The 283,441-nt window shown below is 47.9% G+C and overlaps 3 protein-coding genes and 1 non-coding gene across 10 annotated transcripts; all 4 read left to right on the forward strand.

Annotated features, from left to right (window-relative positions):
• The first annotated feature begins 71,087 nt into the window (after positions 1-71,087).
• Positions 71,088-92,292, forward strand: HSPA9 (heat shock protein family A (Hsp70) member 9). The gene is made up of 17 exons (XM_035562866.1): positions 71,088-71,554; positions 72,920-72,978; positions 74,314-74,401; positions 74,493-74,674; positions 75,173-75,297; positions 76,506-76,579; positions 76,668-76,774; positions 77,523-77,685; positions 78,342-78,434; positions 80,199-80,408; positions 82,838-83,065; positions 83,804-83,908; positions 84,756-84,873; positions 86,498-86,592; positions 88,773-88,865; positions 90,534-90,674; positions 91,520-92,292. Exons 1-17 carry the CDS (start codon positions 71,468-71,470, stop codon positions 91,577-91,579), a joined length of 2,028 nt encoding a protein of 675 aa, XP_035418759.1. The 5' UTR covers positions 71,088-71,467; the 3' UTR covers positions 91,580-92,292.
• Positions 83,294-83,361, forward strand: LOC118256225 (small nucleolar RNA SNORD63). The gene has a single exon (XR_004781164.1). It is a non-coding gene; the product is annotated as a small nucleolar RNA SNORD63 (small nucleolar RNA).
• A 2,014-nt stretch (positions 92,293-94,306) lies between the features above and the next one.
• Positions 94,307-121,378, forward strand: ETF1 (eukaryotic translation termination factor 1). Of its 3 annotated transcripts, XM_035562863.2 has the most exons (11): positions 94,307-94,382; positions 94,471-94,612; positions 108,143-108,318; positions 109,126-109,265; positions 113,220-113,358; positions 114,246-114,436; positions 114,972-115,101; positions 115,859-116,014; positions 116,620-116,684; positions 117,675-117,822; positions 119,265-121,378. In XM_035562863.2, exons 2-11 carry the CDS (start codon positions 94,527-94,529, stop codon positions 119,345-119,347), a joined length of 1,314 nt encoding a protein of 437 aa, XP_035418756.1. In that variant the 5' UTR covers positions 94,307-94,382; positions 94,471-94,526; the 3' UTR covers positions 119,348-121,378. The 3 variants fall into 3 exon arrangements, with proteins under 3 accessions (XP_035418756.1, XP_035418757.1, XP_035418758.1); XM_035562864.2 differs by lacking the exons at positions 94,307-94,382; positions 94,471-94,612 and adding an exon at positions 95,053-95,275; XM_035562865.2 differs by lacking the exons at positions 94,307-94,382; positions 94,471-94,612 and adding an exon at positions 101,312-101,942.
• Positions 121,379-132,892: 11,514 nt separating this feature from the next.
• Positions 132,893-208,726, forward strand: FBXW11 (F-box and WD repeat domain containing 11). 5 transcript variants are annotated; one of them, XM_035562862.2, is made up of 14 exons: positions 133,059-133,151; positions 141,119-141,198; positions 169,773-169,835; positions 170,939-171,164; positions 182,434-182,620; positions 183,109-183,199; positions 195,459-195,596; positions 196,245-196,363; positions 197,383-197,632; positions 198,804-198,922; positions 199,776-199,886; positions 200,884-200,962; positions 202,506-202,694; positions 206,246-208,726. In XM_035562862.2, the coding sequence occupies exons 3-13, from the start codon at positions 169,785-169,787 to the stop codon at positions 202,665-202,667; spliced, it is 1,533 nt and encodes a 510-aa protein (XP_035418755.1). In that variant the 5' UTR covers positions 133,059-133,151; positions 141,119-141,198; positions 169,773-169,784; the 3' UTR covers positions 202,668-202,694; positions 206,246-208,726. The 5 variants fall into 5 exon arrangements, with proteins under 5 accessions (XP_050569520.1, XP_035418754.1, XP_035418755.1 ...); XM_050713563.1 differs by lacking the exons at positions 133,059-133,151; positions 141,119-141,198 and adding an exon at positions 132,893-132,917; XM_035562861.2 differs by lacking the exon at positions 141,119-141,198 and having other exon boundaries at positions 133,055-133,151.
• The last annotated feature ends 74,715 nt before the right edge of the window (positions 208,727-283,441 follow it).

Here is a 283,441-nt window from a genome sequence, read left to right on the forward strand (position 1 = left end):
CTACCCATCCAGGCTGGTCCTTGGCCCCCGAGAAACGTTGGGGGGCTGCCCGAACGGGGGCTGGGGAGCAGCCCCTCGCTTTAACCCCTCATGTCTGGAGCTGCAGCTCTGGCAGGCACAGCAATACAACCTCTGGGAAGGGCTGACCTGAAATAAAGCACTCCTTGTGCTCACTTGTGCTCTGTCTCCTATTAATTTTCAGCGGAAATCTGCCCCGAGCCCTCCTTTATTTAATCCAGAGGAGAGGGGCGTTTAATCACGTTTCCTCTGCTCTAATTGCCTGCCCTCGCAGCGTCTCTGCTGGAGACAAGGCGATGCTCTGGGCAGGCACCTGCCGTTCGCATGCCTTGCTGGCCTGCTCAGCCCTATTTCCTTTTAAAAGTCCTTTTCCACATCTGAGAGCCATCCCATAACTGCGGGAAAAAAAAGGCGAAAACCAAGTTTTTGGCATCCCTGCTGGAAGAGAGGGCCGAATCCGTGCCCAAAGCGGGAAACACTGAGAGTAGCGATGTATCCACGGGGTCCCAGGGCCTTTGGCTGTGCCCCAAACCCTCAAAATTCAGCATCTTTGCATAGTGCCATGGCTGATCCCCAGTGCACGATCCCCTGCTGCTCCCCACTGCAGCTTTGCTGCGTGCAGGCTCCACAAAATGCCGCTTTTCCCTGCCACCTCCTGAAGCCCAAACAAGCCCTGCTGTGGAGTCACGCTCTGAGTCTCGCCCTGCTTCCACACCACCCGCGATGGTGACTGGACTCACATCGTAAAAAGATCCTCTCTTTTCCACACCGTGCTGTTAGCCCGGGGAGCAGCAGGACCCCTTGCAAAACCAGCCCTTGCAAAGCTTCAGCAAGCATGAAGGCAATCGCAGGGGGCAGCAGGAGAGGAGAAAGCTGCTGCTGCAGTCTGTGCTGGTACCGGCGGCTCTGTGCGAGGCCCCGTGTGTGCACACACAACGTGCACACACACACAAAGGCTGGCCTCTCTGCGTCTGCAAAACCCATGGCATGGGGCGAAGAAGAGGCTGCAGAGAGCCCCGAGAGGTGCATGCAGGGATGCTTGCAGGGATGCTGGCCCCAGTGCCTCATCCTCGCACAAAGGTGGTGCAAGAGCAGAGGATGTTTTCTCCCTTTGCTGCCCTGCCTCAATTCCCCACTTGCTGAACAGAGACAGAAATACCTTGGTGCCTCACCAGGGAGCCAGGAAAATAAACACGATCTTTGAGAAGCACTCAAATTTTGGCATTTCTCCATTGTGCTGCATTTCTTTGCAACTGGAGTTTGTTACAAAGAAACCCTTTGAGGTCGGACAGCACACAGCCCTTGGAGACCTCTTTGGGGGCACCTCCTGCACCAAGCCCCACATCGAACACCCATGAGGACGGAGAGGTGGTGGGAGATCTGTGGTGCACGAGGGTTAATGGAACAAGTTTGAATCCCTTAATTTAAAATAAGCTTTTTCCACTGGAAGCTGCCGGGTGCGCGGGGCAGCACTCATCGCTCCGGGGATGCTCAGCGCCACTGAGACAATTTCAGGAGTAAACATGGATTTTTAATGTGCTTATTATGTCCAAACAGCTTCAGTAACCTTTCCCAGAGCAGTGATCAGCTTTAAAATGAAATTCAAAAAATGGATTTAAGGAGAGCATCTTTGTCAGGCAGGCTGGTTAAACAGCGGTGTGCTGCTTTCAGCCTCCTGCCCCTGCTTCTGACGGTTCTGTCCATCAGCTCCCATGCAGCTTGGGCTGCTCCTGCAGCTCCAGGAGGAAGGAGCCATCCCCACGGAGGGCCACTGTCCCTCCAGAACAGCCCCTGGCCAGCTCCAGCCCCTTCTCTGCTTGCAGACGTGCCCAAATTTGCTGCTCTCCAAAAGCAAGAGCTGGGCGGAGATGTGCACCCAGTCTGTGCTTGGAGCTGAGTGAGCAGTGAAAACAGCTTATGTTCCTCTTAAAATCTGCTCTCCCAAATGACACACTCAGTTCCTCATCTAAGATTGCTCCTGAAAGGCTCAGCCTGGAGTCCCAGACACACTCAAAGACACGGGCATTGCCCGGAGCTGCAGGCAGCCAGCAGGAGCTCGCCTCCCGAAACCGCGGCATCGCGACACCCCCTGCTTCCCACAGCAACGAGGGAGCAGCTGGGTAACAGTCCCCATCCATCCACCTGCATATAGATAAATATCACTTTTTTATGTTTTAGAAGAGCCCTCTACCATCTCACCTGTACCACAGGGTACATTTCCACACCATGCTTTTGGTGGCACAGGGAGCAGAGCGGTGCCACCGCTCTCACAAGGCTGCACCAAGCATTTTGGGACAGGCTGCGCCTTCCTGCTGGCTGCAGGGCCAGGATGTTGCTTTGCAGCCTGTTGAGCTGTGCAAACATCTGCAGAGCTCGGAGAAGCCCCTGAGCACTGGTCTGTGCTGAGTTAAGCAGCACCAAGCCCAGAGCCACGGGAGGCGAAGGGGCTGGGGATGCTCTCGTGCTCCCACCCGTGGTGGTTTCAATGAGAAATTGCTCGTTCATGCAGGCGGTGCTTTGTGACCGCCGACCTGCAGCACAACACATCCCACTGGCAGGTTGCAGAGCTCAGGAACGAAAACAAGAGGCAGGCTTTGTGACTTTGAGGTGTATGTTCAATATTGGCTGAAATGCGATTCTTCCTGCCTGCATGTTTGGGATCACGGGGTGCCGCGTTACCGATGGGCTGGGGGCGCACGATGTGAGCCCACTCGAGGGGCTTTGCAGGCAGAGCCCGGATGTTTTGCCCCAAGCTGAGGCCAGCCGCTGGTGTTATGCGTGGCCCCGAGCCACCCGGGGGCTGGTGGCACCTCCTGAGGCTCGGCTCAGCTCGGAGCAGCCACTGCCACAACCTGGTCAGGGCACAGTGCTCACAAATTGTTACAGCCATCTCCAAACCCATCGCAGGGGTTACCCTAATAAACTCCAGGTTAACTTCTCGGTAGCATCTTGAAGGCAGCTGTGGTGTTTTTGCTGTGGCTTTACGCAGCATGCCAGCTGGGAAGCCCCTTGGTGGGCACCAAGGAAGCCAGGCAAAGCCTGCTGTTGGCTCCAGCAGTGGTGCATCAAAGCCAGAGGCCCCATCGAGCAGAAATTCATCCAGCCCAAACGCCCAAGCAATGCTGCTCAAATGCACCTGGGACACTGCTACAAGCTGTGTTCAAGTGTGTTTTAAGAGAAAAAGCAGCATTTCACCATGAAGGCAGCAAGACCAATTTTTCTCCCCTCTCAATAACTGTAAGTTCCACTTGCTCCCCAGTTGACCTAATAATTGTAATTCTAAATTAAATGTAAATGTATTGGCTGCTGGTAAAGGTCACTCCACAGAAAATGGCTGTGTTTGCCTCTTCTTCAGATGCATGAATACTAAGCATGTATAATTCACAGGATCATTAGCAGATAAAGATGTTCCCCACCTTTGCTCCCTCACCCTTATGCAAATGGGTTTTATAAGTCAGCGGGCAAAAGGAAAACTGTTCAGCCTTAATTTCTATAGCTGGGTCCATCTGCTAGGGAAAACACAAGTGCTCAGCACTGCTCAGGATCCAGCAGAAGGCTGGCCGAGCTCAGTCACACCGTGATGTTCAGAGAACAGCCCCACACCATTAGCTCAGAGCTCCAGCACTAATGGGAGCCTTTCCACTAGAGCCAAGGGATGAGGAAATAAGCTCTGGAGAAGGAAAAGTCACAGTGCAGGACACAACGTGCAGCAGAATTGTGGCTCGGCCATAGCAGGAGGCACCCAGGTACCTTGCATCAAGCTATGGCAGCAATCCTCTGTGCACTCAAAGAATTCCTCCTCTTGTTTGTGAGCAGAGCTGGCTGTGCTCCCAACCTCCTGCCCACCCTGGGGTGCTCCCTGCTTCTGCCCCTGGTCACTGCGCTCTGCAGGCCCCCGAGGAAGGCTGCTCTGGTGGTGCTGGGCACAGCTACACCCTGCCCTGGCTGAGACACAACCCTTCCAGCTATTCCAGGCACCTCAAGCACACCAGAAGGTGCTGGTACAATAACAGCAGGACCCATAACTCCTGCCAAATCTCCTCCATCTCCTAAGTAGAAGAGCCACCAGCCCCTCTCCCACACACAGCACCTACAGATGTACAACCACCCTACCCCCAGCATGGAGTCTAAGCAGAAAGCACGTGCCTTACTGGTTTTAATTGTCCTGGCCTGCCTCAGCTGGGGCCCCCAGCTCCATAAGAGCTCCAGCTCTTCCCTCCTTACTTTTCTCAGCCTCAGCTGGCTGCTGGGGGCAGCAGGAACTGGGCTGCCCTGCAGGGGTGGCAGTGCCCCATGTACTGAGTGCCATGGTGGCAGCACCCAGGAGAGCAGCCAGCAAGCTGGAGCAGCAGAAAGCAGCCCTGGATGCAGGTAGGACCCCAGCGTGGCCTTGGCTGGGGTGGGTGCTTGGATGTCAGTGGACTTCCAGTTTTGTTAGCCTCTGTGTTGAGGAGAAGCCAAGCCTCAGTGGGGACTTGGGGTGTCCGGGTTCTCCTGGGTGCTGTCAGAGGTGTTGAGAGGTGCTGTGGCTTTGTGGTGTGCTGAGCCCACACGAGGACTCATTTAGGAGGTGCTGCTCTCCCTGCCTCAGCAGCATCTCCCCAAACCCTAACAGAGCCCAGCAGCTGGGTACAGCTCCTGCAGACTGAGCCTCTCCACCCTTGGAGCCTCTCGGCTGGCTGGGGAGGCGCGGGGCCAGGCAGGAGGCTGGCAGCCCCTCGCGGGAAGGTGCTCGCTCATCCTGACGTGTTTATTTGCATAGAGGCATTTTAGGCTTTTTTGTTGTTGGCTGACTTATTGTGCAAGTTCTCAAAGCTGTGATACTGAATTATAAATTGAGACGCTGTATCCATGAAAGACTGCTCTTTGACTATAGGCAGCGTTATTGAATATGACAGTCACAATAAATGCGTGCTATAAAGCCAAACTAAATATGCTCTGCAATCCAAGATGTGCAAATCAAGCAAGTAGAAAAATAACTGTAATATTTTCTTCCAAACGAATCCAGAACCTTGGGTGATGATTTTGTTTAGCTTTGTGTTGGCTCCTTGGCAAAACGCTCCGGCAGCAGATAATGGAGTGACCTACTTCTGCTGCCTTTGTTCATGACAACACATAAATTAAGAATTATGCCCTTTCAAATTAAACTTATCGTTTTTGTGGAAATTAGAGTGCGAAGCGGAGCTGGAGGGCAGGAGGAGGAGCTGGTGCTGCTCCAGCTCTGTCCCCTCGTGCCGTGCCCTGGTCTGGGATGCAGGAGGCTGAGCACCAGCCACCAGCTGGGTACCCTCTGCCCGCCGGGAGCCTCTACCTTCTGCTGAACTTTTGGAGGCCTCGGAGGCTAAGCAGTGCCATTTAGCCCATTATTTAAATAATCTGCTGGGTTTAAGCTAAACACCGACGTGAAAGCTCCCATAAACTGGTGTCACGTGGAGCGAGTGCCCGGGGAGACCTCCTTGACGGGAATTGTTTTGCCTCCAACTGCATCCAGCGTGCAATGTGTTGTAATCCTTTCTGACTGGGTGACAGCAAAATAATGTTTGCTTTAATTGAATTTCAGATGGGGCGAGCAGGCTGCAGCATGTGGTGTTGGGGGCTGTGGCTCCTGCTTGGAGGTGGGGGGCGCTGGGCTGGGGGTCTCCGAGCAGTGATGGAGGCAGTATTGAGGGGAAGCACAACTATTTGTTAAAATGCCTGCTGTGTGTGGCCACTGTTGCCTGGGAATCGAGTGGCTGGGTCAGGACAAGGTTGTTTAATTATGCTGGGTAATTTCCTGAGGATGCCGAAGGTGCGGAGGAAGGAGAAGAGCAGTCTGGGAGCGCTGTGGTGGGTGCTGCGGAGCCCCGGACAACTTCTGGAAACGCCACACATCGACCAGGCTGCAAAACCCATTATGAAACCAAATGATGTATTTCCATAAGCAGGAGGCTAAATATAGCACTGAGTGCTTTCCATTTCTGGGCCCCGGAGGCACTTTCCGAATGTGCCTGTGTGTGCTGGGGCTGCGAGCTGGCGCAGGGCCCCTGGGGACACGGCGGCCCTGCTGCTGTCCTGGCCCTCGTCCCCTCCTGCTCCTCCGCAGGGCGATGGAGGTGACCATGCTGGCGCTGTCCCGATCCCCGTGGGGACCTGCAGGGCACACGGTGACAGTGCCTGGAGCCCTGTGGCACAGCAAAGGCCTGGAGGTGCCCCAGTGGCCATGCCCTGGTACCTTCCTTGCCTCGTAAAGATGCTGTGGTCCCAGCGAGCTGCATGTGGCCAGGTGAGACCTATGAGACTACAAACAAGAGGGGTGGGGGAGTTATTCCCCCTGGGATGCCCTGCCTGGTGGCCAGGCATCTCCTCCAGCCTGGGCCTCCCGCTGCCAGGACCAGCAGCACCTCACTGGGAGCAGGATGGAGCCCTGTAGACAGGCGCTGTGCTCCCCTCACTGGGGCCGCAGCTGCTCTCCACACTGATGTCATCTTCGAAAATGTCTTAGCTAGGTCAGATTTTATTTTTCCCCAGCAGATCTTCTGCCAGTCTCTGCTTAATCTGAGCTAATTGGGCGCCCCTTGTTCAGCTGGGTGTGCTGTTAGTCTCATTGAAGCAGCTCCAGCCTCGTGCCTTGCTTTTTCTTCTCCCTTTTCATGGCGGATTGATTTTCCTGCCAATGTGCTCTCTCCCCACCGAAGTTCCCATTGCTGCGAAGTTCAGGCTCCTCTTTGTTCTAATTATCGCTGTCTCCACACACAGTGAGCGAGGCGAATTCTCTGGTCTATTTTAAGGTGCAACTGAGATGATAATCCTGCACAGCTGGGGAGGCTGCGGGAAGCATCTGCTCAAAGCGTCATCTTCCCCTGCCCAGGATCGAGGGAGAAGCTGCCCTTTGGGAACTCCCCTGGGCAGGCGGTGCCCACCTGGCCGGGCACGGAGCAGCCTCCTTGTCCCCTGGCTGAGGCAGGAGCTGCTTTGCCTCTGGGGCTGGGGGGAAAAGCCAGGAGCTGCAGGCTGCCCGGGGATGCTGCTTGTCCTGCCGTGCACCTGCAGACCAGGAAAAGCCCTTGCATGGTGGGGAGAGGGGTTGGGCTGCTCCAGCATTGCTCCTCTCCCAGGCTGGATAGTGGAGCCCCAGAATTTTGCTGCCCTGGCTTGGTTATTGTCAGCTTCCCACTACAGTCCTCAGGTTTTTATTTTTTTTTTGCCTTTTCCAGGCTGCCAGCAATCTGTTTCCCATAATAACATCATGTAGCAGAAGCAATGCTAATTCGGCTGCCCAGACTCCAGGTGAGATACTTGTATGCTGTCCTTGGAGCCGTGCCCCAAGTGATAGATGTGTATTTCTCCCTCCATCCACACCAGCTTGTAGCCCTGACCCCACAGACCACACCAGCTCCTCTCCCCATAAGCAAAGCCCCTGTGAGCGGGTCTGGCTGCAGGGCTGGGGCAGCAGGCGGGCGGCAGCACCATCACCGCGGGCATCTCCTTCCCTCCAATGGATGGGTGTTGCTTTGGGGAAGGAAAAAGAAAGGGGCCGTTGACAAAGCAGCTATTGATCCTGTTGTGCATGTGGGGAGCCAGAAATAGAGCCTGGGAGGAGAGCAATGACTCATGCACCTGTGCAGCTGGGAGCTGGGATGCTGCCAGCAGGATGGTGCTGGAGCCTTGTGCTGCTCGGCAGGTGCAGATCCGGGGCTGGGAGGTGGGAACACCGGGTGCTGCCACTGCCCCAAACACCAGAGCAGCCCATATATACCTGGGCAGCGTTTCCAGGGCTTGGCCAGACCCCAGCCCTGCCTAGTGTGATAGCAGGGTTATCAACCCTCCTTGTGTTTAATTTTCTAGCCCAGGCAAGCTTCATGAAAGACAAAGTTCAGCCCTGTCTGGTTTCCCTGCTCAAATCCCTGCTCAGAATTTTCTCTTCCCAAAACACCTGGGGAAGAATTTGGGGGTTGCAGACGCACTTCTGTCTGCTGCAGTGCTGCTGCACGAGGACCCAAGCCAAGGGCCATGCAATTTTGGGGGAAAAGCAGCCAAATGGGGGCAAGCTGCAGCTGAGCTGGGAGTGTGTAAAGTTAGTGCCCACCCTGAGCTGAATGGCATTTTTCAGCTGAAATGCTCTTTTACTGTTTATATTTAACTGCTGACAAACAGGTTACTTTGGAGAAGGCTTCTTTAGAAAATATTTCAAATTGTTTTAAAACAGTCCACTTAAACACGGCAAGGTTCTGGCTGGAAGGAGCACTGGAGATCCTCTCCGTGCTACCGCAAAGCCTGAGGTAGACCCTGTATTTTTACATTTTTTGAGTGCAAATCTGTTTTTTTTCTACTTGACGCAACCTTTAAAACCTGATCAAGCAGTTTAACTGAAACTTCTGCAAGTAGCTGAAAAAGTTGGTGTGAAAATAAGTATTTCAAAGCAGGATGTTGAGTGGCCTGGTCTGGATCCCTTTTCAGGGATTTTTGTCTGACTTGGAGCAGGGAAATGCCCTGTTTTGGGTACTTTTCCCTTGCCCCAGTCCCCTCTGTTCCAGGCTGCTCCCTTGTAAAGCAGTTCCTTGAGCCGTGGCCAATGGGTTTGCATTGGATTAAACACGAAAGGTGGTGTTTAAACCTCTTCTTGGTGCAGTGTGAAAATGGCACCTTTACAGGCAAAAAGACTGGTATGTGCATAAAAGGATCTGTGTTTTATTACTCTCATTTTTTTTTTTTTTTTCTTTTTTTCCTGTTACTAATCTCATTATGCTTAGGAGTATAAATTTAGGTTGGCACAAATCTGTATTGCTAAAATATTTTACCTTAAGTTCTTAGAAGCTCTCTCCATCTGTGAGGATAATACTAAGTATTAATTAACTAGCTAATCCTATGCAGTGCTTGCTAAACATAAAACATGGTGTAGAAGCAGGTCCAAAGTGCAATTCTGGCCTAATAAAAATCAACTTCTCCTTTTTCCCAGAGGAGAATGCTTTGGGATTTATTTTTTTCATTCACAACAGCACTCAGCCTGCTTCAAACACCTGCTTGAAGCTGCAAATCATTCTTTAAACTAGGGTGAGGCAAATCGAGGCTGAATGAGGGTCGGGAAAATATAAGCACCAGGCTGTGGGGTGGTGCTGCCCAAGGCAGCCCAGCAGCTGCTTTTCTGCCCGTCCTGGAGCAGGAGCAGCTCTATTCGAAGGATGCTCCTTGCTCAAGCAGCAATCTGAGGCACAAGCAGGTTTTCAATGCTTTGCATGCCAAGGGTGCTGCTAAGGCACGTGCAGATTGTGGGTTGGAGAGCTTGTGGGTTTAGAGGCAAGGGTATCTTGAAAAATCACCAGGGATTGCCTCTGTGTCCCAGGGGAGTTTTGGAAAGCCGTGCCTCCTGTGCTCCTGTTTGCAGATATTGCAGAAGCCTGGCTCCGCTCTCCTGCACGCCCTGCCAAGCGAAATGATCTGCTATCACCCAGGAGTGCCGAGCTCGACACGAGCAGCTTCATTGCACTTGCACCACGTATCCACAGGCACCGATCTGCTCCATCTCCTTCCCCCGTGCTCACAGCAGCTCGGTCAGGCAGCGTGGGTGTAACAGGTCCACCCCAGTGCCCTGCATCCGCCCAGCCCCATTTGCCTGTGCTGCTAGGGGCATTGGTGCAAAATCCATTAATTAGTGTGGGTAATGGAGCTCCGGGTTGCTGACAAGGCAGTCTGACTGCAGCCCAAGCCCTGAGGATGCCGAGGCAGTGGCTGAAGTGGTGGCAATGGTGAAGCAGGGTGGGATCTGCAGCAGGTGTGGTGGTGACCACGTTGGCATGGGCATGGAATGAGAATTTGCCTCCTGCTCCTACGTCGTGCTGTGACTTCAGAAGCATTTTAGCTCTCCAGCCCTTAGGAGGTTACAGGATGCCCTGTCTGGATGCAGATGAGATGAATTTTAGGTGATGGATTTGGTGTAAGAAGCTGGCCCCCGAAGTGGTGGGGTCTGTGTCCTCCAGAGGGCACGGTGCTGGGATGAGCAAACAGCAGATGAAATTCTTCCTGAGATCATCCAAGTACTCCATCCTGCCCACCCCAGAAGCCGAATTCTTGAACCTTTCTGCTGGCAGCGTTGTGGTTCTCTTGTTCCCTGCATCAGGGCATGTGGAGGAGGGGAGCACTTGGCTGTGCGGGTTGGGGCAGCAGCGCGCCCATGAGAGGGGCTGGATCCATGCCGGGTGCATGTCAGCACCCCCGAGGAGGAGCTGCGGGGTCTGCCTCTGCACACCACCTTAGTACAGAGCAGCAGAAATGCACATCTGTTTTTGTTGTTAAATAGTAAGGATTAAGGAAAATCGATATATTTGTGTAGCATTTTCTCCTGGGGAAACAAATTCCAAAGCCAAGCACTTGGTTAACAAAACCTTGCTGCTCCATGGAGCAAGCACTTGCATGGGTGAGAAGCCATCCATGCCTCCAAAACCAAATCCACAGCCACTGCTGAGCCAGCTCCGGCCCTTGGATAGCACTTGGATGTGGTGAGTAGGGTGCCTGGCTGTCATGGCTGATGCGATGTGCTCCTGTGGCGCTCGGAAGCTCAGAGCTAAGCGTTGTGGGAGGCTTCTAAGGCCATGAAGGCTCCTGAGGACCTGAGCTGTGCTGGTCATCGTGGTGTCACCCTGGGTGGCCACGAGCAGGTCGGGGCCAGGGTGAACTTCACAGCAAGCGAGGGGCTCTCCACGCAGCGTTGCAGAGGTGGCGAGAGGAGGTGACTGCCCAGAAGCTGTAGGATCTGCCAAAACACCAGGCTGGGGCTGGAGTTTGGCTAGTTTGGGAATTGACTTGGCAGCACGTGGCCAAATCGGGGTCTGCTCTTTCCTGGTGTCTGCTCCTCAGAGGCGATGTTGTTCTGCAGTGACAGCGGAGCTGTGCGTGCTGTTCCCGGCTCCACATCAAACTCCCACACTCCCTGCTTTAAATGCTCGCTGTTTTTCTTCACTGCTTTCAACCCTGGAAAACGCTGAGTGCAAGCGGGGACACAGGGCGATGATAAACCCAGCCTGGAGGCGAGAGGCAGAGCAGTGGTCAATGCGTGGTCAGCGCGGCACGGGGCAGTCACGGCACTGACCTGCAAGCCCAGGCAATGCCCCCGTTGCCTGCAGCCTTCAAGTGGCTCCCAATTTCAAAAGGGATCTGAGGCCAAGTGGTGCCTGTGTGCCAGGAGTCGTAAAGCAAGAGACTCTTATGTGGTGCTGCCCCAGCAAAATGCTCAGGACCTTGCTCAGCCCCTTGCCCTGCGTGCCAGTTTGGGGCAGGATCTCTGTGCAGCCACCCCTCTGCTCACTTCCCTCCTGTCCCTGCCCTTTGTGTCCAGGCTTGGCAAGCATCTCCTGCTTGAAATTCCTCAGCATGGCTGCAGAAGCAGCCCAGGATAGCCCTGCACTACCTGTCTGCTCCGTGGCTGCTACCTCCAGTCCTGCCCAGCAGCATCAAAGCAGCTAGAAAAGCTGCTGCTTCTGCCCTCCAAATTGGCTTTAAAATCATAAATTAAGCAAGTAGACCTGGTGGTGCTGGAGAGAACAGTATCCCCCTTTGTAACACCTGCTCAGGGTATGAGATGTGCTGCTCAGGGCTGGACCCGCCGCGCTGCCTGAGCAGTGCACAGGAGGGTCACGGGCAGAGCCAGGTCTGGAGCCCGAGGCTGGCACTGTTGCTCCTGGACCATGCTTTGTAGGGTCTGTGTGGGGTCTCTGCAGGACCTGGAGTGCAGTCTGGTGTTTTGGTGTCAGGAGGTTCTTGTATGTGTCCTGAATTATTGATCCAAGTAGTAAATGTCTGTTCTTCCATCACCCAGAATCACAGAGCCATGGAAAGATTATACCTCATTATCTTAACTCCTGTGGTATTGGCTGTGTTTGGGGGAAGAAATACCGATGTGCCTGGGAGCTGGTGGTGTGTTTTTTTTTTTTTTTTTTTTTTTTCCTTGAGAAATAAGTCTGTATCAACCTCTGCACTTCTGCTGCTGGGAAACAGCTCCAGGAAAGCACCATCTCCTGGAGGTGATGCAGGGCTTGGACCCAGCTGCACCCTGCTGCTGCGCTCACCTCCAAGCAGGCAGCAGCGGGACCATTTCCGTGCTGTTCCCACTGCTGGGAACCCTCTGCGCTGTCTTGTTGCAAGTCACTGCTTGGGCAGGCATGTTAGGTGTGCTTTAGCTTCACGCTAATCTGATGTGACGTGCCACATCTGTCCTGCTCAGAGTGTGAGCATGGCCCCTGCTAGACAAGGGAGTGCTGGACCTGCAAGCCCTCCTGGCACTGATCCACCTTGCACCAGCTGGAGGTGCTCCTGTAGCCTGGCTTCTGCCAGTTCTCTGGGAGACGTAAGCTGGAAGCACTTTCTGCTGGTCTAAATGCATCAGGATTCCTGCCAGCATCGTAATGCCGCACGGAAATCTCCCTCTGCTCCTGCACATGTACCTGCTATTGCTGGACCAATGAAGGATCCTAATGGGGACTTGGCTGAACCTCTCCAGTTTGAAGGAGCAATGTAAATCTGAGTGCCTGCTTCTTGAATAAGCCTCACTTAGAGCAACTTGACTGGCTGCGGTGAGAGAGCATCTCGTCCTGGGCTGGGGGTTACCTGCACAGCCCCCAGGAGGCTCTGCCTCCCCACAGCAATGCACACACCTACCTGAAGGCATCGCGTCCCCCAGCTCTGCTCTGACCTTAATCCATCTTTCTTCTGCTGGCTGAGCAATTCCAGTGCTGAGCACCCCTGGCGGCAGGGCTGGCCCCCCTGGGCTGGTCTCCCCAGCACCAGGGTGCTGCCCTCCACTCGGTTTTTCCTGCAGGGTGTTCCTGGTTGGGGGGCATCAAGCAGCCGTGGGACCCTTGCTGTGAAACGGGGACAGAGCCCATGCCCTGAGCAGGGTCCTTGGTGCTGGCAAAACCCCACAAGGAGCCCTAATTGGGGGTGGTGGTGACTGTGCCTTGTGTTGCATTGGGATGCAGATGTGGGAGCTGCTCCTGGCTGCAGCATCCCTGCGCCCACGAGGACACGTCCCCTGGGGGCTGCCTCGGATCCCTTTGGCACATGGGGAACCCTCCTCTGCAGAAGCACTCATCTCCTGTGGACTGGAAAGCACGGGGGCTTCATGCTGAGCCTGTATCTCCCATCCCCTCTTCAGGTCCCTGAACCCTTAGATATGCGTGTGTTTGCTTTTTTTTTTTTTTTTTTTTTTTTTTTGAGCCCTAGATGCTTCGTGTGGTTTGGGGCTGTATTTGGGATGGGATAGCAATTTGGGGTTTTGCATCACTTTTCCTGCTAGGTGCAATGTAGGACTTGCTCCTATGGGGAGCAGCTCTGAGAGTAGATGTGCCTGAAGGCATCAGTTGTGCCCTCAGAAGGGTTTTTCATTCCAGAATTTAGATTTGAATTTGGAAAAAAATATCTATTTCTCTCCCTGGATGGGAATGAATTCCAGCTCTTGGCCAAGCTGTCTGACTCTGTGGACCATTGAAGCCCAGGAACCTGTTTTGAGGGCAGTCATCCTGCTGCTTTCCAGACCAAACTTCTCAGTTCTGACAGAGTGCAAATGGCTACCTCTGAGGAAATACAGCCTGTTGCACTGGAATTATCCAGAATTTACCTAATGTCACTAAAACCAGAATCTGAAACGTTACCTCTAATTATAATTGTTTCTCTGATACTTCATATTTCCTCTCAGCTTTGTGACGTTCTGGTAATTGCAGCCTTTCTCCCATACCTTTAATTTGCAGCCCATCACAACGTTGGTTAAGAGAATCAATCTTTAAGGTCGTTATCTTGAGCTCTTTCCCAATATGTTCTGCTGTAGTTTGAATAGATTGTAGTGTTCATTCTTCAGATCTTGATTTTTCCTCCTCTGTGGCTGATTGAGACAAATTACCACGGGGTGAGGCACCCGCCTGGTGCTGCGTCCCTGGCGCTGAGCATCCCCAGCGTCAGCTCCGGTGAGCACGGAGCGGCCTTGACAAAATCCTGCCCCCAAAGCATTGCTGGCTGAAGGCTTCTAATTACAGCCAGAGCTTCTCTCTGCAGCTGCGGGAGGGAGTTGGCTGCCCTCGGGTGAGTTTTGGGGAGCACCGTGCAACATGGGGCAACCTCATGTGGGTGCTCAGTGTGCTGGGGTGGCTTACAGAGACCACTGCAGCCCCCCTTTGCCCCTGGCTTTGCACAGGAGCTTGCAGCTGGACCATGGTCCTGCTGTGGGTGCCTGGGGCTGTGCACCTTCCTCCTCCTCACCCTCCCAAAACAGTGAGGGGTGCGATGCTGGTGATGTCTCAGCGTGCAAGAGGCCAGGTGTCTCCATCCCTGTGTGCTTAGTGCCTGCAGGCACCGACACTGCACGAGGCTCTGCTTGTGTTCAGGCAGAGCCTTCGGGGACTCCAGATGCCATCACAGCCCTTTGCTTCATTCCACAGAGCATCCCCTGCCCCACGGGTGAGGGACGGGTCCCTGGCCATGCTAGGCGTTGAGCAAAAAACTTGAGCGATGTGTTGGCCTTTTATTAAAGGGAGAGAAAGGAAAGACAATTTAAAGATGTGAAGCACAAAGTCTGAAGTGAAGTATTATTTCAACACCACTCCTTATCCCTGCTCGTTTTAGGCAATATGAGTTCTTAGCCTTGTTTGGGCACCGTCTGCATGGCGTTAAGGATGGCAATAACTGTCCTTTTGGGGGCAGAAAGGAAAAAAAATAGCCAATATGTGCTGGAGAAATTGCTGCTGTTCTTCTTGGTGCCTGGTGCTGTCTCTGTGAGGCTGGAGACCGGGACGAGCAGAGCAGGGGGCAGCTGCCAGCTCCGCTGGGTCCTTGCTGCCCGCGGGGACCCAGCTCCCAGCCTCCCCTGCCCGTTTCATTGCCACCGCAGGTCGCGTCCCACCAGGTATGCAGGTGGGTGATGTTCCCTGGGGCATGTGCACAAGGTGACCGCCGTCTCCAGAGCATTTGCAGCGTGGGCTGCTCCCAGGACTCGTTTGCTTTGCTCCTGTTGACGTTACAGGAGCAACGTGTGCCCACGGGGACCCGCACACAGATGTCCCCAAGCAGCCAGGAGCCGAACCCCGCGTAGTGCTATTGGCTCCTCCTGCTTCAAACCCAGACCCCGATGACCTTGAATTAAGGGCTTTTATTGTTGCTTGTGCGGAGATTTTCCTGTTCCCAGCATTTTCGCTTGCTCTCCACATCCGAGCACGCTGCTGTCCCGCCCGCCTCGCTATTAATAGCTGCTCCTCTCCACGCGTGCAGCCCCGCGCTTTCATCACAGGCGAGCAGCAGCTCTCCGGGTGTGCTCTAGGTGTCTGTAATTCTCCCAGCAATGTCTTCCACTATTTCAAATTCTTGCTGCCTATTTTTATTTCCTTTTATCTCAAATCCTTTTTTTCCCACCCAGAAATGATCCCGCCAGAGGGCGATTTTGTTGGTAATATTGCTTTTGCATTTTAGACTTTTCAAGGACTAATGAACTTTATTAGATTATAATGAACTTATTACTCAGTGCTGCTGACCTGCTTTCTAAAGAACTTGAATTATTATTTGGAACAGGCCTGTTGAGGGACTTTTTTTTCCCTTTTTTTGCAGAGCAGTAGAGGGTACATTAACTCTTCGGAGTTGGGTTTTTTTGCTCAGCTTTGATCATCTGAAGATCCCTGTGAAATACAGCAGCTCTGCATTTTGGGGAGTGGGGGCAGAAACAGCAGGGACAGGGTGCCCCATCCTCCAGGGCTATACCAAAGCTGCATTGTCTGGTTCCCAACTCTTGCTTCCAGGCCATCTGTCCCATCACCAGGGGAGGCTTTTAGGGCACTGAGAAATTGCCCCAGGACAGGACAAACTCTGAGAGCCCTGGGGCTGGTGCCTGGCCCCTGGAGATGTTGTTGGAGATGCCCTTGCTGCTGGAGATGGTTCTGACCTCTCCTCCTGCTTTGTTCCTCTGGCAGAGCATTGCCTGTGCTGGTGGGACAGGAGGGAGGGGATGCAGGAATGGCCAGGAGTTCTGCTTTTGCACAAACCAGGCTGGTTTGGAGCCCTTTGAGGCCACCTGGGGTGCAGGGTAACAGCTCCAGCCACGGCTGCTGTTTCTGGCCCAGGGTTGCAAACCAGTGGCCCCCTCCCCAGGCTCATGCGAGGTGGATGCAAACACTGCATCCTTTGGCCCTACCAGTGTCACCTGTGCACGTTGCAGGGCCTGATCCTGATGAACAGGGAGAAAAAGCTTGAGCAGCGTGCGAGCCTGTGTGGTTGTAGCTGCTGGGTGTGCATCAGCTGAGCACCTCGCCCTCCCCAGTTCCCAATTTTCACCCTTGCCACCTGCCTTTTTGCTGCATAAATCCCTGATATTGGGTGCTGTGAAACCCCTGATGCTGGGTGCTGTCTTCTGATCCACCCTGTGGCAAGGCTGGGCTCTGTCAGTGTTTTCTCGCAGCCTGCTGGAGCTCCTGTGCTCCTCATCTTGGTGTGAGCAGCAGGGGAGGGACGTGGTGTGAAGGGATGAGTCAGGTGCTGGCAGGGCACCTGCTTGCTGCAAATCAATTTTCACCTGCCTGGGATGTGCTCTGCCAGAGCTGGGGAGGGAAGGGAGCAGGGGCTGGGGGGGGGGGGAGGGAGGGAGGAAGCCTTGCACGTGCTGGATGTCTGTGTGTCCGGCTGCAGCCCTCTACCGAGCAGAGGGACAGAGGGACAGACAGCCGGGGAGGGGAAGAATGGACAGAAAAGGAATTGCCATTTCTTTATTGCTCCTTGCTGCTTCGCTTGCATCAGCTCAATATGCCATAGGAGAGACAGGGAAAGGTGGGATTGTGCCCCAAATGTGCCCTCACCAGAGGGGTTTTGCTGCCGGATGGAGAGGCTCAGGATGCTGGGTGCTCCCCAGGAGCCCCACAATGACCCAGAAATGCCGGAGGGAGCTCTTGGCTTGGCTTCAGGCGAGGCTTGCCCCTGGCTGGCCCTATCCTTCTGTGCTAACCTCCAACCAAAGCCAGTGGGAGTCGGGGGTGGAATATTTGAGGTGTGGGCAGAGTCCCAGGCAGTGCCTGGCCAAGCACAGCCCGAACACTGCTCACATCCGTGGTGTCCCCCAGCTTTGATCGGCCACAGCAAACAGCACGGGCAGCCCCTCGTAACCAAGCAGGGATCAGCAACCTTCCCTTCTGCAATCATCCCTTCTCTTAAAACCACATGTTGAATTTAATTAAAAAAAAAATAGAGAAAGGAAGAAAGGGTTTCCTGCAGGCTGCTGAATTGCACAGAGCTCAGTGCGTCCGTCCAAGGCCAGCAAGGGCTGGGACCCCGTGGGCTCTTGGGCAGAGGTGATGCTGGGTGCCCCTTGCTGGGTGCCGGCAGGATGGTGCCTGTGCATGTGTCGGGGTGAGCACCCCGGGGATGTTGCGGCCACCCATGGCCAGCGGTACCCAAGCATCAGGGCAGGGACGAAGGGCAGGGTGGGCAGAGACTAACACTGCTGGACGTGCACTCACAGATGAATATTGCTGGCAATTATGATAATGGCCGGGAAATCCAAACCTGACATCTTCCTCACGGATGATGAATAAGCTGTCTGACTCCTGTTCATTTTTTATTCAGAACTTCAATGCTGGCTAATCCAGAGCTCCCAGCAATAAATGCTAATGAGGAGCGCGTTGCCTGACTCCCATACTTAACAGCAAAGCAACTCCTGGGATCAAGGGGGTTAAGTATTGAAATTGTCTCGTACATTAAATAATTAGTAGACAAACAGATTGACTTCTCAAGCCATCACCAGCCCCATCTGTTTCCTGTGCCTTTGCTCCCTCTCTCTTTGCTTGATCAGATAATTGGCGAGGGCCACACCGAGTGGCCCTGCTCTGCGTTGGGCAGTTGCTGTGTGTCAGGAGGGGCAGAGCGGGGCTGCAGCTCTCCCTGACGCTGGCTGCAAACTGAGGTGCCTCCAAATGGCAAGTACACGGCAGGGATGGAGCTGGGGGTGCCCACTGTGATCCCCTCTGAGCCGCCAGGCTCCTTCCAGCTGGAAGAGAGGAGCCGAGGGCAGAGACCCCAGAGAAATAATTCTGCCACGCTTCAGTCCGGCTTGCAGCCACGCAGCACGAGATACAAGCTGTGTGTGGGCTGGGGGAGTGCTTTGAGAGGCCATTTGCTGCACAGAGATGCTGCTGTAAATGGTCCAGATGGGGATTTGAAAGCTTTTATTCCCTTATTTCCTTTTCGTTGCTGATGCTTGAAGGTTTCCTATAATTGCTTCCCTGTTTTTACTGCTCTGTGGCTTTCCTGAAATATTTTTGTTTTAATTACAATATTGATTTAGATACAGGACTAAAAAAGACCCCTGAAAATGTTGATGAAAAGCAATTACTAAAGAGCGCTCTAATGGAAAGGAGCCCCACATGGGGAGCCAGCCCAGCCCCAGCAGTTGTTGTTTGTGAGCCCTGGGGGGAGCGCCCAGCCAAAAAACACGAGGGGTTGGGGCTGGGCAGGACGCTGCTCCACGTCCAGTAACAAGGAGTGGAGTTTGTGCCTCAAACCTCTTGGCATACTATGCACAGATGCCCCAAACTTGCTCAACTTGAGACGCAAGGTGCCACGAAGCGCCCCACTGCCCGTCCCTGTCACCGCATCCTTCGGTGGCCCAAGGGCTGGCACCACGGATGGGGCACTGAGGTTCACGGCACCGAAGGAGATGTGAGCACGAAGCCTCCCTGCACGTGGTGCGGGGAAAGCACGGGCGACCTTTTGTGCTGTTTGTTTTTTTCCTCCAACGGCTCTCCCGTCAGGCTGTTACCATGACAGACGAGTATTCAGCCGCGTGCGGGTGACGCGGGCTGCGGGAAGAAAGGCAGGCATTGAGAGAGGCGCTGAATGTTATCTTGTCAAGGTAATGAAAGAGAGGAACCTTAGGCGTGCCATAAAGAGGAAGTTGACTTTTTTTATAAAATATAGAAGACATATTGCTGGGAAAACTCTATTAAGAATTGTAAAAGGTGAAAACCTTTCATCCAGTTGACTCTTGAGGAAGGTTCCTTGGCACAGAATAGATAAATAGAGGCTTTCGCCCTCAGCTATCCTAGCATGAAAGGAAAGCCTTATGAATACTCACCAGATTAATGAGACAGAGGCCTCATAAATATGTCAGAAGATCCACAATAGCTGAAGATTAAATAGATGCCTCGTTGGGGTGCGGATTAATATTTGTGAGGCCAAGCTGTCCCCGTGGGTGGCTGTGCTGGGCAGGGTGCCCCGTGCCAGGGTCTGGCCTGGAGCAAGGAGCTCGGCCTCTGAAGGCCTCACCCTTCCTGGCTGGGTGATGGAGGAGGTGGCCTCTGGTGTCCCTCCATGGTGAGAGGGGCTGCAGAGGAGCCAGACCTCACAGAATCTTCTGCCTTCCTTCTGGACACCCAGAAGTGATTTTCTTGTGCTCCTTCATTCTATGACAGCCCCAGGGAGGCTCTCAACAAGCATCTACAAGGCTACGACGGTGCCCGCAGCACCCACCTTCCTCCTAGATACTGAATTCAGGCCCCAAAGAGGAAAGGGATCCTAAAAGGTGGTGTTGACTGTGGTGAAATCAGCCCAGAAAGTGCCACGCTGGTGTTCACCCAGGCATTCATATGGGTTAATGACAAAGATGAACATCGAGTCAGCTGAAGGTTTCATCCTGCTGTGCTCTCTTCTTGTGGTCGGGAGGCTCTGAAAGATGCTGGGTGAAGGAGTGCATGAGGATAATGGTGCGGTGCTTGCTGGGCAGTGCAGCCTGGCTGTGGTTCCCAGCTCCAAGCAGTGACTAGAAAGGGCCCCCAACACCCCGCCACCTCCCCGTGGGACTGGGTGTTCGGCAGGGACACGGATGCAGCCTCCCCCCGGCATCCCGTCGGTGCGACCACATCCACCCATGGGGATGACTCGGGGCGAGCATCCCGCTGCACGGCCCCCCAGTTCCTGCTTCCTGGAGGACGCCCCCGGTGTGTCCCTGCCGCGGTGATGCTCACCCCCGTGGGGAGGGATGTCCTGGCGCTGCCATCCGCTGCCTCAGTCATTGTCATGGGAACGAGGAGCGGTAAACAACAGGAAGCATCCCCGAAAAGCCGCCTGCCAGGCGGGCTGTGCTGGCAGGAGATGATTCAGGGTAGCGCTGGCACTCGCCAGAAAATGATGCTGCAGCTTCCCTGGCACCGGCACTGCCGGGGAGCAGCAGTAAAGGAGGGGGACCCAAATGTCCCCGTCCCTGGTGACATCTTGTCCTGCAGCAGCTGCCCTGGGCAGGGAGCTGGGGCTGCCTTGTCCCTTACCATCACACCCAGCCTGGCCTTGAACAGAGGAAGGGACCTGGAGCAATTTTGGCCAAGACGTGCACCAGGTGATGCCACCTGCAGCAAGAAAACTGTAGCAATGCCCCCACAGCATCCTTCCCAAATGCAGCCCTGCAGGGTCACCTGCAAACTCAAAATGGGCCAGGGGAAAACATGTGCATCGGTGCTGGTCTTCGGAGAATGTTTGGGGTGGAGAGGCCCCTTTTGTGGGGTTTGGGGTCAAAAGGAAGCATGTCTCCTCTGTTAAGTGCCCAGGCCTGTACTATATGGAAGAGCTTTTAAAATTAAGATTGGATGCTTTGTGATGTGATGTGGTCTTGTTCAGGAAGCATTAATTTGGGGAATGCCTCACAGGAGGTCGGTGGTGATGCTCAGTGCTCTCCTAGTCCCACCTGTGGAGCCTGCAGCCCTCCCAGGCTTCAGATGATGGATGGCACCTCTGCCTCGCTCCCTCTCTTGTTGATCCTGGTGTCTTTTCGTTGGCTACAGCTGTCAGCAGCATATACCAGCTTTTCCCCCGTGAATACCAATGTATGGGAGCCCAGCACAGAACGATTCAGCTCAGAGGCACCGCGCCGAAGGTGGTGTCCCCAGGCTCTGGCAGCAGTGAGCACCGCTTCTCCATGCTCAAACTGCAATCAGCATCTTGCTGCTATTAGCAGCACCGTTATTTATTCATGATGGTGGTTGTGCTCATCACATTTGGGTGCGATGTGGGCATCAGCTGCCAGCCCTGCCCCGAGCCCGCTGGCACAGCTCATCCTCTGCCCTGAGCACCCTGGTCCAGCTGCTGCAGACCACCCCATGGGATCTGCTGCTCATTTAATCTGAAGCAGTATCCTTTGTAACTTTCAAACACCACCACGTAGCCTTCTCGGGCATGCAGATATAAGGGTCCTTGTTTTGCACGGGGTGTGGTGAAAGGAAAGTAATGGATGTCCCCAGCTTAATGGTCTAAAAGTCTTTCTTGCTGTGCAAAAAAAAAAAAAAAAAAAGAAAAAAACAAACAAACACAACCCTAGCGTCCCCAAATCCATTTTCATTTATAACATTATGAGCAATTCTACCGGCAGCAGTTTTTCCTTCACATATATACTTATTAGTGAGAGAATTTCCCCATCCTAGAATAATGTTCTTGCTTGGATTGAGTAGCTGAAATTTGGAGTTTTCAAACTCTGGCTCTGTGTTTAACCATCCCATTGCTTCCTGTGCACTGTATCCTGCAGGACGGAGCGTCCCCCTCCAAACAGGTGACTCCCATGAAGGCAGGAAGCAGGTGACAGGGAAGCAGAAAGAGGCAGAGCTCAGAAAACTCTTTGGTGCAAGCTGAAAAGCCTGGGGGAGCGCTGGAGGTGTGGGTGCTGCCCAGGAGCTGAGGCTGCCACGCTTTGGGCTGGAGACCCCAGAAATCCCTTCTGGCTCCGACCGCCTGCTGGGGGCACTGCCACCTGATGGGCAGGGCATTTTTCATCGAGTCGGTGACAAATGGCTCTCAGCTGAGTATAAAAATGGTTTATTGATTAGATAGTAGAGGTGTGGGCAGGGACTGTGCTGCTAATGAAGGGTTCTGCCAGCTGCTCCCTGCTCTGGCTGCTGGGGACAGGCAGAAGAGGGACTTGGCCAGCCCTGATCTGCTGTTCCTGCAAGGCATGAAACGAAGCCCTGAGGGGCAGAGCTTCGGGGGGCTCATCCCTCTCCCTCCTCTGGCTCCCTGTTGGGGCTCGCTGTCCCTGTCCCCAAAAGCCAGCAGCACCCAGCTTCCAGGGATGGTCGGTGGTAGTCCCCCAACTACAGCAGGTCCACCTTTGCAGGCCACCTCTTCAGTCCTTCCCTCTGCCGCTCCTTTCCATGCCTAATGTGAACCCAGCTCTAGCAAAGCACTTTATTAGTGCTTGATTTGGAGCAGGAGGCTGTCCCACTGAACTGGAGTACTCCTCTCAAACCAAGCACGCTCAAATGCTGCAGGGTGGGAACCCACAGCCATTATCTGGGAAGACTGCATTTTTTTTTGAGGGACTTTGCCCTGAAAACAGCCTGGTTACCTTGTTTTTTTGTTTGTTTGTTTGTTTTTGTTTTTTTTTTTTCATCTTTAGCCATGGTGGTTTTATCCACAGAGCACCTTGAACAACCTGAGCATAATTAATCACAGTTTGCTTCCCTGCGTTCGTATGGGATTCCTAATCCACAGTAAATCCTGGGGGGAACAGACGCAATTATCAAAGAAACGCTTATTAAAAAGAACTATATGTGCCATAAAAAAATGTCAGGACAATTGTCCTTTAGCTGTTTGCAGTGTTGCCAGCTGTAATATACGATCCCAGCTCTCTGCCCCAGCTGTCTGCATCCCCAGCGTGCTTTAGCGGTGGCTTGTGCCGGGTTCCTCGTGCAGCTGCACAGAACTCCCTGAGCTCAGCTGCTCTTCTCCTCCCCATCCTGCCCGCACCTATTTGTAACTCAGTGAGCAACAGCCCATCAGAGCTGTGGACCTTCTGCAGCTGTTATTTTGGGGCTCTGCTGGATGAAGAGCTGCTTGGGGTTAGTACCTTCCCCATGTGTCCATGTGCAGCAGAGACACGAGGAGATGCATCCAACGAGGACATACTGCTTTCTCCAGCTGGGCAAATGAAGCCCAAAGGAGCTTTGGCCAAGCAGATTCTCTCCCCGTGGCTCAGTTTCCACCCGCGAGGCTGGCAGAGTCATGCCAGGCCATCCCACAGGGACTTTTAAGGAGCAGCCCAGCAGCGCTCCAGGAAAGCTGCTTAGCAGCACGGTGGGGTGGCCCACAAATCCTTGTGCACAGGACAGGGGTGACTTGTTCTGGAAGAACCGAGCAAACCAGAGAGGTGCTGCTGCTGCACACATCAGGTATGTGCATGCTTGCTGCAAGAGCTACAGAATAAGGGGGTGCAGGACCTACAAAAACCTGAGAAATTGGTAAAATACGCTCACACCTGTGAGGATGCTGCTGACCTATGAGTCTCAAGGTAGCTTTTTCTGCGGGCAGGCAGCAGAGCCAGGGGGAGGAGGAGGATGGGAGAGGCAGCAGGGGCTGTCTCGGTTCAGCTCTCGCTCGTCACTCAGAGGAGGAAGGGGCAAAACACGGTTGGAAACCAGAGGAGCAATCAATGATTTGCTGTCAAACAAAAGGATGGATCGAGTGACTTCCTGCAGGAATCTGTCCTTGATCTAATAGGAGTCAGTATTTTCCCTAACGATCCAAATGATGGAATATTCACTGCTACACCCGCAGAGGGTCAAGATGGGAATTAGTGCTGCAATTGCAGAGAAGGAGATTTTTAATTGTCTGGCAGTAAGGACAATTACGCGCTGGGACGTTTTGCCTGGGGAGGCTGCGGAGGCTCTGTCGTTAGAGATTTTAAGAAGAGTTTGGAGAAACCTCTCCCCGGAGTGATGGAGCTCACCCCGTAAGGCAGGGCTGACCCCCAAGGTCCTTTCCAGCCCTAATTTCTGTGATTCTGCATCATTCCAAAAGCAGTATCTCATCTACTGCGACTTTTAGGAAGACGTATGAAAAATACCATGAAAGGCTGAAAATGTGATAGCTTTAGAAATAAAGCCTGTTGCTTTTATCTCCGAATATCTCAATGCATATCTCAACCCTATTCTCCAAACCTAGCAGCAGAAACAGAGCAGCCTGGCTTCCCAACCTCCTCCTCTGCAGATCTGCCAGAGATCTCACTGGCTTGAATTTGGACAGCCTGGGCAGTAAGGTTTTACCACCGTGGAAAAGCTTTGGATTGCTAAAAAATATGAAATCTGAGCAATGGTATTTGTATGAAATGGGAATTACAAAAAAAAAAAAAAAAAATCCATCGATTCCTCTGGCAAAGACAGCTGGGCATTTGGAGTGGTGGTGTTTGAAATGCAAAACGCACCTCATTGGAGAGTTGTTTCATGCAATTCATCTTCAGAGCGCGCTCTTACTGCTTGTTTGCAATGTGCAGCTATAAACCACGCTTTGTGAAAGTGCTCCGGCTGGCTCGGAGGTAAGCAAGAGGGAAGGATGCTAATATCAGACATTTCAATCCCCACTGCAGCCTGCATTGCTCAAAGCAAGATGACTTGCGAACATGTAGCCCAAATGAGGAAGATGAATCGTATGCAAGGTCAGGCTCAATGCCAGGAAACTGATAGAGGCAAAAGCAGTTAATTGCTTTAGATTCCAACGGCCCCAAAACGTGCCCTGTGTACAGACATCCCTGCCTCACGCAGCGATGGACCTCACCATCCAAACCAGCAAATAAAATAGGAAATGGAGGTGCTCGTCATGATTTTTAATGTCAGAATTAGATTCACTGTTGCCTTATGGTCTCTGTAATTACTAGACATCACTCATCGTTTTTCTCAGCTCAAGGGATACTCTGTTATTGACCTCACTGGGAAGATATAAATACATTACTGAGTGGAAATATCACCATTTGCCATTGTGGAAAGGTCTACACCACAGCTCAGAGGACCCTGAAATCTTTATCACAGTGCACCTACAGCAGAGGACAATGCCTGATACTGTTGGTGCGATGGCCAAGTGTTTGTGCTGAGGCTTTAGAGGAGAAAAACTTATTACAGGATATTAAAGGAGAGAAACAACAGCAAACCATGAGCCCAAAGGACATTGCTACAACCAAACAGATAAAAAATGCCATGCCTGGGGGCACATTGGCCATGCTGGTCTCAAGCTGGTGGGGCCACAAAGACTTTGGGAAGAATGGTAGAGCATCAGAGAGCAAAGGTGTGTTATTACCATGGGGGTGATCAGTGCTCTAAGCAGGGGAAGGCTGGTGAGGTGCTCTCGTGAAGCCATGCATGGAGCATGGTGGTGGTGGGATGCTCTCATGAAGCCAAGCACTGAGGACACTTAGCTCTGTGGTGCACAGGTGGGTGCACAGCCTGGAGGTCACCTATGCAAGGAGGTAGCTCATCAGTTTGTGCTGGTCACCCCATGCCCACCCCAAGCCCCTGGTGCCCTGGAACATCTCTGAGCCATGAAAAAGAGCTTTGTGAGCAAGGGGTCAACTGTCCTGGTGCACGGCAGTCATGTACCTCCGCTTCCTCAGGCAGCCTCAGAGCAAACACATGCAGGGAGGGTCTGTGCTCAGCAGGTCAAACCTTTTATGGGGCTGGCAGAGCTCTTCCCAGGTTTCCACATGCTTTAAGGTGCCCCATAAAAAAAAAGCCTCACCTGTTTTTAGGGGATGAGGCTGCTCACAGACCAGGCAGGGCAGTGGCACAGCAAGAATTGGATCTGCAGTCCACGTTGGTGTCTCAGTAGCATTTTGGTTGCTGCTGGGTTTTGGGGGATTGATAGATCTCACCCAGCTGTGGCTTCCTCTGAGCATTGCCCTAACCCTGAGCTTGCCTAAAGCAGCTCCCCAGCCAGGACAAGGAGACCCGATGGAAAAAAAAAAAAAAAAAAAAAAAAAAAAAAAAAAAAAAGAGATGGTGGTTCCCACCACCTCCAGGTGACTTCCCACCCCTGCTGTTAAAATGCTGTCTTTATTTTGTGTTGGGGTGTGCCTGGCTCTTAAAACCTCCCCGTGCAGCTGGCTCAGCGTCCTTGCAGCACGAGGGGCAGCTGGGCCCCCAGATTACAGCTTCGCTGCTCACAAGTGCTTGTTATAGATCATGAAGCCAGAGAGGTTTCTCTGCTTTCTATTTTGGGCCGAGCTCCCCTTGTGTTTATTTACAGTCACCCGAGCAGCTTGTAGCTGTTGGAGTTGAAGAAAATTGCTGTGAAAGGGAGGAAATTGGCTTCTCACCTTACAAGAGCCAGAGGAGCTTCTGGGATGTATCTTGGGGGGGTGGGGTGAAGGAGTGGAGAAGCCATCCCCGGGTGGTTCCTGATCCCTCTCGTGCTGCACTCTCCTGGGTCCCACTGGGCTGCAAGCTGGGTGTGCAAAACACCCGGCTTCGTATCCCCCCGGGGCAGTGCTGCTCCCAAAGCCTTAGCAGCACCTGAAGTGAGAAAGCCGCCTTGTTCTGGGCTGCACACCCCCAGAAAACCCCGCAGCCTGTTTAGGAGATGCCGGGCACACAGCCCTTCCCAAGCAGAGGGGCTCGGTGCAGCTCCGGCTGTCCCCAGCCAAGTGCCTCCAAAGAGTACAAATGTGCAAGTGTCTGTGCAGCCTCTCGCTCTGGACCTCCTGTAAATGTCATGCCCGTGTCTGTAAGTGGCCTAACATATTGAAGATCAGGCAGCGAGGGGAGGGAAGATGACCTTTTGCATTTTGCCCGGAGCAGGCGAGGGTAATGGAATTATAATTCCATGTAATTCATCTCCTGACACCGTGCAATCACCGAACTCCACTTGGCTGGGGATGGAGCAAGGCAGGCAGCCTCAAGCACTGCTCCCAGGCACGGTCCCCAGCTGGGACAGCATCCCCGAGCCCTCGCAGGGCTCATCTGTGCCGAAAGCATCCCCGCTGCGCCCCGGGTGCAGATGGAGCCGCTCCTTCTGGCAGGAGGCTCAGAGCTGCTGCGCGTGGAGGACAGCAGCGAAAACACTTCCCAGCCCGGGGGAGCAGCTGGCATGGCCAGGGCGGCTCGCTCCAAAGCCTCAATCTGCTCCCCTTCCTTCCCACTGCCAGGCCGCTTTGTGCTTCTTGGGGTCGCACCCGGCACAAAGCCTCTTTCTGGCAGCACAGGGTCTGCACCCCAAATGCTGGTGCTGGGAACGTAGAGAACCCAACCCCACTCTTTTTGCCCCAAAAGATGCTTTTGCCCTGTCCAACCACACTGTACCCAAAGCCTATGCTTCCAGGCTGCTGTTAATTAGCTCCTCGTTAATTTGCTCCCCTGGATCACCAGCTCCTGTGGGCTGGCTGGGGGACCTGTGTCCACAGGGCATTTGGGCAGCGGAGCGGGTGCTGCTCGCGGAAAGCTACACCTGCTTAAAGGCTGCTGCTGCTGCCGTCTGGCATTTATTTTCTATCACTGGTTACATTCTGCTAGTCAGAGATTTTATCCCAGAGAAATCCTCCAGGAACTCCTAATAGCGGAGTCAATCTTCATAAAATCTGGGGCGATAAGCCAAGAGACCTCACTTTGCTGCAGGTCTGGTCTGCGGGTGCAGGGCTCCCTGTGCCTGCCAGCCCCGGTACCTTGCAGCACCCAGTAGGAGTCATTAAATATTTATTTGAAAGGGTTTTTGCTCCTGAGTGGTGAAATAGAAACTGGCAAAGATTAAATGGCTTGGTTAATACGAGCCGTTTGGAGGAGAGCGAGCTGTGCTGGGCACTGCTGGCATCTAGATGCCGCACGCTCCTGCATCCCTCCGGGGAAAATCCTGAGGCAGATTCAGATAAATTAACCTCGTGTTTCTGTTACTGGGTAAATGTTGGGTGATGCCGTTGGTGTGGCTCTCTTGGAGTTTCTTCCCCTGGCAGACCATTTGTTTGTTGTATTCCCTGTGGGTGGCTGCAGCACCCACAGTACAAAGCACTACTGCCAGTGGGATGGGGTCCTGGGTGGTCTGACCCATGGCAGGAGCTCCTGGCAGGAGCCAGGTGGGCTCATGGCAGTGAACAATTCTCATGGCAGGAGCCAGGTGGGCTCCCCGAATCGCCAGCGAGGGAAGCAGATGGCCATGACTGCTTGTGGCTTGCCAGTAATTAATTTTGGAGCTGAAATCTCATGATGCCAAAAGGGGCAAGGATTTTGCTCAGCCTCCTCTGCTGCGTTGAGTCCGGAGGATGAGGCAGGGGTGCTGCTTACGGGGCTTCATCACCACATCTGCTGCACTCTGGATTTGCAAGGCCCAGAAAAATGACCCAGTGCAGGCAGTGCGAAGGAAACCCCTTCATCAGCGGGGGCTGTGTGGGCAGCGGCGTGCTCGGCAAAGTCTCAGTCAGCAAAAGCGATCTCATAAACACCAGCCTCTAATTCATCTCCCTCGTCCTGCCCTGCGTGCTTCCCTCAGATCCTTCACGGCAGTCATCTCAAAGTCCCCGGTAAATACATCTTATCTTTCTAAAACTCACCCCGACCTTGGGCAGATGAAGCTAACTTTCCCTGCGCTGAGACATCGGTCTCTTTTCTCAGGTGACAAGCAGCAGGACGTGAGGCAATGGCATCAACTTGCACCAGGGGAGGCCCAGAGCGGGCCTCAGGCAGAATTTGGTCCTGCAGAGGGTGGCCGAGCACTGGGACAGGCTGCCCAGGGCAGTGGTGGGGTCCCCACCCCAGAGGTGTGTAAGGGATGTGTGGACGTGGTGCTTGGGGACACGGCTTAGTGGGGGCACGCGGTCGGTCGGGGGTGGCTGGGCCTGGTGAGCCCAAAGATCTCCTCCAGTCTGGGTGAGTGAGTCTGTCAGTCTGTTCTCCGGTTTTGTCTGCTGATGTCAGGGTGGTCCCGCCTCACCAGCCCTCTTCTCCCTGCATTAAAAATCCTTTTGCGATTTCTCCATTTCTTTAAACAAGGCACGCGTGGGCTCTCCCCATCCTCCTCCAGACTCCCATGACCACATCCCTGAAGGGCAGCGAGTCTCTGGGTGAGCCGGGCTGTGTTGGTGAGCTGGTGTGGCTGCCGTGACCCTTCATTTCCCCCAGGAAAACTCCCAAAGGTGCCTTGGTGTTGGGATGGGCCAGGTGGGTGCCTTTGGAGGACTGACTTTGCCACCAGCAGGTTGGAAAGCAGCCACCCCATCCAATGTGCTGGGACCAAGGGCCACTTTGTCCCTCATGGCTGCAACAGCTTTCACAAAGCTTTCTCTTTTCCATCTCACTGCCAACACCTGAACTAGTTTGCAGTTCCAAATCTGTGTCAAATCCTAACATTTTTTCTGGATTTTTTTGATTTTGGAGCAGGCTAAAGGGGAAAGCACAACAGTTAAAACAACACGGCGCCTCCCAAATATGGATTGAATATAATACCTACACTATTATTTTAGAAAAGAAAGTGTCCCACTTGCTTTGGAAGCATAGATTTTTCTGTGATGAATGGGAAGGTGTTTTTCTGGTCGATGCTATTTAATTACGCTACAAAGCATTAAGGAGCTGAGCTGCCATCCCTGCCTCGCACGGCTTGCTGGCGAGGCCTGGGACCCATCTGGGCAGTCCCTGTCCCAAAATCCTGCTGTCCCTCATCCCTGATGAGTGTGTCCTGGTTTGGGCTGGTTTCCTGGGGGCTTGGTGCTGCCCTCCCCCTGCCCACGCACAAGAACACCGCAGTGTGATTTGTCCAATTTTCACAGAATCACAGAGCAGTTTGGGCTGGAAGGGACCCTAAAGCCCACCCAGTGCCCACTCCCAGCACAGTACCTCCCCGCTGCCCCATCCAGCCTGGCCTTGGGCACTGCTGGGGATGGGGCACCCACAGCTCCTGGGGGCAGCCTGCGCCAGGGCCTCACCGCCCACAAATTTCCTTCATTATCAGAAGAAGTCCCCCAAAGCTGCCAGCCTGGAGGACCAGAGGGTGAAGCCCACCTGGCACGTGCTGAAAGCCGAAGGGCGCGTTGGATGCAGCAGAACATTTACATTCAGAAGTCTTCCAGAGGTTGGGGATTTATCTCCATCTTGGGAGGGAGCCTTATTAGTGGCTTTTGGGTACACGGCTCCTGAATAATGAGGACAATCCTGTCTTGGGAAGATAAATCCCAGTATAATGATGCCATTGTCTTTCCTTATTGTAACTCTCTGTCAGCACCTCATTTAACTGCTGTTTTACCCAAAGATTTTGACAGCCTGCTTTAGCACAGGAAGGATAACACAATGCTTCTTAATTGCCACCAAATCTAAAATTAGTCCCTTCTGCGGCTCACGGGGGTGAGCACGCGGCCCTTTGGGGACAAGGGGCTGAGCGTGGAGGGCTGGCTTCCCAGCCTGGCTCCAGATGGGCACAGGACTGCCCATAAATGCAGATTTTGCCCCAAAGTGTACATGTTGAGGAGGAAGAGCAGCGAGGAGAGGGGAGGAAGGTCTGGGGGAGGCAGGGAAATCAGGATGTGTGCAGATGTGCTCCGCTCGATGCCCCATTCCCCTCCTTCCACCCAGGTGCTCAACACTCTGCAACTTCTCCTACAATTATAGCACAAGAGCTCATGGCTGGGAGGAGTGCTGCTTGGAAAGAAATTTGCCACATTTTTGAGCGTGTTTTTCCACCCCGATGTGCCCAGGGACTGGGCTGCGTGAGCAGTTGGTGGGTCACTACCAGCCTGGGTCAGGTACCACCAGGACACAGAGGGAGCCGGAGATGGATGCATCGTGAGAGCATTTTCTGGCGAGGATCTGAGCAATTTAAGCTAGCTGCCATGGCCAGGGTGGGTTGGAAGTTTCCTGATGAGTCTCTTTGTCTGTCGCAAATTGGGCTGGTGAGTGGAGGAAGGCGCAGAATAGCAAAGCAGGCTGTGTCTGTTGGAAATCCACCAGTGCAGAATCAAAACAGAGCCAGAGCTCCGTCACCCCGTGGCATGGGTACCCATGCGCTGCCTCCCCGAGCACAGTTTGTCATCATCGTGTTTGTAACTCTCTTGGCATTCAAGGGGGCTGGAGTGGGACACAGGGAGGGTAGGGATGCAGGGATACCCAGCACCACCCAGCTCTTTTTTGTGCTTACTGCATTCTTCTGTCAGTGCTTCCATTCTCCTTGTTTTTCCCCAGGGATCAGTGTGCCCATGGAGGGAGCTACCTGGCTGCTTGGTGTTAACTGAGGTCAGGATCCAAACCTTGCTGAACCTCCTGGAAGGGTGCTGTGGGAGTTGCGTGCGTTGGACTGAGCCAGGCATCGGATAAAGGGAGGTCCCTTTGGAGTCTGAGCTGCCTTTTGTATTTATTGCAGCTCTGGTGCTTTCAAATCCCTTCCAAGATCTGGTTTTCCTGCTCGTGATCCACGTCTAGCAGGGATGGGGGATCAGCAAACAGCCTCGTGGCCAGGAGCCGGCAGCGTGGAGAAGTTTGTCCTCAGGATGCAGGAGCAGCCAGGAGGTTCGTCATGGCTCTCTCCCCTGTGCTGTGAAGCTCCGTGGATATTGTAAGAACGAACATGGTTATGGCCTGAAATAGAAAGCTCATTTATTTATGAGGCTGTTTGATTTCCTCTGAAATGCCTCATCTAGCAGCCCCTCTCCATTAGAAACCCTCTGAAGCTATGCAAGAGAAAGCCATATCTTATTATTTAAATTAATAAAGCAGCTGCAAATTTTTGCTTCATTTTTAAAATACGGCAATAGAGAATATCCTTCCATGGACCATTTTTCCTCTGGTTTTCTTCCTGAATATTCCTAATTATAGCCATAATTAATTTTAACGAGTCACCCACCATCAATTCCACAGTAATTTGTAAGTGTCCTGCTGCCGGCTTTAAGAAAAAAATGCAAAGCAACTCCCTCCTTCGGCTGCCTCTTTAGTGAAAGCAGGGATCACTTAAGGAATTGGCACTTGGCCCCAGCGATGCAAAATTGCCTGGTCCTCGGTCAGAGCTGGTCCTGTCTGCCCGCTGATGGATGGCATCATTCAGAGCTTTTATAGGCTCCGCGAAAGAGGCCAATCTGTCCGCACTGATAAATCTAAATCTTGTATAATATTTCATAGCCCTACCAGACTTGTGTAGGGAGCCAACGTGATGCTGCAGCGTCCTGGGAAGACAGCTCCTCCGAGGCCAGCGGTCAACAGCAGAGTCCTCAGATGGACTTTGGCCTCTGGGGACGGAGGGTGGGAAGGTCTGGGTGGAGGAGGTGGGTGGAGAAAGGAGGAGCGAGGTGCTGTGGGGTCCTGTCTGCACCTCCTGGACCAGGATAATGTCAGACATCTACACCAGAAGAGCTCCCAGCTGCTCCTGGGCACCCAGAAGTGTGGGAGCCTCCTGCTGGGGATGTCACTTGCGGGGTCCTGGGATCTGCTCCTGGACATACTGATGGCCCCAAGAGGGTCCTGCTCCCCAGGTGGTACCCAGCGTGAGCTGGGCAGCATCAGCTGAGCATCCTTTTGGAGCCCTGCAGCAAAAACTGAGGGTTGGTGGCCAGCAAGCTTATTCCTTGGGAATTTGAGATGTCTGTGTTCACTCTCGTGGCTGGAGAGCCCAGGTTCAGGCTACTGCCAGCCTATGCCAGGGATCCAAGCACCCCTTACAGCAGCCGGGCATCTGTACTCCTTACAAGCCCTGGAAAATCGCCTCTCACTGAGTTTTTGTCTGCATCAGCTGCAGCGAGGATGCTGCTAATGCCTGGGGAGAGCCAGCAGAACTACCCAGGCTGGCAAAGAACAGCACGGAGAGGGCTCAGAAGCTCTGACTGTCCTCAGCATCCAAGGGACTGGCATGAAAATTGTGGCAGTGCTGTAATAGGGTTTATTTTTGAGGTTTTTCTTTCTTTCTAGTCTTAATCTCCATTGTGACTGAGGGGAGGGAAGTGTACTAAGAGCATCCAATCTCCTGAGGTGCCTGTGAGGATACAAAAGGTGTCTGTTCTTTACATATGCAAGGTGCAGCGATGATAGCTTGAAACGTGGAAAAGCCACGTTTCCTCTTTACTGCAACTTTAACTGGAGAAATATGGGCCGGCCAGCAGCTGCAGCAGCCGTTTTATCCTCCAATTTACTGCTTTCACTTCCAGCCTGTCCCTGAGAGCCCAGCTCCCTTTGTACCACTTTTCTATTAGTGCTTTTTATTTGTGGCCAGGAGGCAGGGCCGAGCCGTGTGCCAGCGCTTTGTGTTCACCCAGCAAAGGATCCTCGCTCCTGGAGCCGGGCATCGCTGCCACCCCAGTGCTGTGCCTGCAGCGGATGGGGATGGGAAGGGGAAGGGGAAAGGATGGGAATGGAAAGGGGAAGGGATGGAGAGACTGGGGGCTTGGGATCCTCCTGCTCCACCTCTCCCAACCCCTGCATCACGTCCAAGGGAGCCTGATCCTGCAGCCAGTTCCACCATGGGAAGCCAAGCTGGGTTTTATTTGCCAGGTTATGCTGCCAGTAGCAGGGTTGGTGCCATGAGAATCTTTCTGTTTCAAGAGCAGGTCAAGGAGAGCAAGCGGGTGTCTCAGTTTCCCCCTTGGGAGCCAGCACAGTGACATAGGGGTGCCTCAGGCTGGCAGCCGGTGACACCAATGATGTTTGCCAGCTGCCGTGGGGATTGTGCAGTGTCTGAAGCCCACCTTCCCTGGAGAGCTCATCCATTCCTGCAGCAGATGCTGTGTGCAGGGTGCTTCCGCTGTCCCCAGAGACGCTCGGAGCACCCAGTCTGGGGACCATGGGGATGCCTGGTGCTGCTCAGCCTCCCGGGCAGTGAGCAGCCCCTGCTTTTGGACAAGCTCCACTTGAGGTTGCGGAGGTGCCAAACCCACCTCTGAGCATCGCGTCCCAGCCCTGGCACGGACAGGGTCTTCCAGCTCCTACTGCCGCTTCCTCTGGCCGCATTCCCAGTCCTCCCAGTCCCCAGAGAACAAACCCAGCCGAAGTCGCCTTGTGCTCGGCTGAAGGCACTTAATCACTGTCTCGGTGTGATGGAAATACGAGCTACTCCTGTGCCAGTCAGGACACGCTCTTCTTGCACAGCCGAAGATGAGCAAGGAGCCATCCGAGCATGAAATAGTTGTCAGGCTTCCAGAGGGTCACAAGATATATGGATTATGAAGTGAAGACTCCCACAGATCTCAGATTATCAAATATAAAGACTGCAGGAGAAGATTGCTTCGGCTCGTTGGATGGCAGGAGCGCTGCCCTGCGCTCAGAGCTGGGCTGGAGCACAAGGGCGTGTGGTCCACAGGCTGCCTGGGTCCATGGGACTCTCTCATAAGCTTTGGATTCGCGCCAGGCTCCTCTCTCGAGGAGCTGGAGATCAAGATTAAAGAGGATGCTTAAGGCAGGGTGAAGAGGAACTAATGGGATTAGCCACCCTAGGTCTCGTGTGGTGGATCAAGTGCCTGCAGAAGAGGCAGTGTGACGGCAAACCCCGCTCCATCGGCACTGCACCGTCCCCCTTCCTGTGTTATAGGGCACACAGCTGCTGGTCACCTCCCCTGTCCTCCTCTGCCACCAAGCCCCCGCTTGCAATACCCCTTCCGCAGCTCTGCCTGGGCCTCCTTTTAGTTCTCCATTCCCTTCAATGGACCCTAAAAATGGGGAGTTTTGCCCATGTGGCCTCACACATCCCGAGGGAGCCTGTGCATGAAATCCAGCCCGAACAGGGGCACGGCCCCCCGCCACCCCCAGCTCGGTGTGGGGCTGCTGTTCTGCCTCCCCTGCCGCCCACCAGCCTTTCTTTCCCCCACCCAGGCTCAGCTCCGCTTGAATTAATTGCCGGAGTCAACGTCAGCCGCCTTTATGCAGCGCCGCTGTGTAATTCCATCTCCTCATTTCCGCTCCCCCACTAATTTATTCGCTCCAGGTTTGTTGCAATCAGCCCAGCCTTTTTTCTCTCTCTGTGAGCCCTGTTCCTGAGCTGGGGACGTGGCATTCCCGGGGCGGCTGGGGCGAGCGGGAGCACCCCCCCCAGGGACCCTAATCATGGTGCTGGCGCCTTCGCGTGGGCTTCGCCGTGCTCGTGGCTTGCCCCCTTCCCTAATTGCTTCCACCACACTGCTTTCTTCTCCTGCTTCAGCAAAGGCTTTCAAAATGGACCCGCTTGCAGCATCGATGTCTCTATTTAGGGGATTTCTGGGGAACAAGAAGGGAAGATCAGGGGTGGTCTCGCCTGATCCTTGGTCTGCAGAAGGTCTGACAACCAGCAAACGCCCCAGGGAGGGTGTGTGGATTTCCTGCATTTTCCTTCAAAAACACAATGTCTCTTTGCCTAGCACTTGTGCCAACAGGGCTCGGCTGAAGAGGCAATTTAGGCAGCTCTCGGTGAGACAAGCAAGAATCTCTTCAAGGAGGTGGTGGGGCTGGGAGCTCATAGGGAGACAACGTCCCAAATTCCTGTGGAACTTGGTGGAAAATTACCTCAAAGTTCATCTTCACCGTTAGCCCCATCTCTCGCTCACAGCTTAATCCAACCCTACCCACCAGTAAACAGGCCGAGCAGAGATGAGGCACGGGCCATCCATCAGGATGCTGTAGAAGAGCCTCCAAGGGGGTTTGGAGTACCTTGGCCCTGGGAGAAGAGCTATGGAGGTGTTAGGATCAAAAAAATCATCTTACTTGCTTATTGATCTCTGGTAAAATCTATTAGAAAAATAGTGATTGTATGTGTTGTGCTTATAGAGGAGGGAGGCGAAATCATTCAGAGGGTGACAGTGCTCCAGTACGTGCCAGTGATTTCTCCCGGAGCACAGACAGGTCTCCCTGCAGCATCCATTGCTCCATGTCTCAAGGGAGAGAGCAGAGAGCATCCGTGCCAGGAGCCAGGGCGTCCCTCAGGCACGTGCCAGGGTGGGAAAGGCACTGGTGAGGGTGGGACAGCTCGGGATGGCACCGCAGGGCTCTGTGCCTCGGGCACCGGCTGCTCTTTGCTCCACCCCACGGAGAGAGCATCCTCGCATTGCAACGCATCTTGATGGCAGAGGGATCGGGTGGTTTCAGCAAGTGAGCTTGTATTTGATCTCCGGAAAATCAGGCTTTGAAAAATCCTCCTCCTAAGCAGCTCGCTGCTTTGCTTTCCTTCCTCTTCCCGGTTTGCAGCTTGCTGCTGAATGGTGCTGCCTGCCCGTGCAGCTGCTCTCTTGCGATTTCTCCATCAACCTGTTTGCTCCTCACTGCATCCTCCCATTTCCCAAATTCAGCCCCAGCATGCTGCCTTTTGGCTGACAAAGCCCCGCAGACAGTTTTTAATGCCCACAAGCTCCCAGCATGCAGCACCCCAGCTACGTCTGAGATGAAGGGTGGTTCCCACAGAAGCTCTAACACAGTGTATGTCGCACCTCCTGGGCTGGACCACAGCATGCCAGTTGAAAGCACAGCCTCTTGTATCACCACCAGATGGCTGAGGCTGGCGCCCCTCTGGCCTCACCTGGTCCAAGTCCAGCTCCAGCAGGGCCACCCCAAGCAGGTGCCCAGGACCACGTCCAGCTGGGGTTGGAGCTCTCCAAGGAAGAGACCCCACAACCTCAGGCATCCTGTGCCAGGGCTCCGCCACCTGCACGGATCTTCAAAGGGAGCCTCCTGGCCTCCAGCCTGTGCCCGTTGCCTCCCGTCCTGTTGCTGGGCACCACAGAGCAGAGCCTGGCTCCATCCCCTCTGCAGCCTCCCCTCAGGTTTTGCAGGCCGAGCCCCCCGGAGGCCGAGCAGCCCCAGCCCCAACTCACCTCCAGGCCCTCGGTCACCTTGGTGGCCTCCAGTGTGCCCAGGCCTCCCTTGTACTGGGGGGCCCAGAACTGGACCCAGCACCCCAGGTTCAGCCTCGCCGGCGTTGGGCAGGGGGGAAGGATCCCTGCTCCTGCCCTGCTGGCGAACTTCATCTCGCCAGGCCTCGCCCATTAGCATGCTGCTCCGCTCTCGCTTTCATAAGCTGGTCTGACTTTGTGAGATAAAAAAGTAATAACGCTGCCCTCTATTATTTATTAGCAGCCTTTGTTTCTCCCAGCAAAATAATTCCCTTCCTCCCCTGGTCGGTCGGGAGCGCAGCGCGATGCCATCACCCTGTCCCTCAGGACATGGGCATGGTTTGGAGCAGATGGGGCACTGCGGTGTCCCGGCCGAGTGCCACCAGGGGTGTTCGTGTCGTGTGGGACCTGTGTGGTGTCCGCATCCCCGTGTGCAGCTGTGATCTGCATGGCCCCTGGGACACAGCTCCGGCGGTCCCGCGCTGCCCGGGGTTTGTGTTGGCTGTATTGACTGCATTTGTTACAGCTGGGGCTCAATATTGAAATTACTCAGAACTCCAGATAGCCAAGCTGAGTCAATCAGTTTGTTAGCGGGAGCCAAAGGCAGCGCAACAGCGAAGGGATATTGCATCCTCAGAGGGAGGACGCGGCAGGGAGGGATAGGCCCCATGACTACTTTTACAGAGATCTTTGTGATTTTGCCTGCCACCGTGTCTTTGCTTTAGCCCTAACGTCCCAAACTCAGCAGGTCCATGACCTCCCCTTCTCCTGAGGCCAGCTCCTCAGGCAGCTCTCGGTAGCAGACCTCGTTCCCCAGCCAAGCGGCACAGCTGGGGCTTAGCCCAAGCAGAAGGGAGGCAGCGGTGCTGTCGCTCACATATGTGTTGTTTCCAAGACCCAAATGTGGACGTGAGGATCAGCAATGAAAATCCATCACCAGCTCACGTGCAGGTGTGAGACTCAGGTGTCTGGCACTGCAGGATTCCCAGCTGTGAGAGGCTCTGTCTGACAAGGGAACGCTGTCCTTGTCCCGCTCACTGCTCCCCGCCTGGCCATGCAGCGGGGAATCACCGCCGCTTCCAGCCGCAGGCACCTCTCTGCTGGAAGGCATTGGGCGGACTGGGTGGCATTGCCATGGCAATTGTCACCTGGGAAACTGAGAGGTGTGGAGCTGACAAAACGGAGGTGTTCGCTCGCCTTTCTTCAGGAAGCAGGTTGGCTCAGACTGGCATCCAGCCCCGGTGTACAAACCCATCAGATGGGCTCTGTCCAGGAGGAAGGGACCCAGAAAGGAGAAGGCTGAGGTGCGGTGAGGTCAAGGCTCCAGCCTCTCTCCAGGAGGCTTCGGAGCCTCCTGCTTTGGACCAAAAAGATCCAAAGGTTTCAGGTTCCTCCTCCTGAAATCTCGGGGAGCAGGATTTCCTAATCTGCATGGGATCTGCTCCCAGGCTGTCAGGACTCATCTCTCCTAAATGAGATCTTCACAGGGATGCTTTTTGGATCCTTGCAGCTTTATTTATTTAGTTGGTTTAGCTTAAGATTAATCAGAAATGGGGAAGGAGCCAGAGACGCACAGAAGAGACTCTAAATAATTCTGAGTGATTGAGAGCACTGTGATTAATGGGATCTGCCAATGCCATTCGGGTGGGAGCAGCCTTCCAAAAAATGGATTTATGTTAAATGGAAAAATACAATAATGTCATTCACAACAGGAGAAAACATGCGGTAGGAAAACCTGCCTTGAACAGCAGTCACATATAATTCAGGTTCATGATGAACAAAACTTAACTTCTCAAAGCTCTGTGTGTCCTGACTCTAAATTCATTCATTATTTTTGATTATCTTCAGTCCTCCCCAAGTGTAATATATTATTTCTTACAGAATTCGCCATGCTTCATATCAGGCATAGTTTAATATTTCATACAGTTCATTAAAGAACACATTCAGCTTGGCTCACAATGCCTTATTCATAATCCCATATACATCCCTGCGAAGCCACGGAGAAACAAACAACAAATCGACCTGCGGAGGGAGCGAGGAGGGACCGAGATGTTCCTGCAGCAGGACACCAGACCGCCACAGACTGACGCACAGGCGGCAGCGCGACCTTCGCCTGTGCTGGTGCAAGGTTTCGCCCCGTGCTACTCTTCCTAGAGCTAGCATGTGGACCAGGCTGAAACAGCGATGCAAAATCTGGGAGATTCCTCGCAGGCTTCCAGGCAGCGATGGCGTCCTCTCCTAAGGGCATGCTCCTCGACTCCAGGGCAGGAGGAGACGGAGGGGAAATAATTCACTCTTAAGGAGAGCCCAAGCACAGGAAAAATTTGGGGGCAGAAAGTGAGAAACATCCAACAGCAGGTGGAAACTCCATCCCTGTTCCAGAAGTTGGAAAAATGCTGAAATATCCTGAGGAGGGTGATCCAGCATCGCAAGGACACTGTCTGATGGGCAAGGGCTGCTGCGTGGTGGGGGCTGTTATTTCTTCATGTGATTAAAGTGAATAATTAATACAGAGATGAAGTGATTTCCTCATGGTTTCCTGGGGGCCTTATTCCTCCTCAGCAGCACCAGGGATGGCAGAAGAGGCTGGGGAGGAGGTGCTGGGCAGGGATGAGGCTGCCCTGTGAAGGGCAGAGTGAGCAGCACTTGTTCCGCGGATGTCCAAGCTCCGTGCTGGGATCAGACGGCCACCTGGCAATAAATATCCCTGGCTGAATCATGCATACCAGATTAAGGTACGCGTTATCCCCAGTGCTCAAGAGCTGCAAATCCAAGCTGCTGTTCCCTCGCAGGATCGCTCTGCCCTCGCAAGGAGCCCATGGAGCAGCGTTGGGCTTGGAGGCAAGGACCTCAGGGGACAGCACACCGTGCCCCATGCCACGGGTCGCTGAGCTTGGGCACAGCTCCCCGCTCCTGTGCCTCATTTCCCCCAAAACCTGCCTTTATTTCTGTGCAAGCTGTCACAGAGGTGAGGATGGTCTCATTCACCGCAGCCCCCCAGCTCCTGATGGCTGTAACCCCACCTGCCAGCAGTAGATAAACCGAACACTGAAAAAACACCGTGTAGCTGTGTGCTTATGTACTTGTGCATGGCACATTTTCTGCTTCCTTTTCAAAAAGAAACTGCATTCACTGACCATGCAATAAATATATTGGGAGGGGCTGTATGCAGACATCAGAGCCTGCCTGGAGAAAGCATGCAGGTAAAAAAGAATAGACAACTCCTTGCTGTGGAGCTGGCTGGGCACAGGTAAGCGACGGCAGAAGCACCACCTCTGTCACCATCACCCTGGCTGGGAGCACAGCTTGGACCTGAGCGTTTCCGCTGGTGGCAGACGAGTTTAGCTCCAAAGGCACTCGTTTTTTTCCTTCCAGTGCAATATCCATCAGGGGGCTGGATTTTCTGCCTTTCCTCCTTTTTCTCCTCCCACCCAATTTGCCAGCGCAGAAGAATTACAGGAACAGAAGGTGAAGATAGATCTTCCTCCTTTATTTTTATTTTATTTTTTTGGCACCCACCCCTTGCTCTTTCGCCAAGCCGCTCCGATTCCCCCTCCCAGCACCCACGCTGCCTGCCTGGCGGGGGCCTCGCACCACCCATGGGTGCCACCGGCTCGATCCCAGTGAGAGGAGGGGGCAGCAGAAATCCCAGCCTGGCTCCTGAGCCCAGGGGGAGCGATCCGCCCTCGCCCAAATCCCATTCAGCATTTCGCATCTTCCTTCCCACCTCCCCTGGAAGCATCCATGGCTCCGCTCCATCCCTTTTCACCTGTGCAGTGCTCATCGTGTAGGTGCATGGGGGATTTGTAGAGCAGCATCATGATTTTTTTTTCTGTTTTGCTCTCTGTTCTTCTCTGAGTAATCCTTAACATTCAAGAGGCTTTTATTATTTTTTTTTTATCTCTGCTGAGCAATGAGCCGATGTTTTCAGAGGACTATCTATTATAACCCCAAGATCTTGTTCCTGAGAGTTAATAGTCAGCTCAGAGCCCATCATTTTCTTTCTGAACTTGGGAATGTTTTTTCCCTTGTGCGCCACTATTTATCCACTCTGAATTTCTCCCGTCATTTTCTTGGCCACTCACTCATTGTAAGGTCCTCCTGCAATTCCTCACAGTCAGCCTTTGTCCTTAATATCCTAAATAATTTGGGACCATCAACAAAAGCTGTCATTTCTCTCTTCACTCCCTCTCCTGCTCCAGGGAGACTCCACATAGAGAAATTTTGTGGAAATGGGGCTGGCAGGGAGCCTGTGACCCATCAAAGGGGACAAATGGAGCTGCTGGGGCTGCCGTGGTTCCTGTGGACACGGTGGGGATGGGCTCAGAGCAATCCCAGGGACTTTTAACACAATGCTGGTCCCTGGGAACAGAGGGGACAGCCATGATGGACCAGAGCTGCGAGAGGTGGCAGACGTGGCAGGGTCATGTTTTGATCATGTCCTTGGATGTTGCAGATGGGGCATGGTAAAGGTCCTTGGTGCAAAGCTGGCATGCTCTGCTGAGGATGCCCACAGGTGGCAGGGGCACGGCATCTCCTGCAGGGCTGATGGCTCTCGTCCACCCCTGAGGAGGACAAACCCCACAGGTCACAGCGTGTGCCGAGGTTTTATTGGGATCGAGGGGTCTGTGAGGGTCACCGGGGCTGAACGCTCTCACCAGGGGGGCGGCCGTGGCTGCCCTGCTCCAGCAGCTGCTGCACAAAATCGATGCTCCCCGGGGAATTGTTCCAGAAGGTGGATGGAATGAAGTGATTCACAGTATTGAAAAAAAATAAAATAAAAAGAGAGACATCAGAGCTCCTGGAAGCTGTTCAGTTGGCATCGCGAGGTCTGCGAATAACAGACGCCCAAAGGAACTAATGTTTTAAGCCAAAGCAATTTGGGTAACAGGACAGGCTTGGGGGAAAAAACCCACGGTGCCAGATTTTGGATTATGCTGCACATCAGTGCTAAAAAAGAAGCCACACATGTTGCAAATGTACAGCCCAGGAACGCATTTTATGAGCATATTCCTAATGTGGCATGTGCGCCGCTTGTTCTTATTATTGATAATAACTAACTATAGCTTCTGCTCAAGCTCTCCCTCCTGTTCTTCCCCGTTCGACTGCAGGATTTGACAGGCCAGCAATGACACAAAAATGTGTGATCCAGCCTCTGTTAAATAGCTTTAAATCCTCTCAGCGAGCCCAGCTGCCATTTGGAGGGCCTGTCTCTGCGGTGGCCGGGACCCCCAGGCTCACAGGGCTCGGACCCCACGTTGTGGAGCGGACGAGCCCAGCCGCCTCCTGTATCAGCATCCAGGTGGGAGGGCTGAGGCGTCATCCGCCGAGGTAGCCTAGGCAGCAGATTTAGTTGATCAATAAGGCTCTGTGGCGGGAACGGCAGTGTTCAATCTGTCCAGAAGTGTTCCTCTTAAATGTGTCAGGTGATGCTCTGAGCCCCCAGAGAGCCGAAAGCAGGGATTTTCCTTCTGCAGCCCCGAACCAAACCTCTCTGTACCCCTTTATCCCCACTAGAAACCCAGGGGAATCACTGGGAACCTGATGCTAAATTTGTTTAATTGAAGTTTGGGGGGTGGTCTATGAGGCTGGAGTGTGAACATGGGCTGAGGTACTGCTGCTCAGGGATGACCCCAGGGCTGGTGCCTGTGGGCACTGAATATGTTCATGGGATGCCGGGTGACACCCAGCTGGTCATACGGCTCCATCCACATGTGAAATTCACGCCACAGCCCTCGGGGACCTGGGGGACGCTGCCTGAAGTGCAGGTGCCCCATCACTGCAGGTGGTCCCATTGCCATGGAGGGCTGTGCCTCCCCAGGCCCCGTGCAGCACCAGCCCCCAGGCTGGTTTCTGTGCACACTGGTCCTGGGGGTTTTACCCGTGTTGTCGCTGTTGGTGGTGTGCTCGGGGAACTGGCACGCGCTGTTCCTGTGGCTCCTGTGCAGACATCTCCGTTCCTACCAGCCCTGCATCTGCTGTGGACCTCTACAGCACCGAGTGCTCTGATAAAATCACAAAACCGTGCATCTCTGCTTTTACCCCTGCCTGCTGGGAGCTGGAGATGGGCCGGGTGATTTGCAGATGTTTGGTGGCCCTGGTCCCTAAAAGTTGATGCACAAGCCGTCGGCTGGGGGTGGTGGGACCAGCAGGTGGAGCAGCCCCTTTGCTGGCCACGGGTGAGGTTTTGCAGGCAGAAGGATGAACTTCTGTAGGGGGGATGGCTTGGCCACGGGCTGCAGGGTTCCATGGGGTAGGGAGGACGAGGTGCAGCAGAAGCGGTGGGAACGGAGCCACCCCGAGCTCGGTGTGCCCAGCACCCAAATCAGGTCTCAGATTCCACCCCAGATTTCCACTTCCTTCAGCAGCATCCCACGGAGGAGCCCCAAATGAGAAGGCAGGCTGGTGGGCCGGCCGTGGAGGGGCCAGCTCATCCCTGCGGCGCGGTGCCAGGCGGGGGGACGGAAGCGCGGCTCACCCCCGTGTCACGCCAAGCGCCGATGCACCGGGGCTCAGCGTGACAGCTCGGCTGCCTGCGGTCGTCTATGGCAACTGAGCCACCTTGGAAGGCTGTGCTGCCTGTGTGGGCTTGGAATTATGTGGTTGTTTTTGTTCCCTCGCAGAAAAAAAAAAGAAAAAAAGAAAAAAAAAGACAATCTGATTTGTATGTAACTCTGAATAAATTCCTTGTTAACCTTTACAGCCATCTGGAGGGAGAGTCACTCCTCGCCGCGCAACGCACCATGGTGGAGGAGGGAGCGGGGCTTCTGCCGGTGGGTTTTGGAGGAGCTGGCACGGAGGGGGCTGGAGGCAGAGCGTGGGGATGCTCAGGGGCCAGGATGGGAGCTGAGAGCCCCAGGGCTGCCCGGGAAGAGCCCGGTATGGAGAGGCTGGGGTTCAGAGTGCCCCAATGGAGTCAGGAGACCACAGGATCAGGTTCAAAGGGACTTTAAAGATCACCTGGTGCCAACTCCCTGCCATAGGCAGGGATGCCACCCACCAGATCAGGTTGCCCAGGGCCTCATCTAACCTGGCCTTCAACACCTCCAGTGATGGGGCATCCACAGCCTCCCTGGGCAACCTGTGCCAGTGCCTCACCACCCTCTGAGTGAGGAATTTCCTCCTGACCTCTCATCTAAATCTCCCCCCTTTTAGTTTTAAACCATTCCCCTTTGTCCTGTCATTATCTGACTGAGCAAAAAGTTGCTCTCCATCTTTTTTATAAGCCCCCTTGAAATACTGAAAAGCTGCAATGAGGTCACCCCAGAGCCTTCTCTTCTCCAGGCTGAACAACCCCAGCTCTCTCAGCCTTTCTTCATAGGAGAGCTGCTCCAGTCTCTGATCATCCTCGTGGCCTTCTCTGGACCTCCTCTAACAGCCCCACATCCTTCTTGTGCTGGGGGCCCCAGACATAGATGCAGCACTCCAAGTGGGGCCTCACAAGGGCAGAGCAGCAGGGGACAATCACCTCCCTCCCCTGCTGCCCACTCCTCTGTTGATGTGGCCCAGGTCCCTCTGGATGGCATCCCTTCCTTCTGTCATATCAACTGCATCACCCAGCTTGGTGTCATCTGCAAACCTGCTGAGGGTGCACTCCATCCCACTGTCTATGTTGTTGATAAAGATATTAAACAGCACAGGTCCCAGGACAGAGCCCTGACGGACACCTCTTGTCACCAGCCTCCACATGGAGCCACTGACTACCACTCTCTGGGTATGACCTTCAAGCCAACTCCTTATCCAGTCAATGGCCCACCCATCAAATCCACATCTCTCCAATTAGGAGATCGGGGTGTCATGTGGGACTGTATCAAAGGTCCTGCAGAGGTCCAGGTAGATGACATTGGTTGGTCTTCCCCTGTCAACTGATGCAGTCCCTCCATCACAGAAGGCCACCAGGTTGGTCAGGCAGGATTTGCCCTTCGTGAAACTGTGCTGGCTGTCTCGGATCACCTCCTTGTCCTGCATGTGCCTTGACATTGCCTCCAGGAGGATCTGTTCCATGATCCTCCCAGGCACAGAGGTGAAGCTCACCAGTCTGTAGGTCACCACATCCTCCTTTCTACCCTTTTTAAAAATGTGAATGATATTCCCTTTTTCCAGTCACCAGGGACTTCACCTGGATGCCAGGACTTTTAAAATGAAACGGAGAGAGGCCATCAGCCGGTTCCCTCAGCACCCTGGGCTGCATGGCATCGGGCCCCATGGACTTGTGCCTGTTCGGTTCCATCGGTTGGTCTCCAACCTGCTCCTCGCTTACAGTGACAGGGACTTTGCTCCCCCAGCCCTCACCTGCAGGCTCAGGGGAATGAGAGCCATGGGGAGCCTGACCATCAGCAAAGACTGAGGAAAAGAAGTTGTTGAGTCCCTCATCCACGTCTGTTGTTACCACTTCTCCCTCATCAGATGAGGAACATTCTCCTTGGCCTTTCTTTTCTGGCCAATGTACCTAAGGAATCCCTTCCTCTTATTTTTTGCATCCTTTGCCAAGCTCAGTTCCATCCGTGACTTCGGTTTCCTGATCCCATCCCTGCACATCCAGGCACCATCCCTGTGCTCTTCCCAGGACATGTGTCCCTGCTCCCATTGCCTGTGTGTTCCCTTCTTGCACCCCAGTTTGACCAGTGGGTCCAGAGGTGGTTGGAGTTGGTCTGCCTTATTTGATTACAGCCCTGACCGCAGCCTGGATTGGGAATGGCTTCCATTTGGTTATCACACGTGGAAATAGAGATGGAAAACCCCTTTCTGAGAAATCCCCAGCACCAGAGCACGCTGGAGCTCTCCTTTTGCCATTGGGGTCATGCTGCCCCACACTCTGCATGCCCTCAGCCCTGCTAAGCCTGGGCTTTGGGCTTACCTTTGAAGGGCTGAGAGTTCAGGTCTGCTCCAGATGCCCAGAGAGTCTCTCATGTCAGGTGGGAAGAGCTGGATCAGACCTGAAGTCCATCCGATACATCCACAGTCCCCAGGAACATGCTTCAGCCTGCCAAAGTGAGCCCCCTCCTTGCACCTCCCAGCCTCAGAGCAGTCCCCGTAAGTCTGCTCTGATCCCGCAGGGCTTTCATCCACCTCCAAGTGTTTCCTGCAGAGTCTCATCGCTCATGGCACCGTGTCTGGTGGCCATTATCTGCCGTCTTTGCTATTCCATTGACTTTCTGGACTGCTGAGATTGGAAAGTTCATCCTCTTTTGGCTCCAGGTGCAGCATCCAGCCAGGTGGCGAGCCCAAAGCATCCTTTGCTGAGCGCACACGGTGCTGTGGGGCTGCAGCAGAACCCACCAGGGTCTGGACAGAGATGCTTTCTGGGCACTCCTATAGCTCCTACAGCTTTCTGGGTTATTCCCAGAAAATAAAAATTCCCCTTCCTGTGTCAGGCAGTAGGAAGCGACCACTCCTCCCTGGCGTGTTGGGGTGGTGAGGGCTGGGAGCGGAGGTATTTGGGGGAATATCCCCCTTGTCATGGCTCTGGGGTTCTCTGGTGCGGGGATTTCCAGCAGCCCGGACAATAGGGTGGATTACAGCTCCTGCAGATGAGAAAGAGTAGGGGGAGCAGCAGCCAAATAAACACAATGCAACTTTATTTTCTTTCTTTCTCTGTTCCCTTGAAAATTTATAAATATTTTGAAAACTTTCCAAAGGGAGGGGAAAAAATAAAATATATATCTGGATCAGATATAACAATGGTGGGGCTGCTTTCCAGCCATGCCGAGATCAGTCTGAAGGTCTTAATTATAAGCAGCTCAAAAAAGCCATCGAGAAAAAGGAATTTACAACACAAAAGAAATAAATTAGATCTCAGATGCATCCATACATATTTAATCGTCGGGATGCTGATGAAAAGGAATCTTTCGTTGTGGCTGCCACGACCCAGCTTTGCTCGCAGAGGGCTCTGGGGTGGGCACCGTGCCTGGGCACGGAGAGATTTGGCTGCTGGAGAGGAGATGTCCGCGGTGTGCATGGCTCTTGAGGCATGGGAGAGGAGAAAACCCAACCTTCGGGTCTGGGAACACCGGTGGGGTTGGGCACCTCCCAGCAGCACTCCTCAAGCACCACAGCGTGGCTTCTGGAGGGGCTGGAAGCCAGCGGGATGCTCCAAGCCCAAGAACAGCACACACCACGCGAGCAGAGCACCTGAAAACCTCGGACCCGCTGCCACGAAGAACAGCAAATGGCTGCAGCCCTCCTTGGCTTTTAAGCTGATTTCACAATGCCCTCCCTGAACCCGTTTAATTCATTTTGCCGTCCTAGCTCTGAAAAGTGCAAGGATCATTTGTCTTTGCCCAGCGGCGAATTCTGCCTCTCGTGAACCTTCTTCTCACGTATCGATCCGCCGCAGCCTCCTGGATAACCGCTCTCGCCGTATCTTTTTAGATATTATCTCTCCCCACCTCTGTTTGTGTTTGCGCAGCGCGTCCTCATTAATTAGGATGTCTTGTTGGACAGAGTGTGGTCTTCGGGGAGTTCCTCTAGTGATTTGTTTACTGATGTCAGGTTAGCAATAAATTGGGAGAAATAATTGACCTTTCCTGTAAGACTTTGCTAATCCTGTTTCTTCTTAACTGTTTCCAATGTTTAGTGTACTGCGGTGTTTTTCTTAATCAATTGTTCCGCCTGCGAGAACATTAAGGGAGATGTGATAAGGAACACGTAGCGGTGATGCCATTTTAATGATCCATTCCCTGCTTCTCATTAATTCATTGCATTTCGCATTTCTTCAAATGCTGACTTCAGAAGTTTTCAAGACTTTACATAGCCCTTTAAAACAACTGCGAGAGCCTCCTCGCCAGCAGCTGCATTGCCGTGGAGCCGACGGCCGTGGGCACAGAGCAAGGAGCTCGCCCCAGCCGCCGGGACCGCTCGCCGTACCCAGGCAGGTTCCAACCAACGTGTGAAGCGAGCAGTCAGCAGAACATTTCTATTAAAAACTGTTACTTTTACACAACTTAATTTCCCCAATGAACGGAGCCACTGTAAAGAGAAATCCCACGTGGCAGGCTAAGGATAATTGCGATGCTCTCATTAGAACTGCTCAGACTGCATTTTTTTTTTTTTAACTGAAGGATTCAAACTTTTGGAAGTTGTCTCAGGTGACTTGGAAGAGATCCAGCTTTTGTTTTAAAGGAAATTGTTCCATTTTTCTTATTGAGTTTCTGAAATCATAAGAAGGCTTCAGGCTTGGAAAACAAAAACTGAGGGAATGAAGCATAAAAATGTTGGGGGTTTCCATGTCATTCCTTTTAAGAGCGTGATAACCTCCCTGTTGAGCTCTTGCTCTCAGTCGGGGCATCTCACATTGCTGGCATGCTACTGCAGGTCCTTCCTCCTGGTCCTCGACAATTAGCAAAACAACAATTAAGTGTTCTGCTAGGGGCTCTTCTCTCCAGCTAATCCTGTAATTAGAAGCGCAGAGATTGCCTCGATGTTATCAGCCAATTCCATCCAAAATCATCTCTCCTCCTACCGAGGATGAGCCAGAGCGAGCAGCTCCTGTGGCTCCAGCAGCGGAGGTGAGGTGAGAGCAGCCCAGGCAGCACATCCCTCGACCACGTTAAAACACACACCCGACCCATCGCTCTGTAAATCACACCGTCATTAGCACACGCTTTTATCTTGTTTCACAAGGAGCCATCAATTCAAGGTAAATTCCGCATTATCTCTGTGCTGCGGTGGCCTCAGGGATGCTCTGCGTTATCGTTTCGCGGTGGTGTCCTCTTCCACAAGGGCATGGCTCTCACAGGCAGAGCTCTGGGGATTTCAGGCAGGGCCTGGGAAGACACGTTGGTGGTCACTAGGTAAATCCAGTTTTCTTGCTCTTCCAGCAGTTTGGAGCAATTCTTTGAGCGCTGCTGCCCAGACACAGCAGCATTCCTCCAACTGTGGCTTTAGTCAGGTATTCATGGGGAGATAGATGCTAATTTGCTAGCCTTGATTTGCTGGGCCTTCATTTGATTTCAGCTTATTTTATTTTACTTTATTTTATTTATTTTATTTTATTTTATTTTATTTTATTTTAATTTAATTTTATGATTTATTTTCCCTTCTTCCCTCCTTTTCCTGAGACATACCCCATCCCATGCAGCAGGCACACAAAACTACGGCTCCCACTGCAGCTCCGTGGTGGCAGTCCCTGTCCCCAAGGGCAAGGTGGTCCCCTGGGAGACACAGCTCTTCGAAGGGACTTGTGCACCAGCAGTGTTTATCTTTGTCCTTGGGAAATCTCCTGATCTGGGAATGTTTCTGACCAGTTCAAGTCTGCTGCCACCACGTACACTTGTGATAGTACTCTGCCCCTCCGTCAAAAATTAGCATGGGCAGAGGGACACATCTTTGCATACATCGTCAAACAGACAGATGGCATCATCATCACATAGATTTCTGCTGCTTAGGACAAAAAATAAGCTAAACATTTTTAAAACGAGGCTGTTCCTAGCTGTCAGGATAATGGAGCGTGCTGGGATGTGGATGGTCAGTGTCCCAGCTGGGTGAGTGGGAGTTTGTTAGTTATTTTTTTGTTGTTGTTGGTGGTGTGCTTTTGTTTGTTTGTTTTTCAATCTAATGCTAATTTGTTACTTTTCTCTCACTTTTAGGTTCAAAGAAATAAAAACAAACTCTGGCACCAGTGAAGGCTGCCATGAACTGTCCTGCACCGAGCTTCTTCTCTTCTGCTTTGGAGGTATTGCATAAAAGAAAACGTTGATGAAGCCACAGTCACCCGTACCCATCCCTTTCCCCAGTGTTCATTCTCACCTGCCCACTGGGGAGCGTAGCAAGCTGACAGATCCCCATGGTCTTCACCTGGAGGAGCACAGTGTCGATGGTGGGATTTCCCTCCACCTTCACTTTGGGGCTCATTCAGGCTTATTTTTATAAATTTCTGGTTCATACCTGCGTATGGGTTACACTCTTCCCTCTCCTGTGTGGTTATCTGTGCCAGGATTATTCAGGTTTGTTTGAACTTCTCTCTGTACGATACGATTTCTTTCATGGAAGAGAAAATCATGCAACTGCACAAAGCTAAGCAAAACTGAAGCTAGAAGAAACTGGTAATAATGTAACTAAAATAAACCCAAAGCCACAGGACAGACCGCAGACCTCGGACTGCTGTTACAGCTCGAACAAGCTGTACAAGTCACCTGATCCTAGAGAAAGTGCAATAATTTTTGCAAAAATTATTTAAGCTAAAATATGCTTATTTTAGCTACTTCGCTAAAGTGTGTTTGAAGCCAGGCAAGGCCTGAAGCTGGTATGGCTTATTACTGGTATAATGCCAAAGACACTTGGCCACAGGGAGATATTTGCCGTGGCCATGCAAGAGAGGATAAATAGCAGCATGGTAGAGAAGCAAAGGGGTTCAGACCCAAACGATGCAAAGAGGAAAGCGACCAGCTTGAAATGAGAATATTCAACAGCAAAAGGCCTCATCTGCTCGCATTGCACAGCGCTGCGTGCGTTTCCTCCACATGTACAATCAAAGTTTCCAGAACTCCTGAGGAGGAGGCCTTGGGCTGCAGAAGCCCGTCAGGCAGTGCCTGGGTGTGCAGGGGTCACTGCACCCATCTCCGGCTGACTGCCTCGTTACAGGGCGCAGGACCGCGATCTCTGCATAGATTTAACTGTCCAATAAATGGAGGCTGCTCAAAGCATGTGAGTTCAGAGCTTGTTTTACGAGACTGACCATGCGGTGAACCTGGCGGTGCTGAGCTCAGCAGCCTTCCTCAGGCAACTGCAGCTAACGACCACCTCTGAAATGGGCACGGGCGCCGTCTGCAAGACCTGCGGGCCTGGAAACTGCTTCAAGCTGGGTGGGAGCCAGCTCTTCACCAAAAGCAGATCTGGCAGAAGCACCTGAAAGTCAAACAGGGAGAGAAACCTTAATCCTGTGGCCCTGCGTTGCTCAGGAAGGGATCTGGCTACTGACAAAACCAGAATAAGGAAAAAGCACTGGGAAGGTGCGAAGGAACACCAAAAGGGAGGAAAGCCAAGGCACGGCTCCTCCAGCCCTTTTGCAGCCCTGCTGCATGGCGCAGGCCGTGCCCACCAGTCCCACGGGAATTTTGTCCTGAGAGTGGGCCCGAGGGGACTTCAGCCTCTGTGCTTCCCCAGCACGGCTGAAAGGCAAGGCGAGGCCTGGTTTTTTTGTGCTTCCTTGGGCTGAGCTAGGTCTTGGGTTGGCTCAGTAGCTCTGAGAGACGATATGAGCTTGACCCGGCTGTTGATGTTCTCCTGACTGGAAAGAACTTTGGCTGCTGGTGGTAGGAAACGTGCTGCACCCCAGCACAGGGTGGCCACAGGCCTGCCGTGGGATGTGTGCTGGGGAGCGGTGAGTCCGGCCGGCCCTGCCTCCTATACACACAGTGATGGGCATGGTTTGCACCATCTGATTTACTTCCAGTTATTTTGCACCCTGTGATTTGCTTTCAGTCGTTTTCCTCTTCCCCAATCACTATTAGCAGCTGTGGGATAACAAGAGTGAGAAAAAAAAAATTAGGATTTCTGCCCTGGTCCCGTCTGTGCTGCCAGTGCCATGCGGGGTTGGGCACCTCTCCTTCACCTCTGTCCCTGCAGGCTTCCAGCCCTTGGTCTGCAGATCGATGCCGTTACAGAAGCAGTCACCGTGGCCAGGCCCTGGGGCCCCAGCTCAGCTCATCTCCCCTCCCAGGGAGAGCATTGTGTGGCTGCTGCATGTCCCCAGGGACAGGACGGCCGCTGCCCCGGGGGGACACCCCCTTGGTCAGCCAGTGCTCCCCCCCCGATTCCCCTGAGCTGCAACACGCTGGTGAGAGGTGTTGGGGGGACAAAACCGCAAATCTCTTGGGCAGAATTTAATTCCTGAAGGACACAGCAGGGCTCCTCCCTGGTTTGGCGCAGCTTCTTCGCTGAGGACAAGCACCCAGAAAGGACTTCAGGATCTTCCTTTTCCACCCTGCAGCTGCTCATTCACCCCTGGTGCCAGATGCACACATTGGTGGATCGGGGGAGCAGCAGGAGCCCGGCCAGCACCACCAGTCCCAGGCTGGGAGCCCTGATCCAGCAGCAGTCAGGGTCTGCACGCCTGCAGCTCGTGCATGGCTGGGAGATGCTCTGACTGCTCCTCTGAGCTGCGAGCAGCAGCGGTAATTGGGCGGCTGGCAGGCAATCATTGAGCATTTCACATTTTAATAAGCACTGCAAGAACGATCAGTTCGTCTTCTCACGCTTTCCATGAGGACACGTAAGGCCATGGAAAGCCAGCAGAGCGGGCATCCTTTGCTGCCAGGCCAGAGGAACCGGGCTGAAACGGCACAGGGATGGGCTCAGAGCAGCGTCCAGAGGCAGATTCTGGGGTAGGACCATCAGCCCTTCCCATGTCAAGTGTTAGCAGTGGGATGGTTTGGGCAATTGTGTCTTAAAATGCAAGATAAGGATGTGTCTGTTTTTGCGAACACTCAGCAATAATTGTATTCACAGAATAAGTGCTGATGGCTTCCCAGAAGATGCGACAGTCCCTGCGCTATGTTGTTTTGGTGTTATGGCACTTCAGGTCTCCAGTGTTCAGAGGGTGTTGCTGCAGGACGTGTTCATTTTCTGCGGGCGCGATGGGACTGCTCCAGGGATGCTTTGTGCTAGCTGCTAGAGAAGCACCACGATTTCAGAAGGTCCTTGACTATGCCAAGAACTTCAGCTCCTTGTTCTCGTGGGCTTTGCCACCTCTGCAGGGCAGTCCTGGCTGATGGATGAGAATGATGCCAGCTCCATGCTATAAGCTGAACTCTAAATTACCATCACAATAAGATTTTTTGTTTGTTTGTTTGTTTGTTTGCTAAAAGGGTGGTGCATAACTCCTGGCTTTGGGACTGCATTTGCCCCTCCATTCCCTGGTGTAAAGGTGCACGGAACCAAGAAGCTGAAGCCATACCCTTATGTTTACAGCCAGCGAGGTCTGGCACTATGGACCAGGCTGAGGTGCAGTGGAGAGTGGTGGGGACAGGAGGCTGGGGGGCAGTGGTCTGCATGGAGCAAAGCTGAGCTCTGGAGCATGCTGAGACACTCAGAGACAGCTTTGCTCCATGCCCTCTGCATGATGCTTCCTTCTCCTCCCACTTATCCCAAAAATGAAAACCAGGACACAAGTCCATCTTTATTATCCTAGCTCTTCTGATGCATGGGACAGAGCTTTGGTAAAGTGGCAAATGGGTCCAGTTTTCCTCATGTGAGGCTAGATCTGAGCTTGCTGGGAACATTGCTCAGCATGGCTTGATTTCCTCACCCTCATCCTCATATATAAATGGAGGTGGTCACGGCCACACTGCCTGAGACAGTTTATGGATTTTGTTCAAAAACTTTAAAAAGCACTCAGGAAGGGATGTGACCTGATGGCTGAAACCAGAGCATGTGGTCTGGGAGACCCAAGCCAGTCACCAATAACGTGGGGCTCCCCACTGTTGGGCCACGGCTCCCTGGGGAAGGGGCGGCAGCTTCCTCAAAGAGCAGCACTGCTCCGAGAGCCGAGGGGCCGCACGCTGCCCACGCCGACCAAATGAGCTCGCAGGGAAGCACCTGCAGCAAAGAGGTGGCCACGTGGACTTGGCAGTGCCCTGGCAAGTACGGCGTGTCTCCAGGGCACACAGAAGGGTTTCCATCTGATGTGCTAATGCTCGGCGAAGCCTGGCTTGCCTTGCCACCCTGCCTGTCCTTGCTGCGTGGGCACAGCCACGTCCCCAGCAGCACAATGAAACTGGCACAAAACCTGAGCAGGGAGCGACAGCAACTGGCACCCCAAAGGTTAGGTGGGCATTTTTGTGGGCTCCCAGCATCTGTTCTGCCCCTTTATTTATTTATTTATTTATTTTTGGAATACAAGTCCTACAGCTGCAGGGGGAATGCGTTGGCACAAAGTGACTGGGGAAAAAAAATTCATTGCACAAGTTGAGAGTGACATGCAAAGCACAGAGGGAGACAAAATACTTGGGGATTCCTAGGGCTGGGGGCTGGTATTTTTGAAGGAGCCCCGTGGGGCTGGGTATGGGGCTGCGATGCCATGGGCTACCGGCACGTAGCTCTCCAGGCAAAATTAAATCATAGAAACATCGAATTGGTTAGGTTGGAAAAGACCTCTAATATCATCTGGTCCAACCTGCTCCCAGCCTTAAAACTCAGTTTGAACAAAGTGCTGCTGTTAGTCCTTTTAGTAACAGCAGTAAAGATTTTTTACTGTTGTTCCACACAGAAGTCTCACAGCATGTCCCCATTGTTATTTTGGGGCCGTTCCTCAGACCCAGCTGGAATCGGCGAGGCCGGCGCCGAGCAAGCACCGCGTCGGGTCGGTTTATGGCAAGCGGTGCAGGAACAGGGATGACGCTCACGTGCCCAAAATGGGGGTGCCATGAGGCAGCGTGCCTGCGGGTTGCCCGGTGTTCGGACCAAGGGCAAACACTGACTCGCTGGAGCAGAGCTTCTCAAAGGGGTTTTGCTCCTCAGGTGTTCCTGGTGCTTTTTCTCCCTCATTTCCAGCCGTGCTGTCCATGAAGGCTTTCCGAGGGTTCATTCCCATCAGTTTTTGTGCCTGGGAAGGGGGGAGGCAGGAGGCAGATTCACTGCCTGTGGGACCGGCTTGGCCCCAAGAAGTGGGAATGTTGGGACTGCTCCGCCTGGAGACGGGGAGGCTGGAGGGAAGCTCATGAAGCCCGTAAATACCTGCAGGGGGTGCAGAGAGGACCTGCTCAGGACCAGGCTCTGCTCAGCTGTGCCCAGGGCTGGGACCAGAGGCAGTGGGCACAACCTGGAGCACAGGAGGTCCCCTCTGACCCCCAGGAGCTTCAAACCCGCCTGGATGCGGTGCTGGGCACCCTGCTCGGGGCAGCCCTGCTGGAGCTGGGCTGGTGCTGGATGGAGCCAGAGGCCCCTTCCCACCTCAACCAGACGGCAATTCTGTGACTCCATGAAACCCACGGTGACCAAGAACCACTGCCTTTAAAGTTTCAGCCTTAATGGGAAGGTTGCTCCTGCCGTGGTGCAGCCCACCCATGGCTGGTGCAGTTCCAAGATCAGAAGGGGCGGCAGTGGTGGCTGATGCTATTTTGGGGGTGAGTTGTGCTTCCCAGCGTGTAGGTACCCTCTGTCTGGACTTTCATGTTTCAGGTAATTGGAAAGGTTCATCGAGCTGACAGTGCTCGTTCCTGCCCCGGTACTGGCAACCGGAGACGCTCGGAGTCAGAGCGAGGGCTTGTTTGATATCCGGCGGCGGTCCCAAATCATTATTTTCTGCGTTTGCTCTAATCGAGACTTCTCGGAAAGAGGTGACACTATGCAGGCATTGCGATGTTCAGATCATAGCTGGACTTAGGGAAATACTTGTCATCATGAAATATCATTCACGTTGGTACCAGTTAGCCTGGTCTCATAGCTGAGAGGCGTGAAGGATGAGTAGGAAAGCAACTGTGACTAATGGAAGCTCTTCTCAAATGTATGTAGTCATAGGAGTTAATGAAAAAAGGAAAAAGAGATGGCTCTTGAACTCTCCATCAGGAGAAGTGAAGTGTAACACCAGGCAGAAAAAGGAGCTATCACTTTCAGCTTCCTTTCCAGCAATTATTTTGTGTTTTCAAGTATCTCTGAGCTCCCAGATCAGCTTAGGAAACTATTTGCTGAATATTTCCTGGAAAGACTCAGCATCGGTACAAGAAATCCCGCTCTGGCCTCTTTCTTACCCTTCCTGACAAGGAGCAGCAGGGGCAGGGCAGGGTCAGCCCCCGTCCTGCTGAGTGCTTGCCCCGGATGAAGAGCTCTGTCACCCTGCTCTTGATGCTCACAGGAGCAGGCGAGCATAGGAGCAGCTCAGCCACCACTTCAAGCTCCCCTTTCTTATTGCATTAAGTCCTCGTGGCTTGAATTTACTGCAGCACGAAAGGCTCCTCTGTGAGAGCCAGCAGGGGAAAGCACGCAGCATTAAAGCACTGAAAAAAAACCACCCTGCTTTATGCAAAAAGTTACGGCTGGATTAATTATTTCTGCCTCCTTGTAAGAGATGAATAAATGTCGTACGGAGGATTTTGAGAATGGGAATGATGTCTTGCAAAGAGCTCGCTGCTTGCTCGTCAGCCCGGGCAGGAAGTTTGCAGTGACTTTTTACACCGGTCAGCACTTCCTCGGGGCTCTGTCCTCAGTGGGTTGCTTGACACACGGACCGAGCAGCTTGCAGGAGCGTGGCTCTTTTGTTCCAGCTACACGGAGCTGTCGCCAGCCTGCAGAGCTGGCCCGTTCCCTGCTGGCTCCGGCTCCTTGCTGCCCTGCACAACGCGCCCCGCTGTGCCAGCAAGAAACCCTCCGGCAGGAAAAGTCCATTACAGGCACAGATGGCAGCTGGGAAGGATGGGGATGGAGGGGACAGAGCCGCAAGGCTCTTATTGGGGTGGGTGGGCACGGAAGAGCGGGTGCGAAGTGCTGCTGTGCCCATGGCTCTGCATGGGGGAAGCTGTCTCTGCTCCTGCAAGTAAGCCTGGCCTTTCTCTGCCCATTTTATCTTCCCCTCTTGTGTGCCTGGGTTTGGGGGGCCTCACCATGTCCCATCCACACGTGGTGAGGCTGGAGCTGGGAGCGGGTCATGGCCTCGTAGGCTTCCCTGCCTGCCCGCGGGTGCTTGAACCTCTCCGGCGTTCCTGTCTTCTTTGCTGCCATGGGTTTGGCCTGGCCCCTGCTCTGGGGTTCTGAAAACGCCTGTGTGTGCCCTTGTATTTGCTAATTATTGCTGCTTTGTTAGCATGTGTGGCACCAGGCACGGAGGCAAGGCGCAGTAACCGGGGAGGAAAGGGCTCTAGCAGAGCCCTGGTTTCATTGCACCTTCCTTTTCTTCCCCTTTTTTAGTACTGGTAAAAGAGCCAGGCTGAGCACGATTTTTAGAGCTCCTTTCTTATCTATTTATAAACAGCTTTGAAAAAAAAAAAAAAAAAGGCAGCGAGCTTCCAGCTCACTTCCTAGGGGCTTCCTTGTGGCCAGAAGCTGCCAGACACTTGTAGGGTCCTGCATCTTGTACAGCTGAGTCTACACCCAGGTGTATTCACCAGCAAGCGTGTCCTGTTCTGGCTGCTTCTTGTCCGCTAGCTCCGTGTCTGCAGGGCTCCTTGTGCAAACGGGACAAACCCAGGAGGCTTGGTGCTTCCTCCCCATCTGCATCTGATCCATGTTATGGCCCCAAAAGAAGCCCTGTACCTCTGCGGGTCTCCAAAAGTGAAAATTTCAGCTTGCGCTGGGGGAGAAAACAAAATGTTGCTAGTCCCTGGGAGCCAGTGGTTGTTCGGGGTGATGCCAGTGGTCTGACGGAGATGTGAAACTGACCTCTGCTCGGCTCTGTTGGTGCTGTGGTGGCCCAGATCCCTCCTTCACACCACCAGCCACCTCTTCTTAATTTTAGCACTTTTTCCATGTTCTGCAGCGATGCTCATGCACCTCGGGGCGGGACAGCATGCACGCAGGGTGCAGATGGACCGTCGGGTGGGGGACATCTGAAGCAAGAGCTGACTGCTGGCATCGTGCTGAGCCAGAATTCAGCTAACCAGGCTCCCAGCGGGATTCGTCACCGTCACTTTCCAGCAGCAGGGATCAGTACAAATAGCACGGTGAGTTCTGCTCTGCTGGAGAGAGCAGTGAGGCAGCAGCAGCATCCTCCTGGCCACGGGGTGCACCCAGCATGTCCCCGGCCAGGTGCAATGCCATCCGAATCAGTGCTGTGCCCCTTGCTGAGCATCCTGCCGCAGGTCATAGGCTCTCTCCAGGCCAGAGAGACCCCCGGGTGGGTCTGAGCCTCTGCTGGGGCACAGGGTGCACTGGGGATGTCCCAGAGGGGTCTGAGCCTCTGACCTCTGAGGTCCCCCACGTCTCCTGTGCATCTCCGCTGTCGGAGGTGGGCGCTGGGGTGTCCAGCTCTCAGGCTGCAGGGAGCTGCAGTGTTTGGGGGCTATAGGTGAGGCAGATCGTGGCAATCGTGACAGTCTGGGGTCCGGAGAGTGAAATAGCCCCTGCCCCGCTGGTAGGGCGAGGGACTGGGCTAATAGCTTGGTCACTTTGGGAGAGGCCATAATGAAGGGAGAAAAGTTTCCTTTCCAGTGCCTTTTATTGGATTTTTAGGGGTTAAGGGCTCTCTCTGAAGCAGGCGAGTCATGACATCAGAGGCATCTCTAAAAGGTAAAAACAGATGTCACCTGCTGTTATGCCTAAGAGAAAAAGTGATGGATCCCAAAACCCCCTAATGCTCACTCCGGCCAATTTAAAGCCTCCAAGATGGCAATGCCATTAGCTGCACAGCAGGACGAGCATTATCTCTGCTTTCCAGTTTCCCTAGCAGAGCCATCCCAGACCACAGAAGCACCAGGAGATGTCCCAGGAGGGTGTTCCCATCCCCGATACCCCCAGCAGGAGTTGGTGGGCACAGCTGGCCGACAGGCTGGCTTTCCTGGTCCCGCTCTTATCGGCGTGGAGGACAGGGATGCTCTGCAGTCACAAGAATTATTTCTGTTTTGTTGTTGTTTTTTCCCCAAATTCGAAAGCATTTCATGCTTCTGCAACTGCAGGTCACAACACTAAGGCTGGTGTCTGGCGGTACCTGCACAGACGCCTTCGGTGGCTTCCAGCATCCAAAGCAGCCGCCAGCCTGGGCCAATGTGCCCTGCGGTTCTGTGAGCTGGGCTGCAGGAGGACACTAAGTATGTAAACCCATCAGAGCAAGGTTTCCAAAGGACTCCAAAGAGATTAATTCCCCCAAACCCCTCTGACTGCAAATGGAAGCCTTGTGCCAGCTTCCTTTCAGCTGGCATTTGCTGGGGAGCCTAAATGCAGACCTGGGATGTACCAAAGGAGCTGGTTCCTGCTGGCCATTGCTCTGGAATCCTTCCCTTGGCAGCAGGAGAGCAGCTAGCAGCAGCGTGCTGTTCTGCCCGGGCTCGCCGTGCTGGAGCTTTCTGCAGGTCGGGATGCCTGGTCTCGTTTTTCCTGCTGGCTCCCTCCCCGTGTCCTGTCCTTGGGAGCCTCTGCCTGCAGGCACAGCACTGCGGCTCCCATCTGCTGGGCTCTGACCACGGAGCAAAGCCCAGCACAGGGACACGTGGCCGTGGCCCTTGTGGCCACCCAGCCCTTTGGTCACACCTGTGGGACACCCATCAGGTCATGAATGCAGAGGGGACGCAGTGGTGGGTCCGGGTGGTCCCTACCAGGACGCAGGTGGTGCCGGTCGGTCACAGCACATGAGCTGCTGGTGACACCCGACCATGGAAGGGTCCCGTGGGACAGCAGGGGCACCAGTGACCCGGTGTGGGGCACCCCAAGCAATTTCCACCTAGAAGCAGCTGCTGATGCGAGCTGATGCGAGCGAAATCCCCAAAGAGCAGACGCCAAGGAAAACAAAACCCAACAGAATGTCAGAAATCCGAATTGCAACAACCAGCACAAGGAGGGTGGGGGGAGAGGGAGACGAGGGGCACTGAGGTGGGGCAGGCAGAAGGGAGCGCAGGTGATGGGCAGAGGAGAGAGGTGCAGGGTGGAAGCGGGACAGCAGCACGGCATGGGGCAGAGACAGGCTGGGGGGCTGCAAACCGAGCAGCAATGCAAAGGCTTGAAGGAGCTCGTCTCAAGAGCAGGAGGCGAGCTGCAGCGCAAGCGCAGACACACGGGGTGAGCCAGAGCAAGGCGACACAGCCCCAACAGCACCATGCCTGCCCACCGCCTCCTCCTGACCTACACCTGGCAGAGCAAACCTCCAGCACTACGTTTTCCCCGACAAAAACGGCGGCGACGCCTGGCCCAGGGTGGCGGGGAGCTAAACGCACAGGCTGCTGAACGCACAGGCTGTGCGCCCTGCAATGAACGGTTCTGTGGCGACAGTAGCCGCCCTGGTTCAGGTAGTGCATAAATAACTGGAAAATATCGGTACTGTCAGAGGGAGAGCTCTGCCAGTTCTCCGCGGTGCTTTTCCAGCAGCGTGTTTCACGGCCGGGCAGGGAGAGATGCACAGGGAGGGATGTGTGAGCAGGGATGTGCCACAGGAGCAAAGCACAGCTTGCGTGGGTCTTGGGCTTGTTTGTGCCCCACAAGGGTGGCTGGGGAGGATGTGGCCTCCTCTTCATCTTCATCCAACCTTTTGGATCTGGGTTGAAGCTGACAAAACCCCACGAGCCTCCCTCTGTGTGACAGCAGCTTTGGAAGTCACCCGGATGGGATTTGAACAACTGTTCAAAGCCAAAGGGATGCCTCGCCTCCTGTCTGCTGGCTCGGGGCACCCCAAAACCTTCCTGTCCCCCAGCCAGGGAGGGCCCGGAGGGGCAGCGGGCAACAGCTAGAAACTGCAAGGCTTTTATGCACGGGAACGTCCTGCAGATGAAAAAAGAAAAGAGATGAGAGAGAAGGAATAAATATTTAACCAATGAAAAGGCCATTAAGCTTCTCATAAACATCCATGTCCTGGAGCGGTTCCTCTGCGAGCAATTTGTGTTTCATTGCGGGGAGAGGGGATGTGTGCCTGCAGAACCCGTCCTTTGCTCGCACCTCCGGTGACCGCAGCGCTGAGCGGCGGTCGGAGCCTTTTACAGCTGCCTCCCAGCAACTCAGCCCTCTCCATGGCCCATTAAAGCTTTTAATCAGCCACCTCGGTGGCTCACAGCAGCAGAATGCAAACACCGCCGTGTTAGGAGACCCGGTGCTGGGTTTTGGGGGACGAATCCTGCTTTCAACAAGGGGTTCGACACCTCTGGGAGCTGCCTCGCCTTTGTGCATGGGGGTGAAGGTGCTCCCTGGCCAGGCAGGAGCTGCATCCTCCGCAGGCATGGATGAGGCCATGGACGGGTGCTGTGGGACCGGGGCTCCGGGATGTCCCTCCAGGGGCAGCCGGCGGGGAGGAGCCCGGGGTGCGAGGAGAGGGCTGCAGCCTGCCCCCCGTGCTGAAGGATTAACAGCAGCAATCTTGTTTGCAGCCAGCCTCCAGATGATACAACATAATAAGACATATAACAGCCTCTTGGAAAAAAAGAAAGTTATAGTTCCCACAGCAACCGTAACTCAGCCGCATTACACATATATATATTAAGGCATAAATTTAACAGCATATATTTTAATACAAAATACTGGCGATACACGCGGGGGCAAATAGCAGGGGTTGAGGCATCCATAACGTTCGGCTCGCCCCGCTTTCTCCTGCTCAGATCCCCTCCGGCCACAGCCCCAGTGTGGGACAAGGCGGCCCCGGCACGGGGACAACGTGGGGACACAAAGTGGGGCCCCCAGGCACGGCACAGTGTCTGGAAATGCCAAATGGGGCAACGGGGCATCATCTCACAGGGCACTGACAGATGTGCCTGGATGCGGCGAGGATTTCTCCCGTTACTCATAAGGCTGAATGCAGAGCGAGAGCCTTTCAGCAGATTTCTTTTTTTTTTTTTCTTCTTTTTCTTTCTTCAATTCTGGTGGAATTGTGCAACAGGGATATAATTCTCTATTACTTTTTATGAAATGGCTCAAAACCATGTCGTTTTAGCTCATTTTTCCAGACACCCCCAGGACCCCAGCAGCACAGCACGCGCGGTGCTTTCCCCGCGAACACCACGCGGCTGCTGCCGACGACTGGCAGCGATCGGTGAAGCAGCAGGAAGAGAAATGCTGGCTGTGCCACCACCGATGGCACGTCCCTCCCTGCACCCCAGCGAGCTGCGAGCTCAGCACCCTGCAAGCAGCATGGTGTGGCCAGCGGGACGCATCCTGCCCAGCCATACCACACCCATCCTGGGGTCGGCTGTTTATACCTTGGCTTGTGTTTTGAGTGCATCCCTTCTGCTCTGATAAGCTACAGCAGCGTCACTACAAAGCGCTGGATGCTTCTTTACCATACTTAGGTGTTTTTTCCCACTTTGCTGGGAAGTGGCCGCACCTTAGAGGTGCCCTGTGGCCACCCACGAGCACCCAGCAGGAAGGATGGAGGGGAGCATGCAGCAGAGGTGACCTCCACCAGTGACAAACAGGTTGCCCAGGGCCCAACAGAGGCCACAAGGATGTTCCCCTCTTGTGGACAAGGGCTGAGGCTTTATAGGGCTGAAATGCTCTGGGCATCAGGGCCTGATGTGGCCCAGCTGTGCCCATGGTGGGCGCTGGGTGCTGGGAGCAGCCTCGCTGGGGACCTCCCCCTGGCCTTGGAGATGCATTTAGGCTGAGTGCCTGCTCCCTGCCCAGCCATGGGGTGGCTTTGCTCCATGTCTCGCGGGTATGGTCCCCAGGCTTGTCCTGGGCTTTGCCCTGGAGGGATGCTGGGCTGGCTCTGCTCACCTCACACAGGTACCATGGCTCTGTACCCTGCGGGGGGCTCTGTGAAATGGGACGGGGGCCCTGAAGCAGGGGCTTCATGTGCTGTTATCATCCTGTGAGTGTGTTTTACCTCTGCCTGCCTTTATATCACTTCGGTTGCCGTAACAAGAGCTGAAGCCCTGGCTGCGTTATGGCTCATGTTGCACAAGTGTCCCCAGTATAATCACCTCCCGCTGCTTAATTGCGCCATCCCCACTATGGCTGTGTTAGGGGAGGGCTGCCCCGTGCCAGGATGCTCCCTGCACTGCTCTCCTCCTGTCCTCCCCTCCTGGCACCCTGCAGGGAGGCTGAACTGGCACCTCTGGCAGCCTGACTGCATTGCCTCACGTTAAATATACCCACACACCTGTGTACGGTGTTTATGAAGCAATCCCAGCTAATCTCTCCATCTAGCCCAGGTTTGAGGATGCCCTTTCAGCAGGGATTTGTAGCATTTGCTACAGTTCTTTCCCAAGAATGCATTACCCGGGGTTTCAGATGAATAATGTAGGTCCTTGTTCAGCAAGTTACTTACAAATGTTGAACCTTAAACCACTGAAGTCTATGGATCTACTTGTGTACTTAAAGTTAGGCACAGGCTTAAGTGCTCCCGTAAATCAGGACCTTATAGCCCAATTTGGCACTCCTAATAAGGTCTGCAGATATAAATAGCAGCCTGTATTGACCCAAGGGTGTGTTTGCCTTGGTCACTGCTACATCCTGCAAGACAAATGCTGACAGAAGCCAAAATGTCCTCAGCAGATATGGGGCCCAAGCCCCTGTGAACAAACACGGGGTAAACCCAGAATATTTTGTAAGGGCAGAAGCAACCTTCCTATGGCATGAACGTGCCTGGGTGCTGAATCCACACCACCACGTGGGGGTGGTGTTTCGCCAGTGGTCTAATTAGCGATTCTAATTTGCCCTGACTTCCTTGTTAGGGGCAGGTCTGAGCTCAGGCTGGGGGTGCGGGTGGGGGCAGGCTCAGGCCGTGGCACTCAGGGTCCACAGACAAAAGCTTTCACCCCCCCCATGAGCTCCTTCCCTGCGAGGTTCGCGCTGCCCATGGCTGTTCAGACACATCCTTGAGAGCGAGCCAGCAGCTCTCCTCTTGTCTCTTGTGATTACTGTCCTGCCGTTATCCTTGAGAGACGCCATCTGCTACCGCTCCATCACCCGTCATCTTCCCATCTCCCCAGAGCTCACCACGGCCCTGCTGCCCCTCTCCCGGCACCTCGTTAGGATCAATCAGATCAGCAGTGGCTGACGTGCCGGCCCCGCACCACACCGGGCCCACGGGCACTGGGCCGGGGATTTGGAGGCAAGCCTGCTGCTGGCGGCGATGGGAGCTGGGACCCCTGCACCTCGTCCCCTCCCCTCTGTGCCTCACACAGCTGCTGGGAGCACCAAGGGGTGCTGGGGCTGTGGGGTTTTTGGGTGCTGTCTGAGGCGATGGGGTGCCCCACAGCCACCTGAGAGGAGGTTGCGGCAGGGAGGGGGGGCTGCCTGTTTTCTCAGGTGACAAGCGGCAGGACGTGAGGCAATGGCATCAACTTGCACAAGGGGAGGCCCAGAGCGGGCCTCAGGCAGAATTTGGTCCTGCAGAGGGTGGCCGAGCGCTGGGACAGGCTGCCCAGGGCACTGGTGGGGTCTCCACCCCAGAGGTGTGTAAGGGACGTGTGGACGTGGTGCTTGGGGACACGGCTTAGTGGAGGCACGTGGTCGGTCACGGGTGGCTGGGCCTGGTGGGCCCAAAAGTCTCCTCCAGCCTAGATGATATATGGGGCCATGCAGCCTGCAGCAGGTGTCAAGGCATGAGGACAGGATTGTTTTGGGGACAGAAGAGAGGTGCGTTTATTCCGGAGCCCTTCAGGGTCCCCAGCAGCAGCAAGATGCATTGTCAGTGCAGCGATGCACAATGCCTGGCACTGCTAGCCTCTGGCTTCTGACCAGCAGCAGATGAGCCCCCAGACCCGTTATCCCACTGCAGGACACGAGCAGCTCCCACTGCAGTTGCAGAAGCCCCTCGTGCCCTCAGGCAGGGGGCTGCAGCCCTGGGAAGTTGCCGGAGAGCCAGGATTTACGCTCCATGTCATAGGCCCGACCAAAGCTCACGCCCGCCTTGCGGTGTAATTCATAGCTAAATGTGCATTTAGATAAAAACTCCAGTAAAAACATCACATTTTATTAGGGGAGGGCGTGCGATAAATTTTTACCTCATCGCTTCCAGCAGCCAAAGATGAAACGCGCCTTCAGGAAAATCACTGCCACCGCGATGGGCTTTCATCCCGCTCTATCAGGTGGCTCGTTGGTGTTGTTAAGGCACCTCATTAGAGCATTCAAATGATCTGCAAAGGCTAAAACTCATCGTTCTGCCAGCTCTCCGGAGCTCTGCCCTGCGTCCAGCCATCCTCAGAGCCTGGTGAGAGGCTCATGCAGATGAGCATCCTTCTGAAAGCCCTATAAAAGTGATTTTCTGTCTGTTGATCAAAATTATTGTCTATGGGAAAATACACGGGTGCCTTCTCCACAATTTACCACAGAGCTTCAGATGTGTTTGCACGCAGAGCCCACGAGGCTGTCTGCAGGGCTCTGGTAGAGGCATCGCGGACTCTGAGTGCTCCTTCTGCTCCAGCTCCTGCTCTCCCGGCCCTCTCCCCACCACGATGTTGGAAGAAGATTGCACACCACAAACCAGCAATTTTTAATGACATCCAAGCGTGTAACATCAGAAATCTTTAAACTGTTCCATGGCCAGAAATAAAATCTGCATCTGAAGTCACAGAAGTATTTCAAAGCAGCGCTTTAGGGTTTACAAGTGCATTGGGGAGGACGATTTAAGTGTTTACAAGCTACGAGGCTCGCTGGGACTGAAGAAAGAGAAGCAGTGATGGGGACAGCTGGAGATGGGTTTGTCCCCTTTGTAGAAGTGTTTTGGGGACATTGGGATGAGCTGAGCCACAGGTGCCAGCTGCTGTCCTCCCCGAACCCGCTCCCAGGAAAGCCTCCAATTCACTATTTCATAAGAAGATTGGTTTTTCACAAATGAGCAGCTTTTTAAAATGTCTGAGTGTGTGTATATTTATAATCAGAGGCTTCTGAACTTTGCCAAGGTTGGGCATAAAATAAAGGTGTGCCGTTGCCTTGCTCGCACGCACACTGCATTCTTAAAACGGGTAATTCACAGAAAATTACCCCGCTCCCTGCACAAGGAGGACTTGCAAAATTTGTGAAGTGTTCAATGTTTTTATGAAGTGTTTCTAACCCTCTTCTTTTTGTGCAATAAAACTTGGCAGGGGAGAGGCTCACCTGCTCGTAAATCAGAAGGCAAATTAAAGATGTGCCATCTTCTTTCTACTCTCCCTACTTTTAACTCTTGCTTTTCAGATGCCTGGGGGTGGCGATGCTCCAGGAGGGGGGCAACAGCCCCGGTGTGCCCCATCACCTCCACTGCACCCTGCGACAGAAGATGTCACTGTGCCCAGAGCTGAAGCACTCGCTGCTGGAGCCAGGGAGCACTCAGCAAGGGCAGGATCGTGCCATGCGTGGCCTGCAGCCTCTGTTTTTCCCCTGGTTTTTGCTCCCAGGCTGTGAGCAGCCTGAATCTGGCAGCCTTTGCCCTCCCAATGTGGTCTTGGGTTTTGCTACCCGCCGCAAAGCTCCATTAACCGGTGATTTGATCTCCTGTTAACAAGGGGAAGGAGGCTGGAGAAGGAGCCGCAATTAAGGGAGGTGAAAGTTAAAACATCAAGGGAAGTTTTTAATTGAAGAGCAGCCCTGCAGGGAAACGCAAAGGAGAATTTGGCAGTTTTGCGGATGGTGATAATGTCACACTTCTTGGAGAAAGGCGAGGAAAGAAAGAGAGCTGGGGCGGTCAGGAGCTTTGAAGAAGCAGGACGTGCACAAAAAGGAGAGGGAAGGGAGAAAGCGCCGCTGCGTGCTGCTGCTAGCTCTCCGTCACGCCCGCTCCCATGATGGCCCTGGCCTTGTAGAGGAGCTGCTGTGCCCTGCTGGGTGCATGCAGCTCCCCAGGCTCCAGGAAAGTTCGCAGTATTTCTTTTAACTCAGTCTGTTAAAAACAAAATGCAGTTCTGTATTAACCATTGCACCCTCTGTGTCCTTATGGAAACAGTCCCCAGAGCTCCTTCCTTTGCAAACCAGGCCATTTGGTATTTTGCCATTGATGGATTTTGGTGAGCTCAGATGGTGTTGGCAAGGTTTCACCCTGCACAGCCCCTGGCAGGCTCCTGGTGCCTGCTCTCTGCATCCAGGTTCCCTTTGCAGGAGACGTGCCCTTCGCGGAACGGGCTTTCCCATGAACTCGGACCTGTCCCAGGCTGTTCTCCCACTGAGCTATCAATGCGAAATTTCCTTTTTGAGGATATAGTCACCAGGGCTGAATGTCTGGTCCTGAGCACACTGTCCCCATGCTCACTCGCTCCCATACAGAGCAGGGAGCTGGCACGGGCTCGCCAGCAGCACGAGGAGAAAAGCAGCAGGAGGAGTGCAAGGCTCAATGCCAGCTTACTTGGCCCCAGGAACACAAACCCTTCGGTGCGTGACTTCTGGTGCGCGGGTATCGCCTGTGCTGCCATCGGAGAGCGCTGTGGCTGGGAACGTCCCGGAGGTCCTGGGATTCGCTGAGGTTTCAGCTCAGCCCCAAATTACTGAAGCATCGGCTGCCGTTCTCGTTGGAAAGATGCCTCTCTGGGGGGCACCTCTGAGTTCAGAGGTGGGAATCTTTGTGAGCATTGCTGTGCTCTGACAGCGTAGCGCTCGGAGCTGGGCTCTCGTTGTTATCCCAGGGAATCAGCTTACAGGCAGGATTGTTCATCACAACGAGGCGTTTTCACAAGTCTGACCCCATAACAAGAACCACGAGTGGAGGAACGTGGAGAACACTGGGATGGCAGAAAGCTCTGGGCAGGCTGGGATCTAGACCAGATGCCAGAGGGGCCTTGCAGCAAGTCCCGTGTTTTCCCCTGGAGCCTTTCCTGTGTTCCACGCTCATGGAATTGAGGGAGGAGACCTCCACGTTTGGCCAAGTCCAACCAGCCTGCTCTGTTCTCCAGTTCTGGCCAGCTTACAAGGTGCTTAGGAACAATCTGCAGCTCGGGAGCTATTAGCAGAATTTTTGTCAGTGAATTTGGAACAAGGAATGAATTTGAGAAACTTCAGCACCTCTTGGCTGATCCCAAGGAAGGAAAAACAGAGAGAGAACTCAGTGCCTGAACTGTCTGTGATGGGTTAATTACACCAGTGAAGGCTGATGGAAGACAGGAACAGCAATCAGAATCTCTGCCTTATCCCACCTATGCAGTTTTCTCAGATCCACTCACAATTGATGTGGTTGCCAATATCAGACCCTTTCCAGTGCAGGGCGACTCCGAGCCTAAACATCTTCTAATTTACTGCTCCGTCCAGCAGTACTGTGGATTTTTTCGATCCGTGCAAGATGTAATCAGGTGGGAAGTGAAGGACTTTTCTCATCAAAGGTCCTGTTTCTGCATTTGAGGTGACAGCCCTCTCTTGAGGACCCTAAACACTTCAAGATGGGACAGGGTTTTTGCTGTGTGAAACCAGCCCAGAAATCAAGATGTCATGCAAAAGAAGAAGGCAAAATCTAAACCCCAGGAGCTGGTGGGAGAGAGAGCTGAGGCACAACGACCATGAGCTGAGAGCCTCGGCGATGTTTGGGGCTGGAGGACAGGAGCCCAGGAGGAGCATCTCTTGCCAGGTGTGAGTTTGCTGAACCAAACCTCCCCGCTGTCCCTTCCCCAGCAATCATTTTCCTCCCCGCTCAAAACTGCAGGTCCCAGAGGAAAGCCTCCTCCCCGGGGACTTCCCACCGCATCCTGCACGCCCCAGGGGGCTGCGCAGCACCCACTGCATGCAGCCTAAACCCCATCCAGAAGCTCACAGTGTTACCTGCACAGCAACCACAGTTCAAGCAGAGATGAAAACCCTGCTGGAATCAGCACACCTTTAACTAATGGCAATTCTGCAGAAAATCCTGTCCGTTCAAAACGACCCTGTGAAGAATGGAGGCATGCTCTCTGGCTCTGGTTTATTTTAATCACATGCACCGGGATTTATTGAGACATCCAGGCTGTGTTTTCTGAGCATTAGGAGCTCTTTCCATTACAAATCCATGGATTTTTATGCATTGGGTAATGGATTTTTGATGGAATTTTGAAACTGGAAAGAAGCCAGGGCCGGGGACTCCTCAGAACATCACAGCTGGCACCCAAAGAAGAAGAAGGGAAAAAAAATGGAGAGGGAAAAACTTAATGAAAATATTTATTTGTATAAACAATCAGTGAAGATCGCGTTCGCGTGTTAAACAACCACCTTGAAATTGGTCTGTCTCAAAGGACTGAGCAATTGCAGACTACCTTAGCATGAATGATTTATGACATTCATGAACTTGGCAACTGCATCAGTTTTCCTAAACCTGGCAGCAAACACCACCTGCATATTAAGTGAAGATTTATGATTTATAAAACTCACCTCATTATGCAGAGGAACATGAGTTGTCTTATGTGTGCAGTCCATAACTCCCGGGACAGATGAAAAGGCAGCTATGACACAATTTATGTGCTCTCACTGCTGAAGTTTGTGGGGGAAAAACAGACGGAATAACTAGGTCTTTGAGTTGGGTGTCTTCAAAGCTGCTCAACGGTGCGGTGGCCAAAATCGCCTGCTTGCTTGGAGGAAAAAAAAAGCTTTGCAAAGCTTAATGGTGGAGGTCATGTGAATAATCACTGCACTGAAGGGTGCCCTCCCTCCCAAAAGCACAGGGGTAGGGGGCAGCTGAGGTGCCTCCGTGGAAAGAACAGGCTTGGTGTTGAGCTCAGCACTTGCATTAATCCCCACCCTTCCCGCTGTCCTTTTTTGATCTTCCTCGCTGCGGGATGAGGGTTCCCAGTCACAAGAAGCAGCTCTGCCACGTCTGTTTGTGTGTCTGCTGTTAGGTGTGGGAGCCACGTCCCCGGGAGAGGACTTAAGCAGAAAATACACGAGCCGAGCATACGGCTGGGTTCTCTCATCTGGGGTGGGGAGCGTTGGAAAGACTTGGAAACGAGCAGGGCTGGGAATGAGTGACAGGGTGCGAGGAGCGCACTCCTGATCTACCGCGAGCTTGAGTGAATCGGGGTTTGTGTCCCTGTCACCGCCCCGGCGTGGGGGGACGCCTCCAGCAGGGCTCCTGTGTCCCGGGCAGGGGTGGCAGTGCTGTCCCCAGGCCCCTGGACTCCTGCCCATGGCATGTCCCCCCTGTCCCCCGCAACACAGCGGGGCCGCCTCATGCAGATACATTTAAGCCGGCCCCCGCGTCCTCGCTGGCTCCATCTCCTTTCGAACGAAGGGATGTGACTGAGGAAGGCCGGCCCCGGAGCTGTGCTGAGTGTTGCTAATTACACCCGGGGGCTCTGGCTTCTCTGGGAGGAGAAACACGTGCTTTGGGTTCATAATTGGTGCAAGGCTACTTAAAGCAATTTAAGCTGCCCCTGTGCCCAGCTGGGTTGCTTCTGCCTGCCCTGTGCTGCCACTGTCCGTGCAGGGAACTGGCTGGGGAGCTGAGCTGGACAAGGCAGCCTGGCGAAACGCAAAGGGGCAGGGAGCCCTCCTGCCATGCAGGCCTCCATGTGGCCCCGCAGCCTGCCAGCACTGGCAAGGAGGTGGCTGCGGGGCTGGCACCGAGCCCTAAAGGTTACAAAGCCCGCAGGCAGCACGGCTGTGACGAGGCTGGAGTGGTGGCAAGGTGCTGGGTGCTGCTGCAGCGGGGCCGTGGCACTCTCCCAGCTCGCTGTCCCTCGCCCTCGATATCAGGGTGGGGACTTCTCCCCAGCGGCTCCTCTGTCCTGTGGTCCTTTATAAACTCCTGTTAAGGAAAGCATCTCTACCGTCTGTTCAGAGAGCACCAGCTCTAGGGACAGCCCGGCTGGCAGCGGTGCCTCGGGGCTTCCTGGGATGGAGGCACCTGGGGGTTTGCTGCCAGGAGGGGGCTGCAATGGGGCCGTCCCCATCGGGGTGCCAGGGAAGAGAGCTCCTGCCCCCAGGTGAGCAGGGCTGGGGGAACTCCCTGAGATGGAGGTCTCAGAAATATTCTCCTTGGGAACAAAGGGGTTGGGGGGCAGTGGGGAGGTCGGGCTGGGCGAGGCAGGCGAGGGGATGAGGCTGGAGGCTGCCTGGGTTCGTCCTTGTTCTGCTGCTTGGGTTGGTGGACACAATTCACTGTTTATTTTCTGCAGTAAAAACCTGCACTGAAGCTCCTCGAGATATATGTTGGTGCTACTGGAAAGGAGGGAGCCAGGAACGTGAATGGCTTTTTATTTTTTTCCCCTCACTGTCTTATTGCCAAGGCAGCAGAGAACGAGTGAATTCTGTCTAAGCCCAAATCAGGAATTTTCCTCCTCCGAACGTTACCCGTTTGTTTCACGCCTCTCATGGGTCCGACTTCAAAATGAAATTGCCGTAACGGTGCACGTAAAACAAATTGCAGGCTGCACCCGGCCTGGCTGCTCCAGCCGGAGGGCCCTGGCACGGCCCTGCCAGCCGGGAGGCGTCCCTGGGCCCCCGCCTCGCGCTCGGCCGGCACGAGGCAAGCCGGGACTGCGCAGGGGGCTGCGCCGGGCTCGGAGCGTTGCGGCTTACGAAGGAGAGGACTTCGCAAGTACAAAACACTTAGTATTCGCGAGCTGACAAAGGGAGCAGCGAGCGCGTATCGGTGGAGCGATCTATATCGTTTTCAGAATAAAGAACTGCTTCCTTGAGGCAAGACGCCGCCTCGGGATTGTGCCGGCTGGGAGCTTTGCGTCCTGCAGGTCGCACCAGGAGCGGGAGGCGATGGGCACGAGCAGGTTAAACTAACGCGGGTGAGGGGCAGCGCGAGGAACCTGCGTGCTGCGAGGTGGCGGAAGGGCTGGCGGCGGTGCCTCGTGGGGGCCGGGAGGGGGAGCAGAGAGCACCGCGGCTCTCGGCTCGGTGGCTCGACGAGCAGCAGAGGGCAGGACGGGCAGGAGGCAGCGGTACAGGGCACGGCCCCGGTGCCGCCCCTCAGCCCCGTCCCCTCAGCCCCCGCCCCTCAGCCCCCGCCCCTCAGCCCCGTCCCCTCAGCCCCCGCCCCTCAGCCCCCGCCCCTCAGCCCCGTCCCCTCAGCCCCCGCCCCTCAGCCCCCGCCCCTCAGCCCCGTCCCCTCAGCCCCCGCCCGGCGCACACCGCGCGTGCGCGCCCGCCTCCGGCGCAGCCCCGCCCGCCCCCGCCCCCTCGCGGCGCCTCCCGGCGCCCTGCGCACGCGCCCCCGCCCTGACGCAAGGCGGCTGCAATCGCCCCGCGCTTTCTCCTGCCCGACCTTGAGTGCGCGGCCGCCCGCAGGACCCCGGCTGCCCGCGGCTGTGCCGGCACCGGGAGCGCACCCCGAGGGCCCGCGCCTCGGCTCGGTGCCCGCGGGGCGAGCCGCCGCTTCTGCGCAAGGCCCTCGGTGCCGGCACGCAGCCGCGGGGAGGGCGCGAGAACCGGAGCGCTTTACGAAAAGCTAACGGGAGGAACAGGCGATCGCCGGGACAGCCCGCGGCGGGGGGTCCTTGCGGCGCGAACCCCCTCCCCCCCCCGCGCGGCCCACGTGGGTGGAGGCTTCCAGAAGAGCCCGGCCCGGCCCCGCCGCCCCCCGCCGCCATGCTCAGCGCCCGCCGCGCCGCCGCCCGCCTGCCCCTGCTGCTGCCCCGCGGCGGGCCCGCCACAGCGCCCCCGGGGCTCGCGCAGGTGCGGGGGGGGGCGGGGAGGGGGCCGTGAGGCGGCTGGGGGGAGCTGAAGGGGGGGGGCCTGAGGGAGGTTGGGGGGCTGGGGGGGCACGGGGAGGGGGGCGGGGGGGCCTGAGGGGGCGGGGGGGGGGGCTGGGGGGCGGGAGGGGGGCTTGAGGAGGAGCTCAAATGGGGGTTTAGGGGGCTGGGGGGTGAAGGGGCCTGACGGAGGGTGGGAGGCTCTGGGGGGGGGAGCTGAGAGGAGCTGGGGGGGGTGCAGGGGCACAGGGGGTCCGTGGGGAGGAGCTGGGGGGTCTGAGGGAGGTTGGGGGGCCTGGGCTGGGCTGAGGGGGGCTGGGGGGAGCTGAGAGGAGCGGGGGGGTGGGGGGCTGAGGGGGGGCCCCCGCAGAGGGGCTGGGGCAGGCCGAAGGGGGCTGCGGGGGGGCTGCTGGTGCCGTGCAGGTGCCGGGCCCGATGGAGGCAGGCGCAGGCCGTGTGGGGGCGGCAGGCGGGGGTTGCAGGAGGCGCCCCGTTAGCGTTGGGCGCTCCCCTGGCGCTGGTTCCGGTTGCAGGGAAGCCCGGGGCAGGGTTGCTCAATTCCCCGCTGCCCCGGCACAAAATGGTCGCGGAGGTCGGGCCGGCAACGGCAGGGGACGAAAATGAGTTTAGGGGATGGGGCCTCCCGGTCCAGCAGCTCTCGGTGCTGGGCGTGCTCGGCGCTGGGTCCTGCGCGGAGCCCAGCACGGGGCCGGCCTGCCCGAGCTGTCACACCATTGCCTGCTTCTGGCATGGGGCGAGGCCGCGAGGCCGGAAGGATCCCCGGAACACTCGTGTGTTGGGCTGCTCTTGTTTGTAAGGAGATGCTTTGCTGAAAGCACGAGGAGAGAAAAGCACGACACTGTCAGGGCTCTCTGAGATGCCGACGTGTGCGTGCAGAGGCGCAGCTTGTGCAAAAAAACACGTAAGAGTTGTCACAAAACCTTGAGCGCAGATTCTTCAAGCGGAACATCTGGGGCTGACCGCACGCAAGGCTTCAGGAACTGGGTTAATGTTTGTCTGCTGCTCCTCGTCGTGGGCTGAAGGTTCAGAGTTAAATTAGTGAACTAATTTTTGTCCGCTTAACTGGTAGCGTATGCATAGACTGCTTTGAGTGAAATTGCTCAGTTCCAGTAATAAATATTGGTATTATGAGGATAGTAGTAGTTTTTTTTTGTGGCAAACAGAAGCTTCCTTAAATTCTTGCTTAGTTTGTCCTTAAGATTTTTTTAAAAATACAGTGTTGTTGTAGGGCTGTGTTACTTCAGAAATTGTCTTCCTCTGAAAGTCTTGGGCTGAAGATCGCTTCCTGTTCAAACTAAAGCTTCATGAGAACCTCTTTATTTTATAGACGTTCTGGAATGGCCTCAGTCAGAACGTTCTCAGAGCGGCATCAAGCAGAAAATATGCGTGAGTATTGCCTTGCTTTTTCAGGTCTGGATGTTTGATGTGTATTTCGACCCTTGTGACTCCAGAACTGATTGTGGGAGTGGGAGATGGTGAAAAAGAGCAGAACTAGAACCTATGCCCGTCACTTTCCCAAGGCTGTGCCTTTATTCCTGTAATTTTTTTTTTATTTCGGGGGAACTTTTAGGGTTGTTCTTCTCCCCGCTCTCCACCATCAGCAGCATCCACAAAATTCTTGAGATTTGTTTGATTGGAGGGGGAAAGGATGGAAAACTTGTTTTACACTGGTGTGAAACCAGGGCGACAAGTGGCTCCGTTTCAGCGCAGATAAAGCTTATTTCAAAGAGCTTGTGCGTTTCAGTCACTTGTTTTTCATGTTACAGGATGGTGAGGAAAGGACAGCAGTTGTATAACTTTGTCAGATGTTCTGTGGGCAGCGGTGACTGGGGACACGGGGCAGGAAATCTGCTTGTGTTAGGGAAACGGCCCAGCTCTGGTCAGTGCAAAGACACGGAGCGGTTGCTCATTTTTGAGATCGCTGCCTGAGGCTGTGTGAGCCGGAGTTGGAGCGGCCGAGCACCCTGGGGAGTGGGAGGCGATACCCTGGTCGTAAACAGGGCCCTGCTCTGGCTTCAGGGTGCTGCTCTATTCCAGAACGTGACTTTGTCTAGAAAGCAGAACTACGGCTTGGGAGCTCTCACTAGCCTTGAAAGAGGTAACACAAAGAAGAGGTTTAAGTTTCCTCATGTAAGAACCACTCCCGTTTTTCAGAATTAACTTCCTGCCCTTCAGGAGCAAACCTTCAGGTTCTTTCACTCTGCCTCAGAGGACCCTGCATGGGCTTAGCTAGTTTTGTTGTCTTTGTGCATTGTTCGCTTCCTGCTAAGCAGTGATAAATGAGCTGATCCCATTTATTGCTAGCATCTTGACGCCAGGAGGATGTCATCAGGCAAGTTGGAGTGCAAAAATCAAAAGTAACCCAAAACAAGTCCAGGAAACTACATGTGAGGAGGGCTGGGCTTACTTGCAACTCATTCTGTATCTAAATCTTATCGGATGTTGAGAAGATACAGTTGAGATCTTTTTGGTGAAGAGAGGTGTTAAGAGTTTAAACAAATATGTGGGGATTTAACTGTAGGCGATCTGATTGAGTTGAGAGCCAGGAGATTAAATTCCAGTGCAAGAGTCAGAGAGCACCTTTGGGCCCAGAACAGCATGTGGGTTTGCTTCGATGTCTGGTGAAAAATGACTTTGTCCTGCCTTCAGACCAGAAAAATTGTATCTAGGCAGGATCTGCCTTTAGCAGTAATCTGATTTTTCCTGGAATGCTCCTTACAGCTCAGAAGCAATTAAGGGCGCCGTTATTGGAATTGATCTGGGTACAACAAATTCCTGCGTGGCAGTTATGGAAGGAAAACAAGCCAAAGTAAGTCAAAACTAAACTTCAGCCTGCAGTCCCAGTCGGTGTTCTCACAGGCGGTGAGTTTTGATGGCGTCCTGTTGTGGCTTTCACGTAGGTGCTGGAGAACTCGGAAGGTGCCAGGACGACGCCGTCGGTTGTTGCCTTCACAGCAGATGGTGAGCGCTTGGTGGGAATGCCAGCGAAGCGGCAGGCGGTAACTAATCCGCACAACACCTTCTACGCTACCAAGCGTCTCATCGGGCGGCGCTTCGACGACTCCGAAGTGAAGAAGGACATGTGAGTGGGGGTGGGGAGGGCGATGCCACCTGCGGCAGGAAGAGCCCGAAACCCGGTGCTGCATAACGCGACCGGTTGTGATTTCAAATGCTACCCTTGCTTGGGTAGTGAGGGGTCGAGCAGTTACGCCTCGTGGTTCAAAGTTTTACTGCGTATGCTCTGAGGACCACGCTGTATTTTTATTTTAAGGTTTTCAGAGGAGTCATCAAACAGTACACCAATTAGTATTTCTCCTTGAGAGCCTTTAATACTGTGCAGGACTCTCAATATCTACCAGACAAGTTGGTTCTTATTCTTGAGAGCTGTTGCTGAATAAGAACAGAATATGTTGGCACTTCTGGGACTCCCTGGACCTGAGGCCGTTGGGAATTCCAGTATTCTCTGTCTAAAGCCTGCATGTGATGTTCTGATGATGCTAATTGTAGGGGATCCACGCTGTATATTGATACAGAAATTCCAGATGGAGCTGTTCTAGGGTTTTTTGTCTTTTTCTTCCAGTAAGAATGTCCCATTTAAAATTGTCCGCGCCTCCAATGGTGACGCCTGGGTGGAGGCCCACGGGAAACTGTATTCTCCAAGCCAGATTGGTGCCTTTGTGCTAATGAAGATGAAGGAAACTGCAGGTTGGTAGAGTTTGGTCTTTGCCGTGCGCAAATACGAGCAGGACTGGTACTGGGCAGCAGTAACTGGCTGTGCTGCAGCAACGCAGACTTCTGTGCTGTGGGAATTCGGGCACAGCAGGCCGTGCTGTGGGGCAGGCTGTGGAAGGGAGCGGTGACGGGCTGTTAGGAAACCTCGGGGAGGATCAGTGCCTGTCTTAACATGGGATCTCTGGCAAAATATTAGTGCTTTACGTAAAACACACTCGAATGCCAAGTGAGCTGATTTTCAACTGACTTGAATGCACCCTTATTTCAGAAGGGGGAGCTCCTTTTCCTTGAAAACTGCAGTCCTCGTGCCTCCTAGGCTGCAGCTGAGCACGGGTTTTGGCAGCAGGGTTTTGAGGTGGCTTGGTTCTTACCCAGTGACCAAAGTGTAGTCAGAGAGGGAATTCTCGAGGGACCCGATTTGTCAGCTGCAGGGAAAAGCTGCTTAGCCTGTGGTGACTTGGAATCTTTACTAGGAAGAAATATCCATTGTCCTGGAGTTTTTTTTCCTTTTCAATTCCTAATATATAGTTTCTGGAATAATTTATTATAACAAATCAGTGTAATAGTAAATCAACTAGCTGTCTCTTGCAGCCTGGTTTGGAAAGTATTATGCAATCACTGTGAAGTGTTTGAAGGGCAGGACTGAAGCTTGTGACTGAAGCTTCATGTGAAGATTTTTTTTTCAATGTAAGTTCCTGGACGCTTGCTGAAGTTGCCAAGAGTAAAATAGGAATACTGTTTCAAATGCTTGTAAACATGTAGTGTGTATACGTTGTTATGTTACGTATCTTACCTATAAATGTTACCTACAACAGATTGTATGATAAGGACAAAAATGATTAAGTGATAAGTAGCTTACATGCTGAATGCTCCAAAGAAACAGAAAACAACCTCAGTCTTGCACGCTGAGAAGGCTAGTTAAGCTCAGGAATTCTCCCTCACTAATGGCATCCAGTTACTGATTGAAGTGCAGAGGTGTTCTGCCAGAAATCCACAAACTGTTCCATGGAAGGACTTGGTTTCTGCGCAGTTCCCTCTGCATCTTCCCAGAAAGCAGCAAGTTCTTGAGCAGGAAGCCATTCTCCTGTTAGTTCAGGAAGATTATTTCAAATCAAGTGGTAATGAAGTTTGTGGGATTCTTTTTAATGTAAAAATAACTTTTTGTCTCTTTTTTCCTCCAGAAAATTACCTGGGACATTCAGCAAAGAATGCTGTGATCACAGTTCCTGCTTATTTCAATGATTCTCAGAGACAGGTATTCACCAAGCTCTAAGATTTTCAGGCTTCTAGGCTGCATTTAGTTTCTCTCACTTATCAGCGCTTGTTTTTTTTCCCCCACTTAGGCTACAAAAGATGCTGGGCAGATTTCTGGCTTAAATGTTTTGAGGGTGATTAATGAACCAACAGCAGCTGCACTTGCGTATGGTCTGGACAAGTCTGAAGACAAAATGTAAGCTCGTGTTCATAACATCATCCCCCTTAAATAAGCGTGCTGTAATTTGCTTTGTAAATGCATCTTCTGGGCTGTTTTTTTCCTGAATCACTGGTTGGAATTCTGCCAAAGTAAACTCCCAGAAGTGAATCAATGCTGTGTCATGTCACCTGTACTCCGTGTCAACTATACTTGTTGAAGAAGGTTCATAACTTGCAGCTACAGCTGAAATTGGCGCTGAGCGTTGATAATGGTATTGCCTGCTGGTAGCAGTGGTAGGTGTGGCTCGGGCCAGCTGGGTGAGGTGGTCACCAGTGGTGCTAAAGGCTGTCGTAAGAGGGAGGTTGAGGTTTGGTGCCTGGCAATCCACAGTTTGTATCTTTTTCCTGGCTGCGTTCAACCTTCTGCCGCTGTCAGGGGTGGTCATAAAAATGCAGGGGGGTTGTTACTGACTTTGTATTTGCGATGGGGATTATAGTGCTGTGAAAGGCTTCCATCTTGTAGGACATGTTTCATGATGGTCCTAGTGTCCTTGCCTTTGTCATTAGATGTCTCTCCTCAAAGAAGAGGAAAGAGCTGCACTGAGAAGGCTTCCACCTGGACTCAGTGCACTCAAGGAATGTGCACACTGATCTGTTTATTGTTGTTTTTAAAGAACTTTAGTGGATGGCAGCATGAGTTCTGCACACTTATCTCTTGGGAAGAATGATTTTGAGCCACAGGACTTTGTCTAGAAAGTAATGTTTTTCTGTCTCCGTTCATGTAGCATTGCAGTCTACGACTTGGGTGGAGGCACTTTTGATATCTCCATTTTGGAAATCCAGAAGGGAGTGTTTGAGGTGAAGTCAACCAATGGTGACACTTTCTTAGGTGGAGAAGATTTTGACCAGGCTTTGCTGCAGTATATTGTTAAAGAGTTCAAGAGAGAGGTAAGGTACCTCATCGAAATTCAACCTCGTGTTACGTTGTCTTTTAACCCTGCTTAACTTCTGTGGAAGGATAAGAATTTTCTTAAATTATTAGGACTTCTTTTGGGATCTATGGCACAACTGAGATTTAAAAGTATTGAAGATACCTGTTAGCCTGACTTCCAGGTCTTAGATCTATTTTCTCAAGGCAGAATGTTCCTCTCCTGGAAGACAGAATAAACAGCAGGGCTTCTGCTTTTTTTCTTCCAGCGTAGCAGGACTACCTATATGTAGCCTGCTTACTTTTACTAACAAAAATCTGTGGGCCGACTGAATGTGTCAGCACAGATGTACGTGGTGCAGTGTTGGCTGTGGGAGACTGCGATATAATTCCAACTCTTGTTTCTTGCCTTAATATTCTGTGATGCAGCAGCTTTTCCCAGCTTTTATCAGTAACTTACTGAATAATCACTTCTAGAGCAGAGAGCGCTAATAGGTGGTTTTGAAATGCTAAAGATGTTTGCCAGGAGTTAGAGAGATCGAGTTAGAGAGAAGTTTAACAGGCTCTATTCCAACAAACATCTTTTCAGTCAAGAGTGATTAAAAAGGTGAACTGCAGCGATGAAAAGCTCTCTGTGGCTAGCTAACAGTCTGCTAACATGTTTTTTGTTGCTTAGACGGGTGTTGACCTGACTAAAGACAACATGGCCCTTCAAAGGGTGAGAGAAGCATCAGAGAAAGCCAAGTGTGAGCTTTCTTCATCTGTGCAGGTAGGTGGCTGGGCTCAAAGGGAGAGTATCAAAATGTTTTACTGAACTGTTTTGATTATTTTTGTTTCTAAAACTCTTGAAGTAGCTGTTTTTCTCCTGCGCTGGCAGCTCAAGCTTCTGTTTAATCAAACAACATTGGTTTAACTGCAAGTTCTCTTTCTCAAGACAGTCTCTCAGTGTCTGAGGAGCAAAATCAGTTGTCAGAAGTGAAGAATGATAACGGATGCCGCCTTTTGCTTCTGTTCTGACACCATGTTTGCTCATTGTGCAGAGAATGCGACCTTGTTCCCAACTTACATACTACAGAAGTATGATGGGCAGTAGGGAATTGAGCTGCAGCGAGTGCTTCTGTGTTACGGGAAGTACTTAGGGCTTTGCGCAAGCAGATCCAAAACCTTGTGGTGCTGCTCGCACCACTGAAACAGCTAATTTGTCTAATAGCAAGGCATAATTTCTATAAAGAATCTTACTTTACACCAGAAGGGTTGCTTAAACAATGAGCAGCAGATACACCCTTTCCTTTTCACCCGTTTTGTATCTTAGTGTATTCAAGTTTGTCCTTTATTCGGTACTGAATAAGGAGCTGGAGAAGCAGCAAGCTGGGGGTGTAATAGTCTTGCCGAAGTGAAATTAAGGTCAATTATATAGTAATTGAAATGGGGGCTCTGCCAATTTCTAGGTTCTGAATAAACATTTTTTTTTTGTTGGCCAGTGGGGAGCTCATAGCAAGGAGTTTAGGCCAGTCACAATGGGTGCATAGTTCTGCCAGAGACATAGCAGGCTCTGTTTTAACCGGCTCGAGAGCTGGCAAATGCAGTCTGTTCATACCGGGAAAAACTGAATTCCCCAACTCCTTGGTGGTGAGGGGAAAACAGCTCACTGCTGGCCCTGTCCTCCCTGGTATTTTTGAGCATGCCGTTTACAAAGCGAAGGCGCACCTCTAGCCTGTAACATGGGTGTAGTTCTTGTTCTGTGAAGTTAAATCTCTAGAGCTTAAAGCAGTAATGTTTTTGTAGTCCTGATGATGTCATCATGATTCAGCACTTGAAGGCGATTTCGCTGTAAGACTTGATTTTAAAATCCAGGGTGTGAATTTGTAAGATTGTGCACAAATAACCATGAGAAACGGGGATTGTGGCCCAGGGCACTGGTGAACGTTTGGGTTAAGTAGCAGTGGACTAGTTGTCGGACAAGCTGCTTGCCTTTAGACAAGGGTCATGAGTTAGTTCCTTTGGGTAGCTTACCTTGTATGCAGCGTTAGGTAGTTGTTAGCAAAGTCTGGCTGAAAATGGACTTCTGTGTTCTGCTGGAGGGAGGGAATTACGGTTGTAACTTCACAGGTTTCAGCTCTTACTTCCTACCTATGATACTGCTGCTTACAACCACTAGTGAGAAGATGGTTTTATCAGTGTTACTTCCTTCGTAACACTGACAAACTGTGTGCATAAGCCACGATCACGAGCTGTGAAGAGCAAGAGCACTTTTTTCGGTGACCATGAAAGACTGCTCAGAGTAGCACGGAGTATTAAAATTGTTACTTAACGGTTGTAACCATGAGATGTGTAACAAAATCTTTCTTACCTCTTGTCTGAAATGTAAGATACAAACACACCTGCTGCCAGGTGGGGACTGGGCTTTGAGTGCGCAGGCACGTCGATGTTTTAGAACAGGCAGAACAGAACCTGTAGCTTGGTCTGAAACCTGTGTGGGGCTGCCTTGCTTTCTGTTCGTGTTTTTCACACCGTGTCTGTTTTTGTGCTGCAGACTGATATTAACTTGCCGTACCTTACTATGGATGCCTCTGGACCAAAGCACCTGAACATGAAGCTGAGCCGCTCGCAGTTTGAGGGCATTGTGGCTGATCTGATCAGGAGGACGGTAGCGCCGTGCCAGAAAGCCATGCAGGATGCCGAAGTCAGCAAGAGTGACATTGGTGAAGTCATCCTCGTCGGTGGCATGACCAGAATGCCGAAGGTATGAGATACGTCCCCGTTACGGACCCGGCTGGCACAGCGACCAGTGCTTGCTGCTGAGGGTGATCTATTACGGAAAAGTTCAGGGTCTGGTCGTTTCAAGGCTCCGGCCATTGAAGGCCCCCAGGAGCAGAGCAGCCGTGCTAAGTAGTCCTATGAAAGCAGTGGCAAGGGACTCTGCTCTTCCTGCAGCTCAGCTGGGGGTCATAGCTGAGTCGCAGTTTAAAAAGACAAGAGGGAGGTGTCAGGATTTGAAAACTCAACCTGATTTTCTGATGCGGACCGAACACAAGCAGTATTGTTGAGACGTGCAGTATGTTTTTTGTTGCGGAATTCAGCGTGTGATAAAGGTCCGCTTCAATGACAGTAACTTCTCAGTAATCTCTGGCACCCACAAGCTTTCCTCGCCTGTGCAGGGCACTTGCAGATACCTGTGAAGAAACCTCAGAAGAACAACTATTCAGTTACCTGCTGCTTGTGTGTGTTTGTCTACTTACTCGAGGTGGTGCTGGCTGTTGTCAGGCGTGCTTAATCGGCTCTTCTCAATGCTCATTACCTAATACGTGGTCCTGGCGTTCTGGTGATAAGCACCAAGTAACTTAAAAGCTTGCTCTGCTGACATGTACAGTCTTGCAGATAAGGTGCTCTCTTCTGGTAATTTACCGTTTTTATTCATAGCAATGAGGACTGTTTAGCTCCCCTGAAGTCAGTGCTGAACATGTATGTGTGCTGCCGTCTTCAAGGGTACGGCTTATCCTGTTCTGCAGAGATCAGCAAAATTTCATTCCACAGGATCTGTCAGGCTTGGACAGCTTGTTTTGCTGTGACTGCTTGTGATTGACAGGTCCTTGCTAGGATAATACATTGCGCATGGTCCTGCCTGGGGTTTTTAGTTCCTTTTTTTTCCTCTCTCTCCCCTTTCTGATGTGTTATGTGAGCCCGGGGGCTGCAGGTGATGTTAGTGTGTGCAGAAGGTCACCCAGGCAGCGGAACCAAAGGGACAAGATAAGGAAAAGGTGCTGCTCTGGCCAAAGCTCAAGCGGAATAACTGTGCTAAACCTTCCCAAAGCCCCTACCAGTCCAGTTGGATAGAAGAAAAATGGTGAACTGTCTGTGAAGTGAGGAATAAAGTGAGGAAAATACTTCTGGAAGTGGGGAAGCCCTTCCTGAAACACTAAGTGTCCTTTAAGGGTGGGAGACAGTACATAAATACTCCCCTCACCTTGTTTATGTCCCGTGCTCGTGGCTCTGAGGTTATATAATGCTTTCCTGCGTGCCTGTAGCCAGAGTTAGAGCTCTGGCTCCAAGATCAGTGCCCGTATGTTGTGCATAGCACAGAGTTCTCTCGTGTGTTGTTGTTTGCTTCGCCCCTGCTGGGAGGGAGCTTGCCGTCTTTGGAGTGCTCACGTGGCCAGTGCTCCAGGAAACATAAAGTGGGTGGTTAGAAGTAATGGTTCTTTTGTGCTGTAAAATATGCCTCCGGAGGGAAAGACTTGCACTTAATTATATGTTCGTGCATAAAGTGCCTTCCTCTGTAGGGAACGCTGCCTGCAAATGTCTCTTGGCTTACACGTGGGGTTGGACACTTGCTTACAGCGCAGTTTGCCAGGCACACGATGCTCACCTGTGCAGGTGTTTGCCTGCTGAGTGCGCTCAGAGAGGCAGGATGCTGTGAACAGGAACCAGGCTTCACACCCTTCTCAGCAGGGGAGAGAAACGGGCTACTGAGCTGCGGCTCTCATTGCATTCCCTTCTGGGTACTTCAGCAGTAAATCTGTTGCAATCGTGAGCACATCATTCCAAAGGGGCAGAGCAGTGAAAAGCTAATAACACAGCTCAAACCGTCTGCTGACATAGCAATCTACCTCTCTGGTGAAACAGCCCATTAAATAAAGAGTTTGAAAACGCTGCCCTTCATACACTTCAATTCTTTTCTCTATTACGTGCAAACAAGATGAACTGCCCTTCTGCTCTGGAGACAGAGCACAGGGAAGGTCAGAAATCCAGAGTTGTGCTGTCCTTGGCAGCTGTGTTCTGCCCGGTGCTGACTTGTACAAGTTCCAGGGGAGCAGTCCTCGGCTCCTGCTTGATAAACATGGAGTGATCCCTTCTGAATAAGGTTGGGCTATGTGAAAGGACCAATATAGGTGGGGTGTGCAGGTTGATGGGCAGCTGGAGTGCTTGACTGCAAGAAAATCTCCAGAGAAAAGGTTTTCTGGACCGCAGTAAGTGCGTGTAACAGGGAACATGGAATGGTGGATTAGGGAGCAATCACGAGCCTGAGGTTTAGTATTTCTCTCGTGCCACTAGGTTACGTGGCAGCAGGACGATAAAGACAAAACCTTTAGCCAGGGCTGGAGCGTTCTTGTGGCTGCAGCGCCGTGCAGCGCTGCTCGCTCTCCATCTGAGCTGTGCTTTTTCCCCATTCAGGTGCAGCAGACTGTGCAGGAATTGTTTGGCCGTGCTCCGAGCAAAGCAGTTAATCCCGATGAAGCCGTGGCGATCGGCGCGGCTATTCAGGGTGGCGTGTTAGCTGGTGACGTTACCGACGTGCTGCTGCTGGATGTGACTCCCCTCTCCTTGGGGATCGAGACCCTGGGAGGAGTCTTCACCAAGCTCATCAACAGGAATACCACCATACCAACCAAGAAGAGCCAGGTACGAATGGACTGTGTCCAGGGGAGGTCTGAGCACCCAAAGCATCCCAGTAGATAGTCTTCTCTCCTCAGCTGGCAAAAAGAAGCAGCTTAGGAGTCAAGGTGTAGTGTCCACCAATGAGTCTCTCTGTTAATTGTTAGTGCGCCCAAAGGAGGAGAGTAAAACTGAGTCACTGTGTGCCAAGATATCCCGGGGTGTCTGTGGCCTGCTCAGGATTGCAGCGTGCGTGTGCCATGATGTAACTGTCAACACATCATCCTGAAGGATCGTGTGGAGACCTTCTGTAACTGAGCACCGCGCCCATCTGAGACCTCCTTTCTTCATCTGTGTGCCTTGGAAACTTTTTTTTTCAGATGGTTTTCTTGTACTGTGGGCCACTAGCAGACTTGGGTGTGATCCTTTCTCTCACTTTGCCTTGGCTGGCTCTCCTGGTGTGTGCTCCTACTGATAACGCTTGTTCTCTCTGGTGTGGGGCTGGGACGGGAGTCTTGTCGCTTCACGAGGAAGCGTTCTGGTAATGTGGCTGCCTGCCAGCAACCGGAGCCTGCTGCTGGCATGGCCTTGCCAGCTTTTGTGTGTTCAAATGCATATAAGATGAGATGCCAGTGGACTTGGCTGCGGCTGGTCTTGGTGCTTTGTTTAGTCAGAGCTTTTTAAAGGAGCGGGAACGCGTGAGCAGGAATCAGTTCATGTGGTGCAGTTTGCCAGCCATCCACTAACTGTGTGCGTTTTCCACAGGTGTTTTCTACAGCTGCAGATGGGCAGACTCAAGTGGAGATTAAAGTATGCCAGGGGGAGAGGGAGATGGCGAGTGACAACAAACTTCTTGGCCAGTTCACACTGGTAGGTTGGCTGCTTGGTATTCCTGACCTTAACCTTGACCTTCTTTGAGAAGTTCAAAGCCTTCTCCATGTCAGGTGAACCCTGAAGGCACCGTTAGGGGTGAGTTGTCTTACAGAAGATATTTCACCCTATTTGTAACTTTAAAAAGAAAAGAAAAAAGCAGTCCCTAAAGTTAAAGCCTGATGCTGGGACAGCTTTTCAGTGGCAGGGGACCAGCTAGTGTTTAAATTGAGCTCAGAGTTTCCCAGCAGTGTCAGGTGACCCTAATGATGTAGCTTTAGGGCTGGGCGCAGTCACCTAGCAGAGCCTTCTCCAGTTCTGGGCACAAAGAGCTGAAAGATCTCTGTAGTACCAGATGTGCACAGCAGATAATCTGAACGTTGGCCTTTCCTCCCCTGTTACAAAGACAAGACTTAGAGCAGGCTCCAAGCTCGTTGCAGTCCCTATAGAGCAGTCACTTTCCAGCCTGCTACCGCTTTTCTGCAAGCACGTGTGGATCTGCCCAGCTTATCGGAGGACAGTTCGGCACTTGGTGTGTGCGGCACGTGGCTGGCTGTGGCTCCGTGCACAGCATTGGTTTGTCCAGGGATCAGTCAGTGTCAGCAAAGTTTGGCAGTTAGAGCATTGGATCTTGCTGTTGCTAGGAAGAAGTTCCTAAGGTAGGAATCTGTATGCTGTTAAATCTGTTAAGATACTGTTAATTCTCCACGTGGTGCCAACGGGCGTTTTGAGGGCTCAGCTCTCAGGCTTAGCTACCAGTCGATTTCGCTGGCAGATCACCAAGATGAGGTGCCCAACGTTGGAGCCTTGCACCCTGAGCTAATGGCTGAGCTCTTCTCCTTCTCAGGTTGGGATTCCTCCTGCGCCACGCGGGGTGCCCCAGATCGAGGTCACTTTTGACATTGATGCCAACGGTATCGTTCATGTGTCAGCCAAGGACAAAGGCACCGGGCGTGAACAGCAAAGTAAGTGCTCCAGGGTGCTGCATAGGGATGGGAAAGAAAGGTGTGGAGCAGGGTTCTGTGCCCTGAAGGGACAGAAATCAGAAATCCTGCACTTCGTCCCTGTGCTGTGTTCCTGGGCACGCTGCTCCTCGTGGGGTGCTCTCTGCCACCACACAGAGGTGGCTGAGGCCGCTTGCATGGAGCTGCCAGCTTTTAAGGGAGAAATGAAACCGGGGAGAGCCCTGTAAAATCCGAGGCTGAGTACACCTTGTGCTGCCACCCTGTTTTGGTTCTGATCTTTGGCAAAGATTTTGAAATTCAGGCATATTGAAGCTGCAGGTATTTTGAGAAACCGCTTGATTCGCTTTCCTTCGTTTAGGCCGCAAACATTTCTAAATGGCAGGGGGCTCGGGGACTACAAGCTGCCAGTACGTTGCGCTCTGTGCAATGAAATGTTAGGCCTGGTGTTCTGGGGTAATTAACGGCGTGGTTGACTCTTTCTAAAGCCCTGTTGTGGGCTTAGGAAATTAATTTGAAGCATTTGTAGATTCCCCTGGTACAAATAGATCTCTTTTGTGCCTGTGACTGGGAAGGCTCTATACTGCCCTTCAGTCATTGCTGGGAGGGAATGACGAGGGCAATCGGATGCATGCTCCGGTTAAGAAAAATACTGTTAACTCTACTGGCAACTTGAAGGTACGTGGTGTTCTTAATCATGCTGCCTGGGTTTTGGCATAAACTTGATTCCAAAAGCACACTGCATGTTACTTTGATTTCTTTGTAGATTTTTTTTTTCTGTGGCAGCCTTCTAGCTCGGAATAAATAGGCAACCTGATAATAGGCAACTAGAATTTAAGTTGCCTGTCTGTCTGCAAATATGGTCCTAACTAGAAAGCTGAGCTCCTCATCCCACAGCTGCATCCAAAGGACGTGTGTGTGCCTTTGTTTAGGGTTTTGTACCACTGGCAAATACTGTATAAAACTTTGGGGCCAGTTATACCTGTTTTTTTGACTTTGCAATATCCAGGCTGTTAGTCCACCCAACCAAATTATGCTTTTCTGCAGAACTTGGTTTATGTCTAGACTATGTTTTGGCTTTTTGACACAAATGGAGAAAAATAGGGGACCTTTAGGAGCCCGCCTGCGGAATCATGCTGTGCTTGCTTATCAAGGCAGCATGATAAGCTGGGTAGGGAATACTGTTACTGCGCTACCAGCCTGAACGTCTGTCCAGTAGTGAAAGGAATCTCTGTGTCCTGATAAAAAGGGTTCGGGGGGGGGGGGGTGTTGTATTGTTTTTCTGGGTTTTCATTTTTTAATCTACCCCCTTTTGGTTTGGGGGCTTTTTGTGCATGTTTGCTTTCCAGAAGGAGTAACTGAAGAACAAGGTGATTACAAAGAATTAGGCAGGAAGTGTCTGGGAGAGCTGGGGAGGAGGGAAGGAGGGATCTAAGATGTCAGGCTTTTATCTTGTCGACTGCATCGATGCCCCTTCAAAGGCTGGTTGTCTTTGTACTGCCCACGAGGCCTGCACAGGTGCAGAGTCCCTGAGCAAGGCTGCTGCTGTGGAGAGGGTTTGGGAAATGAGTCTACTTTCCTCAAAAAGGAGGGCACGTTCTTTATTAATGTTAATTCTCTAATGCAGTTGTTATCCAGTCTTCTGGTGGCCTTAGCAAAGACGAAATTGAGAACATGGTGAAGAATGCAGAGAAATATGCGGAGGAAGACAGGCGAAGAAAGGTAACGTGACTGCTGCAGCACCTCACAGCTTGCAGCGTGCCTGCTGGGTGCTGCCGTCGTGTGCCATTAACCGTGCTGACCTTGAAGGAGCTGGAGGTTCTGCTCTGCACGGCCCTGAGCCGTGGGCTCGTGCAGTTCCCTGGATATCTGCTTGCTTCCCCCTATCCAGTTCAGACTCCGCAGTTGCAAGGAAGGTTGGGCCGGGTAACTGGCCCTGTGCGATCAGTAATTTAATTCCTCCCTGAAGAGTTACTGCGGCTTGGAGGCAGCAGTAAGCAAACTCACCTGCCTGCTGCTCATGACTGACAGCTTTGCAACTGTAGCTAGTGCTTTCTGTCACCAGTGCTCTTTGCTGTTGAGCTGCCCCTTATCCTGGCTGTTTATCTGAAGGTAGCCTGCTGCAGCCACGTTCTCACAGTGGTGGCGTTCCATTTAATTGCAGGCAGTACAGGGGATATGCACTCTACTTACGAGTTTCTTTTAAAGCTGAACTTCTAGAGCCTGCTAAGCAAAGCGGCACCACGTCCTCTTCCTTCCTAAGTGGGAAGCTGCTTTCTGTAGTCCTTTACAATCTCACTGTCTAGCACCTTGAATGCGAGGTACTTGCCCTCAGCGCAGGTGAGGCTGTCAGGAGGTGTTTGAAAGCCTCGCTGACTTTGTCAGAAAGGTCTGATGCTGGCCACGGTTGAGCGGCTGAACCTGTGATACTCGCAGGGTTAATGGTTGGAACTAATTGGTTTAATGAGGGTAGAACTAATTAATGACACTACTAAATATGGAGCATTGATTTTTAAAGCAGACACGAGGAAGGCCTGCTCAGGGATATGACGCCAGCATATGTTCAGTGATGGCTGAAGCCACACGCTGCATTTACCTGCTTTGTGTTCCCCTAGTCCGTATAAACCTGCCTCAGCTGTTCGTGCAGCCCCTACTCATGGTAGTGAAGGGATCAGAAGAGGACTAAAGGGGGAAGGGCATGGAATAAATTCACATGAAGCAGCCTCTCTGTGCTGTAAGAGCTCTAGATCCACAAAAGATAGGCTTAACCTGCAGGTTAGGTGTGGAACGCTTCGAGACTTTGGTCTGGAAGCCCCACTGTTTAAATAACTGCATCATTGCCAGGGAGCGTAAGCAGTGGCACAGCACTTGAAGAGACTGTGCTGAAATTTCCTGTTGCTGTGCTTTGACTTTGTAGCTTAAATCATGGAGGGAGTAAGTTCTTCCCCGTTACAGTCAAAGTGGCATTCATCTCTGCCCAGTGAACTACCGCATGGAGGTTGCTTTCTTAACTAGCACTTCTGTCTCTTTGTAAGACTTGCATAATTCGATTGTCAAAGCTCCCCTGTTACACCTTGCTGATTGTGGTTTTACCACCATGGAAGTAATCATAAGTGCATAGACAGCGCTCTGCTGGACTTAACCTCCTACTGTCAACTCTGACATCCCACAAAAAGTACAGACGCAGCATAGAAACTAAATAATTTATCATCTGCTTTCCTCCCTGAGTCTCCTGAGCATATTATCACACCGTTGCTCAGGTAGACTCGTCTTTGAGATGGAGAGGGCTGGGTGTCCCAGATGAAATAGTTTACGCTGACGGTGGGACTGAATTATGTCTGAGAACTACCACGCTTCTGTCCTTGGAGCCTACTCAGTCACCTGCTGGTCGTCCTCGCAGCACTGACATTAGGAATTAATGCTTCTTACCTAGCACAGTGGTTATTTCCATCATTGAGTTGTTACACATACCGCTAATAAGGAAACATCAGTAAAACAACCCAACATTGAGTTGTCTCTAGTGCCCTCGTTGCTGAAGAAGCCTAAGAGTATTCTTGGAAAGCTCTGCGGCTTCCTCAAGGAGCAGAACGTAGAGCTGTGCAGTCTCTGCACTGGCTCGCTTTTTCAGCCTGCCAGTAGTAGTGCTTCGTTGGTTGCTTCTGTTTTGGTGGGTGTCAGGGGAAGGGCTGTCTCGTGTAGACTGCCTGTTTGGGCTTCGGTGCCAGAATACCCCTAGAAAGGGTTGGCTTGCATTTCCTTTTTCCACCTGGCCGTTAAGAAGGATCCTGGCTGGGAGCTGGAATGGAGTTTGGGGAAAGAAACGTTAGCTGCCAGCTCGCATGTAACGCAGCTCGTAGCACCAGCGCTGTGCGCAGTAGGCCCTGATGAGCTCTCTTCCCCAGGAACGCGTGGAAGCTGTCAACATGGCCGAGGGCATCATCCACGACACGGAGTCTAAGATGGAGGAGTTCAAGGATCAGCTGCCGGCAGATGAGGTAGGTGACACCCGGTCCCGTACGGTAAAGGGGTGAGGTTCTTTGCCGTATCTCTGCTCAAACTCCCGCTTACCTCCTAGCTGGCTCTGGGCGGTGGCACCAGCTCGGTGTTGCCGTTCTGTGTAAGGGCGGCGCAGTCATCGGCTCGTCTGGGTTTTGCGCTTGGGTGAGATGAGCATGGGAGGATAGAAGAGCATACTTAGGAGGGCATGGTTTGAGTAAGAGCAAATACCCTATTTCAAAGTGTGAGCTGGGTGTCAGGGAAGATCTAAGAGCCTGGGAAGCTGTTAATGAGAGGTTTCTGTATGAGTCGTGTCCTTGGCCTGGCCTTGCAGCGATTTGATAAGAACTGGACTACGTCCTGCATGAGAGGAGAGTTTCTCTCAGAAGCTCGAGATTACAAGCAGCGCCTGCCCCGCGTTAGCAGAGGGACAAGGGAAAGCTGCTGTGCAGTCCTGGCAGTCTCGGTGGTGTGAACACAGCATCCGAGAACTTGGAGGCAATGGAAATGATGGTATCCACTTAGCTCCAATTTTTCTTCTATCTTTGGAGTGAAGTGGATAGTTAGTGTCAAAGGAGTGCTTTTCATGCCTTCCGAAGTGACGGTTTAATTTCAGCATTATGAATTTCAAAAGCCAAGTTTAAAACAGATTGCACAATCTTCAACTTAACCCTTGGGAATGGGATAAAAGGGGCTCTGTGAGGCGTTTGAGGGAACAAGATGTTGGTTTGTTGGTAAGGAGCCTCTGATTACTTTAAATTCTGTCTTTCAGCTCAGGTCCTCTGTTTGGGATTATGATTGCTGGAGTTCTCTCTCGCAGGAGCAGAGCCTGTATCTGTTCTTTGTGAGGACTGTTTCCTGTGATGTTTTTTGGGGGAATACCAAGGGAAAGAGGGGTAGCAGTGCCTGGAAGAAGCCCTGTGTGGACTGGGTGGAGCTGGGAGCCTGGCACAGAAGGCCTCGATTGCCTTCCCCATCCCACGGGTCTAAATGAGGAGAACTCTGCCCACGTTTTCCCTGCGAATGCTGCTGAGCAAGCGCTGCCGGCACAGCTGTCCCCCAGTAACCTCCCTTCTCCAGGCCTGCCTCGCCAGCAGCCTGCCAGCCTGACAGAGAAATGCCAGACTGTGTGGAGGGTTTGACAGATGGCTACAGGAGCTGGGATGAGACCGTACTGCTTTTGTTTGCCTCTCTGCTCCTCCCACGTGCAACAAAGGGATTAAACAGGGTTGTGAGCAGCATTACTCGTTGGCTTCCTGACAGTGCCTTAAATATAGATGAAAACCGGCTTTCTTTTCCCTTTACCCTGGCTCCCGGGGTGACTGGCTGGCTGGTGAGGTGTGCCAGGGAGAGCAGCTCTCCTCCTTGGCGGGCTGTTCAGTCTCTGCAGTGCTTTCTGTCCTTGGCGCCTCTGCTGAGACTGCAAACGAGGGGAGCGCTTAATGCCAGCGGTGGTGCGTTTAGTGAGGTGGACACATGCCCGTTGGGAACCGAGCGCAGTCCCAGTCCCTGCAGACCGTATGGCTCAATTGGAGGCTCTAACTGCACAGCTTCTGGCAAAGACCTGTAGTTTTGCTGTGGCCGCTAGGTGGGTGAAATGACAGGAATGAGATTTTTTTCAGTGAACGAGTGCAGTTGCATCGTGTTTGTCGGTGTGTTCTTTGCAGTGCAACAAATTGAAGGAAGAAATTGCTAAAATGAGGGAACTTCTGGCTCGTAAAGACACCGAAACGGGAGAAAACATCAGGCAGGCAGCAACCAGCCTGCAGCAGGCTTCCCTGAAACTCTTTGAAATGGCATACAAGAAGGTAGGTTCACGGTCACTTGCATTTTACAGCGTTCGGGTGGGGAGGGGGGAGTTGGGCCACCAAACATTTAGGCACAAGCTGTGCTGGAGGCGGTGCTGAGTCTCGGCACAGCTCCCTTTGGCTGACAGCTTGCCAGAGGGGCAGCTGTAGAAAGTCAGAGTTGAAGGCCTGTAGTCCTGGCTGCCCTGCTGTAGGTAGGCTGCCTCCCAGACTGTTACCTTTCTGCAGCGTTGTATGGGAGAGTGCTGGCAGCTGTTAGTAAGCAGCATCCAGAACACGGGGATGGGGCTTTCCTGTATGTCTGCAGGTTGTCTAAAGTAACGTCTGGGATAACTTGAAGATGATTCTGTAACAGGCTTCCTGTTCAGCCTGCCTAAAATCACAGTAGTCAGGCCAGAGGGGGAGTTTTTTCCCCAATCTTCCCGGTGAGAGGCCTGCCTGTTTCTGCCCTTTTTGGCAGACGGGTGCTCCCCCTGTCCAGGGGACGTGTGCGGGGATGGAAATGGCACACACCGCCCAGGTGACCTTGGTGGTGCTAAGCTGCCCTTCTTGGGGAAGGCTGCTTTCTGATGTCAAACTGACAATGTTCAGTGCTGCAGCGTAAGCTCGTTATGTCCACTGGGAACGAGTAAGTAATGGGAAGATAATTTCCTTCCTCCTAGTAGCAGTCATGCGGAGACGAAGATTGCTTCCACTCTCCAGTGGACAATTACCCTTGTCTCTGGAGAAGGGTTTCTTCGGTCTAGAAGTAACCTAAACAGCTAGTTAAGGGAAGGAAAAAAACCATATGCTTCTCCCCAGACATGTTTGTTGTTGCTGCCTCTAAGAAGCGCTCTCTTTCACAGATGGCCTCGGAACGAGAGGGTTCTGGAAGTCCAGGAGATCAGAAGGAAGAGAAGCAATAAGAAGTCTCGGCCTTGCCTTGACTAGAGTACAAAGAGGAGGTGGATGTTCTTGATGCTTGGGAGAGAAGGCACCTTCCTGAGCAGAAACGGGCAGAAATCAGACTTACTGTGTTTTTGCAGTATTCTATATATAAAATTCTTTAATGTATAAACTTAGTGATGTGTCTGCTAGATAAATTGTCACATGATGAAAGTTAATTCATGCAAGACAAAGTTCTAAGTGTTTGGCCCTGCGGTATTCAACTGAGGCACCTGAGGACTTGCTGGTCATTTGTTTCTGATACGCGACACTACGGTGTACTAAATCTGATACCGGAGCTTGGAAACCATGTTAGTAAATCGAAAGGTGGAGATGGAGGTTCTGGTGGAAGCAGGCGGAGAGTGACACCTGTTTGGATCCTCCTCGTGGATCTGAGCACTTGCGAACAGGTCCTGAGGCCTGTGAACGGCACTGTCGAGGCTGGTTACGTTGCTAGAGAACATTCAGATCTGCAGCTAGTGCCCTTGTTCTGGAGGAGGTGGGTTCTTCAAATTTAGCTGTAACATTTCTTACAAAAGAGGCTACACGGAAGCTGCATACTTTACTTGTCTGAGCCTTCTGCTCCATCCTGTGTCTGTTCTCTGCTTATGGCAAAACAATTTCCTGGATAATAAAACTTATTGGATCCATTCTGGATTTTTTTAAATAAAAGCAGAAAAGTGTCCAACCTGGAGTTCTTGGTATCGTGGCCTTTGTTGGAGAAGGGGAGGCTGCCTGTGAGAGCTCCTGTGAAGGAACAGCCAGCTGTGTAGCAGCACTGGGTTTCTGGAATTTGCGCTTGATCCACGTGGACAAAAAAAGAATGCACCTGGTGTCAGATTAGGGTCCATTGCCTCTACTCCCCCGGAGATGCCTGGAAGCGCTGCTGTGATCTGCAAGAGCCTGTCCGGGGGGACCTCCCCTTCAGGCACTTTGTGCTTGGGCTCAGTCCCCTGAAGCAGCAGCCTGTGGACTGGGAGCAGCTGCTGCTTGTAGCAACCCAGCCTTGCCCCGGTACACTGTCACCTCTCTTAATCGTTGCTCCTTGTCCTCCTCTGGTGCTGTGGGTGCAGTCTTCTGCAAGGAAGGCGAATGTTACAGCTGCCTTGATCTGACAGCCCAGATAGGTAGCAGAGAGGAAGGGGTTTATTTTTCCTAGCACTAGGCACTCCCCCTGTTAGGGTGGCTGTGAGGCCCAAAGCCATAACCCTTCCTTTTCCTTGCCCTCGGGGGCGGGTGGGGGACTGAGGGCAGCTGCTTCAGCCACCGAGATCTCCCCAGCAAGAAAACCCAGAGGCAGCTTCTACTTGAAAATGAACGGAGACTTGACCTGGGCCGTTGAAGCTTTTTCCTGTCGCCACATTAAAGAGCGGTGAGCAACCTCCCCGTGAAGTGAAAGGGAACCTGGAGCACTTCTGTCCAGACAGAAAAGGTGACGAAGAAGAGGCCTGGCGCAGCCGTGGGAAGACATAAGAGGCAAAGCGCTGCGTGGTCAGGCTGCGGGGAGCGTGGTGTGAGGAAGGCAGGCTGAGGGGGAGCGTGTGTGCGCGCTGCCGTTTGTGCCACCTGGGTGTGCAGATGTTGCGTGTGTGTGAAGCGGTGGCTTCGTTCTGTCACGGCATAGCCCCAGCCCTGTCCTTTGTGGGGGCTGTGGTGACAGCAGGGAGCGCGTGGCTGCGTTGGGAGAATGGATCTTACACGGCCAGGCCGCAGGTAGCTCCTGCCCTCCTGGATTGCCCCGTGCTGCCTCGTGCCACGAGCCGTCCCCTGTCCAGTTACAACCTGGAAACCAAGAGGGACCGTTGGGCAGAGCCGGGTTACTTCGGGCGCTGAAAACAAACGGCTTTGGGTGAAATGGTTCAAAAATGGCCCGCACAGGGGGGCTGCTGCGCCCTGCCCGAGCTGCGGGGGGGTGGTCTGGGGGGGGACACACTGGGGGCAACTGGGGTGGTGCTGGGCTCCTGCTGCAGCCCGGGGCCCACAGGGTGTGGGCAGGGGATCATCTTCATCGTCACCACCACCATCATCATCCTCGTATTCGTCATCATCTTCCTCACCACCACCACCATCATCCTCATCGCTGTCATCTTCCTCACCGCCGCCACCGCTACCGTCATCTTCCTCACCGCCACCATCTTCGTCACCAGCATCACCACCACCATCATCCTCAGCCCCGTCATCTTCCTCACCGCCACCGTCCCCATCCTCGTCCTGCGCCCTCAGAGCTCCCGAGCCACCCACCAGGGTTGCCCTCCCCCCTCTCGCCCCTCCCTGTCGCGACGTGACCCGCCTCTCGCGACAGCCCCTGTTCCCCGCAGGGCCGGGCGGTACACGCCGTCCCTGCACACGCAGGCGGACCTGTGCGTGGGCTGGCGAGGCGCTAATTAGCCAGGCGCTAATTAACCAGGCGCTAATTAACAGCGGCGGGGCGGGCCGCGGCGCCGCGCCCCCTTTAAGCACCCCGCACCCCCCCCCTCCCCTCTCGCGATACCTCCCGGGCACCGCGAACTACACCCCCCACAACCCCCCGCGCGGGCGGGCCGCCCCAATCGCGAGCCGCCCCGCGAGCGCGCGCCGCGCGTCCCCCCCCCCGCCTTAAACCCCCCCCCCCCCCCCTCCCCCGCGCTCACCCCCTTCCCCCCGGAAGTGATGTCACGGCGCCCCCACGTGAGCCGATTGCAACACATGCGGCGCGGCGAGGGGGAGCGCGAGCAGCCGCGGGCCGACGTCAGCGCCGCCGCCAGCCGCGCGCCGCCGGGGGGGGGAGGGAGGAGCGGGCCTGAGGTGAGCGGGGGGGGGGGCGGCGAGAGGGGGGGCGGGGGGGGGCCGAGGGGGCCGGGCCGTAACCGCCGTGCGCGTGCCGCCGCCGCAGGCCGCCGCAGGAGGAGGAGGAGGAGGAGGAGGAGGAGGAGGAGGAGGAGGGAGAAGATGGCGGACGATCCCAGCGCTGCCGACCGCAACGTGGAGATCTGGAAGATCAAGAAGCTCATCAAGAGCCTGGAGGCGGCCCGCGGGTGCGTGAGGGGCGGCGGCGGTGGGGGGGGGGGGGGGTCTGGGGGGGCTCGGGGTGTGGGGCTCGGGGTTCGGGGCCCGCCCCGAGGAGGCTCCTCACGCTGCGGGCAGGGCCGCGCCGCCCTCCTCGCCCCTCTCGCCCCCATCCCGCCCCGGCCCCGCCGCTCCCGGGGGGCCCCGCGGAGGGAGGCCCCGCGGCTCTCGGCCGCTCTCGGTGCCGGTTTCCCCCCCCCCCCGCAGCCGGGGCCGGGTGCCGGAGCCGCCTCCCCCCGGCCAAAGATGGCGCGGGGCCGGTCGCTGGGCGCCCGGGGGGGCTCCGGGCGGGAGCGGGCAGCCCCTCGGGCCCGAGGGACGGCAAGGACTGGCGGGAGCGGGGCCGCAGAGGAAGCGAATGTCTCGGCGAAGTGCAAACCCAGGGCAGCTCCTCGGCCGCCCCCGCGGCTGTGGTTCCCACAGGCCCCTCCGGCCCGCTGCTAAGCCGGCCGGGTGTCTGCTTGGGCACCCCGCATCTGGGCAGCTCCTGTGAGCCAGAGCGGCGGCCTTGCCCTTCCCTTAGTGCCGGTGGTTATCCCCCTCGGGAGAGGGAGCGTGGGGAGGCGTTCTGTTGAAAACCAGCCTTAAGAAGAGGGAAAGGGGACGAGAACCCAAACCAGGTCTCCCTTAACGTAGGTATTTTTTTTAATCTGGCTTGGGATGTGGCTGTGCGAGGGTTGGGGTGTAGGAGAAGGGAATGTGGAGCCGGCGTTGCCCTTGCCTGCAGCAGAGTGGACTTTGGCTGCCTGAGCTGACCGCGCAGCTGTGCCTTCACGCGGTGCTAACGGCACGCAGTGCCCTGGTAGGAAGGTCCCGGCAAGCACGGAGCCCAGGAGCCACTTCTGCCGTGGTGCTGGGAGCGCTCGGACAGCTACAGGTGTCTGTTGCAGCTTGTGGGAACAGCTAACAGTGCTGAGAGGGGCTGGGATGTAGCGGGGAAACGTTTGGCTAGTGTTTTGGCTCTTCCCAATTCAGAACAGGGTAGCACGAGCATGTCTGCGGGGAGCGGTGGCTGTCTGCCCATCGTTTCTGACAGGTGAATGTTGCGGAGGTCGAGGCTGAAGCTGAGAGCTCCTGGAAGGAGTGAGGCAGAAGGGCTGGCGGGGACCGGGCGCACCCCTGGGCTTTGGGCAGCCCCCCGGGACCGCAGCCCTGATGTCCCCCCTCCTCCCTTGTGTGTGCCCCGCCACAGCTCAGACTCACTCTGGAGATGCTCCAAGTGCAGTGAGATGGGGGGGGGGGGGGGGGGGTTAGGGGAGCCCTCTGGGTCCCAATATCTCCTCGGTGCTGTGACACTGCTCCTGCTTCGCTTACCGTGTGTGCTGGCTGCTAACCCCCCCCCCCGGCGACGGCTGCTGACGCCAGCAGTCCCCGCTCTAAGCAGGGTTACGCTGGCTCTCTGTAAATGCCTGCTGTGCTTCCAGGAGGCCCAGCCGAAGTTACCCCGGTCCGTTTGGGCCCGGCGAGGGGAAGAGGCGCTGTGGCTCTCAGCAGCGCTGGGCTCCCTGGCACGAGAGGTGCGAGCCAGTGAAACAGGCTTTTCCTGCCGCCGGGAGAGTCGCTTCCTCTTCCTGCCGAGTAGGAAGACCTGTTCTGGGGTGGGTTAGGGGGCAAAGCCCGTAAATAGGGTGGTGTGGAGGGCCGGGGCTCCTTGGTGTCTCCACCTTCCCTTACTCATGTGCTCCTAATAGTGACCCAGCAGCAGTGCCCCAGTTTCAGGCGCTGGTTGTTCCTGCCGTGGATCAAAGGGAAATGGAGGAGGCTGGAGCTCGGCGCTGAATTCGTCTGGCACTTGGGGTGCTTTTGCTGTTATCCTGGCGCTTCAGGAAAACCTCAGTAAAATCTGTGGGGTATTATCAAAGTGTGAAGGGAGCACAAGAGCAAGGGAATGCTTTTATCGTGTCTGAGACAGCTGAGGCAAGTGGCAGTATTGGCCAGAAGTCTAGGGGAGAAGATCGGAGCTGCAGCTTCACCACAAGCTGATCAGCTGGAGGCCCACGAGGCTGAGGCTGCCGCTCGCATTGTGAGGTAACATCCTAGCCACAGCGCCTGGTGTTACTTGTCAAGCTCTGCTTAGGAGAGCTGCTGTTCTTAGTGATAGCTGGGCTGCAAGAACCTGGCAAAACAATTAAAAAAAAAAAAAAACAACAACAGAAAACCCCTTAACCTCCAAACTCTGCTGTCTGTCTCGTTCCTAAAGCAGAGGTAGCTCCCGTCTCCTACCAGTTCTTCCCAAGCTGAGCTGCACTCTCTGGTGCCCTGAAGTTAATGGGTTGGTCTTTCTGCTGCGGCGATAAGGGAAGGAGAGCAGCTGGCATCTGCAGAACATGTGAGGGAGAGCAAATGGGGCCCGAGTCCTGGCTAGAAAGGTTAATTGCTTCCAGCACGGAAGTGGAGCAGGGGAAAAGGCTGGTGATGAGCAGGCTGTGCCCTTGTGAGAAGCCTGGCCCCGTCGTTCATCCCCCGTGGCTCCAACTGCCCGGATTCTCATCAGGCATCTCAGCCGCTCCCTTGCAGAAGGGCTCTGGTTTCTGAGCGCTGTGCGGGTGGTTCCTGTGAAGGCCTGTGCCCCTGGGTGGCTGCGGCTGCGTCGCTGCGTTGGGATGTTGCAGCAGCTCGAGCAGAAGTGGCGTTAGCCGCTCTTTTTCCCCTTATCCTCTGTCTCGGGGCCTTTCTGTTAGTGCTTCGTGCAGTTTCCAGTGTCGCTATGAAATTGACAGTCCCTCTTTGTTCCTTTGCAGCTCCGAATAGTTAGCAGGACTGCGGGCAGCCTGCCTGCTAATCGAAGCTGTAAATGCTTGGCAAAATCAAGTATCAGCAACAGCTGGCGGCCTCCTTGCAGGCTTAGGCCTGAGGTGGCACCCCGAACGGTGTTTGGAGAACTCAGAGCCGTGGTGATGAGGGCGCTCTGCTCCAAAACGGTTCAGAAACCCCTCTGCTGGGCACACAGCGAGGTTCTGACCCTGAGTAAGAGCGCAGCGGGTGCCGATGCAGGGTGGGAGCCCGGTTATGATGGCAAAACCTTCAGGAACCCGCTGCCTTCGAGACACCTGCCTTGGACTTAAGGGCAGGGCTGGACTGCTCAGAGCAGCAGCCTCGATTCTTCGGTATTGTTCTGCTGAAACAGGGAGAGGAAGCAAACCAGACAGGTGTCTCTGGAGGCAAAGCCAAATAGAGTGGGTGGGAATTGAGGATCAAAACCTCTCCCCAAACCAGGTATTTTGGAAGGTGAGGGGACAGGACACACGCAGGCTTTTGAGCAAATTCAAAAACTGGGCCTGAATGGGTGACTTGTAGATATAACAGGAAGAAATGCATTAAGGCAGGAGAATGGAGAAATAGGAAGAGAAGGGGAAATCTTGGTGTCTCCGGAGCCATGGCAAAGTGAGGTAAGGCTGCTTCTCGCTAGGGTTTGGATTTTGTTGAGCTGAAACTTCCGTCTGCTACATGGGAAAAACCAAATGTGAGGCAAGAAGCTACCAGTAGAGACAGGTGTGAAAATGTATGGGAATTCCTGCAGAATGAAACAGACGCTAGGTCTGTGTGGGTGGCACGAGCCTGACCTGCGGCTTGCCCAAGAACGATTTGCCCAGCGCGTGCTGCGCAAGGCTGCAGGTACAGCGGGGTTTGCCGCATCCTCCCGGAGCCTTGCTGGCCCTGCTGGAAGGGCCCAGCTCTGGAACTGGCCTCGAGCTGCTGCTGCTTCCCCACCCCGGGGTGGGAGCCTGCTCGGACTAAGGGTGGTGGTGGGGCCGTTCTGGGCGTCCTGCGGCGACGCCGCTTTGGTGACCGGGCAGGTCGGCGGGATTGAGACCTGCTGGGACGTCCTGGTGGCTGGAGAGCGAGGTGAGCCCTGGCCAGTTCTGCTGGCGGCGTGGTGAGCCTCTCCAGAGGTCCCCGGGACAGTAATGCCGGAGCTGTGAACGCTGCGCCAGCTGCTGGGGGGCGGCTGTGACTGCGTGCGTTGCTTACAGAGTGACTGGGGTCACTTAGACGTCCTCCACGGCCTTGTGGTGCTCCTGGCTTCTTTTGGACAAGCACTGGGAAACTTTGGGGCTGCCGGAGTTGTGCTGCTCCGCGCTGGTGAGCTGCGCTTCTCTCCTGAAGCACGCAGTGCGAACGCCCAGCTGCTCCGCGTGGCGTCCGCAGCACTTGACCGCGGACGTCCCGTACCTGCTACCGCAGAACAAGCTGGCTGCGTGGCACCCAAGTCGCGGCTGTGTCTGGGGCAGCTGTCGAATCAACTCCAGGGTGAGCGGCTCTGCTGCGCCGGCCGTGGTGCCCTGCTGGGGCTGAGCTTGTCCCTCGGTGGTGCCGTGCCTCGGGAGGAGGCTTCGGCCTGCCCTTACGTCTCCGGGACAATTTTCTGGCCGTGCTGCTTGAGCCGTGTGGCTCGGAGCCGTGCCCCCAGGGAGGCAGCAGGCCTCCCCTGCCGTCTCGGAGGGATCCGCTTGTTGTTGTGGCTCGGGGCTCTGGGAGCAGTGGAACAGCTGGTACAGAGGCTATTTCTGCGGAGCTGCAGCTCTTTCCCCTTAGGGCGTGGAGCACGATGGAGGCCTTGAACCTGGGTGAGCTGGTGGAGCTGTGAGGGGCAGTGCTGCGGCACGCTGCTGCGTGGCTTTCCAACCTGCGCTGCCTTCAGCAGGCTGCAGCGCTGCTGCGTCCTGCTAGGGCCTGCCGTCCGATGGCCTCGAGGATCTCCGCGCAGCAGGCCCCTGCCTCGTGCGGGTGTCCCCAGCGGGCTAAAAGGCTGCTGGCATCTGGGCTGGGCCAGTCCTGAGGTGAAAAGGGATTTCTGTCTGGTGTGGAAAGGACTGGAACAAGTGTCGCCGGTGTGGCTGTGGGGTTTGTCTTAACTGGCGGTGAGCTTTCTGCTGCGGCTTTACGATCCGTCGTTAAAACGCGGGGTGTTTAGGGAAGAGGCTATGATACGAGCTGATACCTGGGCCGAAGTGCTTCCGTGCAGTGGTGCTCTCGCTGCTCGGCTGTCCTCAGCGCGAGGTTCTAAAGAAGGGCACGTTTCTGTTACAGGGGACAGCTAGGATATTAACATGCCTTTTGCTCTTGGTAGGGTGAGAAGGAAAGGGAGGGGGTGTTTGCGGAGAGGCCAGTGTAGGAGTAGCCCTAGTGTAGGACAGGCAGTAGCTCTTCCCATGCTGCTGCCGGTCCCCGCAGTGCTGGGGCTGGGAGCTGCGTGCACGGGGCTGGTCGGACTCAGAACGAAGGTGGGCCCGTGGGGAGGACGTTTGGGTGGTGTGGAGCTGAGCAGGTCGAGGGCGGGTGGTGGAGGAAGCTCTGCGGGCAGCGGGGGGGACGTGGTGCGGGGAGGGCTGCTGGCAGCCTCTGCTCGCCTGTGCCGAATTGTTCACGTCTGGCCTTCCTCAGCTGCTGCTCCCCCTGCTCCTTCGGAATTACGGCGACGATCAAGAAGTGCTGTGTGAGTACGTGCTAGCAGGTGGCAGAGAATGGCCTGACCGGGAGAGCTGCTACGTGTCAGACAAGCTCTGGTCGGTGTTTTGTAGCCTTTGGTGGCTCGGGGGCCTGGTGCCCTCCCTTACAACGGCGTGAATCAGTGCTGAGCGGCGTGATTCATGCGCGGAGCGTTGCTCACGTAGAGCTAATGAATGAGACCCTGCCTGCTGAAGACAAATGATGTGGTAGGAAATGGGAATGAGCACCTCCAAAGAGGACAGGACAGACTTTTTTTGGCTTTGTGGCAACTAGATTCCCCCCGCCCTGCTGTTGGCTCCCTGTTCCCATGTAGCTGTGAGGCATTAACATCTTAACGAGCAAATCTGGATTTGTTGCTTCAGCCCCTCGGTGCACAGCCCGTACCCAGCTGGCCCAGTAGCGTAACGCAACAAGTCTTTAAAACTTGGAGCATTAATAATCGGAGGGGGAGGAGGGAGAGCAGGGGAGCTGTGGCAGAGCCAAGGCTGCCAGTGAGTCGCGGACGTCAGCGGCGCGGCGGTGTCTGCTCGCTGCCCGGGAACTGGCAGCCGGGCTGCCTGCGTCGGGCCGGGCGCCGCCAGTAGGGCCCGTTCAGAACGTGCCTACGCCGTTGGGTTTTCGGCACGCGTTGCCAGTTGATCCAAGGACTTCCGAGCGCCGTTGATCCACCTTCCTTGTGGGGCACACGGTCCCCGCTCCAGCAGCGCGGGATGAAGTCGGGGGCTCCTCCTGACCCGCAGAGCTGGGCTCTGGGCTGGTGCAGGAGCTGCTCCGGCTGAGGAGGGGAGGAAGACCGGGAGGAGCCCGGGCGCTGCTTACGCTGAGCTGCGTGGAGCTGCACGAGCTGGACCCACGGGAGAGGGCTCGGTTACCTGCTGCCCGCGTCGCCTCGGGACAAGCGACACCTGGCCACGTTCCTGCTGCCTGCAGAAGGGGAGCTCCGTGACCCCGGTCTTCCTTCGCCTCCCTTCTGTCCCCGGGGAGCGGCGCCTGCCGAGCTCGGGAGGCGGACGCTGGCGGCGGGCCAGGAGCCGCAGGGGGAGCACCGCCACCCCGCCGGGCAGCCCTGCCTCCGCGCCTCTGCGGGAGCGGCCGAGTGCTGCCTCCCCGCGGGGAGCTCTCCCCGGCTGCCGGAGCGGGGGCCGCGCTGCGGGAAGCAGGCTCACCTCCCTGGGCTGGCGCTGGGTTGCACGGCTGGCGCGGCTTCTGGGGGCTTCTCCTCGTTTCTGCTTCGGGAAGGCCGGTGGGTTAGGGTGAGGGCACAGAACGTCTTCTCAGGACGCTCGTACCGGCCGTGCCGAAGCTGTTTGCGCTGTGTGCGCCACCCTCCTGCAATGCTGTGTCCCCCGGCAGACGGGACGGAAGGTTCCTGCCTGGGGCTCCGGGGCAGCTGCAGCACGAGAGCTTGGCGCTGAGCGGGCCGTGGCGGCGATGCACGGCGTGGGGCCGCAGTCAGCTCAGCGATGCCCCTTTGTCCAGGGAGAGGTGGCGTTCAGAGACACGAGAATTAACCGTCTGGGCTGCTCCCGGGGCTCAAGGGGGGTCTCTTTCCCCAGTTAATGCTTGTGCTGTACGGTACTCCGGAAGAACGAACGACTCGGTCTCCTGGCCCCACGATCCTTCCCTCGTGACCACGCTTTCCCCGTGTCCTGTACTACTTCTGTGCTTCTGAGGTGGCACCAGGTCCAGGGACATCCTCCTCGCCACGCTTTTCTTTGGGATCTCATCTCCGCCAGTTCTTCGTATCCCTCTTTGGATGACGTGGAAGCAGGGAGGGGCACCTTGGACTTTAAGCAGATTATCCTGAAGTGCGGTGCATGCTGTGGTGAAACGCGGAGTGGCTCTGAGGTGGGAGTTGAGGTTTTTGCTGAAATGGTGCAGTAAAAAATGCTGCTAACGGCATGGCTTTCAGCTCTTCTTTAAACTTAAAGGGGCCCATGGGAGGTCCCAATACCTGCTAAGTGGTGTTGTGGGCTCGGTCTAGATACCTGTGCAGCGCCTGTCCCCTCTGCGCTGTGCTTTGAGACCACGAAACGGGCAGGGTGGGTTTTCGTCTGTGTCTGATGGAGACACCACAAAGCCGTCGCTTCTCGAGCAGCAGCTAGACGGAGATCTGTTGGCTGTGCTTGTCAAAGCACTCGCCCCACGCTGTGAAACGCAGGCAGTGCAGGCTTCGGGTGAGCTTCCCGATGACATTGCCTCCGGAGCGCTGCCGGGATGTCGTGCCGCTGGGATTCTCCGCTCTTTGCTCGTGGGCTGACAGGATTTCTAGGAGAAGCGTTAGTGCGTCTGCCTCTGCAGCCGTCTGTCTAGACCGGGCATCTCAAGTGAGCTGGTGCCACTTCCTATTTGGAGAGGACTTTGTCTTATTAAAAGACATGCAGTCTTTAAAGGGCACGTCTGTGACCCGTTTATGTACTTCCAGCCACAGTTGATGAGCTGTACGAGCATACGCACGGGACTTCCTTGTGGCAAGGCCAGGCTGTTACACGCGAGGCTTTTATGAACAGGGAGTGTCTGGGGCCTGTGGCGTGTAGGAGAACCCAAACCAGCGCGTTCGGACTTGCCCATACCAAAGGCCATTTGCTTTTTTTTAGTATTTCATTCGACGTCTGTGTTCAGATACAGGATCAGACAGAAGAAATAAAACCAAACCCTAGCAGTCAGCTCTTCCCTTCCATCGCTGCTTGTGTGGGGCTGCGTTCTCGACGCAGCCCTTGCTGAAGCCCCGTGCTGGGCTGGGCTGGGCGGCTGGCTGTCCAGAAGTGGGGCTCTTCTGAGGTATGTGCCCGGCTGTGGTAAGCTCTGCCTGGGATTACGGGGATATTCCTGGCAGCCGTCTCACAGCTGGCCAAGGGCATGCGGCGAGGGGTCTGCTCAGGCCCTCACGTAGCTTTGGGAGCCTGCCCCGTGTAAGTAGGGGTGATGCGCACCCGGTAACCTGCAGCCCTCTGGGAGGAGGCCGGGATTGTTGCCTTCCCAAGGTAACGTCGCTTGAAGCAGCGTGGCAGCGGTTACAGAAAGCTTCCCAGCTGTAGCACGTGGGTAAGAGCAGATTACCTGAAAGCTGCCTCACGCTCCTGCCAGTCGTGTGTAGGCCTCGTGCTCCCTTGTTCCTGGGAAAGGAAGGTGCTCGGGGAGCTAGTGCCCCGTTAAATATTCCTGTAAAATATTCCCATTTTGAGTCAGAGAACGAGTGACCTGCCTTGCCTCTGCACCTCCGCGTCACCGCGGGTGCTATTAGTGTGAGATGCTTCGCTGTGGCACAAGTGTGGCGCTGCTGCTGCCTGCCAAGCCCCCCGGCAGGGCAGGGCAGGCCGGTAGCTGCTATTTATACAGCACGCCTCTTAGGTCAGGGCTGCGCCTCCCCAGCGCGTACCCCGTGTCCCGGGGGGCAGGCTGTGACTGCTCCTCGCTGCCTGGGGTCGCCCTCCTCTGCCAGGTCGGTGCCTGCCGCCCTTGGAGCTCCGGGTGGCCTTTCAGGCGGCCCTTCTACTGTGGTAACGCTGTGTGGGATGGGGGCAACTCTTGGAAACGCGCTAAGCCAGCTTGCAGTGTTAGTGAAGGTGCACGGACCCGCTCAGCTGTTTCTCGCCTGGTGGAAGCGCAGAAACCGGATCCCTGCAGCTGAAGGTGGCCGCCCGGGGCAGGAGGCTCGGCCGCAGCGAAAGCCATCCGGGGGGTGTCTTCGGCGGCCTTGTGGGTGCCCAGGCGCCTGCTTGCAGGAACACTGGCAAACTTCTTCCTTCGCTTTCTGAGGACTAGGTTAGAAGTGATTCAGCACCTCACACCGCCCCTCACTGCGATAATCCGTTAACGTTTGCTTTTAGGCCTCTCGTGACTGGGAACGCCGCTTGTTTTGTCGTACAGTTGTCTGAAATCCAAACTGTACTAGCGCTGAGGTTTCAGTACCAGAACAGGCTGTCCTCTCCACAAACCTCACTTGGAAAGAACTTGATGTCTCCAGAGAACAAAGCGTGCTTGCTTTTGCCTCCCTCCTACCCCCAAACAGCTCTGGTGGGTTTTAGGAGCGAAGTTGGAGGTCCCCCTGGGATCCCAGGCTTAGGAGCGAAGGCAGAGCTTCGATCTCCAGCACAGATCATCAGAGAAGATACCTGGTGTTGGTAGCTTCCAGGCCACGCTAAATCTGAGCTAATTGCCAATTACTGGCGGGGCTGGCGCGGTGTGATTAGTAACCATAGCACCCACCAGTGAATGAAGTGCTTCTACCTTCCCAGGGGCTGGCACTCCGAGCACCCCCTCCCTGTGTCTCTGCAGCCTGTGGCAGGTGCCCTTAGTGCTTCATTGTTCTGCCCTCCAGTCCCGCGAGCCGTGGCACATTTTGTGCTGTCCTGCAGACGAGGATGCCAGGTTGTTACAAAGCAAGCACCTCGATGCACATATTTACGTTATGGAGGCAGCTATTTGGCTGCTGCGCTGGCGCTCCTGAGCCCAGAATAGGGACAGCAACTGTCTCTAGCTGCTTAAAACTTCCTGGCTTAGTTCAGCCTGAAAGCATTAGCTTCCAGCTGATCTAGTGCAATTTGTCTTGGGTGCACTGAAACCTGGGGGAGCCTCTTGGCAGTGCTGAAAATGCTGTGCCTCTGAAAAGCCTCGGCACTCCTGAACCTGGGATCCTGCTGCGCCGACCATAACCAGGAGTGCTTCAGGCCCCCCTGCCTGCAGGAGCACCGGGGGTGACGGGAGGAACCAAGCTCGTTGCACGTTCGATCCTGAGCTGCCAGTGTGAGCGCTTCCCTTAATCGAGGCGGGTAAGTGATTGCTCCCTGTAACCATTCTGCGATGAAGCTCTGCCTGGCGGTGTGCTGGCTGCGGGATTTGGGGCTGGCAGCAGCCCTCCAGGTGGCAAACGTCCCACGTGCTTCGTGCGGGGCTGAGCCGCTTGCTTTTAGGGCTGCACCTTGCCAAGGCCCCTTTCTGGAGGCTGCAGCCAGCACCGTGATCTCCTGTACGGCGTTCCCGGAGGAAATGCGCTCTGAAACGCTCAGCTCGTCCAGCAGCGGTGCAGGAGGATGAGGCACGGGACTGTGCAGAAGTCCTTCTGTTCTTGTTGGGGCATTGTGCGAAGCCTGGTAGGAAACCTACTCGCTGTATTGCTGTGCAGAGTACTTTTTTTTTTTTTCCCCAAGCATTTTTGAGCTGCAGTTTTCTTAGCAATTCCTTGCTGTGTTTTGTCTCGCTGCTGTGATTACAGCAGACGGAGCCGCAGGTTTTCAGACCTGACCATCCTGCAGTAAGGTCACGCTCGGGTACAAGCTCGCTTTGGAAGGGGAAAGCCGCTTGTTTGGGGTAGGTTGGTGTGGTCCCTGCTGCGTGAGGCAGGTCTGCGGCCGCCTGTGTGCAGCTCCACTTCAGCTGGCGTCTTCCTGGTCTCAGCCTCCCTGGCCGTGCTCTCGCTTGGTGCGCGGATCCCCACCGTGCCTTTGTGTGAGGCAGAGGGAGCAGGGCAGGGAGCAGCGGGTGCTCTTCCCTGCAATTAGCTGGCTGCCCAACGAGCTGCTCGCCTGGGGGGGATTAGCAGCGGTGCGCGGGCTGGGGCTGCCCCCGGGGGTGTCCCCACGTGGGGCTGGGCAGGATCCGGGTGCTGCGGGGTGCTGGGAGGTGCTGCTCTCGTGGCGAGCTGCGCGCCGGCTGTGTTGTTGGGCGCTGCAGCTTAGTGCCTGAAATAGCTTTGGCTGAGTAAATAGTGAGGAAGGCACGGCAAACCGGAGAAATGCACTTGGAGTTGGTAACGGAAGGTGCTTTCGGACGTAAATCGGGGCTGGAGTTTGCGGAAGGATTTAAGCAAGCAGAGTGCTGTGCTGTGCTGAGCATGTTTGAGGCTCAGATGATGCATTCGCTCTCGTTTATAAGGTTCCTTTGCACTTGTTTGCAGCGATAAATCGAGAGGGTCTGTGAAGATCCCGGTGTGACTTGGGGCGGCGCAGCAGTCTGGCTGACGTCCGTGACTGCCGTCTGATAAGATGCTGTGTGTGACATCAACTAACAGCGCCGTTCCTAGTGCTGTGCCTCAGCAGCTCCGCTCGCGCCCCTGTCGCTGCGGGGTTTCTGGGGCAGCGGGACGTAACACGAGGCCGGGGGCTAGGATTTGGGGGGCGGCTTGCACTTAAAAGCAAAAGGCACCTTGATGAGTGCTTTGTTGCTGGGGAGTGGATCTTGGGAGGGCACGGCTGCTGCTCCTCCCTGCTGTATCCCCAGAGTACTCCTGTCCCTCGCTGTCTGCTCTCTCCCAGTTTGGTAACTTCAGCGGAGGAAACGCTGCAGGAAACCTGTTGCTATCAGGAGAGCCACGGAGTGCCCGAGGGGCACGAGGGTCCCATCTCCCGCCTGCCGCGTCGCTAGGATTATCCCTTAGCTCGTGCAGGTAGGCAGGAGCTCTGCGGAGCTTTCTGATCTCTGGAAGCTGGAGAACCTCTCCTTTCAGAGGAAGAAACGAGCTGTGTGAGCTTGCCTCGAGAGTGCTGCTTTCAGAAAAGTCGGGAAGAGTCGCTTTCATTCTGATCGGCCTCTTGCTCAAAGGAGCCTGCTGGGACCGGGAGGCCATTACGCGTCCCCTAAGGCCTGTGCCATTCACCGAGGTAGCTCGCTGCTTTAATTGAGTGGTACGCGGAGTATTCTTGGCTGGTGTGACCTGCAAGTCTGCGATAGCTGTCAGCATGGCTCAGAGCTCCTTCGGGGAATAACGCGTGCAAGTGTCTCTTTACGACTGTCTTGATTAGCGTGTATGGGGATCTTGGATATTAAAACCAATTAGTTGTCTGGAAGGTCAGGGACATATTTGACCCAGCATCTGTTTCAACTTGGCCTGAATTGAAGATCTTTGGAAGAGGGCTGTGTAACTTCTGTAAAGAGGCTAATGGAGTGATGCTTTTTAAAGCGCTTCCCTGCTGCCTCTGTAGCCCAAACGCTTCGGGAGGATGCTGGCGCGTGGCAGCCTGGCACGGCAGCAGGCAGGTGCTGCCTTACAGCAGCTTGTCCTGCCGAAAGGTTTGTGTGAGAGCAGAAATCTTTTTCTTTCGTGGCTGACGAGCGCGTTGTCGGTGATCTGACTCAGAATCCTGAGTACAGCTTTTGCCCTTGAGAGGGCTGGAGGGCGTGATGAGGCATCCGATTTTTATGCCATGACTGAATGTGCGGTGTGAGGTCTGGGCTACACTGAGATGATGCAGCAGCACTTCAGGCATCTGGGATACTTCAGCAGCAAATGGGAGTTACCTGCTGGAAGGCAGACGGAACTTCCCTCGCTTCCATTTTGGCTTTGGATGCAGTTGACCCACAAGGCTCTTTCGGGGGTTAAGACCTCTGCAGGATCCCTCCCAAAGCCATAGGAAGAACTAATATCAAACTTCTTTCATTTAGCTTAAGCCAGCTCTGTGATTTGTGGGGTCTTATCTCCTGCCTCTGTGCCTGGGCTTGGTGCTTCTGAACTAGCAGTCACGTACTTCAGCGCTTTATTTAAAGCAGCTGCCGGAGTCAGGGAGCCTCCCTTGCAGCAAGGCTAGCACGAAAGCAGGAAAGTAGAAGATTGCTACAAAATGACCCTTCCAGTTCAGTTTTTGGTATTAATCTGAGGAGAGCAATGTGTTAAAACAACACTTGGACTGGCTAGTAGTGCTCCAGCTGTCTGAGAACAAATGCAACGGGCTTTAAAATGTCCTTAAAGTATGTGGCTGCATTGTTTTAAATAACCTCAACCGGGGGCTGCTTACATGCCTTTTAGCTGGCAGCCCCTAGCCTGTAACTATGTTCTTTGCTCCCCGAGTAGAATCCCAAGTTAAACAAGCAGCATTTGGAGGGCTTGCTTGGTAGTGACCTGCAAATCCTCTGAAGAGACTCTTTATTTTATATTTTTTCTCCCATTGTTGCCCAGCAGCAGGGGAATTACACCGACAGCAGTGGGTCAAAGCATCCCTGGAGGTGGGGTGGAATGGGGGGCAGGAGGGAGGAGACTGGTCTGGAATGTGGTATGAATGCTCAGCGTTGCTTTGACTGGTGGCTGCTCACAACCCCTCTTCTTCCCTTCTCAGCAATGGTACCAGCATGATATCGTTGATCATTCCCCCCAAAGACCAGATCTCGCGAGTGGCAAAAATGTTAGCGGATGAGTTTGGCACTGCCTCCAACATTAAGTCTCGAGTGAATCGCCTTTCAGTACTGGGAGCCATCACGTCTGTACAACAAAGACTCAAACTCTATAACAAAGGTAACTTCCAGCTTGTGTGGATGCTGGCAGATTTCCCTTGCTTGGAAGCACTCTGAAGCTCCTGTATTGTGCACTGTTCTGCTAATCCAATCTGTTGGCCTGTGCTGCCGTTTTGCTCTGGTGTTCCAGGTGTGTTGCCTGTGGGTGGTTACTGTAGGGGTGGCCCCTGGGACTACAGTAGTAGGATGGTCCTGGTTTCGGTAAGTGGGATAACTTGGTCCTTAGCAGTGCTGACTCTTTGAAACTTGTCCAGCCTTAAGAGCTGGTCTGCTGTAGTTCCCTTGCATTGAACTGGTGGGATTTCATCCAGCAGAAACGTGGGCATGCAGCTATGGAGCCTCCATAGCTCTGGGAGGAAGTTGACCCAGCCCATCTAAAATAAGTACTGGAAAAGGGTTTGTCACTCTTATCTTTACGCTGACAAGTGGCCTTCACTGAGGTGGTCAGTGTATAAATTGCTGTATTGAGAACTAGGAAAGCTTCACGGGGATGTTCAGCTGTTCTCAGGGCTCTAGGAGTTTGGAAGCTCATGGGTTGAACGTACAAGTACACGTTTCTGGAGTGCTGCTCCGAGTCCTTCCTTCAGTGCTATCCAAGGTCACTTTTCTTGCACTGCCCTGAGCTGTTCAGTATATGTGCACTAAATTAGTTTGTTTTCCACTGTAGAGATCTGGGAGAAAATGAAGTGGGGGAAATTAAGGTACAAGACTTGAACTTCAAATTCAATTCTGTCTCAAGTCTCCTGGCTAGATGGTTATGGCTTGTGGTATTTCACAGTGATCTCAAATTGCATTGTATCCTTTATAGTACCTCCAAATGGTCTGGTTGTTTACTGTGGAACAATTGTGACAGAAGAAGGAAAAGAGAAGAAGGTCAACATCGACTTTGAACCTTTCAAACCAATCAATACATCGTTGTATTTGTGTGACAACAAATTCCACACAGAGGTAAGAAGTCTCCTGTTGTCTACGGGTCTTGCAGTAATTGAAATGAAAGCGCTTTGCTAGACTCATTGAAACAATCCTTGGTGTGCCTGAGTCCACAGACTCCATAACAGCAGGCTCTAATTTAGCCTGAATGGCTGGCTTGTGACTGGCTACTATTCAAAAATGTGTGATATTTGGTGAAAGGAATTGACGTATTGTACAGCTCCTGCTAGAGCTGACTTTATGGCCCAGCAAGCAACTGTTCAGTTTGTTACCCATGGACATGAGCTTTTCCCTGTAATTGGAGGCAATGTTTTTTTCTTCTTAATGCTAAAGGCCCATAGATCTTACTCCAAGCCAGGCCTTAAAGTAAAGCCAAGATAATATTAGTGCTGCCAGTCTTGGTATCGGATGTGTTACCTGAGACCCTTGATGGAGAACTGGCATGTACTTAATCTATCTGGGGTGAGATGGGATTATATTCATCCGGTGTCTGCTTGCCTTACTGAAGTGGCTGGTTTGAGGCATATTATGTTGCTGTGGATCGCAGTGGCCTTAACTTCATGAAGTCAGTTTGTCTGTACGTCTGCTTTGGCTCTGCACTGGCAGAAGTCTCAGTGTCTCTAGGAGACTGGTTGCATTTCATGTCCATGACATTCACCGCAGTGTGTGGAGGGAGGCGTAATGGCTTGTCATCAAACCCAGTTGACACGGGCTTGACAGGGCCTTCGGTGATGCAGTCTGCTTGGTTGGTTGGGTTTTTGGAGGTCTGATCCGTGGCTGAGTTTCAAAGGGCAGGAGCACAGGCAGGAGAGGGTTGTTTGTCGCACAGGTGTGAGGTACATCCCTGTGCTTCCCCTCTGCCCACCGAGGGTGAAATCCCAACGCGTCTCTGACCTAGCAGAAGTAACAAAACTAGGTACAGCTCGTGAAAGTTCTGCTGAGCCCATGTGTCCGTAAGTCGTTGAAACCAGGAGGTGAGCGGGGGAATTCAGGAGAGAGTCAGAGGTGGAAAGTCAAGGGAGCCATTTGTCCCTGCAGTTGTTGGCGGTGGGTGGGTGGAGGTAGGCTGCCTTCTGCCCTATCAGCAAAGGGATTAATTCAGTCTTGGCTGCAGCTCCTGCTTCAGGGCATTGATTCAATACAAAAAAGTAGCTGCTGCCCAGTGGGCTGTTCCCGGGAGGCAGCTGTAAATACTCTGCTGGTGTGCAGCCTTGCTCTGCAAGGCAGTACCAGTAACTTGAGAGGAACTCATGGTAACTGACACTGCTGATGACGTGATTACTGCCAGCACCTTTCTGCAGGGGCTGTTTGCTCTCCTGCGCCTTTTGGAATGCGTGCTCATTTTATGTGGTATTGTCTGCACTGCAGAATCAAATCTACCTGTAAAAGCATTGAGTGATGTTAATGCTGGAGTTCTGGTGTGGTTGACGAGCTTTGCTTTTAACCTAGGGGTTCCCAACGCCCAGCTGGAACTTGAGAGATGGGCGTCTGGCTGAGTACCCAACAGATGCCTTGTGGAAGTGAGAACCTGTCAAGGAGCAGAAAAAGGACATGGTCTTCAGTGTTAGGCTGAGGTGGAGAAAGGAAGCTCAGTCCAGGCTGAAGGAAGAGAAATAAAAGCACCAGTCCCTTCTTTGTGCTTGATAGGTCAAAGGGTGGAATTGCTGACAGAGCTAATGAAGGGGAAATTGGGGGATTGCTGACCATTGGATACTTTATGAAGAGTAAGAGGGAATCGAGAACATCAGAGCTGCAGTCATTTGCTGCCTGGCAAGAGTATTTGATAAGATTTCCTCTAGATATTTTATTGCCTGTGTGAAACTGAAGTAACTTCCCAAGAGGGATGTGAACCCTGATGTATTTCTGAAGAGTAGGATTTACAATGACTTATTTTGATACCTTGGCTGGAGCATTCATTCCAGTCACACGATTTGCTTGGCTCTGTCCCAGTTAAATAGATTGCAATGTAATATGCCACTTCCTCCTTTCATTCATCCCACTGCTGAGGAATTAATACAGAATATTTACTTTGGCCAGAAGATTCCATTAAACCTTAGTGTCTCTGTTTCTTTTAAGCTTGAAACCCATAGACGTAGTTGTGTGGATTTTGGATAAAGATGACTGTTTTTTATTCTTGCCATTCAGTCCAATAATCAAGCTGGCATGCGTGCAGGCAGTTAAGAGTCCAGTGGAGTAAATCATCACCATCATTCTTTCAGTATTAAACTAGTGACTTGAAACCATCTGGAACTTGATAAGTTCTCTGTCCTGCTAATGTGTTTTTGCTAGCCTGGATATAACATCAGGAAAAGGAATCCCGCTATGCTGTTTTTTGGGCACGTAGAAGTGAGCAGTGTGTGTGTGCTGAATGTGCCTGCCAGCTTGTGCTGCCTTTAAGAGGGAACAGTAGCTGACAGGTTCCTTCCAAAAAGGAGTGTCAAGCTCAAGTACCCACAGATGTCCCACACCACCAGAACTAGGGTTGAGCAGGAAATTGGACAAAAGGAACTTAGAAGCCTTGATACCAGGCAGTCTTTCAATTGTCAGTCAAATGGATTACAGGATGAATTTTGCTCCCTTGTTTAAAGAGAAGAAACTTGCTGGATAACTTCTTTTTCCCAACAAATGTTGTGGCTGTCTTCTCTGTGTAGTTATTCATGTGACAGTTATTGCTGCTGTTACTTAATTCTGCTTTGTAAGGCAGAATCTTGGAAACATCTACTGTAGGCATTTCATCGTCCTGCCTTCGGGAATTCCTGGGGTCTGTGACTCTAGCAGGAGGGTACTTGTGCTAGTTGGTGAGTTGGAAGGCGGGCTGTATTGGTGCTCTGTGTAAAGCTGACTGACAAATAGCCCAAGCAGTTAACTATGTGGGTTCAGCTTTCCTGGCTGGAATGCCAGGAGAATTCCTCTTCCAGTTTTGCTAGCTGGAGAGGTGGTGCAGCCTTGTGGAGGTGTGATCCCTTTCACCTAACACTTTCAGAGCCGCACTTTAGGATTTTGCTGTTACACCTGCACGTGATGTGTGATGAGCTGGTAATGCTGTGAAAAGAGTTACCAAACATCGGTTTCCTTTCAGGTCCTGGCAGCACAGTTTGTAGCTATCAGAGGTAGTCCTGACAAAGCACAAATAGAGGTGGGGCAGAGAATGGAGTGAGAGCAGCCCTGAGGAGAAGGACCTGGGGGTGCTGGTGGAGGAGAAGCTCAACAGGAGCTGGCAACGTGCTCGTGCAGCCCGGAATGCAGTTGGCTTTTGGGGCTGCACCAAAAGCAGCGTGGCCAGCAGGGCAAGGAAGCCCTGCCTTCAGCTCTGGGGCTCCCAGCACAGGAAGGACACTGACATATTAGAACGGGTCCAGAGGAGGCCATGAAGGTGATCAGAGGCTGGAGCACCTCTCCTGTGAGAGGCTGAGAGAGGTGGGGCTGTTCAGCCTGGAGAAGAGAAGGCTCTGGGGTGACCTTAACAACTTCCAATACCTTAAGGAGGCCTACAGAAAACATGGGGAGGGACTCTTTGTTAGGGAGTGTAGTGATAGGACGAGGAGTAATGGTTCAAAACTAAAAAAAAAAAAAAAAAAAAAAAGGTAGATTTAGTTTAAATGCTAGGAAGAAATTCTTTAATATAAGCATGGTGAGGCACTGGCACAGGCTGCCCAGAGAAGCTGTGGATGCCCCATCCCTGGAGGTGCTCAAGGCCACAGGTTGGATGGGGCTTTGGGCATCCTGGGCTAGTGGGAGGTGCCCAGGTCCCCACGGCAAGGAGGTTGGAATTGGATGATCTTTAAGGTTCCTTTCAACCCAAACTGTTGCACGGTTCTGTGACTCCTCAATCTGCAGTTCTTAGTCTAGTTTATTTGTAAAAATCACCATGAAACTGAACTTTATTGAGGTATAATGTGCCTGGTAGTCTTCTGAACCAGGGTCCTGGACAAACCGGTGCTTACTGCTGACAACTCTTGTTTTCTGTTCCAGGCTCTTACAGCGCTGCTCTCTGATGACAGCAAGTTTGGCTTTATTGTAATAGATGGTAGCGGTGCCCTCTTTGGAACTCTTCAAGGAAACACAAGAGAAGTCTTGCACAAATTCACTGTGGATCTTCCAAAGAAGCATGGTAACGCACTAGCGTATCTCTGAGCTGTTTGCAGCCAAATACTGTGGGGTGGGGTGTGAGGGCAGAAGCAGGGAACTTAGCCTGTATGCGTGTAGCTGGACGCCACTCTGTGCTCCCTTAAAGTCTGACAGCAAAGCCTCTAGTCTGAGCCTTCTATCAAAATTAACAAATGACGGTAACATGCGGTTGATCTTATGATCTTAAAGCGGTGTTTATTTCTTGGTGCATCTGGCCCTTTACTTGGCTTTGAGGCGGTCTTCACTAAAGATTACTAGCAGAAGTAGTAATAACACCTGCATCTCAGGGTGTTGCATCCAAACAACAGGGAAAAACAAAACCTGTTCCTTGCAAGAAGTAAAGAAGTGTAATGGAGCAAGCAGAACTCTACAGTGCACCACGATATAGTGAGCCACTAATGAATTGAGTGAATTGTCTGTCAGCTACCTCCTGGCTTACCATCCTTCTCTGTAGAGTAGGCTGGGACAAAATGAAATAAACATCTTCAGTAAGTTCCTGTAGCAGAGAGCACTGGGAAGCATTGCATCAGCAAGAAAGGTATACGAGGCAGTGTAATAAAGGAAATAGCTTTTAATGCAGGTACAGGGTATAAAGTGTGCAGATATTCAAAATTTCTATAGAGTTGCAAGTCCGAATAAAAAAAAATCGTGCTTTGGGATATGTGGAGAAAAATCTTTGTGTGAACAAACATTCCTTTCACTTGCTGTTCGAGCTGAATACCCCTAGCTCAGCTGGAAGCAAACTAATTCTGAAGGCTGCATCTGCCCTTCAGTTCACTTATTCAGGGCCCAGTGGGGACCATGTACTAACAACCTTCCCAAAATTAAACTACTTCCAAATTACTACCTCACCTTTCTTGTTTTGTAAAGGTAGAGGAGGTCAGTCTGCCTTGCGTTTCGCTCGTTTGAGAATGGAAAAACGACACAACTATGTAAGGAAGGTAGCAGAGACGGCTGTGCAGCTGTTCATTTCTGGTGACAAGGTGAACGTGGCTGGTCTCGTTTTAGCTGGATCAGCAGACTTCAAAACTGAATTAAGTCAATCTGACATGTTTGACCAGGTGAGTGGCCTTTTCTGAGCAAAGCTCAAATGTTTAAGCTGTCAGTAGTAGCACAGTGATACTAGCTGCATCTCTGGAGACGTGTAACCTTGGTGTCTTAAGTGATTTGACTAAAATGAAAAATCTTTTGTATCCTAAAGATGTCTTCCTTTCCTAATGCATTCCTAAAGACACCCTACAGATGCCTTTATTTCCTAATAAAGGAGGTAAGATCTCCTTTTCTTAGTAACAGTGCTAAAAGAAATCTGTTCTCCCTGGTTTGGAACTGATGTTCATGTTCTTTGTGTTCCCAAATCTAAAGTAGAAGCCTTATGGGAATTAAGCTCGACTAAACCTAATCTCTATGGCCCTGCTGCCTGAAAACTGTGCTTCAGTATTAAGTATTCAGAGGTCCCTCTGACTCAACAACCTCTGCTTACAAGTGAACAAAATAGACTAATGCCCTGACTCTTGCCAGGTACTTATTCTTGAGGCATTATGAAGTAGTTTTGTTATAATAGAGCTGTCACAGACTTTTTTTGTCTTTCTTGTTTAGCGGTTGCAATCCAAAGTGCTCAAACTAGTTGACATTTCCTACGGAGGAGAAAATGGATTCAATCAAGCAATTGAATTGTCAACTGAGGTCCTCTCCAATGTGAAATTCATTCAAGAGAAGAAACTAATAGGTATCTGACTACATGTTTAGCCTTCTCCTGAGCCAAGTATGCTTCACTGAATAATCTGGTCTTGATTTAGACCTTCTGGTAATGCCTGCGTGTGCTAGCTCAGCCCTGCAGTGCTGTCTGTGTTGGGCAGAGCACAGTTCTCCAGACCACCTTCTGAAATACTGCAGGACTGAATGACACTTTAAGAAGTGTTTGCTCTGTTGCTTTTTTTCCCCACTGGGCTCCTCTGATCTTCTGTTTATCCTTTAATCAGAGGTACCCTTAGTTTCAGGCCTTCTGGTGACATTAGGGTGGAAGGGGAGAAAATCTCAGATTTTTTTGCATCTCAGCATGATAAGAATTAAGGTTTATTTTGTTTTTAAGATGGAAGTCGAAACGATCCCTTGTTGACCATCAGCAGACACTGCTTTTGACCTGAAAGTACAGGAGGGCAATAGTAACAATAGCTACCTTATGCTGGAGGGAACAAAGTTAGGTAGTGTCTGCTGGTGGGTTAGTCCAATGGGGTGTTTCATAACTAAGCGAAGCCTTTAAATGGAGCGAACTTCCTGACAGGGCAGGGCTTGGTAGAGCTGACTTACTGGTGATGAATCTTCTGAAGTACATGCTTTGACATGCTATCGGACACCTTGCCTTCCTTCGGCAGTACCACGTACTTCTTTTCTGGTCTCTTCTTGCATTCACATCTGGCATGTTAAAAATTCGTGTGGCATGATCTTTGTGCCTGACAATCTGTTTCGTTGTATCCTGGCTACAGGACGATACTTCGATGAAATCAGTCAGGACACGGGGAAGTACTGTTTCGGCGTTGAAGATACACTAAAAGCTTTGGAAATGGGAGCAGTAGAGATACTGATAGTCTATGAAAACCTGGATATAATGAGATACGTTCTGCACTGCCAAGGCACGGAGGGTAGGTAGCGCTTCTGTGGGACCGAAAGATCTGTGAGGGGTTTAACACTAAAACCACCTTACTTGGATAGGCTGTGCTGGAGGAACTCCTCAAGGTGGTCTTTAAAGAGTTGGTCAAGGGGATGTTGTGTAGGCAGGTTACTGGCTTGCAGCTTCCCAGCTGCTCTGGGGAAAAAGTCTGAAACTAGCAAGCTTCCGCCATGGAGAAGAAGAATTGCAGTGGTGGGGTGATAATGTCACAACACTGGCATCGAGTCTGCCTTTTGCTTGTGTCCGTATAAAGGTGATACCAGTGCGCTGTAAAGGAGAAACTGACTTGAGCCCTATGGCCTGAAACAAAATTCATATGAGCTGTGTATAATCAGTAAGCCTATGGCAGGACCTCTGCTTTTTTTTCATTTGTGGTATGGTGGTTTTGTCTTTGTGGCACTATACACTACTGGTGTGCCCTGTTGAGTTTTCCACAGAGCATCCACTAGGACGGAAGGCAGTGTCAACGACCAAGCCTTCTGTGTTGTAATGGCTCCGTCTTCAGTCTCCTGCTATTTTTAACCTGCTTCCGATAGCTTCATCCAACCTAATATTTTTTTTCCTCTTCCTTCTCAGAGGAGAAGATCCTGTATTTGACACCCGAGCAGGAGAAGGATAAGTCCCACTTCACAGACAAAGAGGTATTTTAGCTTTGGGGGCGGTACATTTATTCTCAGTGCACTAGTGCAGTACTGTGAATGTCTGAGCTTAGTTTGTCACAAGCACATGAGCACGATGACCTTTCTGGTACCCAGAGGAGACTTCGAGAGGGTAGTCTGTGGCTGCTCCTGTTCTCCTTCAGTCTAACACCTGGATTCTGGCATTGTTTTTCTCCAATCTTTCGTGCTGCCAATTCAGAGGTTGTGGAAATGAGCTGAGGTGACAGGCAGGACAGCGTATTTGACCACCTTTTATCCATCCACCAGAAGAGTTAAGTCTGTCCCTTGCAAAAGGGGTGGTCATCTCTGACTTGCTTTAGGTCTGCCGGGGCAGCCGTTCCCAGCTGCTTTTCGCCGTTCCCAGCTGCTTTTCCTCCTTTTGGGGTAATTGCCAACTCCTTCTGTGCACAGAAGGTTTACAATGTTATCTGCAGTGATGTAGCGTTTCTATGCCAATAATCACTTGACCTTCTACTTACAAAACTCTGCTTTTTGCCTCTGGATTTGCAAAGATCAGTATTTCCCAGAGTAAACAGTGCCTGGTTAGAAGAATACCTACGGACTGTTTGTGGGGTAAAAAGTAAATCAGCAAAACAGTGAAAATATAAGAGTGCAGCTTGAGGTGACAGTTGAATGGAAGAATAAATTAGGCGTTTTCTCTCTGACTTCCACACTGGCTTCTGTAGTATGGAGGCCAAAACAAGGTTTATCAAAACTTAATTTCTTAGCATCAGGAGTCCTGTGGTTGTGCCAGCATGTTTGCCAGTTGTGTCAGCGGTGTCTACCACCTGCACCCTGGCAAGTGTGTTGGACTGCTGGAGCCGGTAGAGCATTAATGCAGGTGTCTGAGGACAGAGAAGATAGTGTTGATGTTTAAGCCAAAGACAGCTTGTAGTAGGAGTGTTCTCTGTAGTTAACGTGCAATGAGCTTAACATTGTGGCTTTTTTTTCCCCCCTCAAACATCTACAAAGACTGGCCAAGAACACGAACTGATAGAAAGTATGCCCCTTCTGGAGTGGTTTGCAAACAACTACAAGAAATTTGGAGCAACATTGGAAATTGTTACAGATAAATCACAGGAAGGATCTCAATTTGTGAAAGGATTTGGAGGAATCGGAGGTAAACTGCAGAAGAAAAGTGTTGTGGTTTGTCTTTTTTGTGATGGTTGATTTGATAAACCGGTGCCAACACAAAGCAGATGAGTCCTATTCCTACTAGTAATTATACTAGTGTAAGAAACTATCCTGTTCAGCAGGGGTCTTCAGGTGAATTCATTCCACATTCAGCAAGATGATGCTGCATGTTAGGCAACTGTTACTTTCAAACTGTGTTTCTCAGGTCCTTTTGTCCTTCATAGTGCACCGAGGGTGAACTGTCCGTATTTCCAGCTGCTGAATTTCAGAAGGTGTGAACTGCTTCACTCTGTATCTGCAGATGTTGTTTTGTGGAAGACCATGCCCTGCTATGTAGAAATGGTGTATGACAAACACCAGCTGGATTTTTGAAGCAGTTGGATATGTTACTTGTCTCTCGGAACTTCTCTATATTTTGCTCTCCAGTCTTAAGCTTCTTTTCAAAACAGAGTATTATTGGCCCAGCTTTGTGGAGAGGCAGAGGTTCTGTAATCATTCGGTCCCTCTGTTAAACTCGACAACCAGTTTAGCCTTTAATTTGGCAGAGGTGCAGGTAGTTAATGGGCTTCAGCCTGACAAAGTCAGTAGCAGGGTAGAGCAAAAACACTTGCCAGAGACTGTGCCCTCCCCAGACTAGCAGTTCTAGCACAATGCATTACTTATTCACTGAGGTGCTAAATGCTGCCACTTGCTGTGTGTAGGTTGGTGGATGTAGAGACAAATGTAAAGAGGAATTTCCAGGGGACAAAGAATGCTACTCGGGAAGAAACAAGTCTGAATAGTCAGGCTACGTATGGAGCAACATGTCTGTGAGCTTTCAGGGTTTATAATTTCAGAGGTCCTTCTCGTCCTGCTAGATCCAGGCTCTTTGCATGGTGGCTTGTTGTTTGCTACCATGCTCCCGTCCCTGCACTTTGAATAGAATTTACCTAAGTAAACCTTTCCAGGGATAAAGGCATCCCGGAGACCTGGCTTGGTGTGTGGGGTAGGAAGAGTCCAGGAAGACAGCCAGCGAGTATAGCTTACTGTAAAAGTTGCTTCAATACCAACTGCCTGCTGAATTTAACTGATAGGCTTCAGTCTGAGCAGTTGTATTAGAACAAATTGCCTGTTACTGGCATTTCTTGGAGATACCATCCTAGAATAGGCTCATCTTTGCCAGAAGAAAGCTGGTCTAGGCTGGGCGGGTAGGAATTTCTTCCTTCAGACAGTAAATTATATCAGGCTGAGACATGGATGTGGCATGTTCACTATAGCTGTGTGTTTGCTGCCAGCCATCAGCTGGAGCCTGTCTTGGAGCACAAATGCAGAGTTAGCTTCTGAAAACTCAGCTGAGAAACTCTCTGTGCAGACAGGGCTCAATAAGCTGCTTAATGCCTCTCTAGCTCTTTGCATTTTGAAGAAGCTGAAGTGTGTTGTTTTTACCAGGTATCTTGCGGTACCGAGTGGACTTCCAGGGAATGGAATACCAAGGAGGAGACGATGAATTTTTTGACCTTGATGACTACTAGGTAGTCGACCTGGGTCCGGCAAAACGTGCCTCGCCCCTCCAGCATCCAACCCAAGGAGCAAACTCATGGTGGAAAACACAACAGATCCCTGCCTTAGAATTGGAACATTTCCAGAACTTGATCCACAAACATTGGATTTAAAAAAGCAAAACCCTACACTTTGATTTGTCATAGTGTCAGTACAGCAGCAAACTACTAAGTTCCTATATGCCACTTCGGACTAATTTAAAAAGAATCCCAGTTTTTACTTTTACTCAATGGTGAAATTGGTTGCTCTTGTATTTTATGGAAATGATTTTTTTAACCTTCATGATACATTAACTGCTGTAAACCTCTTCCTTCAAAAATTAATAGAAGTAAGATCCTACTGGTTTGTTTCTTTTTACTTTGATTGGAGAAATCAATTGCTGCATTTTGCAGCAATGTGACCCATTTACATGGCACTCTCAGCTTAGACTGCAGAAGAAGAAATGTAACGAAATTGGAGCCATTCATTCTCTTCAAAAGAATGAGAAAGCACTTACCTAGAGTGCTAGCTTATAAGGTGTGGCTTGCAAATTCAGATGGTTTGGGGAGGCTTACCAGCCAAATGTGCTTTAATCTATTTGCAGAAGCACTGCTCGTACAAACTAGGAAATGCACTTCATTGATTGTGATGAAAATGCTGCTGTCTTGGGCTTAATTGGATTTGAGCAGTGCAGCCTTCAGGTTTTTTTTCAGTGTTGACAAAAATAAACATACAATTTAAGTGAAGTAAGGTACATTTTGTTTTGTTCCTCAGTCTTTTTTTTTTTTTTTTTTGCTTTAGGACTGCGTAAGGTTTCCTTGATTATGTGAATTTGATTGAACCCACAGTTCTTTAATGGAAAGCGGGTATTTTTTACAGGAATAATTAGTAAGTGGAGCCCTTGACTGAAACCTTAGTACTGGTGCATTTGGTGCCCTTGATACTAGTATGTTGAATGTTAGCACAACCCACTGGGATGTCCATCTCCCAGCACTAAGGAAGTCTGTTGTAGTGGCTCACAATTGTCCTGTAAATCTGATGCCTGAACTCTAAGGCACCCTTAATGGGTTAAAACTTCTGGTTGCATCAAGACTCAGTTTTTTGTCATGCCCGCTATATAGAATGCGTTTCAACCTACTAGAAATGGCTAAGGGTTTTTCAGATGGTCTTGCAGGCGGAGGATGAATTTAGCACTGGCATGAGGTAATGCACAAGTCTTGCTTCTTTTTCAGGGTTATTGGGTTCTCCGATGGGCGCTTTGACATCTTAGTGCCCGGGAGTCCTGGTCTTCGCTGGCTCATCACTCCGGGTGCATCAGTCAAAAGCAGCCACTGTTGCTAGTTGCATACCTGTCCATTTTTTTTCCAATAATCCTGTTTCACTTGAATGGAGGTGGAGCTTGTCTTAACCTTCTGCCACGCTGTTCTTTGAGGTCCAAAATTACTGTCATTGTGAGCAATACAATTTGTAACCCTGGTTTATAACCTGGCAGATGGCTTTGCTGTTGTTTTCACATCAAAGCTGGAATCTCTCACGGAAGGTGTGACTGGGTCTGCCGCAGATGTGCACAAACCCAGGTTTGAGCATGTTTGCGGTCTTCAAAGCGGTATGTTCTGGATTTTGCCATTGTAAATGGGTCTAATGTGACATGACAAGACCAGAAAAATTGGATGTAAATTTACATTTTTGAATATACTGCTTGTTGTTTCACATGATACATTAGGGTATGCAGCTCCTTTTTGTAGTTTTTATTTTTACTATTTAAGTTTGGAAATGATGCCAAATTTTTGTATTTCTTTAATCAATGTGTTCTCTTCAGTGATATATATTGCATTATATATTGATGTGTATATCAATATATACTGATATGTATTACACTTACACATACAAACACGTTAAATGGGGGTGAAAAATCCTAGCCTTTGCATACTATATAGCCTCTGCAGAGAGATCCCAAGCAGTGATATCTTGGTGTTGTGATGTACAGAAATGGAGAAGAGTATTAAACCATATTTAAGAATATAGTACGGACTCCTGATTTGTTTTCTTTAGTCCAAGAAATGCCTATTTACTCATTTCAATGCCAGCAAGGATTCAGGTCGGTACTTGGGTTTAAGGTGGCTGTTTCATAGCTGAGTGTGAGTACGTCTTGTTTCTTCATCGTGCTGAGCAGAAATCCATCCAGGGGCGGAGGAGGGGGGAGACAAACAGATCGGGTTGTGCAGTGTTACCAAAGGTGGTCTTTTGAACAAATGAGCTGGAAAATACCTTGCAGATACAGAAAATTGCCCTTAATGCTCCCATCCCAGGACAGTTGGGCATTATTTTTTTGAAAGGCCTTTTTGTAGGACCCTATCTCTTTGTGCGGAATAAATCCAGATCAGAGCTGTACTTGCTGCATGGGCCTGCCTGCTCTGGTTTTTCCTGATCCAAAATAGATGTACTGATGCCTTTTTCAGAGAACAATCTGTAAAAGATGTCATCAATATCAGGAGTTTTAGCAGGTGCTTTAAATCACAAATCACTGTTGGATTGGTCTCACCTAGCAGTGATCCTCTGGCTGAAGCTGAGCATTAGCCAAGGCAGCAATAGGCCCTGTGGCAACCAGGCTGCCTCGTGGCAGTTGAAGGTGGCCTTCAGGCTTTGAACTCCTGGCCTCCCTCTGATCTGCCCCGTGGCAGGCAGCAGAGCATGGCCCATGGTCCTTCTGTTGCTGGATGCTGCGGAGGCACGGTGTTTCTGCTGGGGCACAAATACAAACAATGCAGAAAATGCTGCGCGTGTCCCACGCTGCCTGCAGCCTCGGTGCGTAACGCTGGTCCCCGCCCGGGTGGTGGTGTGGGTAAAAGCATCCAGCTGAGATCAGCACGGAGTGAAACATCCCAGCAGTCAGTGCACATCACGGGAGGAGCTAGTGCCTGCAGGAAATGCCCACCTGCTCTCACCAGTCTGTAAGCAGGCTGTGGATGTACGCTGTGATTAACCCTTTACTGACAGGACCAGAAGTCCTGGTTTCTGCTTTTCAGTTTTTCATTCTGAGGAGCAGCAGAGCTTGGCTGCTACAGAGGGATGCCCGAGAGCTGTCTAGTTCAGTGACACAAATGCTCTGTGCCAGATGTGCTTGGAAGCTCTGATTTCCTCCTGTACTGCTCTGCTCGGCTGGTTCTCACATCTCTTCCCCTTCACGTTTCAGTGGGAAAACAGAGCTGTGTCTGGTTTGCAGAGCAGCTCTGTGAGCGGTGTGCTGAGGTCCCCTCGGTGCGTCTGGTACCTTCCAGCTGGCCAGCTGCAGAGGTACCTTTACTGTCTCCCGGGGCACATCACAGCAGGAGGATGAGGCCACTGGAGAGCAGTGCGGAATTATTTCTTTCCCTGTAACTGCTGACACGGGCCCTGGTCCTTCTGACCCTTCAGAAAGCTGTTTCTGTCGCAGGCCTGCTTTTGTCGCTGCTGGAAGGTCAGCGCGAGCACTGAGATTATCTCATTCAAAAGCGTTGACTTGCAGTTCTCCTTTTTCACCTCAAATATTGCTGAGTGACGTGGTGTCAGGTCGGCTGGCTGGCATGTGGGTTCTGCCTGGCGTGCGAGCAAGAGCATCGCCTCGAAGCGCTCTCGCCCGGGGGACTTCGCCATCTTCAGTAGCTGAGATCACTGCGATGTTTGGTTTGCAGGACGGGCAGCACTGCCACGGGCGATCCCTGGGGCTGAGCCTGTGTGCTTGCAGACCGAAATGAGCAGAGAATTCAAGTTTGTGCTTAAAAGCCAGGCTTCCGATGTACCTGGTGTACTGCAGGCTGTTAACTAATTATTTTCCTTCAAGGAACATGCTCTTGATAGGCTTGAAATCAAGAGCAGGGTAAATCAAGTGTTCCCGTACACCACGTGGAGCTGTTCCCTGCATCTCAGGGTGGTTGAAAGCACACCCGGAGGCTGCCGGTGCCCCTGGGGCAGAGCCCTCCTCACGTGGCTGCTCCTTGCCCTGAGCCAGGAGCGCCAGGCACGTGCCACCCGGTGGTCAGCCCCTGCTTGCTGCCCAAAGGCATTTTTGTTGTGCCCGAGGGCTTCAGCCCTTCTAAATGCTTAACCGCACGTGCCTTCTGCCCTCGGTAACGCTGGCTGCGTTTTTACTTCACATACAGTAAGTCCCTGCCACTCTTACAGCATTCCCAGGCTCGGTTTTAAGCTGGCACCGCACGTTCAGGTATTTGGATAATGGTCTTTTTAATCGCTGCTTTTTGCACAGCTGTAATCAAAGACAGATTTTGCCCTTTATAGCTTGTTATTTAGGGAGCTGGAGCCCAGCCTGTGCTGTTGGTGCTAGCAGCCTACAAATGCCATTGTCCTGGTAAGCCGAGCGCAGCCGGCAGCGCTGAAAGGCAGCTCTGGAATTTCACTCGGCTATTTTTAGTTGGTGGTGAAAAATTGCACTTCCAACACTTTTGAGTCTTTGTCAGTGCATAAATAAATCAAAGGGCAAATCCTGGCCTCCCGCTAACGAGCGGGACGCTGGGGTGACCTTACGCACCGGAGGCTGAGCGGGCGGAAAGCTGGCGGGGTGGCGGGGAAGAGCCCTCTGCTTTCTGCGGGGGAAACCTCGGCTCTGCCCGGCCGGCTGCCGCCTTGCTCGGAAGGTGAAGGGCGGCAGCACCGCCTGTCCTGCTCCAGGTGGGCTGTCTGTGCCTGTCGCTGTGCTGAGCTCCTGGCTCCTCGCTCCTCTTCCTGTGCCCCTTCCCAGGCCGGTTCCCTTCGCCTCCTCTCCGCCCCGCAGCGAGGTTTCCCTCTGCCTCCCGCCTTGGCTCTGCCGTAGCCGCCTGGCTGCCGGGTGCCATGCCTGCAGGTCACCGCCCCAGCCGTGGTGGCTCTCCGAGAGCCAGGACCTGGAGAGCAGAGAGCAGAGCTCCTGAAGGATGCCGTGTGTAAGTCTGGGCGGCTGAACATCAGCCTCTTTGGGGCGTGTTGGGTTGTTCCTTTCTGCCCTGGTCGCTGCTACAGCTGCAAGGCAGAACCTGTTAATAACCCAGCTTCTCCTTTATCGTGCCAGGGCAGGAGGTTTCTCTAAGAAGCTGCTTCACCTGTTGGACCACCAAATTTCCGCACTGGCACAGAAAAAAAACATCCTCTGGCAACAGGATCCTTGCAGTCGAGTTCCCTCGTCCTGGTGATCCCTGCCACGTGCCCAGAGAGCCGCAGGAGCCTTGCTGCTCTCTTTCCCCCGGACTCCCGGTCGCCTCCAGTCACCGAGCGCTGCTCTGACACCGCCCGGGCTCCAGCAGCCCCGTGGAGGTAAGCCGGCGCCGAGCGCCGCAGCTCCTGGTGCTGCGGACACCTGCAGGGACCCTTGGGTGCACGGGGACTGCGCAGCTGCCGTAGGCTCGCAGCCAGCTCTGGGCCACCCTGACACAACACCGGGGAGCAGACGGGCACTTGGGCAGCCAGGGCTGGGTGTGCTGCTGGTGCCAGCCCCTGTCCTCTTCCTCCTCCTGGCCTGGCAGCTGCTGGGGCTGGTGAGATTCAGACACTGGAAGGATGTGAAAGCAAATGTGTGGGCTGGGGATACTGCTGGGGGATGCCACAGGAGGGGAGATGACCCATCCCGCAAAGACTTGGCTGCTGAATGGGGCTGGCGGTTTCCATCGCACTGAGCAGGCCCTGGGAAAAATCCCCAGATCTCGGAGCTCAGCTGAGCCCCGTGCCCTGAAGGGCACAGCCCCTAGGAAGGCAGAGGAGCTTCACACAGGCTCCCAAAATCCCTCTGCATCTCTAGCTGGCTGCTGCGGGACTGCTTTCAGCCCAGGTTGCCGTAATTCAGTAGAAAAGCTCCTGGATGCCCCGTACCTGTGTGGTGCCTGCATGTCCAGGCTGTGCTCGCGCTCTGGGACAGCGGCGCTGCTCTGCTCCGTGCAGCTCACCAGGGGGTGTGGAAACATCTCGTTTGGCAAAAGGGATCACACCTAGGTGCGTGCAAGGGCTTTCCCCTGCACGTGGCATTGGGGGCTGCGAGGGATGCTCCTTGCCCTCTGAAACAGCCTTTTACGAATTTAAAAGCTGCCATCCTCTCTCCTTTCCATCCTTGCTTCTCTAGCCTAAACAAACACAGTCCTTGCTCAGTCCTCCCCAGGGATCGGGGTGCACCAGCTCACCTCGAAGCCGGTCTCTGCCTTGGCATCTGCTCACCTGCTTGGGTGCAGGATCCGGCCAGGTGGAGCGGTGTTCAGGAGAGGTGCTCAGTACAGCCTGGGCGCTTCTGGGCAGTGATGGCTGAGTTCACCTGAACTAGAGGAGAGGCTTTGTTCTCTGTGGAGGGGATGGAAGCAGGCAACTCACTGACGTGCTAAACGTGTGGAAAAAAAAATCCTTCTAGTGAGGAGAATGGAAAATAGAGAGGAAAAAAGTGGCAAAGAATCGAGGCAGGGATGCCATCCTTCAGGAAAACCACACATCCCAGCTGTTAGCCGGGGGTTTGGCTCGCCGGGCTTGCCGCACCAACGCTCAGCTGCGTGGCCCAGGGCTGTCCCCGCGATGCCCTTGTGTTCGCCCCGTGCCTGTGTCCCATCAGTGCTCGGAGCCGATGTTGCTGGTCTCGTTTTCTTCTTTGTGTAACGTCTGACCTGGAGAAAGCAAGAAGGGAAAAGTTTGCTTAGAGATGCTCTCTGAAGGGCTTTTCTTATCTGACATCTGCAAGGCTTGCCGAGCGCTCAGCTCACCCGGCGGTGTCTGGAGGTGCCTGCAGCAGCCCGCCATGGGGACAGGCAGGCATCTGGGCACGGCTGGTTGTCACTAGGAAAGATCTCCACTTCTACCCCGACCGCCACAACGGCCTAAGGAAGCTCCCAGGGACTCACTGCGCCAGGACCGCGGCAGGCAGCCAGCTGAAAGGATGGTTCCAGCGCTCTGCATGCAAGATAAAGCGCGGGGACTTTCCGTGTGGAATGAGAGTGTCAAGAGGCGTAGCAACGATTGCCTGAAGTCAGTCTGCCTTTGCCCAGGTGTCGTTTCGGAGCCAGGAGCATACCTGTGCAGGGTGGGACGGGACACGAGGATGTTTCAGACCTGCACTGCAGGTTGCAGCGGGCTGCCAGCACCACGCACCACCCTCCCCTCCCGTGCCTGCGTGACACCGTGCGGGGCTTGCACATGGGCTTTGTCGTCACTGCTGTTTGCTCACACAGCGACGTGCTCTGTCTCTTCCTCGTTGCTTTTCCCCTCCCCATTTTGCCACAACCATGTCTCATCTCCATTTAACCTTCCTATTTTATTATGCCGGGATGGATTTTGTGTGCAGCTGAGGCTGAATGAATCTTAAACGCTTTCCTCCTGTGTCCTCTGTGCTCCCCAGGGGCGAGGAAGGTCTGTGCAGCTTTCCTGAGCCCACTGAAGGGTACAGAGACATGCTTGTGTAAAGCGAGGGGCCCGTGCTCCTGCAGAGCCACCTTTCATTTCCATCCTGTTACCATCCTGGCTGCCATGTGCCAGCAGTGCTGGAGATGGTAGCAGGGTGATTCCTGCTGTGAGTGCAGGGCAGCCTACAGCTGAGGATTTTGAGTTAAATGAAAATTATTCTCCAGCCCTTTTCCCAGAGATGGCCCTTGCTGAGGTGGAGATCATCTAACCCCACCGCACAGAGCCGATGCGCTGCAGTTTGAGAGGTGCCTCCGTGCCAGATCCGCGCCGTCTCGTCTCCCGCAGCACAAGCTGTAAAGGAAATCAGGGAGCTGTCAGTAAAATTGCACCCAGGACTCAGAAAGAACTTTCTGAGCCTCTGTGCAAAAAGCAAAAGCTGCTGCTCTTGGTTTCTGGACGCAGAGAGACACGGGGGCTTCACTGCTTTGCCTTTCTTCTGCTCGGTGGGTTTCCCAAATGCAGCCCCAGTTGGCTGTGGGACAGAACAGGGCTGCTGGGGCCGAGGGAACTCCAGAGCAGTAATCCTTCGCAAAGTCTGCAGAGTTTTAATGCATGGTGAAACAAACAAGTGAACACCTGGAAGTTAATTAACATTAAGGCCAACAAAAGGGCTGGGGCCTTCTCTTTCACTTACAAAACCAGCAGGTGGTTTCATCCATCGCTGCCCAGTACTGGGAGTAAAAACCTTGCACGTGAATCGCTTTTGTTCTCATGTTCTTGTTAGCGAAGTAACTGAGCCGTTCATCGTCCCTTGCTGGGCTCCTTGGGCAGGTGGATGTGCCTGAGGAATGCTGCTGCAGCGTGAAGCACGTCCGTGTCTTTTCCCAGTCAATTGCTGGGATTGTCGCGTGGTTGGCAGGACACCAGCTCCCACATGTCCCCTCCTCCTGCGCAGGATGGAGAGCGAACGCTTCGCGCTTTCATGAGTGGGAGCTGCTGCTCTGCTCTTACAGTGAGACTTCTGCTGTTGGTATGTAGGAGCACACCTTACGTGCAGAGGCAGGAATTTATTGTTAGTTAAATCAGTGTTTAATGAAAATACAACAAGCATACTATACCCTTGCAGTCCAGGTCATCCCGTTATTGTTAATCCCACTAACGACACAGTCACAGCTCTTGTCCTCAGGCTTTCCGACACCTCCTGGTGTCGTGCTCGCCCACCCGGGCCCCCTCCTGCAGCACGTCCCCGCTCCCTGATGTTGTCAGCCTCCCCTCCTGGCGCTGCAGCGCCGGTTCTGTTCTCCGTCTCTTCCCGATGCTTCTTTCTTGCTGATGGTTTGTAAATTGAGTTAGGTGCTGAGGGCTTACCGATGCTGCACCTTCACGGACTGGCTCGGGTTGGAAGGGACCTTAAAGGTCATCTAGTCCCAGCCCCTTTCACCTTGTATGACCTTACTCTTGAGGGCAGTGACTGCATAACTGCACAAACCCAAACTGGAGCTGGGTGCCGTTCCTCGCCTGGTGGCTGGAGAGCTCTGCTGCGGCAGCGAGGGGGATTTGTCTGAGCACTGGGCAAGATGTCGGAGTTCAAACCAAGCTTGAGCAAGCCGAGGCCCAGGCAAGTCCTTAGGCTGGTGTGAGCGGAGCTGTGGTCAGCTGCTGGTGACAGCGACGCTGTCCTTACTGTGCTACAGCCTGCCTCGGTATCGATGCCATCGGGCTGCTCTTCAGCAAGCGAGGTCTGGTTCTGTTTTCAAATCATGAAGTGACACAATTAGAGGGTGCTGTGCCAGGCGGGGAGAGGAGAAACCCTTTTGCCCCACCTGAAAACACAGGTGAGACATCAGGAAATGGCAGAGCGATGGCTGTCTCATGTCCGAGTGGCACTCTTCGTGCTGTTCAGGGGTTTGTTCTCTCTGCCCAGAACAAGGTGGAAGTATGTTTTAGTGTCTGAAATGTTCAGAACATGCCTAAGGCATCACCAGAAAACAAAGACATGGCTGCAATTACTCGACAGTGTATCTGCAGAGCATATAAAAACAAATAGATTGCAGGCATCCAAGTCAGGAAAGAGTGAGAAGGGTGCTTGCTTTTGTCTTGTAGTGGGCAGGGGTTAAAATAGGGGTGGCCCTCTGGTTTGCGTGAGTTCAGGCAGTGAACCAGGCTTTGGAACGGGATCTCGTGGCTCCCTCAGCTGTGGGCGACAAAGCCACATCCTGCTTTATCAGGCAGGACTTGGGAGCTGTGTTGTGTGGCGCCAGCACAACCCCCGGGCTGCTCGAGAGGAGCTGGAGGAGGCGAACCTCGGGCGTGAGTCACAAAATCCGGGCACCGCAGCTGGACGCTGTCTCACTTCCCACACCTGCTTTTCCTTTTCCTTTCCCGGTTCATTATCTCCACATCTTTATTGAATGAACAAAGCCACAGGAAAGAGAAGGCGGGGTGCTGAGCGTGCGTCCCGAGCAGGCGGGCGCCCGGGGAGTCCCCGTGCCACAAGGCAGCGATGCCACCTGTGACAAAAGCCACATGCCCTCGTCCTCGTGCGCTGTGTCCTTGTGACAAGCAGCCCTGCGCCACGCAGGCTCTGCTGCTCCCGTCCCATGGGGTCCTGCTGCAGGCAGCACCTCCTGCATCCTGGGGCTCTGCGCTGACCGGAGTTACTGCTTCAGTGATCAGGCAGATGGAAGAGTTGTTATGAATCTGCTCTTCTCGTTCCAGATGTTTAGAAAAAAAATAAATCCTCAAATCTAGTGTCATCCCATTTTGGATAGAAAATGTTTACTTGAAGGAAAAATAAACATTTTCCTACTTCAAGTGCATTTGTCCCTGCCCTAACAAGAATGTTTGTTTATGTCGTGTTCATACCAGCTCTGAGTTTAGTAATTATTCTTCCAGCAGGAGCAGTTGAGTTGTGTCTGAACTGTGTACCATTGAGTAGCCACTGCTCTCTGTCCAACAGCCAAACAGACAGTCGTGTGATCACAAGATGGAGGTTTCGGTGAGCAGAATGTGTTGGCTGGGGATGGCAGGAGGTGCCTGGTGTTAGGAAACCAAGGCCCGCTGAGCTGCAGGAAGGCTCGAGCACCTCGCTCCTGAGGGATCCGTGGAAAATCCCATTACATAGTTTTGCTGCTCTGAGTCTCTTGTTTAACTTGCTGAGGTTTCCCTTTTTTCCCCTCCAAACCACCTTCCTCTCACCTTAGCTGACACCATAGCTGACCAGGATCTTCCAAACCTAAAACCAGGCTCTGTGGGCTCCCTGCCCTAGCCAAAGCTCCTTGTCCTGCCGCACTGCACGGAGCAGCCTCCAGTTCCTGGGCTCTGGGGCTTTCCCACTCCCACTTCCCCTCATCCAGATGGGAAAGCTGGTGGAGCAAGTTCTGCTCGGCTGGGACTGCCCCTGCGTCAGCTCCATAAGGTCACGGAGGCAGAGATCTGCTTCGCTGATGTGCAGGCGTGTGGCACGGATCTGTCAGCAAGCAGCGACGTGTACCTGCACCAAGGGTTTGTTGATACGGTGTCAGATTAACCGGAATTCAGAGCACATGCCCGGAGTTGTGTTCTTCAAAGTACCGTAGCAACTGGAACAAGGTGCTTGACTTTACCAAAATCAAGTGTTTCGGCAGAATATTTTTGTATCTCAGATTAAATTTGTCAAAACCCTTGTTCTTCATTCACCTAATTAGACTTCGATGCGTCCCTCAGTTTTGACGAGCTCCCCTCAGGAGTCACAAGCGGCTCAGAAACAATTCTAATTTACGAATACGAGCCTGTATGTCAGCTGGCCTTGCCTTTCCAGGTGTTCAGCACTAAAGCCAAAAATCTGATTTTTATAATGCTTTGCTTAATTATTTTCAACACTCTTCTTTCGTGTCACGGTAGTTATTTTTTGTCAGTGATTGAAAGCCAGTTACGGTTCTTTGCTTGAGCTCCACACGACAGCTCGTGCCGCAGCTTCAAAGTCCCCTGCGTACTTCTGTAGTGCCTGTTGTTGAGGTGCATTAACCACACATTAACCACATTGACATTCAGATTGTCAGGCCGCAGATTTACCTTCTCTTCAAATAAATGGAGGAATTTTTGCCTTTTTTGCCTGTTTCGTTTCATATGTCTTGGGCAGTACTTTCTACTTTCAGCAAACTATCCCGAGCGTGCAGCAGCGGCTCTGTGACATGGTATTGTCCCAGTCAGCGAAGCTCTTCCCTGTGTATATTTAGAATTAGACGTGCTGATTTTTTACTTTGTCACAGACAAATATCTGCTGGCTTGTTTGATCTCCAGAGCAAAGGTGTTATTAGAGCGAGCAAAAGTGAGATGGGTTTTGTCACTCAGCGCAAAAGCTAGGGTGTGATTTGACTTGTGAGTCCTTAGTTATAGGCCGTGATGCAAAGGTGGAAAGAATTCAGCCCAGCTGTTGGCCTGAGTCTGCAGGTCCGACAGGAAGAGCCCTCGGATGTTTTTCAGGGTCAGGGTTGGTGGGTATGTGCACAGCCCGAGCTGGTGCGAGCAGCAGTGCGCGAGGCTGGGCCTTGCCAGTTGTGAGAGGGATGTGGGGGAAAACATGCAGCCGTGGCTGTGTGTTTGGCATTGGCTTCATCTGTAAATGTGGCAGCTTTTGGGGCCCATCAAAGTCTCACTGGTGTCCCTAAGACACTGAGTGGCAGCAGGCTGATGGGGAGGGAGGCCTGCTGGGCTCAGTTTATGCGTTCAAATTCTATGAAAGGGGTTTGGGCCACGTGACGAGTATTCATTATAACTTTTGTTATGAATAAAGTACTTTTCTGCTGATACAAACGTACCATAAAGCAGCTGTGTTGTCAGTAACAAAGGAGTTTGTGTAATTCCTTTTGTTCCTACTCCATTTTTTAACCATTTGGCTGAGGTTTAAACAGGTAACAACAAAAAAAAAAAGGGTTTGGATGAAAGCTACTGAGTTCATTTCCATCACAAGCATGGAATTGCAAGTGTTGTGCTATTATAGCAGATTGCTGTTTATGACAATTTTCCTTCCAATTTTCAGTGCCGACGAATGCATTCGGTCCCTGCTGTGTCATCAGCTCGCAGCCTGTGTGACCTTGGTATCCCAAAGAGTTTTGTTCCTGCGGATCCTGCACGCGCTGCGGGTCAGTGGGGCTGCCCTGGGGGGATTGTATGGTGTCAGTGAGCCCCAGCCGAAGCTTGGGACACAAACCCTACAGGTCTGGATGCTGAAAAAGCTGCTCAGTGCTAAGGGCTGCATTAGCTAGATGGAAACACCGCTGCCTTATCCGAGCGTTTCCGTCTTCCCCTGCAAGTGTGGTGTGGTGTGTCTTGCTTCCAAGCTTTTTTGTGTTTTCATCTTCATCCAACCTAGTCTGAAAGTTTCCTCTGGCAAGGACCATCTGCTTAATTTCCAAACGCTGTGAACGCTGTCAGTCAGCATGTGGCAAATAATGCCATTTAAGCATATCCACGATGGGGCCGATCATCGCGTTTGATGTAGCGGGCTGACAGGCTGGGTGGCAGTGCGAGCAGAAATGGGACAGGGAGATGGCAGTGAGATGGGTCTGAGGCGGGTGGCTGGGCAGGACTGGACTCCTGACATGAAACTTTATTTATTTATTTATTTATAAGTTTTAAATAAAACTTTATTTATTAAGTGGTGCTGTGATGTTAGCACCGCATTCTGCACATCAAAGCACCCTCTCTATTACAGCGGTTTGTCTGAAGTGTTTTTCATGGGGGCTATTTTATTAACACTACTTAGGGGAGAAAAACACTAGGAATAAACCTGTGCTGTTTATTATTTAGTTAATTCTACCAAATATGCTAGTAAGCTCTTGTGTACTCAGTGTGTTGAGGAAAAAGGGTAGTTTAAATAAAGAAAAAGCTGTATTTAAACCAAAGGAGCACTGTGCTGCAACCTCAAGCCCCTCCAGAGTGGCACCGTGGCCCCCTTTCCTCGAGGCTGGGATTAGGATTGGGATTGGGGGTTGGGGTTGGGGCTGGGATTGGGGTTGGGGCTGGGGTCGGGTCCCGACCCCCTCACGTCGCCCTTCCCAACCCGTGAGGCGCCCCCACGACCCCTCCCCCCCCCGCACTACGCCGCGAGCCCGCCGCCTGCAGCCCGCAGCCAATGAGAGCGCGGCGCCGCGGGGGCCGCCGGGAGTTGTGGTCCGCCGGGAGACGAGCCCGTAGGCGGGAAGAGGGGCGGAGCTGCCCGTCGGGGCGCGGTGACGTTGCGTGCGTGTGCGCGTCTGCGCGTGCGTGTGCGTGCGCGCGGCGGGGGGGCGGCGGCGGCGGCGGCGGCGGGGCCTGGCCGGGGCCTGGCGGCGGGCGCGGGGCCGGGGCCGGGGCCGGGGCCGGGGCGGGCGGGGCCGGGGGCGCGGAGCGGAGCGGGGCTGGGCCGGGCCGCGCTGCCCGCCCGCCGCCATGGAGCCCGACTCGGTGATCGAGGACAAGACCATCGAGCTGATGGTGAGTGCCCCCCGCCGCGCGGGCAGCCCCGGCCCCGCCGCCCGGCCCCGCTCCCCCCCCCCTCCCGGTTCCCTCCGCGGTGCCCCCGGCTGGGCCCTGCGGGGCTGCGGGGGGGGGGGGGACTCCGAGGCCGGTGCGGTGACGGGAGAGGGGCAAAATAATAATAATAAAAAAAGAGATAAAAAAAAACCCCGAACCCCAAAAACTAACAGCAAAAAAAATTAAAAAACCAAAAAACAAAAACCAAACAAACTAAAAATAAAAACCGGGCACGGGTAGGGGGGAAAGCACCGAGAAGCGGCGTTGGCGGGGGGGGCGCGCTGCAGGCGGAGCGGGCGGAAAGCGAAAGCGAGCGGCACGGCCCCGGGGTGCCCCTGCCGCGGGGGGCGGGGGGCTCAGGGAGCCGGGCCCGGGCTCCCGGGGCCGTCCGGGGGCTCTCGGGGCCGGGCCGGGGCTCTGGGGGCCGTCGGAGCGGGCCGGAGCCTCCCGCGTTGTGCGGTGCGGGCGCGGCTCGCCCTCCTGCCCGCGGTCCCAGCCGGCGCCGCATCGGGGGCCGAGAAGGTAAAAGGCGGCGTGGAGCCGCTCCCCGGTGCGCTGGGCTCGGCGGAGGCGGCCGACGCGTGGTTTTTGGCTAGCGCAGCTCCTGCTAAGGCGCCTGGCCCGCGAAATAGGAACTTTCTTCAGCGTCACCTGTGCTGCAGGGACAGGAATTCCGAGCCCACAGCCGGCAGCCCCGCGGGGCCCGGCCGGCGCCCGGCCCGGCAGCTAAAGCTGTGCTCAGCGGGGCTGCTGCCCCGGCCCCGGCCGCCGAAACCCCGGTGGCACCGGCAGCGATCCCCCCGCGGCGGGGCAGGTGGCTGCCGCGGGACGAGGCTGAATTTCCCCTCTGAACTCACCCGAGCGGTGAGTTTCCCAGCAGCTTTTTTCCTGCCTGCCCCGTCGGTGGCGGGAGGCGCTCAGGTGGCGTTCAGGGCCGGGAGGTACGTTCGCCTCCCTCAGCTTTCGTGCTCGTCTCTTTTGTAAGCCTTTCTACCAGTCTTGTCTGGGTTTGGCCAAATCGGCAGAAGCAAACGCAGCTTTTGAATGCTACTGATGGTGGCGTCCCCCATTTACAGCTGCATCTAGGAAATGCACTAACGTAAAGGCGAATACTCACTGGGATACTAAGTTCTTTATTTTGTAGCAAGAGATGGAAGAAACACATTTTTCTCCTTTTTGAAGCGCATTAATAATTGTCAAATTTTAATAGCATGAACAATTAATTCTGCAGTTTCCCACAGAAGACAATACTCTGCAAAATGTAGGTGATGGTTGAACTTAACTTGAGCCTTAGTGAGGGCTTGCCTAGAACCACTTGCGTTTGAGCGCGCAGGCTTCGCTCGAGTCCTCGGAAGCCATTTGGAACCGGAGACGTGGCTCGAAGGCTTAGTGCCCGCGTGCTGTAGCAGATGAGATGCTCTGCACCGTGTCTGTAAGGTAGGAAGGCAGGAGTAGAGGTGGTATCGACAGAGCTCGCAGTCAGAGATTTCAGTGTTTGGTGCAAGCTCCTCTGTCAGCTGTTAAGGGTAGCAGGAAATATCCCAAAGCCAGGGATGATCCTAACGGGCAAGACCTAACGGGGTGCTCTCCCGTGTAAGGATGGCATCGTCAGGAAGAAGGTGCGGGTGCTGCTCACTACGAGCAAGGCGTTTTATGCCTCTCTCTGCCACAGGAGGTTGTGTTTGGTGCGCTCTGGGTGCTCGGTCACTACCCTCTGAGGCCAAGGATGAGTCCCGAGTCGCAGAGGTGCAAGTGCCTGGCGCAGAGGCTCGGAGGGACGAGTACAATGTAATTGTGAGTGGCCGATAAACGAGAGGGAGCGTGTCAACATGTTAATGGCCCAGAAGTTTCAGAACAGGGTGTTCCAGCCCTCAGCCATTCCTGCGCTGGATGGATCATTTGCATTTATTTAAAGAAAAATCAGTCATGGAAATAATGCCGGTCTATTTTTAAAGCTGGAATCTAAGAGAAATATTTTAAGGTTTCAGAGTGACAACTTCCATTTGCCGTACGAAGTTTTAGCTGGTGTGCCGAAGTCGCTCTCCTTCCAGGACAGCTTAAGGCTGGCGATACGTGGTTCCGGCTCTGTAAATCACACCATCCAGCCTTCCCAGCGGCGATGAGCCCTTGATTTAGTTAGGACGTTTCATGGCTTTCATTTGCAGATGGTATCGGCCTCCCCAGGCGAGGTCCCCGCTACCTGTGCCAGTGAGTTCGGGAGGCTCGAGGCCTCCGGGGCTGACTTGTGTGCCCGCAGGAGGGCCGGGGTCAGGCTGGCGCGTAGCTGGCAGGTGCTTAGTTGAGGCGCCTGAGCACTGCGCCGTCCCGGCCCACTGCTTTGTGCGAGTGGGCAAACTGTTAGAAAGGAAGGAGTGAGGAGGTAGTCCAGACCAGATGGGGGGCTAGCCAAATCGATTGAAAGGGCTCTTTCTTCCCCTGGTTTTGATTTTCTCTGTGGAATTAGGTAACGGTGACCTTTTTGCTCTTCTAAAGAATCAACCTTTTTTCTTTCTTCAGGTGAAGTACCAATGACAATTTGTGGAACACCTTTTTTACCTACAAATGCGGAGCAGTTGATGAAATCTGTGCTGTTCCAACCCACTGTACGCGTTTGCCTTGAACGCTCGATGAAAGCCTTGTGTTCCCGTGTTCTCAGAAAGCTTCACCTAACCGTGCCTTTGTTTTACCAGCAGGCTTTCGAAGTAGGGGATAATTAGCCTCTTGGTTCGCGTTGATGTGGTTGTAGAAGAATACAGAGGTATGAAAAATACCTTTTTTCATACAGGTTAAAAAGTTACGCGGGCATGGGTGGAACCGTGCGCATCCTGAGTGTAAAAACCCAGATCCCAGGCTCGCGGGCTCCTGTGCCCACCGGCCACTCTGGGAGGCGGCGGCAGAGGCAGGAAGGCAGCGGGTGTCAATTCGCCCACTTGCCGAGCCCGTTAGCAGCTGCCTCGCCGCCGCGTCCTTGATGCGCGCCGTTCCACGAGCGCGGATCCCTCTGCTGCAGCGTCGGCAGATGCCATTCAGCGCGCCGCTGCTCGGCGGTGGAGGGGCTGTGGGAAGGCCCTGCCTGGGATCCGACCTGCCGGGCTCGCCTGTGGCCAGCCGTGCCTTAACGTTACGTGCGCGGAAGGGGCTTTTCCTGACGTGCTGCCTTTGTCGTCTAGAGCGTCTCTCGTAAGCGTCCAGCGTTGAAGTGCCTCGGTAAATAATAAATGAAGAGCTATAATCGAGCGTCTTGCCAAAAGCCTTTCGGTTTCTCCTGGCAGACCTTGCGTGCGAGCCGAAGGCCTCCGCGTTCCGAACCTCTCGGAACGGAGCGCTTCACCCAGGAGCGCTGTGCCAGCAGCCGCTTCTCCCGAGCCGTGCCAGCGGTTCCTGCGGCCCCGTGGGTTACTGCAGCTGGCCGTGGCTGTGCCCCCAGACTACGTGAAGTTTTACGGGGCAAAATAAACGGCAGCGTTCTGCTCGGAAACTGAAAGGCGCCTGCGGCACGTGTCTCGGTAGGCCGTAACGCTCTGCCGTTCCTTCCCTCCCTGCCTCAGTTGGCACTAGCCAAGCAGACAGTTGCACTTGGTTCATTTTTTTCCGATTCTTCTCAGAGGAATCCTTCAAAGAGTTGACTTCGGTGGCGATAGAGATACAGATGGACTAGGCTGTGATGGGATTTGCATCTGGAACAAAGGAGGTACTGTTGTGGCTCAAATGTCACTGCTCAGCCCTTCATCGTTAGGGCTGGGAGCAGCGGGCAGTTCATGCACAGGTTCACAAACGTCCCACGAGCTGCTTACGGCGCTTTCTCTAGTGGGACAGCAAAGCGTGCTTTGCAGCTGTCTGTTTTAAATCTTCATTAGCTAAATGAGCAGCGTTGCGAGCTGCACGCCAGACGTTAAAGCGCGCAGTCAAAAGCGCGTTGAACTGTTTCATACTTGGGGGGGAAAAGGGAAACGGCTCGAGCGGGTGTCTCGGGAGGCGGTGGCTGGTTAGGAGGCTGCGTGGAGGACACAGAGGAGCCTTCGGGGCAGCGGATTTAAGAGCTGTGCTGCTGCAGAGGCCATCAGAGTGACAGCCGCGCTTCAGAGTGCCTGTAAGAGGAAGGATGAATATATAAAGCAAATAGATTGCTGTGACTTCGGCAGCGGTGCAGAAAATGGGAAGGAAGAGCTTAAGAAAATGAGTTAGAGCTAGGCAACTGAATTTAGAGCCAGCAGAGTGATGATGAAATGAGGGAAGTAGACAAAGAAGTGTGGAAAGCTGTATCTTTTGGGAAGGGTTAGAGAAAACAATAGGCTGAGGGGGGCAGCGGGCTGGCGAAGGGAAGAGGGGACCCGGCGAACCCAAAGATGCGGAACAGAGGCTGCAAATTAAAAATAAAAACATCTGAAGCACGGGTTTGTGTGGCGGCAGCCGTCGGTTTGCCCAGATGAAGGAGAACTGCACATGTTCCGTTTATAGGGAAAGCTCTGAACCGAAATCTCTTCTAGCTCTTAGTAAGGGAAACCTGCAGTTCCTTTGGGAAACCAAAGGCTTGTGTTTCACCAAGGGCTTGCTAAATCTCATTTGAGAAGGAGATTTTTCCCTCGATTCAGTTAGATTATCTAGCGTTACTAAATTTGCCAGCCTTTGCAACAGCAGCGAGCAGATCAGGAGCGGCAGATGAAGTTACCTCGTTGCCCGAAAAGCGCGGGTAACTCCAGTGCCTGTGGGCACCTCCGGGTAACTGGAAGGGGACGTGCTGCCTGCAGGCCCTGGCTCGGGTCTGGGAAGCCCAGAATTAGGCTCAGAAACGCGGTGCCTGGCTGCCACCGGGGAGGGGATGGCACCTCGCGGGTGCACTGCGGTGCCCCTCTGATGGGCGGGCTGTCGGGTCGCTCCTGCAAAAAGCCGTAAGAACGCACCCGTGCCGTTTGTGCCTCTCAGACCACGCTGACCGCATCCCTTCGAGTTGTTAGTGTTGCTAAAAATGTGGGTCACCGGTGAGCATTGCACCAGCGTCTCAGCACGACAAACCGAGCTGGCTTATTGCAGGCTGTGCCGTAGGGAGGCCTGGCGGTGTCCTCTGAAGGCTGGATGGACGTTTCCATTTCGTGTGTGTTTTCTGCAACGCCCCCGCCACTTGTTAAATCAACACGACGTATGTTTTTTGATGCGTTACGTTTTATTGCCGCGGAGTTTAGAGGTCACTGTTTTGCTTTTGCGTTTTCAGTTTCGTCTTCCTGCGCTGCTCGGGGCGTTTGTGCAGCGGCGTGCAAGGCGAGATGGGTTCGAAACGAAATGGGTGTTGTGGCAAACGTGCCAGGGAGAGAAGAATGATGTGTGGGAGAGAATAAGAGGCCGTGGCTGTGAGAGGGCTGCTCGGTGACAAGTCGTGTTCTTGTTGTTGCAAGGCAGAAAATAAATTGAAGGGAAGCGAGAATCTGTACTGAGTTGGTTAAACTAATGCTGATTAATAACAATACTTACATTCCAGCTTTCTTCTCATGATGTTTTCTTTGCACTAATGCCACTGTTCGTTATATAATCTGATTTCACAGCTTGATTTCCATGGTATTGATAATGCTTCGGTATTCACAGAAAATCCACTTTTTCTGGAAAATCCCTTCCTTCCCCAGTTTCTCGGTGTATTTCTGAGCTCCGTGGTGTGACATCTGACAGCCTACTCCATTTTCCTGTATTACTTTCACACATTTCCCACTATGAGTGGTGCGTGACTGAGACCAGATAACGCGAAAATAACGCAGTGCCTTTTGTGCTTTAATAACAAAAAAAAGTGCTGACTTTTTGGAAACTTACTTTGCTTCTCATACAGGCGAAATTAACAACGGGAGCGTTTGGAGGCGTGGTGTTTCTTCATTGCTTGGTTTATCCAGGTCCCCCCAGGAGTTGCACCCCTCTACTTGTACCCTGCAAAACTGAAGTTTCTGTAGGGAACTGAAGAACAATTCTGCTTCCCAGGCCCACTTTCCTACAAATGCAGACAGAAATGTCTAAGATGTAGGTAGGTACCTGCCCCCTGCTAGGAACAGGGACCAACGTGCCTTCACTGTGAACCAGTAAAAACCTTTTGGGGTCGGCTTTTAGCCATGCAGCGCTGAGAAGAGTTGTTTCCTTCGTAGGCTGGGGGAAGACAGGCAGCTGTGTATTCAGCCGTAGGAGCTGCGCGGCCGCGCTGTAAGTTTCCGGTTGCTGCGAGTTGTTGCGTAGGGAATTTTGGCACAAAAATTGTGACGACTCGCATCGTGTGCCCTTCTGGGACGTGTGTGCCCGTCAGAGTGGCTTGCACAATGACGCTCTGTTCAAATCTTCTGTCTTGTTAAGTCACGCCAATTGCAGGGTTTCAGACAAAACTACACGCAGCTCTGTGGAAATCTGCACTCGGAATCTGTTTGCAAAACTGAAGTTACCATTACAGCTTGTATTTGATAGAGAATCTTTTAAGCAATTCTATCTGGGCAGCGAAGGACTAGCCAGGGAAACTAGATATTGGGGCCGTCTCCGTCGCTCCGCTGCTTCCAAGAGAAAAATCAGACCTGTGCTGTCGCACTCCCGTGCCTCTCCTTCTACCATCCTGCTGGCTCTGTTGACTTAGCAAATCGGCACATTTATATAATTTTGATAGCTGTCGTGTTACCGAGCTATATTGTACTCTTAAATTCTGAGTCATACGCCTTGACATCTTATCGCTTTACTTGGCAGCCTTAAAATTCATAGATTGGGCACGGTGTCAGATTTACAGCCCTGCTCTGCCCTTGAAATGTTGCCCTGTAGCTGTTACGTTACCAGTGGTCAGAGCCTGAAGTCACCCCTCGGTGAAGATGCTCCGTTCTTTGGGGAGCTCTGGACAGCCGTGCCCATAACTCTTCTCCCATCCTTCTCCTTGCTGCTCCCGTCTCGAGGCACAGGGCACTGTCGTGGAGGCTGAGGAACGCTTGGTTCAGTTCTCCGGAGGGATTGGAGAGGAAAGGGAAGGTGGGAGAGGTGGTGTTGGCCTGTCCTCCTCGGGATATTGCAGCAGCGTGTTCTGGGAAGTGCTGCCCCTGTTAGGGGAAGTCCTTCTGTAGGCTGGCCCAAGCCTTTAGGAGATCTGGCTGCAAGCCTCGCAGCCTCGTCACTTTTGGATAGGCTTTCGTTATTAGTTCTGTCACGGGCGTAGCGTGCACTTCTGCAGACTTCCTTCTCGTAGGTGTTGCAGCTAAAGCCACTTCATGTCCGTCGTTCTCGACGCTGAGCACACTGCTAAAGTGCTGGCTGAAGCCCCTTCACCATCTCGCTTAGTGAGGGGCAGCTTTCCCTTACCTCAGTCAGGAAGAGCATGCCTCACCTTGCTCCTAGTTGTGGGATCTGTTGCAGAGACGCAGCGATACTGAAGATCTCCTGAAGTCAGTGCTCTCCTTCAGGTCGTGTCTTGAAGGCTCCATCTTCGTGCAGCTGGTACGTAAGGAAAGTCGGATCACTTTGGGTCTGGAAAAAGGCAGAGAATCAGGGCAATGACGTGCTTTAGAGCATGTGGATGGCAGTTAGGAGAAGTCGATGTGCTTTGCAAAGCTGTGTGCTGCCAGTCTAGCGGTTCTTGGAGCGTGCTCGCAAGGTACAAGCTGGAGGATGAAGCTTTAGCGTTTGCTCCGCTGTTTGCCTTGTAGTTTCTTCTCGTCTTCCTTAATCTTCGCAAAGCGAGCTGTTGCCCCAACACCCTTGTTTTAGGGTGGGTTGACTCAGGGTGCGGGACAGAGCAATTTCTGGTCTGTGAGTCCGTTTCTCTGTCTTAGATCCACCAATCCGATGACCCCACTAACGTAGTCGTTACGGACCGGTAAGGTGTGTAGGCTGCTCGTCTCTAACAGCATTAGCAGTACGTAATGGGGATTTCGTTCAAGAAAGCAGTAGATACACCAAGCTGAAGATGATTGGCTGCTCTCTTTTAACAGACAAGTCTGAGAAGGAAAACCCATTCGAATCCCCTTTCATTCTGGATTGGTGGATCTGAAGCCCAGAAACAAAGTTTCAGGTAAGAAGTCACCCTGTACTATCTCTTGCTGCTTCTGCTTAGATGAGTTTGTCCGCAAATTCAGTATCCTGCTTTAACTGCTTAACGCCCCTTACGTACTAGAACTCACCAAGTTGGCTGCTGAGGCGAGTTTAGAGTAAGAGAAGGCACATTCAGTAAATACACGTGCTTCAGTAGGGAATTGCGGGTCTGCTCTGCAGGAGAGTCCTAGGAACGCGTGGCAGACGGCCCTTCTGCAGAGCTAGGGAGCAGTATCTGCAGATAAAGGGGCACTGAGCAAATAGCTGACAAATCTCGCTTCTGAAGGGAGAAAGCAGCCTTATCAATGGCTTTGTTGAACTTTTCAGTCGAGTTCAGAAAGTAGTTGCTATCTGCTCTGATTTCTGGCCCTGTTTTCTCACGAGTTCATCAGAGCTTTAGGGAACTCGCTCCAGCTGTTTGTGTTACAAATTCCAGTAGCTTTACCCTGTTGACATGCCGTTTGAAATGGTGTTGTGGGCAGCGCTCGGAGTCAGCCTGGTCAATCCGTAACGAGGTCTCGACTGCAAGTTCTGTTGGTGGTGGTTCAGAGCAGCGCCGAGCCAGCCGTAAGGCATGGTTTCAGGGAGGTGCCTCAGAGCTGCAGCAGGTTTGTTTCAGAGTAGGGGAGCGTGGTTGTATTTGGAGTCACCTTACTGAGACTTTGACGTGACTAACAGGCTACAAGATGATATCGTAAGGATAAGTTTGGGAGGTGTTTGTGTGCGCAAGGAAGGAAAGCCAGATCCCTGGCTGATAGAGGAAAAAGTTAAGTGCCTTAAACGTCTGGTGTGAGCGTGAGACACCCCTCCTAACGCCCAGCTTTACTCCAAGGTAGTGCTTTCATGAACCCGGCAACTTACTGCTAAAGTTAGTAGGAAGCAGATACGCCTCGATTCCTTTTGATGTTATAGCAATAACGCTAAGCTGCTTGAGTGCTCTCTTGTAGACAGCCATTAAAACAAACGTTAAGGCCTCGGTATTTAACATACTGTAGAAGAAACTCCTGTAGGTGCTGTTGATATCATGTGTTGTGTTAGCTGCGCGTTTGTTTTGCTGGTGTGGTATTTTGTGCAAAAATTATACTTGCATTTAATTGATGAATACCTCTATAATGAATTATTTGTGCACAGGATACTGTTGTTTCCTGGCTTGTTTTTTTGAGTACTTGAATTTTATTTGGTTAGGGTGGACAAGTCTCGGGCATGCTTTTCTAGTACAATTCTTAAAAAAAAGTCTGAGGGAAAATCAAAGGAAAATGCTCGTTAACCTTAGTCTGACACATTTCCTGCAGTCTATTCTAATATCAAACTGAACTTGTCCCACGTGCTGACCAGGCCATCCCTCGCCTCGGAGTTGCCCGGTGAAATAAAATCTTCTCATGGAGCATTTCCCCTCGGGGCGTGCCCTCCTCTGAACTGAGAGAATGGGGAGGCAGAAGTGATCTCGACATCTTTAATGATGAAAACCGAAACAAGGAAATAATTTAAATACACTGGGGGTGGGGGAAAGGGGAAGTGTAAATGCGTGCTCCTGCTGATTAAGATCCCCAGCGTTAGGATGTGTAATGTTGTATGAAGTGCTTAGCTGTTTGAAACCCGGAACGGTTCTACCAAAGGCTCAGTTGAACCTGCATGGAAGTATGTGCAGGTTGGAGGCTTAGTTCTTGTCTGGGTTCTGAATCTTATTTTTTTAAAAGTAAAATGTAACCCAGCTTTCAAAGGTGATTTAAATGCCCCTCTGCAACATTTAAAATACAAGCACCGAATGCAAATCTACCATTTTACTATGTACTAAGCCTGGAATTAGTATTTGTTCAAACTAGTCAAGTTAAAGTGCACACTGCCTTGTCCAGGCTGTGTTTTTAGATCAGGTTAATGTTTTTGTTAGATTGCGTTAGTCCCCATCCTTGAAAACTGAATTCAGAAAAGAGTCTGAGCCAGCTCTTACAGTTTTAGGCAAGCTTCATCTACAGTTCCGTGAGTATTCAACTTACTTTAAAGTTTCTACTATTCCAGTTGGCAGTGCTAGGTCTCTTTTTTCCTTCCAGTTATGATTTACTATTAGCAGGTGTACTGCTGTCTGTAGATGTCTGTAACACCTCTGTTCCTCCTGCATAAGAGAGTAAGAAAGCCAGTTTTCTTTCAAAGTGGCTTTTTTTATGTAACGTAGGATGTGCTAGTGCAGCAAGGAGTATCGTAATTGAGAAGTTTTGAAATTGTTGGAATTGGGGTGTCACTGTACGAAGGAAGCAAAGGTTAACCTAAAAACTGTGTATTTTGGAAAATTTAGACTGCTTTCAGTTAACATTGAAGAGCGACTACGATGTAAATGTATTAGGATTTTCTCTATTGTCTTCTGTGTCGTCCTGAAAACAAGATATTGCATCTCACGAGTCTGATGAATAAATTATAATGGAGTAAGGTTGTTGTTATATGCAAAGAAAGCACTTAATCTCTTCTCCACTGAATCCGTATTCCTTTTGTAGCGTTCATTTTGTTGTAGCAAACGCATACTTTGATCTTCAGGAGCAGAGCGGGACTGCATTATTGATCACGCTTCTGTGAATTCATTGCCCTATTAGAAGAACAGCGTGGTAATGGAAAATAATTTATCAGATAAATTTCTCCTCATTTGCCTTGCTTTAAGTTTCCTAATTTCTCACTTAGTGTTTTCCTCCAAATGCAAGAAGCTTACGTGCAGATCTTGAATGACAATTGGGAGGTTGTATCATTGAGCGATACTTTGTGAATGGCAATCTCTTTTCTGAATAGATTTTTCTAATGCAAGAGTGACTCAGCTATTGGTTTCCTATTTTTTGAATGATCTACTAACAATAAAGGAAAAATCAAAAGCATTTTACAAGTTAAGATGAGCTTACTACTCCGATACTTACTTTCAAGAGCCTCATTTTTAACTTCCCTAGTTCTCCAAAGCACAGAAATGCGAGAGCAAGCTAAATCTCTTGTACAAGGACAACTTTCTTGACCTGAGAATGCAGCTGTTTTTGAAGCAGAACATGTGAGAGAAACTCCTTGCATTTTGGAAATGCATTGTAAGAATGGTACTCGGACAGCCTTCCAAATCAGACACTCAAGTCTGGACGTGAGATTGCATTTTGTCTGTGGAAAAGGTAGTGATGCGATGCCACCACTTCCAGCTTGTATGGAGCATGTGAACACACCCATCTCTCAAGGGACATCTTGGTTTTGAAATGAAAATAAGAGTACGAAGTACTACTATTGGTCTGATACCAGTTGTTTTGTTTCAGAGTACCCCAGCAAAGATACCAAACGTGCCAAAATGTGCGGCACAGTGAATGTGGTACCATGCCAAGCCAGGCTGTCGCTTGTGGAACATGCTTATTCGTGTTACGTGCATGCCCCCACACTTTATTTCCGATCAGATATTCACAATTACAAGTATACTTTGACACTTTTCATTTTCTACGTCTTGCAAATACTCGGAGTACTTGTTCCAATATCTAGTTGTTTCAGCACTGTTCTGCTTACAGATGTTTTGAATGAATTGCGTAAGGTAACGACACCAGGTAAGAGCTAGAGGATGTCCCAGCTAGCAAAAGGGGCCGGGGCTTGCTGAGTAGTTGGCAACTGTTCCTTGCTGAGTGTAAAATAATGCTGAAGGCCTTTGAACAGTGTTACTGCTTTATATTTTTTCTTATCGTGCTTAATGCAGATTTTTGAGAAACTAAGATCTGGGCTTGATACTAAATTTGACTTGGGAGCCTAAAGCTTTCATAAAATGTCCTGACTGTCCGTAAGTCGAGCACCGCTTGTGGGAATGCCCCTCTTTGCAGCACTAGGTCTGAGCTACCAGTGGATGCGTCACTTCCAGACACAGAACGTTTTAAGTAACAGCGGTTACCCCATGCGTTTATCAGTCGTGAGGGCTAATGGAAATAAAAAAGCATCAGTTCCGTTGGTCCGGGCCTACATCAAAGTACACCACACAGCCCATTACAAATGTAGAGTTGCACGTGAGTTTCTGACAACTAAAAGCGTGAAGAGAATTCAGAGTGAAGGTTTAAGTTTTTTGGTTGTACCTGACTCTGCCAGTCTGAATCTATTCATAGCTCTACGGAAATCGTAGAATAGAATTGTTAAGGTTGGAAAAGACCTCCAAGAAATGCAGAACACGAGCTAAACTTCCTGAGGAGCTGCTTTGTTTTCACAAGGAAGTTGGGAAAAGCACTTCAGAATTTGGGAACTTGAATGATTTGTTAGGTACTTATGCTCAATTTTGATCGTGTAATAAACTGCGTAAGAAAGAAAACAGTGGCAGGGGGAGTGAATGCATATGGTTAGCAATGCTTCTTGAAAAAGGAAGTTTATTAGACAATTCATTTGTTTTTCTGTATTTCTCTTCAAAATTCAAAAATACCTCCCTTCCCCCTTCTCTTTTTAACTGTCTAGAAGCTTTTTCAAAAGCAGGGATATTTTAACCTTAAGAACAGAATCTCAAAATCTGTAAATGTCCCACAATACGTTTTGAATCCTTAAATTATCTTATATAAATGAAATGAATGTAATTTTGGTGGAAATGTTTGAGGTCAGAATTCTAATACTTTATAAAAGGTCTACTAAGAAGGCCTAGTGGTGCTGATGCTTTCTGAACTATGACACCACAGCATTTCCATCACTGGTTGTAAAGTGTGTGTTAGTTCCACCAGGAGCACAGGCTCTAGTCCATATGCATTTCTTGCGCTAACTTGGTATAAAATTGTGAATATTTCTGTTTGGATGTGAATTCTAATTTTAAATGCACTGAAACCAAAGGTTTCTGGACATTTTACAGTGCTTTAACAAAATGGTGCTCTGCACCTGTGCGAAGTCCCAAGTGAACAGAAACTTTATATTGTTCAGGGGCTGTTGAATTCTTTAACCTTTATCCTAAAAAGTTATTACCTACAAATTTGATTTATCAGAAGAACATTGCTGCATGCTTTACTGTTCATATAAGAAGTTCTTAGCATCTAGCCTGAAAGACTTAAAAGCATATTCCTTTTTTTAACTGATAAGACTTAAAATTTTGCGTGGAATGCAAATTCAAACCTTTGCATACTTTTTTTTTTGAATTTGTGACTTAAGATTGAAACCTAAATCTTGAAATGTCGTTCCTGAGGCTGGCCTACCAAAGCGTTAAGGTATTACCTTTTTTTGAACATAAGGTATCCAGAAGGTGAGAACAATGGTTTCTCTTTGTATTTATTGTTTCAGCATCATTTGCTCCTTGCTGCGGCGCTGGAGAGCCCCTCTTGCATCCATTTGTTGCTCCTCTCTGAGTATTGCCTTCAGAGGAGCACAGCAGCCTTGATGTGTCACCTAAAACTCTGCAGTGAGAATTAGCTTTAAAACTTGAGGTTTGGCCTTATCTTAACCTCCAAGGTTTTGTTGTCTGCTAGTGCGACTGACGCTGGTTTAAATGTACACTGAATGTTATGCCCACCAGCCAGTGAAAACACCCACGTGCTTTGTGCACGGACATGAAATTCATTCAGTATTGCACCTTTTTTTTAAACAAACAAACAAAAAACCCTTTCAGTAAGATATTCCATACTTCTGACCTCAGCCACAGAGATTTGTGGAGCAGGAGTTGGCTTCCTAAAGTTTGGTCTTTTTTTTTTTTTTGGCCATTTTGTTTTTTGTCCTGGATGACTTAGATGTCTTTCCACTCCATTTTTGTCTGCGGTGTTCTGGGGACTGGCACCACCATCTCTAGGACCAGTACTTTGTGCAGTGAGTTTTACGCACTTTTCCCAGTTTTTATTGAATTGTGCTGCAGCTCCCTGGGATCCTGATGAAAGGCAAGTGGAAAGTGAGGGTATAAGTTCAGGTCCTTGTTATTCACAAATTAAAAGTCTTAATACGCTGCTGTGGTTTTATTTATAACCAGCAGCTCATACGCAGACAGGGTCAAGAAATAACATGCCAGTGAAGCGCACAAATATTTGCACATTCCTGTTCTAGTGTGAAGTAGAATGCAATATTTAATTTGTAGGATTGTGCAATAGCATTGCTGCAGTTAAGTGTCCAGTGGTTTTTATAAATCCTTTCATTCAGGGTTTCGTAATGCCGTGGAGAGGTTTTTGTGTGGCTTAAGCTTGGCATGGAAATGGCCTCCTTGTCTAATGTGTTTTGAACTAAATTAAAAAGTTATTCTCAAGTTACCCACATTTCTCTTAAGTTCTTCAGCTTGCTTAGCAAAAGTAATTCCTAAAGGCAAGCACAGTCTGATGGCCTAAACCAGCGATTTTTAGCTTGTGATTTGTGGGCTCCTGAAGTCCACTGGAGGGCTGACAGGGTACCTGGGAAGTCTGCACGTGTAGGTTGATCACACGCGGTTTTGTACACCGGACTTGGAGATGTTAGGAGAGAACATTGTTGTGAGTCGTGGTCAATGACTTTTAACTAAGTGACGTGAGCAGAATTAAAATTTTTACTGGGCCTCTGTATTTAAAAATTCAAAAACTTATTTAGGCTTTAATAAATGCACTGAGCATTGATGGTTCAGTGCTGCTGAAACGCCATCGAGATACTGTGCCAAATAGGATCAACTAATGACACAGATCAAAAAGGAAGTTTTCTGTACCTGTATGCACTTTTCAGGTAGAACTGTAAGGTCTGATTAAGGTCCGACATCTTCAATATCGTAATAGATTTGAACGGTACATCCCCTGTCCTTAAACATACTCTTTTTTTTTTGACGATCTTCTTGAAATTGAGATAGTTTCCCTAGTATCACTGGCTGACTGTCCAAAACAGGTCTGGGACCTGAATTTCAGTTGTTTGTATGAGGGCATGTCATCTTACTGCAAACTGATCATAGACCTACCGGATTAATCGGTAGCTAACCGGAAAATCATGTTTCTTTAAGCTTTAAAGAATCTTTTAATAATCTAAAACTCACCTATTTTGATATTGAAGGAAAAGACCGTACAATATAGCATTAACAATTTTATTTTTACCTGCTGGGATCATTCTTGTCTTGTTTTTGCTTTAATCTCTCTTAAGCACAGGGACGAAAGTCTTACCCTTCCTTGTGTTTTATTCATTAGATATGAAACGAAAATTTAAATAAAGGTTTTATCTCCTCAGTTGCTCTGGGTTCCCTCCTTCCCTTCCCTGCTGGCACAACAAGGGTCTCCCCAAGTCTTCACCGGGGGTGTTCTGCTTCAGCTGTGACCTGTGGGATTGTCTTGTAATGATTTGGTCTTTCTTACAACTAAATTGGAAGCCCATGTGAAAAATACCGAGAGCCAAATTTTGGAGCCGGGTTTGTGAGCTGCCTGATGGTAATTGAATCCTTTTCTCTAGCTTTCTCTGGTGGTTGTGCAGTTACTATTGTACCCTTAAAAGGAACTGTGAAATAATATCACTGAGCTGGAAAAGGGCTGCAGAGTCTGTCTGCAGTGAACTTCTCCAACTTAAGCAATGAAACAACACTTCCAAACTTTTCCTCGCTTGTAGTGTCAGCAGCGTGGAATCGGGTCGTGAAGCCTGGTTCTTTTGGGCTTGGGTGGTGGTATGAGTGATAAACGTTTGTAGGGCGTAATTTGGCTTACAGGATACATGTAACTGATAATACCCCCATAACCCACTAAAGCAGCAGGACACTATGTCTTAAGTAAGCAGAACTTGGTCTTGCAACCGAAACATAGCCAGGTGGCATTCCTCTTCTAAAGCACATGCTTTGGTTGTGTCAGTGCCCCGATACATGGACCGTGACCTCAGGAGTTAACGTAGGCTCTGCTGTCAGAACAAATAAGCACAAATTGTTTGGGGAAGATGAGACGGGGTGGGGTGCCAAGCCTTAATTCCCCCAAATCCCCAGGACCATGCTCTGGGGACTTGCCCCTGCCCTTAACCTGCATTGTTGGGCTTTTGGCCCCGTGCTGCCGCACCTCCCATCCTGCTATGGGGTTGTCACTGCCACCCTGCACTGAAGCCTGCAGGCTGCAAACGAGGGAAATGAGCTCGTTATCCTTGGTAGGACAGAGGAACGAGGGAAATGAGCTCGTTATCCTTGGTAGGACAGAGCGACGGCTCGCTTTCTACAAAGGATCTTCAGTCGTTATTTTACCCTTGGCCACTAACCTCGTGCGTAATGTAGAAATGCCATAGATAAGTACCCACGTTAACGTACTAATGAGTTGCCTGCCTTGAGTGATTTGTTGTGGCATCTAACTGCTTCTTCTCTTCCTTCCTTTTTGTCACCCTGCAGTGTTCTGTGCCAAGGTCTTTGTGGCTAGGCTGCTCCAACCTGGTAGAGAGCATGTGCGCACTGAGATGCCTGCAGAGCATGCCCAGTGTCAGATGTCTCCAGGTGCCTTTCTTCTTTCTTGTTGTAAATGTTATGCGTATGCTGTTGAACATTGTTAAACTCTCAGGACTCTGTTTAATCAAATTGTTAAGTCTGCTAAATGTTTTTTGTGCATCCTTTGCTGAAACCTTCTACTTAACTGCATTGTAGGAGTGCACCTTAAGAGGGCTTTCTGTACAGTAGGTTCTCTGCGGGAGGGGGAGAGCTTTTGTGTTTTATTGCCTGTTTACTGAAGTTGTGATATAAGTAGCATAGTTGTGCATGTTGCCTGCTATGTTTTGCTTTCTTGTTTAATTTAAAAAAAAATATGCAATGAGCTTTGCCATTTCTCTTAAATTGCAATGAACTGCATAGCCTGTAATATTTTTGTGATTTAATGTAGAAAGGATAAGCTTTTTACTTTCTACCAAGTATGATCCTGGTTACAGCCTTACATTTAGTCGTTGCGCAGGCCTGAATGCAGAGTAGTTAGCCCGGAGTCGGGGAGCCTTTTGGGTTAACAGAGTAACTCAGCCTCTTAACTGCTAAGAAGGGAAGAGCAAGGGATGGGGGTCACTCCGCACAGAAGATCACTAAATCAAGCTCTGTTGTTTTGCTGCTAGTAAACAGTTAAAGCTGGTCCTGCGTAATTTATAGATGGGGGATTTGCTTGTGTTTCTTTACAGGTGTGGGAGGGATTGAAAAAAGATAAATAATGAAAAGGAGATTTTGATACCAGTGAAGTTCTCACCTCCCAGGATGTTTACCTTGGAAAGTAAATGTATAGTTACTCTGTGGCACTTCCTGAAGTGTTTCTGAATGTAAAGTTTTTAGCAGAACATAATTATTATTTAATATTAGTATCTTTTCGAACACGATAGCATTACTCAGTGGTTCAGTCTTTCATGTGTACAAAACAAATGCTTAAGTTTTCATTCACAAAGCAATTTCTTTTAAGCAAATTGAGTTTTGTTTGCAGCCAGTACATTTAAGTTCAGACACTGGATAACATGAATGTCTTGCCTTAGAGATTAACTGTGTGTTTAAAAACCTCTCCTCTTGCATGCAAAATGTTCTGGCAAATTTACATTTCAAATTGAAGTTTCAGATTTTCTGTTAAAATACAACCGTTTTCTGTTTGACTGCTTTGTTTTCAATTTTGAAATACTATTTTGCAGGGAAAAAAAACGTCCAAGATAAATGTATGGGTGGTTAATAGAACCTTATAGAAATTGGCGCTGCATCATGGGCAAATCATGGATATCACAAGTCATGACTGTGCAAGTCACGGAGGTTTGGTGCCTGTCTTGGGAATATTTGCAAGCTAGCTCTAGTATGAGACCTTTCTGCTCTCTTTCCCCGATCCTCAACACTCACCCTCTCGTTGGAAAAGTAAAATAAAACTTTCAGGAATGGGAATTGCTTTTTTCTTGTGGTACCTGACCTGTCCATGGCCGAAGAGCATCTCAGAGCTGTGCAGCAGGCGCTCGGAGCTGAGGTGGCCGGTGGTGCTGGGGGGCCCCGAAGCCTTTCCAGCCCTTCCCAGTTTGTCGCTTACTCCTAGCTGTGTCGAGCGGTCGGAGGACAGCTTCAGGTTAGGGGCAGTTGTGGCGTCAGTAACGGTCTCAGAAGCGGTGCCTGTCCGCCCTGGTTTGGTGGCTGCACGGAGGCCGGTCGGCCTGCGCGGCCCTCCCCAGCCCGGGCAGGGGAGCTGGAAGGGCTCGGTAATAGTGTTCACCTGAATTAACGGTAAACCTCTTTAGTATGGATGGTTTTTTTCCTCTTAAAGCATCTGTTGGCAGGTGCGTGGTAGTTTACCACATACCACACTTCTGGAGACCTGCTACCACCCAGCAGCGGCATCATTAAAAACCGTGGCTAACGAAGCTGTCAGGTCAGGATGTGTCACTTGGAAAACTTTGTCAAAGGTGTGTTGTTTTCAGGAGTTGTTGCAGACCTGCCAGCTGTAATGCCAGTCATCTGAGACAGACCAGTTAGTTTGTGCAGGCCTCCTGCTCCGTGTGCCTGGAGGAATATAACGTTCCCAGCATGTTTTAAACTAGATTAGTAGCAGTTTGTGTGGCTAACAAATTCTAGTACTAAATTACATCCCAGCAAGTGTAAGCGCGTTGTTGAAGCTGGTGGGATTGCTTTGAGGCTGGCCGGGTGCATGGAGAGCAGCTGTTTTGTGTGCCCGGCCCGTTCCCCTCGTGCCTTCCTGCTGGCCGGGCCCTGTGCCGAGAGGTGGAGAGGGAAGGCACAGAGGGTTTGGGTTTTAATTGTGTTCCGAAGTAGAGGTCTTGTGTGTGTGTGGAGAAGTTTGATTTTTGTTTTGTGTGTAGAACTTCAACCTGGAGTAAGAGTTTTTGAATCTCTTAGAAGCATCTGTGAGAGATATTTTAAGAAAAAAAAAGTTCTCCTTTCAGGCGTGTGACTCAGTGATGTCCCAAGGGGAACTTGGAAGTGAAAGTGGCACCAGCTGTCTTTCCCCATTTTTTATTTTGGCACTGTGACTTGCCCTTTGTTGTTTTTTAAGCTGTGAGCCCGTGTTTAGAAACAGGTAGGGCGCATATACCAGGAGGTGTGCGATCATTCAGGTCGAGCAATGCTGATGAGCAAGCTTAAGGAGGGAAATAGAGAAGCCCTTCAGTGATAGGAAGAAGTTTTTTGGGTGTTGTATCACCTGTCCGTACGTGTTGTGTGTGGAGAGCAGTTAGTGATGACCAGAACGAGGAGGGAGCCCTAGCCTGAACTCTGGAGCCTCTGCAGAATGCCTTCAGGATGCTCTGCCCAGTCCCAGCTCTTGCCAGAACATGGGGGCTCCGAGAGTGCTTGGTCTGTCCGCTACCTGGACGAAGGCAGCAGAGGTTAGGTTTACCCCTGCCTTTTCACAGTACTGTCAGCAGTCATGAAACCCAACTGGGCTCTTCTGAAATTAAGCTGTAACATTTAAGCAGAGATCCCCTGATGCCAGTGGATTGGATGGCAGCATTACAGTTCTTTACAATTAGTTTCATAGAATAGAATGGCTTGGGTTGGGAGGGACCTTAAAGATCACCCAGTTCCAACCCCCTGCCATAGGCAGGATGCCACCCACCAGATCAGGTTGCTCAGGGCCTTGTCCAACCTGGCCTTGAACACCTCCAGGGATGGGGCTTCCATCTCCGGGCAGCCTGTTCCAGTGTCTCACCACCCTCTGAGTGAATAATTTCCTCCTAACCTCTAATCTAAATCTCCCCTCTCTTTGTTTAAAACCATTCCTCTTTGTCCTGTCAATACCTGACAGAGCAAAAGGTTGACCTCCATCTTTCTTATAAGCCCCCTTTAAGTTTTGAAAAGCCACAGTGAGGTCTCCCTGAAGCCTGCTCTTCTCCAGGCTGAACAGCCCCAGCTCTCTCCTCCTTTCTTCACAGCAGAGCTGCTCCAGCCTCTGATCACCTTTGTGGCCTCCACTGGACCCGCTCAGACAGCCCCACGTCCTTGTGCTGGGGGCCCCAAAGAAAGAGCCCCCAGGATACAGTCGTATTTTGTATTCTCTGCTTATCTCATGCAGTGAAATACCTGCTTTGTTTCTACAGTTTTCTGGACACATTTTTCCCCTCTGTTTTCTGTTAGCTGTTAGTGAATGGAGAGAGAGACGTAACTAAATAAAAAATAATACCTGTTGTGGTATTGAAGTTTGCTTTCATTCTTACTTTCATCATAATGAATATTGTTTGGAAATAGTCCTTGACACTTACTGTCACTTGTTATTGTTGTATTAAAAAGTGTATATTAAACGCCAGTTAATAATGATTGAAATTACTATAGATTCAGAGGGCTTGTTTTTAACTACTTAATTATCTTTAATATCGTTTTTGTACCAGGAGCTTAGCATTATGAACACACTTGGATTCAAATAGCTGCTGTTTTCATCCTTTCTTTGATATGGATTTGACTGCACGATTAAAGCATCCCGCTCTCTCATTTAGGTGTTGGTAACTTGTATTTAGAGAAACTGGTTCTGTTACCAGTTGTGTAATGCAACCCTGAGCATCCATCGCCTCCTGTAGCTTCATCCTCATGAAGCTTTGCAGTGGCCTTGAAAATGCTGTGCCATGCTAATGTGGGAAGCAGCTCCAGCAGCGCTGTCACGCAGAGAGGCGCCCGGTGTTCCGAGCTCTGCAAGTAAACATCCCCAGCCTAAATTGAAGACTAATCATAAGACAAGAGAAGATAAGTACTCAAATGGCTCTCTTTGAATTGTTGCATAATGTAGGATGTGATGAAATCAGGCTTGGGGAATAAATTATTAGGTAGATGTAACAAAATTTATCTAGTAACCAAATACTGCTCAACCAACTGCTTTCTCCTCCTATTTGGTTACACCTCTTTTGTTGCTTTTTTGAAGTGACCGTAGTATATCTCTTCTAAAACTGGGCTCAGATTCCTCCTGCGTCTCTTATTTACTCACAACCCCCAATGTGTTTTTTCTACACCTTTTCATTTATTGTTCATAAATCGTTCAGCCTTCAGTATGCAGTGTCCTGCTCTTCCCTTTTTGTTACAGAATCGTCTAGGTTGGAAGAGACCTCCAAGATCACCTGGTCCAACCTCTGACCTAACACTACCAAGTCCTCCACTAAACCATATCACTAAGCCCTACATCTAAACGTCTTTTAAAGACCTCCAGGGATGTTCCCGCGAGGTGTACGTAGGTGGAAGCATTAAGAGAGCACACCTCGCTACAGGAGTGATGGACTTCCAGAGCTCACCGCGTGCTCCCAGGGCCTGTGAGAGCCTTCTGTGCTGTGCCTGCCCCTTCTGGCCCTGTGCACAGTGCCGTGCCCAGCTGTGATGTTCCCCTTCTCTGCGGTTTCCTTCTCCCATCGTGTGTCCTGACGGTGGGCAAGCAGTAGGAAGGTGACATTGACTGAGTTCTTGCCAGCGTTGTCCCTGCTTATAGATTAAGACGGGAGTGTATTGATTTACTCTCCATAACTGGAAGCTGTCTTCACAAAAACATGGTCTTAAAAGCCTTTTGAAGTGGCCAATTCATAATTTATTACTGTTTAGAATTTGCAAGTGGAACTGTGGAGCATTAGGTTTTAACATTTATTTCACAGTTGTATTCCCTGCAAAGGAAATTATTTTTTAGCAGTAAAGCATCTCAGTGCCATCGCAGCTGAGCTAGGGCACAAAGAAAGTTTAATTTATTGATCGGATGCAATTCAGCATTAGCTTGCTGAAGCTTCTGCTTGTTATTCTTTACTAATTCTGAATTTCTGTTGGTTGATGTTTCTATTCAGATAAGGCAGAAGTACAAAACTGCAAAGCATAACTGGAAGAAATTGTATTTGAAAACTAAATTCTGATTTATTGTTGTGAAAACTTCAGCATCTTTTTTATAGCTGTACTGACTTTTTTCAAAGTACAAATTCAGATACAGACATGAAGCCGTATTCCTAAAATCATGCCGAGCGCAGTAGATGCGTTCTACTAAAACCTTTTCCTACAGTGCATGAAATCACAAATTGGAAAGTGATTAAGAGCCTGTCAGTGCGGAGTCTGCATCCTTCTGAAAATGTTATTCTTCTACGCAGCTGTTAAAGGGAGTTGGAGTAGCCAGACAACTGCTTTCCTTCGTCTGTTCGGTTCGAAATCATTTACAAATACTTCTTTGACATGTCTTCTGGTATTTTGCCTCAAAACAGTGGGACTGTTAGCATTCCCTTTTGGAAGCAGTCCAACAGGTCCATTAAAAAAGAGAAGCGTATTGAATTCCTTTTTTTTGAAGGACCAGAGCGTTCTCTCCAATATCTGGAATACTCGTGCCTGTCCCTCTGCGTTAAACAGACTTCTTTCTGAGACAGAAAGCTGTAAAACGAAGGATTGCATTTGTAGAAGCGATTGCAGATATCAGCACGGGATGCCTTCTTGTGCAGTGAGGTGCCCTGAGTTGTGAAGTCTGTAGGTCTGGTGTAAAAACATTCACTTTTCTCCCCGTTACTCAGGAGCGGTACTGCCCGGCAGAGGTGTTCTTGTGCTTGAAGCTGGCGGCTCTAAATATTGGTATCAATCTGGATTGTCTTCAGCAGTTTCTCATGTTGTCTTTTTTTTTTTTTTTTTTTCCAGTTCTTAGTATCTGTTACAGACCCTGGGGGCTGGTCTCGGTTTGGTGTTAGCCACATGTGCTGCGACTGCGAGGTTCTGGCAGAGGGTGGCGTTGCCTTGTGCCCACTGCGGTGCCCGGCCGTGCTGGCGGCCCCGCTGCGCCGTGCCCTGGTGTGGCCGGGCTGTTCTGGTATGGGGTCCCCAAAAGTGGGCCTGGGGCTTTGGGTGTGGTCTCACCAACGGGATAAGTCTGTGTAAAAGGCAGAGATTGGGGGGATTCGAGGAGAGGTTTATTATCTGAAGGGAGGTGTTGGGATAAGCACTTCCCATTCCTTGTGCATCTGAGTGCTCCAGTTTTACGACTACTTATTGAGGAAGCCTGCTTTTCCGCGGGGGCTCGGAGAGACCTTCTCTTTATTGGGTCAACTCTTAGTGTGTGTTTTTAAGCAGAAGAGTGGTTACTTGCCAGATTACCGTAAGCATTATCCAATGACCTGGTGTGGAGCTACGAACCAGAGCTCGTCCTCTGCGGCCTCCCTGAGGGAGGCACAGCGTTTCCTGGTGTCGCAGGGCTGGCGTACGGACCAGGGATCTGTAAGCTGGGGTCCCACATCTCCCCCGCCTTGAAATGTCGCTGCCACATGCAGCTTCAGAAGCGTTTTCATGGCACAGCAGGCACCTAGTGTGACACTGGGGCTCAGCCACTTGTGGCTGAGCTCTGCCGAGTGGGTCCTGTTGTGCTCATCCTGCTTGGCAGCAGCGGTGCCTGCAGGCGGGAGGCGTGGGGCACGTTGGGCTCTCGGAGCTCTGCCGCCTGCCCAGCCCCCAGCTCCCTTGTTTGCTTTCTTCCAAATACATGAGAGGGCTTTTTTTTTATTGTTTCCAGCCCTTTTTAGAGCGTGCTAAGGGTCGTACTCTTCATCTGTGAGCTCCAGGCTTGCTTGAACAGCAGAGCGAGTCCTTCAGGAGCCTGTGTTGCTTTCTAAACAGCTTTTGGAGTTACTGTACCTATGGCTCTTTAATTGGTGGGCAGTTCTCTCATCTTTGGTTTCTTTTCAGGAGCTGTCAGTGTTCCAAAATTAGTCATCTTAATCCATAATTTTTATGATAGAAAACTGATGGAGATCAGAAGCAAGCGGTAGTTCTTCGACTCCCTGTTGTGCTCTCAGTAAGCTGCAGTCTGCTGCAGAAGAGACCTGTAAATGTAGGGAAAATCATGTGAGCTTGGAGATCCAGTCCTTATTCACTTGCTAACGTACCTTTTGCTAGTGTTTCTCCGTTGTACTGTTTGGAGATGCCTATCTTCTCAGACTGGGAAGGATGTGTCCCTAAGGAGGCAAGCACATTTCTCAGCCATGGATTCATGCATCAACACGAGATGCTAGACCTTGCTTCAGCAAATCCCAAGCCACAGCTTATCTGTGCAACAGATAAGCATCATTTCTAGCATAAATTTATGTTCCGCAGAAAAGCTAACACAGTCACAGTAAGCCTGATACACTTCACAAGGAGTGGGCCTGAGCTGTTATTCCTGATAGCTCGTACGTTGCATCTGCAGGAGGACTGCATCTTGGAGCGGAGGGATGGAGTTAGCCCCACCTTGATGTGCAGGCTTTCTCAGCCTCCTTTGGAAAGGACGTGGGTGTTTTTGCTGTCTGCCCCTGTTATGGTGCAAAGAAATTTGCTAAGTAAACTGCCTTGCTCTTCAGCCTGCCTTCTAATAATGCCATGCTTAAGCTGGGAGAGAGCGAAATCTTTCTTAAGAAGGGGAAGAGGAAACGCAAGGCAGTCAGTTCCAGGTATCTTTGATGCAGTCCTCTTCCTTGGAGATATTTGCTCTATCACGCTTCAAAGAATTTTCAAGGAAACAGGGCAAAACATGCAAATATTTCTTGCTAAGGTGACAATTAAATTCATGCAGGAACTTCACACAACACTGGCAGACTTCTTGTCAGAGGCGTCACAGGCAGGAGGATCAGATCCCTTGCTCGTGGAGAGCTGAGCAGCAGGCTTGATACAGTATTAGTAATGATTTTACAGGTATAAATAGTACTAGTCTTGATGAGACTGGTCATTGTAAGGACGTTCATTCATTCTTTCAGTGTTAGCAGGCAGGACATCACCAGGATTTTCTTGGTCTCCTTCATTTTTGTCTGACAAGTTGGTCTGGAGGTCTTCAAGGCTTGGCACAAGAGAGTTCTCGCATGCATGGTGTGGGTTTTATGATTCTTTGAATTGGTGATAGCATCTAAATAAACCAAAGGAGGTGTCAAAGTCAAGGATTTGATGGCTGCCTACAAACCCCATAACAGGGCTGAGCAAATCTTACAATACCCAGCTGGCAGCTACGGAAGATGTGGTGTAGCAGAGAACGAAGGAACTAAAACCAAAACCTTTTACTGCTTTGCATAATATTTCTGTGGCAGAATAGTCGTGTTTGCAAGCCTCCACTATGAAAAGGCACAACTTTGTGGCCCAGAATGGTCTCTTGCTGCTTTGGACAAGGTGGTTTTAACAAAAACTTCAGAAGTTTTTGTTGACTCTCTTGCCCTAGAGAAATATTGGTGGTTTTAATCCCACTTTTTCACTAACTTTGTAAGTACTGAACTCTGTTCGATGGCATTGGGCTGGCACTTAGAGATTTTTACCTGTTGAAGCTGAACACTTTGCTTTTGAATTCTTAAATGCTTTTAACGTTCTTCAAGTTGAAGAACTTTATGATACATACTTTATGATACAATTATTAAGCCAAAATCTGGCTTAATAATTTAGCCAGGGATGGTCTGAACTACACTTACTGAATAAACCTGTTTTATTGGCATCTCTTCCACTCATTTTTTTAAATAACTTCGAAATATTTACTATAAAGTATATGGATGCAAACATCCTTTGTGTCTGTGGACACTTCAGCTGTTCTACTAGAGACTTGCAATTGAAAAATTCTTGTCAAGAAACCTGCTTGTTGTAACTGATAAATGGTGAATATCACGGCACCAAATGTACTAGGGGCCAGCATTCAAAGAGGAGTTTAAATTTAACACAGGATATATGAAAAGATCTAAGTATTAAAAAAAAAAAAAACACAAAACAACTAATGAATGACAGTGGGATTTAAAATTCTCTCCTTATATGATATTCCATAGCTCGTAGTTAAATGTCCTGTTCGAAAAATGACTTGAACAAGGGTTTAGTGAAGGTATCTTTAGAATAGTGCACGTGATTGCAGAATTTGAATGCACGCAGGGACTTGCTTTGGAAAATCACAGTCCTTCTGTCTGTTAAGCTTTTGAAGATATTTGAACTAGAGGATTTATTCAAGACATAATACCAAAAAATATTTGCTATAATCTTACAGTAATCCAAGTACACCTAGGCTCAGTTTGTTAGAGCAAATGTGGACTGAAAGTCTTGAGCATATATACAAGTGTGTGTTCGGAGAGAAACAGTGAGGACTGGGCCAAATACCTTCAAATTCAGTGTCTAAATAGTAAAAATGCAGGATGCCTGGTGCTCATAAGTGCCTGTAGATACACTTTACGTTAACCTGAAGTATCTATTAAATTCTCCATAAGCCGTGTTAACCTCAAAGTTATCCTTCAGTGCAGCGAGCTGGAAGCAAAAGCCCTTTCAGGTTCCAGACCAGGAGGTGAAATCCATAGCTGGCACTTTGCATGGTGCTCTCTTTTTGCTCAGAAGTAAAAGAAGCGTCGAGCAGTTTTCCTACAGAAGTGACATCGAACCCAAATGTCTTCAGCAAGTAAGGAGATGATTGCTGGCCCGCCGCAGCAGTCACAGCTTTGCCTCCCAGGCTTCGTTGCACAACGTGTTGGTTTCGGCTGCGACGCTGCCGCTTCGCTCTGCTGCCCGTTGCAACAGCTCACCTCGCAGTTACGGCGGTGCGCAGGGTGTGCTGTAACGTAAAGTGAATCACTGATGTGATGGATTAAAAATAATCCTCCCAAAAGGGGAACCTGGGACGTTGGGCAACTCTTCTCCCCGCTCTCAAATCCTTTTCTGTAGAGTCTTAGTGATAGGCTTTTTCTCTTAATGAACTGTAACTTGCAGTTGCAGGGAGAAGTGGTGCTGGCCTTCAGAGGTCAGGAGCATTACACATCCATTATGTAAATCATGTGAAACCTAAATTAGGCAATTGCACATTCCTTTTAATACCTAGATAAAATCATCACTTGAATGTAGGGTGTCTGGCTAACCCCAGACAAGGCTGAGTGGATACTTGCAAAAAAAATAATTTGAGTATTCTTTTTTTAATCTCCTTTATTACTTGAAGGCTTCTTTCTTTAGCCGAAGTTAGTCTGCAGCCTGTCCTTAATAGAAGGTTTTCTCAAGGCTTTTGGTTGCTTGTATTACAAGTGATTACAAAAACACATTGAAATGGGGAATAAGCAAAAAATTGTGTTTCAGACGCTTAGTGATTAGGATTTCATGGATTGATTATTGCTTCATTAGTTGCCAAATCTGAAATTCACTGCCATGCATCTTTGGAGGAAAAAAATGGACTTTTTATTGAATATTTAATTCTGGTGGCTTCTTTTTCTATAGTTTTTCTGTGTGCAAATTTGTTTCCTCCCACCCTTCTATTTTGCAAAAGACAACTATCTGAGGATACTGAAGATGTGTATTCTGTGATTTTATTGTTTCAGGCTCCTCAGTGTTTTTCAGTAAACTAACTTCTACAAAAGAAATAATAATATTGAAATCTCTTCAAAATGTGGTTGAAGTTCTTCTAATGACAGTGAATTTGGGGCTGTGGACTTGTAGTGGTTTGGAGTTGCTTATTTTTAAATTATTCTTCAGCTCCGTGTGCTTCAGCATGCAGCGTGTGTCACTCAGCCTGTTTCTGTGGGCTGGAAGCGGGTGTCCATGGCTCGTGTGCCTCCTTCCAGCTTGTTTTCAGTGAGGGCTGACGGGTTGCAGAGAACTTCTCCGGATCTTAGGGAAAGAAAAGGTTATGAGCATCAACCAGTGCCTGTATTCAGTGGTGCTGGGCATGGAAGAAGAATGGATCGGGTTTTTAAGAATGACTTACTGATCTGCATCTTTTTAACCAACTAAGTTCTTTCTGATGCCCCTTAATGTCCAGTTCTTGGTACCGCAGCTTAGGCACCTTCGTGCTGGGAGTCGTCTTCGTCTGCTGTCTGGCGCGGTGAGGTAACTAAATTTGGACAGAGCTGCTTTCACATGGAACCAGCAGCAGAAATCCGAGCCTAAATTCCCTCTGGGAATCTAGGAATAACCCTAGAAGTATTTTAACTTTGCACCGGGCAGCCAAGTTACAAATATATTTAATCTTAACAGAGGCTAATTTATTTTCGATGAATCTGAAGCCATCTAATGATGCCCCGATTACCAGCTTCATCTGAAATGTGCTCCCGAGATGCTCCTCATCCTACCATTAATCTGAAAAAACTTTTAATCGGGGTAGTTGTGTTAGGGGATGGTGTGGTGTGTGCTTTGCCGTGTTCACCCCCGAGTGCGTTGTGGAGCAGGGTGGCTGGGGCTTGGCCTCCCCTGCCCAGGGATGTCCACGTGGTGCTGATGCTCTCTCAGACCTGGTTTGTAGGGGCTGCGGGCTGGCCCCGAGTTCCGTACTTAGCTTGTGGCGCTCCTGGGGAAGCGGTGTGCTGCGGGGACGGAGTCAGCTGCTGCCTGAGTGCCCAACGCAGCCCTTCCCAGGCTCTGGTGGGCTCGTTCGAGCAGGCTCCTAAATGGCGTGTTCCCCTTCTACAGGTTGTGCCGTGGGAATAGATGAGTGGATCTTGGGGGGTTTCTTTGCCTCTGCTCTGGAAGGGAGAAAAGGCACGGTGGGCTGAAGCCAGTGTTTTCTTGTCGAGTTTCCATTTGTGATGGTTTTGTTGTAGTTTTTAATAGGAAATAACAGCTTTACATAGGGCATAGAAGCTAGGGGACTCTTCTGCAAGTATTGAGACGGTTTCTCAGACAGTAAATGCTACTTACTGTTTGATTATACAAAAAAAGTAAGTTTGACTTATCTAATCCTCCTAAATGCCTAACAAACCACAATTATTTGGGGTCAGTTGCATAGATGCAAGTGGTCTGAATAAATGTGTAGTGTGGGACTAGTGCCCGTGCTGCAGTGGAAGCTCAGAAAACATGTTGCATTTCTTCGGGAGTTTGAGCAAGTTCCTTTAGAGATGACACGAGGCAAAGTTTCCCTCGAGTCCTAATCGTGTGGAAGGAAAACTGACTTGGTGCTGCAGTAGGATTCGAAGTGCAATGGGCTCTAGTTCTGGAGCTTAGTGGTGGTCTGTGGGGAGAAATGAGTCTGATGAGCCACGAGCAATATTGTTAGGGCAAAACCAGTCGTAGTGTTCTAGATGAGAGCTTGAGATGACTTCAAAATGAAAAAAGAGGGTGAAAAAAAGAGAAAAGAAATCAGTGTCTTGCCCCTAGCGTGTGTACCTTTGTACAGCTAGTTAGTCATAGCCGTATTTCTAATGTTTCTGAAGTGAACGTTTCACCGTTAAAATGAGTATGTGCAGCTGGAATGAATTTCTTTTGGAGTACTCATAGTCTAGAGCTGCATAGGTTAATCCAGCAATCGTTGGGACTTGAGTAGTAGGAATGGCAGCAATGCCGATGATAAGCCCGGTGACTGCTTTGAGGCACTATTCAGGCACTGAGGTCTCTGCCCAGGGCAGCAGTGTGGCTCGCTGATGTGCCGCACGCACGCCGTGCCTGCCAAAGGGCCGTCCGGTCACGGGCATGGACCCCGACAGCCGAAACACATGTGGCGCTTGAATCTGAACGTCTGATTAAACCCAAACCTCAGCCGGGCTGGCAGTCCAGCTGGTTAGAAAATAAAGCTCATTTCCAACCAAAGGGCGAGCGCGATGGGCACACGGCGAGGTGAAGCTGCCGAGGTGAGGGGAACACGTGGAAGGCACCACGTTGCCTGCCCTCATGCCTCACTGCCAGCAGCTGGCTTCATCGCCGCCTCGGCCCTGCAGCTCCCAGCTGGAGCTAGGTGAGCCTCAGCATAGCCCCCAGGCGTTGCCTGTCTGGGTTTCAAACCATTTTCTGTTTTTTTAGTACACTGATTCCGTGTGAAACTGCTCCATCCTGCTCTGAAGGCAGGCGTAGAGGAAGCGATCGACATTTATACTCGGTGAGGGCTCAACACCTTTGCCCGCAGAGAAGGGCTCTCACGCCGTATGAGTTTTGCGGCCTTGGTGGCCGGGCACTCAGCGTGGTGAGGACTGCCTGATCCCATCGCTAAATTACCCAGTTCCCTGCTCCTTGTCCCCGTAAGTCCAGCGCGTTGAGGCGGGATGGGTACGGGCAGGTTTTGGTCACTGACTCCTGACACCCAGAAAATGAAGAGCGTAGGGTGCGTTAGGAACGGTTGTGCAAGGAGTGGTTCAGACGCAGCCCCGCGGTACCTGCTGAGGTAAGCCCTCCCCTAAGAAGTACAAAGCTATTTCATATTTAAATAAAAGCTGGGGATGGACAACTTAAATTGTCTGCCAGATCAAAAGCATCCTCCCTGTCTAATTTTAGAATTTCCACCTGCTGTTGCAAACCCTGCATGTCTCTCGGGAATGCAGTAATTGTTTTTTCTTGTAACATCCATTCCCTGAGTGAAAATGCACGCACGCTGGAAAACAGCTGGTAATTTGAACAAGAGGAGCAGTTTTCTTGTTACAACCTAAACTGACTGCTAATTCAATCAGTAAACCACGTTTTTATATTAACCTTTATGAAAACCTGTATTACACTCTTCCTGAAGTCTTAAAAGGCAGCGGAGTGGTTTGCCTTTACAGTTCTTCAGCGGTTGTGCCTTGTGGGTTGGGGTGCGAGTTGCCAAATGAGCGGCTCTGTGGGACAGCTCCAGACCCCGCTGCCTGCCCGTGGAAAGGACGCGGCATCCCCAGGAGTTTGGGGATCGCCCCAGAGCCCTTGTTTAGTGTTTTGTGGGGTTGGATCCGAATAGTTATTCTGAACTTCTGCTTGTTTCAATGGAATTTAGTTTTGAAAACAAGTGATGTAGCTTAGTCCTCGGTGGACCCAGCCCACGTTGACTTCTGAAATTAACTTCATGTTAGGCCAGAGGTGCTAAATATTAAGAGCTATGTATTTTGTGACGATGAGCAGATAAATTTTGCAGAGAGGGAAGACAAAAAGGCTGATGCTTTAGAAACAGTTAAGTAGTGGTGCCAATTGCCAGTCATCAGAGCATTCATGATCAAATGGGATAACCTGTTTGACATGTGTAGTGTTTAATACCCGTTTCTCTCCTTTTAAGCCTGCAAAATAACTGTTCTAGAGCATTTAAATGAATAACAACTTGAGATTTTCTGAGCAGAGACAGGAGCAGGTGATTGCTGGGCACTGGGGGCTCTTCCAGACCAGGGCAGTACTTCCAAAAACCAAGGCCCCTGTGAGGTGTGAACATGGCTATGTAAAAGCATCAGGTATCTGTTAAAAATGTCGTTCCTGCAACCTGTGGTCAAGCTAGTGTTTGTTTTTAGATGGTTATCCAGTTTGTGTTTGAAGTGTCTCTGGTACCGAATCTTCCTGCACGCTTTCTGGTGGTTAGTCAGAGGCTAAGTAAAACCGGCGCTTTATTTTCAGTCCGAGGGTTTTCTGCTAATTTTGCCTTCAGCTGTTAGATCTTGGTAGACTCTCTTAGTATTTCAAGTATATTTTTGGTTGGACTTCTAGCAATAACTACACTAAAATAAACCTGGCAACTAGGAGACCAGCTAGCTAGGTAAGAACTGAAGGGTACTGAGCTCGATTTCTGCGGGTACCCAATGCTTACATAAACAGTTTAATTTAAGCTGAAACAAGCAATTGTTAATGCAGATGCCGAATATAGATATGGCCATATTCAGCTGAATTAACTTTTAATTCAGTCAAAACCCTTCAAGTTGAACTCCATGAACCTTAGAGCTTTGTCTTTGAAGTGCTTTATAGTGATGGTGGCCAGCGGACTAAGACTTTTCTCTACCATCAGATACTTTCAGAAACTTTATTTGGGAAATTATTTGGACAAGGGCTCCATTTTCTACTTTTTTTCTTAAGGGACTATTTTCATAAAGGTATGGCTTTATTATCTCACTAAATTAAAAGTAATATATTTATATTTATATCCTGTTACAGACTTAGCAGAGAAACGTGGTACGGAACCGCTCATCGAGGTTAAACCTGTAGCTGGGGTACGTTGGTGCTGGTGCCCTCTCCTCTTTGAACCTAGCATTTTCATTGCCCCGATCTGAGTAACTGCCCTAACATTTTCTGCTTACTTTGTGGATACAGGAATCTTTTTTCATCCTTTCTCCCTATGTAGCCCATGGCTATGTTTGCAGGGAATTTTTTGAGGGTATGAGTCCTTGCAGTTGTTAGGATAAGCACATTTCTTCCATGGCCACCTATTTCTGACCTGCAATTTGGAACCACCATTGCATTCGTGCATTTCTCTGCAGAAGAGTATCTGCAGATTTGCAGGGATGTGATAAGAGATTTTGTCCTTGATACTGGTTCACATTTTGTGTGGTTTAGATCAGCGGTTCCCCGGCTTCGTTTAGTGTTTGTGCTACAGGATGTTTTACTGAGAGTCTCTTAATAGTTAAAAGAAGAAAAAATGTTCCTATCCCTGATCAAGTATCAAGATGTTGTTAATAACCGCTGTTTAACAGGTTCCTGGATTAGGAAATAGTGACCATGACTTCCCAAGGAGGGATTGCGTGCATTTAAAGCACTTTAGACCATATGGGGATTTCTGGCTATATTAAAAGCAAGAAGCCACGAGAGGCACATACTCATCGCATTCAGATGGTAAAGATGGTTCCCTGGTTTTCTGCCTAATCCCCTCCCCGGCGTGGTCCAGTTGTCACATCGGATGGTGGATTCCTCTCCTCCTCTGGGAGATGTGTAATTAGTACCTTCGGCAGCGCAGCCCTGCTGCTGGCAGAGCTGGTTTCAGCAGGCAGCCTGAGCCTACAGACACCAGCCGAACCTTCTGTGCTTCCAGATATCCAAGTATGTACCTCTTACGTTTCTTCAGCTTCTGTAAAGGCAACTGTAGGCATGATTTGCTAAAGGAAATCAGAGCCCGTTTAGCTGGAGCTGTTTTGATCAGCTTTGTTCGTCTTGTGATTTTAACTGCTGGTTCCTGATTATCTTTTCCAGTGAGTGGTAACTTGGTAAAAAAAAAAAATGAGATTTTTAAAGACTTAGCTTAGACTTGAGCTCAGATTATAAATACTGGTGTAACCTGGGGGGTGGGGAATGAAACCTCTTGCAGTCTTTCTATCACTTTCCATTTCCTTATGGCTGAAAACATAACACTTGAAGGTGGCTTTTCCTTTTTCGGTGTAGCCCAGCTACTGTCTTGTTTGTCCAAAGCTGCGAGTCCATCCTTCGGTAGGCAAGATTTTCTTGCTGAAGAGTCTTAGCAGTGTTATCTGCCTTACTAGGTACTACTCCGGCTAATTGTGTCTTGTCCCAGTTCCCAGGATTACTGCCATCACTTCTGTAATTGCTCTGTCGATACTAGAACTAAAACTGGGTTAAAGAACAAAGCTGCGCCGTGCTGCTGCTGTTCGGAGTCAACTAAGTGTCTGAAGGCACTCCCATCTCCAGGAGCGTGGTGCGAACCCAAGCTCCAGCTGTCTGTAGCTAACACAAGTCTGGCAGAAATCTGGGCAGGCAGCGCAGGCTGGTTAGGTTTCTTCAGGAGAACACGCAAGATGCGGCTTTTTTCCTGTATTTCATGAGTGAGAGCTCCTTGCAGGCTGGGTGCCGTTCGTCTACAGCACACCTTCGGTGCTTGTGCACCTAGCGTCATGCAGCCGTACATCTGCGGAACTGGCAGCCTGGAAAGGCAACAGGGTTTGAGTTGCTGACAGATATCCCAGGATCTCAACTGACACTGGTTTAGGAAGTTTTATAATATATGATTGTTTTTATTTTGGAAGCTTGGTGGAATCAGTCATCCTGAGGAAACGAGCTTGGTGTAACTGCTGCTCCTCGATCCCTCTTTCTCCCCACGTAACTTGTGAACCTGCTGGCCATGTCCACCTGCATCTCACAGAAGGGTGGAAATCCCAAGGATGTGAGGTGTTGTGGAGCAGGAAGGCTAAAGGAAGGTCGAAGTTCTCGCAGAGCTGGAGGAAGACCATAGGCTGCACGTCTTCAGGAAACGGGCTTTTAAAACGCTGCGGCTTGCAGAGTAATTCCTGAACTTGACTTCCATTGCTGGCTTTACTGTTGGTGAAAATGGAGACGGGCTGCTCTTGGTGTACCTTTATTCAGCTGAGTATAACCATGGGGCAGTGGCGACATTTCTGTGCTGAGACCCACTGTTAGCGCATTGCTGCTGCTGCCTTTCCTGGTAGGGGATGGAGAGTGCTTATTCCAGGCTGACTAATTAAGGAATGACAGCTGGCTTGAAATATCATTCTACTTTTGCAAGAGCTATGAGTAACTTAACAAGAATTTCTGGGGAAGAAAAATGAACTTACAAGCAGGCTTAATTGACAATATTTAGAAGCTGAGCTTCCATTGTGAGAAGCTCTTATGGCCGTGGGGACCTGCCCGTTTGTCTGAGCCCGCGAGCGCAGGGCAGCCCTGGGCTGGGAGCTCACTGTTTGCACTGGTCTCGATGCTGTGGAGCAGCAGGGAGGAAAATGGGGTGCAGTCAGCATTAAAGCCACCTTACAGCTGCTCAGGAAGGCTGTGGAGGCAGCAGGCATGGTCGCTGCGTGTCGAGGGGTAAAGAGCAAGGCACAGGTAGAGAGCAGGGAGCGGTGTAATGAGGAGAGCTGGGCTTGTCGATGCCTGCCTCCCTCTTGCCTCATAGCTGGAGGCCTTCCCAAGCGAGGACCAGTGACACCAGCTGTTAGGGATTTTGAAATTCTTCTTCTGACAAGTGCTGGGGATGTACAAGGCAGATTAGAGTTGTCTGATTGCTTCTTCCAGGCAACAGGACAGCATCCACCTGGTCATCTTTTGTTCTTATTGTATCATCTTTTATTCTTATTATAAGCTCTGCTCTAGCTTTGTTGTGTGCTCCCAGAAGGAAAGGCATCGCATTGAGGATGCTCTTCTTAGGCTCCATCCCACAAAAAGTTATCTCTGAGATGTTTCCCCATGGAGAAGCAGAAGAACACAACAGCAGCATCTCACCATGACCTACCAAAGGAAAGATAGGTTGATGTCATGTGGGATTTCTGCTGAATGCACAGCCCCAAGCCATGCATGTTAATGGGAAATGTTAAGGGTTGATACTCTCAATGAGATTTCCTATTCTTAGCTGCTAGGTAGCGTTAGCTCATAGGACCAGTGCATATTTTTATCAACTTCAGCAGTAGAAGCAGTTGCGATGTTCCTTACTCGTTTAAGCACGTACTAACTGAAAGCATTGTTAACAACGTACAGGAACTTCCACGTAGTGTTTCAACACATTCAATTTTAAACGAAGGAAAACATCCAGCATAATCCCCTGGAGTCAGGTTTGCTTCCCAGGATAGGCTCGCTGGTGAGGCGCGCTGGGTCCCGGCAAGCCCTCAGCTGTGCTCCCTCCTGGCACGTCAGCGGTGGTGCTGGGCCCTGTGAGCAGTGGGCATGGGCCTCAGGAGGCCATCGTTTTGAAAACGTGGAAAGCGTGGCTTGCTTTTCCAGTGTTGGTGTCGCGTACACGTCCAGAAGCAACAAAATGCATGTGTCTGTGGAGTAACCAAAGTACCTTTGCTGCCTTTGGCCAGTGTTGGGTTCCCTACCAGCCGTCCCCAGACGTGTATTTGGCACCGCTGTGTGTGTCGGAGCCAGGTGGGCCGCAGTTTTCCCATCACCCAGGGGACATAGTTCTCATAATGAGACTTTGTCTGTGTGACGCATGCTTTCCGTACCTCACTACAAGGCAGAGAAGGGCTCAAGGCAAACCTCAGAAACTGTAGTCAAGCGGTGGAGCAAGGCTTGTCCAAGGAATAATGCTGTTAATTCTTTTCAAGTTTGCTGATTTTGGTGCATTCCTGATAAGAGAGAGAGGAGGAGATGAAGTGACAAATATTTTTTTGATGTGACACAGTGTTGTGAATTGGGAATGTAGTTGTTAAGGAGCCGATCCATTATTGGTGATGAAGAGAGAATCTCTTCTCATTATCAGAGAGAAGGAGATGTGAGATTTACTTCACTGCGTGTTTTACTTGCGTGTGTTGTTCCTCTTTCTGCTGGGACAGCTGATAGAGGGGGAAGGAGGACTGAAAAAAAAAATGCAGGCGATGTTTTATGACATTGGGGTTTTCGTGATAGCCACCTGCCAGTTAGCTGGTGTCTTGTAGCTGTGGCTGGTGGGGAGCTGGACGAGCAGCAGCTGCCCAGGTGGGGGTACCGGGGTGCAAGAAATGGCAGTTGTGTCGACAGCAGAAGTGAGCAGGTGGTAAGAATAAAATACAAGATCTTGCAAAAGTGAAGAGGTGCCTAAAAGAAACACTTGTGTATGAATGTTTCTGGAAATGGTTGCCTCCGTTCTTCTGGAGCAGAAGGGAAGACAAGGAGGGGGAGGAGGAGCGGTGGGGATGTCAGAGAGTGTGGCAATTAAGTGGGGTGAAGGAGGATGGTGGCTGCTGGGGTCCCAGGGCACAACCTGACCCCAGGCTGCAGATACACTCTGTAAGCAATCTTTCCCCGTGCAGTGAGCTAGGTCTGGAAAGAATTCATGCTCTGTTGCATGTAAGCAGCATATAGTGATTTTTTTATTATTATTTTCAGCTAGATGTATGCAATTTTTGCTTTGGCAGAAAATGCTAGTCGATTGCTTTGACATGTTTAATTACTTTGGCCTGAGTAGGATGCAAGTGAATTTATTTCCCACTGAGAAAGGTGTTGAAAGACTGCATGAAAACCTGTCAGAGGAAATTCAAGAGGGGTTGGGGAATTATCTTGACAGTAAATGAATTTGATAAATGTGTCAGTTAAATGGGGACTTCTTTTTTTTTACAATGCGCAGGTTTTGTGGCCAGGAATCTTTGATAATTCCATTCACTGGGAAAATGAATTTTACCTGTTCAATTGATTTGCTTTTTTATAGTGCTTGTACAGCGAGGAATTGCTGTAGTATGAAAAATATAAAATTAAAATAGTTATTCCATTTTTTCTAGAACACGTCAGTAATGGAGGATCAGAATGAAGATGAGTCTCCAAAGAAAAATACCCTATGGCAGGTACGTCTGACTCGTGCATAGGAGGAGAGTTGGCATGTTTTTCCATGTTTCTGCTTTTGAGAAATTTCCAAATGCTTGTCTGCAGATGCATAATCATCCTTATATGTAGTCGACTCTATCATCCTAAAATTAGCTCAGTATTCAAGTGAAGGATGACACCAATGAATAATACTTGAGAAATGACTAGATCTTCTTAGATTTTGTGGTTTGTGCTGACCTTGAAATGAAACACATGATCCTGCTTCAAAGGAGACTTGTGAACATGGCTCAGCCTTTCTGAGCAGGTGACCGTCATTTAAAAGGAAGAGTTCAACACCTTCACATAGCAAGGAGTGAAAAACCCATTTGCTTTGCAATATTTAGGAGAGCTGGTGATCGTTCCCCAGGAGCCCTTTTGGTCTCATGGAGGGGTCAGAAGAGCTTGGCTTCAATGTATGATTCTTTTTACTGATAAAGTAGCAAGTCCTGGGGTGTTCTTCTGTAACGTCCTTATTTGTAGCTCAAGCTCCCAGGATTTTAATTATATTTTATGTGGATGTCCCAAACATTGACATGAGCTGTTTTTCAAAAACAAAACAAGCATTGCTGCTTGACATCATGTAATTCTTGGGATTTGTTTGTGGGCAAACAGTGCAACACCAGTATGGGGGTCTTGACTTTTTTATATTAGAGAAGTGATAGCCAGCTTTTGTATGTATCTGAATGTGTGTTACTGTAACTGCCTGTGTAAATCATCTCTGGAGGCAAACTGCTGCCTGCAGCTGAGGCCAACTGCCATGTGCAGTAGAAACCACTGGTTTAGTCTGGAAAAGTTTGTGCTAAAATGAATTACGTTCCTTGCTGTTAAAATGGTAAGAGGTAAGGGAATTCAATTCTTTCAGCATAGCAAAAAACTAATTATGAGCAAGGGCCTTTTGCTCGGCTTTACGTCTGAAAGATGAGATGTATAAGGCATAGTTCGTACCCTTAACAGTGTTTTAAAGTTCAGTTTTGTTGAGTATCTCTTTGTGTCCTCTCCCATTTTCTTCCTAGAGAGAGTTCTTATAAAGCTGTTCCTATTCTTATTCGTATTTACATACCTGTATTTCTTTTTCTAAAAACAGATAAGTAATGGAACTTCATCTGTGATTGTCTCAAGAAAAAGACCATCGGAAGGAAATTACGAAAAGGAAAAAGACTTGTGTATTAAATATTTTGACCAGTGGTCTGAATCAGATCAAGTTGAATTTGTGGAACACCTTATTTCACGAATGTGTCACTATCAGCATGGACATATTAACTCTTACTTGAAGCCCATGTTACAACGGGACTTCATCACTGCGTTACCAGGTAAATTAACATTCGTTTCACAAGAAGTGCATTTATATATGCACTTTTCTAATACTTGGGGCATTTGCAAACTTTTCTGAATGTCCTCCAGACTTAGATTGTCTCCTCTAAAGGATGTGATGTTTCCTAGTCAAAAGAAGTGCAGGAGGGCAGCTGAAGTCATTCACTTCTGTGATTAATTGAATTGGCCACTGGATGCCAGTGTTGTTCCATGTAAAGGGAGTTTGAGTAGCATATCCTGAAGAACCATTTGTGTTTAAATTGGATCTGAGCTGTTGTAGAATGTGCATGCATGGAAGCTCTGGTCTAGCTTGCTTTCATGTGAACCCCCTAGGTGTGCAAAATACTACACAAGTGGTTTTCATTTGAGAAGTCTTTATATCATCGTAGTTTTGTCCTGAGTTTCCCGAATCTTGAATGAAAAGCTGCCTGCTCAGATAAATGAATCTAGTTTGTCTGATCTTGTTAACAACTCGAGCAAAAACAATTGTGGATTTTTATTGTGTAGTCCTTTCCTTTCTTCAGTTGCTCAGAACCTCTTCTGCCACAGATCTGTGTAAACCTTTATCAATAATTTGAATATGAAATATGTTCTTATGCTTGAAATGTTCATTTCTTCAAGAAATATGGAGCAGTAATAACTAGCAAAGTAGAATCTTCAGCTTTTAATCTCCTGGAAAGGTGTATATTTTCCATTATCTCCTAAAAGGGATTGATTGCTGCATCCCTGGATTTCTACTGATAGGGAAAATAATTCAAAATCACTCTTTGGAAGGTAAATGTGTTGACAGTGTTCTCAGAGTGGGAAGTAAGCATCAAATAAGTGGACAAAATGTTCTGTTTGCCACCAGCAGTAAAATAGCACAGATTCACTCCTGCAGTCAGTGGTCTGTGGGTGTTATCCCAAGAACGCCGGGCCACAGCAGTGAGCAGAGTGGATGGGGTGGTGGTAGAAATGGAAAAGGACTGGAAGCTGGTAATTTGAGCACAGGGACAGGCAAGGTCCCTTCAAAGGCTGGTCCCTTGCGAACTCTGAAGCTTTTTTCTAGCCACTGGTGTGCTTTGGTAGTCTTGTGTGTGGTCTTTTCTGGTGTCTGGTGACAGAATGCTGCAGTGTTGGTTTTTAATATTGTGGTTGTCTTAGCTTGGATGCTGTGGGCTTCTGTCCTCTATAGTGCTGCTATATAAAACAAAAAATGGAGGAGTTCAGCTTTTGTAGGTGGTGATGGGATTTTGGCTTATCTATCAAGTATGATTGAAATGAAGTTCACAGTAGATGAAGGGGTGAAGTAGGGGAACGAGGAATAGAGGTTAGGACAAAGAGCACGTGAGATTCCATGTCACTATTTTATTTTAAAAATAAAAAGCCTTACTGTATGAATGGAGGCTATGAAAGGAAGGAAGCAGCCTTATCCCCCACATCTCTATCTCATGGAAGTTATTTCGTAGAAGACTTAGCTTATCCAGCTGCACGCATAAAAACGTGCTCCTCATTTTGACCGGAGAGATGTCTCCTATAGGTAGGATGGATGCTTCTTCCAGCTTGCTTCTCTCTTAATATTGAATTTTGATTTCTCTAGGGGAATATCTTGAGATGTAACTTAAAATAAAGTGAAATATACCACCATGGTCGCCATGTGCAAGTATGAGCTTCAACTATAATTTTGTTTTGTTTGCCTTTTTTTTACACCTCAGGGTAGATATCGTGGAGTTGTTCAGTTCTTTTGTATTAGATTTGTATTCCTAAGAAATCTTTGGGAGCTTCGTAAGGTGACAGTTATTTTTACTGCATTTATATATATAACAAATACATGTTTGTTTACAACTTTTATTATTTTGAAGATGTAAATACTGGGAACTGTTCTCATTTTCTATAATCAACCTTTTTTTAAGGGTAATGTTTTAAAGCTACTACTTCTCCTAGTCACTGGAAAGTTTTCCTGGCTGTGGGGGTGGTCTGCTGTGCTCTTTTTAAGGTGATGTTACAACCACCCAGTAACTTTTGTTTTAAGCAACAAGCTATTTTGGTAGTTGGTTGCCTTATGTATTAAGTACTGGTCTGTACGTGGAAAGAAATGATACGGAAATTTGGAGGGAAATTTTGTAACAGGTTCAAATGTCTCCTACCTGAGTATCAAAACATAAAAAATTTAAGTTGCTTGGTTACGACATGGATTACAGAAGCCACCTTTCCTGCTTAAACAGACGCCTTTTTCTGAAAAGGTTGAATATAGAACTTCATTAATTGCCCTTTAGCCAGCTGAAATTTAGTCGCATCCATTTTTGGATTAAGACAATGAATATTTTCCATAATATTCAGCAACATATTCAGTGTACACAGCAGCTCATTGCAAAAAGCCGTCTGAACTCAGCTGGACACCTGCTGCAGCTGAGCAATAATTACGAGCCAATTTTGCAGGTTGTGCTTTGCGTAACGTTGAAGAGGTCCTGCTTTAGGAAAGCGAAAAAATATTTATACTAAAACACCTATATAATAAAACTGAGCAGATTTTTATAAGGTGTGTTGGATTCTACTGTACATGTGTGTGCCCCAAGTGGCTTTTATGGTGTCTTCCACTCAGCTGGGACACGTGTACTCAAAGGTAGATCTGGTGTCCGGCAGCAATTCTCTCTTGATTGAAGATGACCTAACCATGGATAACTGGCAAAAAAAAAAAACAAAAGCCCACAAAAACTTCTTAATCTGTTTTCCTGCTCAATTTGTATGCTTTTTCACCTTTTGGCCATGCCTGTGCATGCATTGGGTGGGTACTTCTGGAGAAACAAGTGACTTAATTTTTTCAACTATAAATCTCCTACTGGGCTTAAAGTGAATTTGATTATTGTGATTCTAAACTCAGTTCTTGACTACAGATTCCTGCTTTCTTACAAACAAAGGAATATTTTTGATCTTTGAACCTCTCCTTTTTCCGGGGACAGCTTTTCAGCAGTTCTGAAGGGCAGATGGTTGGGTTTTTTGTTATGTCGTGGAGACAACTTTCTCTTTTCAGAACTTTCCCCCATCAAGTGTTTCATGTTTCATTTTGCTTATGCTTAGCACTACGTATGACACCCTGGAAAAATAACTTTTAAAACTTACTAAATTGCACACAGGAGATCAGAAAGCCCCCAAGATTTCTTCGTGACGCTTGGTGGCTGCTGTTCCTCAAAGTTACACATGGTAGAAAATTCAGTTGCCCAGAATGCCTGATAGGAGCAAAGGTTTCCTAACTTCTGTGCTCCAGTTGCTGAGCAGGGAGCTGCCGTGCATGCAGGCACCAGATTTTCATGTCTGAAATGTGTTTTCAGAGAATAACTACGCACTTCTGTCCTCGGTATTTAAATGCAAGCTCTGCGTTGCTGGTCTCTATTCATTACTTCTTGAGGTGCAGCAGGGCGTGTAAGTTTCGGTGAAAGCTGAAGTAGGGAGACAGATAATTCTTTGCTCAACATCAGGCACAAGGAAAACTGGGTTTGAACATGTTGTGTCTCTGTATAAATTTACCCAAGAACTTAATCTGGTGTGGTTGAAATGAAATCAGTCCCGTGTTAGGCTAGCATCACATCAAACACAAATGAGGTACTACCTTTTAAAAGGTAGCTCCACTTGTCTTAAAGAAATCAAATTCCTGTTTTAAACTGAAATAATTCTTGCATGCTGCTGTCCCCGCTGACTTTTACACCTGTGAGAACGCGAGATAAATGGAAAATGTCTGTGGTATCTGGCTTCCCTTTGCTTCAGTGGAAAAAGTGATAATTCGGGTGCGCTTTTCTGCAAGTCGTGGCACAACGTTTAGTCTGCAGGCTCGCTCCTTACAAGCTGGGCTGTGGTTGGGCTCCTTCCTTTACTACTAATCACAAGCATCAGCCCCTGCAGATACCGTTGATCTGCCTTTATGGGCTCCAGGTCACTCGGAAGTCTGTACTTGCTGATCCTCTGGGTCTGCCACCACTGCTCCCTGCAGCGGGGCATAACGGGCAGTGTAATTGCAAGAATAACTCACGGCCACCGCCGTGCTCTTGAGTCTTTTAATTACATTTAAGATGTTAATCTTAATATTCCTTGCATGGTCTCATCCAAATTGTGCCCTTTCCTTAAACAAATTGACCTTTGGGCACAACCTTGTCACCCATGATTAGGAAAGAGCCCCTCTCATAGGCGTTGTGTGTGTTACAGCTGTCGGAGAACCGCACGTCATGTCAGGCAAGGCAAACCCTGCCAGGGTTCTTCTGAAATGTCTCTAAAATAATAAAAATCTGTGCAGTTGTATGATCTAAGTGACTGCTTAGTATCTGATGTTAGTCAGTTTTATAGAGTTGACATCTCACATTTGGGTTTCATTTTCATACAAAGTGATATTTACACATTGAGCTTTGAAATCCCCGTGGATTTTAATTGTTTTAATTTATTATTGAAATTCAACCAAACCTTCATCTGGTACCTATAATCAACAACAGCTGTAATTTTTCACCATTTTTAATAAAACTGCAAAAGCTCTTGAAGAGGCAGAAGAGTTGGGAGGAATGTTTTCCTTTGTTTGATAAGCGTACCAATAAATGTTGGATGCATTTTACTAATGAAAATTTATAGTTTTAGTACCTGTTTCAGAAATGTTTTTTAAAAGTCAGTGAATATTTAGTTTTAATGTAAAATAGTTATTGTAGCCACTTCAGACTGTAATGTGCCTTAAACTGAAGCCTGCATCTTGTCTGAAGTAATCACAGTAGGCCCGTCGAAGTAGCAGGGCATTGAACCAGTTCCTGCTGTTACTCAGGATAAATATTTCAGTTGATGTGGTTTTGATGTGAGCAATATACATCTGTACATCTTTCCAAGTACTAAAACTTGTAGGAGTGGGCTTGGTGGTGAAGCATTGGTGGGTTTGTGCTCAGTGTGCAACTTTCAAGGCTCTGCGTATTCATAGAGGACAAGACTGCTGTATTTTAACAACATCAGAAAATGCACGTTTCTGACATTTAAAAACCTATTTTAACTCTTAGCAGTGTCATACACAACTGTAAAAATTATGCATCTGTTAATGAAGGGTTTCTACCCAGTAATTTGCTGTTGATCCTTAAAACTCGATGAAATATGGGCTTCATAATGCAGGTTGTGTGTGTTCAAAGTGTACAGTCATGTATTGGTGCGGGTCTGTAGATACGTTATCACTGTTATGAAGCTGTGGTAGCTGCTAGCTTTTAATAAAAACCTCAGTTTAGCTCAATGGAAAATGAGTACTTGGTACTAGGGTTGCACCACACGCAACAGTGCAAAGTTTGGGGTTTGTAAAGTGAGCCCAAACAGACCAAGCGCATGTCGCTTGCTTTTAGGCTCTCCAGACTCAAGGTCTCGCTGTTCCATAAAGAATCCATTTGCCGAGGGGCAGTCAAGCCTGAATCTTCTTGACAGCATTCCTAACCTGTAGGAAACAAAGGTCGTCTTAGGAAAGACGACTTTCCATGTATTTTAGGTTTATTTGGCAACTTACTCTCCTCAGAAACCACATTGCAGCCCTGTCTCTAAATGCTTGGTGTGTTACAGTGAAACATGCTCTATTAAATTGAATGTTGAGGAGGTCTTAGTCCGGTTCTGGGTTCTGCACGTGCGTAAAGTCACCCAGGACATCTGAATGCCCGCTGTCGCAGTGCTCCCTGATGTTGGAAGAGGGGCTTTGGCCCGGCTGTCTGCTGGCACGTGCTGTGCCTCTCTGCCAGCAGGTGGGATTAGTGACTCCGGCACCTCCGCAGAGGTTCACCAGCTCTTCTCCTGTGCTTCATGATGTCTGTGGACAGCAAATAAATGACAGCGTTTGGTCCCTCCAAGAAAGACTCAGTTTTTGGAGAAACTGTTGGTCGTTCACCCTGCTGGGCAGCTTCTCTAGCGTGCCGTCGTAATGACTTATTTTATTGACTGCTAGAAAACTCTGCAACTTAAAGTAGCATGGTAAAAGTCATTTCTCACTACTTGATGAGGATGCTTTTGTCTGCTTAATTTTACTGCATTTCTGGATTTGCAGCTTGGGTGGGTTTGGATCCAAGTTTTTGCAACTGTTTTTTGAAGGACCATTACTGCCCTTCCAAACGCGGCTGTTTGAAGACTGAACAATTGTAAAAGACTTCTGCTTTGTCATCTGTCATTTTTCTTAATCAGCTCTGCACAACTGCATTTAATCTGGAGAAATATTTTTTTGAAAAAATGATGTTTCACAAGGAGAAGAAAACCAAAAGCAATTGAACTTGATAAGCTGATGAATACACACACCGTATTACTCGAGCATCACGTTTATTTTTAAACAGGGAATCACAAAGCAATGGGCTGCAAGCTTGTATTTGCCTCGCACTAAAAGGTGTTAGGGTGGAAAGCGAGCCATGGTGTTTGCTGTCTGCCATCGTGTCTGTGATCCAGACCACCGTGTCTGTGATCCAGATCCTCTTTTGTAGTTTCAGAATAACAATCTAAATCAAATTCTTCTGAAACTGCCTAAATGACGCTAATTCTCACACAGAAGGATTGCAGACGGAAAGCGTGGATTTCTAACAAGGGAATGTGCTCTATGCTGCAGGTGAAACTCTTGAGGTATTTATGATTGATTCTAAAACACTTGCCTGCGATTGAGAAACAAGTGAAACTGCCTTGCTAACTGACGGGCATTTCAGTTCCGCTCCCGAGCAGATCTAGACCTGGTAGGTGTTTTCTGAAAGGTAACCAAGGTATGTTAGAGTAGGAGCCAGGGAAAGCATGCATCTGTCGAGCTCAGAGGATGCTTTGCAGTGCGGCTTTTTTACTGGGTTGGTGACTGGTACCTTTACAGCTCCTCGGAGCTCTTCCCTCTGTTTGGAGGGGTAATTATTTAGCTTGTTGCCAGGAGATGGCAGTAACAGATAAACCTTTATGGTACTGTTACTGCGTATGGACATCACCTGAACATCTTACATTTATCTGTCGTTGTCTCCCTTGGGAATTGTGTCTTTGCATCTGGCGTGTTTGTGATCTTTTCACTTCAGAGATTGGTAGCATGGATGCTTTGTCCCTTAACTTTCTTCTTAAGTATATGGTTGGAAGAAGTCCGGAGGTATGGTTTACTTAAATGTTTTTAGCGAATTACCATTAAATTCCCCAAAGAATGTTCATATGCACGTGTAATTTTTTTTTACTAAGTTATGCCAATCAGTTAAAAGTGCACTTCAGATTACACTTTAGGATTGGAAAAGCATCCAGTAGCTAGGGGTGTGTTTGGCACGGATCCTGCTGTCCCACCTTTGTGATGCCTAGAGATAAATAGCACTGGTTTGACCAAAGTGCGCGTGCTAGGGACAGCCCGTCCCTTGGTGGCTGTCCAGCTAGTGTATTTGGTGAACTTTGCATGGTTTTTATTCATCCACCTGCAATCTTTCAGGTGCCCAAGTAAAGAATTTCATACCTTAAAGGTGCAGGTGATGGAATGTTTGCCTGTCATCAGTGTGTCATGTGCTAATGGCTTTTTTGGACTCCATAGCCGGAGTGTTTTTTTTTTTTTTTCCTCTAACAAAGAGGAATTAAGGTCATCTGAGAAGGCTAGCCTTGTGTGGCTCTGCTCCTCTGCCGTGCTGCAGCTGCTTAGAAATGCCTTTGGTGTGGGAGAGAGAGGACAGCATCCTTGTATCTGGGGCAGCTGGAAGCTGAAAGCCAGTGCTCTCGTCTTTCTCCTGTGCTTTACAGAAACAGTGTTGATGTCGGTGTTAAAATAACTGGATCTGCTGATGTAGCTGTAGCCGACTTCGGTACTTCTAACATCTTCCGAACCTAGCAACCACTCATCTTTAAATTTAATTACGAAGCTTGAAACGTGGTAGCCTGAAACTGGATAAACTGAACTGGATAAGTTCTGTAATTTCTTAGCATTTCTCAGTCTCTCAGTAGCTGATGACTGACTACAGGTCCTTGTGTGAGGAAATCACTGACACATTTAGCCCTGCACCCTGGTACACCAGCTGCGAGGACAGTGAAAGCACCAGCTGGTAGCCTGAGGAGGGAGCTGTACACATGGCTGTTTGTTGTGCACTGGCTGCTGAAAGAAAAATGGTGTGGTGAAATGGGAGCCCTAAACTGTTAATTTACGCACAAACCTCAGCGTCCTGCTCTACTGATAGCTTTTGCTGTTACAGTGCTTAATTGCCGTGTCCTATGCACCGTTAGCTTTGGGACCTGCGATGCTTCACAGAGAAAATTGGCCTCTTCCTTTTCAGAACGTCCTGTGCTGGGTACAGGGAGAGTAAGTAGACAACTGTCGTGGGATTAGAGTTGTACCAGACAGTTGTTGCCTCTGCACAGGCTGATCCTGTGCTCCTGAACATGACAGTTTTGTACTTATGTGTAAAGTAACCGCTGGATAGGCTTCTGTTAAAGCACGCGTGCGCCCTGCTCATCACTCACGCTTGTAACCTTCGGCACTGGGGAGCTGCTTACTAAGCAGGCCTGCTTGTTTTATTTTTATCCAGCCACTTGCACAGTGAATTAGCTCATCTGCATGATAGCCAGTGATTCACGTTGTTAACTCTGGAAAATGACCTTGAGATGAAGTGATTTTATTGCCCTGAAAAACCTTCACAATGTTGTCCCATCACAGTAACTGAAATATATTCCAAGAAAATGGTGTTTAGAGTCTTCAAGTTGACATTTACTGGAAAGACTGGGTTGGGGCAGACTGAAGACCACATTTACAATGTATGTAAGTGCTCCGGTGTTTTCCTCAACCTGCAGGTGGAGGAGGTGGCGCAGCTCACAGCTGCTCCGAGCTGTTCCCCTGTTAGGGGTGGGTTTGCTGCTTCGCCAGTGGCTGGGTTTGGAACGCGCTGGTTGTTTGGACCTTGCTGTATGTCAGTTAGCTGAATCTGTTATTAGGACTGTCACTGAAAAACTTGTACAAACCCAGTGCACTTTGTAGGAGCCTATGTCATTCTTAAAGCCTTTTTGGAGCTGAGTTATCTAGAAGAACCAACCAAGTGCTCTAAAGCCACATGTGCTGGTCTCTTTCTGTTGCTGCTCAGCTTTACAAAGGCTGTGCTTACATGCCGAGTAGTGGAGGACTGTATGAACAGGCTTTGTTAATTCTTTACAAAAGTTAACAGTAGTTTCTTTGATTTTTTTATGAGTATTTGAAGCCTAAAGTAGGGCATCTTGAGGTAGAATGGAAAATTAAAAAGGTCATCTGCTGCTTCAAATACCTTTTTTTTTTTTTTTTTAAGGTTGGCCAACTGGCTTAAGTTGTTTGTGAAAATGAAGTTATTCTCATAGATTTCTGATGAGAGTTCTGTGGAAAGCAAAACTGCAGGTTTCTGGGCAATGTTACAGACCTGTGGTGGTTTCTTGTGGGCCAGTGACACCATAGCTGGGATATGGACAAGAAAAGTTCGCTAGTTTATAATTGGTGCGAATACTTTATGTAAGTGATTTCTATGTATGTGTTTTATTCAACTACAATTAGATTTTTTTTAAATTTAATGCACTCAATGGGGTGGGTAAGGTCTAGCAAAGACCACAAGCAGCTGCATGTAGCGTTCCACTTGTTCTGGGCCTTGACAGATCTGAGGTGGCAGCTTATGGATTCATCATCTTTATTGAGTTGCTTTTTCCTTCCACCAGCTTCAGCTTAAGTCCCTATAGCTTTGTAGCAAGTACCAGGTAACATTTATGAAATGGTACACTTCAGCCTGTTGCCTTACGTGGACCTGGATGGATGGGCGGGACCCCAGTTCTGGTGTAGCTGTACTACTACTGGGGAGCAGAGCACATTTTGTATGTCAATCTATCCCTACCATGGCATAAAAGGGTCCTTGGGGTTGAGAAGCTGCTTCTGGTAGTTGGGATCTTCAGCTTTCATGCCAGTGTTTGCCCAGCTTGCTGGTGCAACTATCGCTACCTGACCAACATCCCTGCATTATGCTGCCTGTGCAATTAAGGCAAGAGAAACCCGCAGGTAGGTGGTGTTTCTGTGCCACCTACGTATGGCCAGAGGGCGTGCATTGGAGCGGCCGTGTTTCAGTTAGGAGTTCAGTTGTGCACGTGGCCGAACTCATTCTTTGACCCAGTGAAGCCTGCATGGTGAAATCTGAAGCAAGCAAGCTTGTACCTCGCTCCTTTGCCCAAGAAGGTGTTGTGCCCCGAGGCTGAGAGAGCAGCGGCTGAAGATTTACAGCTAAGATAATATCTGCCTCTATGGCTATTGTATACACACTGGAAATCTTTGAAGGTACACTGAGTTTATTTTGGACTATACAGAAGCGGAGCCATCACCTGTCATTATTTCAGAGTTCCCTGACTCCTGGTGATGATCCTGAGGTTTCTTAGTGGATTCTTATACTGGAAGCAATCACATTGACTGGACGAAAAATGAATGCTGCATTGAATGTTACCGTGTGACTTACTCCAAGTTGTTTCACAAACAATTATCCTTCTTGGATTTTTCTCTAGCTATAGAGAAGCGTCAGCCAGCTAACGGTGTAAGTCATTCAGTAATAATTTCTCTAAGCATGGAGTCCAGTGGCAGTAAGCCAAGAATCAGAATAACCATTTACAGTTAACGAATTACTGTCTAATTCATTGTCATTGACTTCTCCTTAACCAGGGTACAGGGCGTGGTGTCTGCGGCATACCCAAGATCTGAACAAAATTGAGGAGTGCACTTGTCACGTGTAGATTATAGAAAGAGTTCAAACACAAGGACCCTGTAGTATTTAAAAGTGCAAGAAAATGTCTTTTTTTTTCAGAGTCTGCTAACGCTTCTCCTGGAGATGTCTGCGTTTGCTCCTGTAGAGTCCCATCTTCTGCTGAGCTGAATTATCTAGTGTTATGTGTAAGGGAGTAGAAAATCAATAGTTTACCATGTAGCAGTAGTACAGAGTTAAAGGATCTTGAGGAATATCTGCCGCTTGGACCAGGAAGCCCAACTCATTACATGCTCAAAACAACCAGGATTCTGTGCTCAAGGCAGCCGAATGCTTGCTGCTGCGGTGCTGTGCTGTGCTGCTGGTTTGTGCTCGTTCTTCTTCAGTGAAGATGGGACCAATCCAGTAAGCAGACTGTACCAGGAAAGGACTAAAGAGTTGGATATTTTGGTGTACCTGTTGGGATTGATTCATACCTGGTGCTTCTGTGTATGGTAATTTAATAACCGTGTTGCTCCAGTGCCTGAAATAAAGCTGTGTTAGCTTTCTCTGAATGTACTGCAAAACTTGTTTAGTAGTTTACTGTGAAGTGATTGACGTTTTGATTGCCTTTATTTCTTTGTAGAGCAAGGCTTAGATCACATAGCAGAAAACATCCTTTCCTATCTTGATGCCAGATCACTCTGTGCAGCAGAGCTGGTATGTAAGGAATGGCAGAGAGTCATCTCTGAGGGAATGCTATGGAAAAAATTGATTGAAAGAATGGTACGCACAGATCCGCTATGGAAGGGACTGTCAGAAAGAAGGGGTTGGTAAGTACCTGGACAATAACTGAATTCACCTTTTACAGTGTTCTCCTTGACGAATTTACCTAATCATGAGCTCCGCCAAAAAGTAAGTTTATAGTAATCGAGTATCTCTGCAGTCCTTATCCTTTACAAGTTTCTGAAGATACGAGGTGTTTTGCTTTAGAAACCTGTTTTTTCTGTGCTCTCTAGTGGTGTGCCTAAGAAAATGCAAGGCATGGAGTAAGGAGCTAAGCAAGAGGAGGACACCCTACTGGCTTAAAAGCCTTACAAAGCAGAGAACCCTAATTCGGGAAACCCTAAGGAAAACACCTGTTTCTTTTCACATACAGCTGTCAAATTGTAAAGTCACAGGGGCTGTAATTTCAATACTAAAAATTATTACAAATATTCTGTGAGAATGTGTCATAAGTTTTTGTTACGTGCAGATTTTGAATTCCTTTACAGTTTGGCTTCTTTGTGGTAAATTGAAAAATGTTTCTGGTTCTTTCTAGGGATCAGTACCTGTTTAAAAACAGACCAACAGATGGCCCCCCAAATTCATTTTACAGGTCCTTATACCCAAAGATAATACAGGATATAGAGGTATGTTTTCTGATACGTAATATCTGCAGCAGAAGTAATGTTCCATAAAGTTAATGTCTCAAAGATGTTGCATGTTAGAGCAATGAAGCAAATCATGTGCACTTGTATCGCTACCACTGTGTGAGCTCTGGCTCTTCAGAAAACGTGAAAAATTCCCTCATCATCTCATTACTGCAGTACAGACATTAATATGTCACTTCAAAGCTTTCAGTGTTAACACTGGCCTTTTGAGATCTAAATAGTTCGTAATTCCTTTCGGGCTGTGGATTTTAGTAAAATGGCAGTTTTAGGAAACTTACTACTCCAAGACAATTCCATATATTTTGGAATGTTTTAATATATTGGTTGTTCTCAAGAAGTGATCACTATTAACACTGTAAACAGCAGTTATTTAAAGTGTAGCTGGTCTAGTAACTTGTTATTTCTAAAGCTGTCACTGAGACAAATACATTTTTCTGCAGTGTATGGGAGTCTTTTTTCCTGGCTCTAGTGATTTGATGAGAAAAATGAGCCCTACAATAATAAACTCAGTAGGGGTATCAGTGGTAGGGAGATTGTAGAAATGACTAATCTTTTGATTAAAAAAAAAAGTTGTTTATCTCACTGAAGGATAACAAAGTTGGGCTCGCTCTTCTAAAACTTCCTGATAGATCAGGATCATCTTGGTATTCTGCCTACCAGCAGAAAATTGAAGTCTTGCTCAGGTTGCTGTGTACCCACCGCAGAACTCTTAGGTTGTACCACAGACTATAATGTATTTATTTCAACCATGTGACAGACACAGAATTTTGATCTGAAATTCATTAGTGGGGAAACACATGTTTTGATGTTTAAGGCAGATGTGAACTAATGGAACCATTCTGCTTTTGGGGAGCAACTTTTTGCTCATGACAGGACAAGGGGAAACAGTTTTAAATTCAGAGGGGAGATTTAGATTAGAGGTTAGGAGGAAATTTCTCACTCAGAGGGCAGTGAGGCTCTGGCACAGGCTGCCCAAAGATGGATGCCCCATCCCTGGAGGTGTTCAAGGCCAGGTTGGATGAGGCTGTGGGCAACCTGATCTAGGGGGTGGCATCCCTGCCCATGGTGGGGGGTTGGAACCGTGTGATATTTAAAGCCCCTTCCAACCTGAGCAATTCCATGCTTCTGCTATGGCAAATGTGAATGTGTGTTGCTTGGGACTCCGTAAGCAAAATTATTCTTGACCTATCTGTAACGTGTAGCTGCTGCAAAATATAATTCAATTTTTGAATATTGCTACACAATTTATAAACATCTAGTGATACAGAAGTATTTAAGTGTTAAGTAACTTTGGCATAGTAAGACCAAACTTGACATTTGCTTGCAAGCTGAATGATACACATTTTATTATTTGAGGGGAGATGTCATTTTTGTATAAGGAATGACAGTTATATTGTGATGATGATAAGACCATGGGATTAAGGGTTACATCTTAACATGGTATTCTCTTGTTTTCTGCAAAATTTTGGCATTGTTTGGTAAAGAAACACAGCGTGAAAAGATGAGCTTTGAGATCGTATAAATCACTGAAGGAGTTCAACATTACTCTATCCCAGATTTTTAAAATTATTGTTCTGAAACTCATTTGTTTAGATACAAGTGGAACATATGTATAGGAAATCTTCCTGTTATTAGAGATGGATTGTTCCTTAGAGATGTTATGTTATGAGGACTCGTGACCTTTGAACTTCACAGTCTTCTTTTTAATACTTTGATTCTTTAGTTGCTGCAGACCCACATAAGGTGTACAGAAATGATACTCCTGAAATGGACAGTTCTTGCTAGTAGGAAATAAATAGGGGAGGGAAAAAAACTACAAATCCTCATGCTTCACTCATTGCTATTACTAGTACTGATATTAAAAGTAAAATATGTCCAAATCTGGGAGCGGAGAAAGGGTATACCACTAAAAATCTATTGTACTAGTGAATATGTTTCTTGAAAAAAAAATGAATTCTGTTAAAATAGACCCTCAAATTAAGAGAACTTTGCACTGCACTGCCTGAAGAGTGTTCGTGTATTCAAAATAGGCAGAAAACGCATCAGTGTTTGGAAGTCAGGAAACGCAGACTTACAATGCTCTTCTGAACCCTAGCTTTGAGTTTCAACTCCTACATTTTTATTTTCCATTATATAATGCTCACGTGGACGATGCGACAAACGTAGAACATGCTGAGTAAGGGGTTATCTCATGTCAGGCTTTGAGAGGGAGTTGGAACTGTAGCATGGTATACGCAAAAGATGGCAAGCCACTAGGACTTAAAAATAGAAACGTGAGTAATGAGCGTGGGAAAAGCTGTCCTTTCTGCGGTGTGCGAAGAGTAAACTCCAGGCTCCTGCCATCATTTGTGCCCATTCCAAGCCACCGTCCCATCCAGCTGCTTTCCAAATGGTTTCTGCAGGTTCTAGCTAATGCTTTTACCCATAACATGTTTAAGGGTCAGCGGGACACATGGGAAACTCTTGCATCTCCAGCTCAGAGTGAGGCAAGTAGAGAGAAGCAAAACGAGAGCTGTTCGAGGGAAACTTCCTGTAGTTCTGAACCTCCCATCCCGTGCTTGTGTCTGTAAATCCAAGAACAACCTTTGGTCTTTGCACGTTGCCAGTCATTTTGGGTAGAATTTCAGGCTTTGGAAACTAACCTCAAGGCTGTAGGTGACCCGTGGATACTTTTGTAGAAAAGTGAGGCTGAAAGGAGCCAAGAGCTGTCAGCTGTGGGCTCTTGCCTCTGAAACAAATGCATCTTTGTCCAGCCTTGCAGAGGGGTGAAGCCTCTCCTTGAAAACCAATGGCTTCTTCCAGAATCATCACTGTTCAGTTTATGCAGGCAGCGTTATTTCCCACTCCTGGTTCTTCAACATGGCTCAGCCGGAGGGGGAAGGCAGAAGGACGAGGGTGTTGTGCCATGTCAAAGTTTTCCCTGCTTAAATGCTTCTTTCAGGCTTTGTGAAATACTGCTGTTACGCAGGTTTCCAACCTGGAGTGGGGTTGGTGTTTTTGCTAATAGCCAAGGGTCCAATAATTCATCTGCTTCCAAAAGAATATTAGAATTTTTCTTATAAATCACCCTTTAAAGCACTTTTCACAAATTGCTTCCCTAAAAGACTGTCAAAAGAAGCTTTTAACATTGTTTAAAAAAGTAGATGGTGGGTAACAATAGCAACAAAACTTAACTGTAGGATTTGGAGCACTTCCTAACTTTTCCTCTGCTTTTTTTAAGCCTGAAATTATAGTTTCCCTCAGTTTCATCCCTTTCCCCATTCCTTCATCTTTCAAAGCAATGTGCAGAAGCTCTTAAATAAAACTTTCATCTTAGCAGTGATGAAGAGTTTTCTATCTCTGAATAGCAAAATGTTTTTTCTTCAAATATTTGCCTGGATCTGGAATAGGATCTTCCTGTTTCTGTCCGAGGGTCAGAGTTTAGGGAGCTAGTGATGAGCCAAAGATGCAGACACTCTGTTCCCCTACCAAGGCTACCATATTAACATTTTATATGATTTATATTAGTGTTTCTATAAGAAACTTATCTTGTATCTGAAGGAGTTGATTTTCTTTTTGTTTTCTCAATACAGTAAAGTCTATTTGATATAACTGAAAATCTTGTCATTCAGGATTTGTCCCATGGAGGACAAAGATTAACCAAATTCTGCTGGACTGCTTCTCGCACTGAGTTCCTCCTTTTCAGCAGCTGGTGCTGAACGGGGTTGCGTGGGTAGAGATGAGCTCGAAGGGGAACGTCCTCTATTCTTTCACTTTATTGACAGAATTTGCAAAGTAATCCAAAAACTGAACTAACAATTGGAAGGAAAATTGAGGAATGATAAATAGCAAATTTGATTTCTTTCCCTGAGGCTCTATTTGCGTTTTGGGTCAAAAGTCCATACAACCACAAAGTGGTGGTAACTGCAAGGTAGCCCAGGCTCTGATTTGGCACAGGGAGGTTCCCTAGTCTTTCTGAACGTTTATTGGTGCCAGTATCTGTTTATTTTGTGCCAAGCGCATTTAGGAACATAATGTCACTTCTGAAATCATTGGATTTGAAAATAAGAGGACATTTAGAGATCTGAAAACGAATTCTTGGAAAGAAGTAGCTACTCTCCACCTCCACTGCGAAGCCAAATATTTAATTAGGTTTCATTTCACAAGAGGTGGTCCAGTAATTTTAAATGCCTCCAAGTTAATGTTGAATTGCCAACCTCCTTTAGGAGTCTTTTTTTTTTTCTTAATGGAAAGCCTGATTTGGGGCTTATCAAAAAAAAAAATCTGTTTGCAAGACTTGTTTATAGAGAGAATTTTTTGCTGTGGGGTGTCCTGCGGCTGGGTGCAGTCCCGAAGCGTGACAGTGAAGGTCAGCAGCTTTAAGTGGATTGTGTAAATCGGCAGCGTGCCAGCATGGGAAGCTCAATAATGCTGCTTCCAGAACCCCAAGTCCCTGGATTTTTTCCATATTATTTGTGAAGTATGGCCAACTACTCAGTTTTCCCTGCAGAATGAGCACAAGTATCTATTTCTTGTGATGAGTTGAGAAGACTATTTCAATGTTGCCCTTATCTTCAAGCACATGGCAAGTGCCTCGCCTTGCTTCCATGGGGGCTTAGGTCCACCTAATGCAGAGAAGGTTAAAATGGGATTTTGCTGAAGACTTCAGGGAAGCTTGGTTTCAGGCAGTGAAATAAACAGCATGTGTTCTTCTGAATTTTGAGAAAGTTGAGATTTGAGAACTAGAACTGAAATTTTAAAATCTTGGGGAAAAATTGGAAAGGGAACGGAGCTGTCACCTCGAGTCTCTGCTAACACCGGGAGGTCTCTGATTGTCAGTGCTCCAGTGTATTCCTGAGGAAATAGGTTTGTTAAGTACTGTTCTAATTATGGTGCTGGAGAAATCTTACATGAGTGTGTGGGGAGAATCTGGTCAGCAATATACACCTAGACGTTTTTCAGCCAGCCCTTGAAGTCTGCTCCACAGCTACTTCCAAAGTCACATCTTAAGACGTTTCCAGAGTCTTAAGATGTGACTTTGGTAGTTTTAAAAATGAACCTGGCCAACGAGATGAGGCGTTCGAGCAGCAGAACTGAAGTTCTCATGGTGCAGATTTGGGCTCCCCATTCTGAAAGGGGCGGAAAACTGCTTTCAGGTCTCTGTAGCATGGGACAGATCCTTGGCTGGGCTTTCTTCATTCCCTCTGCCCACGTCACACCTACTTTTTCACAACAAGGCAGCCAAGGCTGCTGGTTTTCTTCTGAAGATTTGAAAGAGGGATTTATCGTTCCTGTTTGGGTACTTCACGTGCCCCCGTGCTCTGGTAGGGGCCGATAAGTACCTGTTTAAATACAACTCTGTTTTTACAGTATTGTGCATAAAGTTATTGTCTCAAATGGAAAGTAAAAGGTGCAATAATTCGGTTTTTTGCCAGCACTGGTCTCTGTCAGGTGTGTAGATGGCAGACATGTCATTCAGAGGAGCTCTGTTCTCACCGATGTTGGCTTGTGCTTTGTAAGACTTCCTCTCTAGGTCTGGAAGGGATTTGCGGTGCGGTTGCAGCAGAACCTTTCCTCTCACTTGGGTGTAAGCAGGAGTCCATTTATAGTTAGTGAACTTCCGTGTTCCCTCTGTAACCTGGGAACCTGGAATTGTACTGTGCCTCTCAAGTGTGCTGCACCCGGTTGATGAAAGTCGGGCAGAAATGGGGATTGTTTGAGAGGAAACCAGCAAGAGCCATCCATGGGTCTTACCTTGGTCATGACTACTTGCAGCTGCAAGATGAAAAGGGTTTTCTTCATCAGATGTTGCCTCTAGATCTCCTTTGGGGGATCTCTTTTGGGATTTCATGCTTTGTGGCTGTATCAAGCTGGAGGTGCTTGATAGAGAAGACAGTCTGTTCAGGAGAGAGCAACTGCTTTGGTCATCTGCGTCCTCTTACAGGTCCTACCGAACAGGAGTTGAGAAGGTTTGGGTGTTTATTCCCTCCCTGGGGAACAAAACATCTGTACTGATCAGATCAGAGGTGCTCTCACACTGTATCCCATCTCTTGACAGCCTCTGGTAATGGGTGCATGGGGCAGAGTGCTGGGACGGGACACAACTGCATGTCGTTCAGCCTCTTGTTCCCTGCCTCTGCAGCCCCTCCTGCCGCTCCCAGCAAATCAGTCGCTGGTGCCATCCTGGGCATTAAGACAGTCCCAGTGCTAAACTGTTCTTTAGGCCTGAAACTTCAGTTTGTCTGCCTTTTTTTTTTTTTCACCTGATCTGTCTAAGCTGTCTGGTGTGTAGCACCATTTTGCCACTGAGAGCACACTGTCTTTTCTTTATGCTTGGTGAAACGGTCCGTATTATGCTGTCAGCTTTTTCCCAGGGTGATTTCCTATGGCCCTTCTGTGTGAGCGGCCTTTACTGCAGTTTCTGCAAGTCTTCCTCTGTAAGAAATGAGCATATTCCACTGTTCAGATTTATCTCATTCAGGATCATAAATTTCATCTGTTCTTTTTTGAATGGGGCTTTAAAAAGGGTTCTGCAAAGCTGCAGTAGACTCAGGAGTAGTTTTGCTTGGTGGACCTACAGGCAGCTTTATACACATTGGATCAGTCACACACAGAGAGAGGCAGCACTTCATCAGTTTGTATTGTTCACATTTGGATCTTATCTGAGCAGCTGTAAACGATGGGAACTTAATTTTTGGATCTTTAATTCTGCCAAAAAATCATGCTTTAATTGTAAGACTTGCTAGGAAAAGCTTCCCATTCCTTTTTTCTCTAGAGTTATTTAGATTTTTGGACGACACTGGTTATGGCTCTTCTTCTGGTCTTGGAGTTCATACTAAAAGTGATGTTTTACCCCAAACTGATTTGAAAGGCTGTGTAATATTGGACTTGGACTGGCTCTCAGTAGTACACTCCTAGCTTTTTGGCCTTGCTTTAATTTCAGACTGTTCTTCGCAGTGTAACAATATAGCTTGAGTATCCTGTGACTTCTATAAATCAAGCCAGAAACCCACTTTTCAGTTACTGGAAGTTTTTCCTTTTTCTTTTTTGTGAAAATGGGTTTTGCTTGTGCTAAACACATGTACCCTGAACTTTAATTTCCAATAATACAAATACTCGAGTACGGTATGTGTTAATGGAGATAGAATCAAGCCCTGCTTCTCTAATCGTTAGTCTTGCTTCTGTGATTCTTCACGGAGATGGCTTGTTCTTGGCTTTTCAGGTAAATACCCAAACCTGGCTACCATTGTTTCTTAAGGAGTCTTTGTTTAGGTTTGCTTTCTTGCTTTTGTTTACTCTGTCACTGTTTATTGCATCTTCCCATGTAGCACAGCAACAGTTTCTTCCATGTAATTCTCTGCATTCTTTCAGACTTACATTTAGCTTTGGTTGGGGATAATCTCTAAAATATGAAGAGTTGTTGGTCATAGAGGAAATTCTTTGAGTGAGCAGTAGTGTCTGAATTTTCAGCATCAGTAGTATATAAATTTTCTACTTAGGCACTAAACGGTTCTCATAGGAGTGACCGAGTGTCGTGCCGCTCCCAGTTTTATGGCTGCTGCTTTCGACATTTCAAAGCATTATGAGAATAAAATGCAAATTAGTCACTTCTGGTGCTCTTCTTCTGAGTCCCATAGTGTATCGTAAATCATGTTATTTCAGCTTTCTTATTGAAAAGTGTAAGAGAATGAATAGGGAAACAATAAACCTAATGGTAAAGTAGGACAGTAAGTCACAGGGTGCAGTAGGGAAGGGTTTGCAGCTCTTGGTCTCGTCTCTTCTAACAGCCGTGCCAGTTCATGTTCAAGATGTTAGTACATATGTTTTATGCCCTGCTGCTTGCTTCCAAAGAAAGGTTTACTGGCTCAGGTGACAGTGGGCATCGATGTCTTCGTGTGTGTGTAATTAACTATGCCGTGCCTGCAGCTAGACTCAGCTCCTCTGCTGAGTTGGCAGCTCCATGGAGCGCTCTGACCGCATCATCTTGTTCATCGTGTCGGTTCGGCGGCAGCTCTCAGGAGGAGCTTTGTGAAGGGGATGTTGGGTACAGGGCGAGCACTTTGGCTGCTGTGTTGCTTTGGCAGGGGGATGTCATTGGTGCCCGTGTGCGGTACCCTCCCTGGTGCTGATCCAGCTCCTGGGTTGCATGAGTTTTTTTTAGCTGTCTCTGCAGCTCTGTGCCCACCACTGACGCTTCGCTCCTTACCAGGGGTTTTTGGAAGCGATTACACTTACAAGGAAGATGGTGATGGTCTGTACTTGCAGGGTTGTTATCCCTCCGCGAACTGTTGTGGAAGGAGGCTTTGCTATTGGCACGCTTTGTCATCTGTTACTGTGAGGCAGTCATCCCGCTGTGGTCAGAAACCATGTGCTTAGGCTGTTGTGGTAAGGATGGGACAGCTACCGCCCTGCAGACTGCTCTGGAAGACCAGCTTAAGCCTTCTCGGGAGTCTGCATCACGTAGCCCCTCTTCTTATGGCTGTTACAGAGACAGAGAAGTTCTTTGGCCTTCACTGTCTAACAGCAGCTTGGAAACCCAACAGTGAAGCCTAGATTCTCACTGGGATCTTGGGGAATCAGTACTCTTCTTCAGAAGCCTCGTGCTTTTTCTTTCCTAATGGTCGTAGCATCTTCAGAGGATCCAGAAGGGGAAACACCTCGAAGATGCAAGGAGCCTGGTGCCATGGCCAATCCTTCCTTTCATCTTTGCCTGTCAAACCCTCTTAATATCATAATGAATGAAATAGTAAGTCCTCTTCACCCTGGTGACACGAGATCATCTCTTAAATGCTGTGAAGAACGAGAGTTTGGGACTAACTGCACTTGCAAATGCCTCATGTCTGAGGAGAATCTCTGTTTATAGTACAAATGTGTGGGTGCCTTTTTCTGTCCCTTGTATCTTGAAAGCTGTGTATTCTGAGGGAACAGTCTCCTTGTGTTTTGGGATAAAGATGAGCCCACTTTGCAGTAACGTTCACAAGGATAAAAAACCAAGGAACTGAACACAGTGTACACTGTAAAATGGAAAAAACAAAACAAAACTGCTCTTAGTAGATTATCCTTAACACCCAGGGTACAGAAAATATTCCAAGTGTTAGTTCAGATGGATTGCATCTCTTTTACTGTGCGTCCTTGTACCAGTGAATTTACCTTGGCGTAGCCCGGAGTTGGCGATACCTCCGCATCTTGGGCTACTCTGTGTGGTTTTCTCTAAATGCCTTTTTTTTATCCAGTTACCCATTTCTGCAGGTGCCAAATGCCTCCCCTGCTGGGGCAGATGCTTTGGCTTCACGTTTGTTCTTTATCCCTTGTATGCCCACATTTTGTTGTGGGTGTACAGCGCCTGTCGGCTACTCCACTGAGTGTTCGAAGTGAGAGCAGCTTTCTTCTGTGCCTGTGAGCTATGGGGCTGTGCTCTGCCCCGTCTTCCTTTTAGCTGGGAAACCCATGTTTAGAGGCTGTGAACTTGGAGGCTTTGAGGATCTGTAGAAAATGCAGCAGTGAGTATTGCTTCTATTAGTGGTAGGTTTGGTACCCGAAGTGTGCGAATGAACTGCCTCTCTTACCGTTGACTCCACGCTGCTTATAACAGCCCATAAAAGCAGCGCTTTCCTCCTCTCCCTTGTACACGCACGCGTACCTACTCGCTGTGTACAGAGCGTATTAAGTTATCTCCTGGAAGGAGGTTGCAGATGAAAACTTTTACTAACTGTGCTATTCAGTAACAACCAGAAATTTCCTATAGCAAGAAGCTTTTATGTGGTTGCCAGTATTGTATTAAACATGTTCCTTTTTAGAGGGTCCTCCAGGTTGCCCACCCACTCAGCCGTATTTAGTCATCTAAAATAATGTTATTTCTCTATACGTACACATCTGTTTTCACTCTATTGCCAATTTAAATGCCGCTGTATATTCTCTGTGTATTGTGGCTACTTTCCCAGCATATTGAAAATTTACGCAGTGTAAGGGGATTTTACAAGTTCTCAAAAAACATCAAGTATTTTCCCACAGTAGCCACACTATATAATGTCTAAATGAAATGACATCTACTTGCAGAATTAAAATGTGCACCTGCATATGACTTACTGCTTTACAGTGCCTTCACATACATGTAAATAATACCTTAGTTTCTTTTATTCGAAGCCAGCATTTTCTTATGGTAAGCTGATTATGGAGCTTCCTATAGTGCACTTCTAAGAGCTAAGCCAGCTAGTGTCCTGAAATGTTTGGTCAGCATACTTCTACCGACTGCTGTTCTCTTTAAAAACCGTTAAATAAAAAAATAATACTGATTTGTGGTGTTCTTAATGTATTCTGTAGCTATTGGTAATCGCTGTCACAGGAACCTGAGGTGTGAAAGCGCTCGGATGGCGTTTGGGCGCTCAGCAGCTAGGGTAATCCAGCGCGTGTTATGTAAAAGTGCGAATTTCAGCCCTTCCAAGAATGGGGCTTTAGGGAAACTCTCCCTTAGACGACTTCTCAGAACTGAGTGTTGGAACATATATGGTTTCTGAAGCTATTTAAATTGGCTGACTTGAATCTGTGTTGCTCTGTTTCCAGTGTCTTCGGTGTTAGCATTGCATTTTTAAATACCCCGCCTTCAGGTCTTTAGTTATATTGGTTCGTGCTGTTGCTGTCTTAAATTCGCTGCTGTTTCCAAGCGTAGTCTGTCACCTCTGTAACAGCAAAGGAGTTAATGAGCTGCAGCTCTGCCCTCCGAGCACAGATGATAAATCTGCAGATAAAGCTTGAGAGGCCTTCCTCCTTGGACCCTCCATCCCATGCCGAGCAAGCAGCACAACCAGCAGTCTGCCGCCTTCAAAGCAGAAGTCCGGGGCTGAGCCAGTGCAGTGCCAGATCTGAAGAGCTTAAGCCCAGTTCAGTCTGACGACCAGCTGGCCAGTAAAAGCTGATCCCAAACAGAAAGATGACTTTCTATCTTAATTAGTTTCCCCACCAAATTGGAAGAGAATGAGAAAGGATGAATAACTTGTCAGCATGCTCTTCCAGAAGCCTCTTAGTTCTTATAATGTAGACAAATTCCCTTGGCACATCAGGTTTGTATTATGACTGTGTATAATTGTCTCCAAGTTGCACAAGGGGAGATAACTAAAGGAGCAAACACATGGAAAACAGTGATAGACTGTTTTCCCCTCAAACAGGCATGTTTTCCTAGAACTGGGAGGTCACACTTGCACTGTACTTTTGCCTTTAATTATCTTTTCAGTTGTTTTCCGGTCTTGGAGAGGAGAGAGAGAACTGCATGGAACAGCAGAGGTGCCTGGTATTGCTTTTATGGTTAGGATTTGATTGTAAACATGCTTTTTCAAACAAACTGACAGTTGAGCAGCTTCACCCCAGGTTTCTGTGCAGTACTGGTGTGGCACCAGGGAAACAATCAAATCTGTGGTGTGTTCTGGTGCCTGTACTGGAAGGTGGGAGGCATCCCAGCCATGCTGGGTGCTGCGGGTGTTGTCCCAGAGTTCTGTGCATTGGTTCTCTTACAGTGCTCCTTTCAAACTTTCTAACCAAAATCCCGTATTTCTTAAAATCCCACATTTGTTTGAAACCAACATTGGTCTTCACACAAGTAGTACAGCAGATGAGAAGATGGAAATATTCTGGTTCTGCTATGAAATAGTGTGCCTCCTTTGAAGGTGTCAGGTCTCTTACCTTAAAAATGTATTTCAGAATGAAGATGTTGAGAATTACACTTAGATTTTAAGTTGGGGGGGATTTAAAAAAAAAAACAAAACCTTTAGTTATTCTTCAGATGGTTTAATTTTTATAGCCCCCATTAGTTTTATTTTTTTTCAGGCTTTAAGGTGCTTAGTGGGAGCGTTCGTGTCTCAAAATCCCTAGGATTCATAAAAACAGCTACCAGGTGAAATGACTGGGTAGGGGAAGAGATGGGACGGTCCAAGAACTCTGCTGACAACGTCCATGTGGGGCTCTGTGTTACTCAGGTGATGCTGAGCATGGCGTCATACAAGTTCCCAGTTTGGTCTTCAGTGCTGCTGTCAGATGGTGGTGTAAATACAGGGGGAAACTGAATTCCAAGCAGCTCTTGTCATGAGAAAATAAAGTCCTAATTCATCGTTTTGTGTATTTTTATGGGAAGGAAACATTTAAGTCTTTAGGCTTAAAATTTAAGGGTGGACTTTGTAACAGTGGGAAGGATTGCTGTGCATCTGTTGGAGTGATCGTGCTCAAGCACGCAGCCTCATGCCTAACTCCTGCTTGTCTCCCCTCTTGTCAGACTATAGAATCGAACTGGCGATGTGGGCGACATAATTTGCAAAGGATTCAGTGCCGCTCCGAAAATAGCAAAGGTGTCTACTGTTTACAGTACGATGATGAAAAGATAATCAGTGGCCTACGAGATAACTCCATTAAGGTAAACGCTTTTTCAGTCCTTTCCATAGATATCGATGGGTAAATCTGCTTTGGAGGGACAGTTGTTGGCGTTTCCTTGATTTCTCTCATCTCTTCTTGGGGCAGTGTTTATCTGTGCAGGGTTTATGAGATGGGATGTACTCTGTAGCCCTGCAAAGTTTTCACCTGCGTTTTGCTCTAGGAACTTTGCAGACTGCCACCCAGGAAATCAATACTGCTGGCTACAAAGAAATGCTTGTTCAGAGTCAATGCATGCAGAGAAACGCTTGTTCAGGGTGTGAAATCAGAGTTCGCGTACACGAATGAAGGCGGTGTACTACTTACTGTCCTTAGCCGTGTCTTTCTTCCTTGCTAATACTTAGCTTTCATGCAAATAGGCTGCTTTCATGCTAATATTGCCTGAGTGCCATGGCATTTCCTTTTGCAAAACGGGCTTTTCTCTTTTCATTATCATTGCTTATCTCACTGTTCTGTCAAAAACTTGCGTCAAAGAGACTTCATGAAGTTAAAAGGGAGGACAGGACAGACTCTCTGTTTGGACAGGCACTCTCTGGTTTTCTTCCTCCCTTCTCTGCAGCAGCAGTGTTTAAGTTTCCTGAATCCATGTTCTTGATCTTGATAAGTCATTTATACTTTTTATCTTTAACAGATTTGGGACAAAACAAGCTTGGAATGTTTGAAAGTATTAACAGGACATACTGGCTCAGTTCTTTGTCTGCAGTATGATGAAAGAGTCATTGTAACTGGATCTTCAGATTCTACAGTGAGGTGAGTGTTAAGTTTTTGCAAAAATAAAAAATAAAAATTGAGTATCAGGACTGGAAACACTTGAAATAATCTCCAAATGTCAAAATCCCTAATATAAATGTGATACAATTATCCCCAAAATAAGTTATTTGCACTTTGCAAAGCATCACATTCAGCACTTTTTTTCCAAATTCGTCTCGTGCTTTTTAGTGTTATGCATTTTGAAAGGATGTGACCTGTAGGACTCAAAGCACAATGTGAAGTGGGATGGCTGATGGGCCAACTACGTGGTGATTTCGCCTTTAGGGTTTCTCATGTCACCTGACATAGCTTAATTATGACTTAATGAAAGGAGACTTGGTGTATATGGAGTGTTCATCTGACAGTGATTTTGATGGTTTTAAATACTTGCAATGAATTCGCTGGTCAGATGATGTCCAATACACATATGCTCGGGTACAGTTCATTGGAATGGCATTGTCTCTTTCTTGGTGTCTTGTATCAATGTTACCAGTGTCAACCTATAAAACTTAAGAACTGATGATAGCAGCCTTCAGTTACCATAAAATTAGTAGTGATTTTTGCTTGATGTAAGCTAGTAGGTAGCCCTGGAGGGTGCTACCTTCCAGTTGCTACTGGTATGTGCTAACTGAATGAATGGCATAAAACTGAAAAAAACATATTGGGTAGTATTTGTTCTGGTTTGTTTAAACAACTTATACATAGTACAGGTTCTAATCATCCTAGAAGGAGTTGTAGAGTTGTGCTTCTTGTTACGCAGCCCTTCCTCTTACCAGTGGTCCCAGCTTAGGCTTTTCCTAGCTTAACTGCTCGCTGCTGTTAATTATCGCTTGTGACTCTAAGTAGTGAACTCAGATACTTCCCCAGTTCCTGTCTTCCTGCCCTCTTGAAGCCCAAAGATGAGTTAAGTAGCCAGAGAGCTCCGTGTTAGAGATGGTAGCAGAGCTGTGTGTGTTTGCACTGTACACTGTACGTAGTCATCTTCCTTCATTTTGGGATAAAATTCTTTTCTTTTGCAGAGTTTGGGATGTAAATACAGGTGAAGTTCTGAACACGCTGATTCATCACAATGAAGCAGTGCTTCATTTGAGGTTCAGTAATGGCTTAATGGTGACGTGCTCGAAGGACAGATCCATTGCTGTCTGGGATATGGCATCGCCTACTGACATCACCCTGCGCCGTGTCTTAGTTGGCCATCGTGCTGCTGTTAATGTGGTAGACTTCGACGACAAGTACATTGTGTCAGCGTCAGGTGACAGGACCATTAAAGTAAGTTGGTAGAGTTCTCATCTAGGTCTGAATGTCTACCAAGCCAGAAAAGCTTGAGTGTTGCGACCTAAACCTGAATAGCTGAGGTTTTCATAATGTTCTGAGCCTTTTTCTTTACCATTCAGCTAGCTGCTTCCTTGTACTAGCTGCTAATGTCTGTATGCACATAACTAGGCTCGTAACATTTTTGTGGCTTCTGTTGTACAATTGCAAGAAAGTAAAGCCTGCTCACTGTTTGAACTCCAGTCTTTAGATCGGTTTGTTTGTTAAATGTGGCACATTTTGTGCCTTTTTCCAAACAGTATTTTTTATTTCAATTGGCAGTCCTGTTCCAGACATGAAATTTATCAGCAGTTGCCTTTCCACACCACACCTTCCCAGCAGCTGAACCAGACTTTGCCATGTTTGAAGAATTAAAGTGCTGTATTTGAAGACTCTCACATACCAGAAGATTTGTGTTACCCAAAGTGTATTAATATAATAAAGGCGTTTCCCCATTCCCTCTCTAGAACCAGAGCTACCCTAGATTGTGCCAAAAAGCTTTTGGCAGTTTCATGCCCAAATATCTGCCAAAGATCCTGCTGCACTCTGTTGGAAAATGAGCCACTTTATTTACATGGATACTTTAGATTAGAACTTCAGTTACATTTCACCAGGAATGGACAAAGTTGGTCAAATAATTTAATCTTAAAGAAGAAGCAGCCACCAAACTTTTACAGGCTACAGCTTTGGTCTTCTCTTAAAAGTAGATTGCTAGAAATTTCTTAGGTAAAAAAATAGGGGTTATTTTTGTGTATGGATGGGGTAACTTCCACTTGTAGAAATGATTACTAACTTACCAAGTGATTCAAGTGTCATCAAGTTTTTGAAATTGTTGGAGCAGTGTCTACCATTTCAGAATGTTTTGCTTATCACCCTCCCCCTCTTTCCCCTAACATCCCCCCAGTCTTTCTCATTGACTCGATGTACAATAGGACAGCAGTGCTGCTGGCTCTTGTCATTGCTAGGCCCCGTAGTGCCAGTCTTCCTTTAACACCGCATAGCAAGTTTTCATTCTGCTGTCCAGCAAAGGTCAGCCTCAAACTTCTGAGTTCGTAACAGCTTCTGTTGAAAGTAAAAAGCCTTTCTTTAAGTATAATTCTCAGAGGAATGTTTATCTCATGTTTCACAGGTCTGGAGCACAAGTACGTGTGAGTTTGTTCGTACTCTAAATGGGCACAAGCGTGGCATTGCATGCCTGCAGTACAGGGATCGACTAGTTGTCAGTGGATCTTCTGACAATACCATTAGGTGGGTGCCAACGAGCTGCTCTTGGTATGTAACAGTGCACGTTTGTACAAGGTAACAGGATTCCTCACCACCACCACCTTTGCTGCTGCCCTACCCGTGCAAAAGCATCTTTGGTAGGGCTGGCCATTAGAGCAGATGATGTGTAACTGATATTTAATTCAGTGAGAGAGTAAACGTATCACATCCTCATGAAAAAGTGAGACTGTGAGGTTCAGACAAAGGTAAGCAAAACTGTCTATTCCTGTAGTTCATCACCTTGTTTCCTGATTGGAGAGATGAGCAAGATATTGGTCACTGGTTCTCTTAGTTACTTTTGGAACCTCTAGTAACCACTGATTTATGCAGAATAGAAAAAAGTGTATTATGATTTCCTAAAATAATTTAGCAAGTATGCAACACTTAGAATAATAGAACCATTAAGGTTAGAGAAGACCTCCAAGATCATCTGGTCTAACTGTCTCCCTACCACCGGTATCACCCACTAAACAGTGTCCCTAAATAGAATCACAGAATCATTAAGTTTGGAAAAGACCTTCAAGATCATCTGGTCCAACTGTTGTGTTGTCCCCTCCCCTGCCAATATCACTCACTAAACCATGTCAATGTAAAAATAAATTGCATGTAATTTTGAATGAGTAGGTTAATTTTGATATACTGCAGCTGCAACACAAATTTCTCTCTGAATTGCATGAAAGGGACGTTTAGTTCTACCAGCTGCCTTTTTTTTTTTTTTTAGCAAATTGTGATATTTTCCACAGAAAACCATTCAATAGTTTGCAGCAGATAGCTGCATGTAAGTCGTAAGGAGTGATACTGAACCTGAAGTACTCACTTTTTCTTCTGTTCTCTTAAGGCTATGGGACATTGAATGCGGTGCCTGTTTAAGAGTATTAGAAGGCCACGAAGAACTGGTTCGATGCATCAGGTTTGACAACAAGAGAATTGTTAGTGGAGCCTATGATGGGTATGTTTTTGAAAGCAATTTCAAAAGGTTTTGCCTTAACAAAGCATCTTCTGAAAGCCTTTGGGTCTTGTGTGCAGAATAAGGGTTCAACACAGCAGGCTGCAGTTTTAAGTAGACAAACTGCTTTTCTGGCACTCTTCAGTGCACACCAAAATTATTTTATCACTCAAGTTTGACTTTTCACAGAAAATAAACTTTTGTTTGGCCGAAGTGACCACCAGTCTAAAAAAGTGTGCATTCTTTTGTCTCTTCTCTCAGGAATTGCTCCTTGCCAGGTCCATGTACTCAGAGTAGTTAAGCGTTCTTTTTTTTTTTTGTTAGTTTATTTTAAGACGAAATGTTTACTGAAAGAGTAAACATACCTCGTAGGGCTTTCAGAACTCTTCGGTTGCTCTTTCTGATAAGTTGAAGGTAGGAGTCCCCACCATGAGCACTTCTTGCAAGGCAGAAGTATTTTCATTGCTGATTAGATTCAGGACAACTTACATCCGTGTCCAAATTCTCCAGTTCTTTCTCTGCCCGATTTGCACTTCAAGTGAACAGTACAGCTGTTAAAAACAATTTTTGAACTGATTGTCTCTAGCCTTTTATTTGCGTTTATTGTGCCACTGGGGTTGGCAGTCTCAGCCTAATTCCTGTTGGATCTTTGCAATTGATCAGTAGTGCTGTGGGCTTTTGACCTGTTCTGCAGTTCCAAAATGGCTTGTATATATAAAAATAGTTCATTTGTCTTTAATGTAAACAACCCACTTGGTCCATTACAAAGGCATTGTTGTATTTGCTGCTAAAAAATACAAACCTATTTGTGTTTTATGAGATTTGGCAGTAGTATTTCATAAATGCTTAATTATGCATTAATTCTGCATAAAATTTCATTTTGCTTGATGTTGATAAATTAGCTGAAGGGAAAATCTGGAGTTCTTACCATTGCTTTTAGATGTTTCTTCTATGTTTATACTTGAAAACACTATTACAACCTTCTTATTTTACTTTATAGCAAAATTAAAGTTTGGGACTTGCAAGCTGCTCTTGACCCACGTGCCCCAGCAAGTACATTATGCTTGCGTACATTAGTGGTATGTAAAATTAATTCATTTGGAGTTATCTGAAATCTCTTATTTGAGAGTGAGAGGTGTTTTATTTCCTTGTAGTGGGATAGGTGAGAAATTCAGGATGTTCTCTGTAAAGCCTAGTCTGTTTCTTATGCTAAGAATAGAGAAAAATGTATATATCACGATATTCTGAATTACTTGGATCAAAGCTTAAATGAAAAAGTTAAGGTTTTCTAGCTTTACTTTCTCAAATACTCCAAAAATAAATCATCCCAACAGTGTGTCAGATCATTCTAGTTATTGGTGTGGTTCCCTAATATCATTGTAGTGCTGGCTTTGAATTTCCCATTATTAAGGGAGATGGTGGGGGGAGGAATTCTGTGAGCGTTTCCCAAACGGTTTGGAAGAAATGTGTTAAGAGAAAGGGGGATGAGTTGAAAGGCTTGCCACAGGAACTGTAATCACATCAGGGGACTACCAGAGTTAAGGCTGTTGCTTAAGCTGCATTTTTCCTTTTAATAAAGGTTTTGATTTATGATAGACTTAAATATAGATATTGGGGTAGTGACTTCATTGTTCTTTTCACTGAAATGTGCATGAAATTTTACTTCAGGAGTCAGTTTGACATTTGTCCAAGCTAGTAGCGACCCAAAGTTATTGTCTGTATATGATGGTGACTGGCATATTTAGCTTGTGCTTGGCCTTTCCAACACCTGCAGAAGAGCTTACATTGCTAGAAATGCTTCTAATTTTTCTTCATTTCAGTAGTCTTTGCATGGAGACGAGATTTAACTATTCTTGTATTCCCTGTGAATGCAGTATATTTAGTTTTTCAGTAAAAAGTTGTTTCTTTCCCTTCAGTGAGTATACTGTAGCTCAGATTATAGTTTGGAGATGAATTTGACAGCTCTGCTTAGTTCTCTACTAAAGGTCGCGTAATCCTTTTAAATTGATTTAAAAATAGATAAGCGGGTCGAAGAGGGGAACCTTTTCTGGGCCTCTTAGTGTCATTTTGAGGTTCTTTGAAAGAGCTGATGGAGCATGTACTCCCACACCTCATTTTTATACGGCAGCATTTGGACACGGTCTGTCTTTACTAGTAAGTGAGCCATAATGATCCTTTCAGCCATGTGTCCTAGATGAAGCTGTGATGTGGTGTGTTAGGGCTATACAGAAATTGGGTTAGCAGCAGTGTTGAATGCAAGATCTGATGTAAGAGACGGAGCCCTGGTAGAGTGTCAGTGCCAGCCAACCTTGTAAATTGCTGCTTCTTGATTTGATAGGCTGCTTTTGTCTTTAATAACCTCAGCACCTACAGCTGGCCCCTCTAGGGGAGATGCAGGGTTTTTACAAGCATTTGATTTGAAAGCTGTTTGTTTTGCTGAAAAAAAGCTTAAGTATGAAATCTGCTTTTCTTAAACTCAAGTGCAATTATAACTTAAGGGCTTCTTAACCAGTGCACAAGAATTTTAATACCCCATTCTGTGTCCAGATACATGCGCGAGTACAAGTGTAATGAAATGTTATCCTCTTCTTGGCCTGCTAACTGATTTCATGTTACTCACAGGAACATTCAGGACGTGTCTTTAGACTCCAGTTTGATGAATTTCAAATCATTAGTAGTTCCCATGACGATACGATTCTGATTTGGGATTTCTTAAATGTGCCACCCAGTGCCCAGAATGAGACTCGCTCTCCATCTAGAACATACACTTACATCTCCAGATAACAGTCTGCACTTTACTACCCTCAGAAGGTAAGTCTGTCTCTTCACATATAACACATTCATAAAATTATCACTCCATCTGCAGGTTGGCCTACTCAAAACAACAAGCTGTTGTTTTCCTTAGAAAATAAAACCTTCTTATGCCACTTCTTGTGTTATCTAGCCTGTGGTCATGCTTCAGCTTATAGAACTTATCTTGTCATATCATCTTAGCCCCATGCCTTCTATAATCTCTCCTGTTTATAGTTGTGTACTTAAGGTAAAATATGGAAAGCTTTTATGCATTCACAATGTTCTTGGAGATGGAGGGAAACTTGGTATACTACACAGGCATTCCGAGTACCCAGTGAAATCAGGGTCATTCAGAGTTTTTGAGGCATCTTCTTTCCCGGTGAAATCTTTGTAACAAGCATTGTAATGTCTCTCTAGCAAACTGAAAATGTGTATCATCTTTGGACAAGTGCTCATCAGAAACGAGCAGTTCTGTGATATCCACAAGTAACAGGGAAAGCTTTCAGAACTAAAAATGACGCGTTAGGCAACATGGCAACTCAAAGCTGTCAAAAACGATGCACATGGACTTAGCCTATTTTGTTTCCATTTTTCTGCAAGTCAGCAAGCTTTAGTTCTCTAAGCACGGTGGGTAAAAGCTCCGCTGTAGATCTGTTTGTTAGAACAGTGGATTCTTTTCCTTATGTCATCTACATTGCTGCCAACAATTGCACTTTGTGCTATAAATAGCTGTGAATGCTGGGACTTGGAAGCACAGAAATTGCCTTACTAAAGCAGAGCAGTTGCCCCTTTCTCCAGTGCCCTGTCTTTGCCTGTGCGGATACTGGATGCTTCCAAGGAAGTGGATACACCGCAGCGAAAGGAATTAGGAGTAACGTTGCCTCAACAGGAAGGATTTATTTTATTTGAAGTACGTAATTAGTAGTTGGCTTAATCATTGTGGGAAATGCTTTCCCTGTCTTGGTGTTAGCATGGATTTTCATTATCTTTCTGTGTTTATTCCTGCTGTGGCGATGAGTTCCTCAGATTTTTCCATTCCTTCTGTAGGATCTTTGGGCTAGGAAGTACCTTGCCTTGTGAAGACACACTTGGCTTCTTTGGGATGCAGGTTCTTAAAAGTTACTTTCCTTTTCCCTGTAAGGATTCCTCAGGAACGTGTTGGCTGCTTCATTTTCCTTAAAACCAAAGGAAATATGTATATCCAGCTCTCTTAGATCTTGAGCAAAGAACAGTTAAATCAGCTCTCGTTGCTCATACAAACTTGAATTCTGCCCTGCTTGAGTGTTAGGGAATCAGTTGTATTCCCTACAGTATTTCATGCATATGTCCTTATGCTCCCTTTCTAAGTGAAAAACTCAAAATCTGAGCATAGTTTTTAGTGTCAAAAGTTATTACAGTATTGAATAAAACATACTGAACAGTTCATTTAAGAACTCCAAAGAAATTTTGACATCAAGAGCACTGCTGCAAGGGTAATCTAATAAAAACTCACTATTCTTTATAAAAAGAATAAAAAATTCTTTATTCTGTGTGCAGTGGAAGGCCAGCAGAAATCTGCAGAACGTAGTGTGCTAAACTTACTGTTTATGTCAGGTGGGGAAGTGGCTAAAAGATGCATTTTCCTGGGAGATAAATCCTGAAACTACCCAAACAGGCAGGTCCTCCAGCACTGCTTATCTGTCACTTCCACTTCAGAATTGCATTCAGTCCAGGGTGGCACACCTGTGTTCTTGTTGTGGAAGGCTTGGTGTGGTCACTGATGGTCATGTCCCGAGGGACTTTGTCCTCATCTAAGACAGGGATGCTGCCATTGCCTTCAGCGCCACCTGGGTCACTACCTAGATGAACTTCTGTGTGGAAACTCCAGGGCTTGTTGAAGTTGGTTTTCCCTCCCTGTGGAAAACCTTTTCTTCTTTCACGCCTATATATAATATCTTTGCACGCCTTCTCAGGCGTATAGAATAGTCCGTGTGAGAAGGTGACAATAGTTTTGGGAACAAACTTAATCCATCTTCCAGTTCATTCACTAGTACCTTCTTCTGTTCGCTTGTAAGGTGGAGATTGGCAAATTCTTTTGTACAGAAAGTACAGTGCATTTGGCAGGTTTCTCTTATTAGCTTTGATTCATGGAAAAGCTATACATAGTGTGTCTTAAGCTCAAAAGAAATGAGGAGTTGAATAAAATGTATTTCAATTTGCTTGAACAGCAATATGCTGGTGTTCTTATTTTCTTTCTTGCCATATGTGGCCCATAAGATCCACTGTCATGGAGATTTGTCGATGAAATATGAAGAACCCTTGGCAGTGTGCTCTTCCTTTCAAATTCTGCACACTTGACAGTTTTGAACGGCTTATGTCTGACTTGTCCCATGATGCAGAACTGAAAACATGCAGGCCTCCATATCCTGGGAACTGTCGGTGTTGGTAATGATGGTCCCTTAATAATTGTTTCCTATACAGGAGAGATGCTGTGATGTCACTTTATGACAGGTTTGTCTGAATTCAGAATCCACAAAACATAAATCTACATACAATTATGGTCAAACAGCTAATATTTCATTATGACATTTAATGAAACAGTTTTATATTCTTTCAAACATTATAGTTTTCTGAATTTTGAAACAGCCCTGTGCCCTTGCTTTTTTTTTTTTTTTTTACAAGGCTTGCAATGTTATGCCTCTTCAAAGCGGATCATTTTTGACAGTCCTGGCAGTTGGCTGCAAGAGTTTTATTGCTTTCTGTTGAATTCCTGTTGTTTATTGTAACATGATAAAAATTGTTACCATATGATAGTCTAATATTCTTATATTAAGCACTAGGCCTTGGGCTAGGGGGAGGGGAAGTCAAGGGGGAAGTGCCTAAAGATGTTTTAACTTTTCATGGGAATTTCTGTACCAGAGCAGGGTAGTTCGCCGTTGTCCACAAAAGTGGTTTTGGGAAAGTGGCAAGTAAAATTGAAGTTCAGATTTAATTATGGTAAGAATTCGGTCTCCAGGCTTGTAAGAATCACGTGACTCAACAACGTAAACAAAACGTAGCACTACTTGACTTTGTCTGTTGTCTTAAAATCCCATGTACAGGAAGAACTGAACTTTGTGTCAGTGCAAACCATGCTCCTCTGCAGCATGGAGGAGAAGAAAGTTCAGCTGCTGTAGGCCGCTGTTTCAGTGAAGTGGGTGGCATTGAGCAAGGTGAGCGTATGGCTCACCTGTTGGTCCCCAACCAGACGTGTAAGAAAAGTGCCAACCAGAAGGGACCTCCCACTCAAGAATGTGGGCCGTTGAGAGTCTTGCTCTTTGCAGAATATGCTCTGAATTCAGTTATGAGGGCAGTGTCCCGGGGAGGTGTCTGTCTTTGAGGGGAGTATTTGTAGCACAATGAACTATTTAAAGGCGAGTGCCCCCTGAACGTGTCACGGTAAGTGGTGTGCTCCCTGCAGGTATTTTGTTCCTGTAGTTTCAGCCTGGTGTACAAGTGGTGGTATGTGCCTAACCTTCTCCAGATGTCTTCAAATGTTGCTTTTGGACACTTGTGTTCTGCCAGTTCAGCTTGTCTTTTGTCTTTTTCAGGGTTTCACAGTCTTGAACTACTGGATTTTGGCTACTACATGCCTGAAGATGTTGATCGACATCTAAAGTCAGAATTGGTTCTAGATGCTGTGTAGATGCAAAGCAGCACAAATCTATATCTAAATTTCTTAATCTTTCCTGCTCAGTGGTCGTCTTTGAATTTACTGCAAATTCACTGACTTGGAGTAGATGAATTTCAGAAGCCTATCCTTCCCTGCAATGAGAAATCCAAAGCTTCACATGTAAATTGTCCGTAGAACCTGAACTCAGATGGCTTGTTTTTCAGAAATAAATCAGAAGTCAAGAAAGGACTTGGCCTAATTTATATTGCTTTGCACTTTTGTCTGACTTTAAATAAAAAAACATTCTCCAATGAAATTTGGGTGCCAAACACATACCCAGAATGTACAGAGCTTTGCTTTCAAAGTCACCATTGTCCTTTAGACTTTAATCTCATGACAGATTCAGAGCCTGTTTTGTTTGATAGGAGTGTACGTTGGACTCTTAGAAATATTTCTGAATTGCTCAGTAATATTTTTGGATTACAGTTTACTTGTTTCTGCACCAATAATTTCTTTTAAATTAAAAATTACCTGTAATTCAGGTTAGGTTATCTAAACTAGTTGTATAGCACTGTCGTTTCCTTTTAACTGTGCTCTGTACTACAGCCGTCCTATGCTTCTTAATGTTTGGTATAGTAAAACCTTTCCATGTGTGCTTGCCTCATTTCAAATACTGTATAAGCATGTAGATATAATGTACATAACAGTGTAACCTCCGGGTGCTAGGAGTCAGGATTTCCTGACACTACACACTAATACAAAATGTGGTAGCACTTGGCAGCAGGATGTTCTAACTACTGGCACTGTAGGGGTTAATATGAGTTACCTAGAAATTTTCTCTGCAAAAGGAGGTTTTCAGTATTCATTAGGATTTTTTTTAATGGGAACTACATATTTTAAAATGTAATTTCTAAACTTTTTAAAAATTAAAAAATGTTTAATTTATGTTCTGTATCTTAATTTTGTGCCGCAGTATTTACGGATGTCTTTCTTTTAACACCAGTAGGTTCTCACGACTGCCTGCTGATGTCCTTCTTTAGCATTAGTTGGTCTGCTCAATGGAGAAGGTGCCATGGGCCAAAGTTAAATTTATTTATGTTTGATTTGTAACACTTCCTTACGGTGGAGTGGAGGTCCCTTCAGGTCAATGTTCTGATTACCATGCTAGTTCTCTTACCTGTGGCTATCAGCTGTAACCATATTGCAATGTCCTGGTCATGGTTTCTCTTTGTTAGCATGCTTTTGTTTGGAAACCTCGGTAGTTTCTTACATTGTCATAGTCTCCCCTCTAATTTATGTGGTCGTATAAACGCTACTGCATTTTTCTTATGTCAGAGTAAGACATGGACAAATGCGAATTTGAATATTTTATCTCCATTAGCCATGTGTGACTATGCCTGTTGGTGGCTTTTCTTTAATGCTTCAGTCAAACTCAGCGTGAAATACGCCTGTTTTCCTGGGGAAGATGTGTGTTGGCACAGAAATGTATTGTCATTCCTTTGATCATTGTATGTCGTGTATTTTTGTCCTCTGGCAGCACTTTCTTGGGTTTGAATTTTTCCCTTTTACAACCAGAAAGGCTGAGGGATGTCAGATTGCCGAGGGATCGATCCTGAGCTTACCAGCAGAACAGCTATGGTTAGATGCAGCATTTCTGTGTCAGACAAGTTCAGAGAAAGCATTCATCAAGACATTACTGAAACGTTACAGAAGTGCAACTCAAGGTTTTTTCCTCTTCACATTGAGAGAGGTGTTGGGATCAGTGTTTAAGTTAACTCCCATTTACGTGTTACTACAATGATATTTATTTCATCAAGATGACCGAATGTGATGAAGTACAGAAGGTTAAAAACACGCTCCTAAGCGTCCATAAGATCACTTTTTGGTAAGCTTGACAGTAGTTTGTGAAAGTGTCTTACTTTACCCTTCTCATCTAATAGCTTTAATATTAAACTGTTTAAAAAGAAAATCTGTCGCAGCCCTGAAGAAAAAGGTATTTGTTTCTGAAAAATGGAGTCCTTTTTTAAATGCATGTGTAAGACTTAAATTCCTGTTTTTCCTTGGGAGATAATGGTATTTGAACATGCGGTCTAAACTTCTTTGTGCTTTGTGTAACATAGCAGTGGACTTTTGTGATTGGCACCCAAGGAACTTGACTCCTGGGATTAATGGTAGTGATCCTGGCTGCACTCTGGACTTTGTTTTGCTAACATAAATGAGCAACTGTACATTACTGCTATATTAATGTTTCAAAGCACTGGGATAGTCTAATTCTAACTTGTAATTATGTTTGCCAATTATCTGTTTGGAAAGTTGGTGTATGAACAGCTTATTGAAACTGTTAAATTGTACAGATATCGTTCATGATCTAAAGCTTTGTACCGTGGAATGTGCTTAATAAAAAAAAGTTTGAACTTAATTTGTCAAATAAATGGATCAGTAACGTCATCTAACTAAATGGTGGTATCACGCATTAGTTAATGTATGGACAAGGTGAAAAACTGCACCAAGCTAGTTCACCGATCTTGGAGAAACTTCTCTGCTTTGCTCTGCAGCACTTCTGTTCCGTGCATCAGCAGAAACATCGCAAGAATTATTTTATTAAGAATGCAGATAGACTTTTTAAAATATTACCTATTTCCTGGGCTGCTAAAGCAATTCGTGCCCTGAGCCCTGTGCAGATAAAGGGTCTTCTGATGCTAGCTGTGTCTTAAGAAAAACTGCTTTTCTTGGATTTTCTTTTGCTAATGTGCAGTGACTAGGGTGCATAAGTCCTTCAAAGATCTTATGTTAGACAACCACAATAAAAAAATCACTGGTGTGTTCTGTGGCATCACATCAGTAACAAAAAAGGCTAAACGTTTTTGGTATTTCTTCTGTCCCCTGGTATTCTGTCAGTTTTATTTGTGAGCAGGCTTTGCTTTTAAAGAATTTGAGAAATCGTTGCTGCTGCTTGGTTAATGAGTTCTGACACTTCAGTTCTGAAGAGGCTGCCCAGAAGTGATTTATCGTGCCGATCTCGTGGTGCTGCCTCGTCCTGTTAGCATGAGGGGTCTGGCCGGGATCTTGCTGGTTTGTCAAGGTACAGGAATGAGGGCGGTGTGGTGGCCAAACCCGTTCACAGGCACGCTTTGTGTTAAATTGTTGTGGCTTTGGGCATCTTTGGTAACTGGGTTGACTTTGTGTGCCTACCATGGGGCTCACCAGTGATCTTCTGTTGGAAGTGTTATTTTTGGTAAGGTGTAAGTTGGATGTGCTTACCTGAAATGTTTTTAAAGGTACTATAAGCACTGCTAAGAATATGAAGCATGTTCTGGCTAAGTATTAGCAAATTCAGTATTCAAAATTCCTCTCTGTAGGTAACTTTTATTCTTCTTGGCCTAATCTGACACCGGATAATTTCAAAGAAATTTCACTTTTGTTCAGACTAGCTGCACTTCACTGAGAGGAAAGCAAGTGAAATCTTCATGTATTTTTCTGCTAGAAGTGCATTGTAGAAAGTGAAGCCTCATCAAACTATTTAAAGCCCTTGTGAATGTCTTTCTGAATATCGTTGTCCATAAGAGCCACATGAAAATCTGGAGTAGAAACTTTGAGATCAAACTTAAAATCCATCTCACCTGGGTGGGCTTCAGATTTTTATTTTTTCTTCAAGTTGTATTCTTAATATTCTTAACAGTCTTTGTTAATTCCCACTGGAGAGCTTTGCAGTGAAGTTGAAGCTCCTCTGCTGGGCGCTCACACTCATCCTCCCAGAGTTTGGGGCCCCCTTTTGACTTTTCTCTCTTGCCCAAAGCTGGGTGGGGTGCACTGCTGGGCACGGTGCAGCTGTGCTGCTGCCAACCAGCCTGCAAGCACCAGGTGAGTAGAGCGAACCTGGGGCCATCTGGGCATGGTTAAGAAGAGGCTATTGAGTATTCTCAGATTTCAAGGTCTGAGGGTGCCGTGGCTGTTAAATATACAGGAGAATTGGGTTTTACCCTGCTCGTTGTCTGATCACGTTACACAAGCAGATGGTTTTGCTGTATGCTGTGGCTCGATGCTCCCAGGGGATGAGGGACCCCAGGCTGCTGCTAGCTGTAACCAGGTGATGGAAAGGTTTGTGCTTAGAAGTGAGGCAATGGGTGTGTGTGTAATGTCCTTCAGTGCCCTGTGTTTGTGGGGGCAGCTGTGTTCTTATCCTGTAAGTTAGCCAGCTGTGTCCTAATTTGTGCTTAGTTTCTTCTGAGCAGCAATGGGTTTGCTTGATTCAGCAAACCATGAGCATAGTTCGTGAAGAGGATTGGAGAGGCAAGTGCTTGACAGGTAACTACAAATAACTTGTGTGAGTCTTTTAAAAGTCCCATCTGAAGAAAGGCTTCAGTGGGCTGTGCTGTTGTGACTTTATGGCAAGAGTTGTCAGTGGATCCCCTGCCTCTGGTAACCCCCTGCTGCCATGAGGTGCCCGCTTGTGGCTGCTGTTGCATGTCGGTGCGTGCAGGAAGGTTGCCCTGGGCTTTTCCTCTGTTGTCACTGTGAGATAGCAGCTTTGCAACAAACTTACTGCCTGCAGAAAAGGCTCCTGTTAAAGAGATCCAGCTCAGCCTGGGCTGGCTTTCAAGGTCAGAGCCATGTTGATGTGCTTCATTGGGTACAAATGCACTTTAGTCTAATTAATCAGTGGAAAGCCTGGTTCAAGAACGTGGTGGGAGAGTGAGCAGTGAGATGTGTTTTTGGGCTGAGCAAGAGATGTTTGGGCCTGATACTATAAACTGTCCAGCCCAGAGCTTTCTCCTTGGCAGGTACAGAGCTGAGCAGTCCAGGCCTGAGTTTTCTGCTTGACTTTGCTGACTCTCTGCTGCAGTGTGTTTTTTTTTTTCCTTCACAGATGTCTGCTCTTCATTTACCTCTGCTTCTTACCATTTCCAGAAGCTTTTTTTTTTTTTCTGAGCAGCTGTGAGATGCAGAAGATCCAAGTGGGGAGTGTGAGCAATGCTGCCTGGACTTGGGGAAGGAAGGTGGTGGTTACCCAGGGGGAAAATTTGCACAGATAGAATAACTGGAACAGCGTGTGCGGAGAGCACTTGGATGCAAAGAACACCTTGCTTTCCTGTCCTGCATGGCTGTGGTTGTATTTCTCCAGAGCCTGATTGTGCCAGATCTCCTGCTCTGGGTCATCACCTACCTGGGATGGCAGCAATTAACAGCTAATGAGTTTCAGGTGCTTGCTCTTTGCTGGATCAGGGGTGGATGCTGCCCAGCACTGTCCTGCAGCAAATACTGGGCAGGCACCAAACCTCTTTGCTAGTCTGGAGCTGGGAGCTTTTAGTCAGGCTCAGGGAAGGAAAAGGGGCTGGTGTGACTGTAACAGGCCTGTCCTGAAGCCTCTCCAGTTCCTGACATGTAAGCTGGAGGGTAAATAGCACGTGCCTCTGGAACGGATCTTTTGGGATGCGTATGGATGAACAGCTCCTTAAGCTGCCTGCTTACCACAGGTGTGACCTTGTCCTCAGCTGTTGTAAGGAAATTTTGCTAACCAAAGGTTTTCTTAAAAATATTGTTAAAGCTAAGGATTGCCTCCAAGGTTAACTGCCAAGCTCTGCACCTTGCTGTCCCACTTACTGCCTGGAGCCCTGGTGCTCACAGCCTGGCTGAGTGATGGGACCTGGTGGTGTTCAGCGTGGTCTCTCTTCTCCCTTTTCAAGATATTTTATTTCACGTTGTCTCAGTGCCATTTCTGTAGCTTTTATGCTACAGCAGGTCAGCGGATATAGTGCAGGGTAATAGCTGCAAAAATGCTACTTATAACAGAGCAGGAATTGATTATCAGCAGCGAGGTGACCCTGGAAGTACTTGCCCTCTTACAAATAACCCTTTTGGAAGGATCTATCATCTTGTGGACTGAATTAAGAAAGCACCTGGAATGTTTTTTTTTTGGCATTTCTTCCCAAAGTTGTACAGCTAAGCGTGCAAACGTGCGGGAAGCATTACAAAACCTTCCTAGGTCAAAAGAATTACCAGATCTTATCCCTCTGCAGTTTCAGGGAGCAGGGATGAGAGCAGGGTTGAGCCTGCTTGCTCCCTGGGCTTGGAAGTAAGAGCAAAATGATTTGGGTCAGCTTAGAGCAGGTTTCCTTTGGTGTGCAGAAGGGAACTTCCCTTGGAGCCCTCCTCTGTGTGAGTGAAATGTGCTTCCCAGGCAGGGCTTCAGTGGCTGTTTTCTCACTTGTTCCTATTTTTGAGTTCTCACATTCAGAGTTTTGCTGGTTTAAGCCCACCCTCTGGGTTGAGGAGCTGCAACTTTCAGAGCCCAGGGGTTTGCGTGTGTCCAGGCAGTTGCTCGGGTGTGCAGGCAGAGCCTGGGAGAGGTTGCAGGGGGATGCAGGGGATCACCCTGACTGGCCCTGGATTTAGGGAAGGGAGAGCAGGACCTGAGCGTTGGGTGCTTACATCCTCCTTGCTGCTTGAGTGAGACAGGTTCCAAGTTGGAGGCTGACCTGAAGGTTTTTTGGGTTTCACAGCACCCTATTTGTGATGGTGGAGGCTCGGTGCTGTGAGCCAGCTGTGTGCACACCCAGCCCCTGCTGCAATGCCCCCGGCTGGGGGGGTGCTGCAGGGCTGCTGGAGCCACCCGAGCAGGGGTAGGGGGCTGCCTGGGGTGCAGCGAACCCACGCAGCGCTGGGCTCTGCGCTTGGAGCTAGGACAGCGTTGGTACCACGCCAGTGTTGTGTCTATGGCTGAGCACTGCTGGCACTGCGTCAAAACTGCCTCCAAGTCCCCAGAGCCAGCAGGCCGGGGATGGGCAAGGGAGGGGACATCACCAGGGCACCTGACCCAAACCGACCAAAGGGATCTCTGGTGCCATGTGGTGTCACTCAGCAATAAAAGGGGGGGTGGTGTGTGGGGGGGTCTCATTATGAAGAATTGTCTTCCCAGACCACTGCTGTGTGTATTGAGGCCCTGCTTCCCAGGATTCTCTTTTCCCAAGATCCTCCCAATGCAGGAAATGGTGCCTTCTGCCAACCCCTTCCCCTGGGGACCTGCGGCGCTCTTGGTCTCCTGTACAAATGTCCACCAGCAGCTCGGGGCCTGGGAGGGACACAGGTAAGTTTGTCTGAGAGAATGGGCTGGGAAACCTCCCTCCTGAGGAGCTGCTGGGTTTGTGCAGCTCGGGAGGCTCTTCCCCTGGCTGCAGGCTCGGAAATGAGCTTACACCCCCGTGAGAAGGGTTGGATGTTTCATTCTTCTTCACAGAGAACAGAAAATGGTAGATGATAGATTAAAAATGAGTAATGCCAAACCTACCGAAGAGCAGGAGGCTGTGGTGCTGAAATCCCAGCAGGGAACGCAGCGGGGGCTGGCGGTGTTTGTCCTCCAAAAATTGCAGTTCAACATGGCCCAGCTCCTAGAGGGGAATCTTAGATCTGTTATTTGTGTGTTATTTGAGGGAAGCTTTCAGAATTGTTCTGGGCATCAGATGGAAACCATTGCTGAGGTGCTAAGGCGAGGGGTAGCTCAGGTCAGTGGTGGTGCTGGGGAGGGAGGGGGCAGCCCACGGCCGCTGCCTACCAAGGCCCACACACCAGAGCTGCTGGGGGTGAGGCTTTGTCGTGAAGGGGCTGGCATGAAACAGGCAGGACGTGGATGTGGCTGCTAAGGTGGACCTGAAGCGGCCTTGGGGTGGCAATGGGAAGGCTGGAGCTGAGCACTGGCGCAAATGATGTGCACTGAAGGCTTGGGAGGCTACAGGGGACTGGGACCTGCAGTCCAGACCTGCGTCTGGTGATGATTTTAGCTGGTTTCCAAATGTGGGTGCTTCCAGCAGCTGCATGGGGCTGTCAGTTGCATCCAGGAGCCTCTTACCCTGCCCTTTTTCCTGTCTGTACAGTGAGTGGGAGGTTTCCTGCCTCTTTTCCAAGCGCCTGTCCCTTTTGTCGCTGCCTGTGCCTACGTCATGCCTTTGCTACCAGCCAAGTGCTACCTCCTTACCAGATGCCTCTCATCCCTTCAAACAGCAAAATTACCTGGCCAAACTCTTCCATGGCCTCCTGGGGACAGCAACGTGGCTCTGCCACTATAGTGGCCACAGCACGGAGTGGTGGATCCCTGTGCTTGGCACCCACCACCTCACCTGGGCAGAAGAGATGGGTGCTGTTGGCTCTGCCTTTACCCTGCCCACAGGAGGCAGCTGCAATGCAAGCAGCTGCTTCCGCAAGGCAAAAGCCCCCAGGGGGATAGGAAACAGCAATTTTCCCTTCTGGAGAAGCGAGAGGGATGTATATTTTTGGAGGTTTATTCTAGGTACTCGCTGGAAAGGCTCCACAAATAGCAGTGACTGTGTGTGCCAGCAGGAGGAAGAAGATGGATGGGAGCGAGTTCCTGCTTGTGGGAGATGTTTTGCCTCTGGACACGGAGAACAAGCTGCGAAATGTTCCCAACATGTGTTTGTGGATCCGCCGCACAGGCGGACGTTGCTCAGCTCCAGCACGCTCGTGCAAAACGTGTCGGTGCAGGGATGACTGAAGTGAGCGACTTCCCTTTCCTCTGGGAGCGCACACGAGGCCGCTGCTCTGCCAAGCGCCAAAAGCTGCACCCAAGCCTCCTGCTAGCCAGTGTGGTAAGTCAGCCCCGACTGGGTGGCCCTTTTTTTTTTTTTTTTTTAAATCTGCAGACAGGTCTCAGTCTGAAGTAGAAACAGCTTTCCTTGTCTGAACAATTTAAAGAATTGAGTTTTCATCTTTTCCTTGGCACGGCACAGTGCAAATAAAGTGAGATGCGTTTGTATCTCTTGACTACTTTTTTTCCACAGTCTAAAATCTTCTGTTTTCTTTTCCTCCTTTTTTCCTTTGAAGCAATCTTTTGAAGGTTTTATTTTTTAATTTCCAAGCATACTCAGAAGAGAAGTTCACTTTTTTTCTGTATGTCTTCCACTGAGACAGACTTCCATGTTGGGGAGCAGCCAGGCTGGAGACCTGGGGCTTTAGCTTTGCCAGATGGGCTGGGAGGGCAATGGGTGAAGAGGTGGTGCTTGCAGTTTTGGTTGGAGGAGATCACAGGGTGCCCACAGAGCCGTGCTGGTAGCAAAGGCTGCTCAGGAGCTGATGCATCCCTCCAGCAAAGCCTCTGACCTGACGCAGAGCCTCCGCTGGAGCCAGTGGCACCTCCCAGCAGGAGTGGCTGAGCAGCAGCACGGTTATCCCATGCCTCTGCTTTGCAGAGCTGGGGGTGCAGCAGGATGGGAATTCAGTGCTGGGGATATGGATTATCCCTGAGCTGAGGATAATGCTGAAGTCTTGCTCAGAACCAAATTTGATGAACAAGAAGGAGGAGCGTTGTGCCTGGCTGCAGCGTGCCCCAGCCCTGTGCTGTGTGCTGCTGATCTGCCATGGACAAAGCCCTGGGCAGGCAGGGGCTGCCCCGAGCACACAATGTGGTGGGCAGCATCCCCGTGAGAGCTGTCAGCAGGAACAGACTTGGCTCCCGGTGCTTTAACCTGTGCTGGGGGCAATAACACAAGTGCTTTGGAGGAGAGAGACTGGAAGAAGTTTAAGCCCGTGAAGTATTGTCTTTGTCTTTGCAGGGTTGCATTGGTTTGTTTACCACACTGCCATTCTATGTCACATGTTTTTCAGAGTTTTCTCTCTTCCTGCCATGAGATTTACCTTCTTTCTGTTCAATTATTTGTGCTCTTTTGCCTTGGATTCTTTGTTTTAATTTGATAAACTTCTTAAATTTGATAAACTTCTCTAGGGCATCTCTGGAAAGCAAGCACTTAGCTGTGGCACTTGAGATGCTGCTATAATAATGCTCTCAGCCAAGTGCCCTGGATTTTTCTCAGCTACAGTTGTAATGTGGTGGTCAGTCCCAGGCTGAGGTCTCCAGTGGGGACTCCTCAGTCTCAAGGTTTTGGTGGGCTCTGAGCAGCTCTGTTTTGAACAGTAGCAGGAGATTTGCAGGTCCCAGCCGTGACTGGCAGCTGCCTTCCCCAGGCTTGCGGTGGTAAGATGTGGCTGCTGCAGTTTGGGAATCTGAACAGTCCTTTGTGCCAGTTTATTAAAACTTGCAAACGGGAATGTTTTTGAAGGATGTGTTCGTGATTTTAAAAAAAAAGAGAAAAAGGGCTAGAGTAATTGAGTCTCCTTAGGGTTTCATGGGCATGTGTACTTGTTTGTCTTTCAAATAAGCAAGCTGATGCTCGAGAGAAGTGGGAAAGAAGCTGCTGTGAACACTTGTATTTTTTTAAATGACAGAACAGACTGTTTTAGAAGTCCCACATGGCTGTTAGTGTTGTTACGCAATTTCTTTGGGGAGTGCTGTGGCAAGCAGCCACAAGGCTCGTTCTCTGTCTCTAGCTCTTAGCAGAGTGAACCCTTGCAGCAGTTACTCACTATCAAGCTGCCCCTGGGATTTTCTGGGATGTTTTTTTGCCTTCTCTAGGTAAGGCTTCATGTGTGCCACATGATGTTGGTCTGGGTCCCGTTTTACCTGCATCCACTGGAAGATGCTCCAGTGGTCACTGCCTGGGCCTTCCTGTACTACCAGCCATGCTCACTTGTTTCCTGCAGGTGAAGAGTAATAGGGGGAAAATGGTCACAAAGGAATTCAAAATAGTCTTCTGGTTTTTTTTTCTAATTGTTTTTTAATATCTTTGTAATTAATCTGTTGCTAAGGATATGCAGGAACTTCTGGGAAATATGTTTCTCTAATACAGTTGGTGAAATCATCGTGTATTTAAAAAAAAAAAAAAGCTGAAAAAAGAGATTTCAGAATTTAAATCCTTCATCTGGAAGGAAATCCTGGAATCAGTGGAGCCAGTGCCTTCATCCACCTTCAAGCCTAGTCCTGAGAGAGGCTGAGTTTCCCATGGGAGCCCTCTGGTTAATGCGGAAAGCACATTACAGGATTGAGTTCTCAGCACTTCTCCAGGAGAGTGAGTCCAGATTCATGCCCTCAGCATCTGTATTTTTACAGCACCAACCACAACATCCCATTGGATCAAGATCAAGGCGCTCGTCCTTATTTTTAAGGTGTGTAGTGGTCTGGACTACGGGTTTCTGACAGCCAAAAGCTTCCAGCCTGAGTTAAGCAACACAGCGTCACTGGTGGCGTGGAACTCCTGATGGGGTGGGTAAAGCATGGCCATGCAGGCCGCGGGTCTTCCCCTGCGCTGCCCCGAGAGCCGGGGGCTGCCCAGCACCAGGAGCAGGGGGGTGTTGTGGTCACTACTCCAGGTATAATGCAAAGAATAAGTCTGGTGAAGATATTCTTCTCCCCACCTCCAACAGTGCTTCCTCTAAAAATGCTAGGCTAGGCCTAGCCTGCAGGAGCGCGGCCCTCCTGTGTATGTGGTGCGCCACATGCCAGACGCAAGCTGCGTCACTCAGAGCACTGTTGAAACAGGCTGCAATCATCAGTGAAGTTTAAAACCCCACTGACTCATCCCTTGGGAATTCTAAAGGTGCATTTTGGTTGCTCTGTCACAGCCTGATGGGGTTTTCTTGTGATCCAGGCCCAGCCTGCTGAGGGAACTGCTGTGCTTTGTGTCAGTGGCAGGTTTTATTGCGGCCCTGGGTAGCATCGGACCTTGTGTTCCTGCAGCCACTGCCTTGCAGTTGGGTGGCCTTGGAGCATTCATTGATTTATCCAAGCTCCAGCTTTTCCCTGGATACTTTACAACTGTTTGTGCTATGCTCTCTGTTACTGAAACTGCATGCAAGTTAGTTAATGGCATACAAACCAGGAAAGAACACTGCTATGAAAGTCCTACTGCTATTTAGTCCTTAGAACATTTTCATTTAAAAAAATATTCTAAATAGTAATTTAACAAGTCAAAATTACAACTGAACCAAAGAGAGATCCCACAGAGCTTTCAATGGATTTTATGCATCTCTGCACAACATATTTGGATGTACCTGATTAGGCATTAAAAAGGGCTGCTTTTTGTCGTCTTTAATAATTAGCTAATACTGCTTCATCTGAGCACCTCCAGCACTGTGGGAACAGTATTTAGTTGCAGCTGCATCTGGAAAGGTTTGGAGTTTGACCACCCTCTATACCTGCATCATTTTTTCTACCAATAGTGGCTGCTCTGAACCTGAAGCAGCCCTTCTGGCAAGGAAGTCCTCTCGTGTCAGAGGAATGCAGGTTCCTGTTTGTGGGATTTCTGGTATCAGCACAATAAAGCTTCTCACCAGCAGATGAACCCGATGATCTTGCAGGTCCAAACGTGATGTCTCTAACTAGTTTTGCATGTCTGCACTGTTCCCTCTGCAGTATGTTTGTGGTTCAGTGGCTCCTTAGAGGTGGCATGGGGGAATTGATTGAGAAAAGACATTTGGAGTATTAGCCCTACGCACCATTGACTCCAAATCCCCCAAACTGGTTTGGCAAATGATACTCAAAGACATTCTGCCGGTCTCTTCCCAGTGCTTGTAGGCATCCGTTTATTTCCACACATGCTCCTGGCTAGCATGCAAGCCCCTGTCACAGTTTACAGCAAATGTGACGAGACTCAAGCTGTGAAAGGAAAAGTCCAAACCACCAGCATTTGGACTGAAACACAAACATTTCCCTCTTGAATGAGATCGCACTGACTGAGGAAGAGAGATGTAGGGAAGTGGCCAGGGTGCTGTTGCCCCAGACAGCTTCCCATTTGGGTGGGATACAAAATGACTGTTTTTGCATGTGGACCCCCAGTTGTGCAGAGTGGTGCAGGTGTAGATGGGCATGGTCTTGCTGTGTGGTCTAGGTGAGATCTGCCAAGGCCCGTTTGTACTCCCAAATTCCCAAACTGGTGCTTCTTGGCATGAAACCCATGCAAGGAGTGTTCCTGTCCCTCTTTGCGGCCCCTCTGGTCACAGTCCTAGACTTGGACTTTTTTTTTAGCAATACCAATGTGGACCTCACTCAGCACCCCCTGGGTGAAGGCAGCAATGGACACCCATGCAGACCACCCCTCTGCTCTTGTGGGTTTACCCATACAGAATGTGGAGAGTGGCTTTGAGAGCATGGGGTTCAGGGTCTTCATGGCACCTGTCCCTTACTGGGAACTTTATTTCAGAAGCTGCATCTCAGCTCTAGCTACATGGACAGCAAGGTGCAAGACCCACACTGTGCTGTTGAGGGCTATTTTTTCCTCAGCGAATGAACTGTCGTGTTTAGCAAGGGAAGGGTGGAGAAAGCTACTTCAGCCTTGGTGGTGTTAGCAGGGATGATGGTGCTGGGAAGTGGTGACAGATATGACAGTGTTGTCCTTGAACTCTGCATCAGAGCTTGTACTCTGGGCTGTGTGGAGTTGAACCAGCACTCCTGGCCCTGCCAATCTGCCTCCCTGGGGAGAAGATGCCCTCTGAACAGTTGAACTGACTTCAGCTGTGAGCCCAAAGCACAGCTCTGCTGGAAGGGAGGTCTCTTCCCAGCCATGTGGCCACTGCCTCAGTGTCCAGGCGCTGCGGGCAGCAGCCTGCGCAGGCCAGGCAGAGTTGTGCCTTTCCCTGAGAGTGTCTAACAGTAGTTTCTTCCGTGGGGGGAAAGGCTGTCCCAAATTGTGAGCCTTCGCCAGGTGTGGGACTTACCAACAGGAGGCCGAGCCATCACCCACCTCTGCTTGGCTGTGATGAGAGGAAGCGGCTGAACACCAGACTCTCCTCCAGGATCTGTTTCTGCTCACCAATAGTGATAGGAGTGATTGTCCACAAAACATGGGGCCTTGAACTCCCTGGAAACTGCATTTTATCAGTGAGCATCCACTGAGATGGATACAAACGAATATGAAGCACTGGAGGGCAGTGAAGAGACAACCCTCTTCAGAGCAGCGATAGCTCCTGCTTCTAGGCCTGCTCCGTGGATGTGCTTGAGGAGTAAATCTGTGTGTCCTGGGAGCCACCTGCGTGCCGCTTCCTCCCCATTGCTGCTCCAGAGAGGTCCTGTCCAGGACAGACAATGCTTTGCTCGCTAATTGCGTTTCAGGACACATAATCCTTACTTCACACTTCTTCCCAGACAATATCTTTCCATATAATCTTAATGATTCCTGCTGCAATAACAAATAGGCAGCCCTGAGAATAACTTCACACTTAGTTGCTCGTGCCAAGAATCTCACCACTTGGCCCTTCTCTGGGTGTTTTCCCTCCAATCCATCTGCACAAACAGAAGTGGGCCAGTTCTGTGCCTCAGGAATGAGGAGATAAAAAGGCAATAATTTATTTTTCCACCAAAGCTAGAAGTATTTTATAGAATTTGCTAAAGTTTTTGTTTCAGGAAATTTCATCATGTCTCCAGGAAAAAAAAGCGTCTAATTGGCCTCAGATTTTCTAACTCCCTTTTCATTTTTGTAATATGAGGAGGTCTAGGTCATCTCAAGGTCACTGCAGTTAGTGTTGCTTTAGTGCACCTCTGTGGATACCTCGTTTCTGCAGCAGTTTTTCCTTTAAAAACAGCCCTAGCCTGCTGCTGTAACAGCCACTTTCTTTGGCAACCATTTGCATTCCTTTAGCATATGGAAATATTTTTAAAAACACATACCAGTGTATGCTGCTTATAGGTGAAACTCTCCATCAGAAATGGAGCAAATACTTCCAAACTATTTGAATGTTGCTATATATAAAAAATAATAATAAAAAAATCCCTCAGCTTTTAACAGAAAGCTGCCATTTCCCATTATCTAGATTGGAATCTTAGTTGATGTCAAAATAAAATGCTGGTGGTTATCAAATTAATAAAAATGTTTTGCTTGGGAAAAAAATAATAATTTTACCACCCTCCCAAGACTTCCTGCTGTCTTGACATGCTGGTTTACATAGCTTCAGTCAGTGAGTTCATTCCAGCCTTTTAGCTTGAGTTTTCTGATCTGTCTGAGCAAAGCTGTGGACTCAAATCTTTTACCTTAGGAAGAATTGATTTGTGGTATCTATAAAATGGAACAAATGCTGTATATGCTCACCTGAAAGACCACATTTTTCTAAACAGGTGAGGCCAAAAAAGGATGCAAGAGAGGAAGTACTGTCCCTGTCCATTGCTAAGGAGCTGTAGCACAGAGGAGAAAAGGCAGTTTACATCTTGCAGAAAGTCCGTGGCCAGATCAGTGTACTGCTTTAACCTCTGTGCCAGCCTTGTGTACAGCAAGGCTTTCCTTTGGACATGGTCATCTTGGAGTTATTGGAGTTGGAGTTAATGGATATTTCAGTTCTGCATTTACAACAAAGCTGATGCACTCTACGTGTACCCCCATGTTGTATTCATTTAGTTTTTTTCTTCATACTGCTGGTGTCAAAAACCAACAAAACTTCACAAGTTCACAAATGAAATGCCCAAACACAAATGTAAAGTGGGCAGGAGAGTCTAGGCAGGCACTGTGAGGAAGGAGATGATGACACACAGATGTGCTTCCTGATCCCATCCTCAACACACAACAAAATCTTTTAAATTTTCTAGTAAAGCTGAGGAAGAACAAATTGTCTGGGTCTGGGAGAGAACTGGAGAAGACTGGGCAGTGTGCTGCTCAGCATCTTCCCAAGTATGGGAAAGGCTTGGTGGAAATATGAACCAACTCAAGGAGCAAGGGACAGCAGCATGTAGCTGCCAAGTAGCTAGTTTAGCTGCACTATTTCATATATTTGCCAAAGCTATGGGGCTTGTTGCTGGAGTAGGAGGCTGGGAAAGGACCTTAGGAGATGATGATCTTATGCTAGAAAGTTTAATTATGAGCAGGACTTGGAAAAGGATCAGTGTGGAAGTAGTTGTGTTCCTGTGGGATTTTTTAGGCAAGCATGTGGTTAAGCAGAGTGCCAGGGCAAATCCTGGTACTGAGGTACCCGTGTATTTATTTCTTTTGGGGGAGGAGGAAAAAAAAGGCTGTGTGAGAGACCCTGAGCTGCAGTTTGAGTCCCTTGCTTGCTGGAGATGCGCTGGTCCTCACTTCCTCCCAGCTCTAATTTTGGGTCACACCTAGCAATCCATCTGGAAATGTGGTAAAGGCGCAGGTTTGGGGGGGGGAGGGCTGCATTGTTCACTTTGCAAAAATGTTTTCATCCAGCAGCATCCTTACTGCTCTGTGAAAAAGCTACTGTGTGCCCACTGCTAGCGATGTCTTAAGAGAGAGCTATACTGGCCTGAAAGGCAAGAGAGGTCAAACTTTGCTTTGCTAAAGATCACATTTCAGAGAACGGAAAGGCCATAAATGCCTGCGCTGGTTGTCTTGACAGGGTTAGGAAAGAAAATTGGAACAGAGTTGAGAAAAAAATCATATATTCAGGGCAAGAGCAGCAATGAAAGAATACCAAAATTAGCCTTGCATGACCAGCAAGGCAAATAGTGACGCTGAAGAATGAATTCACCTTTCCTTCAAAGCCATATTTACAGGGTCTGGTTTGCTGCAGAAACGGACTGTCACAGGCACGGGGTTACCAGGTGCCTGAGCTAATGTTATGTTATGTGCAAGCATGTGCTTGCTCACATTCCCTCCTCATAACGCTTTGTGCTTGATCAGTTTTTCCATGTTTTTGCATGAGCTTACTTTGGAAGATGTTGGTGAGCGGACAGGTGTTCCAGGACAGAGGGAGCAGGGGAATTATTTCTGTAGCAGAAAATCTCTTGGTCCCATTACTGGGCAAGAAAATAGACTAGATGTCCTTTTGAATGTTGCTCTCAGTGTATTTGCTAGGATGGATGCAGTCCCAAAATATAGCTATTTGCAGTTCTGAGTCCTTAAATATGAACTTCTTGCTTGTGCTGGGCTTGCCTCTTCTATACTGCTCCTCCTGCTTATTCACACTTTGTGTAATTCTTGGGAAAAATAGTAAGCCTTCAAGCATTTTGCACTAGAAGTGTTGTGCTTTAGATGTGATGGGGTCCTATTTAATACAACCTCAGGATGTAAATGTGTGAACAAAGTGCCCTGGGCTGCTCAGTGACATTTTGTCACCATGACAAAGACTGTCAAGCAAGTACAACAAAAACCTACCCGAGCTGTTTGGTTTGCTTGTTTGCTGTGGTTCTTTTGGGGTGCATAGCTGCTTTGCATGCATGCAAGAGGCAAAGAAAATATAGAGGTTGTATTTGGTAATAAACCTTAAAGCAGCCCATTTTCTTGAGGAGTGATGCCTAAGAGAGGCGGCAGAACAGACTTGGAGCAGAGTGTCCTTATCCTTTTCTCTTTTCTGTGTCTTTTTTGTTTATTCTCTGCTGTTAACCTGAAATCTGACTCGCGTCAGCAATAGTGTTTTGGGGTTCTGTTTTGGGGTTCTGTGTGTTCTCTGGTAACTTTTCACAAGAGAAAGTCTGGCTTTGTTAGATATAAACTCTGTCATAACAGAAATTCAGATGGCAATCGAAGGGTGAGGTAAACTTGCCAATCACAAGGAAGAGCTGGAGCAGGGGCAGAGTTTCTGAGCAGCAAGAGTGAGTATGGGCTGTGGGCCTCCCCTCTCTCGGAGATGTTGGTTCTGGTTCAGTTCAGATACTCATCTGCTTGTTCACGACTTTACATGAATCATTTCATTCAGCCACAACAGGTCCTTGATCTTGCTTAGGGGCCCTTCTTCCACAGCCGTATACAAAGGAAAATTTTGTAGCTATTATTGCAGGGCTTAAGTTCTCTCTCTCACGACCAGACACATGGCCTAATATCTGTTGGCAAGCTGGGAATACAAAATGAAACACCATTATATATGATCTATTTACAGCTGTATATGTGCTGGTGCTGATCCATGTGTGTTTCAGGCCATGTGCCACTTGGGGTATACTGGGAGGGAAGCCCATTTAGAAAACAAGACCTTTCTACTGATGATCTTGGATAAGATCTTTCGCCCTCAAGGTTTCATTTTTCTCCTGCATCTGATGACCACTATGAGACAATAGCAAGGCTGAAGCCAGGATTTTAGCTTTGAATGGTGATTTCCAACAGTTCAGCCCTCATTTAGGGACCAAGTTGGATAGCTGGATTTTCAAAAAGGTTCTATGTTTTCTCTCACATGCTTTTCAAAATCTGAGCAGTGTACAGGGGCTGGCTTTAAGCAAAGTTTTTGAAAATTGTGCCCCACTTGTAGTTGCTCAGAGGTCTGAATCCCACAGGTCAATAAACTTGAGCATCTTTGCAGGTTGAATGTGTCCCTTGTACCCAGTTGGTTTTCTGGTGAGCATATCATGATTTGTTTTGTACGTTCTGCTTCACCCTCACCACATTCTGCTGTATTAGGCAAATAAGAGAACGGACAAAAATGCCAGTAATAAATACCATATTTTTTTCTGTTGGTGAGTTTACTGCAAGTACCCATTTCTAAGAGGCTGCTAGTCAGAACTGGCTGAACGCTCCATACAAATGTATTTCAGCTTGCAGAGTGCTGGTGAATTATTTGCCATGACTAGCCTTTGGCTATTTACTGTGAGTTATGCAGGGTGAGCGATTAATCATGTACATTGGGTGCTTTTGTTTTGTTTTGCTTTTTCACTCCATGACCGGATAACTGAAACAAGAGCAATGAAATAAGGAAATTCAAGTTGCCACATAAAGACGTCCAGCATGAATGCTAGAGCCAACACACATTCATGCAAGAGCTGGCGAGACTTTTACTTCTTCCACTACCTCTGTGACATTTTGGCAATTCCAGAGCCCATTGCTGAGTTTTTAACTTGTCCCATGTGACACAATCCAAATATGCTGGGCCATGCTCCTTCTCAGTTACTGCAGTGATAGAGCAGTCTTCCAGATGATATTCCTTTTTAAGGAAAATCAATATTTTTTTGTGCGGAAGAACTTAGTGGACTGGACGTGTGTCCTTTTTGCTCAGCCAGTGCTGCGGTGTGGTGTGAGAAGAGCGTCAGCATTCATATGACCAGCAGGGCCATCAGTTGAAGGTCACTGGGGACACGGCCCTCAGGCTTATTTTAGCTTATTCTGAGGTAATCTCACTGTCACCTGTGCCAACTGTCACCTGTGCCAACTCAGCAGCCTTAATTCTCCATCTTTGAGGAGAGGTCAGCACAAATTCAGCCTCATTCCCAATAATAAACCCCTACCATTAGGAAATGTGTGTTGTTATATGGGGTGACAGCATGAGAACTCTTCTCAGCTGAGACCCTCTGCTTGTCCAGGTCACCTACAGGCTGGTGCATGCTCTACTTTGGATGAGCTTGGAGAAAGCAAACTGGCTTGTCAAACAGGAAAATTTGGGTACAAGGTAGAGATTAGTGTGAACTGAAGTGTTTCTTGTACATACAATATGAAAAACGATTTAAAGCATGTGATGCAGTGACCTCAAGCCTATGGCTGAGTAAAACAAGGAAAGACATTTACAACTGAAGTTGCTATTGCTCTCTTTGGGTTTATATTCCCTGTATGATCAGTTTTTATTACTTATGTGCATACCTGTTCACTACACAGCTCTCTTAGCTGCATCACTGAATCTATTGCTTATAACCAGTTTGTGAGCACCTTCAAAAAGAACCTCTTCCAAATGCATATCCTCTAACTTTCTCTGTGGGTAAAGATCCTCTGCCTCCTGTAGTAGACTTTTTTTTGTCCCCATTTTAACTAATGGGAAAAGACTTTGGAAAAACTTGGTATGACGTTTTGAAATCACAGTGTGTGAAGATGAATTTGGAGGTGTTGCAGAACCACTTTGCAATCCAGCTACTGAGTTTCAAGCAGTTCAAGTCATACCCCAGAATAAATATCTTAAAAATGATTAGCTGGTGTTGAAATTTTTAGTCATGATATTTTCTATTACCATCTTACGTTGTCATTCACAGAATAAAAGCCCCATGCAACTGCAACAGTGATCCTCGGTGGCAGGTACAATAGGAAGACAATAAGAGACACTTTGCTTTGGCAAGCCTGGAACCAACGTGCAAGGTAGAGCGAGGAAATAGAGGAGCAGAGAAGCCGGCACATGCAAGTTCTTTTAATTGGCCTGGTATTTCTTCAGGTATGTTCAAGTCAATACTTCGACCTTTGATCACATTTTAAATCAAATCTGGAGTAGTTTGTTGCACACTTTCATTGCACAGTTCTTAATTGTGCGGGGGTTTGTTTTAGGCTTCCTTCTTTCTGACGCTTGTAAGGCTCTGTCTTGACTTTTAAGTAGTCAGAAAGATTTGGACTGCTTGTCTGGGTTGTTTCCTTGATAGGGAAGAGTGGAGTCTATTTTCAAAATCTCTCTTATTTGTAAGTTATTTACACCCTTGGATGGGATTTTGATGGCAATGCTGACGCTAATAACAGGTGCAGATCTATTTTCAGAGCTACAGCAAGATCAGCACTGTCTCTCGGCACCTCCAGCCAACAGCAGTTGATTCTCTGCGCAAAGCATCCCATGACACTGCGGTTCAAAGTCCTAACTCTTTCCCAGCATAAAATGGGGCCCCACTGCAGAGAACATGAGCTTGGCACACAATATGGAAATCATTTCTCTCGCATATATTCAGCCACCTGGCTCAACTGTTGATTAAGTAGGTTGTTCTCCTCGCTTATTTTTGGTGCCAGTCCAGCTAGGGTTGTCTTTCTGACAAAGAGAATGAAAGAGTCCCTATTTGCTTATCACGCTTGTAAGGAATTCCTAGCATTTATATAGACCAGGCATGTCTCCCTCAACCCTGGTGAGAAACCCTGTACTTACTTGTAATGAGCACATGACTTTAGGTATGTTAGATAGGTGTCCTGTCCTTGCAGCATGGGAGCTTTCAAATGTTTGTTCCAAAATCTTGCGTGGAAACAAAATGTTTTGTAAAATTCCAAAGGAAGCAGAAAGCATTATTTTTACTTCAAATGAAATACGATAACTTACCAATATTGTTTTGGCTAGTCTTCTCCAGTGCTTTATCATGTTGGTTTATACACATCCATTGCTGTTGTTACATCTGATGTTATCAAGAATAGAAGCCTTTCTTTTGGGAAATGGGCTTTCTTTGTTAACTTGTCTTCTCCCTTTTGGCTTGGCTGTGAAATCAGATAATAAAATCATGCACAGAAAATAAGATCTTTAAAATTTAATCTGCTGCACAAAGCATGGAGTTCCTGATGAAATGGAGGGGGAAGATAGCTGTGAAAATATATTGTGACTATTTTAAGCGGCTGGTGAAATGTGAATGTTTACCTGGACAAACCATTTTATAGTGCTTTAGCTTCTCCAGTTTGGCTCCAAAGACACATAGAAATAGAGCAAAACACTATATTATGAATGCATTCTTAAGGTAAGGTTAGAGAATAAAACTGGCAAGATGAAATCTGGCACTTCCAGGGAACATATCCTATCGCTTATCTAATTCCAATGATTTGTGTGAAGCAAAGTTCCTTATGTGGGGGATTGCACAACTTTTGTGGTGTTACATGCAATTACCTTTTACTGCCTAGACAAACTGTCAGAGCATTAACCTGAGGTTTTCCACATAATGTTCCAGATGCACATCCCCCTCAAAAAGGCCCATAATTCAGCTTATTTATAGCTGAATAAAAATAATAATAATAAAAAAAACAACAATGCCTCCAAATAGAAGTCAAAGTTCACAGGGATTGGCTAGTACAGCATTTTAAAGCCTAGTTCTCAGCAGGTTGTAGGACTGGGGAGAGACCATAATAGGATATTGAAATGTTTTTTCTTTTTCAGACTTGGCAATAAATTCCTTGACATCCCGTTATAATTTTGTGAGCTGGTTGAGATTGTCATATTGCATTAGCTCCTGACGAGCCACCATGCAGGGAGGTGCACAAGCCCGTGTATTTTGTCCACCTATGTGCAATGCCAGAGATAGGTGGGTAGGTTTTTGTCTCATTTACCCATGTAGAAGGAGACATTTGAAGCATCCTACAAAGCAGCCAGCTGTTGTGTCCTACTGCCACAAGGGGCTATTTCAGATCCTTGAAAATCCCAATGTGAACCTTCAATGCCAGCACCAGTCCACACATGGAAGTGCAGATGTGGAAGCCAAAACCAAAGGAATGAATCTGTGAGCATGAGCCGACTGTCCAGGCTAGAGCAGTTGTCCTAGGTGTGGACTGATACCCCATGATATTGCAGCCTATGGTGATCTGTAAACAGACCTACTCCAACATCTCACCTGTATGAACTAACTGACTTTGCTCGTTCATAGAAAAAGCATTAATGGTCCACCTTCCATGCCTTCTCTGAAGTGTTTTATGTGCTGCTTCCCTTCATGCAGAGTAAACAAGTAAATGGACTGAAGGGAATTTTCTAGGAGGTAGTTATATACATGACAAAAATGCACATATGACCTGCCATCTGTTTCTTTTTCCCAATGAACTGCAAAATCAACACACAAATATGTTTATACGAACAGGCCAGAAAAACAGCTGGCTCATCAAATAAAAAGGGCATGTTGGCTCTGTTAGGCCAAGTGTTCAACTGGATCCCCTGTATTTATAAAGTGAGAAAGTAGAGCATATTTGAAAATGCAGGTGTATAAATATTTCTGCCAGACCTGATGAAGTATTTGAAGTCTCCCTCAAGCCGCTGCTCTGACTCACCACTTTCCAGCATGTGGGGAATGCTGCCTTGTGGGCAGCAGCAGTCCAGTTCCTGCAGCCAGCATCGGCCATGGCCCTGGGGTTGTCGTCCTGATAGGGGGTTGCTGAGGAGCACCGTAGGATGCCCCTCGGTCTGACCTTGACTCTATGAGCATGATGGAAGTGTGGCCAAGCAGCAAGTGAAATCTGGGGTGGAGGCTTCATCCACGGTGGAAGCAGTGGGTTGACTCTGTGGAGGTGCTTCAGGCAGATGTGGAGATGACCGTTTGTTTCCTTGGCCTGGCATCCGTGGAAGAAGCCTGCAACTTAACTGCCAGCATGGAAAAACCGTCTCAGTTCTTAAGTCTAAACTTCAAAGGCGGTCATTATATTTAATGTTACAACCCCCCTAATAATCCTGAGGAGGGAGAGCAGAGCAACAACGCTGGCACTGATGCAAACTGCAGACTCAATACAAATATTATATTAGATACTTCCCAGCTATGACTTCCTCTGGGGTGCTGTCTCTGCTGCACATGGAAAAGTAAATCCTTTCATAATAAAACACATGCATACACATACACACCCAGGCACACACCTGCAGAGCCTTAACGCAACCGTTGCATAACACAGGCTTTCTCAGCAAAGCTAACGCAGGAGTTCTGTCCCTTATGGAATGATGATCCCATGGTTTATCTAAGCTGCAGCCAGCACAGGGTATTATGCTTATAAAAAATAAGGTTTTCAATATTTCGTCTGCTTTCCTGTACATAGATAAAGTCCACAACTAAACAAAGCAATTATTAATAGCTTTTCCTTGGTTATAGTTTTTTTGTTGTTGTTGTCATTGAATGGGCCTTCTACATGGAAAGTTTGACTAAATGATAAAAACTTTCTGAGCTGAAGGGACAGGAAGAAATAGAAGATCCATGGTAGAGTTTGAAATCAGAGTAAAGTTTAATAACCTAAAACCCTAAAACCAGTTGAACATTGTTCTTCAAACCTTACAAGTATAATATATTTTGTCTTTGAAGAAAATATGGCAAATCTTGTGCCCAACTTGTGCAAGCTTCCTCTGAGGAAGAAAGGGAGCTGGTTGTAATATTAATGATATTCCACAATTAACAAAACATAATCTGAAGCTATCAAGCTAATGATAAACTTTCATGCCAGCAATAGAAGTGTTACATTTCTACCAAACTCTTGTGCCAATGTTACTTCAGGAGCCTTGTGAGCAGCCTCTGCCACTGCACTGACTCAATTCTGTGACTAAAAGGCCAAATCTTAACCTTTTTTGGTATATTTTGGTATTTCTGAGCATAAAATTAAGTCTGCATGCAAGTGTGTCCTGGCTGAAGGCCTGAGAAGGAGTTTCAGCTGTGAAAAAATAATGTTTAAGACATGATCTTGCTTTATGGAAAATTGTGGATCAGCTCCTGCTTCTTTCAAAAGGAACTGGGCTTTGCCCATGATATTTAGGTTACATGGCCAGTAAATTGCCTTGTACTGAACTTAGGTTTAGAATTTAGAGAATATTGTTTCGTTAGTTCATGGTGAAGGAAGCAGCTCTCTGGTGCAAACAATGCAATATTTCAGCTTGGATCTTAGAGTTTAATTTCATTACATGATTAGAATTTTCTAATTTAGCAAACTCTGTTGATAACTTGGAAGAGCTCATCCAAATTCCATTGACTCTCAACAGTGGCATAATAACCTGCACTGAATCTGTTCCCGCAAGTCTTGCCAGTCGTCTCTCTCCCTTGCTCATCATGACACTAATGAAAGCCACTAGATGTCACTACTATATAGCACTAATAAAGTTAAAATAATATTTTTCTGGCAATAAATGTCCTGACTCATAAGGAAGTTGGGTTATAAAAGCCGTGGATAGTTTGGATTCCTTCCAGTTAAAAACAAAACAAAACTTTTTTTTTTTAAACTAAAAATATTGGATTCAAGTTCAAAACAGTCATTTAACAAATAACATTGACTTGTATTTTAAAAGGAAAAATACTTTGAAGTTAATACCAAGTAAAGAAACATGGTCTGTGGCTCTGAGAACTGAAATGATGGGAAAAAATTATATCTGCAGGTCTACAGTGCTAAAGACGAGGCTTGACTAAATGTAGGGTTGGGGACATTCAGGAATACTCATTCTCTTGCTCAACCAGAAAATGAGGCAAAAGGCCAGTGAAATAATAGTAACAGCAGTAATAATATTGTATATTTATATGGTGCCTTTCATCTCCCAGATTTCTACACTGCAGTGTCTAGCTGACTGCAGATACAATAATCACTTCACTCACCACCGACGTGGAACCACCCTTGGCAAGGCCATGGCAGCTGTCAAACAGCACATTAAGAATTACTGCTACAATTCGAAAGATCACGAGGGCATTTTTGAAACAGGTAAAGTGTATTTTAATGGGGGAGCTTTGTATTTGTCCATATTGCTGGGGCTATGTCAAGTTCTCTCATATGTTTCTCTCCTCTGGAGGGGGAGGGTGTTTTTTTTTTTGTTTGTTTGTTTGTTTTAAGACTTTGGTTATTGAAAAGTTGGCAGGTGAGCCAAACTTTTTAACTGTTCCTGAGAAGAAATTTAATGGGCCTCAAGTGACCATCTGATTATCCCTTACTGTTACCTTACTGAATCCTTACACTTTTCTTTTGATGTTACCTAGGCAAGAACCAGCCAGCTCTGACACTGCCACAGGTAATGAACACGCTGAAATCCCAATGGTGGAAGATGCAGAGAATGTACTAAATTCTGCCTGTGTAGAAAAACTGAAATAGTAGGAAAATCCTCAGCTGAGGTAGGGCCTCCCTGGTGTCTCTCTCTGTGGAAACTCTTTTTTTTTTGAACACAAAGAATGTGAGGTTCTTTTGAAATGAGATGGGGTGGGGGTGGCGGGGAGGAGTTCCGCCCACCATGTGAATCTACCACCTTTTGTCTACCAGTAAGTGATACGAACATCTTTGTGCAGTTCGGTAACCAGTGTTATTCTGTGTGTTATTGCCTACTGTGTGTTCTTCTCTAATGACGCTATTTTAACATTAGTTAGAATGATTTAGGTGGATAAATCTATGGTTTGGAAAGCACTGTGGGGCTATAGGTGCTGTATCACTGTAGGCTTCTATTAAATAGCTGGTATCCAGACAAAGAATCATCCAAAGACACTCACAGATGTACAATGTAAGTAAAACTGGAGGGAATGGCAATCGGCCTTTCTCCTCGTGACTAGTACTATATAGTTTGTATGTTCTAGGTCTAGGTAAACTCCCAGATGAAGAAGGAATGAGACAGAAACAAGGCAAAGGCAAGAATAACTCACTTCCCAGGCTCAAGTTACCAACAAAAGCATGAAAGCCTCAGCCTGTAGTATAAATTATGACCTATCAACTCAACCAGAGTCATAATAAGAAGGGAGGAATCAGATGAGTAAGGCAATAGGGGAAAAGCAAATACTGTGAGTAATGGCAACAAGAGGTTAGTTCCCTAGAAGTTGTCTAACCACATTAGATAGCACAGCTTAGTGACTGAGTCTGGGCCCAGCATCTAGAGAATAAATCAAATGGTTTTTTTGTTGTTGATAAAACATTTTCTCCACAGCAGATGGATTTAATATTTCCTGGATCCATACTGTTTAAGACTTGGACTGGGGATGCTTTTCCAGGATTGCATTATTGATGGCTTTGTTTCTAAGGGATGCAAACTCAGAGTTCTCCTAGGACTTGTTGCTATAAACTGTTAAGCAAGTATTTTTGTCTCTTTGTTCCCTCCCTCCATTTGTTGACTTATATGTTTGCTCCTGATCCACTTCACTTCTCTGGGACAAGTTAATTCTTCCCACTCCTACTGCTACTTGCTTCTCTCCCCTGCTACTACCATACCTCTCAGCTGTCTGTGTTGTGAGGATTTGCCCAGATTTTGCCAGGCAGACACTGGTGGCACTGAGCTCCCCACTCTCACTGTGACAGCTCCGTTCTTCTCCAGCTATCTCCCAAGTTATTCTTTGCCCAAAGCAGGAAGAACGGCAGAGCATTCCCAAAGTGCAGTATTTTTCTGAAGGGTACCTCCCAAAATAAGGCTCTTTAAACCAGGTTCTGTGTATAGCTACGTCTAGTTGGTACATAAATACATGCGGCTCCCTCAAGATCATGTAAATTCATAGGTATCAACATGCTAAGAGGTATAAAGTGATATGTTGTCAGCTTCTGAGCTGAGTTGTGTTGTTTTTATATGAGTCAAGCATCTGTCCAGGGCTCTTGAATGAAAGAGAGAGAATGTTTCTGGGCTAACTCACCACCACAATGCTTTTTCACATGTGAATTGTCATTCAGCCATGTCTTATCTTTCAGCTTTGTCAGATGATATGGGATTTGCAACAGACTTGAGCAGTATAACCTTTCAGTCCTGTGAATAAGCTGTAGGGAGCTCTGTCTTCTGTGCTGTGAGCCTGCCAATTTAGGCTCCTTGCTGACCAGTTTACACTCTAATCAAACATGAAATTCAAACTGTCTAGGTCAGAGAAGGGTTTTTGGCAAGTCTAGTTGGGAATGTACAGTAGACCAGCCACTACAGAGACCTAGAAGTATTTCAAGAAGGTAGTTAAAGCTAACTTGATGTTAATATGCGTGTGTGTGTATATATATATATATGTATGTATCTTCAAATGGACAAAATTTTAACTCCCAGACAACTGGGGAGACTGGGAATACCCAAGACTGGCTATGTGTATGAGAGCTGCCCTACTGTCCCAAAGAGAAACATACCATTCCCATTCCTACCAGCTCTGATGTGGAAAGCAGTTATTTTAAATGGCTGGAGGACAGTGGCTGGGAAGACAGGACAGCTTTGAATGTGAAGAAAGTACTTTTCCAAAATGGTCCATGACTGGCTGTGAATCCTTCAAAACCAATTTTTACGCAGAAGGTATAGTGATTATGTATAAGTCAAGCAGTGAGTAAAGATTCTTTATAAAGTACCCTAATAGTTTTTTTAGGACATCTACTGCTTTCCTGTTGAGACAAAGTTTGTATTATATTTTTTCATCAAAAATACATAGACAATTAAGAAGCAAGATTCTCCTACAATGCTTTTGCTGTCCTTCAGTTATATGAAGGGAGAGGACTACAAACATTTTTGGGTAACATAAAAATTTAGCTGTTAGTGATTTTTTTTTTTTTTAAACTAACTCATTAAGTGTAGCTGAATTTAATTTCTTACTCAGACTGTAAATCTTTCCTTTCTGTCTATCTCTATGCCACTTCATCTTACTTCAGCACTTCCTGCTAGGTATATGTGGCGTTCACAAGACAGTGTTATTCCACAATGACTAAGTTGTCCTGAAGTGTGTTATGGTTTAATAACAACAGGAATTAGGTTTGCTGCTACCAAAACCATTTTATTATGACACATCCAAAGACATAAAACCCTCTTGTGCAATAATAAAGGAAAAAAAAGCTCTTTCCATCCACTTGTACAAAAGAAGCCTCAAGAGATTAGTACCATAATAAGAAGAAAACAAACATGATTCAGTTTAGAAAAATGTAGCTAATATGTCTAAAGGAAAATGCAAGTACTTAATCAGACAAAGAGAAATTTGGGAAGCAGTATTATTGGACATGACCTGTGATTAATGGGGAGACAGAAAATCAAATATTAAATAGATAATTATGCTTTCTGCTGAGATGGCACTACCGTCGTGAGATTTGAGGTATCATATTCAGTTGTGTGTATTCCAGTTGGGTGGAAGATGTGAATGAGTTGGTGAAGATTAAATAGCCTTAAAAATAATCAGATGAGGAAGATTTAAAAAAAAAAAAAGGGTGGGGCAGAGGGAATAATTAATAAGAAAGCAGGTATTGAGAATTTGGCTAAGTGATGGCACAAGGAAGTGTGATCGAGCTCAAATATACAAAAAGCTTAAGAGGGAAGAGGAACCACACAATGCAACGTGAGGTTGAATCTGAAAGTGAGAGAAAAGAAAATTTTGGGTCAACTAGAAAAAGAGGACTGGAACATCTCAAGACTTCCTTTTTTTTTAAAAAAAAAAACAAACACTTCATTTTATTTAAACCAAACACATTAAAGAGCTGGGAAACATTAGACTAAACAACTTGATTAACAGTTGGGCAGGAGGCAGGGAGAAGGGATAAGAATGGAGAAATTAGGTCAGTCTTATACATCTCTAATTTCAGGGCTGATTCAGTCTCATCTCATTAATGTGCTTGGGGTTATCTTGCCTGAACGTCAGTGGATTGAAAGGTTGGGTCAAGTTTAGAGAAGTTTAACTGAGTTCTCTCATAGAAGTGCTGTGAACTTTTAAACTGGGGCAGATAAGGGGTTGCTGCCTCTGGAAAGCTTCCTAGCTACTCAAAGGTTTGAAACATGGGGTAGAACTTCCTCTCATCATCAGCCCTTTCAGTCTTAGGCAACTAAGAGCTATACCCTCAAGGCTACTGTGGATGCTGAGTTAAGGCTACCCTATTTAGTTAACCAAGGTAAATCTGTAGTGTACAGTTACAAAAGTAAGCACAAGCTTCCTTCTGTTTTGTCACTGTGCCCACTCTGGCTCAATGTCAGAGATGAAAAAATTTGAAGTTACGTATTATTGATAAAAAAGTGTTAATGGGATCTTTTCAGACCTTACAGTGAAAGGTTAATTTTGGTTCACTTATTTTCTCCTGCCTATTTGCACAGCTTTCCTTATTATGCAGGGTATCAGACAAAAATGCTAATACTTGAGAAGTTTTCTGCTTGCTTGTGACCTCTGTTTCACCTGAGTAGGAGCCATGGAGATATACAACCAAAAGTTTTCAGGAGCCTCCAGAGCACAGGAACTGAGCCACATGACCTGCAAGTCTCCCGGTCAGTGGCCTTCGTACGGGCCGACACGGAGGCAGACGGGAAGTGAGAGTTCACTGAGAAACAACACATCCGCATCGGTGCACCGAGGTGCGGGATGCCAGCCTGAATTCCTGACGTGTTAGCGTTCGAGCCGCAGGCTACTGCCAATGGCTCTCTGGCCAAGCCAGGCCAAACAAAAAGTTCCTCTTGAATGTTAAAATTAGAAATAAGATATTACTCAGTTGGATATCACAATAGTAGCAGTTGCTCACACTTACTCAGAATTGTTCTAACAGGTTTAGGGCTGACTCCATCCCTTCCTTTCCAGAGGGTGCAGGACTTGACCCTATTTTTTGAACTCTCACCATTCTCTTCTAATGCAGTAGGCTACAGCACTGCACAGTGCGGAGTCTGTAACAATGAAACAGTGATGCTTTGTTTCCTTGAACTTCTTAAGAAACAAGGGTCAATTTTTAATAAAAAGCCTGTTTTGACAGTGCTTTGAAACTATCAGGTAGATGCATCTATTTCACTTACATTTGTCAGGGGACAGGGATGTAAATAAAGGGGACAAGCAGACGGGAAAACCGGTCAGCAGAGCTTGGTATACTATGTAGTTGTCTAGTGTAACAAACAAATGACTTAGAGATGGGTAATATCCTAAAGTTTCATGTTTGTAGCACAGAAGGACTCTCTGTTCTGTTTGTAGCGTGATAAAAAACACTCTTCATGAGTGAAAATCATTTGTACTAACATGCAGGACTTTGAGAAGAGGCAGACAGAAGGACAGGACATACCCATAGAGCACCTGGTTCCTTGTTTTGTTTTCTCTTAGTTTCAGTTCTTTGTTTCTCCAGCATTGGTTACATACCTAATACTACAGATCTTTGATGTAGAAGGCATGAGGATCTGCAGCTTGAACTAAAAAGCTGGCCTTGAAGCTGAGACTGTAACGACTTTGTGTTGTAGATGGGCTTGTCCCAATGGGAGAACTATGACATGCACAAAAAGAAAACTTTGCTCTTCCAGAGTTCAATTCCTTTAGTTCAGATTAATGAAAAAAGGGTGGTGCATCGCAGCAGAGCTTGATTTGTCTGTCACTGTGGAACAATGAGCAATTAAGGCTACATTATTATCTGAACCTGGCTTGGCCAGGGTTCTCTGCAGCTGCAGACTTGAGAGCAACATTAGAACTGGCTCTATTAGATATGACTGCAGTGGGAGTTTATAGGACGGGGAGGGGTGATTGTTAACTTGAATTGCATACTTCTGGGTTATTTTTTCTTTTATTGTTGGTAATGAAATTCTTTTTCTTGCTAAAACTTAGGACTGCTCTCCAGTCAGCAGCCTGGGTGTGTAGTGGGGACTACGCTACGCTGCCTGCCCACCATGATAATAGCTCTCTTGTGTCATGGCTGGCATGCTTCCGTGCATGCATGATCATCATTTTTTTGCCATTGGGTGAGACTTCTAGATCAAAGAGGTTTATGAGCAGAACCTCCAATGTGTTTGAGGTTTGCCCATCACTGCACGATACTTCCCAAGAGCACATTTCCTCATTAAAAAGTAGCCAGACTTGTTCCTGACTGCATTATGGTTAGTTTTGATTCAAGGCTGCCTCCAGAATCAATGGGAGTGTGCTCTTGGAAAGTACTATACAGAGATGGGGAAACCTCAAACATTTTGGAGGTTCAGTTTGGAAACCTCTTTGGTTTGGAAGTCCACCAAAAGCATGTCATGAGATGGTTAGAAGGCTGGGTGGGGTTTACGTCTGAGGATAGAGTGCAAAAGTGAGAATTGTTTAGCTTGGAAGGAGAAAGGGCTAGAGAGTATGTGAGTGAGGTGTTTAAGAAAGATACCGTGAAAACTAATCCACTCCTCAAATTAACATTGCTCCCTAATATGAGAGCAAGGGGTTAGTTAGTGAAAATGAAACTGGGAAAATATTTCAGCGTGAGCCATTTAACTTAGTCCTGATCTCTAAAGGCTGTAGGCAAGCAATGGATACAAACAGCACAATTTATCAGAAATAGGGCTGATTTTGAGACTTGTGTGCCCCTAAGCAAAGTTTTCTCTCTTCTGTCTGCCTGCTTGTCTCCTCTGCGTGACTTGTTTATGAAGGTTATAAGTAAGTTAGAGTGGAGAATCAGTCCTAATCATATGCTTGTAAAGCTGTTCACTCAACAGGGCTTCAGTCCTGGTGGAGCATGTTAAGCTTTTCATTGGTACCGGATCTACCACAGGTTTTTGTACAGCTTTCCTAGAAACAGGAGGGGCAGACTTAGGACTGTGTTCAGGCACTTAACGATGAAATTGGGTGTCCAATGGGATTTTTGAAAGTACCTGCTTGACAAAATCCTGTTAGGAATCCAGTCTCCAGCTCCTTTTGAAACTTCTGCCAGATTAATTATTTCCATCCTGAGACCTTATGCACAAAAAGTTCTGGTGGTCTTTCACTGTGCCTCTGAGTAATACAACAACTTTATTGGTGCCTCCTCCTCTTAATGATGCTTTGTGGCAGTAGATATGTGAGCTCTTGAGATGCCTAGATAGTAAAAAAAGAAATGAAGCTTAGAAGGATTGGATTCTGGACAAACTGAGGAAAGAAATCCTCTCAGTTCTGGAGAGTGGCTCTTTATCCAGACCTTTCAGACCAGCAGCAGTGTGACAGTTTATTCCAAGAACATTTCTGGGTAAAATATCTTGCTGCTAAGTTTGTCTTTTTTTACTTTACCTAAGTGCCTCTTCTTGTTCTCTTCAGAAAGCTCATGATGCACTTAAATTTTTGCCCAGCCAAAACCAAGGACAGAGAAGTTGTATCCTTAAGTACTTTTTCCCCTCTGTCTTCCCAGGCTGGAGCTGCTTGGCAGCCTGTAATCTAGGTGAGGCAGGACGTGGGTACTCACCACGGGCACGGGAAGGATGGTGCCAGGCAGTAGTCTGCTCTGCTGCCACTGCAAACATCTGTTTTGCCTAAGCTGCTGCGAGCCTTCAGTTGGTCATGAAAATAATATTGCCAATGCCTGGAGAGGTTTCTCTTATGAACTGCTAAAACAGTTTACACACATTATACTTTGAGGACCTAGAGCAGGGCTTCAGAACTGCAACAGACAGAAAAACGCAGAGGTGCTTTACTTATCTGAAAAGAAAGCACTAATAAGTTTTAAAAAGTCTCCAATGTCTGGAAATGTCTGCTCATGGGTAAGAGGGGTACAGCAACGGATCCTTTTCCTGTAACAGGTATGAGATGTGCTTTCCTGAGATCGGGCTAATACAAAGCCCCCCTGTGATTAATGTAACTCACCACTGGATGTCATTGTTTCTCTATAGGAAAGCATCAGGGACACTTTTATTTGGCAGTAAAATTGTTTTTGTTGTTATCCCCCACCCCCTCCACAAATAAAGAGCTTCACATAGGGGATATTCAGGTGTTTGGCACCTTCTCCTCTTGGCTACAGCAAGATCGGAAACCAGATTACGCTGCTTTTTTTCTCAGGGTGGGGAAGGTTTATGACCTTGAGGTGAATATGCTCTGTTCCAAAATTTGTATCTATCAGGACGGATTGTCAGCTGATGTAAATTGTACTGCTTTGTTGAGTCACAGCAGCAGTGCCAATTTAAACAGGCTGAGAATATAATCCATTGTGCCTGCTTCTTCCCAGTCCCACTCAAATACAGCCAATCCATCCCGTTTCCTCATAAACCTCCTTCATGCCCTCACAACCCACCTTTTTCTTGGTGTTCTCTTACAACATCCTTATTCCTTTGTTCTCCTTTCTACCTCAGTCAACTGTTTGAGAATTTCCTCCAGATTTTGGTATTAGCAATTTTTTTACATTTTTTCTACTTTTGTTCATATTTTCTTCAAGACTCCCCTTCCAGATGCAAATCTGGAAAGACTGCCTAAGAGAGATATGGTCAACTGGAAACAGAAACAAGTCATATAAACTTAGCCCAGAATCTTGTCCATTTAAATTAGCATCTAGCTTGGCTTTTTGGTTGTTCTGAATTTGCTTCTTATCCCATCTTGGTGTTAATTTGCTGCCCCAAAACCCTGTTTTAAATTTTTAAATCTGGAAACCTATGTTTGGGCAGGTATAACTGTAACACAGGAAGTCAAAACTCTTTAGTATTCAATAAGCAGCATGGGATTGTACCTTGTTAGTAGTCCCTGACATGGATACAGAGAAGGTCTGGGAGGAGGTTAGTGGTGTAATCAGCTGCTTATCTGCTCATAAGGCTACCATGCTTCCTGCCAGTTGCTGCTGCAGATGCTCTCTGCCATCTTCCACTACAGTGGGTAGCTTTGTTTTATGGAGTTGAAGGAACTGACACCACTGGCAAAGCATTACAGGATGGGTTCAGCTTCTTCCTGTGAATAGTTTCCTTAGTGTGTCCTTCTGCCAAAGTTCACTTTCACCAGAAGGCACTTGGTGGCTTTCAGTCCTCTATCTCACCATCTTTCAATTACATTTCCTTACCTAGAATGAAAAGTAAATTAAACCAGTTAATTATTCATATAACAACAAACAAGTAAAAAGCTTTTGGCACCGTGACGACAAAATAGACCACTTATTTTTATCTTCTTTGTGTCTATTTTATGTCCATCCATTATGTGAAGGATCTTGAAGACTGCTTTTCTGATCACAGCTATGAGGGCCTTGCAGGGTAATGGAAACCTTTGTGGCCAAATGATCTGTCATTTGTTCTTTCATAAATCTTCCTGTCCATCTTGATATATGCAGCAGTAGATACCATGTCACTTCATGTTAGGGACACGGTTTAGTGGGTGATATTGGTGGTAGGGGGATGGTTGGACCAGATGATCTTCGAGGGTTTTTTTTTCAACTTTAATGCTTTTATTATTTTGTGATCTTTCTCACAAAACGTGTACCCCAAGGTGCATGTCCAGATTTGTGTGTGTCGAGATTAGCGATGAAGCTGACTGTGCCTTTTTTCTACTTCTGTTCTGCTGGTGAGGCAGCACAGCTGCAGGGATCCTATGGTACAGTCTTTTCCAAAGTCACCAAAGCAGTTGGCTGTTCTGCTAGTAAAACACTGAGCAGGGGCTAGAGACAGTAATTCAAACATTTTGTTTCACTCAGGGGTCTGGGAGAGCTGAAGCGTGGATATCATTGCTACTTGAAAAGATGGCACAGAAAATAGCAAAACAGTTCCAGGAAACAGTCTTCATCCAGTTCAGGATAGATTTTGGTGTCAGTGAAGATAATTTGTAACTAGAGAGCTGATGGAGCTGTTTGTGGGTTACATGGATTTAGGAAATCTGTGACTTAATGAAATCATGCAACTTCAGAGTATAAGGATAGATCTTACTCTGATGAAATATAATTAAATTCTTAGTTTCCCTGCCAAAAATAAAAAAAAGAAAGAAAAGACTTGGCATCTTCCACAGAGAGTCTTTTGGGATTAGATAAACTGAAATCTTATTGAGTTTTAAAGTCAAAGTGTGTTATAATCTCAAATGTGGCTGTAATAACAACCACCCCCTTCTCACCAATTAAATAGTAGTCTCTGTGGGTTTGGGATCTTACTCTCTGGGGGTTAAAAACAAACAAAAGTTCCGACTTGCACTCATGTTACCTTACCTAGTCATCAGGATTGTAGCAGAGCAAGGCATATGCTGCTCATATTTACCAATGCTAAATTATTTGATATCTATTTGATATTTTTCATGTTTTATATGGACAAAAGGTGTATTTGGTAGTAAGATGCCATTTGGTATGTCTGATGGAGCAGTAGCTTATGAATGCTTGATGCCTAACATGAAGGGCTAAAGTCTGTACCTCAGAGTGCCTCTCAGAAAACACCTTTTTCAACAAACAAGCACTATGAGCATGTGATGCTCTCGATGTGAAGCATGTTACAGATAGAGCCATATGTACTGGGCAATGTGAAGAAAATTCATGATGTCTGACTTTGGGTGCAATAGGTTAACTGTTTACTTACAGGAAATATTTATTTATTTGCAGGAAATATTTGAAATAGCTTTGCAGATCTGAAATCACTGGAGAAATATGTTCTAAAAGGGATACAGGAGGGGCTGGACAAGATGAATTACATTTTCAGAAATCTAAACAGATACAGCAATATGAAGCCATCTAACTGAGGCTGTTCAACAAGTAAGTAATTTAACTGAAAATTAACCTTTATTATAAGGATTTCTCTTTGTCTCTGACATGATTTTCAATTCTGATGCCAAAATCATTTATTTTACTCTGAGAGAGTTCATTTTTTTATTTTGCCACCTGCTCTCTCTTTTTTTTTTTCATATGCTTACCTCGTTTGGTCATTACATCAATATCTTTTGATGTAATATATTCATCTTCTTGCTCATTAGGTTATTGAGGGACCATGACTGAAAAATAATTGATAGGAATGCTGAAGAGGGAAGACAAAATATGAAAAATACAATAGGAGATAATTTGGTTTTCATTTGCATAATTTGGTCTGCAATTGGAAGACAATTTGCATCTGAGCTCTACCACTGCTTAGGTTGCATACTTTGGTTACATACATATTTGTATAAATATCTGCCTGGAAATCAGTGAGACAGCTTGTGTGGATATGGTTCAAAGTAATAACTTTTTTCCCTGGAGTTTTTGGTTTGTAAGAAAACAAGCAAACAAACAAAGCCACTACCAACAGAAGTTGTCAGTTCTGTTCCAGATGGCGTTATGGATCAGAGTACTCAAGAAAGCAGTTTTTAAGGACAGTAACATGAGAAGAATAAAACTTCTATTTCTTCACATTTAGTCTGAACATTGTCATTGTTTGATATGAGATCAATCCAAAATTTTATATCTACAATGATTCTTCCCCTGTTCCTAAACACATTTGCATTGCAAATTGTGTGGCAGTTAGCATTATTGCTCAGTAACTGATGGTTTGTAATACTGAAGTTTCTGCAGCACATAACATAGTTACAGGTATTTCCTAAAGCTCATCACAGGTAGTAGGTACATTGCTGAGGGCTTTTAGCAGAATGTTAATGGTTTAGATATTTAACTCCAGCAAACTAAATAAGGCGTAGGCTTCTTTGCAAATGTTAGCCATCATGCCTGTACATTCAATTTGATGACTCACCGCTGTAATACATCTGCCCAGACTGGAACGTGGCAGCCATTCTGCGCTAACAACTCAACACAGCGGTTTATTTTTCTGAAGAGGAGATGTGAGGAGTAACTCGTCCAATTGAAACCGCAAGGTGAGTCACAAAGGTGATGACAAGGATTAGCTTCCTGCAGCCTGGTCTCATGACTGCAGAAACATTTTAGCAAATTTTGCAGGAGACAACTTCACAAAGAGCTGGAACGTGTTTGGATAACTGTCCATCAGGAATGCCCTTTGAGTAGAGCTAGCGGTGTGCGCTTTTTCTCTCTGACTATAAAGATGAGACTTAAAAGGCTTTTGTATGCGGCTGTGAATATTTTTAAATGAATGTCCAGGATGGAGAGCTCTAATCAATGGCTTTGAAAGCACACTAGTATTCATTTAAAATAGCTTTATTATTTTCAGGTAATGCATTGCTAGGGGAGTTTAGTGTTCTTTTCTACTCCTCCAAAGTGCAAAGGAGGAGTTCATTACTTAAATACTCTTGGCCTTTCAATAGGAGTGTGGTACCCAACTCCTTTTGTGTGCCTTGAAAAATGTCCCTTTACATTGATCTTGATTCAGTCTTGCTGAAATTTGCTGTGCTAGTCTCATTGGTCTCATTTCACACCCTGAAGAATCATGTAGCACAGCCAGCCTTGCATTGGTAACCAGCTCCAGAAGTGACAGTACTGCGTGCTTTACGGAAATGCCTGCGGGCCTGAATATGTTGGCAAACATATCAGAGTCACAGGTTGTTTGGGTAACAACTTAAACTTCTGTGTGTTTCACCAAATTGTAGCTGTGATCTGGACATTTTGCAGCTGGTACTCCATTAACTAGAAGTTTATAGTATTGCCAATAAAAGATATGAAAAAAAATATTTCAAGAGGTAGATTTGACTCATCTTCTTGTTCTAAGGCCTCTAAGTGATTTTTAGTAATGTTCGCTCACATTCATGTCAAACTCAATTGCCCAGATTAAGTTTGTTCACAATTGCCTAAAACTATATTTGTGTCATGAGGTTTACCTAACACTTCTCAAAGCTCTGACCTAGTAAATTTGTCCTCTGGAGCTGCTATTTTGATTTTTTTGCAACACCAAAACATCCAATTCTTTGAACCAAGTATTCAGTAAAAGACTCAATGACCAGTTCTCACAGTATCTATCAGGGAAGGAGAGGCCAGAACAAAGCAACTATGCAAATTATCAACTCAGACAAAGCTGAAAGTAGCCCAAAATACATTAAACAGTAAATGTGACTATGTCAGTGTCAGGGCTAAAGTACAGACTCTGATAATGATCATAAAGGGCAGTGATGAAATCTTTCATCTTTCTCATAGATGAAAAAGGAACAGACACACAATGTTCTCTCTGGCTTCTTTGGAAAACCGTTTAGGAGCTCTCCATGTTATATGAAGAAATAGGAGAAGCAATTAGCACTGAAGCCAAACTGCAGCTCTCTATCTGAATAGTACTTCACACAAACAGACCTGCTGAACCCCATGGTCTTATTTAAATAATGAAGTGTTGCACAGTGTAATTAAAGATTGCTGCCACTGGACCATGAAAATATAATAACAGCCTTTATCATGTAGTAACTTAAAACCTGATGCAGACCACAAATCAAATTCTCTGTACCCTCTCCTTTCAAAATGAAATCGGACTTGTTTCTGTACTTCTGGGCCCAGTCTCCCATTTACAAAATACTTTTTCGTTGAGCCAAGCAGCAACTGCTTTTCTGGCAGTGTTTAGTGTCCTAACACTAAGGAGGGTACTTTTATCAGTTTGCATTGTCCCCTCAGCCCATCCATAGCTTCAGCGAAGGTTATCCTATTAGCTCTTGCTCTCAAGGCTGTCTTTGGGCCTCTGACAGCCTGCAGCCTGTTTTCAGGGCTGACAGCCTGAAAAGTACGACCATGAGAGTTACGACTGAAAATACAGAACTCTTTCACAGGTAAGGTCTATTTTTCTTTCCAGTGTGATTCGATGCTACCCTGATTTGTCATTTTGGACCTCCTAGGCTATCTTGATGACAAATAAACTGCAGGTGCCTTGAAGGGCCACCTGCTATTTCAGGTGTGATTGATGTAAATGTCTGAAGTAACTTGCAAATTGTATCCTTTTGTTAAATCTAATGTTACATACCTGGCTGAATGGGCTATTGCACTGTGTGTCTTGAGAAGCAACAGACCTGAATAGCATATATGAGAAACGATGCACAAAGCTTGTGAGTTTATATACTTCTTTTTGGGCCAAATACTTTTCTGAGGGGATTAATGTGAATTTTAACTTCTGCAGCTGTTTCTCCATGTTCATAAAAATTCAAAGTTCGGTCTCATGTTACATGATGGTAAACCAGATGTACTTCATGTTTCAGGTACTGCACTGAAAATTACTCTTGGTTCATAGCAGCAAAAGCAAAAGTGCGACTGGGATGAATTTGTCTTCCCATGAGGTTCTTAGTCCTTATCTCCCCAAGTCCAAAATTCCTCTGACTGCAAGATCTTCTATGATAGGAATTCCTTCCAGCATTGCCAACTTTTACAGTTTCATCATAAATCTGCTGGAGCTGGATTTGCGTTAAGATGAAACACATCAGTCGTCACACTCTGTTCTTGCATGCCCTGGGGGAAAAGCCTGTTTGGGTTGGATACCTTTCCTGCATTTCTTCCAGCAAAATATGGGTGCTGGGGAGAGCAGGCAATGCTCAGTCCCATCCCATGAGGAACTGAGAGGAACTGGGAGATAGAAGAAGGGGGCAAAAGGAAGAAACCAGTCTTATGGGTCACAAAATATCTTTGCCGTGCTCTGAACAACAGAGGAAGAATGTTCCTGTCAGCTGCCAGGAGGGAGAGTGAGAGAGAAAACAAAATCTGCAGCTGTAGAGGGACAGTGGCTTGAGGAAAACAGAGGTGCATAGGAAAAAGAGGGAAGATCAGTTATGCAACCATGAGTTTTGGGGACAGCTAAGAGTCGTGTATCATCAGAGAGCATCTTGTGCCAAACCACAAGCTTTATTTTGTTCTAGTGAGAGTTTCGGTGAGTCTGGGAGTGCTGGTGAGGTTGTCTGTCAAACTAGGGAGGAAACTAGCAGAGAAGTTTAAATGTCAACAGGTGGGATAACAGCTATTTTTAAAATGCCTGATGGTAGAAACCATCACCAGGAGGCTGCACTGGACTGGCTTTGGGTGCTGTGCTGCTGCAGAGACCCTCCTGTCAGCAAAGCAGGTGTAGCACAATTGCTTTGCACATCAGGTTCCACTGGCTGGGAGGTTATCAGCCCCAACAGGGAGGATTTCAGGCCATTTTTGTCACTCTGATGTGCAACTGCATGGCTTGTGGGAGGGGCATTGTATTATTTTTGTTACTTTACCTCCCTTTGCCTTTGGGAGACACCTGATTTTGAGGGAAGCCAGCCCTCTCCTGAGGGGAACCTTCCTCTGCAGTCACTTAATTGTTTGCTCCCAGCCAGGTTTGCTTAATTATCAGTTTGGACTGAAAGTTAGCCAGGTGAGAGCTGCCCAGGCAACCTGTGCTACTGAGCTCCTGTCACAGTACCTCAGTGCTGACTGAGCTTCCAGTGCCTGGGGCAAACCATTGTGTGGCAACAGGTGGGAGGGGAAGGGCTGCCGGGCGTGGTGAGGCAGGTGCATTAAATGGCCGACCTGCTTAATCCTGCCAGCTTCACACGGATGTTTCAGTGTGAGTGATAAGGCATTTCTGCAGCACAGAGGGAACGTGCTGTGGAGTTGCACCTCGGAGAGGGGCACAGTCGCATGGGGCAGCGTTCTTGTGGGCTGCAGGGTTAATCCTGCAGCTCCCACAGCTCCCTCCTTCACAGGATGGGCAGTCACGGAGCTGTTGAGGTGAGATGGGACTTCTGGAGGTGGCATGGGCAGGGCCAGCTAGAGCAGGTGGCTCGGGTTGTCCCCAGAGTTTTCTCCATCCTGAGGCCAGGGTGCTGCAAGGCAGCTGGGTCAGGCGTGTGTGAGATCCAGCTCATGGGGAAAAAACGTTTCCCTCAAGTGTAAGTCTTCATATTTCAGGTTGTGGCTGTGTTGCCTGCTTGATGTTTCCCTTTGTTGAACTAGGTCAGAGTCACATCTGCCTGTTCCTGAGGTCCCTTGGAGTGCCAGCACAGCCGCTCCTGCTGTGTGTCCGCTGCCAGTGAGCTGAGGGTGTGTGTGGTCCCACTCAGGTGTGACAAAAGTGTCTAACACTGGTAAAGAAAATGAATGTGGCCAGGACAGTCTGATCTATTGGCCTTTGGAAGGAAAATTCAGATGCCTGCCAGTCAATATTAATAGGCTATAAATCTAAGCAGTGAGGAAGGCAGTGCAAAGATGAATTCTTACTCTTCTGCATTGTAGAGTCCATGGGACTGTCCCAAAAGTGGACTGTGGGCTCTGGTGAGCCTGATCTTAGCATAGAAACTTTTATTTTAGCTTTATGTCCTATATGGATCAATTGATAAAAGAAAATGGAAGTCTTTGACTCCATGCAGCTTCCTGTGTGGCTGTCCAAATTCAGCACCTTGTGTGGCGTGTTGTCCCAGGCTTGGGCTGGTGAAAGGGGGTTTTATCTCAGATGCTGTCTCACCCCGGTTCTGAAAAGTTATTCTGCTGCAGTTGTGGGAAAACTCTTGGTTTCCCTGTATTTCTCTAATCTGGTAAAGAAGATACCCCATTTAACTGACTTTTCCAGGCAACAGGAACATATTAGAAAGCATTCACTGCGAGAGCTCCCAACAGCCCTAGGTAGCTTTTTTCTTTGAATTCCTTAGCTCTAGGGATTAACAAAAGATGTGAGGGTGCATTAGAAGAAGCTTTCCCTTTCCTCTTTGTTATTTTCATTGTTCGAGCAACTATTGCTGGTTGCTGTCTTGGTCAGGATACGAGTCTAGGTAGACGTTCAGTCTGAAATGGTAGTCCTGTCATAATCAGCTCCATTTGAAGTGTATTGTTCCCTTACTTGTTTGGTTAGTCTTAAAACAAACACCCCAAACACCTTTAGCGTATGGCCAGGAGGCTGGGGTAGCTGTGGGTAACCTGCACTTGCTTCTTGAAGTAGTGCAGGAGTACAGCGGAGAATGTTCTCAGCATCCGAAAACCTTAACAATGGATCGTTGTTTTGCTGATAAGCAATGATGGGGAGGGGCTGTCAACAGTTATGCCAAAATATGTGAGCATTTTTTTAGGAGATGGGAGGAAATACAGGGTTAAGCCCTGTCCCAGCTGACAGGGATTATTAATACAGGCTTTGCGTTTACTTTTGAAGACTGATACTTTTTCAGTGGAATAATAATTGGTCAGCATGACCACCCCTGAAAGTGTGGTTACAGAAAGCCTGAAGCTATAAATTTCTTAAACTGTTCAAACTCAGTTGGCAACAGTATGTTAGCCTGTGGCTTCTGTGCTAATTAGGTCATGTCAGCAGTGTAAACAAGTATAATTTCAGAGTGTATATGTTAATTGCCAACTGAGGATATTGCTGTTTGGGTGTAATAAAGTGTTCACTACGGGAGGGAAGAAGCAGCACACTAGGTTGGTTGCAGCCAGGGTTTGTCTGGAGTTGTGTAAATAGTTAAGGATTTTTAAAGTAGGTTAATTAGGCTATTTAGGTGTTTTTCAGCATTAAGCATTGATTTTTGTATGGCTTATTTTGTGGCAATAGTTTTTTTTTTTTTTTTTTTTTCCCTCCCCTTTGTCTTCATTAGAGATTCAGTCTTTTAAGGTTGGCATGCACAAAGTAGAAGAACTCTCAAGGCTTTCTTTTGGGATCTGTAAAAATGCATATGTTAAGAGCTCAGGTGTTTTTTGGAGCAGCAGTGTGACAGACTTTTATGCATGCGGAGCAATCTTTAAGAATAGCTGATTAGAGTAAGCAATATCAATATAAGATTCATCATTTATACTGTGAACAGTACCTAAGTCCTCAGTGACTTTGTCAGATTTTGCTTGCTGTTCCCAAGAGTGGACAAACTCACTTACCACAGTCCCAGAGTGACAGAAAAGGCAAGCAGGTTTCCCCCTGTGCATCCTGAAACTATCCAGAGACTGCAGGCTGAGAGCTGTGCTGAGATGATGAGGTTCATTGCCACGCTCAGTAATGGACTTGTTAGCCTGACAGCGTCTGCTGTGCTGCTTCAGAGACTGAAGCCATTTGAAGGATGCTCTGAGGGGAGGATTGAGTAACCTGGACAGAAAGGTTGGACATGATACTTAAGGACATGGTTTAGTGGGTGATAATGGTGGTAGGTGGATGGTTAGACCAGATGATCTTGGAGGTCTTTTCCAACTTTAATGATTCTGTGATTCTGTGATGTTTTAAAAATGAACAAGCACACACAGAACAAAAAACTTAATTCAATTTTTGTATTGGCTTGGAGTCGTTCGTGAAAGATAGGATATTTTAAACATCAAGCTTGATATGTATGCACAGCGTGTTACGGAACTTGGCCTTGCACCTGAATGCTGTTCATTTAACCATCCTCACGTCCAGCCTGTCCCCGTGTCGGCCTCAGGGTGAGGGGAACTTGCCCAAGGCAGCACAGCTGCATGGAGGAAGTGGCTTGTAAGTGGTGCCATGGGCTTTGTGGTATCAAAGTATTGTGCTCATTTCTACAGGGTTAAGCTTTACTTAGTTATTTCCTATGGGAGATTTATAGAGAACCTTGCTAGGCTTTGGGGGATATGGGTAGTAATTTCTGTTTTTACTTATGACAAGCAACTTTTGATTCTTCCTAACCCTGCATGTGTTTCTTTTTTTTTTTAGACAACATAAGTTGCAGGAGAATTGCTGAATTTACTCTGAGTGACACATTTGAGCACTGGAATGGTAAGTTGTCATTTATAAGCAGCAGAGAATGGCTTTGTGCATGACTGCTATGTGCATGCCTTACACGTGTCACATGCATCACCTTACACATGCTCTAATAACACTGGGAACATTGTTGGGTAGCAAGTTTTTGATGTTTATGTTACCAACTGTCAAACAGGGAATAGAATGCTCTAAAAAGCTGGCATGCTGATGATGATCTGATGATGCTGATGATGATCTGCCCAAGTCCTGTGCTATAGGAGTATTTTCTGTGGCTTCTGATGTGACTTTTTTTTTCAGATCCTTGGTTGAAAAGTTAGCCCCTGGGGCCTTATTTATGGGAAACACAGATGCTTCCAAAGACCAGTCTTGTGAAGGGACTGTCATTTCAAGGTCCCAAAAGTCGCTCTCTGGTTTGCCTCTTTGTGAGGTAGGGTGCTGAAGGGAGTGATGAGAGAACTGTTTCCTTGGCTGTTGCCAGGATTTGAAGTTCCCAGATGGAAAGTTGACCAGGTTGGAAGACAGCTACCTAAAATGCTTTTTTTTTTTTTTTTTAAAGTGTGTGTGTGGGGGAGAAAAAGTGGTTGTCTACATTTGTTTATAGAGTAAAATGGTATGAAAAAGGAAAAACCCTTGCGGTTTCTCCCCTTTTCATTTACTTGCCGTTTGTGTTTTCCAAACACATCGTCCTCCCCAGTTCTATTTATCTTTTTTTATTTTGGAGAAAAATGTTCAGGTGGTAGTGGGCTCTAATTTTTATTTGATAATATGCAGAAGTCAAGTGTTAACAAAGAGCTTGGTTAGTCTTACTTGTTCATGTTTCCCTCTTACAGCCCTTGCAGTGTCACCACTGTATTTATTCTTGAGGGATTCTTGCCTAGATCTGAATTTCTGAAAGCAAGTTTATTCATCTCCCTGTGCTTTTGAAACAATGGCTTAGGGTGGTGAAGAACTGTTAGATTGGGAGCTGGTGCCACTGAAGCATAATGGTAAAGAGATCTGTCTCACCAGTCTGATCAAAGAAACCAATATTCATGGCAGAACAGATTTCAACAGTGGTATGCCTGTCTGAAGACACAAAGTGCTTGGGGAAGTAATTTAACAGTGAAGTGATCTTATGATAAAGTGTTAGAACAGGACATTAGTAAACAGTAAGAGCTTGACATACAGTAGTGTAGAAGAATCGTTGATTTGTGGTGCTATTATGTATGGCTGGTCTAAGGCTATGTCAAAATAGTGTTTTCTGGCAGCAAGAACCACAGAGATTGTCTGTAGTTCATGGTAGCAGTAAAGATATAATGTTCATAGCAGAAAACTATATGGGGCAATAAACAGTTTTTGTTGGGCATTAAATGAGGAAATGAAGTTAAAAGCTTTATGAATGACTATAGCTCTTGCTGGAGGATAAATGGAGGATCTAAATAAATAAACTTCAATGTAACCAAAGTGCTTTTTTGTTTTCAAGTGCGTCTGAAAGTTCAGAGATTCTGATGCCTTGGGCTTTTCATTGAAAATACTTAAGATGGTCTACTTTTAGAGAACAAATAATTGAAGGCAGGTAACTGAGAGAGAGAGATTACATACAGTAAAAGGGATGTGATGTGATTGTACACATTTAGGAACATGTTCTTTTTTTCTGTCTGACTGTAGCACAAAACTTGCAGCTCAGGTCTTGGTAAGCACAGAAGTCTTTGTCCCTCTCAGCAAAAAAAAAATAATAAAAAGTTGTGTTCTGTGTAGACCTAAGAGATTTGGGGTGTAAATTTTTATTTTCTAGACTAGGTCTTAGACTGGAAATTCTTTTTGGTTACATCTGCTTTAACCTTGTATAACATCAGAAATGAGAGTTCTCCATATGTACTGAAGGTTGTAAGTCCATGTGATCTATTGGTGCCTATTGATTGCAAACTAGTATTGCATGCAAATAGTGTCATGACTCAGTTCATGGGTCATAACATCTGTCTAAAGTGTATGTAGATTCTGTTTTGGTTAAATACTTATATAGTGAATTCTGTTTGAATTTTTTGGCTGTAGCACCATTATTTGCCGTGAGGGTGGCTGGCGAGGTGCCCAGAAGTGTTTCTGTCTTCATGAGATTATACAGTCAGTGTCTATAATCTTTAATGTTCCCATGCGGCTGGCTTGCTTTTCCTCTTTGGCCTGAGATTGCAGAGTCTGAGAGGACTGTGTGTAGTTCAAATCACACTGCAGGTGGATCAGGAACAAGGTTGTGAGTGAGCTACGTGTGGGGTTAAGATTTGGAGAAACCTTGAGATGCAGAGCTCAGCTTTAGTCCTTGCTCCAGGTAAAATTTTACACGCTTTCTTTAACCAAGGGCTGTTACACTTGCCCAGTGACTGAGTTAAAAGCTAAGGTGAAGAAATGCTTATTCATGTCTTTTGCTTGTCATCAGCCTCCTGCAGCAAGCTGGTATGCTAGGTAAGAGCAGTACTCATTATATCAGAGTAGCTTTTTGGACCATGTAATGTGTTGAATGATTTTTTTTTTCCTCGTTTTTTCTTTTTCTACTAATAGCTTTTGTTAAAGCACGGGTCAGTTTGGGGATTTCATTGCTTTTTGTCAGTTCAGGTTCACAGAACATGACTTCTAGATTTGGTGAATTCTACATCTAGTATTGGTTATAAAACAACTAATATATGTAAACACAGTTGAGTAGACCATTAAGTTTTGAAGAAGGGTAAGTGAAACAGTTGATTTTTACATGTGAGTTACTTTGCTTTGTAAAATAGCTTTCTATTTTCTTCTTGGAAACCAAGGTTTATTTATTTTTATATTTTTTATGGTGTCTCAATACCTTTTAAAAAGTTTTAAAACTTAGCTTTCTGGCAGTACAGTTTACATGTAGCTAACTTAGTAATCTTAAAATTTACGAAAAGTTGATAGGCAGTAAATATTTAGTGGCTAATTGTGTGTGTGAGTGGGTTATCCTCTGTGTTGGCGTAGATATTCTGTGTAGACTATCTAACACTTCTCATTTACTGTAGGGGTTTTGTCATCTTTGTTGAGTGATTCTGCTGGTCCTTAAGCTCAGTCTTGAAGTTATGCTGTGCCTGTATGGTCTCAAGTCATGTTCATCACAGGCAACGCCTCACGTGAGTTCATGATCAGCTAGGTAGCTTCCCTAACGCAGCAAGAATCTATTAGCTTTTAAATAACTGTTTTGGGGGAGCATTCTGAGTGCTAGTGGAATTACTGTCTTCAGGATGCCCCTTCAAGGTCTTGGGCTCAGTCCGTTGATGCTCTTTTGACAACTGATGCTACTTACTTTGCTGTGTATCTAAGTATGTTCAGTTGGAAGTTAGTAATTGAAGAATTTGCCTCTCTTACCACATTTTCATCTCCTTGGGAGACGACAAGAATAGAGATTTTGGAATATAATTTTAAAACTTTCTGACTTGATATTTTATTATTTTTTTTGACTTCTTCAGGTCTTGAATCTGATGGTTTCATCCCAGAGTGTTTTCATTTTACCTTTTTTTAATCCTCTAAAGAAATTGTAGTTTTTCAGTTTCAATAAATATGGTACACAAAGAATAAGAATCCTGTTTTGCCAACTCTGAAGAACATGCAGTTGAAACACAAGCTGCCAAAAGAGGAGGAAGGGTGTACATGAAATCCATGTTCAGTCAAGGAGTAATACGCAAACCAGTGTCCGGTGAAGTGAAGAAGGGGCTATTTATGAACTCAGAAGTGGTTCAGAAGCAAGGTGCAGAAAGATCGAGTGGGAAGCATGGGAGTAGATGTTCAGGTAGCACTCTGGTTATAGAAGGGATATACCTTACCTTCTTGTTTCTGTTTCTCTCAGAGAAGTGCTTTCCTGTTTTGACTTTATAGCTGGTGCTGTTTTCCTTGCACTGATGTTAATGCAGTATTGGCCATAGAGCAATCCTACGTGTTCACCCTGCTTCCTGATGTTTGCATGTTCATAAATGCCTTTCTTGCTGGCTGTGTTTCACTTCCTGTTTGAGAAGGATGCCCAGAATGCTCTCCAGACTTCTGCTTAAGGAATAAGCAGGTTTAAGGCCTTGCTTTTTTTTTTTTTCCCTTTTCTTCTGCTTCTTTGCTTTGCTGACGTACTTTACATATAAAACAATGCCCTGTCTGGACTTCAGGTGTTTCAGCCACTGTCAAATACCACCTCTTCATTTTTTCCCCCCATTTTATTTAATCCAAGTGGGTCCTAGGGTGTCAATAAAACCTGCAATTTTCTTTAATCTTTTCTGATGTAATGTTTCTCTTCCCCATGTTGCCAGCTATGCCTGCTTTGTTGCCTTCATCCCTTGTCTGAATTAGACACCCTTGTAATTTAATCTCCCAGTCAATGTCTTGCTTTAATCACGCCTCGAGCATGCCAATTACATTACACTTCTCCCTTAGCACATGTGCTTCTAATTCACTGCATTGTCACATACCAGCTCCACGCATTGCATGGATCGTGTTTATGGTTCCTTCCCTGCTGCACAGAGAGGGAAGCAGTGAGGCGTTCTCCATCCATCCTCGCTCTGTTACCAGTGTGGGATGCTTCCCAGGGAACTGAAGAGGGGCATATAACAAATGTTTTTTTGCTGGTGACCTTTACTGGGGAAAACTCTCTTCCAGTTAGGAGTCAATTATGGGATCATTCATGGTAGCTTGTCTGGGTGCAAATACATCATGTAACATTGAAGATTGCACTTCTTTAGTGCTGACTTCTGCAACTTCTACAGTTGCTTTCAGTATCCTGTCCTACTGCTTGCATCAGTTGGCTGCCACAAACAGCTGGCCATGCTCTGTGGCTGCAGCTGTGCAGTTGCCTTTCACTAAAGGGAAGCAGAGTGCAAAAGATGAGCCTGCCTCTGCTGTCCTTGTTTGTAACTCAGTTTGTTCCACGTGGAGCAGGGTTAGCGAAACCGTGTTCTTGAGGATTTGTTTCCATAGTTGGGATCTTTGGTATATGAGTGACCTACGAGCAGTGTGTAAAAAAGGCTGCAGTGTTGAGTTTATCCTTCTCAGTCATGAAAGTAATCTTTCTTGTCTATCCCACCATGTGTTCTCATGACTTTTGCAGGACTGCCAGTTTCAGATAAATTTGATAGAGATGTAGTAATGAATGACAAAGGTTGCTGGGTAGGGCACGCAGCCTTTGTGGTTGTATAAGCCTTGTTTCTCTAAGAAAACAAGCCTATAATCAAATGCCTCACAGTATGGGAGGACATGTGAAAAATATTTACCAAAGGAATCTACGGTCTCCCTAAGTGTGGCGTTATCCATGTTTCTCAAAACCATTCGAATGCTGTTTCTGTAACCACCAGCCCTGTGTCTGTGGCATACCAGCTGTATTTCAGGGCAGCACTGCTGCACTGGCTGATGTGAGGCTGTTGCATTCTCGCAGTAGGATTGCCAAGTCCTTGATAGCCTCGGGAATGATACAGGCTCAGTGGAAGTCTCTCTGTTGACTTCCTGAGCTTTAGACAATACCCTTGGAGAGCAAGGGCTAAATGTGCACTGTAGTTCAATCAGTGTGACTGTTAATGCCTTGAATAACAGCTTCCGTGAGGTCACACCAGGCTCCAGGAGCTAGACATTGAGGAAGGTAATTTGGAAGAGGGGCAGGACCTGATGATGAAGGCCACAAGGCACATGGGATATATACTAGATAGCTGTTTGCTGTATTCTTAATGAGTAATAATATATGTTAATAATGTACAGTACTCATAGTATGCATTTCTATAGATTACAACATAAATGAATACGTACATGCTAACCTTTTTTCTTTCTGTCATGCTGGTTTCATCTATTCACCCGTTTACCAGCATAAAGTTGCCCGTTACATTGATCAATTCTCTAGTATTTGCTAGCCTTCAAGAGCTTTGCTCCCTCTTGGCTCAGTTTTGCTGACAGACCAGTTTTAGCGATAGGGTCATTTGGAAGGTAAGACGGAAGTTTCTTCCGAGGGCGTTAGAGGATACATGACTGTTGTGGTCTGCTGCTAAAGTAGATGCAACTGCAACTGATCCCAGGTGAAAATACCACCGCTGTGCTGTGCTTCTGTTTGTCCTGGTGGTCTGCTGGTCCTGGCAATTACCTCAGCTTTTTCCAGAGTTGCAAGGTATTTAGAGTCCTCCTTGAAACGCCGTCCCATTAAAGCTGATGGCAGTGGCAGATGGACCTTATAGGAAGTATTTGCTTTGTTACTTAATTAGCACTCTACTCTCCCTTTGTGCTTTAGTGGTTGGTTGCTTTTTTCTGGGGACTATGTTTGTTAGGCTTGGAAGAATTCCCAGGTGTTATAAGAATATGGTTATGAAAATGTGTATTACTACGTTTTGAGAGTGGATCTCTCTTACTGAACTAATAAATCTTAAGAAATAGCAAACAATACTGACTTGTATGCAGCCAGGTCAGAGTTTGGAAATAAGATTATTGCTGGAACATCTATCTCTTGTGATCATGTCCAGTGTTGAGCTTAGGTAACGACAGGCTTATCTCTGTATTTGAGAGCCAATGCTGTGTTGCATTTACAGCTTAGTACAAATAAGGAGAATTCTTTTGTGTTTCAGCGAGTGTGTGTAATTGCTGGCAGATGCGAGTTGTAGGTCAGTGTTCCCAAATTGCTTGTCATTTCCAGAGCTCCCCTGAAGCCATGCTGCAGCACAAGCCTCTGCAGTTCGGGGACTGGAGGGTGAAGGCTTCTCTGCCCTGATAGGGATGGACAATGGAGGCAAGAGTTCTTCTGCTTAGAGAGGCCAATGCTGTAATACCCCTAATGCCTCACAATGCTGGCAGGCATCCTGGTTTGTTTCTAATGGAAAAAACACACCTTTGACAGTTTCTTCTATGACTCGATCTTCCAGACCTTAGCCTGGTTTACTGTATATGCCATGGTAGTGCCTGTTTAGTAGTTCAGGATTACTGTATAACTTACAGTGTGCCGTTCTGCTGTTCCACAAACCCTTTTCTGCCACGTGATGTTGCACCTTACTTGAAAATGTGACTGTAAGAAAATCTCATTTTTGTTAAATCTCTGCTCTGCAAATTTGTTTTATTGACTTGAATAAGGACTTTGTACTCCCACTATGTGTTTGATACAAGAGAAGTCTGAGGAAATCTGGGTATTTCCACACAACTGAGAGCTAGAATAAGTACTGTAAAAACTTCTTCATGAATGTAGTTTTGAGGGTGGAGGCATTCTCATGAGGCTGGGTTCATGTGAAGCGAACATGAAACTACTGCTAGCTCATTTGTAAGGCAGTTAGTGGGAGTATTCTAAAATAGGATGGTTTCACAAGTGAAATGGGGTTCTGTCACCCAGCTGTAAAATCTAGTTAAATGCTTTGTCTTCAGATGGTTTATTAGTGTCTTGTACTATTGAGAAGACTTGCCAGCTGTCTATTATATAGCTAGCATTAAGAAGAGAAATTGGTTTTTATTACTATGGCGTCTGAATGAATGGTTTGAGCGCACAACTGACTGCAGGCTTTTGAAGGAGAATGTGGTGCCTCATCCTCCAACAAGACAGCACTTTGTGCATCAGCATGCCCATAGATTATTCTTTCATATCTTGCATTTTCAGGGTGGCTGTTATGTTGCTGGTGCCGCAGCTGTTGGAATCCATGATGCTGTTAAGAGTGCATAGCTCATTTCTGCAGCTTCTTCTCTGCTTTGTTTGCAGCTTCACCAGATGTAGTCATGTCAAAGCTGAGCTGAGTCTCATTCCTTTCAAAATTTTCCCCGGGGTCTATAGCTGGAGAGAAACGATCACCATTTAAATTTTTCAGGGCAGTGCCTTGAGCAACAAATGTGCTGGTGCTCTTTAATAAAAACAAGATTATTTGGATTTATGGCCTAGATTTTCAGGAGAGATGCTAATGGATATGTGTGTCAACCGAGAGGAGATCCATATGTATGGACCTTGTATATCAATATGCAAGCTAGAAAAGTAGTAAAAGCAACATATTTAACATACGTACATATGAGATGAAATACTCTGAGCTTAGAGATAAATTGGATGTAGCTCTTATCAGTATAACAATATATCAGAGTGGCACTGAAAGCTCAGCTTTTCTTTGAGAAATTGGTTGCATTTCTGTCATATTGGCCCACAGTGATGCAAATAACCCGGAGAAACATAGAAGTGTTCTGTAATTTATTATATAAAGTGGAGGATTTGCTTCACTGTGAAAACTCGTGCCCTTTTTTTGTCCTAAGCATATGCTGCTGAAGCTGAGCCTGTCAATGTCAAGTACATGTCAGAAACAAGTTTTTATGGTTGCATTGCAAACTGCAGGAAATGTTTACATGCTACTAATCACAGTGGCTCTCTCCAGTGGGCACAGCTATATTTAGGCACAATGTGAAATTGGCTGCCATAAATAAAGTTCTTCCTCAGCTGTTTTCATAAGGATGTTGCATACACAGCTTAAAACCTCTGTGTTGGTTTAAAAACAGAACAAAAAACCCGCCTGTGATGCTTAGCTCTTGAAAGCAACCTTAGGTGTTGTTTTTTTTTAACAGTTGATAGTTGTTTCCCAGCTTTATTACATCACCTCCATTTGTGCTGTAAGATTGATGTAGGAAATTCTGTATAAATGCACTCCATCAAGAAGCCATTGTGTCACCGTGGGTTCCTAAAGATGTTCACTGCAATGCAGCATAATTGGCAAAGCCAACACGGAAGAAACCTTCATGATTTATAAGTTACAAACACGAAGTCTTTAGGAAAGTTGGTTAAGTACTTTACAGGTCACCTTTATTTTTTCTGCCACAGATGCCTCGCCTCACAGGTTTCCTTTATGTCATTCTGTCCATATTCTGTTTATTATTGAAGTGAATAAAGTCACTGTATGTTTGGCTGAGTAGAATATAAAATGTAGTTTTGGGGGGTTTACCTCAAAAGGGGCAAAGCGAAGAAGCACCAAATAAAATATGAACATTCATTGGGAGTGAAAAGTTTTCTGGAAAGAATGCAATTAATCCAGTGTTGAAAAATAAAGTTGAAATTTATCAATTGCATCAAAGATAGGAGACGAATGCAGCGTGTACGCTGCAAAAGCACGTGGAGGAAGCTGGGACAGCAAGAATGCAGAGCACTGTAATGATGATGCCAGCCAGCTCCCTAGACAGCAGCATATCAGTCTGTCTTGAATTTAGTTCATTTCTAGTTAGTAATCATCAAGCAGATCTGCTCATTTCAGCCGATATGCTGAAATTTAATTCAATTTTATTTTGTAGTTAACTTCTCACAGAAAAAAAATGCATCACCTTCTGACCAGCTGTAGAGTTGATTGAAATACACAAACTACAAACCTGTCCATTTTTAAACTCGTGGAAACTTTTGTGGATGTTGAGACCCTGTGGAAACTTGTGGCTTCCTCTACTTTGTGTCACGCAACTGATATTTTTGTTGTGAGTAATGACTTCTCTTTCTGATGCCTGATGTAAATAGCTGTGTTGTACTTCTGGCCAAGTTTGTCAAAGACCCCAGACCTACGAAGACAGCCTGAAATTTAGACACATATAAGAAGGTTTAAATGCTTCTCTACAGTATTCCTAGAAAAACAGACCTAGCAAAGCCAGGATGAAATTTTAGTCCTAAATATATTATAAGTGAAGCTGGTAGTGCTGCCTATAATTAAGCTTGCCTCACATTTCCCATTATAAGACCCTGTTTTCAGTGGCATATAACTTTGCCAAATTTTAACTGTTTGGGCTGAAACTTTCCATGCTGAATGTCTGCCTCAGATGAATTGTTTGGAAAGCTTCAACAAAAAATGGTTTCACCATTTCTGGGAATGAAATTAAGAGAAAAATATTTTCTTTTGCCCATGCAAACTTAATTCTGGCATTTCCTGAGTTTTGAGTGCTTGGGTCTGTAGCCTTGATGTTTTTGTGTATATATATATATATATATGTGTATATATATATATATATATATATATATGTGTATATATATATATATTTACATTTCCTTTAGAAAGGGAAAGTTCATAAAATAATGCCTACATGCGTTTATTTGGATAACCAAAGAATGTTTAATTTGATGTGAAAACTGTAAATAATTAACTTACATTAGAAACAATCAAATGATATTGATTTATTGTTTGTCTTTGGGCAAATCGATTGAGACCTGATTTCAGCAAGCGCTTCTCTCAGAAGGGACTGGACTGTGGGGAAGCTTTAAAACTAGTCTCTCAATCTTTTTCCTTTCGTTATTTGCATGTGAAATACAGCTAAGGAATGCTCTTTTTGCACGGTTTGCTGTCAGGCTGAGTTAAAGTTTACGGGGCATTTTGATTTGAGTTGTTGGAATATACCCCAATGTCACCCAAATCTATCTAAGTAGCAGGCTTAATCGTTAGCTGGCTCAAGTGGGGTATCTTGCGTTGGGTTCTGTGGCAAGGTTTTGGTACAAATGCACTAGTCCTTGTGTCTCCAGATGCTGAGAACATCTAGGAGAAATATTATTTTTCTAGATGCATATTAAATGGAGAGGTAAGGTATCAGCCACCGAGCTTGCACGTACAAGGTGGTTCAGAAGGTGCGTTTATATGAAGTTTTGTTCTGCTGGCTCCAAACATCTTGAGCAAGGCTGAACTCTCCTGCTTGGAAGGCAGCTTAGCTGTTGTTTCTGCTTACCGTGCTGGCTGGAACTGTTTTGCTTGTGCTGCCCCCTGTGAAGTGATACACAGCCAGTGCAACGTGGTTGGATGCCATGTTGCTCCCTGAACGGCTGTTAAATGTCAGAGGAGGATTCTAGATGCTGGAGAAAATACTTGGGGGCTAAAAACATGTTGGTGTTTATGTCCATGAGCTGACACGAGTGGAATGAGAAGAGAATGTACTAGGCGGGGGCACAGGACTGTATTCTCTTTCCATTAAGACATCACATCTGCAGAGTGATGATGGATGCTACTTCTTTGGTCCTCTTTCTATTCACCTTCCCCTGTGTGTTCAGTGAGCAGTCTCCATGGAGCTGTGAGCACAGTGTGCCCATACCAACACTAAGTGCTACACAGGACAGCTGGAAACCTTGCTGGAACCTTTGAGGCCCAGTCACATATTTGTATTTGCTCTTTTTGCATCCCAGCTTTGTTTTCTTCCCTTTTATCTTCATCCCTGTTGGTTACTCCTGACTGTAACTGAGAGCTGGCGTAGTGCTGCAGTGAAAGATGTTGATGCTTTCTGTTCATGCCTCGTATTTCCTTTCTGGCAGAATGTAAGGTGAAGCAAGGGAAGGAAGCAATTACAACTCTTCTTTAAATGCAGGTCAATCCCAGGGAGAAGTCCAAGCTGGTATATGCTACCTGAGAGAAATTACATTGATAACTTGTGAAAGAGGGGTGCTGCCTGCAAACACTGCCTGTATCAAAAGCAGACCCACACTTCAGAAATTGCCATGTGATACCTCAAAAGAGTCCCTAAAAACTCTCATCTCATATCCAGGATATTCAGTTATACAGGTACTGGTGATGAGAACTTCAGGCTATCTTCACATTTCCTGACTTTTACCACAGATGTGTATTTATTGTTTGTTTGTTTGTCATTGTTCACCTATCCAAAGTATTTCAGAGAATAGTATCTTCTACTGAAGCAGAGTTTTTAATTGAGACTTGGTTGGATTCCTTCATATTTTCAAATGAGCTTTGTTGGGTTACAGTCTGGAAATGAAAAAAAAATAATTCACACGAGTATTTTGTATGGTGGCTCCTAAAAACCACATCAAGCTTCTGGGACCCTTTCCATTAGCCTGGACTGGAGGAGAAGAGTCTTTGAAATTCCTACAGTTGAATTGGAAAAGGATACAAAGGGTGACGATGGTGAAGCACAAAAGTGAAACACCCAGTTCAGTGCTCTGTACCTGGTCATAGCAGGAATGGGGCCCTCCCCGCTACCCTGCCTTTGGTGTGGAGTAAGGAGGCTGAGGCTGGCTGTAGGACAGTGTTGGGTGGTTAGTTGTTCAACTTACTGAGCAAATTTGAGCGAAATCTCAGTCAGTTTCACTAACAATGGGGGAAAACAAAAATAGTTGGAGAATGCAGGTGCAGGTGTGTATGGTGTCGTTCTGCAGAACAGAGATGCTCAGGCTCGTCTGTGCTGGAAACTGTTCCGATAATGAAAATGTAACTTGCGTCTTTGGGCCCCTGACAGATCAGATGATCTTATATGTGTGGGAATGGTTATTTTAGTGGTAAAGGTAAGCTCTTATTTTTGCTGCATATTTGATGTTAATTACTGGATAGAAATCTTTTTTTATTTTTCTCAAATAAAGAGTAAGTTTCTGATTGAAGTATTTGTGAAGTAATAAGATGGAGAGTTGCTGGGGAGTCAGACAGGTGTGTAAGTTATATCATTTGTTGTCTTAACGTTATTATTGCCAGGGGTTTTTAGTTGCACTGCCCAGGAAATTCTTTTGAAAAAGATGGTGCCAGCTTGATACATTTTTCTGTGTTACTGGCAAGAGCTGTGACAACAATGAAATCACTTTCTGTCTCTGTGATGCAGGCCCAAGGCAAGACTTTTTGCTTTTCACAGCTTTGTGTGTACTTAACTCTAAGTAGAATTAGTTCTAGATGAATGTAGTTTGATCAAAAGAGCGTGCATCTCTATAAATGACCTTAACTCCCTCTTCAGGCTAGTAACAACTGCACTCAGAGGTGGTGCAATTCTCCCTCTTCCAATGGTGGTCATTTTCCATTTAAAAAAAAAAAAAAAAGACAAAAAAACACTAAACCTTTGCTCCATCCTATCAAGGAAGGAATTACCAGAGGACTATAAACTGCATTCCCACTTCAAAGGCTTTTGAGCTAACTTGGATTAGACTTCTGTCTTGAATGCTCTCCTGTTGAAGGGCTCCATCCAGCAGCTAACAAGCTTGGCCCCGTTATGTCTCTGAACTCGGGCCCTCAAAAATGGGAGTGGTGGTATATACCGAAGGGGAAGTTGTTTGCATAGCATTTCTCTTGAAATGTTGTCTCTGTCTCGCTCTGTTCCTAAACCACGTGTGCATTCTTTCAAATAAAATTTCAATGGATGTGGTATTTTCCCTCACTTCCTCCCCTGAACGGGTGTTGACGTGCTATTAACCAGCTGCGTTGTTCTGCTCCAGAGATAGGTGCCCTTGCAGCGTGGCTCAAGTAGCTCCTGCAAGCAGACAGCTTGTATTAAGCTGTTGGGATCGCTCGAGACCAAGGTTCCAGAGGAATGCTATGTCTGTGTGGCAAACGACCTGGAAAGGTACTTTGTGTATGTGGAATTGCGCTTCCAACACGTATCTATTACAGCCATCAGACCTCGTTGTACAGCTTTTGTTCTCAATTCAACAGAATATTGAGGCAATTCTATACCTTTCCTGATTGAGGTTCAAATATATAACTGAAAATCTGATGTACTGGATAAGAGCCTTAAAAAACTAGGCTTTCTTCAAGAATACTTCTTGGAAAGAGTATGGCAGGAGGGTTAACTTCAGAGTAACTGTGTGGAGCAGTGGTCCCTATATGTTGTAGCCCTTGCTTGCCTTTCCTAGCTGCTCAGTGGGCTTTTCTTTAGTTTGTAGGCTCTTAAGCACAGGAATGATCTTTCACTCTTATTTCTACAGTCAACTAAGTATGTTTGGTCTGGAATACCACAGCAATGTAAATAATATCTATAATCTTGTGATGGGCTTCCAAACGAAGTCCTGCTTCTGTAGTTGAATCTTTCTAGGAGTATTGGTTGCTCACCTTCCTTTTGGGAAACTGGCTTCTGTAAGTTTTATTGGTAGGGGAGTTTGCAATATTCTTTTAAGGCAATTACTTAACCATAAGTAGTGTTCCTTTATTACAGTTTAAAGCAAGGCCACATTTTGAGTTTTAGTGCATTTAAGTGCAGTTATCCGCTCTCACGAACATGATGCTAAAAATTATGCTAGAAAAAAGGCTCTGTGGAAGTCGAAGATGAGTTCAGGTTGGACATTATACACTGGTTTCCCAAGGGGACTCCTTCAGAGTGTGGAGAAGCAATTTCAGCATTCATGTTTCCATTGTGACATAATTACTGAGGATTTTAGTATATTTGTTCATCTTATAATTTGTTAAATTGTTTTGGATTATGCTCCCAGAAGGGGGGGGATAAACCTGAATTAGAGTATTTGAGCGTTGGGATCTAAAAAGAAAGTCTGAATCAAGAAATGAGACTATACTACTTCTTTAGCATAAGAAGCAGGCCGGTTACACTCTCTGAAAAAGAACTTTGAGGCAGCTGCACTCAGCTCCATGAAGCTGCTAACGCACATTGCCATATTTCTCGTGAGGCTGACAATGTTTGCCAAGCATTGACCGATGCCGTAATGTAGGCCAAATACTTGACAATATTTATATTATCTGTAAAGTGGCTGACAACATTTAATAACATCTGTGAAGTACTTCGGGATGTTAATGATGTATTCAGCGAGGACCCGAGGAGCTCTGCAGCATTACAGCTAGCTGGCCACACTCGTGCTCTGCACCAAGGGGCACAGCGCGCACATGGGCACGTCTTTGGTGCTGATGCAACTCCAACCCCGTGGGGATGTGTCAATGATGGGCTTAGTACAAAATGTCTGTAAAAATGGTGATGTCCATACAGAGCTTCTCTCTAGGTAGGGGATTTTTTTTTCAGTAAAGCGGAACAGCTGTTAAATGACACCAATTTAGGGTCTACTTTCTTTTTGAGTGCATTGGCTACCCTTATAATTAAGGTATTGAGCTCATGCTTGGCACCTGCAGAATTAACTGCATTTTTCATACAACCTTGGTTAAATTGCTTAAGCTCTTCATGTCTCACTTCTTCTCTATGTGCATTAGAGACTCCAAAGACCTTCAGAACGTAATTTCTGTCGCCGTGTGTGTGTAATGCCAAGTGTGACAGTCCTGGCTGAAGTTACATGCTCTAGAAGCTATCGTTAATACAAGTGTTCAGCCTCCAGCGTTCGCAGTTTCAAGTGGATTCTGGACTGTTCATCTGAGTGAGGCTACTGTGCACTTCTAGCTATGTGTAAATAATTTCTGTGCCTTATGGACCTTGTACAGCCACTTAAGAGCCTTGTGAACGAATGGGAGGTTTTATGTAAACATAGTTATTACAGTGTGTAAGGATACTGATGGTGGCTCTAGTCTCACGGGACCTAGAAGTAGAAGTCATCACTGCAGGAAGCAGGAAAGGGATTGAGTCAATGATGAGAATAGCAAAATGTGTGTGTATATAGATGTATCTGCTACAATATCCAGCCACATGTGCTGTAGCTGTGGCCAGAAATAGTCCTTGTGCGCATTCACAGCTGAATGGTGTGGTGTGAAGCCTTCAGAGACCTTCACCTTGCTGGATGTGCTGATCAGGGTAGGTTCATAAGGCTTTGGGATGTACTGGTATACAGCAGAAGATGCTCAAATGAAACAAGCTTTCCTTTAAATATATAGGAATATCAACTTGTGGAATGGCAGTGTTCTGAAATCTATCACTAATTCTGGACTGCTTTAAAAATGGAGGTATCCTATCAAGATGAATGCAAACTGTGTGCGTGTCTGACAATGGAAATCTGTTTTGAAGCTTTCTGTGGTCTTGAAGTAATCTTTTTTTCATAAGTGGGAAATGCTATTTAATTCTTCACCGTTTCTTTTGTAGTATGTCAAAGTTGTCTTTTCACTATTATTTCTATCTTCAATTCTCCTTGAAAAAGAGCAAAATTGGTGAACAGTAGTTTTCAGGACAACATTGTTTTCCTTTCTTTCTGAGGGCTCTTTGCTTGACCGAAAGCTTCCTAAACCTCATCACAAACACTGGGGCCTGATTGTGTGGTTCAGCTTTTACTAGTCACGTATTCTTATGCCAGTAATTTCTTGGCTACAAATTGTTGCAGTTGCAACTTATTAGATCCTTGAGAAACTGATTGCCTGTACAAGTTGTGTGCTTTTGTCATGCAGGTGATGAAAATTGTGTAAAACACCACCTACCATGCTATCACTCAGTAACTGAACAGAAGCCCACCTGCCTGCTCGCTGAGTAGCAATTCCGTGTAGTAGCAAGTCCGCAAGTGTCAGAAAGTACTCTTCATCCTTAATTTCTTTTGCAAGTGAGAAGTAACGCTTTGGGTGTAAAATAAATATGCTGCTTGAAGAATAGCATATTCTTCAAATGCTTCACAACAGTTAATTTGTTGTGGGAGGAAAAGTGAGAACAGATCGTTGTGGCGATAACTCGTACTTGACCATACTGACTCAGTTTTTCCTCAGGCTTGGACTAGGTGTTCCTGCAACTGCCTAGTACTCTAGTTTGTACGGAGGGAAAACGTGCTGATTGTGCCAAGGGCACAAGATCTGTAATTAGACTGAAAAATGCAGCATCTTCCCTCTGTCAAGCTGCTTCTGTTGCACAATCGCAGTTTCTTGGATCCCCATTCAGAGAGCATTACACGGTCCTGCTCTGACACACCAATTTACTTTACTCCCAAGAACTGCTTTATTGGATTTATAAACTATTTTTCTTAGCTCCATAAAACCAGAGTTTGACTTACACGCTGCTGGCTTTACAGTTTTAAAGCTTGTGCAACATAAAAAATGACATTTTTACCGTGACATCCTCATTATGCATGAGCTGCAATGCCTTACATAGTACAACTGCAAGGTTCCTTTTCAAAGTAATGATCCCCAGCTCGTACCTGTGGAAGAATTAAAGCAAACATTTAGACATTGCTGGGATCCATTACATAATAAGAAAAACTTTCAACTTTGCTGACAGCAGTCTTTTACTCGGCTCTTAAAATTTAGGAGATAAAAAGGTAAGAACTGGTGAAACTGGCCTTCTCCTCCTCCTCCCATGAGGGCTCTAAAATTCAACAGGTGTGAAATGGCAGGAGCACACTGCAGCCCAGCGCTGCTTTTCCTTGCGTGCGTGTGCTCCGAAGGATGCTACCATGCCTCCTGGCTTCTGGGCATTACTAGAAAATTTACCTGCTGCTTCTGTTTTGTAATTATTTGTTGTTTCTTCTGGCGTAAAGAGAACAGATGAGTTACTTTTTCTTACATAGTCACAGGCATTTCTTCACCTCGTACCTTTTTCTTAGAGAAGAAACAAGTTTCGAGGTTGTAACTGCGAGCTGATGGTCAGCCTCTGATCTTCAGCTAAAAGCTGCTCATCAAAAATGCTAGTGCACAGAATTTGCAATGCTGCACACCTGCTGGTGGTAGAAATAAGAGGTGGAAAACCTCACTTTTTGAAGTGTTAAACTAATTTCTAGTTCAACAGTTTCAAAAGCAATCTGGGTATGTGGTCCTCAGTAAAGCTGTATCAGGTGGTTTAATAAAAGATGCTCATCTCTTACAAACTTTGCATCCATCTTTCCTTAGAAAGCTTCAGCAGTGCTGTTAATATAATGCACCAGGCTTAACTAATTACTCCTGTTGTGCCAGATGGGTGCAACTTGGCAGCTGTGTTCCTCAGAGACTATCGTGTTGCAGGGGGGTTGAAACACTGCTTCTAAAAAAGCAGAAAGAGTAGCTGAGATGGGTGCGTGCTTCTTGAAGGCGCAGTCATCTTGAGAGACTTCTGGGGTTGCTAATGGGAGGAATGGGCTCAATGTTTTTTAACCACGGATTTTTTTAAAAGAATGCTGGAAATACATTATATTGGCTTACACTGCTGATAGAAGGAGATTCTGTCCATTATAAAGAACGAAGCTTAAACTTCAAAAGCTGATGCTGAGTTTCAGTTGAGATTTATCTTTCCAAATATCAGAGAATCAAGTAAGAGTGAGAAATCTGCTAGGAAATATTTTTCGGCTCAATTTCAGATGCCATATTGTTAACTTAAAGCAGATCTTTAATGCGAAATGATGCAAAAAGTCCTTGTGTTCATGTTTGCTTGTATATAGGTGCTCTCTAGACAGTTGCAATTGTGGGTCCTGTCAAAGTCCAAGCAAAAGCTTACTCAATGGGATGTTTTCAACCCCAGTAATTTATCTTACACTTCTCAAAGGCAGAGACAAAGGATGAGGCCCTGCACTCCACCCATCTCCTCTTCCGCAGCCTGCAGTAAATGTTGCTGAAATATCTAGCAACAAGGCTGGATGGAGCAGTGCAGACTTCCAGAGCAAGTGGGTGTTTTGCATCTGTGTAAAGTTTTGGCTTTCCTTGATTGAAATCCCATCCAAAGGAATGCTATACACACAGAACTCAGCTTTTGGCATCATTGCATGTCACTATTCATAATGAAGACTTAAAATCGAAAAGCTTGTGCTCATAGGCCATGGCATTGAGTGAGTTTATCAGCCTACAGGAGCAGGATGAACAATTTTTTCAAGTCTGTGGTTCTGCAAAAAAGGGGGGGAGCTAAGAAGGGAACAGGGACTTACTGTCTTTTTTTATTCTGTTCTTGGGCAGCACAGTAGTGACAAAGCCATAAATAAACACAACAGATCTCCTTAGGAGACTGAGTCATGTTTCTGAGTTATGATCACAATTTCTGGGACAATATACAGTATATATATACACAATATATATACAGTCTGTAAATATACTGCAGAAATCATAGTTTATGTTCTGAGACTTAGAGATTAGCCTTGTTTGAGCTGAGAAATCAACAGTTAATTTCTCCAGCTCCCTGCTTTGGAAAGTCACCTAGTGATCTGTGCAGCACCTTTTGCTGCTGTTCACTTCTGTATGCTCAGGTAATGGAGGATCTACAGAGATTATAAATAATAGTTCTCTAGATGCTTCATTAGGAAGAATGCAGTCATGATGGCTGATTCTTTTTTAATCATAAAAACTGACTTCAGTTCTAGCATTGCCAGACAATCTAATTCTGTGCATAATTGTCTCTGCAGTTGGAAAGCCCTTCCTAATTTTTACATCTTCCTTATGATTCTTAGTAGCTTTATGCTATCATTTTGAGAATCCAAAATGTAACTGCAACACTTTTTTGCAAGTCAGCAATTTGTCTTAATGAAGCTGGTTTTCACAGGTATCAGCCAAATTTCTGCCTTTATTGAGGTGATTCCGCTATATTTCTACATTCTGCATGCTACTTAAATACCCAGAGTGAAAAGAGAAAGTAGATAATTTCTTTTTTTCATCACATATCTACTAGAAGACTAATACAGCATCTTTTAATCTGTTCTGTTCTAAACAACTTCAAAATTTCCAGGCTTTTTTTGGATGTTTTGTTTGAGGCCTCAGTTCAGTTGCTCACTTGCGTAGTTATAAAACAGGTTATAGCTTCTATAGGGAGCTGAGATCCCTCTGATGCTACGAACAGTTTGTCTCTCACAGGCTATTCTTTTGTTTATATATACTTATTTTTCTGCACCACAAAGTTGCTATCTGATGCCCAGAGCCCATGACCATAATTCCATCATTTTCTGTATATTTGGTACCAGATATGAGATATTCCAAGCCTCTGATTTGTGTAATTTGATTATTCTTGACTAAGATTAAATCTTGCGTTTTCCACATTGAATCCCAAATTTTTCCCAAACCACTTGTACAGTTTGTTTTTGTGCTTTGGTTTCTGATCCACTCTCCCTTTGTAGCCCTGGCTGGCTTGATGTTGGCTGTGTGCTTAAGAAACCTATTTCGTCATTTGAGTAATTCAGGAAAATACTAAATAAAACGTAGCAAGGGCAGACTGAAGCCGAGCAGTGCAGGAATCAGTGATACCAACTTGGTCAGCACGGTTTTCCACCCGGCTTTGCACATACATCTAGACTAAGAAATGCTCAGAAAGACAGCATCAAAACGTTGCTAAATCAAGTTACTCCTCCTCCTGGTCTCGTTGCCCTGTCTGCCAGTTTTGATGATTTAGAGCCTGGACTGCATCTACTGCTTTTCCCCAGTCTACAAAATTTGTCAGTCTGCTCTTGGAGGTAGATTGCTTTGACATGATTTGCTCTTGAGAAACCCATGTTGGCTGTTAGTCATCTGTCTCTTGCTTAGTGTTTGTATAATGATTTGTTCCAGTGTTTTTCCAAGAACTGAAGTGAAAAGGCGATTGCTACAATCTCTGAAACTTTCAGATTTTCTCAGAGTACGCGAGGATTAAATGCATCTGCAGCAATTGATTGGTAACACTGGATCTATTTGTACACACGCACTTTTTTCCCCAATGCTAACAGGAAATTTTATCTCCGTTCTGCTGGGTTGTCCTACTCCGCTGTTTATAATTTCTCAAACTTGTGGCTTGAGTTTTGTTGGCAGTGTAGCCAATTAGCGAAAGCATGTTCCAGATGACAGAATCTACAGGAAAATGCTGGGACTAAAAGCAGGGATTTAATGTTTAATAGGAAGTGTACAATACTTCATTGCAATTTTAATTAGTTCAGCTTTTGGCACTCTGTAGTGGTGGTGTTTTGTGTTTAAAAACAAAAGCACATATAGCAAACAAAATTGTTTTGTTAGAAAATAAACACAAAATCTTTCTTTCAAAGCTCTGGCAGTTCCTGAAACCAGTCAGTGCTGTGTTTCTCTACAGTGGTTGAAATATGTCAGGCAGGTGTTTCAAAAGTCCTTATGCTGCAGGGAAATAAACTCTGATGTAATCTGCCTAATTTGACTCTTTGAATTACTTTCAAGAACACTTGCTGTTTGTAATGGAAATAGTTCACCAACCACTTCAGAGGGGACTTTGTAATGTGAGCTGGTAAAACTCTGCAGGTGTAGTGGGTTTTTTATTTTATTTAACATCTTAGGTTTGTTTACTTTAATGTGTTACTGAAAAAGTGACATAAAAGTGGTTTAACAAGTCATTTTTCATTTGAAAAATGTTTTCTTATTAACAAAGTTAACATCCAGTATTCTGCAATAGAACTACTGACTCCAGGAAACCACATTTTGCCCAGGAGAATATGTTTCCTGAGGCTGAAATTCCCCAGAGACTTTTGTTTGGGATTGTACATACCTGAGGCATTTTGGCGTAAGCATCAATTAAAAAATGGGAAATGGTGTTTTCCTTGCTAATTCTTGGCTACTGAATGGAGGTTACTAAAAGCCCTCTGTTTTACCAAAGCTGTTTTAATTTGTTTTTTCTTCCTAATTTAAGTTTGTGAATTAATCTGGGTTGGCCTCAGGAAAAAGATCCCAAGGTGTCAGAGTTCAGCATTTAACCTACAGATTAAAGCAGTTGTGCTTGACCTAAAGTTGTACGTCTTGAGCGAGTGGTCATTTACAGAAACAGAAAATCCATCTGCGATGCGAACTTGAAGATGTGTTGAACACATGATGCCTTGTAAGTAACAACACTCAAACGCTTTTAAGCTGGAAGGAAATCCGGTGAAAAACTGACAAAGACTGACAAAGATCAGTTTCCAGGTTCTGCTCATCATGCCCGTGAGCATTTACGCCCAATTTGATTAGTGCATTAGTTAACTTTATTGGTGTGTAGACTGTTAATGCTATACTTCAGTAGAGATTTAAAAAAAAAAAAAAAGTTTAGTTTCAAGAAGATGCTGTTTTGCATGTTTGCAATTGTGGGGCTTAGTGGAGATAGCAGAAATCAGGATTTTTTTTTTTTAATTTTAAATAGCCCTTATTGTATTTTGTATTGCTTTGAATAGTTCTGACTTCAGATATACAAGCACTAATGCAATCTTTCAAGCACCTGCTTGGCACCTGCCAAGGTGCAGAGCTCTCTTGTTGGTGTTGTCAGGCTCAGTAGCCAGTTTTAAACGTCCATAAGCTGCTTATTTCAGAACTGAAAACAAAGCACTCGTTTTCCAGTCAAGGCTACCATTTGCCCTTGCCAAGTCTGGAGTTCTAAATCAAAGCCATTTTTGAATTATCCAAGCACAAAAAAAAAAAAAAAAAAAAAAAAAAAACAACTGAAAAATAAAGTTGACAGCTGTGAGGTTTTCTTTCCACATTCATCTACCTCAGAAACAGCTGAATGGATTTATAAGACTTTCCAAAAATATCCCCCTCTATGCTAAGGGCAGAGTTAAACAGCAGAAAAACTTAGCAAATCTACTACAACTCACTTTGTTTTGACAACTCGTGTCTCTTCCTTATTTACCAATTGAAGTAATTTACGCAAGTGTGTTTTGTTTGTACTAGTATTTCAGGGATGACTGCTCTGCGTGTACGTTTCTGTGTTTACAGAAAGGTTGGTTGCAATTCATTATTTCCCAGGGTGAGGAGCAGAGTATTAGTCAGAGGTCAAACCATGACTGGAGCAGTCATGACTTGTGAACATTTTCTAGCTGAAGGTAAAACTTGAGGAGTGACCCACAAGCAGAAAACAGTCTGACCAACGTATGAAGTGAATATAGACAGCCGGAAGAAGAAGGACGGAAGGGAAAAAAGGCAAACCAACAACAAAACCCCACAACAAAGCCCCATAAAAACATCTTCATGCCATTTACAAAAATGCTTGGAAATGTGATGCGCAAGGAAGATGTCTGATATTTGCACAAATAGTTCTGTTGGCTCTGTATGCCCAAATGAATGACATTTCTGTCCTAGTAGTGACTTTAATAGTTTACAAACAAGTTGGAGCGAGGTTCACAGTTGCTTTGTATTTCCCTGAAGCTGCACAATGTCTAACAGCTGCTTTCATCTGACTGTATCCACGATCTGTGCACACCCCGGTTAGGGAGAGCAAAGAGTTAACCAGTGCCTCCAGCACCTTCCCTTTGAACGGGCAGTAATGATTTTATGCTCTATAATTTGATCACATAAGTGGGAAGCCATAATGAATTAGTTGGTTGTTGTTCCTGCAAGTGTGTGTTTTATTACAATAGGCACATCTGGGGAGCACCTCGTGCTCTGCAGCATCTATAGGAAGGGACCTGCATTCCAAATCAGAGCTGATTTTGACTTGTAAGTCTGTTTTTATGAGGTGTATGTGTGTGCCTGCCCCAGGAGAGTGAGCGCTGTTTCCAAAGGGGCATTTGGATACCATATGCTTGGAAAATGCTGGCTATCGCTCAGAAAAAGCAACATACCTCCTCTTGGTAAATGCTGCAGCCCTTCTTAGTGAAAGGTTTCTCTCTCCAGCATGCTCTGAGAAATGATGAGTGATAGATTAAAAAACATGTGAGTTGCTGTCTGCGATCCGTTCTGAAATTTAAGCTATTGAATAGGTTTTGAAACTGAGGTTTCAAAACTGAAATGTTATCTCTGTGTTCAGTCACACTAATATCAATGAAAATATTCCTGGATGCTCTAGGTGACACGAATTTTGCCTCATATGAGTTTAGTGACTGCATAGCAGCCTTAGTGTTTCATTTGTGAACTCAGTAGCTTTGTTATTAAACCAGAACCGGTACTGGTATTTAACCACGCTTAGATTCAGTTTGGTTAGGGCCCAGGGTATCTCACGCAAAAATCGAAGCCCCGTTCCTGGGAGCATACAGAAGCGGGGAGTGTGAGCTGGGCAGTATTCTTTGTCTCGGCAAAGTGTGCCCTAGATGATTTAATAGCTCCTGCCAGCTCCCCATTCCAAGATTCAGCTGTTTTAAAGTGCGTAAAGACCACATTGCAATTCAGGACGTGAAAAAAACTGCTTGCATGGATGTAAAATCGGGGTTGTTAGGGCCTGAAGGCTCAAGCTGGTGCTTTTTCCACCTGGCTCAGTTAACCTGCAAGGCTGAGCACTGAGCAGGTGTGCAACGGGATGGGGAGAAGCCTGCCCTAATGCTCAAAGCAGGAAGTGTTTCTATGGGAGTTAATACTGATAAGCTGAATTTGGGGTGTTGGAAAGATCTGTAAAATCCTCTAGCCTCATTCTTCCCTCCTTGTTCTGTGTCCTCAGTCGCTCCCTAAATAATTTTGTGCAAGCCAACTCCAAAAATCCAGTCTTTCAAAATGCAGTTGTGCAGCAAAAGGCGGTCTTCAGTGATGCGGTGACAGGTCACAATGGCCGGATGCGGGGCAGGAGCAGGCGCTGCAGCCTGGGGCAGGTCCCATGGGCTGAGGCCGAGGAGGCCGTCTCAGGTGGCAGCAGCTACCCACGGGGAAGGTGTTGGCCTGGGGTACCAGTCTGTTCTCACACCTCCGTGGAAAGCACTGGCTGGTTCGAGCAGTTTGCCTAAGGTAAGAGCCTTGGGTGTGTTTCCTCTTAGATGCGTTCCGTGGGGTGATGGTGCCTTACTGCGTTACAGTACAGGTCTGTGATACCAGCTTCAAATTGTTGGCTCGAGCAGTTGGCCTGGATGATCTTCGTTAGGTCCCTTCCAACTGCACGAGCTATTCTATTCCAAGCTAATTGCGAGCTTTCCACTCCTTAATGCCTAAAAAAGGAAGAAATTTGATCAGAATCTTTAAGCTTCATTGAGAAGCAAGGTGTCTTTCGTTTGCCGGATGGACCATGACAACGTGATATGAGAGTTCAGAAAGCAAAAAGCAAGGAAAAAAAGAATCCCAAACATTCTGAGCTGTTGGGGCTGGCAGTAGCACAGCTGACGCCCCGGTGCAATAACTCCTTAGTGGCTACCAGACCTTCTGTGCGGGCGCACAGCAGCTCAGGTGACTTTGTGTCCCAGCTCTTTTGGTTTTGTAGATGTTTTCACAACAGTGGTAACCATGTTGTATAAAGAACCAATAAACCACGTGGGAAAATGCAAACATCTATTTAAACATGCAGGTATGTTTTTTTGTCAGCCAAGGAAAAATCCCTACTGCAGTCCCACCAGCTGGCACGAGTTAATATACAGCTCCAGGGCGTGTCTGTGCCACCCAGCGGTGTGTGTCTGTTCCACGCTCTTCGAGTGTACCTTGGTGGTCACTTCAAGTTCAGGAGGAATATATTCTCAACACGCAGCCCCTGTCTGCAGCATGGTGCAGTGTTTTGGTGAGTCTTCTGGGTATTGACAAGCACATTGAGAGATTCCAAACTGTCAGGGAGCAAGTGGAAGGAACGGGTTATCCTTACAAAGGAAGAAATTCAAAATTTTGAGCATTACTGCATTTTGTTTCTGGGTCATTACTAAGAACCCAGTGGGCTTGTGTCTTGCAGGTATTTCTGTTCAAATCACTGGTCAGAGCAACCTACTCTGCACTGAGACTTAAAACCATCCCCACCAATCCGCTGTGACTTGTTATTGACTTTTCACTTTTTTTTTTGACTTGAAGTCATGTTGCCACCGAATGATTCATCATTCTGATTACGAAACTACTGTTTTCTGAGAAGTGAGCCTATTTCTGGCAACACCAGGGAACTTGTTGGCACGAGGCTGAGGATTGTTTGCTCATTTATTCCAGGTAATTTTGTGAGATTTCATAGAAAAAGACTCTCTGGTTCTCTTGCTTCCAGAGGCAACCTATGTAGGCATCTAAGACTTCCCAGTAGGTTTATCCAGAACGCTGCTGTACCTGTGCAGGTAGAGATTCCGTACACTAAAGCATACGTTGACCATCTGCCCAAATCAGAACTTCTCACATGTTGCGTGCAACAGGCAGCTTCACACCTGGTGTGCTAAAAAAGTCTGTGTACTGTGGCAAAGTGGAGCTTGGTCTGTCTTGCCGATGCCCAGCCTGCAGTTAGCAGCTTGGAGGCTGGGTTGTGCTGGTCTCACAGCTTCTGGCTGGTGTCCTGTGGCTAGCACTGCAGTGGCATCAGTAACCCTATTTTTCAAAGTGTTTTTTTGTTTCGTGGTCTGTTTGCTCTGTACACGCACAAAAATATAGCATATTTTAGAATATATAGAAATAAAAGTAGAAAAATAAGAATAAAGTGTAAAGTATAAAGTAGCAGAAATAAGTATAAAGATCGAGTAGGTTCTTTCTTCAAGATGGCTTGCCTCAGGTCTGCCTTGAGGCTCAGCTGTGGACAGAACCGAGTTTTTCTGCTCTGAGGACGTGGGGTTGGGACCAAAGCTGGGGTTCCAGCAGGACTTCATTGCAGTTGTAGCATGAGAAAAGAGTTGCTGACTCTTTTTGTGGGTTTCAGAGTGTTTTCCTTCTATTTGAAGGCCGCGTTCAGAAGCTATATGCCTGTGTGCACCTGTTTTGTTTAAAAGAACTTTTTGTCCATCAGAGGTGCTTGACAGCAAAACCGAAGAAGCATCTTTGGGTTGAGGAAACAAAAGATGAGTACAAAATACACACTTCATTTTCTGAAACTAATGGCTGTAAAAATTACTTTTTTGATGTTTTGAAACCTGATGTTAATTAAGTACTTCTGGTTGCCATTGCTGGATGAGTTGCTCTTTCTTTTAGTTCCCCATCTGCAAAATGGGGATAAATATTTTCCTACCACATAGAAAGATCATGTTTAAAACGTACAAAGTCTGGATACCGATGGAGTGGGGATCATATAAATATCTAAAATAAACACACACCAGGGTTGGAAAACGCATTTTAATTCTAGCAATATTCTTTCTGTCCTTTTTAACAGAGCTAGTAATTTGGAATATTTCTGTGTTGAGAAAGCCATCAAGGCAGATTAATAACACTGTAGATGTTGTATTTTTGTACATGGGCAAGATAATATCATTAATATCTGTCTTCCTTTGGCTGGCTTTGTGTGGATTTTGCACAGAGCACTACATTAAAAAGAGATTACCCTGCTATGACCCACTGAGTTTCCCTTTCCACCCAAAAAAATACAGGAGAGAGCCAGTATGCTTTAGTCCAAATATAAACGGATGTGCTTCACCAGTGCTCTGGTATGCTTTATAGGCTTCTGAATCAAATCAGAATTCAGTGCAAAATGTCTGCTGTGCTGCAGCATCGAGGATCACAGTGATGTCCCTGGTTCAGGACAGCGCCAGTGCTCGCTCTTCATTCTGCTGAGCAGGCACGGGCTTCAGCATGGGCTTTCCGAGCACGGTTAGCTCCTGCAGCAAGTTCTTGGAAAACAACCTGATTCAGAGCCGGGGGCAGCCCATGGCAGCCTTCCCGGGGGCTTTGCGAGGCTCTGGGACCAGGTCTGTTGTGTCAGGGTGTCATTTTTTGAAGGTTTCTGTGGCAACCTAAAAACACAGCAACATAAACTCTGTTATATTAGCCTAAAACCCAGGGGGAGGTATCCGAGTTGGAAGGTATGCATTTGAATTCTCAGTCGCTGGGGTGCAGAGGGATTTGCTTGGGGTTGAGGTTCAGCTCTGTTTCTTCAATATGCATGGAGGTCTGGGCAAAGCCTCCCCAAATCTGACCTCTCGAGTACACGTCGATTTGCAGGGGAGAAGCGGAGGGAAACAACAATTCTCCCAGCTGAGAGAGACTCCAGTACCTCCCCTTCTCTCACCGGCAGGCAGGATGGGCAGCATAATGCCATCGAGCCAGAGCTCATCTGCAGGAGCTCAGCATTGGGTGTGCTGCTCAGAGCTTTCCTGCGGCTGGCAGGTAGCTGGGCTACATTGTGTGGCTGCTTATTCATCTATTCTTAGTAAAATTACTCCTAGAGATTATTTATTTTGTCTTAATTTTTACGTACCGCTATTCAGAGTAGGAAATGTTTTGCCATCTCAACCTTTTGTGGGACAGGAAGTCTGCTTTCTGTTGGTTCTAGCTGCTAGACAAGTGGGAAGGGGCTTTCGTTCCCTGTAGGCATGGGCTTAAACTTTGCTGTGCAAATGTGGCAGAAAATGCCTGATACTTGATGAAGATGGAAGGAGTTGGTAGTTCCTACTGTTGATTTAAAATGAAAAATCAAAACAAATTTTAGTAAAACTGGCCAGATGGCAGAAATTTAAATACAAATCATTCTTCTAGCATTATTCTTTTCCACCTGGAGAGAATAGTTACTTATTCTTAATTTTTTTCTGCACAGAGAAACACCCCTGTATCTGCTTTTCAGTTGCTGGACTCCTGTATGGGCTTCCCAGTGTGTGAATGCAAGAAATTCTACTGCTGCTTTACCATCTACATACCCAGTTGTCCCAGTTGTATGGTCTCCATTAAGAGGCCACTTATCTGAGTTAATTATAATTGTGCTTCCAGCCTGGAAGATACTGAAAATAGTGAAGATGGAAAAATATGGAGTTAGGATGTTTTCCTCCAAGGAGGGGTCTGCTTTGTCAGTGCTCTGTCCTGCACAGAGAGTGGAGCCACTGACAGGAGCAAAGAGCTGAGAGTGTATAGCATAAGAAAAATGAGGTAGAGATCTCCAAAATGGAGGTTTGTAAAGAAGAAAAATCTTTCTAGCAACAAGGGCAGCTGGCCGCCTGCTTGGTGGAAGACTTGGATTTGTGTATTTCAGAGTTTAGGGGCAGAAGTGGTCTTGTTTTTAACTTGTTCTCTGGCAACCTGGGACTTGGAGAAACCACTCAGTACACTTCAAAATATTTACGGAAGGCAATCACACAAGGAAATCCATAAAGAAAAGAATATAAACCCAAAGAGGGCAATGACATCAGAAGAAAAGGGGTAAAAGCACAGGTAATTAGTAGCTGGCAGAGCCATTCACTAATGCAGAGCTTGCCAGCTTCTCTTGCTGTTCTCTGCATCACCTGCTGGTCCTGTGGATTTGTTGGAGGGTGGTGCTTCTGTGCTTGGATGCCTTGCATTGCTCCTTGTTTATTTGTTAGGCTGTAAAGGTTTTTCAAAATTGCCACTAGTGTTGTTTCTTTTTTGGCATTTCAGTAGAAAAGCAACAGGTCACAATGGCAGAAGTCCTGAATTCCGTTAGAAGTGCTTGGAACTGAAGGCTGAGGCAGGTTGGAGGGCTTTTTATCTTCCTGCCTGTTAAGATAAAGGAGATGTTTTGAGAGCTGTCACTCTGGTGCCTTTCAAAACTACTAAATTAAAAACAAAATGGTCAAGAGAACTGTGTAGTGGGAAGGGACAAACATCAACTACTGCTTCATTAATGCTAATGTTTAAAAACTTCTGGTTTTGAACAGAGAAAAACCTCATTAGAACTAAAGCCACTTGTTGATTAAAAACAAACAAGCATTTGTTCCATCCATATTAGGCAATTTTTATAGATAATAACCAGTTTCTATCTGCAGAATGCTGCAGTACCTGACAGCCATTTTGCAAAGGATGCAAATACTAGCTCATCTACATCAGTATACCTGCTGTCTCTGGGAGGGTGAAGTTGATTTGTATCCCATCTGGACCTAGCTCACAGTTCCCTGTCTGCCCCCCCTACAAATATGTTACTGTGGCTTAGCTGCTGCACATATTGCTGCTGGTAGACCAGGGATGGTTCATTGCAGAAGATCTCTTTCTTCAGATATTTTGCTTCATCTTAGCTGTGCAGAAGTGGTTTGTGGTGCTACTGCCCCTGTACAGATGGGGAAATGAATAAATGCAGTCAGCATTTATTATTTATTTATTTATTAAATTTATTGGTTAAATTTATTTAATTACATTTATTAAACTTATTAAATTTTTATTCTCTCTCATTTTTCCCTCTAGTCTTTATGGTGTGTGGCTAGCAAGCCTTCACGTGGCTAGCTAGCTGCTGTATCCTCAGAGGAGTGTTTGTGCATCGCTCAGTGCAGCTTGCCAGGCACAGAGCGAGGGGCCTGATGGCCTGCTTTTCTCTGGTGGGCTCTTTGCACATTGAAGATGCTTATAACTCCCAGGGACCAAGTGTGGCTGACTTCAGCAAAATCCCTCTATGTTCCTGAAACTGAGAGTAAGCAGTTGATAGGGTCTGGTCATATCAGAAAGACAGAGGAGAGCAGGGCTGTTTAACTGGGAAAACTGAGCATAAACAGCATTCAGAGTAAATAGCAGGAAATAGGGATAAATTGCTTTCTAGTGGAGAGGCACAAAAATTTCCCCATGTGAGAATGGGTCAAACCCTACTGTCCCCTTGGGAGGGAGGGAGGAGCACGTGCAGTCTGGATTTCATCCAGAGCTCTGTGGCTTTGGTACCTCTGTGCTCGCTAGCATGGGGGTCTGTTTTGAGGACTAACAGGGAGTGGTGCAGAGCTCAGGCTTTTAATCACGCAGCTTTTTTTGGCAGCAGAGCATTCCATTTCTGTCTTGGGAGCCATCCCCCTATGGATACTGAGCAGTATGATGGGATATGCCTGTCCTTTTTCTTTTCTGTACACACATTGTTTACAGACAGCCAAAAATGTTACTCGACTATTCGACCTCCCGTATTTGATGAAATGAGAAAGGCAGAGTCATAGCAACCTTCCGGTACATATTTACGACCTGCTGTCCTTCGACAGAGAGCCCGTAGTCCTAAATCTGCTGCGTGAATCTTCACCAGCTCTGTGACTCAGCCATGCAACCTCCCTCTCTCTGCCTGTCTTGTCTTTCCTGGCTGTATCCTGTGAACCAGTTTGGACCAGTGCTTGCTTGTTTACTGTCTGCTCACCGCGTGGTTTTGTGACCTTATGGTTGACTGCCACCTCCACGGCAAGTGGTGCTGTCAAAAAGTTGTTGGTGGGGTGCAGTTTCCTCTTAAGGTGTAATGCAGTGGTTGTTAAGACACTCGATGTCACTGCAGGAAGGGATAAGAGAGCGGTGTGGTGTGTCCAATGTAATGTAAACTCAACACGTGGACTCCTGTCTGCTGAGCTCGAGTAGCAATGGCCCATCAACAGGAACTGGCTGAAGCCCAAGCCTGGGATATACGAGTGCTTCGAGTTATGGGGTGTGCGGTACTCAGATCCAGACATGACTTTAGACCTGAGCCTCTATCTAAAAAAATTAACTGTTAAGAGTATGTCCATGAAAGTCTTGCTGGATTCTTCCAGCTGTAAGTGCTATAGGTGAACGATGCCTAATATTGCAGTCAGATTTGAATTCCTTCTTCAAATGTCATCCATTACCAAGAAATAAGGAGATAGTTTCTGCAGAATGAGTAACATTGCTGTAGTTCTAAGGTAATAGAGGAAGAACGGTATTTTTCATTCAACGCGTTTGAAAGTGTATACTTTGCTGCACTGTGAATCTCATGACCTTGATCAGATTTCTCAGATCGAGGGCCCGTGTGATTATTAAATGACTCAGGGTAGCTTGGCATTGTGCTGACATGTTGTGTCTCTCGCACCTTTAGTCATCACTGTCTCTCCATATCACATTTCAGTAGAGGATGCTAAGAAAAGCAAACCCAGATTTTCTTGCACATGGATGATGTCAGTTGCCCAGTTTTCACAGGAGATGTTCATCGTTGTTACTGTTGCATTCATACAAAGGTCTGCAAGGAACATCTCCATGGGTTTGGCTGAAATTCTTGTTTCAGTTGAAAGAAAAACACGCTTGACAAAAATTGCCTTCTGTGTCAATAGAGATCTTGCTATTTGTGACTTGCAAATGGAAAGTCACCAGAAGGGTTGTTGTAAATGGAGACCATTCTTTACAGCTTGTATTCTCTGTTCTATGTTTTGATGTGTTACTCTTCCTGCAGACATCTGTGAAGTTTCATTGTACATGTGTTTTGGGGATGGCCTAATTCTGAGTCCTGTGACCATCAGAAACTATCTCTGATTTCAGGCAGAGTTAAAAGGCACTTTTGGGATCCGTGCTCTGAGTTATTTGACTGCCTGAGTCCGTATTGCAGATCAGTGGTAGTGTGGGAACACACCAGAGCAGCATTCCTTCACACCTTACCGGACCTGTTCAGAAGTCACATTTGCCATGTTTCCAGGATAGCATGGATCATTCATAGAATCATGGAATCTCCTGAGTTGGAAGGGACCCATAAGGATCATCGAGTCCAACTCCTGGCACCACACAGGTCTACCCAAAATCTTAGACCATGTGACTAAGTGCACAGTCCAAACTCTTCTTAAATTCTGACAGGCTTGGTGCAGTGACTACTTCACTGGAGAGCCTGTTCCAGTGTGCGACCACCCTCTCGGTGAAGACCCTCTTCCTGACGTCCAGCCTAAACTTCCCCTGCCTCAGCTTGACACCATTCCCGCGGGTCCTATCACTGGTGATTAAGGAGAATAGATCGGCACCTGCCCCTCCACTCCCCCTCGTGAGGAAGCTGTAGACTGTGATGAGGTCTCCCCTTTTCCAGGCTGAACGGGCCAACTGACCTCAGCCGTTCCTCATATGTCTTTCCCTCTAGGCCCTTCACCATCTTCATCGCCCTCCTCTGGACACTCTCCAACAGTTTCACGTCCTTTTTGTACAGTGGTGCCCAGAACTGCACACAGTACTCGAGGTGAGGCCGCACCAGCACAGAGTAGAGCGGGACAATCCCTTCCCTCAACCGACAAGCAATGCTGTGCTTGATGCACCCCAGGATACGGTTGGCCCTCCTGGCTGCCAGGGCACACTGCTGGCTCATACTCAACTTCCTGTCAACCACAACCCCCAGATCCCTCTCTGCGGGGCTGCTCTCCAGCGTCTCGTTGCCCAGTCTGTAAATATAGCCAGGGTTGCCCCATCCCAGGTGCAGGACCCAGCACTTGCTCTTGTTAAACTTCATGTGGTTGGTGATTGCCCAGCTCTCCAATCTGTCCAGATCTCTCTGCAAGGTCTTTCCACCCTCAGCAGAGTCTACAACTCCTCCAAGTTTCGTGTTGTTGGCAAATTTGCTCAAAATACCTTCTAGGCCTACATCCAAATCGTTTATAAAAACATTGAAGAGGACTGGCCCTAAAATGGAGCCTTGGGGGACCCCACTAGTGACCATCCACCAGACTGATGTGGCCCCATTTACCACAACCCTTTGAGCCTTGCCCATCAGCCAACTGCTCACCCATCGTATGATGTTTTTGTTTAGCTGTATGCTGGACATTTTGTCCAGTAGGATCCTATGGGAAACTGTGTCAAAAACTTTGCTGAAGTCCAAAAAGATCGCATCAGCTGGTTTCTCTTGATCGACTGGATGGGTGATCATATCATAAAAGGAGATCAAATTTGTTAGGCAGGACCTACCCCTCATGAACCCATGTTGGCTGGGACCAATGACTGCATTGTCCCCCAGGTGCTCTTCAATAACTTCAAGGATTTATCTTCTCCATAATTTTACCAGGCTCTGACGTGAGACTGACGGGCCCGTAATTGGTAGGGTCTTCTTTCCTGCCCTTCTTGAAAATTGGCACAACATTTGCCAGCTTCCAGTCTACCGGGACCTCTCCAGATTCCCAAGACCATTGAGAAATAATTGGGAGAGGTCCCGCGATGGCATTTCATTCTCAATGAAATACTTGAAATGTCACTGTTGAATGGTTCATTACTATAGCTAAGGAACTGATAAATGATCAGTTGAAATAACATAATTATTGAAATAGTCTGCCTTCATCTTAAAAAAACAAGTGGTTCGCTCCAGGAAATAAAATACATAGAAGTCAGAGGTTGCAAGAGTCATTTTGGTTGCTGAACTCTCTGGTCAAGCAGAATTATTTGCTAGGAAACACTAATAAGCCAAGTGATATGGGAAGCGTAGGTATCAGACTGCCATCAAATTCAGCCTCAGCTGTTGGCAGCAGTACAGGAAGACACGTTAAACTGGAGATACAGATTTTTCAGGCAGGGGACTTGTTTTTCACTCGTATTACCATGAATATCCAAGTGGGTTTTAATGATAATTGTGGATGTTTTACCTGATGGAGACAGTACCTTAAGGAATCCTCTAAATGTACAATCATTTCCCTTTTTAAAGTTTCCTAAATAAGTTGAGGGGGTTCTGAAAAATACCAAAGTGTGTAGTTACGGTGTCAGGGTGGGGACTGTGATGAATTGACTGATTCAGATCAGAGTAACATGGTAGGTTCAAGCAGCTTAGGCAGAAGAGGCAGGGGGCTGAGAATCTGCTATGAAGTGTTTGTGAGCATGCTAAATCAAAGGGGATTTGGAACTTAAAATACCAGGAGTTAGCAGAAAAAGGTGGGTTAAAATCTGTATTGAAAATAATTCCCCCAAACTCAAATTCCGTATGCACTTGCATTTTTATTTTTTATATTGTCTTCCACTTCTGTCCTTTCTTTATGGAGAATGATTGCATAGCCTGCACCTTTCTGGGAAGCTGGATTAAACTTCAGACATGCAGTAATGAGTTCCAGTTCAGAGAGTCTGCTTCATAGTTCTCAAGAGTCAGTATATTAAAAACA

Source organism: Cygnus atratus, chromosome 14 (genome assembly GCF_013377495.2).
Source record: "Cygnus atratus isolate AKBS03 ecotype Queensland, Australia chromosome 14, CAtr_DNAZoo_HiC_assembly, whole genome shotgun sequence".
NCBI classification, from domain to species: Eukaryota; Metazoa; Chordata; class Aves; order Anseriformes; family Anatidae; genus Cygnus; species Cygnus atratus.

Coding starts and splice junctions, on each gene's coding strand:
- HSPA9 (XM_035562866.1), top strand. CDS start 71,468: ATGCTCAGCGCCCGCCGCGCCGCCGCCCGCCTGCCCCTGCTGCTGCCC. Junction 71,555..72,919: donor CGCCCCCGGGGCTCGCGCAG/GTGCGGGGGGGG, acceptor TTTATTTTATAG/ACGTTCTGGAATGGCCTCAG. Junction 75,298..76,505: donor GAAGATGAAGGAAACTGCAG/GTTGGTAGAGTT, acceptor TTTTTCCTCCAG/AAAATTACCTGGGACATTCA.
- FBXW11 (XM_035562859.2), top strand. CDS start 149,509: ATGTGCGCACTGAGATGCCTGCAGAGCATGCCCAGTGTCAGATGTCTC. Junction 169,836..170,938: donor AGAAAAATACCCTATGGCAG/GTACGTCTGACT, acceptor TTCTAAAAACAG/ATAAGTAATGGAACTTCATC. Junction 197,633..198,803: donor CAGGTGACAGGACCATTAAA/GTAAGTTGGTAG, acceptor CATGTTTCACAG/GTCTGGAGCACAAGTACGTG.
- ETF1 (XM_035562863.2), top strand. CDS start 94,527: ATGGCGGACGATCCCAGCGCTGCCGACCGCAACGTGGAGATCTGGAAG. Junction 94,613..108,142: donor AGCCTGGAGGCGGCCCGCGG/GTGCGTGAGGGG, acceptor TTCCCTTCTCAG/CAATGGTACCAGCATGATAT. Junction 108,319..109,125: donor ACTCAAACTCTATAACAAAG/GTAACTTCCAGC, acceptor TATCCTTTATAG/TACCTCCAAATGGTCTGGTT.